General features: G+C 38.4%; 1 protein-coding gene and 3 pseudogenes across 3 annotated transcripts; 1 reads left to right on the top strand and 3 right to left on the bottom strand.

Moving 5' to 3' along the window:
• Positions 1 to 20,875: 20,875 nt before the first annotated feature.
• On the top strand, positions 20,876 to 21,737 carry LOC150013258 (nucleophosmin pseudogene; annotated as a pseudogene).
• A 95,343-nt stretch (positions 21,738 to 117,080) lies between these two features.
• AGTPBP1 (ATP/GTP binding carboxypeptidase 1) lies at positions 117,081 to 238,702 on the bottom strand. Of its 3 annotated transcripts, none has more exons than XM_090274236.1 (26): positions 238,639 to 238,702; positions 221,396 to 221,460; positions 211,464 to 211,588; positions 205,001 to 205,068; positions 199,736 to 199,799; positions 199,188 to 199,334; positions 196,725 to 196,856; positions 194,430 to 194,523; positions 188,309 to 188,346; positions 185,347 to 185,555; positions 181,885 to 182,062; positions 172,892 to 172,989; positions 170,719 to 170,835; positions 161,518 to 162,230; positions 155,010 to 155,093; positions 153,117 to 153,203; positions 152,888 to 153,036; positions 147,485 to 147,572; positions 144,041 to 144,185; positions 140,887 to 141,040; positions 139,596 to 139,776; positions 137,620 to 137,749; positions 135,728 to 135,859; positions 133,939 to 134,115; positions 125,253 to 125,413; positions 117,081 to 117,828 (listed from the first exon to the last, which is right to left on the bottom strand). In XM_090274236.1, exons 2-26 carry the CDS (start codon positions 221,425 to 221,427, stop codon positions 117,654 to 117,656), a joined length of 3,678 nt encoding a protein of 1,225 aa, XP_090130362.1. In that variant the 5' UTR covers positions 221,428 to 221,460; positions 238,639 to 238,702; the 3' UTR covers positions 117,081 to 117,653. The 3 variants fall into 3 exon arrangements, with proteins under 3 accessions (XP_090130362.1, XP_090130361.1, XP_090130363.1); XM_090274235.1 differs by lacking the exon at positions 238,639 to 238,702 and adding an exon at positions 238,386 to 238,581; XM_090274237.1 differs by lacking the exons at positions 117,081 to 117,828; positions 238,639 to 238,702 and adding exons at positions 121,428 to 123,109; positions 238,386 to 238,581.
• LOC150013260 (small ribosomal subunit protein eS6 pseudogene) lies at positions 183,058 to 185,016 on the bottom strand (annotated as a pseudogene).
• On the bottom strand, positions 216,942 to 218,823 carry LOC150013261 (large ribosomal subunit protein bL35m pseudogene; annotated as a pseudogene).
• Positions 238,703 to 243,793: the final 5,091 nt, after the last annotated feature.

Here is a 243,793-nt window from a genome sequence, read left to right on the forward strand (position 1 = left end):
AGAGCTCTCCCATTTGAAATTTAGAAATGCATAACTACTTCATCCCCACTCAAACCTGAGTCTCAAGGTCTAATAAGACAGCCTATCTGGTGTCCCCCAAGGAGACACCAGGTCTGAGATTTCTCAAGCAGAATGAATATGAGCTATCTTTGCACTATCGAAAATCACAGGAAAAGAACTATGGATGTGGTGGAGTGTTAGATGGGGCAGACATTACTATTTCACTTTTAGAAGGTTAGGTTGCTAGAAGTTTGTTTCCAATGGTGAGTTCACTGAGTCATCTTAGATCAGATTAGTTTTTTGTTTGGGAAAGATACTGAAATGGAACCTTTTAATTATAAGGGTGCAGCATAGGTTCTACCCAGGGTTCTGAGAGAAGTGTATAATTGTACTTTTTTAGCTTCTGGTAGAAACTTAAAACTCTTAATAGATAAATAAGGTGTTGTAGAGTCTCCTTCTGCACCTTGGAAAATGATGCAAGGAGGCAGAAATATTTGCATAAGAGCCATGGAATTGATTTTGGAGATTTGCTCTGGTCTCAGCACAAATCTATTGCCAGAACACCCTTTGTCCTGGCCTCACTGGTTAAGATTATCACTGTCCTATCCTGATTAAAACAAATTGTTTTTTATGTTTTCAGGTTATTGAGATAGAGCAATGGCTTTGCAAACTATGCCTAGGGACAGTTACTTGTTTTTATAAGTAAAATTTTATTGGAACACAGCTGTACCCATTCACTTATGTTGTCTACAGCTGCTTTTGCTCTATAGCGTCAGAGATGAGTAGCTGCAATAGAGATCATAAGGCACCACACGCCTAAAACATTTATTATCTGGTCCTTTAAGAAAAGTTTGCTGACTCCTGGGAGAAAAAGGATTTCACTGTGTTAACAGTTGCATTCCTATAACTAGAGGTGTTGATTGATTGCCTTAGGAGAACACCAACTAGAACAGAAGCTGCAATGGCTATTCTTCCTGATTAAGCAAACCATTTTCAGCATAAGCCAAACTCAAGTTGTGTGGGTGTGTAATAGGATCACCATCCCTGCACCTTTTAGGTTTTAGATGGTGACCTTTAACCCTGGGATTTGCCCAAGTGGTGGGGAATTGTTCTTGGTTTTTTGCTTGTTTGTTTGTTGGTTTGTTTCAGCAGGGTGAATAAGTTCTAAAACTTCAATTTGACTCTTCCTACTATAATAACTGCCACTCCAGGACAAAAATCTGTTATAAGAATTCTATGAACTGGCATGTGAATCTCAGATACACTCTCATAACTGGGGATGTAAACACAAAATATTTTTATGGTCTCAAGCCTACAATAGAATAAGGACTATACTAGATCTATCCTAAGAAAGGGTAAAATAAAACTTGATAAAGTCAAACTGATGTGCTAGTAATTCAGAGCCCACCAACGTTACTCCAACTGGCCAACCCTAAACTGTTTACCCAGAACTGACTTGCCTTTCCCACAGAAACCTCAATAAGGGCGCTTCTGCTTCTGCCTCTGGATCAAAAACCTCATGCTTCCCCTAGGGCCCTGCATGGTATGCATCCTTCTCTCAGAAAATGTAAGTAACAAAAATCTTTCATTGGTGTCAGCATCTCCATCTATGTCATCACTCAGTCAACTTCATACATTCAGACCCAAGCACGACATAGGCCTGTGCCTCTATTTTGGTCACTCAAACCAGGCCTCTGTTCACCAGGTCTACTGTTTCACAGTCGTACAAATTGAGGAAGGTTTTAATGGGCTGCCATTCATTTTTATCCTACTGTCCCATGATCAACTAACCATCACCAGAGCTTCCTAGAAATCAGAAAATTCTGGTTTTGATGCCAACTCTGCTGTCTAGTGTGGTACCTACGTAACTACTTTCTGGTTTCCACATTCAAAATGGAGAACACATTTAATTTCAATATCTTTCACTAAATCTTCAGCCTATGGAGAGCAGATACTATAAAACTTTATAAAAGTGTTGATGTGTCTTTTACTGCTGTATTTATCAATGGGAAATACTTAGGATATGCAGATTAAACATTATAAACCCAATCTGCCATTCTCATCTTCAAAGAGTTGGAATTTCTTCCTCTATGTAACACCAAAGGAATCCTGACACCTCCACACCATCTAGCACTAAAACAAGCACCCAGTTGGAATCACTCTCCACCGCTTGAAATAGCATTGAATCCAGAATTATTTTAAAGAGCACCCATATTAATAAGTATAATTTATATAACATCATATTCTTTCTTCCTTTAGTTACCTGAGAATTCACTCCTACACCAATTTTTAAACTTTAGAAGGTCTAAAAGATGGTCAACATCACTAATCATCAGGGAAATGCAAATCAAACCACAATAAGATATCACATGTTAGAATGGCTATTATCAAAAAGACAAGAAATAGCAAGTGTTGGAGAGGATGTGGAGAAAAGGAAACCCTTGTGCACTATTCGTGGAAATGTAAATTGGTGCAGCCACTATGGAAAACAGTATGTAGGTCCCTCAAAAAATTATAATTGGAACTACCATATGACCCAGTAATTCAACCTCTGAGTATTTATCTAAAGGGGAAAAAAAAAACACTAACTCAAAATGATATGTGCATTCCCATGTTTATTGCAGCATTAGTTACCATAGCCAAGACAGGGAAACAACTTAACTGTCCATTGATAGATGAGTGGATAAATGAAATGTGGTTTATATGTATAATGAAATATTATTCAGACATAAAAAAGAATAAAATATTGCCATTTGTGACAAGTATGAACATTGAGGACATTATGCTAAGTGAAATAAGTCTGATGAAGAAAAACAAATTCCATATTATCTCTTTTATATGTGGAATCTAAAAATAAAAGAAAGATAAAGAAAACCATCACACCCATGTATATATCACAGATTGGTGACTGCCAGAGGTGGGGGATAGATAGAGGGGGAAGAAATAGGTGAAGAAAGTCAAAAGGTAAAAAGAAAAAAGAAAAATGGTATATTTTCTATTTCAAAGTAAAAATATATGTGCATATGTGTATACATTTCTATATCCACACATATTTTTGGTGTCTAATTGACCTAAAACAAACAGTTGGATTTTCACAATCTTCAGCCCCAACCAAAATATGCAAAATAATTCTAGACTCCCTTATTTTCTTGAAAGTAGTTTGTTTGTAACCATTCCTGGTGCCAGTTTAAGTATCATTCAGGGTTGTCATATGAAAACAACACTATCAACTCTGACTTATGTACATAGGAAAAAAATATTAAAAGATATTGCATATCTCACAGAAATTTTGGAAAGGCTGGAGAATGAGGGTTAGGAATTTTTCTTCAGGAACAATTACTGAAATCATTTTGCAGATCTGGTGAGGATGCCCCTGACCATGACAACCAGGCATTAGATGCTACCTCGTGCCCCACAGAGACTTCCAACCTGGATCATGAGCACTACCCCAAACACTGGAGCTTACACTGCTCCAAGACCTCTTCCTGAAATCCCCACTTCCCTTGAGAAGACTCCTCATAACCCTTGCAAGTTTCCAACAAGTGCCTTTAATTTGTGGATTCCAGGTTGTAAATCTTAGATGCTCAAAACTAGTTTTCATAATAGGAAATAGGACTAATCTCTCCCCTAGGCTTGTAAAGGAATTCCCAAAACCATGGGGAGAGAGCTCACTTGCTGGGTCTTCTCAAAAGCATGACACCTGCCCACTGCAGGAGATTTTTCTATGCACGCAATAGGTGCCTAATAAATGCTCATAGAGGAAGTCTACACATACCCATAGAACACTGAAAAAATACACTAATTTTTTTTTTCTATTCTACTTTTGAAAAGCCACATACATTTTTTCTCTGTGCAACTTAGGATGCAATTTGTTTGTTTCTGGCATAAAATCTTGATTTTTTAAAAATAGAATTTTATAATTCACAGAATGTTATCATTTCAAGGAACTTCAGAGATTAACAAAACCTACCTTCCATTCAATGTGATCTTCTAAAGAGTCATTGATGGATGATTAAATGTTGTTGGTCAGAATAGCTAATTTCACAAGAACATCAACTATGTCTCAAAGCAACCAGAGCTACTTCCTGCATATTTTCATCATTTCTTGATTCTTTCTTATACTGAGTTAAAATTTAATTTGTTATAACTTCCACCTGTATGCTAATTATGGTCTTTAAAGTAGCAGGAAACAAATTTACTTCCCCTTTTCCAAATCATCATTTCCAATATAGGAAGACAGCTTTGATTTCCCCTCCTCTATACCATCTTTACTTCTCTCTAACCCTCTTCATGTGACAAGATTCCAAACTTCATCTTTGGTGGCTGTACTCTGTTAAAGCCCATCAGACTGTCAATACCCCACAAAGTGGTACAATCCTATTTTGGAGAGTAATACTAAAATCTATTTTTGATATATTCATCCATCTTTTTATAGGACTTTAGTCAATCCTGAATTCCTATTGCACTAAAATCACTTGATAATGTGTTTTTTTTAAGATGAAACAAACAAACAAACAAACAAAAAAAAGACTCTTAACTTCCTTGGGCATTCCTTTGCCTCTCCTGGTGCTTTGTGCTTGGTTGTTTATTTTGTGTCTTACCACATGCTCCAGGAACAGTGGCTTCCCAAGGAAATCAAATCCCACATTTCTTCTCCTAAGGTAACCTCATAGCTTGAGAGCTAAATCAGAGGGCTCATGGGGAACATTTGTAATGGCTTCTTGGTCAACATCTGCAATGTGCTAGGCATTTAATGCACCAAAGGAAGTGAATGGAGAAAGAAAACAATAGAGGTTTGTGAATGAAATGCTCCAAGAGAAAAGATCTTTTTTCTTTGTTTTGCAGTGTTTTTTGTTGTGCTTTGTTTTATTTTTAATGATTCTTGGTTTGCATGAAATTTTAATGTCTGTTCATCTGCTGATGTGGGGGAAGAAATATGAGTACCAATTAGAAAAGATTAACTTGTTTATTATGGCAAAGTTTTTATAATTTTATAATTGACCTCAGCAAACACACATTTAGAAGACTTAACTCCTCTTGAAGATAAGTTGATCAGAAATGAACAAATCTTTTCCAGGGATCAGAAGTAAATTGCTAATCTAAACAAGATATTGAAATTCTATCCCTAATGCTTGTTTAGCTTCCAGGTAGAGTCAGTTGTGTTTTATTTATAATGGCTGCTGTTGATCAAAAACTTATTTACAATGACTCAAAGCCACTCCCTAAAATTTTTGAGGTAAATATACAACGCTTTACTTCTGTTTCTAAAATATATAGCAAACATATGGCATTAACCATGTGCCAGATATTATTCTAAACATATAACATTTATAGACAGTATATTTATGTTTCAATATGTTTATATATGTGTGTGTACATATATACATATATATAAACTCATTTATCCTGAGCCATACAGAGTACAGTACCTTGCCCAAAGTCACAAAGCTAGTGACTGGCAGAGCTGGAATTTGAACCCCAGTTGGCTTATCCCTGAATCCATGTTCTTTTTCTTTTTTAATATATTTTATTGTTTATGCTATTACAATTGTCTCAATTTCTTTTCCCTTTGTTCCCCTCCACCCAGTGATCCCCTCCCTCAAGTTGTCCTCCCCCCCTTAGTCCATGTCCATTGGTTGTGCATATAATTCTTCTCAACATCTTCCTGTCTACTCCACTCCCTCCTACTGTGCTTCTTAATTCCTGTACCATCTCCCTCCCCTTCCCCCCTTCCTCCTCCCTGCTGACCTCACCCCAAAATGTTCCCCATACCTATAATTCTTTTCCCACTCTCGTTGCCTAGTCTGCCTTTGTTTCAATTCCCTAGCTTCTGTTGTTGGTTGTTGTGATACAGTTTTCATTTTAATGTTCATAGTTTTGATCCTCTTTCTCCTAAACAAGTCCCTTTAACATTTCATATAACAGTGGTTTGGATCTGGTGAACTCCTTCAGTTTTACTTTGTCCTGGAAGCACTTTGTCTGCCCTTCTATTCTGAGTGACAGCTTCACTGGATAGAGTAATCATGGTTGTAGGTTTTTGCTTTTCATTACTTTGAATATTTCTTGCCAGTCCCTTTTTGCCTGCAGAGTTTCTTTTGAGAAATCAGCTGAGAGTCTTATTGGAACCCCTTTGTATGCAATTCTCTTCTCTCCTGCTGCTTTTAAGATTCTCGCTTTATCCTTAATTTTTGACATTTTGATTATAATGTGTCTTGGTGTGGTTCTCCCTGAGTCCAGTTATTTTGGAACTCTCTGTGCTTCCTGGACCTGTAAGTCTATTTCTCTCCCCAAGTTTGGGAAGTTCTGCTTCATTATCTTTTCACATAATTTTCCAATTTCTAGTTGTTCTTCTTCACCTTCTGGCAGCCCTATGATTCAGATATTGGCCCACTAATAGCTGTCCGATAAGTTTCTGAGCCTCTCCTCATTTTCTTCACTTCTCATTTCCTCTTTCTGCACTGGTTGACTGTTTCTTCCCTATGTTACAATTTGTTGATTTGATCCCTGGTTTTCTTGCCCTCACCACTAGCTTCATATGTGTTTTTGTTCATTTCAGCAGGACTAGCCTTCATTCCTTCCCTGTCTTGTTTAAGATCTGCTGTTAGGTCTGTAAGCAATTTTATAACCAAAGCTCTGAACTGACCCTCAGAAAGATTTCCTATCTGCTGCTTCATTAGATTAGATATTTGCTGTCTCGTCAGCTGCATCACCGGGATCTCTATCATGATCTGTGCCATCCTGACAGTTTTGTGCTTACCTTTGCTTCCTGGGCAGGGCTGTCACACCTCCTATGCTATAGGGGGCAGAGCCCCATGCACTCATCACAACTGGGTGACCTGTCTCACCACACTGTGGCGTTTTCTGCGGGGGTGGGGGTCCAAGATGGATTCCTGTCGTTCACTCTCCGCTGAGAGACTGGAGCCTCCTCCTCTGTCCTTACCTGCTCCAGACCTCACAGTCCAAGGCAATGGAGGTCTGCCTTCCCCAGCTTTGGAATTGCAAGCTGATGGGTCTGGTCTGTATCCGAGTGTGCTCCCCAGGCACTTCTTGCCTCCCCCTAAATACGGGTGTCTGTGCTCACCACTGTCCTGCCTCCATTGCTGCTGCTGCCATGAACAGCATAACTTGAACTCTCTTCCCCGGCTTCTCCCTTCCTACCTGTTCAAATGAGCACCACTTCTTTATAACTTCATATGTTGGACTTCCATTTATTTTCTGGAACTTTTGGTTATTTCTAGTTTTGCAGTTGTTGTAGTGCTTCTTAGTTGTGGAGGGAGATGGAGCATGTCAGTCTAGGCCTCCATCTTGGCTGGAAGTCTCCTGTGTTTGTTTGCTTCCGTGTCCCAGGGACAGCTGTCACTCCTACTACATTTAAGGGGCGGGGCCTTAGGGATTCACCATAACCGGCAACCTGTTTCTCCATGTTGCAGCGCTGTATGTGGGGGAGGGGTCTGAGAGAGAACAATGCTGCTTGCCCAGCACTCGCCCCTTTTCTGGGTACCTCTCCCACTTCCACACCAGACCGGCGCCCCTCTAGCTGCTGCCCTGGCCGTCGTTCTCAGAGTGCGTGGATCTGCAGATAATCTAGGTTCATGGGGGCCCTTTAAACAAGCGGACTCTGCTGAGACTGGCAGTTTCTGCCTCTGTCTCAACCCCCACTGGTTTGCATAGTCAGAAGCAATGAGGCTTGATTTTCTCCGGTGCTGGAACAGTGAGCTGAGGGGTCTGGTGAGGAGCTGGGAACGCTCCCCAGGTGTCCCTCCTGACTTTTTAAAATGTGTAACTGCACTTTCTGCTGGCCTGCTGCTGTTGCCACTGCTGCCACCACCACACCAAGTCCTCTCTGCCCTGGCTCTGCCCCTCCTACCTGTCTGGGTGAGTGTTTCTTCTCTATATCTTTGTTTGTTAGACTTCCATGCAGTTTGATTTTCTGGAACTTCTGGTTGTTTCTAGTTTTGAGGTAGCTGTATTTCTTCTTAGTTGTGCAGGGAGACGCAGCATGTCTGTCTATGCCTCCATCTTGGCCAGAAGTCTGTGAATCCATGTTCTTAATCATTATACTCTCCTGTCTCTCAGGCAATGGAACAAATCTTAATATATTCACTCAGTTGTAACAAAGAAATGGTATGCTGTCCAACTATTCACTCTCTGAGAAGATGGCCTTGAAGTGTGCCCTTCTTAAAAAATAAAAGGAATAAATAATAAGGTGAGAGTTGTACAGCGCTGAGTGAATTATGTGTCATTTTCCTTTGTCATCAGAATATTGAGGAGAGCAAAGTAAAGCTGCATCTTATGCTCCATTCATGTTCTTCTGGAGCTGAGCGTATGTCTTTACACTTTTCAGGTTGCCAGTTAATGGCTCACAGGTTTTCAGACCTGAGATATAGGTCACTCCAGAGCATCTCATTTAGCCATAAAACCTGCTAGTAGTCATTTCAAGTTTTAAGTTAAATAACAATTTATCAATCCATATAACTAACTTAAGGTGTCTTTCAGAGAGGTAAAGCTACATATATGTGCCCTGATTTGTCCCAATGGCCAGACCAAAAGGACACCATATTGGTACCACAAAATATAGTTTATCTTCTTGCCTGTAGTGCAATATACATCCCAGTTCCAGTGTGAGAATCCAGAAGGCAATGTGCTCTGTTGTCATAAATACCAAACAGAGCCTTCAAGAAAAGAGCAGTAGGTGTTAAATTTGATCTAGAAAAGAATGAATGAAATAAATAATGCACTTTTGAAGGGCTACTTCAGGCTTTTTTTGTCCACTTTATAATAAAATGCAGAGGAAGACTATAGCTTCAGGTTTAAACTAACAAATATCTTGCTTTAGAATCTTTGTTGGAACTCAGAAGATGGATGTGAGAGACGCCAATCCCCTGTGGGCACAGCCATCACTTCAGGGTGTGTCACTAGCTTGTCCATGTGCAGGCTGACTAATGCATGCCACATCTCTGCTCCTGGTCTCTTACCTCACTGGTTTACTAAGGTCCCATTGCTCACCTCTGCTCCATGCTCAACTTCCCTTTTTTATAATGTGAGAAACTAAAATGTCACCTTTCACAGGTTCAGGATTTTGTAAGCAATTGATTGATACTTGAACTCAACCTTTTTTCTCTCTACTGTATTTTCATTGAGTTTATTAAAATAAGTCAGACTTATTTTAAGTAATTTTGAGGTCTCGTTCCTGGAGATCTTTGCTCCAATACCTGATCAACTTATACATAATAACACCATTAGATTTTACAAATTGTTGTTCCATATTTCCATTTGATGGTATCAACTTAACACATTTACTCTATCAATATACCCTTCAGTAAATATCAGAATAGCAAACAATCTTAAACAATATTATATCTACAGTGTTTCCCATTAAAGTATTAGAAGTTGTTGACATCATGTGACAATCTAATTAAAAAACAAGGCATATGCCTATTGATACTAAAAAGAAAAAAATGTAAAGCATTGTCTAAAATCTTCAATTACATCTCTGACATTTGAAGAGAAACTTAATTAACTTTTGCCTTCAAGAAGTTTAATTTTTGCCAGCCTCTGGTGAGTTCTGATGTGGCTGGGAGAAGAGACTGATACAGTATTTCCAGAATAAATAAAGGAAGAAATCTCTCTTGAAAATTTTAAAGAGGATCAGAGAGAGAAGTTAATGCTTTTGCAGAAAAAGAGAAGAAATGAGATTGCCCTGAGTTTATTCAAGTGGTTCCCAATCACAGCTGGCTTCCTTGCAGAATTGGAGGCAATGGCGGGGTGGGGACAAGATTTTTCATACCTCCAAGCATACCTCAGTTTTAGCAGAGCCCCTGGAATCCAGACTCACTTATGTAGACTTTGCTTTCATACTCAGTTTCATATAAGATCTACCTTTTCTCAGTAATGACTCTGGAAGAGGGTGGGGAAAAATGCTAATAATGCCTGAGATTAACTTTTGTGTTAGCCCTAAGGGTGAAGTGCTTGGAGTCAGATGTGCTTTGATTTCAGGTAAGTAAAGTTTTAGACAGAATTTTGTGCATACCTGCCTTTGCAACCTAAAATTCATGCCCACTGTTCTTAATCTCTTTTCCCCTCTTTACTTTGTACAACTAAATAATTAATTGCCTTGATAGCCTATCAATATGTCTTTCTTTAATTGTTAAACATGTGTTAATAATTCAAAAATCTACTGGTGACCTCCCAACACTCTTGTGATTTTTGCAGGTCTCAGGGCTGTTAGAACAAGGTCTATCATCTTAAATCCAGGGTCAGCTAAAAGCTTTCTGGTTTTGTCCTCTCTCTAGAAGGCATCCTGCTTGCCAATAAGGTCTTGGGGTTAAATGCAAGACAGAGTTCAAGGATTTTGAAGCTCTGATTCAATTATAGTAAATGAGTGTAAGACAATCAGATATGTCACTGTTGAGTGCATTCACCCAGACCTTAGGGATTTCTCTCTCTCTCTAGGCTGGAGAAGTCTATCTTCGGTGAAATCTCACTGCTGGGATTAGGGTTTGCACTAAGCTCCACTAACCCTTTTTACTCAACATAATCCCCATTTCAGGCAGAAATAGGTGAAAATAAATGGGTAATGAAATTACATATAAGCTTCCTGTGGATTAGCTCCCTGTTTTCTTTACCCCTCTTCTCCCTACTCATGCTCTGTTCTGTGGGCAGTGTGGTGTCATGGTAGTTGAGCTTGGAAGTTGAGTAGTCCTTCCTTCTGCTACAAATCCTTAATAGATTTCAAACACTTGGTTGTCTGGTGTGAAACTCTACCCAATTCAGTAGAGATTCTTCTGATAGAAGTCATTCTGGTTACTGAGTCTTTGTCATATGCACAGATTATACAGTTTTTAAGATGTAAAAGTACCTTGAAAGTTAATAAAACTCCACCTTACAAATAAAAAAATTAAGGACACAAATCTTATCCACAACTAATTAGAATGGTTAAGGAGAAAACTGGGGCATGGACCTAAGTCCCAATCTGGTGCTATCTCCATATTATTGTTTCTTCTATTAGTTACAAATAATTCTACTTTTTTACTACCCTGTTCTCTGATTCTCAGAAACTTGCTTTATTTTGCTCACATCTAATTTTCTCTGTGGCATTTTGGGAGCCATACAGTAACTGTGCATCAGCAGGAAGAGTATCTTAAGCTGAAAAATCGGTATTCTGCAAGCTCTGAATATCATTAATTTCTATATTTCTGAAAGTTATTAAATATTTTTCATGTGTTTTTAATCTCTGAACTTTCTCTCTTGTGTTCTCTGATGACTGGGACAGTATCACCTATCCAGGTAAAATGTTCTCTTGCTTTAATGATCTTTTATTTTTAAATAATATTTGACATTTGACATCTGGGTTCTGTGTCTGCTGCATAAATGGCTCTGAGCCAGACTCGATTTGCTGCTTTCACCAAACTATTTGTCATCCTTTAAAGCTAGGACATACAGTATTACTCACTTGTGATGTCATTGCACTCAGCAGAGTCTTAGAAATTAAATACTCTAAATATTCCAATGAAGAAATTTTTGTCAAGTGCTAAAGAGTACCAGAATCAGTTGTGGCACTGGGAGCTGAAATGAAACGACACCTAATTCTGAGGGTCTCTCCAGAAGTTTGGTACTCAGCTCCCAAGTGACTGGAGTACCAGCATTCAGCATTAGCACACATCACATGTGTTCTCTTGGGTAACAGAGCACCATGCTCCTAGCATGATGCAAAAGTTAAGTAGGCCTGGCATTTTCCAGGAAAATAACCAGAGACTCTTAGGGACAGACCTAAGCACCAAAGAAGAAACTAATTCTTATTCCAAGGACCTCTGAGGGTGAGCCAGGAGAGGTAATTTCAAGAATCTCTAATTGAAGTCACTACCTCAAAGACATATCTGTATCCCCATGTTCATTGCAGAATTATTTACAATAGTCAAGACATGGAAACAACGTAGGTGTTCATTAACAGATGAATGGATAAAGAAGGTGTAGCATATGTATTCAAAGGAATATTATTCAACCATAAAAAGAATGAAATCTTCCCATTTGCAACAACATGGAGAGACTTGAGGGTATTAAGATGCATGAAAAAAAGTCTGACCAAAAAATATGTATATATTGTATGAGCTCACTTATATATGGAGTATAAAAATGCCAAACTCATAGAAACAAAGAGTGAAATGGTGGTTGCCAGTGGCTGGGAGGATGGGAAAAATGGGGGGATTTCAGTCAAAAAATACAAACTTCCAGTTTTAAGACAAATAAATTCAGCATGACTATAGTTAATAATACTGTATTATATACTGAAAAGTTGATAAGGGAATAGTTCTTATATATTCTCACCACCACACACACATAAAAAGATAGTTATGTGAGGTATGGAGGTGTTAACTAACCACACTGTGGTAATCATATTGTAAAATGTGGATCAAATCATCATGTTGTTCACCTTAAACTTCCACAATGTTATGTGTCAATTATATCTCAATAAAGCTGAGAAAAAGATTTTTACAGGAAAAAAATAAAGAAAGGAAAACTCCTTTGCGGAGATAAAAATAAATTCTAATGGAGGCTGTCCAGTTAACCACATAACCATGACGAGATATCCTTGCAGGAGAAGCACATGATGAAGCCTTTATGAGCGTGAGATGCAAACCACTTTGGCATGAGATGAAACAGGCCAATGGTCATGTGTCCTGCCAAAGGCTCATGTCCATGTTTCTGGCCTAGATAAGATGCAGCTCCGATGAAGTGAAAACTAAAAAGTGTCCTGATTTTTCTTTATGAACCAACAAACTGCTTTTCAGAAGTGTTTAATAGTTAGTGCTTGACTGTATACAAGAATTCATGTAATAAAGATTAATTAAGAGTTAGTAATCTACAGAGAAAACTCACCTCCTGGTGAATTAGTGTGTATTCTTTTCTCATTGAGCAATGAAAGTTTAGTCCCTCACTACATTTTAAAATTTGGATTGTTTAAGAACCCACTACTAAAATCAGTGTTGAACTGTAATAGCTATTATTAGCCTAGGCTTATCATTTCATCTGTTATATAAGTTGATTTTTTTTATCCCTGTTATATGAGCCCAATTACCTACCTTTAGTTTATTGTAAGTTATCACAAAGCTCCTTTAGAAATAAGTGGAGTCTAAATAATAAATAAATTTTAAAAATAATAATGACAATCTAGGCATACACATTGACCCTAATTCACTTCTGTTGATTATGCAGATCATAAGCTTCCACACACCTGGGTTCATAAAATAAGTGAACCCTACAGGGGTTAGCTGGCTGGTTGCTGCAGGAATCCTACCCAGCCAGCAAGGGAAATGAGTGAGAAGGAGGGGAAAATGAGACACAGATTTCTGCCCAAGCCACTGTGGTTGTTGAAGCACAAATGGAATAGCCAGGGTTGGACATGAGCTACTTCATCACCATAAAATAACTTTACATTCACCAATTTTAGAAATATTTGAAGAGCTGAAATTGCAGGAGTCTGGGTGTATCACACTGCCCACAACCTGGAATGTGTCCAACAGAGTGATGTTCACAGATACAAAAGGGAAAGACAAAGCGTTTGCATCCACTTCAATTATGTTCTTATCACAGACATGATTTCAACTTGAAATAATCTGAAATTTTTAGAGCCCTATGTTCTTCCTTCCTTCTTTCCTTTCTTGCTTCTTCTTCTTTTTTTTTCTTTTCTCACTTTCTGGGACAAAGTAAAATAGTGAGAATAAGCTGTGGGTGGTCTATATGAGAGCCTAGCAATTCTGCAGAATTCCAGACAGGCTGGCTAGTTTATTATCCCAGCATCAGGCACAAAATTAGTGCTCAATAAAGGTGCATGGAATTAAATTGAGACTTTCCCATGAGTCCATTGAGATTTTTGAACCCAAGCAGCAATGAAATCCACAAAACAATTCACAATAAACCCATTCATTTGAGAATATCAACCAGAAGGGGAAAAAGGTTATGAATAAGCCATATCTAGGCCTTTCAGATGTGAATGCTCCATAAATGTTCACACATAAAGATAACTTTTGATTAGAAGGGTGAAAATCAAATAGAGCATTAAACTCAGGCAACAGAGATCTTTTTTTAAGCATAAATCAATTGCATTGCCTCATTTGCATTCAGTTTTGTGCCTTTTCAGGTTGACCAATACGAAGTGCCACAGGGAGAACAACTGCAACCCTCTGCTCAAAATATAAAATGTAATGAGAATCTTTATTAACCTGCGTTAGGTGTTTATGTCCCTTGAAAGACACACTTTGAATGGTTCTATCAGTCTTTAAATAAGTTAGCTCTGGTCTCCCTGCCCCCACCTCTTGTGCTCTGCAGTCAGTGACACAGATGGCATTACTTTTTAGAAAGAGAGCTGCCTCCAATATTAGTCTCCCAAGCTACAAATGTGATTTAAAACCTCTCATCCAGCACTTTATTCGTAGCAAGATGCATCGCCTAACCCCTGAGAAGTCATGAGAGCAGTCTCCCTTTAAGGGCACTTAAAGTGGACTGAAATTGAATAATCTTTGCAATTTACTAAGGCTATTTCCCTCTGGTATAGAATCAAGTTGAAGACATAGAGAAGCTCAGAAAATCAGAGCAAGCCAAAGGATCTGAGGTTTGGAGAAGAGCCCACCACCATTTCCACTCCTTATAACCACCCACCTTCAAGCCACAAATGAAAGAAAAGTATCTGTGCCCACAGATCATTTGAATGATTTCTCTGAATGTGACTCATTTAGATAAAACATATGGAAACTCACTTTGGCAAAAATGAACTGGGGGTGGGGAGCAGCAGGAAAAAAAATAACTCATCCAACTGGATTACATCAAAAGCAAGGTTTTCTCAGGATGCCTCTTCAATGTTATTTACATGCTCAATGAATTATTCCACATTTATAAAAACAGCTTATGCGCCATATAAAGACTTCAAAAATTGTTATGCTTCTTTCATTTGGACTCAAAGGAAACAGAAGGAAATCTCTAGACCCAAAATGTGATTATGCTTCTAGAATTTAGAGTACTAAATTTTTTCACAGGGCTAACTCTAATCACATTAATAGGGATCTGCCAAATCTCCACTTCCTTGTGTGGTGTAGGGTCACCCTCTGTGACACAGCTGTACTCTCTAAAGGATTTACCACTAACCACGATGATAATAATCACTGGCCCAAATGTTGTGCCTGGATGAAGTCATTCTTATCCCCAACATAACACCTTCAAATTGCATGTGAGAGAGTAGTTACTTCTACACATGACTGTGCAGAATGCTGTGTCAATAAAATTATCAAAGTCTGGCCCTTCTGTATTTTGAGGAGCATACAGTTTCTGGGGAATACTGATAAAGTTACAGATCTAAGTCAGAAATATTCCACTAAAGCATTTTAGTGCATATCAAGGGGGGAGTGTATATACTTTAGAGGTGGGATGTGTAGCAAATGCTGTCAGTGCCTCTCCCATGTCCCTTAGACCCTACCATCTCTTGTGCTATGGATGACCTTGGCCAGTGATTACCTGCATCTCTGGACTTGAAAGCTTTTTCCAGAACCACAGAAGACCACTGGGCCCATGTGTGTAGGCAAGAGTGTTGGGAACAGCCATCAACCAGTAACCAAAGGGATACCTAAGCTCCCTCCTCTCTCGAGTAAAACAATTCTGAGACTTGCTTTCTACCATTTCCCAGCATTTCCCCACAGGATTAAATGTCAGTTGCACAACTTGGTAGCTATTTGACTAATTCACTCTTTATTGGCTGTTTTTATCAGATCTATGTCCTTGCCAATGAAACTCCTTACACTTGAATCTTGCCCAAGGTCAGTTTCTGGAGGAACCTAAATTAGGATATGGTGAGTCCCTCCTCTAGATGTGGTCAGGAAATACATCAGTGAGGGTCTGAATCCAGACAGAATACAGAGAATGAAACAGTCATCTCTTCTGTGACCAAACTTGGATATGTTGGTATGGCAGACACTGTAAGTCACTTATCCCACAGCAATTGTCCCTTCCTCCATAGTCAATAGAAACCAGTTTGGTTTGGCCATAACAAGGTCAGAGGGGCTAAGTCCCTCCCTCAGCCCCTGAGGATGAACCAAGCTCAGTGCAAGTCAGGCATGGCTGCCCCACTCCTGTCTGCTGATAATCTTTAGGGGAGGGCAGTTTACTGAGTTCCAGCCCTGAAAGATTGGCAGAAATGTACCGAGGAGCTCATTTTTTCCTGAATAAACAGAGAGAGGTAGAAAAGGAAAGGGCTTATTTGGGGGCCTTTGCCTTCTTTCCTGTTTGGGGTACCACTGGGTAATGCTTGGAATTACTGTAGCCATCTCATCAGCATGAGATAAAATTTTGAGTTGCTAAACCAACTCCTGAATCTCCTGCCTCCAAGACTTCACTCAGGCGAGCTAAATATTACTCAAGGTTTCTGTCCCCTAACACAATTTATCCTGATTGATACAGATGCAATTCTAGAACCATCTTAATGAGAGGGGATGGCTCACAGGGGACAGGGCTCAAATGTGGCAGTGCAAAGAGAAATTCCCCTATTATACTTTTCCTGTGCATCATTTTCGTAGTTCCCTTAAAACTTTTAAAACAAAAGAGTCTGATGTTAATATTTCATTTCTTTTCTGGGATACTCTCCAATAAACCATCCCTATGCAATATCAAACTGCTTAATACAACCTAGTGCCTTAGGACTCCTTCTGCCTCTACCTGGATTGCTCTCCCCACAGGTCCTCATAGCACCCTCCCTCACTTCTTTCAGGTCTCTGATCAATTGTCACCTCCACAGTGGCAGTCCCCTATGAAGTAGCACTGTCCTTGTTCTCATCATCTCCTCTTAAAGAAAGAATGGATGGGGAAGAATGAGATTTGTCCCTTGAAGCAAGAAGTTTGTTATCATCATTATAGTTGGTACATTTAAGTTTATGGTAAGGTCCAAATTGGCCACATCATTAATTAAGAGCTGGTGCTACAGGTTCCTGCACAATTTAAGAGGCTGGCAGAGTCAATAAAAGGTCATGAATTCCATTCCCTGCCATTTTCAAGCATGATGCACACAGAGATAGTGTGTAATTTTAAGTCCCCCTAGTCACCTACTTCTAGTAATCCAGTAGTTAATATTAAAAACCATTGTTTTGGCTAACCAAATGTCTTGGCCAGAACTTTTTTGCTTTCCTTTTGTTTTGAGGAAATTGAGAACACTTGGAATATATGCCTTACTTGTTATATTTAAACATTGTCATTAAATCACCTCTTTCCACTTGGGATGAAGAAGAGAAGGAGAAAGAATAGCTCTGGACCAATGTATCCAACTCTGTCCTTGAAATACCTACTTAGATTACACAAAACACCATGTGGCTGGTAGACATATCCTAACTCTAAAAACTATTTACATGCCCCCTCTCCTTGGTCTTCCTTTACCTGTAGAAGCAAAAAAGCTAAAATACTGGATTTCCAATCTTCCATTTAGCTACAGGTGGCCACAAAACTTAATTCAGGCCAATATGATAGAGCTAAAATTTCTGAGTCTCTTCCCAGATAAAAAAAGGAAATATTTGTTAGAATAAAAGCTTTTCACCCCATAGCCCTTCATCTAATTTTCTTCTTGGGATGCATTTACAAGGGCAGGGTCACAGCATCCATATTAAACCATAAGGAGATAAACAAAAAGGTGAAGGACTATACACCAAGTGAGGTAGACCAGAAAGCTGAAAAGAGCCTGCACCAATTCCTGTTATTACTGAGTTGCTTTACAAGGCCTAGGTGGCCTTGTATTTCCTGTCTTATGGATCACACACATCCCTAACTATTTCAGCCACTCCAGCAGCATTTTCTGATTTTTGCAGCTGATCATTAATATAATATAAAGACAGAGATTGAACTCATGAAATCCCTTCCCACTGGAAAAGTGTCCTGATTCCAGTAAACAACAATAAGTGACACCTCCATCCTTCCAAGCGTATTGGCCAGAAATCAAGCAGTTGTCTTTTATACTGTTCCCTCTTTATGCTCATATCCAATCCTAGCCTTCCTCTGACTTTCAGCTATCATGACCCTCATTTCTAGGAAAGCACCATATTCCCTCCATCCACAAGGTCTTTGCGCTGACTCTTTCCTCTGGCTGAAAAACCATTTTTTGTCCCTACCTTATGCAAATTGACTCCTAGAAAGTTCTGCTTCTTTATTCATAAGATGGCCCTGGTATCATAGCCTAAGAGAACTCTCCCCTGACTCAGCTCAGCAGTACAAGATTCTTTGTTTAACACTGCCACAACATCACCTTGTTAGCTAGTCATATTCATGAGAGGACTCTAAAGCACCTAAGTTCCACTGGAATATTCCAGTGATTAGAATACACTGCCCCTTGGACTTTTCAAAGTACTTGAATGAGTGTAAAGAAGAACTAACCCAATCACTGCTTTGTATAGGTGCAGAATCTGAGACCAGAGAAAGGTCATACTGTCATATAGCAAGCTAGTGGCAATGCCAAGAGGTCAACCCAGCCCCATGTTTTCAGGCAGGTCCTGTCTCCTCTGGACCATGCCAAGTTCACCACGCCATGGTTCTAAAGGGGTATTCACAAAGTAATGCTCACTGCTTTCAGTCTTTAGTTACTGTAGATTCCCTTCAGAAATGTATTTCACACTCCATCTCCTTTTTTCTCTCTCAGTCTGCTTGGGCTGCTATAAAAAAATCTCATAGGCTGCATGGCTTAAACAACAGAAATTTATTTTCTCACATTTATGGAGCCTAGAAGTCCAAGATCAAGGAATCAGCAGAGTTGGTGTCTGATGAGAGCTCTCTTCTCATATGGCCTTTCCTCTGTGCATACACATGTGGGGAGACAGAGAAAGAGAAAGAGAGAAAGAGAGAGGTATCTCTAATCCCTCTTATAAATTTACCAATTCTATAGGATTGGGACCAATCTTAAGACCTCATTTAACTGTAATTACCATTAAAAGCTTTATTTCCAAATATAATCACATTGGGATTACGACTTAAATACATGAATTTGGGGGAAGGCGACACACAATTCAGTCCATAGCACTTCTCCAACCCACTACTTAGGGATCTGATTTTATAACCCTTGAACTCCTGATAGGCATTTGAAAAGCATCAAATTGTATTAAGAATATCATTTATTGTTTTCAAATAGAGCAGGACAATTGCTATAGCATTTATTCTTCCAGAGAATGCAAAGTATTCAATTAACTCAACACATCCAACCCTAATTTACTATGTCTAAGTAAAGTGAGTCTTGAGCATCTGTTTTGTTTGAATAAGGATAACAAACAATTTAGTGTATCACTTTTTAATTTTAATAATGTCTGGATACAATATAGCAACAATTGTATGTTTTGATGTACTGTTAAACTTGTTAAAGTGAGACTCAACCCACATTGGTTTCACTGGCTACCAGGCTGCCAATTAAATATCGGCCTGTGAGCTGAGTGTCTGATTGCAAAGCCCAGCAACCTCACTCCTGAGATTAACTTAATCAGTTACTTTCAAGAAGTTCCTATGAGTCACTTTCAAAATTTAAAACACAAAAACATGACTGGAAGCATTTCCCAAATGTGTGGAATTCCTCACGCCTCTCTCTGCCTACCATTTCCCGTTGCCTAATCATCTACCTGCAAAACAGCTCTGTCTAGTGGCAGCAAGTCTTACTTTATGAAACATAAACTTAGGAAGCACAAAAACAAGAACAAAATGTGCCCTCTTTTGTCTATTTGCAATTCTGGTATAGCTGCATGCATTTGTATGCTGTAGGAAAAGTCCTCCAATCCAACAACTGGAATGTGTTGTCATGTTTGAAGCTCTGAAAAAGAAAGGAAAATAAAAGACCAAATTTAACTCTTATGTAGGAAACAGTCTGTTCTGCAGCTGGTGTTACTTGGAGATGGGCAACATGGAAAAAGCTTTGTTTGTGCTCAGAGGTGTGTGAGATTCTGCGGCCCAACCACCTGGGAGCCCTCCGTACAGCAGCTGAACCACAGAGTCCCAAGAGGAGGTTGAGCTGCTTCCTTCTCTTCATCATCCCCCCAGGAAAACTTTTTCCACAAACTATGGACCCTGACAAATGACTGAAATATACACATTCTTTTCTTGGGCCTTAGGGAAAACATAACATGAGCATAAATTTAACTGTTTGAGGAACCAAAAATGAATAAATTTGGGTGTGCCAGATAGCGTCATGGTGAGGGCTCTTTTACTTAGTATTTGTGGAACCCAAGGCCTATCCTGACTTTTAAGGAATTAAATGGTCATACAGTAGGGCTCCAAGCCCAGGAGGGGATAAACTATGTTTAGCAGGTACAGGCATGATGCATACAAATGTGTTCACTATAGAAACAGTTCTTATTGAACAGTAACCATCCTAAGAGCTATTTTACAAACTTAAATTAAAATGTAGTATTTGGAGTTGTACCCTGAAATAAAACCTTTCACCAAAATAAATTTCAGATTTAAGATGGAGCAATAAGAAGACTAGAAGAAAAAGTGGACAGGTATTATATGATCTAAGGATGGCATGGTCTTTCTAAGTATGATACCAATGGCAGAAATTACAACAGCAATAAATTTGGCTGTCTAAAAACTAAAAGTAATTAAACGAATGAAAGAAGGAAAAAAAAAAACAAACCAACAGTAACAGCCATAACCAGTAACATGGAAAAGTATATCAACAAAATTGAAAGCCTAGAATCAACAGAGAAAAAAATGTGAACATAGAAAAAATTAAAAGGTGAGTGTATTTAATGTACACAAAGCGATTTTTATCCATAAAAACCCCAGTGCACTTCTGTCCTGCGTAACTATCCCCTAGAACAGTCATTGTCTCCGTCCACCTCACCTTCCACCCACGTATGTGCCAGCACCCATAGACAATTTGATGGAGATGAACATGAGCCCCCTGAGGTCTCAGAGCTATCTTCCAGCTGCACACTAAAGGCTGACCAAGACTATCACTTTAAGGTGAATAATGATGAAAATGAGCACCAGTTATCTTTAAGAATGGTCAGTTTAGGGACTGGTGCAAAGGTGAATGAATCACAGACTGTTGAAGCAGATGCAATGAATTAAGAAGGCAGTCCAGTTAAAGGGGAACACGGGCAACTTTGAAAATCTCTGTAGAACCAATGGTTTCCCTCAGGGACTTTGAAATAATACCGTAACCTGTGGCTTATTGTTGAAGGGTGGTTCAGCGCTTGTGCATATTAATGGATGGCACCTAGAGGAAGATGCAGAGTCAGAAGATGAAGAGGAGAAGGTTAAACTCCTAAGTATAGCTTCCACAGAAAAAGTGAAACTGGCTGCTGAAGATAATGATGATGGTGATGGAGAAGAAGGAGGAGGAGGAGGTGGAGGTGGAGAACTCCAGGGTAGGAATCTAGATGATACTCCAGACAAAATGCATAAAAATCAAACTAGAATGAAAATGACTCAAAATCATCAACGTTAAGATCAAAAGTTAAGACTCCTTCAAAAAAAAACAGAGAAAAACTCTGAAAATGCCAAAAAAGACCTACTTCTGTAGAAGACATTAAAGCAAGTATGCAAGCAAGTAGAAAAAGGTGGTTTTCCTCCCAAAATGGAAGCAAAGTTCATCAATTATTTGAATAATTGCTTCCAAATGACTGGCCATGTGGATCTTCGAGATCTTTGGCAGCAGAGAAAGACTCTTTTGAGAAAACAGCTTAAACAGCTTGTTAAAAATGTCCATCTTATTTAATTTCTGTAACAGTTGATATCTGGCTGTTCTTTGTATAATGCAGAGTTAGAACATTTCCTACCTTGTCTGATAAATGTTATTCAGGTCCATTGCCAAGAATGTGTTGTCCAAAATGACTGTTTAGCTTTTAAAGCTGAAACACCACCCTTTGCTTGGTTTTAAGCATATATGGAATGTTATGATAAGATATAGTAGCAGCAGTGTCAGACAAATGGAAATGATAAGGAGATAAAACTATCTATATATGTACAATAAACTCCATATTTTAATAAAATTTTAAAAAATGAGAAAAAGATGAACACCACAATAAAAATATATAATAATCAAAGAACATGATCCAAAAATTTACAAACACAGAAACCCAAATATTTGTTTTTATGTCCTTAATAATCAAAGAAATAAAAAATATAAATACATATAATTTTAATATGTCAAACTGACCATTTAAAAAGAAATAATGGAATCATTCTTGAAAGGACATGGAGAGAGTCCTATAAACTCAACAATTGATACAGTCTCTTTCTAGGTTGATGTCAATAGAAATCAAAAGTCCTAAAATTTACATTTCATTCGACATTGAAGTTCCAAACATAGCCTAACAAATAATTATAGATTAGCACAAAAATAAAGTTATAACGTTCATCACAATATTGTTCATAAGAGGAAAGTAATATTGGGTAAATTAACTAAAGAGTATCCGTACAATAGAATACTAAGCAGTGATTTAAAATTACATTAGAAAGGTATTCATGGACTAAGTTTTATGGTAGGTTATTAAACAATATGAACCTATATTTTATAAACATTTAATACATATGTATAAATATATAAGTGATATATACTCATAGAAAAAGACTAAAAGGATATAAACTAAAATGTCAGTGATATCTGTAATGAGATCACAGATAATATTTATTTGGTTCTTTTTGCTTTTCCATCATTTCTAAATTTTCTCCAGATAACTTATAACCTTCTATAACAATATAAAATGTTGGTTTTTAAATTGAATTTTACAAGCTTAAAGGAAAAACCAACAGTCCAACAAGCTTATTTTTCTCCCACCAAACAAAATGCCTTTCATTTACTCCTCCCAAAGATCATGCTGCCTCTCTCTGTCCCCTGATCTGTGTCCAACTCTGAAATAATTTCCTTCGCATCATGAAAAAATTATCTGAAACCCCAAGCTCACTCATTCAATTAACTCCCTACCTCTTCCTTACTCAATATTCAATTAACATTGAATCACTTTAAGTCTTGCTATTTTAAAATGTACTCTGGCTAATCTGTTTTTTTTAATGACCAACTTTTCCTTTTACTTCTGAGCCTTCTAACATCTGAAGACAAGAGGATGTTTGTAAACAAGACCCTCCGTTGTTCTATACAGTGACAGCTCACCTACCCTCTAGTGTTCATTCTCAAAAGTCCAGTCGGGGTGTAAAACAACACAAAACAACAGAGAAGCTTCCAACTTACAGCAGGTGGCATGCCGAGGAAAGTAGGGCATGGCCTGATCTGATATGAAAATACCTGATACAGGTCAAAGTAAAAACCTTTATAAAAATGAATCACCCCACGTAGTGGTGTAAGAAGCACCCTAAAACCCGGGCTGTGCTACATGGGGCTCTGACCCCTGTCTGCAGTCAGCCCCCTGTATGACTTTGGACAAGCAGTTTAATTGCTCTGGGCATTAGTTACATCATTTCTAAGACTATGGCATCATTTCTAAGATGACATCTAAACTGATGGATGTTCATGTTCTTTTCAGCCCAAATTATGTTACTCTAACAAATCATTTAACTCTGTATAGCTAGCCAACCTCCCTTAAAGTAGCTCATAACCCAGTATCACTACAAATACATTTCTTTTCATTGCTGTACATACGGAAGATATTTAGCTCACCTCACAAACCATTTCAATATTCTTTACATCATTTGATAATAGATTTCTTTGGCCATTTTCTTCTAGTTCCTTCATCCTTCATTTTCTTTTCTATCCCATCTATCTTACCACCTTGATTCAGGCTAATAGGAGTCACTCATTTATCTCTGCTGACTGGGGATAGACCCTTTATTTTTTAACCTGGGGGAAGTTAGTCATTTGAAATGCTTTGTTCTATGACAACTATTACATATGTTGCTGTTTCAGGGTAAAAAATAAAAGAAGAAGAAGAAGTAGTAGTCAGAAAACAAGAGAGGAAGAATGGTATAACATATCACATAGGCGGCCCAAGAATGGGACTGCCTGCCTGTAAAGTTTGCAAACCAAAACACAGACCATCTCCTTGACTCCCTGATCAATCCAAAAACAATTCTGAATGCTGCTGAGGGTGTGGATCACTAGTACATCCCTGCTGGGAATACACAATGGCACAGCCACTCTGGAAAACAGTGTGGCAGTTGATCATAAAAATAACATACACTTACCACACGGCTTAACAATTCTACTCTCGGGCCTTCATGCCACAGAAATGGAAACTTACATTCACACAAACACCTGTGTGCAGATGTTCAGAGCAGCTTTTTCCACAAGGTCCCAAAACAGGAACCAACTGAAATGTCCTTCAGTGGGTGAATAGTTAAAGAAACTGTGATACAACCAAACCAGGAAATTCCACTCCATAATAAGAAGAAACAAACTATTGATACATGCAACAACTTGGATGGATCTGAAGAAAGATATACTTAGTAAAAAAAAAAAGAAAGAAAGAAAGAAAATCTCAAAAGCTTATATACCTGCATTATTCCATTTACACAATACTCTTGAAATGACAAAATTATACAGATGGACAAGAGGTGAACATTTGCCAGGGTTCTTAGGGGTGGGGGCAAGGAGGTGGCTGTGGCTATTGAAGGTAGTGCAAGGGATCCTGGCAAAGGAACTCTCTTATATCTTCAAAGTGGTGGTGGCCACACAAATCTACACAGGTGGTAAAATTACGTCAGACTCAACACACACAAATCGATGCATGTAAAACTGGTGAAATCCAAATAAGGTCACTGGTCATGTCAATATCATCAACATAAATTTCCTTGTTTTTAAACTGTACTATAATTATGCAAGATGTTGAAAAGAGACAGACACATACAGAGACGGACAGAGCTCAACATTAACAGCACATATATAAAAAATAAAGAGCTAGAATAAACTTACAGTATTTAATTTTTCCTGTAAAGCTTTCTCATCAAATGGAAATGCAAATCTCTCCTAGAGTCCACATTCCCTGAAATTTTAAATTATTCCTAACTTTAGGTGTTCTATTTTGTGGTGGTTGTCATGGTGATGTTTAAAGAAAAGCAGAACTATAAAGGGCTATACAAAGATCCTATTTTCTCAAGTAGCTGGATTAGCATTTCCTTAGGATAGCATATGCCATTGGCTCCCCACCACATGGCATGGCCGACCTGAGAGGTCACCCACACACAGAAATGCCAAGGAGCTGACACTTCAGGAACAACCCTCAAGCAATAGAAGACAAGAGCTGGTGGCTAATGCTGCATCTTCTTCCCCAGCAGTGAGATGAACCTGGGGTGTGATCTATACCATCTCTCAAAAGATTCCCAGCGGGATTGAACCTCAGGTGCCCAAGGCAGTCATCTGCTCATGATCGCACCTTTTATTGGTTCTTCCTTTTTTCCTGTTTCACTCTCCCCTCTCCCTCAATTTCATCTTCCAAACAAACCAGCAGGACCCAACTCCTTGTGTCAGGGTCTGCTTTGGAAAGACCCCAATTCAGAAGCTCGCAGTGAAGGCATTTGGCTACAGATTCCAGGGCCTGACCTCTAACTGAGATTTTACTCTCCCTAATCAATACCAAACTCAAAATCAGATGGCCACAAACTTCCTGGGGATTTAACAACACATGATTTGCTTATTTAAAACTGATAACAATGCTCACAGGTAAAGAGAGTCGTGGACATTTATGAAGCTTCTCATCTATTTGCCTGGTTGCAAATATGGACATTGACCGTTAGGCTGTTTAACAACCAGTTGGAAAGCTTTTTTCACACATTTGCTGAAGCAAATTTTTATTCAGTGCTCATGTCTTTAGAAAGCTGCCATACTTGTGTTCTAGATTCTAGAAGACCATCTGGACCCACAAACCCAGTAGTCCCATTAAAAAGACTGAGGTGTTGACCAGTTTCCAAGAGTCCACCTGAGTGACTTAAGAAAGTCAACTTACAGCAAACTCTGGCCTGCAAAGTGAAGAAAGTGAAGGGATGCTTTGGGAAACTGAAAATCCTGCTAAGTATAACCTACCTAGACTAATAACCAGCTATAGTCCTGTTAATTAGTATCTTGACTCTCCGAATCTTGGCTGATATCAAGGCTACCCCCATCTGATACCATTTTTAATGGTTCTGCTATAAATATGTTTATGTTTGAGTGTGGCTAATTAAATAGGCAAATATCTAAATATACTTTTAGAGACTTGGAGACAGAGTAGCTAAAAGGGAAATAGGTGGGGAGTCTGAATATTTAGAACCCAGCTCTGCCTGTACCCGGGAACAAGGGAGGAGATATTTTGGCCCACCCTTTGGACTTTCTGGGTCTCTGTTTACTTATCAGCAAAATGAAGGGTTTGAATTAGATGAGAAAGTAAAACCAAGCTCTGTTGCAGCTTGACAAGTCTGTGATTCTAGACAGCGTTTTTGTTTAGCAGAAATGAGACCCACTGCTCATGATCACACCTTTTATTGATTCTATCTATGCACTGATTCACTTAACATTTACCAGTCATCCTCTATGTGGCAAGTACTGTGTCAGGGACACAAAAATGTCACCATGCATGAAGAGATAGGTCTGCTTCAGCCTCTGGCACTGCTCAGATTCTCACCTTTCCCTTCCCTTCCTGTTGGCTTCATTTGGTTGACATTCAATGTCCCAGGCCCCTCTATCTAAAAAGATAGAGAAGTCCTCAGTCTATATGTTCATGGTGACAGGCATCAGGGGATAGTTGTTTCTAGGAATTGGCTACCCACCAAGATGACATGCAATAGCAAGTTGCCTTAAGAGGATATCAGGGTTCTCAAAGGAAGAGGGGAATTTGGATGCTAGATGACACATGTTCTCCACCTCTGCCTCCCTGTGCTCTGACACACAATGCAAATGCATATGTGCATCAGTGGGTTGGGGGATGTAAGTGAGAGAAGAATCATAACCTTCATCCAGTTCTCTGACTCTGATTTAGGCAGGAGGAAGTTGAGTCCTACCATCTTTCGCACTAGCAGACCGATTGGTTTCCACTTTGTTTTTCATAATGTTCTCACTATGAGACACAGTCATGAAGAATCTACTCAAGAATCTGGAGCTAGAGATTGGGATCGCATTTCTGGCTCTGATTTCATCATCACCATGTCCTCTAAGAGGCCAGCAGAGAAACTGTTCAGGATGATGTTTAGAATAAGGGTGCCATTTAGTGCCCAGGTCATGTGTGCATGGGGAGCTTGCCAACGTTTTGTGGATGAACACCACTGACTGTCAAGTCAGCAGAGGATTTGGCCTCCTCTGATTTGCTGGCATCAGGTTGCCGCAGATCCTTATACTTAGCATTGGGAGTCCTCTGTTTCCACCACTGTCCTGTGCTCCAACTCCTCTCACACTAAGTAAATAATCAGTGTAACTGGAAGACCAATATAAAAGAACCTTTGACATTTGCTCAATCTTCAAGCAGTTAAACTTAAACTTGGTACAGAAATTTAAAAAACTTAAAATAACCAAAATGAGTTTGGAAAATATGTCAAAACGATCTAATTATACTTTTTAAATATGTGTAGTTTATTTTATTTTAATTATATCCCTATAGAACTTTTTTAAGATGAGTGAAAATGCCATCTGGATATCATGAACATCCCAGATATAGGCCTGTGCAAAGACTCAACCATGACATCATTTTTGACTGTGTCCCTCCCAGACCCCACCCAGACCCCACAGAGGTAAGCGCTACCCTGTGTTTGGTGGTTATTGTTTTCTTGCTGTTTTTAAAAATGTTTACTATATATGTAGCTTAATTCTGTCAGGTTTTGACCTTTGTGTAAAAAAAGTCATGTTCAGCACATTCTTCTGTGACTTGCTTTCCTTGCTCTACTGTTTGTTAGTAACATTCATGCATGTTGACGGGTGTCATAGTGGTACATTTATTTTCACTGCTATATAATATTCCAAAATGTTTTTACTCATTCTAGTCTCAGTGTACATTTGTATTGTTCCCAGTGTTTTACTGTTTCAAACATCACTGTCCTGAGTTCTTGCACAAGAATTTCTCCTGGGTACTACTTAATTATAGACTTCCCAGTCATAGCATATGTGCATCTCCCCCTTTATTAAATAATTTGAAGCTACTTTCCAAGTACTTATATCAGTTCACTTTCTCACCAGTAGTGTCTAAGAGGCCTGGTTGCTTTACATCCTCAACAGCTCTTTATACATGCAGGTTTTCCACATGTTACCTATCTGAGCATCACAAATTGGCCTTTAGTTTGCATTTCCAGAGATTACCTCTTTACATATCAGTTCTCCCTACCAGATGTTCCAATCCTGAAAGGCAGGAAGCATGCATAATTTAGCTTGGTGGCTCTAACATGTAGCAGAATGGAAAACACACAAGGCCATTAATGTTAGTGGAATGAATAGGGATGTTAGCTCATGGGCTTCCTGATCCACAGGCCCAAAAGGAAACAAAATAAGAAGCCAGGGTGTGGCCCTGGCTGGTGCAGCTTAGTTGGTGGGAGCATCCTCCTGTAACTAAAAGGTTCCGGGTCCTATCCCCACTCTGGGTGCACACAATCCCCAGTTTGGGCATGCATGATCCCCAGATCTGGCATGTACAGAAGGCAACCTATAGATGCTTCTCTTTCTCTATTCTGCTCTCACTAAGAGCAATGAAAAAGTGTTTTCAGGTGAGGATTAAAAAATTTTTTTAAAAAGAAAAAAAGAAGAAGAAGCAGCAGCAGCCAGGATGTGGACGAAAGAAAAACAGCAGATATTTGCCAAGTAAGAGCTCATAGACCATGGCGGGAGAGGTCAAACAGACGGGAACCAAAGCACAGAGCTGGGAGGAAGGAATCTTGCTCGTTTTGTTTTTCTTGTCATCAAATCCTCTGTCACGTTCATGGGGACCTCATGTTAGAACAATAAGTGGAGTTAAGATTGGAGGGGGAAATGATGTTACCTTATCTCTCTGTTTAATAGAGTGATTTGCACCCAGGACCAAAAATAAGGATTGCAGGATCCTCTGCCACCTTGACCAACTTCTTCATCTAGGGACAATTTTTTTTTTATTTCTTCCTCTATTTCTTAGACAGAGACCAAGGGTGGGCCCCTTCTGGAGGCTGGGCGGATGCTGAGTATGTCCTTTGAGAGCCTGAGATCAGTCATCCAGCAAGGCCGGTGCTGGACAAAACCCTCATGGCACCCACTGAGCTGCCATGTTAGACTCCCACCACCTTCCTCTTCCCCCTTGGTCCTCCCCAGCCACCAGTGTCACATTCCTGGCAGCTGCCTCTTTGCAGAAATCTGCACCAAAATTAAACCCATCAAACTGTCAGCCCCGTTGTGGGGCTGCTCCCTTGTCAGCCCATGTCATGACAACTGATGATAGAAATGCTGCTATTCAGGCTTCACGGGAGCGGCTGTTTCCTTTTATAAACCACTTTAAAAAGAAGCCTGAGCAAGGCGCCTGCTGTGTGGGACCTTGCAGGATGCTGAGGCACAAAGGCAGCCTCAGTACCTGCTGGAGGTGGCACTTCCTCTGGAATTTCAGAAGATGGCCGGGGTTGGGGGGCAGGGTTCCCAAAAGAACAGCTTTGGGAGGGAGGGAGGGAGGGAGAGAAAAAGGAAGGGACCAGAGTCACCTCTTCTTCCTGGGTCTTCCTTTAAACACTACCCACCACGTGCCTCTTTGTAAGTCCAATGTGACTGCGTTAAAACTCAGCCTTGCATTCCCAGAACAAGAGATGGGTGCCCATGACCTTGGAGATCTTTGTCCCAAGGCAATTCCAAAGCTTCTGAGAAACTGGAGATTGTCTCCTCCAACCCTTCCAAGTGCACTGGCTTTGACAGCGTGAAGAGAGGGCCGAGTGGAGCTGAGAGGTTCTTATCCCAAACACAGACAGGCCCTCCTCTGACAGGCCTGTGACTCAGGATTGCTCAACAACACACAACCTGAGGGCAAAACAACATTAACTGAACCCCTGCTGCTTTCAGCTACGCTGGAACACACACACAGTGTGCACACTTGTGATGACTAAGTGGCCCGAGACACAGATGAAGCATATTCACATTCAGCATCTGAGCATAGAAGTGATAGGAATCCCTCTCTCTCCCTTTCCCCTCAATTTAGGAAGGAGGAAACTAAAACCCAGAGAAGTTAATTGACTTTTCCAAAACTGCACAGCTTGTATTTGTCAACATCCAGGTTTTAAGCCAGCTCCAGGGGGTTTCTGCAGACATAAGAAGAGACTCTGAAGAATAGCAACATAATAATAACAGCAATACTAGCTTTCACTTATTGAGGACATATCATATACCAGACACTGTTCTAGGAACCTCATGTTAATTGACATGTTTACCTCTCTGAGTAGACAATAGTCTTATTATCTGCGTATTTATGGATGAGCAACCTGAGGGACCGAGAGTTTATATAATTCTTTCAAGTCATACAGTCCCTAAGTATTGGAGCTAATTTAAATGCAGGGGCCACCCCAAATCATGACTTTAATCCTGTGGGTTTACTGGATGGAGGTCAAGAGATGATCACTCTAGACCTGCTTCTGCCATGGTCAAGTCCACTCTCTCCAATGGTCTCCAATGGCTTCCAAAGAGGTGAACATTTTGGGCCTGGCTCTGTCATAGGTGTGTGACATTGGGCAAGTGTGCAGTTAGGGGTTTAGATGCCCAAACCTTGTGCATTTTAAAGATCTTCAGAACTGGCCCTTGACCAGCTTCTGGGAAATAACCACTCACAAGAGTTTCTCCGTATACCTGGGTCCTCAGGCCACACCTGACAGTTAATGCTATCAATGTGGTTTATTGTGGGGGCCGTGGACCACACTCCATCAGTCTGACCTCTGAGGGGTGGGCTGAAGACTGCGTAGTTGTGGTCAGTCATGTGGGCACCACATGCCTATGTGACTGACTCCCCAGTAAATGTCCTCGACACCCAGGCCCAAGTGAGCTTCCCTGGAGAGAGAACTTCGTATGTGCTGTCACACCTGACAGCTGAGAGAACACCATCCGTTAACAACACAGGGAGACAACTCAAAGCTCACAGCTGGTGTTTCCTGGACTCTATGCCCTATGAGACTTTTTCTTTTGCTGACTTTAATCTGTATCCTTTCTCTGTAATAAACTGTAACCACAAGTATAACAGTTTTTCTGAATCCTGTGAATCCTTCTAGCCAATTATCGAGCCAGAGTGTGACCTTAGTGACCCCTGACACAAAGGTCAACTCACCATTCTGGCCCTCAGTGAAGATGTTGACTTACAGCCCTAGGTGATTTCCAAGGGTTCTTCTATTCTGTCACAAACCCTACTTCACAATTCTTTTTTTTCTAGTCTTGCATGCCCTATTTGCGGTCCCATCTGCACTAGGGACTTCTCTGCCTCTGGTCCCATTGTCACTCCCAAACAAATGAACCTTTTCTGGCAGAGAAGAGGGTGTCATCAGGTCTCCAAAAAAAAATGTGTTTCAAAGCCTGCTGGCTAAGTGCCAGTACTCATTCTCACCTCTGTCCCTAGTAATGAAATCTTAATTTAGAAGGGTACACAGGAACCCAAAATAAAGAATAAATTTCCCAGCTGGTATGAACTTAATGTTTGTGTCCTCCCAAAATTTGTATGTTGAAACCCTAGTAATGTGATGCTATTAGGAGATACAATCTTTTTTGTTTTTATCCTCACCTGAGGACATACTTATTAACTTTAGAGAGAGGGGAAGGGAGAGAAAGGGAGAGAGGTAAAGAAACATCAACTGGTTGCCTCTTGTACATGCCCCAACTGGGGACTGAACCTGAAACTCAGACATGTGCCCTGATCAGGAATCAAACCCGTGACCTTTCGGTTTGTGGGATGATGCTCCAATGAACTGAGCCACACTGGCCAGGGCAGGAGGTACAATCTTTGGGAATTAACAAATGTTACGTGAGGTAAAGAGGGTGGAGCCCTAGTGAATGGGAAGAATGCCTTCATAAGAGTCATGAGTGAGCTCACTTCCCTTTCCTGTTCTCGAGGCCACAAGAAGTTTGCAGCCCACAAGAGGATCCTCTCCAGAACCCAACCATGCTGGCACCCTCAGACCTGCAGTTTTCAGAACTGTGAGAAAGAGATTTCCATTGTTTAGAAGTCACCGAGTCCGTGGTATTTTTTATAGCAGCCTGAACTAAGACACCAGCATTTCTTGCAGCTAGAGGTGTCTATGTGACTAGAAGATGACCAATAGTGTGTGAGCAAAAGTGGAATGTGTGACTTCTGGGAAATGCCTTAAAAGATGAGTACACTTTCTTCTTGCCCCTCCCTCCTTTTTGTGCCTTCAGTGCAGGCACAGATGGTGATGGTGGAGTCTGGAAGGCTTCTCTGTCCATCAGGAGAAAGCTGGGTTCTAGGGAAGGCAGAACAGGGAGCTGGAAGGAGTCTGGATTCCATGAGCCACCTGTCTGTCAGCACTAAACTGTCTCCACCATATTTCTTTTTCATGAGAAACAAACAGTATCCGTCTTATTGAAGCCATTATTATTTTGGATTTTCTGCCACACACAGCTGAGCCTTCCCTAACCAATCTGATCCCATCTATTGCCTGTAGAAGAAAGCAATGATGATTCATTTAAAAGCACTCTATTCAGAATACTATCTTCTCATATTTCCTACAAATCAAGTTACCAAGAGACCAATTGGATTTTTCAAGTCTTTCAAAATGTTCTTTTTAGATGTTCTTGGTATTAAATAGTAACAGAATTTAAATGGCATCAACAAAACACACAGACGTGACTGTGATGATATGTTACATAAATCTGCGAGGGAAAGAACTTCACCAGAACACACAGATACAGCCGAAATGGGAAAACAACAAGCTGCGTCTCATAGATTTCCTTCTAGCTACTACCATCTTGTTCCAAGCAGCCACCTATTCAGTGAGATTCAGCACGTCCTCCCTGATTCTAGGGAGAATAAAATTCAAACAGTTTGGGAAAGAAAAGTACTGGGAACTTAAATATTCTCATTTCCTGAACACCCATTGTTTCTAGACCCTGAGGTCCTTGCAAACAGAAGGTGACATTGTATCTCACTCATGGTTTATATGTCTTGTGCCAGAGCATAGTGCTGGGCGCTGAATAAGCTCAATGTCAGGGGGCCTGGCTTTGAGCCCGGCTCCATCAGCTACATGCAGGTGGTACTAACCACAGGACAAAACCTGAGCCCTTAAAAACAGTCTCTTTTTTGTAACCATTTATGGAGTCCCTAACATGTGCCAGGCACTGTGCCAAACATTTGATTTTCATTTTCTGTAATTTTCACAACCACCTTATGAAGTATTATTATTATCCCTAGTTTACAAACGAAGCAAATGAGCCACAAAGAAGTTCAATATCATGTCCAAAGTCATTCAGTTACCAAGAAGCAGAATAAGGATTTGAACTCGTAAGTCTGACTCCAGAGTCCATGCACTTAACGTTACTCCACCATAAGTGGGAATCATGATACAGATGTTGCTGTGGTGGTTGTTGTTAAAGATTCAAAAAAAGGGAGGGAACTAATATATTGGTAGGAAGTCTGTCTCTGAGCCTGGATCAGAACTATGCTTGACATTTTACCTATATTATTTCATTTCATTTACACAGAGACTTATTCCCAATGTATGGATAAGTTCACTGTGATTCAGTGAAGCTAAATAAATCCCAAGACCTCCCAGCTGCATCTGGATTTCATTTCAGGTGTCCTGACTTCCATGCCCTTTCCAATTATCAGTGCTACCTCCTGCCATGGCAGGTGGAATGGCCCCACATCACCTTGGCTCCCATCAACTCTTCCTGAAGAGCTGACATTTTTTATTCTAACAGAAGGCAATTGCCATGGGTGAGAAACGCTTTTTAGTTATACATACTAAAATCATTTACACCCCAGTCCTTCCAAAAAAATATGTGAGGCAACACAAAAGACCATATAAAAGTTAATAAAATAATTATCATTAATAGGGGAAGAAAGTGCTGCTAATTAGTCTTGATAAAATCAGTTGGGTCATGGTCTAGCACAGCCATGGTTGTGGGTCCGAGCTGACACTCAGACTCACAAGATGCAGTGAAGCCTTACCTCAGTACATGGTTACTCAGCTTTATGGAAGGATGCATTTTCAGCTCATCGCGAGGCCCAGCGGCCACCCAAAGTCACCCCTTTCCTCCATACCCACATGGAACAGGCATAGCTGCCAAGGATGAGAGTGGGGTGTGGCAAGGGGGTCACCTTGATGCAGAGCATCACAGAGCTCCTTGGTTTCCCACCAATCTTTTATACCACCCTCATCCTGTAGGCACGGGGTGTGCATGCCAACTCTCAGCTCTCCCAACCCAGATGAAGTCTCCCAGATCAAGGACTTCACAGACACAATGGTCCCCATTTGTTTTACTTCTGTAGTTTCCACAGAACAACACCGTGAGAAGAAAACTATCTCTGAGGTCTCCCAGGCCTGATGTCAACTCTTGACTCTCCAGTCTCGCACTAAAAGGTAAGAACACCCAGAGAGCTATGTTGTAAAGATGTAAATTCTACATCTTTAAGAACTGAGCTGAAAGTAACAGAGCAACCGAACTAATGTTTGCTTAAACACACAGCATTGTTTTTACACAGAGCAGAAGTCCAAGGAGGCAGCCTGAGCTGTCGCAGCCTCCGAAGGCTGACTCCTAAGGGTGTTGACTTCCATCCATGCTTGGCGCCCTGTTGTTGCCATAGAGATACTGCATCTCCTGGTCTCCCATCCATAGGACAGGCAGAAGGAAGAACCTGTAACAGGAAGCAAAGGCTTTCCACCAAATTCCCAGCAGAAATCCTCTCACATCTCATTGGTCCTAGCCTTATCACATTGTCACCATTGGCATTCTTAGCTAGACACAGAGCTGCCCCAGACGAAGTGGGGTTCAGTTAATAATGAACAACTGAAGATTGGAAATTGGGTAATTGGGCAAATAATCTGCAATTTCAGGCAGGCTGCTTCATGCATTTGGGGCTTCTTCCAGTAAGCAAACTCCCTCCATGGACGCCAGCCTCTTCCTCCTGTTCCCACAACAGTATGCTAAACAAACACAGGTCTCTGTCCTCAGCACTCACATCCCATTTCCAAACTAGCCGCCAGCCTTTTAGGGAAACCACCAAGGAATTTATATCCCAGGGTCCATTGTGAAGCTTCAGTAAGGACTTGATTAGTACAACTGGAATTAGGAGAGAATGTCCAGGAGCCCAGCATTTCTCCCACTGAGTGGGGATCACCATTCCCTCAGGCAGCAACCACACTCCCCCCCAAAGGAGTGCTCAGTTTTCTTAATTTGCCAACCAGATGCCAGCCCCTCAGTCATTCTTAAACACAAAGTAACTACCACGACGTAAACATTCCTTAGAGTATCTTGGAACTCCCTGAAGATCTACATTAACCTGGTCCAGTCAAAGCCGTCTTAGTAGGCAGTGAGGTCCTGGATGTGGGAGACAGTCATGAGGATGACCAGTCCTTCTAAAGGGTGGCAGAGTGGGCACGTGTCAGAGAAAGGCTGCATGTTCCTTCTGGCTCCGAAAGTCAATGATTTCTATGTTTGTGGTGTTCCTTAGCTTCCCTCTTAGAATGGCATCAAGCAAGAGTTGTGTGGTTCCCAAGAAAAATAGCAGAGAGCCACAGCATTTGAAAACTGGGTTGAGGGAAGTTTGGTGATAAACTCATCTTGTAGTTGGCTAGGATGAAACTCTAGATGGTTCTCCTGGGCAATGATTTTAAAAAAATGTTTTTAATCTCCTGAGAAGAAGTGTCTCATAGCAACTTTATGAGGCTGATAAATATGTATCTGGAGGTTGTCTCTCAAGGACTCCCCAAACCAGCTCAGATTTCAGAAGTTATGGATTGAAAGGACAAGAAAATATCGTGACTGTTGTTAATGATAAAATTGACCAAATAAAGCTAACCTCTCCTTTCCTTCAGGTAGGGGAATATGGGAATAGGAAGAGAAAACGCTATCAAAGGCAAAAGAAGACAGCCTTAACATAACATTTTTAAAAATCTAATCCTAGAATTTTAAAATCTAAAAGTTCTATGAGGAAGGGACACAAGTTCCTAACATGCTTTTAGTCAAACCTTCCTAATGGGCTTCTAAATTCTAACATGCTCTTAAATCAGACCAAATCAGACCCTCTTCTACATGGGAGGGGCCTAAGCACACAAGGAATATTTGGGAAAGTTAAATAAATATAATTTTTGCTACTGGGGGACTATTTAGAAAACAATAACCCATCAATAACCCATATGTGGTAGAATAATTGTAAGCATGGCTTCCATTATTCACCACTCCATATAGCCCCACCCTTTATCATGTGACTTGGAATCTCCTCCTATTAAGAGATGGAGTCTATTTCTCCATCCTAGAATCTGGGCCAGGACATTTGGCCAATAGAATGTGGCAGAAGGAATAGTGTGTTAACTCCAAAACTGTATCTCAAGAGACCTTGTCCATTTCTTCTCTCTTTCAGAATATAACTGCTGCCATATGAACAGGGACAAGCTAGCCTACTAAAGGATTAACTATCTCATGGACAAGAGTCCATTGGTCCCAGCCAGGGCCATCCTAAATTGACAACCAGCCAACCTCCAAATATGCAAGGAAGACCAGCTAAGATTGTTGCCTGACCCATACCTGACCTCAGATGCATGGACTCCATCTAGGAACTAAAGAACCCTTAGACTTGTGAGGAATAAATGTTTATTTTTTGAAGCCTGCATGAGCAAACTTGTCCATAAAGGGCCAGAAAGTAAATATTTTAGGCTTTACAGGCCACGTATAGTCTCTGTTGCATATTCTTTTCTTTTTAAACACCGAATACACAATTCTTAGCTTGTGAGTCCTGCAAAAAAAAGGTATGGGATGGAGTTGGCCATGGGCCACACTTTTTCAACCCTTGTTTTGAGCCACTGAGCTTTGGAGTGGTTTGCTACACAGTAATAGCTAACTAATATACCATGTGGTTTAGTTTGCTATTATATCTTGTTCCCTTACAGACAGACTAAACCATGAGTTTCATTGCCTCCTGGGTGAAGAAGCTGGCTATAATTGGAAATGAAAAAAAAGCCATTGACCAACTTTGAGTCTCAAAGCTAATTTTCTCAGTTACTTTAATAAAACAATAGCCTGAAAGCCAGTCTTTATGATTAGAAAGATGTCTAAGTTTCAGGAATTAGTGGCCAATATTATGGGATTCCAGAGAAGGCTACCAGCATCTAATAGCAAAATACCAGATAAGGTCAGTCTTACCTAAGTGGAAACTATTGCTGGGACAGACCAGAGCTGTCATCATGCAGCAGAGATCAGCAAGAAGTCAGTAAACCTGCCCCTTTCTCTATGATCATGCAGTCATGTAAACCCAGTCATCTAAATCTCTGCATATCATTCTATGGAGCTATAAAGAGAAGAAACAGGAAATAAGAAAGACTGAGCATTATCTGATTCATGCCTACAGAGAATAAACAGACCATTTAAATCATTGAATTGGAATGAGTTTACTGGATTAGACTGAATTTAGCTTTCCCTTGCTAATGAATGGATTGGAAACTTGAAAGGAAGATAGATTAGTTGTAAGAAATGATGTCTCTTGTGAGTTGAATTATGTCCCCCCAAAAAGATATATTGAAATCCTAACCTCCAGCACCTATGAATGTGACTTTATTTGGGAATGGGATCTTCACAGATATAATAAAATTAAGATGAGGTCATGAGGGTAAACCCTAATCCAATATGACTGTCCTTATAATCAATACGGTGTCCTTAGAAAAAGAGGAGACATGGACACACAGGGAGAAGAAAGTCATACGATGATTGAAATTATCCAGCAAGGGAGTGCCAAGGATTGTCCATGACACCAGAAGCTAAGAGAAAGGCTTAAAACAGATCCTCCCCTCACATCTGGGAGAAAGGACCTGGGAACCAACCTTGGTTCTGCTGACACCTTCATTTCAGACTTCCAGCCTCCAGAATTCTAATGGAATAAATATCTCTTATTTTAAACCAGCCAGTTTGTGATGCTTTCTTATATACAACAGCCACAGGAAACTAATACAAAGTCCATTCCTTTTTAAAGAAAGTAGCTACAACTCCTAATGAATATCAATAATTGTTTCAACACTGTACTTGGGTTGAAAATCATCTAGAGAACGAACACTTCTGAACCCCGTTCTCAGAGATTCTGCTTCACTTTGTATAATGAAATCCAAGACAATATATTTGGCAAGTACCTCTTAGTGATCCTGACAAAGCAGATAGAAAAAAACCTTTCTCTGGAAATAGCCATGGAAAGACCCCAAAATTGAAAGTGGTGTGGAGCTTTCATTCAGCCCCTGCCCACCAAGGAAGTTGTCCCTGTGTAGAGATTGGCTAAAGTGGGAGAGCTTGTGCATAATGGTGCTCCTCGCCTGTGGCATCCCTCAGGAAGGAAGGAAAGCAAGGCAGAAGCAACCTTGCCTCTGGCCCTCTCACCCCTCCCGAATTAGGACCCTGGACAAGACTCTGAGAAAGGCACCTCCTGGTGGCTATTTAGTTTTCCAGGCACCTAGCATTGGGCGGCCAGCCAGTAGCTAAACGTCTCCCCCACGTTAATGGATGGCACTGTATCAATACAGCAGGGCAATGGGACAACTTATTGCGATCTTGACTCATACGGCAATAAATATGAATCGGAACACAGAAACGGAACATCCACAGGAAATAGGAACTGCCTTTTATGGGTCTTAAATTTCATAACAGAAGAGAAAAATCACTAACAGGCTCTGAAAAGCTGAAACCAGCGTCTTATTTTTTTTAAATCTATTTCAGAAGAAAGCAAGACAAAATTGTCAAACACAGTGTTGAATCGGGGGGAGGTTAAGAAGAGTCAAGCCACTTGGAAATAAAACCTCCATGTAGTTTTAAGAGGGAAAAAATCTGAGCAACAGAAATCAAAAGAAATTAAGATTTTTTTAAATGCATTGTATTTTTAAATGCAGCCAACATCTAGTATTAAAATAAACTGTGTTTTCTCCTTCATACCCCATCCCACTGATTAAATCACAAAATGGTAAGATAATGGATCTCAGAACTCAGTTCTGTGCCTCATCAATACTTACCATTTGTAAGCATCTGTGAATTCCTTATAAAAATAATGTCATAATTGCACTGAATGTCTCCTATGTGTCAGGCCCTCAGGTATATTATCTCTAATCATCTAAAAAAGCCTACAAGGTAGATATTACTAATCACGCTTTTCAGATGAACAGTTGATGTTCAAAGTAGCTAAACAAGCTCACTAGCACTAAGTAAAAGAGCTAGGATTAGGACTCAGCCTTCCTGGCTCCAGAGTTCAAGGTTAATCTCTGATACTCACTTCTCTGAAGAACTTGGAACGTATCTTGAGCCTCCACTGCAACAACAAAAATAATTCTGGGAATGGGGATTCACATTAAATGAGCACGCGGTATCTAATTCAGGTAATAAAAATGTTCTAAAACTGGATTGTGGTGATGGTGAACTTACTAAAAAATCATTTAATTGTACACTTGAAATGAGCTAAGTTTATGATATGTAAATAAATCTCAATGAAGCAAATAAAATACAATGTCAAAGAAGAAGAATATATTGAAACCAAAAGTATAATAATGTGATATGAGTCTAAGAGAGGTAGATTTGTTTGTCCATAAACTAGGGAATAAAATTAAGGGTAGACATGATGGAGATATGGTTGCTCACAGCAGAGCAGGCCCAGTGTTTTATGATGGGGATAGTCTGACAACTTCAGATTCCCTCTGTGACTGAATTTCGCTTCTCAGTTATAACCACTTTCCTACCAGTATTTATATATGACTCCTTATTTTTCTCATCCTACCAAAATATGCTTGTGGACCTTTTGTTTTTACTAACATGTAAATGACTGATTTGTGTTTAAAGGGCCTCCCTTCTGGAGGAAGTTTGTAATTTTAAAACTCTGAATATTCAACCATTCCCTCTCTGCTAAAAGTCACAATGGTACATTTTACTTAGACATTCACATCACTTCACAATCAACATGCAGATTATAAACCCATTATTATCCCATTAGTCAGGTTGTGTCCCCATTCTAAGTTCCCTAACTCTGTTTGTCCTTCACGTTTCCCCGACTCCTGCCCCATCTGCTAACAGAAGTCTTGGCCACTCAAAAACTCCCCCAGCTGTAGGTTCTAGACCTCAAGGATGATGTCCTATGATTTCTTGGATTATCTGAGACTGCCACATGGCATCTACCATTTTTATCTCCTTCTGTTGCTCCAACCCCCTCCATTAAATATTCTTCATCCTTGGGCACAAGCACCCTTTGGCTACAGACCATCATTCCCACTGCACTGTTCCTTTGGCAGCCAGCAGTCTGCTCTTAATGGATATTTCTGTATCCTCTGGACACAACTACCTACCAGAGGCCTCCACTGGTGCATGGGAGACTTGGGATAGCAGAGCTGTGTGTGCTCTGTGTTGAAGCTGGAGAGCTCTCCCACTCTGTCCATGCCCTACACAGTCAAGAAGGTCAATCTACATCCCATGGAAAGAAATCCACAATTAAATCCAGAGGTGTTATCCGAATAAGATCTTCTACTTGGAAGAACCACCAAACATATTGCCCTCCTTTAACAAATGGAAATATCACCAAGTGGACCATTTTTAATCTTGATAGACAAACCATCCAAGTGCTTTACATTCTGTCACCCAGAACACAATCACACCAAAGCCAGCTTTTATAGTTCAACCTGCAGTGACCTGTCCCACTCCAGTGAAGCCTCAAATTACCCTGGCTGCCAGAGGCCAGAGAAATTAATCCAAAATTGCTTTAGATGACCCAAGTGCAGGGCAGGCATCAGAACAGGAGAGAATGCTGCATAACGCTGCTTATTAATGGAAATCCAATAATACACCTGCAAAGGTATTCCCTAAAGACAATTGACAGACAATTGTGTCGATTAATTTTTTTTAAATCAGTATATTAGCATTCTGGGAAGCTGCACTTCTTGTTGATCTGGATGAATTTTTTATTTTTGTCTTTTGTCCTTTCTTTTCTGAACTTAATCCTGGGAAGCTAGTATAAGTGGCAGAAAGTGATGGAATTGGTCAAGGGCCAGGAAGGAAAACAGCAAGCCTGCTCAGAAAGAGTGGAGAGCGGTGCTGATTAACCACGAGAGGTGACGGCCGTTGTAAGAAACCATGTGGGGTGGAGGGGCTCTCCCAGGCCAGCAACTTGTAAGCCCCGACCCTGAAAGCACAAGGAGAGAGTGTGAGTACCAGGACCCAGAGGGAACAGCTCTCTGTAGAAGGACACCTGGCAACACCTGGGCCTTCATGGCGGGAAGCAGCCCCCCACCCCAAACAGAGAGCCTGAGGGGAGGGAGGCAGAGGAAGGTCCAACTGCTGCATGCTCTAGTCTTAACTTGGTGCAAACTAAGACCAAGCAGATGCTCGAGAACCCACTGGTGGCTCTCAAGGTGACCGATGGATACTTGGATGGAGAAAGGCAGAAAGTGAGCAGCCGAATCACCTGGAGGCAGTGAAACAAAGTCTTGTAGCAACTGTAAGAGGACATGATCGGTTTTAGGCCAAATGTAGTAGATGAGGCCTGAACAGGTGAACTGCAATGCGTCCTCTGGTTCCCCAAGCCTCTGCTCAAGTATTTTAAATGAGTTTCCCAAAATGCCAAACACATTCCAACACATCAACCCTGTGTCATTTCCCTCACAGCACTCATCTGAAATGATCCTGTTCCCTTTGTCAGATATTATCATCTGTTCCTGGGAGAATGCAAGCTCTCTCAGAGCCTCTCCTGTTGGTCACTGTTCTCCCAGCACTGAGAACAAGGCCTCCTGGGGCCCCCACCTGCTGAAATCTAGACAGTGACCATTCATGGAAGAGAAAAAAACCCACAAGCCCAAGTGACAAACTGTGCTAAAAGCAACCTCGAGTCTACAAAGGAGCAGCCAGGGGAAGGACAAGAAATGGAAAGGAGAAAAAAATAAAAACTTGTTTCCTGCCAAATGCCACAGGTGGTCACAGCAGGTGGCCAAAAAGTATGAGAGTTCGAGCTCTATGCCACCTCCTTAATGGAGAGCTGGAGAGAGCCACCAATCCAGCAGCCCAGCTACCACCTAAGTGGCCCATCCTGCTGAACCACCCGGGGCAGATCACAGAGCTCAGAGGGCCCTTCCGGTTGGAGGGTTCCCAGCCATACATGGGTTTCTGCTGCACCCAGTTCCTGGGGGAGGAAGGTCTGTTCTGACATCAAACAGTCTGTCAGCATCACTGTTCTAGAAACTGCTGGCATGATGAGTGGGCCGCACAAAGGTAATGGGTAACGATTAGCTCATCTCTAATTATATGGGATTTATGATTAGGCAGCAAGTTTATTTTGGAACATGGCAATAACAAGAGGCACAGCACTAGGAGGACGAGGGGGTGGAGTTCTAGATTGCCCTTTAGAATATAATAGCTTGCTATTGCCATGGAAACCAGCTCCCTGGGAGTTTGCAGGCACCTTATTCTATAATTATAAGAGAGATCTGATAAGGGCTGGGGGGGATGGTAGGGTGTGTGTATTTCTTTATAAATTGTATTCGATCGCTGAAAATAGAAGAACCTGGAGAACAAAGCCTGTTATTAACCACCATCTGCTAACAGGCAGCTATAGTTCAGCTGCCTGGAGAGCCTCTTCCTGTAAGTTCTGCACATGTGCCCAGGATGCCAGGGGACCATCAGGACCCAATGTGCCTGGAACAGGAGGGTACATCCAGGCAAACCAGACGAGAACATGGCTGCAGGCTGAAATGGCCCGTTCCAGTGCTCTGGGGTGGACAGCACCCACTGTCTAAGCACTGGCTGCTCATGTCCACCACTCCGGGAACCTGCATGGTCTTCTTCCTTCTGCACTCTTAACCCTCATTCCCAGTCTCAGGTCCAAGTAGAATCACAGCCACCCCATCTTGGAACTTGACCTTGAACAAATGTCTTAAGCTTTCTGAACCTCTGCTCTTTGGAGATTAAAGATTGCTAGGACTACTCAAAATAATAAAGATGAGGTAGTATGTTTGGCAAACCGTAAAGTTTGTTGCACACAGCTGGCCTCTGTAAAACTGAGTCAAACTTGCTTTGGGAGAAAATCATTTAAAAAGCAAGCCCCCTATTTTCCAGTTGAATGATTTTATCAGTAATTCCACAGCAGATATTAAAGAAAACAGGAATGCCCTGTTATAATAATAATACAAAAATATCTTCCATTTCTACAGCATTTTATAGCATAAAAGTGTTTCACCGTGTTTTATTGTGGTTGTATGTTGCCCTAATGGAGTGAGCACGTTCTGTGTTGATTCATTTATAAGGAAGCCCAGGCAGTTTGGAAAGCTTCTTTTCTAAAAGGCCTTCCCTTTTGTAAATGGGCCATAGATATTAAAAACTGAAGCCTTCCAGCATGGAGTGTGTCTATGTATGTTAAGGGCTCTGAGTCAATAAAAGCACCAGGAGCTGTTTTCTAAAGCTATTCAAGCTCTAAAGAGTTCATCCAATTGCCCTCTAAAAGCAGGAAATGAGTGAGAAGAAAAGAGAATGCCTCCATTCTATTCATGACCATAGTCAGCCTGTTGTCTGGAATTAATACTTTTTAAAAGCCAGAGACATATTTGGGGAATGGGGGAGATATCAGTATCACATTGCTTCCGCTACTATGTACAACTCCCATGGATCACCCATCCCTCCTGGAAGCAGGAGAGTGTTCACTGCTTATTGTCTGACAACAGTTAGGATTACACGTGGTTCCAAGTAATAAAATCCCAAATGAACAGTGGCTAAAATGAGATTATAATGTATTTACTTCTCAAGTAAAGCTCCAGAGGTAAATAGCCCAGAGCTGATGTGTGGGCTCTGCCCACGGACCCAGCTCATTACTCACCATCTCCATGGCCTGGCCTCATCCTCTTGGTCCACCAAGGCAGCTATAACAGTGGCTCTCACAACCACATTCCAGGGAGCTGGATGGAGAAGACACAAAGAACAGGAGGATAGAAAGTGCAAGCTGCCAATGTTTTAAAGAAGGTTCTTAGAGGCTTCCATACAATAGTCCTGCTCACATTCCATCCGCTTATAGTCAGGGGTTCTAGAAGCAAGGGGATGCTTATTAGGGGGCAACCAACAGTGTCCACTCACATCTTTTACACTTTGACTTTGCCCCTCCATCACTTTTCAGCAGGTGACACAGCTGAGGCCATCCTCAATTACAGGATCAATTACATGGAGCCAGGAAGTCTCTCTATGGCCTGAGCTAACCTGAGGCCCGTGAACTAAGTCACCCAACAAACACCATCTATGCTCATGGATGCACAGCCGCATCATAGGAGTGAAGGTGTAGTTAGTGCCCCACTCCTATCTTCGAGGAACTTACCTTCTTCTGTGGTTCTCCTCTTCATTGCTCATCAGGAGATACCAGAACCTCAAAACTCAGAGTTGACAAAAGCCAGAAACCTAAACCCAACCTGATCTAAGCAAAAACAGGGACTTGCTGGGAAGATAAAGGGATATCTCACAGGGGGCTAAGACAACAGGAGCACATGTCTGGGCCTCAGAAGAACTAGAACAAGGCACTGTAAAGCCACACAGGCTCTTGCTCAGCATGTGGATCTTTCTTGCTGACTGTCTGCTTTTCCTGTGGAGGGGACAGTGGAGCTGCCAATAGCCTCAAAGGTTTCCATCTGACAGCTTCAGCCACTTATGAGAAAGAGTAACCAGATGTTCTCTCTGGCTCAAAGTCAAGAAACCTCAGCTTAGTCAGGTGCCAACCCCAAGATAGTCAGGTGTACTCAGGTGGGCAAGGCCAGCTGAACCATGTGGATGGGGCAGGAAAGGGAATTCTTCCAAACACGTAGATGGTAGGACAGCTTAAATCAACAGGTACCCATGGCAACAGTCATTCTCCAAGCTCCAATGATCATTTTTCACAACAGGGCAAAATTCCCTGGGAAATAGCCACAGAGCAGTTGTCGGTGCTCACCTGTGTGGCTCTGCCCACCAGGTTTCCTAGGACCCCATGGCATCTCTTCACCTGCTTACATTTCCTAAAGAAATACGCTCTCTGCCCATAACTCCAAAGGAAAAACATTTGAGCCCTTCAAGGAAACGATGGCCTGTCCAGGATAGTGTGCCCCTCCAAATCAAGGAGACATCAGACTCTCAGGAAAGTATCAAACTAGATCATTTTGTCCTCCACTATCAATTTTACTTTATTTTATTTTTTTGGAAGGAGACTTTTTTTTTTAGCCATATCACCTGTATTTTTATTTACTCAATATTTTTCTTTTTTTTATATTATTCTATTACAGTTGTACCATTTTTCACCCATTGCTCTCCCCTGCCCTGCCCAGGGGAAAGGAAGGGGAAGAAGGAGGAAAAGAAGGGGAAGGATCTAGCAAGGAAGTAATATAAATGTCCCATCGACATGGAAAACAAGGTGGGGATCCACCATGAATTTTAAAACAGACACAGGAAAGAGGGCTCTTGAAAATGAGCCCAAATGCAGTCACATCTACCCAGGAGAATGTGGTACCTGGGTGAGTACACATCTCAGGATGATTAAGGCCCTGAAGGTACTCTGAAAATCCTCTGCATTTCCATCTCACCATTCAACAACTGAGAATCATGGAAGGCAGGTCAAATTCATCACTCATAGAAAATATTTAAAATGTATCCTCTTCCCAGAATAATTGACCTCGTAGATGCCCTCTCAATAGGTTACATTAAATAGCCACAGAGGTCATGTAAGACATGGTCATTTTCAGATCAGTTCTCGGGACACTTGGGATTTCATCTCCCATCATTTTTCTTCAGCTCTTTTCAAGAGTAAGAAAAACAGAAAGGTTAAACATATCAATTCAGTTGCCCATGTATTCCTTATTAAGCTGTATTCATGGTTTTTGTTAGAATCTCTCTCTCTGTTTTTTCATAAGTATCTCCCTTTAGAAAAGTTTTGCTGCTAATGCTCAGATCACAGAATAATAGTCTCCTAACAGCCACATCGCTTAGTGACAGGGCAGCAAGAGAAAACCAGAGGTTACTGGAGACACTCACTTCTTTGCAGGGACTCAGGGCCCTGCACTAGACAGCTTACCCAGGCAGCACTGTATGACCTTCAGGAGCTAAACTAGGAGCCTTCCTTCACCAGGGAGTGTCATGGCAGTTAGCTTAGTGAAAGCAACACTGAATTCCACCTAAGAGTTTAGGGCGCAAGCCACAGCTTCAGTACTTTCTATGAGACTTAAGCTGTGTAACCTTTTCCATCCTTGCTGACCGCTAAAATAGAAGAATACCTACCTCCAGGATTAGATATTAGTATATGAAGATATTTCAAAACTACAGGTTTTTAACTGCAGACAAAATAGTATGTGTTAAATTCTCTGGTATCATAAACACAGGTATTAAAGATATAGCTATTAAAATGAAGTATTGCATACAAACAGACCTAATGCAAAGGGATGATAAGTTGTATGGCTTTTCCAATTGCTAACAAGTGTAAAAATTACACATCAGCCATCAGAAACAAGGCCAGGGTTAGACTCCCATATCCCATCTTCTTTGTTCTCTATCTGGAGAAGCTGGTCCATTGAGCTCCTGCAAGGGCCAAGCCATCTCCATTTATAAATTAAAGATGCATTTTTTTGTGTTTCAAAATTGAAGGCATGATATTAAAAAAAATCCCTTTTTCACTTTACATCACTGCTGCCTACTCCTAATATATAAATTCTCAAAATAACATCCATTCCACTTCAACTTTTAAAAATCTCTTGTATATGCCTTCTCTCTGGCCTTTGAAAGCAAGCTGATGTACCTTCAAGGCAAGGACACACACACACACACACACACACACACACAGGCGAGCTGTAGAGTAGACACCCTCATTCATCCACAGTAAATACTCTGAACTTCTCTTCTTTGTCTCTCACCTGCTTTCTCCTCCAAATCTCATCTCCACCTGTCAGGGGGCTCCTGGCTCTTCAATTCCACCTTCAGTCTTGCCTCTGGATTTTGCAACTTGTTTATTCAAAAAATATTTATTGGGTGCCTGCCCTGTGCCAGCCACTGTTTGTTCACAGTGAACAGAATCCTGGAAAACCTGTGCCCCCCTAAATCTCAGAGTCTCATTTACTTCTGATTCCTAATGTTAGAATCTTGGTTTCCTCCAGTGGGTCCTGACCTGTTCAGATATGGCACAGTTTAGTCTCTTGGGCCTCAAATGTCAATGGCATCATCAAGAAAAGAAGACTTTGAACATAAATACCACGTGGAACTTTCAAGAAACCAGGTCTGAAAAATCCAATTAATAGGAACACAAATTCAGAAAATACAGGCACTTCAGTTCCCACCGCCTTCTTCCAGGGACTATCAATAGAAAATGTCCAGTCAAGGTAATCTTAAGTGTGCTGATCACTCTTCTAGACTGATAAGCTGGGCTGGGTTCCTTTCCCTTTAAAATTATCTTGGATGTCTTCTTTATGCGCCACAAGCTGTTCTCAAAATACCTTCTTTAAAGCAAGAGTTCCAAGTAATTGCAACACCAAATTTACTTGTGTTCAATTTCTAGCAATTTTGATGCTCTATCTGTTCTGTACAATAGTTTGAGGTTAAAATAAATAAATAAATAAGTAAAGACCTTCATTTCTGGTACCAGTTTGAAAATTAGCCACTAGGTGGTAGGTTTTGTCAATTTGCTTTTCCTGTACTTTAAAATGGTTTTTAGTTTGGTACAATGTAGAATTTTAAAAGAGTAGTAGAACTCTCAAGGTAAGTTGGAGGCCAGCTAGTGACTCCAGATGTAAATGTCCCAAGTAGCACATTAGAAAAGCAAGAGAGGCAATGTTTCTATAACACTGGAAATAAAGGAAAATAATTCTCCAAGAAGAATTTACACTAATCAAAGTATAGATGGAGCTGTGGAGGTGGGGGGAGCAGAGAAAGGATGTCAAAATGGATGTATGTACCCCCATTTTACTGCAAACATCTACCTCAGGGACATGGGGCCTTTGCTGCCCATAAAACTGTTAAACCTCTTCCTACTGTAATAAAACCACTTTTTGAAATGACTGTGTTTCATAGTGTAGTAGTCATTAATGCTGCATACCAATATTTCTCTCTCTCCTCCTGAGTATATAATCAGATTGCACTTTCCCAACCCCCTGAAGATTAAACATAGACATGTGACTCACTTGGGCCAGAGGAATGTGAAGTGTGTCACTTCTGCATGGAAGCTTTAGCACCCACTGCCTCTGCTAAGGTGACCAGAAGCTCTTCAGATGGTGGCTGCTCCAACAGCCTGGATCCTGGAGTGGTCCTGGAATACATGGTGGACATTCAGCAGGAGTGAGAAACACTTAACCTATTGTTTTAAGGTGCTGAGTGCTTGGGGGTTGTTTGTTACTGCAGCATGATCTTGCCTATGCTAACTGCTACTCATATATCCTGAACTTTGCCAGATATTCCTCACAAAATATCTGACTCCTAGTAAATGTATGGGTGAAAAATATGCAGTTCATCTTTTAAGAAATTGAAAGTATTTGCATTTTATAATATTTGCATTTTTGAAACTCTTGTTTTATAATTACTATATAGAGCAGGGGTTGGCAAATTTTTCTATAAAGGACTAGAAACTACAGCAATAAAAGCCTGAGAATAAATTAATTTCAACAGTTGTAGAGCGTCTATTAATTAAATTACTGTGCTGGCCCCACAGGGAGAGAAATGGTATAGTCAAACTAAGAACTCCATCATATAGGGAATTAGGAAGAAGGTGTTTTTTTCCTAAGTGAGAGCCATTAATTTTTTTTTTCTTTCATCATGGTTAGATAGTTACTCCAAGAAATGCAGCATATACTGGGCCACAACAATGCAATATACTGAAATCATCCAAAAAGCACATTTCCCTAGGTACTTGGCATATATATTTAATGTTTCTTTTTGTAAAAATTTCAACTAACTATACTGGAAAACATTTTCTTATATAATGCAAATGTAACCTTTTTCTAAAAAGGTAATAATTTTTATCAAGTACTTAAATTTTCTCAAAATGAAAGGTCCAATTTTTTATTTTGAGCAATGAATAATATGACTGCAGAAATAAGTGAACTAAAATAGAGACAGGATTCTGGAACTACTGGCTATTGTAGGAGAGTGTGTTATTATCCAAGAATTCTTTCTTCCTCCCTCATCCTTGCCAAAGTCCTCCACAGTTTACCTCCCCATTCCATTGATGTTGGGCTCAGTTGTGTGCGTTGCTTTGGTCAATAAAATACAGACACGAATAACTGTGGCATTTTAGAGCAGAAGCCTTTAACCACCTTAGAATTAAAATAGAGTTTCTACCTAATAATAGAATTGCTGAATTGTAGGTATGTTTATGTTCAACTTTATAAAAATTATACTTTATATACATATAAATATATGTAAATATATAACAGAATTTAGAGAAATTTTTTAGATGTCAAAATTACAAACTCAAAACAAAAAAAGAAAAGATAGACTAAAAAATAATTAGTTAATAATCCAAAATCTAACAAGGACATGAAGAAAACACAGATCAATCTCACTTATGAATATAGATTTAAATCATAAATAAAATATAAGCAAATTTAATCTAAAAGTACATAATGATAACACACCATTACCAAGTTGAATTTACTCCAGGAATGCAAGCATGATTAAATATTAAGAAAAATGTATATAATTTATCAAATGAGTCAAAACATAAAAGTATATGATTATCTCAATCAGTATTAAAAGATATTTGATAATATCCAGAGTCTATTTCTCTTTTTTATAAAACCCTCTTTATGAACCAATACTAAAAAAAAATGGGTTCTTAACATGATGAAAAATATCCACATTAAATTATAAAAAAATAGAATGCTTGCCTTAATTATTCAAACTAGTTTGGGGATTTCTAATCTATATATTAAGAAAGTGAAAGTGGAGTATAAATATTATAAAGGAGACAAAAATTTAAAAGGATAAAACTTATTTAGAGATGACATGATTTGCAAATTATTTTTCACCTAGATAACACAAGACTAAAAATCTACTATTGTACAGTTACTATTGAAAAATCTCACCACTTCTGGCCAAGATGGAGGCGTAGACCGACATGCTGTGTCTCCCTCCACAACTGAGAAGGAATACAACTACCTCAAAACTAGAAACAACCAGAACTTCCAGGAAATCAAACTACATGAAAGTCCAGCAAACAAAGATATAAAGAAGAAATACTCATCCAGACAGGTAGGAGGGGTGGAGCCGGGGCAGAGAGGACACAGCGTGGTGGTGGCAGTAGTGGCAACAGCGGCAGGCTGGCGGAAAGCACAGTTACATGTTTTAAAAAGTCAGGAGGGACACTTGGGGAGCGTTCCCAGCTCCTCACCAGACCCCACAGCTCACTGTCCCAGCACCAGAGAAATCAAGCCTCATTGCTTTTGAGTGTGCAAACCAGTGGGGGTTGGGATTGAGGCAGAAACTGCCAATCTCTCAGCAGGGTCTGCTTGTTTAAAGGGCCCCCACAGTCCTAGAACATCCACAGACCCACCCACTCTGGGAACAATGGTCAGGGCAGCAGCTAGAGGGGTGCCAGTCTGGTGCAGAAGTGAGAGAGGTGCCTGGAAAAGGGGCAAGTGCTGGACAAGTGGCATTGTTCCTTCTCAGGCCCCTACCCCTGTATACAGCGCTGCAATGTAGTGAAACAGGTCACCCATTACTGACAAATACCTAAGGCCCCGCACCTTAAATGTAGTAGGAGCAACAGCTCTCCCTGGGACATGGAAACAAACAAACACAGGAGACTTCCAGCCAAGATGGAGGCCTAGCCCGACATGCTCCATTTCCCTCCACAACTAAGAAGGAATACAGCTACTGAAAAACCAGAAACAACCAGAAGTTCCAGAAAATAAATGGAAGTCCAACATATGAAGTTACAAAGAACTGGTGCTCGTCCAGACAGGTAGGAGGGGTAAAGCTGGGGAGGAGAGTTCAAGCTGTGCTGTCCATGGCAGCAGCAGCAATGGGCAGCGGGATGGTGGTAAGCACAGAAACTTGTATTTAGGGGGAGGCAAGAAGCACCTGGGGAGCACCCCTGGCTGCAGAGCAGACCTGTCAGCTTGCGATTCCAAAGCTGGGGAAGGCAGACCCCCATTGCCTTGGACTGTGAGGCCCAGAGGGGGTGGGGATGGAGGAGGAGGAGGCTTCCAGTCTCTCAGCGGAGAGTGAACAGCAGGAAACTATCTTGGACCCCCACCCCCACAGAAAATGCCACAGCGTGGTGAGATGGGTCACCCGGCTGTGACGAGTGCACGGGGCTTTGCCCTCTATAGCATAGGAGGTGTGACAGCCCTGCCCAGGAAGCAAAGGTAAACACAAAATGATGAGGATGGCACAGATCATGATAGAGATTCCGATGATGCAGCTGACGAGACAGCAAATATCTAATCTAACGAAGCAGCAGATAGGAAATCTTTCTGAGGCTCAGTTCAGAGCTTTGATTATAAGAATGCTTACAGACCTAACAGCAGATCTTAAACAAGATGGGGAAGAAATGAAACCTAGTCCTGCTGAAATGAATAAAAACACACACAAAACTAGTGGTGAGGGAAAGAAAACCAGGGATCAAATCAACAAATCGGAACATAGGGAAGGAGCAAACAGTCAACCAGTGCAGAAAGAGGAAACAAGAAGTGAGGAAAACGAGGAGAGGCTCAGAAACCTATGGGACAGCTATAAGCGGGCCAACATCCAAATCATAGGGCTGCCAGAAGGTGAAGAAGAACAACTAGAAATTGAAAAATTATGTGAAAAGATAATGAAGCAGAACTTCCCTAACTTGGAGAAGGAAATAGACTTACAGGTCCAGGAAGCACAGAGAGTTCCAAAATAACTGGACTCAGGGAGAACCACACCAAGACACATTATAATCAAAACGCCAAAAATTAAGGATAAAGAGAGAATCTTAAAAGCAGCAAGAGAGAAGAAGAGAACTATGTACAAAGGAGTCCCAATAAGACTCTCAGCTGATTTCTCAAAAGAAACTCTGCAAGCAAGAAGGAACTGGCAAGAAAAATTCAAAGTAATGAAAAGCAAAAACCTACGACCATGATTACTCTATCCACTGAAGCTGTCATTCAGAATAGAAGGGCAGACAAAGTGCTTCCAGGACAAAGTAAAACTGAAGGAGTTCATCAGATCCAAACCACTATTATATGAAATGATAAAGGGACTTGTTTAGGAGAAAGAAGATCAAAACTATGAACATTAAAATGAAAACTGTATCACAACAACCAACAACAGAAACTAGGGAACTGAAACAAAGGCAAACTAAGTAGGCGACAAGAGTGGGAAGAGAATTATAGGTATGGGGGACATTATGGGGGGAGGCCATCAGGGAGGGAGAAGGGAGGAAAGTGAGGGAGATGGTACAGGAATTGAAGCATAGTAGGAGGGAGTGGAGTAGACAGAAGATGTTGAGAAGAACTACATGCATAACCCATGGGCATGGATTAAGGGTGGGGAGGACAACAGGAGTGAGGGATGTCACTGGGTGGAGGGGAACCAAGGGGAAAGAAATTGGGACAACTGTAACAGCATAAATAATAAAGCATATTAAAAGAAAAAAAGAAAAATCTCACCATAATGAGGACAGATAAACAGAGCAGCACTTGCTAAGTGTTCAGCAAAAGCAGTCGGTCCTACAATGTTGGCGCAGTGTCTTCAATGCAGCAACAGCCAGCATATCTTTAGAGAAAACGAGCAGTTCACCTCCCCTTTCTCCTGCTCATGGACGTAACTATTGGATGAAATAGGGGGTGGAATTGTCTAACATTTACATTGTTATCTCTTTCCTTTTCTCTTTCTACCTCTATTTTTTTTCTGTCAGAGCATATATTTAAATTCATGTACTTCAAATGCATATATAATCTGACATCATTATAAATAAAACCATATCTAATTATGCCCATATGCAGATTCTGCTTTTACTTGATGCCAAGCTTGATGCAAAATTCAGTCCTGCTACAAATCCCATCTCCCAAAAAGTTATCTTCTCACACCAAAAATGTTATTGACAAAGATTAGAATTTGCTAGGCTGTTGATAGTAGGGGAGGTTGGATGGCTATAGGGACAAGTGGTATATGGGAACTCTCGGTGCTTCCCACTTAATTTTACTGTGAACCTATACTGCTCTAAAAGCAAATTTTATTAATTAAAAAGCTAGAAATTTCTAATTATGTAGCAAAATTTAAGAATTGACATTGCATAACATACATTACTTCCATCAGCACCAGGTCTATACAACCAGCACACCAGATCTTGGCCCATTTCTGGCTTCTTCTAGCTAAATCCAATTCCATGATTTGGGGTCTGTAAGGTCAAGGAGCTGTCCTCTCCAGAGCCCACATGCTAGTACTCTCCCCTCCTACTTTCTGTCTTCTCTTCTGCCCATCCAGCATTCCTCTCCCTCTCTTATTTTATTTTTTATTATTATCAGAAAAGCTTCTTTTTATTTTTATGAAATCCAAAATTCAGACACATGATAACTTCTACCATGAGCAGGCTATTACAGTATTTTTACAGTAAAACCAAGGTCTTAGTATAAACCAAAGTTAAGATCAGCTGCTGAAATGCTAAAATATTCTTCGCCTCCTCTACGTATATAAACGTCAATCCTTTCTATATATCAGAACTAATTTCTTGGAAATATTAAATAAAAAACTTTCTTTCACATAGCAACCAAGACACAATAGCTAGAATTAAAATCAACTGGAAAATGTGCAGGATTTATATGAAAAAAAAAATCACAAAGTTTTACCTAGGTACCTGAAAGATACAAAAACTGGAGAGATCTATTGTAGTTCAGATTAGAAGCTTTACATCATAAAGATGACAATTATCCCCAAGTTAGTATCTAATGGAATGAAATTCCAATGAATTTGCTGATAATTAAACTTTTTGATTTTTTATTTTAAATAATAAAAATAAACAGAATAATAAAATACTTAGATTATCTTGAAGTGAAGAAGGCCTCAGAAGCATAGCATAAAATCTCAAAGCAATCTAGGAAAATTTCAATAGGTTGAACTCATAAAAATTTAGTATTTCTGCATGGCAAAAAAGAAAAAACTATGAAAAAATAAGAAAATGAAAAGGCAAATGACAAGCTAAAATAAATTTACAACATATAAAAAAGAAAAAAGAGATGATAGAAGATGTATTTTTAATCAATAAAATAAGTAACTAAAATTAAAGAAATTAATAGAACATGAACAAGTCACACAAATGACCAAGAAAAATAAGAGAAAAATATGGAGTATTGTCCAACTTTAATAGTAATAAAAATGCGGCATTCTTAAAATAAGATATAATTTTCCTTTATCCCTAAGGAAAGATTTAGAAGAAAAGCATTCTCAAGGATTCAGGAATTACACATTCTCATACTATCAGTAGGTGTAAAATATGTATAACATTTTTAAAGTTATTTGGCAGTACACATAAAATCCATAAAATGTGCATAACATTTGACTTAAGAATCCTTCTTTCAAGAATTTATTCCAAGCAAATAGTTATTTAAAAGTGTAATTATCTGAGCAAAAGAATTATTGTCTTGACTTTTGTAGATAGTCAAAAGTTAGAAAAGACTTGAGTGCCCATCATCTGTACAGGAGCAGTAAATGAAGTAGAAATAAGCATGCAGTGGACTATCATGCAGTCATGAAAAGTGATGGTGCAGGTCCCAGCAGTGCAGCAGCCAGATGTCTGCCCTCCCCACTACAATCACCACCAAGATGCCCAAGAGCAAGGGCGATCCTGCCCAAGGGGCACTAAGGAAATTTTATGGGATCAGTATAATGGCGCACCTGAAGCCAAGCTGTATTGACTTTGTCTTTCCCTTGGACCCTTCAGCTGCGAAGAGAGGGGGGGTCTGCTGCATGGGCAACAGCAGACCCTCCATATCACCCTGCCCAGGCTCTGTAGCTTCAGTTTCACTTGAGAGGACACTCCAGCGTCATCGCAAGATGTCGACTCAACACGGGAGGAGACAGATACCGGTTATAAGCTCATCCGATTGGCGAAGGAAACGAGCGCCAGGGGTCTCCTCTGATGGTGGGAGAGGTCATCGCACCTCACTGGACAGCTACCGTCTCGCCATGGCTCGCCTGCCCCACTGGGTGCGTGGGGATCAGAGAGGCGCCTCTCGAAAAGTGGGCCACAAAACACCCGCACCAGTTAATTCCAAGCAAACAACAAGAAAGAAGCCTCCGGCTCTTCGCCTCGCTAGCTGGAACATCAGGACCATGTGCCCCGGACTTACTGCAGACCTTCCGTGGATCAAGGGTGCCAGGAAAACCGCTGTCATCGATAGGGAACTGGCACGACTAAACATCGACATTGCGGCTCTACAGGAGACCCGGTTGGCCGACAACGGAACTATCAGAGAAACCAACTACACCTTCTACTGGCAAGGGAAGTCTCCGGACCAACCAAGACAGCACGGTGTTGGGTTCGCTGTGAAGAACACGCTTGTTAACTCCATAGAGCCACCCACAGGAGGCACAGAGAGATTACTTACCCTCCGATTGTCAACAACTTTCGGCCCAGTCAGCATTCTTAGCGCGTATGCCCCAACCCTCTGCGCCACCACCGAAGAGAAAGAACAGTTCTACCATGCACTGGACGAAGCGTTATCCAAGATTCCCAGAAGTAACGCTCTCTATCTCCTTGGAGACTTCAACGCAAGAGTAGGAGCCGACCACATGGCCTGGCCCACCTGCCTTGGAAACTTTGGGAGAGGAAAGATCAATGAGAATGGTCAGCGACTGCTTGAGCTTTTGTGTCACCACGGCCTGTGCGTGACAAACACATTCTTCAAGTGCAAAGAGATCCACCAGGTGTCATGGAGGCACCCCCGCTCCCGTCATTGGCACCAGCTTGACCTCGTCATCACCAGAAGAACGGATATTGGCAGCACCCTCCTCACCCGCAGCTACCACAGTGCAGACTGCGACACGGACCATGCCCTCGTGGTAAGCAAGGTGCGCATAATGCCGAAGAGGTTGCACCACTCCAAGATGAAGGGTCGCCCACGCATCAACACCAGTTGTGCCAGCAACCCAGTTAAGACCCAGCAATTCATCAACAAGATGGAAGATGCACTCGGCGAGGGAGTGGCGGCAGATGACATTATTGAATCCAATTGGCCACGTCTCCGCGACGCCATATACAACTCCGCCATTATTGCTTACGGGAAGAAAGAGCGGAAGAATGCTGACTGGTACGAGGCTCACTGGGAAGAAATGGAACCCGTGATCGAGGCTAAGAGGAAGGCCCTACTGGCTTACAAGGTCACGCCCACTCCCAGTACACTTCAAGCTCTACGGGCTGCCAGGAACAAAGTCCAGAAGACCGCCCGCCACTGTGCCAACACCTATTGGCTAAACCTGTGCAGAAGCATCCAGGAAGCCGCCGATATAGGCAACGCACGAGGAATGTATGAGGGTATCAAGAAGGCAACAGGCCCAATCCCCTCCAAGATCGCCCCCCTTAAGTCCAAGACAGGTGAGGTCATCACTGACCAGGAACAGCAAATGCGGCGGTGGACCGAGCACTACCTCGAGCTGTACGCAACGAAGAACACCGTAACAGACACTGCTCTTAAAGCCATCCCAGACCTACCAGTCATGGAGGAGCTAGACACCCCACCTACTGCGGCAGAGCTCGGCAAAGCCATCGACCGCCTCGCTTGCGGGAAAGCACCAGGAAGCGACGGAATCCCTCCAGAAATCCTAAAGAGCGGGAAACCAGTCCTGCTACAGCCGCTCCACCATCTACTCTGTCGCTGCTGGAAGGAGGGTTACATCCCCCAGGATATGAGAGACGCCAACATTATCACCATGTACAAGAACAAAGGAGACCGCAGCGACTGCAACAACTACCGGGGCATCTCTCTCCTCAGCGTCGTCGGCAAAGTATTCGCCCGGGTCGCTCTTGCCCGCCTGCAGACCCTTGCTTCCCGCGTCTATCCAGAGTCCCAGTGTGGCTTCAGAGCTGGCCGATCAACAGTGGACATGATCTTCTCCCTACGCCAGCTGCAGGAGAAGTGTCACGAGCAGCATAAACCACTCTACCTCGCCTTTATTGACCTCACGAAGGCGTTTGATCTGGTCAGTCGAAGCGGACTCTTCAGCTTGCTACGGAAGATTGGCTGTCCACCACATCTGCTTGCTGTGGTCATGTCCTTTCACGACAACATGCACAGCACGGTGTCCTACAACGGCGCAACCTCTGAGGCCTTCCCAGTCAGCAGCGGAGTAAAGCAGGGCTGCGTCCTCGCGCCTACGCTGTTCGGAATCTTCTTCTCCATGCTCCTCCAATACGCCTTTAAGGACTGCAGCGAGGGTGTCTTCATTCACACCAGATCCGATGGCAAGCTCTACAACCTGGCCCGTCTTCGAGCCAAGACCAAAGTCAAAGAGGTGCTCATCCGTGAGATGCTCTTCGCCGATGACGCAGCTTTGACATCACACTCCGAAGAGGGACTCCAGCAGCTAGTCACTTGCCTTTCCCACGCATGCAAGGAGTTCGGACTAGCCATCAGCCTGACGAAGACGAATGTTATGGCTCAAGGCACGGGGACTCCCCCATGCATCACCATCGACGGATACACCCTGGAGGTTGTCAACGACTTCACTTACCTCGGGTCCACCATATCGAGCTCTCTGTCAGTCGACTTGGAGGTCAACCGGAGAATCGCCAGGGCAGCCACAGTTATGGCCAGACTGAACCGGCGAGCGTGGAACAATTCCAGCCTCACTGAGAAAACCAGACTGCGCATCTACCAAGCCTGCGTACTCAGCACTCTCCTCTATGGCAGCGAGACGTGGACCACCTACGCAAGGCACGAAAGGAAACTCAACAGCTTCCACATGAGGTGCCTGCGACGCGTCCTGCATGTCGCCTGGCAGGATAAGGTCCCCAACACCGAGGTGCTGAAGCGAGCCAATATGAGCAGTTTGCATGCAGTTCTTAGCGAGAGACGCCTCAGGTGGCTCGGCCATGTCAAAAGAATGGATGCAGGCCGTATCCCCAAAGACCTCCTCTACGGCGAGCTAGCAGAAGGCAAGAGGATGACAGGGCGCCCAAAACTGCGGTTCAAAGACATCTGCAAAAAGGACATGACACAATGCTCCATCAATCTCAACACATGGGAAGTTCAAGCAGACGACTGCCTAGCCTGGAGGCTCGCGGTCAGGCAAGGTACGTCACGTGCAGAGGCTGCGCGCAACGAGGAGGCGGTCCAGAAAAGATCGAGGCGGAAGCAGCATCAGCAGCAGCAACAACAGCCATCTGCCTTCACCTGTACCAAGTGCGGCAGGGATTGTCACTCCCGAATCGGACTGCACAGCCATTCTCGGCGGTGCAGATAGACTCTCAAGAAGCTACGCCATCGTCTCTCGAGACGGACGGCTGCCGACGACGACGAGTATAATGGTCCACCAACCATTTCTGCAAATGTTGAAACTAAGCCACAGAAATGCAATAAGGAAGAATCAATCTGTAGAGTGCAAACAAATAAAAATGAAGAGAAGCCAAAGGAAGAGGTTGGAGTGAGTCACAAAAAAACGAATGACTTATCTGCAGAAAACAGAACAGAGAGTTCACTCTATGATAAACATCATATCCCAAGTCTTCTCCACGATCCCCATATCTCCTGTATTGTTCAGCTGTTTTGTAAAAGCAAGAAATTTAGAAGCTCTAGAAATAATTGTTAAAATTTTTTTACATATTTAGATAAGTGTAAATACTTTTTCATAAAAGCTAAAATCAGTCGTTGTTTATTTTTCTGCACAATCAAGAATTAGAGAAATAATGAATTAAGGACACCATTGATATCTTGTTCACCAATTACTATCTCATGGGCTTGAGGTGGAGAGGGTCATATCTTATAATATGAAGCATAAATAACTGCAATTGAAACCACAATCATTCACTTGGCATGTCTCAAACATTTCAAATTGCTTGTCTTCTATACCCATGCTGTTCCTCGGTAGAATCATTTTCTAAGGAAACTGTTCCCTTATCTTGACTAACCAGTCAGACTTGAATGCCATTTTTGACATCTTTGGTCTCAGAGGTCCAATTTACCCTACAGCTTTGCTAATATGCTGTGAAAGATTGAACTTTTTTTAGTATGTTGTAAACATGACATTAAATTATGAATTGGTAGAGTTTTAGACTTAACAATTTATCAGTATTTTATTATATTAGTGCTGGTATCCTCTTTTTAAGAACAATTTACCTGCAAATTTTAACTTAAGTGACTGGATAATTTCAAAGAAAAGGATTGCAACCATTTTTTAGATTGCTGGTACCTGTATAAGAATTATGTATAGATTCTTATGTGTAAGAATTGTGTATAGATTGTTTATACTGTCTGTGAACAGAATGGACAGAAACCAATAAAACTTCAATTATTTTTAAAAATGGTGTATATATACTATATATCATTGACTCTAAGAATTACATTTTTTTTTTTTTGCATGGGTCCTGCTGTCCTAACTGCTTGGGCATGCATAAGCTGAATTCCAGCAAAGCTTTTATATAGTTGTGGGTGTAGCTTTGCCTGCCCTCTCCCATTTGTGCACACATACTCGGGTATGTAGGCACAGAATCCAAAATGTCAACAGGAATTATGGAAAGACAGGTGACTTTTACTTTCTTTCTTATGCTTTGCTGTGTCTGCATATTTTTTACAGTAAGCACGTTACTTCTTTTGCATCTGCTTTGAACAGTGATTGCACATCACAGAACTGCTGTACATAATAATTAAGGATGTGCACAACAAGTCAGTTATTACAATGCTCATCACATTTCATGTCTTATATCTAGTGCTTTCATTTCTGAGAATCTAGCCTAAAAAAATAATTTGAGATATGGACAAATATTTATATAAGAGGTTTTTCAGCATAGTATTTTGTAAAATATCAAACAGTTCTAATAACATGGGATAGTTAGATAGATGAATATAGCCACTAATATGGGTGTAGATTTTGAAGAATATGAGATGACATAAAAGATGTTTATTAACACTGTCAAATAAAAATGTGTAATACAGAACCTTAAATGCAGTATAAACCAAATCAAAAAATGCATAAAATAAATATATGAAATATATATGCAAGTACACAGGCTCTGTAGCTTCAGCTTCACTGGAGAGGACACTCCAGCGTCATCGCAAGATGTCGATTCAACACGGGAGGAGACAGATACCGTGTCACTCCCGAGTCAGACTGCACAGCCATTCTCGGCGGTGCAGATAGACTCTCAAGAAGCTACACCATCGTCTCTCGAGACGGACGGCTGCCGACGCCGACGACACAGAAAGAAATACATGGTTATTCCTGACTATGAAATTGTAATTTCTAATTATCTTTTTTGTACCTTTCTGTGTTTCCCAAATTCCCTAAAATGAGTATTATGTATTCTGTAAATTTTACAAAGTCATTTTTTTAAGTCACCACAGTCACAGACACTTATCCAGAGAGCAAGCATCCACACCAAAACAAAATTTGAATTTTAAAAAAGAAGCACAGAAGTTGCTCCAGGCTCTGCTTGGTAGCCCCCTTGCACTCACCATAACTGAATGATGGCTTGTTATTTAGAACCTCTTGGGTTCATTTAAATGCAGTCCTATTACACCTGTTCATCTAGTTTCCTTGCCCAAACTAAATTATAAGCCCTGATGGAGGCAGGCAGAGGGATGCAGTTGTCAGGAGATATAATTAATGTAAAAGTGAGGGAGAAAAGAGGAAAAAAATACTAGGTATTCTAAGCTTGTTTAGTCACAGGGCATAGAAATCTATAAACCTGAGGACAAGAGTGAATTAAAACATCCATATGCAGAATGTGATTCAAGTCATTAAAAAGTTTTGTATATAACACTCCTTTGTTTAAACCCTCAAGTTAATAACATTTCATAGAAATGAGCAGTCACAAAAGTTAAAGAGTTTTTTTACCTCTTTTAATTGCATATTTATTTTTGTAGACTAATATCGTACAACCATATTTATATATGGAAAGAAACATACACAAAAATAAAATTTTTAAACTTCGAAATACTAGTTTTGCATCTAAATAAATCATCTTGTGTGTTGCTCTGGTTCAGAATTAAGCAAATTAATTTTTATGGTTTTATAGATTATTCACATTTGTATTACTAAACATTTTACTAAAACACAAGATAAATTCAGAGAATAATTTTATTCACATTTTAACTCAGAATTTTCATATTAAAAAGAGGGAGGTAGTGGAAAGCAATGCCTGACCAGTAATTTACCTATTTTCCACCTTATGATTCTCCTGCCAATCTTATAAGAGAGCAGAAGGACAGACATAGCTCTAGTCTAATATGATAGGGTGATTAAAACAAGCAAATTTTCATACATAATGAATCATAGACTCCTTAACTCTCAAAAAATAAAAAGAAAAAGAATAGGTGATCTTAACAATGCCTACCCTGTTATACTTTGGGGAGTCTTATGTCATCTATAATCACAAATTTTTCTCAATGTAAGCATCTATGAAATGTAAAGAAAGCAATTTTATAATAATAATATTCATATTATAAATCACCATATAAATACATACACAGAATACATATATATAATTATGCTAATATATGAGTCCTATATTCCATGGTAAGGACATTTAAACTTAGAAGTGATTACGGGCAAAGATGAATTATCAATAAGAATTGAACCAATACTTACAATAGTGTTTTTCCCAAAAGTAGCAGGTATGGAGAAATTACGAGGGAAATTCTTCTTGTTAAGAAATATTTACTTAGTTCTTCAAATAGTACATGAATGGCTGAATAGTTAATAGTTATCATTTACTAGTATTTGTAAAAGTTTTACATCTTATGTATGTTATCCTCATGTTTCTAAAACATGAAAGACCTTTTGACAAAGCAGTTCTGTGATGAAGTAAGTGTAGGAGAAACATCTCTTTCTTGGGAATTGACAGTATCATTAGCATATCAAAGATTCTGAGAAGGCCCATGGCAAAGATACTTTACCCAATCTAGAATTGTCTAACATAGACTTTTATCAAAAGTCTATGATTGCAAAACTTCTTCTCTGCCATCTTCTAATATCTCATGAAACTCACATTCCTGGGACTTTGCGCCTATACTGATGGAAGCTTTATCTCCAACTGCAAATATAATGAAATTGACCATGGAGAAGTTGGGTGGCCAAGATTTCACAGACAGTAGGAAGCACAGCAGGAATAGGTGCCTAGGCTTCTGACCCACATCTATGGTTTTCTCCTGACAAGTTGTCTCTCACTCACTTTACGATTAATAATAAAATAGCCTAGTGGAGAAAAAATTCTACAAATACTCATTTAAAAAATATGTTCTCCTTGTATTGTGATCTTCTTTTCTAATTTTTTCAGCTGAAAATGAGTCTAGTCTTGTCAATAGCCCAGATTATTAATGAAAAAATGAGGGGCTTATAGTAGAAAAATAAATGCCTTATGAAAATTGAAAAGAAAGGAGGGAGTACTTTATTCTGAGTATTATTAGCTTTTATTTCCTTAAAAAAAAAAAACATTGATTTGTGAGCTCTTATTCAAATGTACAAGGTACATACTTTCTGTTCCAAAAACCAATTCTTGAAACTATGCAATGGAAAGAAATAAAACAGCAATCACTATGTAGATTAGTAGACTTTTTCATGTATATGAATCACACCAAATGGCTCAAATGACAACATCTTTGTATTTCTTCTTAACAAAAAAAGAGAGAAAAGAAAAACAACTTTAAATTCTAACAAAACTCTTACTGAGTCCCTGTGATACGCCAAGTACCTTATATACATTATCTCATTTAATTCTCAGCATGACCCTGCAAGGTACATAGTCATGTTCTCATTTGAAAGACAGGAAAATAGAGGCTCCTAGAGTTAGCCCAGAGGTTAGGAGCTGGGAGCTCTGGAGTCAATGTGCCTCAGTTTCAATCCTGCCTCCCCCTTCTGTCTGATCTCAGCAGGTCAATGGATTTCTCTGTGCCTCAGTGTCTTCATTTGTAAAATGGGGACAATAATCCTCAAAGATAAATTGTCAGGATTAAGTAAGCCTCAGTGAATGTAGGTTCTTGTTTTTAAGTAAATGTCACAAGTTCAGACTGGATGCTTGCTCTCTCTCACAGCAGCAACGAGTTCCCTTCACCCTCTAAATTTACCATCTTGTAAGTGCTTTAGATCTCAGTTCAAAAGCAGTGTACAGGTGACACTTCAGTCCACTTCAGCCAGATTGGGAAAGGAGCGCCCACACTTGGCACTCCGCGCTTTAAGTGCACCACTTTTACCCACTGCAGGAAACTGCGGAGTTGGGAGGCTTGGTTCCAAAATGTCAATAAGCTGGATGCTGTGGACACACCCATGAGACAACCCAAGGTTTCCACAGCCTGGGCTTCCAGATGCTTCAGATCCCTCCATAACCTGTGAAGATGTGAATGAACAGAGAGCCCTTGCATGAAAGCACGGCCCATCCCAAAACAACAAAATCTAGCAAGAAGGATGGTGAGACTTGTCTTTAACATGCTAACCTTCAATTTGCTGTAATTTCGTGACAGTGATAACACAGAAACATCAAAAAAGACATTCAAAAGCTGACTGTGACCAGGAAGAAAACTCACTTCAGCTAAGCAAGTATTTATTGAGAGTCTTACTTTATGAGACCCTGGCAGATGCAAAGGATAGTAGAACTGGACTTTTAAGTAGTTTAAAATTGGACTTCCTATTTAATTTAGCAGGTTGAACACCTGTGTTCCCTCCCCGACTACCTCTAAGATTACTGTAAAGGAATTTTCAAAAAGAAATTCTAAATTTTATACCCAGCCTCTCATCTTATCCTCCTCCTCGCTCTCAGCTAAAGGCCTTACCTCACAGGTCCATGAAAAACTCTAAACTCCCATCACATCTGCCCTCTCCACCTGCTGCAGCATCCACACCCCTGGGCTTTTCCTTCCTGTTACTGAAAGTGAGCTGAGCAAGGGTACCTAAGGCCACCTTCCAGTTGTAAAACTCCCCCTGCTGGAGCTAATTAGGGAAACTCTCCAAGATTCTCACCTATCCTATGCCATGATTTTCCCTCTCCCTTGAGCCAGCATAGCTGCTTTTCTGCCTCCTCTGCTCCCGCCCTATTTATCCATATAAAAGGGTTACAAAACCATCTTATGAGCTTTTTTATTCCAATTTATCTCCTATTTAAAGCCCACTCCAATCAAGTTGTCCATCCCACAACCTTAGTATGGTTACCAATGACATCCGTGTTGCTAATTCTAACAGTCAATTCTCTCCTTTCCTTACTTGGCACAATTTATCACTCCCTCCAATTTGATAATTTCTTTCCCTTTGCTTCTCCAATGCCACACTCCCCTGACCGCTGTTCTGTCTTCCTATTCAGGGGCAATATAGAGGCCACATGTTGAAGATGGTAGCATCAAAAGATAGAAGGATCCCAAGTTTCTGAATGTGCAAAGAACAACCTCTTACTTCCTCTGATGGCCTACACTGGGAAATATCTTTATTTTGTTAAGGTAGCATGAGGTTGTTTATTACAGCAGCTAACATAACTTAGCCTGACTAATATACTCAACCACTGTAATAGGAAAACAATGAAAAACCTAACAAATCAAGAAATAGGAATTGAAGCAAATTATTTATATATATGAATGTATTAGCAAAAGAAACAGGTAAAAAAGGTGAAAGTGGCACATTCAGGGAATAGAACTAAGGTGGGGAGTGGTAGGTGACTGCTGGTTTTTATGATAAGCCTAATAGTAAAACTGAGCTTTTAACTACATGCATGCATAATTTAAATAAAAATATAAATTATTGATCTAAAAGAGGTTGACAAGCTTCTAGTAGAAGCAGACATGAGCATAGATAATTACAGAATATTTATTATAAATACCCAAACCAAAGCCTGATGTGTTATGAATGAAACAGAAAACACTCTTAAAATGAATCAAATACATTTGCATACAATAAAAATTGTGTTCAATTCAGTTCAGTTCTTTTGTTGTAGATTTTGGAGATGATGGCTTCCCAGAGGGTAGAAAATTTGGGAGCATTTTCTTTTCTTTCTTTCTTTGGAAGAGTGTAAGAGGAAAATATTTTACATAGTAAGTGGATGAAGGCCAAAAATCAGGGCTCTGCTAACACATACTATTTTTGTGTGTGATTTTTTGATTTTTTTTTTTAAGCACCCCTTCCTCAAAATAACTTCATCTTTGGAAAATTGCCTTTAGGGTACTTATCTTGTTAGAATGAGACACTTTACTGACATCTGGTGGATAAGCATCATAATAAATATTCAAGTTCAAATACTCCTACCTGCAGAGCGAGTGCTCTCCTTAGATGTGTAATTTGTTCCATGCACAACTGGTATAACTCATGCTTTGAACATCATCATTCTTAAAATATCTGTTGACTGTCCCAGCCTTGCAGACTCTGGCCCCTTAATTGGTCCTGCTTTGCTGACTCCTCTCCCCTTCTCCTTCCTCTCCTTTTTCTCTCTGGCCCTCCTGTTTAAGAGTGCCTCTCCCTTCCAAAAATCACCCCCTTCTTTTGCAGAGCAAAGACCTTGGTTTCAACAGACACCTGGACCTTTAGACCTTCACCTTCTACTGAGGGCTTTACCCAAAACTAAGATGTAAATCCAGAACCCGATGTTAATAAAATAAACTATTTTCACCTCAGGATAGATGCAGGTCAACAATTCAGTATGTCTTTTAACTTAAGGCTTGTGCACTGGGTAAATGGGGTCCTGGGCTGGGGTGGGGGGTTGGGGGGATGGTTGGAGGTGGGGTTCTGCTCCAGACAGAACCTTGCCCTAAGGCCCTCTGGCTCCAGCACTAGGACCATAAATGCTACTTACTTGGAAGAGAGTACTTGCCACACTCACTTAGGTGATTTTCAAGCCCCTGACTCCACCAGGGGTTGGAAAATAATACATGTGCTTTCCTCACCACTTCCCTTAGGAATCTAAGCTGGTTTGGCTGTTGGAGCTCAGAGCTCCTGAATCAGCTCAGTTAATTTAAAAGGAAGCTTTACTTATTTTTTTCTCTGCTCTTTTTACTGTTCTGGTTTACTCAGTGGATTAGCTGATACACATCTGTAGAAAAACATACTTCATTCTTTCAGGCCTAACGCCTCTCTTTCCCTTTTTGGAAAATTGAGTGAGCCAGCCTATGCTTTGGGATTGTAAAGTGACCCAATCCCCTTTTCATTCATGGTTTGATGCCACCAATTCTCTGTATTACTTTCTAAAACCCATAACCCTGGTGGGATTAAAAGATTTATCTTCAACAAATCCATTTTTTGCTGTTCATCTCCCCCTAACACTAAAGGGAAATGAGTTGCCTTCAAGAAGGTAACTCAGTCTCAATGGCTGGCTTCTGAATTATTTTTATTCTTAAAATGCTGGTCTGTAAAAACAGACCGAATCCAGGGAGCATTGTCTCTAAACCATGTCAATATAAATTTGGATATCTTCAGATAATTCCCTCACACACTATTGAGTTTGAGTCCTGGAAAATTTTTAAGAAACTGGAATAATTTAGTCCAGAAAGAGAAAGAAGCCAGGGAAGATTTGAATGCCTTCAGATATAAAAAGAGTTATTATAAACGTCTTACTTATTTTTAGTTATGTCCAATAAAATTAGCTTCACCTGTAATTACATGACACTCAATCAGAGAAAGATTTTAAATGTTTGAATGAGTGAGCTTTGGAAGGCCCTCCTCACTCACACTGAAAAGCTTGATGCTTTGCTGAAAGCACCCTGGACCCAGGGGAATGGAGAGTTGGTCTTCTGAGTTCCCTAAAGCCATATGGGTCTACACAGCTCATTCAACAAATGCTAGATTGGGCCTCTGTATTTGCCAGGCTAGTAAGATTAGAACTACAGAATTATTCAACCAGAATTTTGCCCTAAGGAAGCTCACAAGTTGCCGGTGGGATCCAGCTTGTGCAATCCTCTGATAGCCAATTCAGTTTGTCCAACAGGTAAGGGAAAGTCACTCCCTTATACCGAATTCCTGCTGATCTGATCTTCTCTCAGACTTGCCTGCCAATGTAAATGTGGCTGTAATTTAGCCTAAATTATCTGACAGCAGGATTCCGTGCCCTCCCTGAGAAGACCCCTTGGCTTTTGTGAGTCAGACTGCATGGGAGGAAAGAAGGTTTTTAAAGTGTCCCAGAAGTACCTTTAATTACATTATGCATTAGAGATGATTTAGGAGTGTTGTAGGGGAGGAATTCCGACCACTAATTAGGAAATTCAATGCTGATCTGTCTCTTCTGCAGCTATAGTCAAAGTTTTGCCTACCTATGCAGGATCCCAAGGTTTCTAAGAAATCAGCGCAAGTGTAATACCAAGACTGCACACACTGAAATGTGAAAATGTGTCATGTTTTCCATCCTCCTTAGCCCTCTTAGAATTAGGTCATTAATACCATGCTTAAGTGATGACAATTTTCCATAAGTCCTGTATTAGTCAGGGTTCCAGCAGGAATGACACAACATGCTGAAATTAGTATAATTCAAGAAACAGTAAATAAACAGAACAATATAAAGTTATGTAGCAGAACCATAAGGAATAACGCAGTGCCCTTAGACAAGTGTCAGTGAGACTAGACATTTGGATCTCAAGGAAGGAGGGTGGGGAGTGTTTACTGACCAGAGGTGAAAGTCATGTGAGGATGCCATCAGGAAAGGAGCTGTGATCTTCTGTCAAAGGGCACAGCTGTCCAAGCAGCATACAGGGTGCAGGGATCCAGGAGAACAAATACCCCAGTCTCACTCTCCTCCCTCATTTTCCATTGGCTGAAGCTAAGCAGGAGCTGGGAGGCAAGAAAGTCCATTGGCTCTGCCTGGAGCACCACAGTGAGTAGGAAAGCAGGGTAGAGTACATGTGGTCTTCCTCTTTTCCTGCTTCCTTCTATTTTTCTAGCACTATGATCATTTCCAAAGAACACTGCCTTCTTGGGTGGCTGAACTTGGACAGCTTCAGTTTTGTTGTTTTTGCCTCTAGTGATATTTCAGGCTTAATTTGCTATAGGACCCACCTGTGTGTCTTCCTGGTGGTCCAGGGTGTCCATTGAGCTCTGTTACAGCACCATATTTCAAATGAATCATTTTTTAATCGTATCAGCTTTCTTTGCTGTCAATCTTTCACATCCATACATTGTATACCTACTAATTGGGAATGTGAGGGTGTGGATGATCTTAGCCTTGGTCTCTAACAACGCATCTTGGCTCTTGATGTTTCCTAATTCTTCCATTGCTGCCCTTCTGAGTCTCAGCCTTCTCTTGATTTCTTGGCTACATTCTCCATTTGAATTGATGACTAAACTGTGGTAAGCAAACTCTATAACAATTTCAGTGTCTTCACTGTTCATGTTAAAATTGTGTATTTCTTCTATAGTCATGATTTTTGTCTTTTTGCTGATCAAATGCAGCCCTGCTTTGGCACTTCCTTCTCTCACTTTCATCAGAAATCATTTCAAATCTTTACTACTTTCTGCCAGTAAAATGCTAGCATCTTCATCTCTTAAGTTATTGACATTTCTTCCACCAATTTTAATTCCTCCTTCCTCTGAGTCTCGCCCAGTTTTTCACATGTCTTCTGCATACAGATTTTTTAAAAGGGAGATAAAATACACCCTCTATACCCTCATCTGACACCTTCACCTATAGGAAACCATTCCATCTTTCAATATTCTGACAGTGGCTTTCTGTCCACAAAACAGATTACACCTCAAGACAATCATGTGCTGAGGCACACCCATGTCTCCCAGAGCAACCCACAGCTTTTCTTGATTGACACAGTCAAAGGCTTTTACATTGACTAACCTTCTTCTGAAACTCTTTGGAGCACTCCAGTCTCCAACAAATTTTCACTGTTAGATCTCAAGTGCCTCTTCCTTTTCTGAATTCAGTTTATGTAATTTAGCATAATGCCCTCAAGTTTCATCCATGTTGTTGCAAATTACAGGATTTCCTTTTTATGGCTGAATAATATTTTGTTATATACATATATATATATATATATATATATATATATATACACATTACATGTGTGTGTGTGTGTGTGTGTGTATGTGTGTGTCCTCTTTTTATCTATTCTTCCATCAATGGACACTCAGGTTATTTCCATGTCTAGGCTACTGTAAATAATGCTACACTGAATACAGGCAGCCCGTGTATCCTCTCAAGATAGTAATTTAGTTTCCTTCAGACAAAAACCCAGAAGTCTATCTGCTGGATGAAACGGTAACAGTAGTTGAATTTTTAACCTTTTGAGGAACATCATATCACTTTTCATAGTGTCTGCACCAGTTTACATTCTCACCAATGGTATATGTTTCCTTTTCTCCACATCTTTACCAACACTTGCTATTTTTTGTCTTGTTAATAATTGCCATTCTAATGAGGCATAGGTAATACCTCATTGTTGTTTTGATTTGCATTTCCATGATGATTAGTTATGTTGAGCATCTTTTTATCTACCTGTTGACCACTTATATGTCTTCTTAGGAAAAATGTCTATTCAGCTCCTTTGCCCATTTTTTAATCAAATTATTTGAGTTGTATGAATTCTTTATACATTTTAGATATTAACCACTTATCAGATATATAATTTGCAAATATTTTCTCCCATTCCAAATCGCAATTTCATTTTGTTGTTGGTTTCCTTTGCTGTGCAGATGCTTTTCAGTTTGATGCAGTCCCACTTATTTATTTTTGCCTTTGTTTCCTGTGCTTTTGGTGTCAAATACAAAAAATTATGATGTCAACAGTTCTGGGGTTTCTTATCCTTTATTTTCTCGCCTAATTCAATTTAAACAGATCAATGACTCTGCTTCCATTGGTAAAAAGGGAACTGGTATTTGGTTAAGCAACAAAACTAATCATTGTTTGCAACACATTCCCTTAGTTAGCTCTGCTCTCTGTCAAGTAAAACTGTTCTGTTTCTCAAAATGTTTGCTCCAGACCTAAAATTAGAAATCACATTACAGTATTCCCTCACTTATAGCGGGTATTACATTCTAGACGTCCCCCCCACACACATATGATAGGTAAAAATCCACAAAGTAGGAACCTTACATTTATTTTAGTATTTATATATATTTTAAGGCTTTATAAACCATCCCCACACACTTATAAACCATTCCCAGTCCCTTATTAACCTTATAGCGAAAAATCCGGATAAATAATTAAATATAGTATTTTTTAAATCCCGTGATACAGGGAGGCCACGATAAGTGAACCGCGATATAGAGAGGGACTACTGTATTCTTCTGATAGTATGCCTGAAGACTAGAGTTTACACTAAAATGTATGATTTTCATTTGATTTCTTAAACATTAATTTAAAATTCCTCTTTATAAATATATACATAATTTTCCAAGTCTTTTTTTCTTTTTCTTGTTCATCCATGCTCATGATTAACCCCATTATTTCATACCATTTGATATCTACCCACCTACAGCTCTTTCTAAGGAAAATCACTCTACCCACAACCCCTGCCACCTAAGTTTAGAGCACTCGGCCCCTTTACTAACTGGTGTTTACAGCTTGGACTAGAAATAAACACCTAACTTAAGAGTACCCAACCCATAAACTTATCAGCAAATACAACATGAGCTACCCTAAGAGAAAGAGGACTGAGCAGACTTTCTCTCTCTGGAATTCAAACTGGGAATATTTGAGATACTGATAATCATGTGAAAACTAAAGTTATTGGGGGAAAATAAACTATGTATAAGCAGAGCAAGCCTGCCCCCACATGGCATAGAATAAGTCAAGCATTGGTAGCTCAGAATTTATAGTTTCACCAGAGAGAAAAAAATTACCAACAGAGATATTGCCTCTGGGAAATATTTGTTTAGATTCTAGTCTCAGCACAAGTTGATATTCTATCTGCAAATCCCATCCCTGTAGGGTCTTCTCAGCTAATTCACCGCCCTCCCAACCATCTGAGGAACATTCCTTCCTCACAGAAGAGCCCTGAAGAACCTCCAATGCAGAGAGAAAAACATTTCAACAAGAATGGTTTCAAGGGAACTTCACAGAAGTAAGAGCTGGTGAAGTAAAAATGGGTGCTAGAGCTGCTCTTTGGGAAATTGGTATCTTTAGAAGAATATTGGGACAAGAGGACACTGAAGCTGCAGACGAGGACACAGAAACTAAGTGAACACAGAAAGGCAGGCTGGAAGCACCACTATGAAATTAACCGGACAACAGGCAAGGTTCCTAAAAAGTGTGAAATGCGAACACATGGTATGTTTTGAGCAAGTGTTTGAGACACCTAGGTGTCATCTTTGTGATGGAACTTTGTGGAGAGGAAGAACTCAAACAAATTCTCAGAATGAGCCAAAGTAGATCATGCAAAGCCCTGCTCGCATCAGCTAGAGCTTGTCTTCACAACAAGTGTACACTGAAATCTGAAACTGGAGAGGAAAATGATATCAAGCCCCTTTATGATGTTAACAACTTCAACATACAAGGTCTGTCCAGAAGGTATCCACGCATATAATATGAAAAATAGAGACATTTATTGAAGAAAACACAAGATGCAAGAATCATTGTACACAAGAAAATGATGCCTCAGTCCTCTTCAAAGTAGGTGCCTTGGGACCTCACACAGGTCTCCCAGTCAAGTTATTATTTAGATTAAAGGGCAGAGAAAGAGCTTCCCACACAAGAAAAAAATAAAGAAGTTCATCATCAACAAACCATTATTACATAAAATGTTAAAGAGACTTACTGTATTTAAGAAAAAGAAGATCAAAACTATGAACAACAAAATGGTAATAAATACATATCTGTCAACAATCGAATCTAAAAACCAAACTAAGCAAACAAGAAGAGAGAGAGAATCATGGCTACAGAGAGCATTTTGATAGTTGCCAGATGGGAGGTCAGATTCTGGGGGTTGGATGAAAAAGTGAGGGAATTAAAAAGTACAAATAGGTAGTTACAGAATAGCCATGGGGATGTAAAGTACAGTACAGGAAATGGAGTAGCCAAAGAACTTATACACATGACCCGTAGACATAAACAATGGTGTGAGGATTGCCTGAGGGAGTAAGGGGTGCTGGGTGGAGGAGGGGAAAGCTGAAAAATTAGGACAACTCCAACAGCATAATCAATAAAAATATAATTTTTAAAAAAGAAAAAAGAGCCATTGTTCTATTCAAGGATAGTCGAGAGGTTACCAACACAGGAAAAGTATCGCTAGTTCTTTTTTCTTTTTTTTAATTTGCTTTATTGATTATGCTGTTACAGTTGTCCCAATTTTTTTTCCCTTTGTTCCCCTCCACCCAGTGAACCCCCTCCCTCCAAGTTGCCCCCCTTAATCCATGCCCATGGGTTGTGCATGTAGTTCTTCTCAACATCTTTCTGTCTACTCCACTCCCTCCTACTATGCTTAATTCCTGTACCATCTCCCTCACTTTCCTCCCTTCCCCCTCCCTGATGACCTCCCCCCATAATGTCCCCCATACCTATAATTCTCTTCCCACTCTCATTGCCTACTTAGTTTGCCTTTGTTTTGATTCCCTAGTTTCTGTTGTTGGTTGTTGTGATACAGTTTTCATTTTAATGTTCATAGTTTTGATCTTCTTTCTCCTAAACAAGTCCCTTTATCATTTCATATAACAGTGGTTTGGATCTGATGAACTCCTTCAGTTTTACTTTGTCCTGAAAGCACTTTGTCTGCCCTTCTATTCTGAATGACAGCTTCACTGGATAGAGTAATCATGGTTGTAGGTTTTTGCTTTTCATTACTTTGAATATTTCTTGCCAGTTCCTTCTTGCCTGCAGAGTTTGTTTTGAGAAATCAGCTGATAGCCTTATAGGCACCCCTCTGTAGGTAATGCTCTGCTTTTCTCTTGCTACTTTTGAGATTCTCGCTTAATCCTTAGTTTTTGACATTTTGATTCTAATGTGTCTTGGTGTGGTTCTCCCTGGGTCCAGTTATTTTGGAACTCTCTGTGCTTCCTGGACCTGTAAGTCTATTTCCTTCTCCAAGTTAGGGAAGTTCTACTTCATTATTTTTTTCACATAAATTTTCAATTTCTAGTTCTTCTTCTTCACCTTCTGGCAACCCTATGATTTGGATGTTGCTCTGCTAATAGTTGTCCCATAAGTTTCTGAGCCTCTCCTCATTTTCCTCACTTCTCGTTTCCTCGTTCTGCACTGGTTGACTGTTTGTTCCTTCCCTATGTTCTGATTTGTTGATTTGATCCCTGATTTTCTTTCCCTCACCACTAGTTTCGTATGTGTTTTTGTTCATTTCAGCAGGACTAGCCTTTATTCCTTCCCTGTCTTGTTTAAGATCTGCTGTTAGGTCTGTAAGCATTCTTATAACCAAAGCTCTGAACTGTGCCTCAGAAAGATTTCCTATCTGCTGCTTCATTAGATTAGATATTTGCTGTCTGGTCAGCTGTGTCATCAAGATCTCTGTCATGATCTGTGCCATCCTGAAAGTTTTGTGTTTACCTTTGCTTCCTGAGCGGGGCTGTCACACCTCCTGCACTATAGGGGACAGAGCCCTGTGCACTCGTCACAACCGGGTGACATTTCTCACCATGCTGTGGTATTTTCTGTGGGGTTAGGAGTCCAAGATGGATTTCTGCCATTCACTCTTTGCTGAGAGAGCTGGAGCCTCCTCCTCCGTCCCCACCCCCTCTGGGCCTCATAGTCCAAGGCAATGGAGGTCTGCCCTCCCCAGCATTGGAATCGCAAGCTGATTGGTCTGGTCTATAGCCAGGGGTTCTCCCCAGGTGCTTCTTGCCTCCTCTTAAATACAGGTGTCTGTTCTTACCGCTGTCCACCACCATCACCGCAGCTGCTGCTGCCAGCAAAACTTGACCTCTCCACCCTGACTTCATTCCCTCCTACCCGTCCAGACAAACAGCACTTCTTTATAACTTCATACATTGGACTTCCATTTATTTTCTGGAACTTCTGGTTATTTCTGGTTTTGCGGTAGTTGTATTCCTTCTTAGTTGTGGAGGGAGATGGAGCGTGTCAGTCTAAGCCTCCATCTTGGCTGGAAGTCCAGTATAACTAGTTCTTAAGACTTCAAAAGAAGAGAAAGAAAACCAGCCCTTTGCTTGTGAAAATATTTCCTGCAACTAAAAAGAAGGCAAAATAGACTGTCTAGACATGTTCTCTTCAGGCTCCACATCTAGCAAATTCTTTCCAGCTGGGGTCAAGGAAGAAATAGAGAAACCTCCTGTGACTTCAAGTCAAGGAATGGCAACCAAAGGCACTACTAAATCTAATGCTCTGTGGAGAACCAAAAAGAAAAATTATGGTTTTATCCCATGCTGGTCAATGCAAGGACAAGCTGCTCTCTCTACTGCTAAAATATGAGGAAGAGAGGGGAAATGGTGAAACTATGCTGAGCCTATGAGCACCACTGAATCCTATATCTACTTGCATCAGTGTTGAATCCAAAACAGCACAACCTGCATGGGTACTAAAGGATGGCCACCAATAGGCTAGATGGCCCCCACAATAGCTAAACCTGTTGGTAGAAAGGTAAGTAATGGCCCCTCTTCATTCACCTTTCATCAGCTATCATTTGAGTGCCTTCTATGCATGGGCATCATGCTAGGGACGGGGAACATAGAGGTCAATGAGCCAAAGCCTCTGCTCGACACATAAACTCAAGTTTTAGTTGGGGAGTCAGCCTGTGGGGAAACAAGAAAATGGGAGGAGGGAAACACCTGGGCTTTAGTGGCCAGAAGATCCAAGGAGAATGTATTTGAAGTGAGACCTGGGAGTACCAGCCCTGCAAAGATCTCAGGGTGAAGAGGTCCAGACAGAAGAGCAGAAAGAACAAAGGATTGGGGTGGGTGGAGGGAAGCAAAGAGGGGTCAAGGAGCAATAAGAAGGCCAGTGTGGCTGGAGCAGAAGGAAGAAGGAGTGGTGTGAGAGAGGGCAGGAAGTGAGCCTTCTGGGCCACAGTTGAGTCATATTCTAAAGTGGGATGGGAAGCCATTAAAGGGTTTTTAGCAGGGAAGTAATTTTATATTTTTAAGACAACTCTGACTTATGTGTGGAGAACAGAGTGAGAGCAGTGAGACTAGGTACAGGGCTATTCTAATACCTCCAGAGTGAGCTGACAGCAGCCTGGTAAAGAAAGAAGCAGTGAAGATGCAGGAAAGTGGATCATTTTCACCCCTGTTTTCTAGGTAGCACTGAGTCAACTTGCTAATGAATTGAATCTGTGACTATTGGGAATGAAGGTAAGGATAGAGGAAAGAATGACCTTGAACAAGGTGGATGGTGAGGCCGTTAACTAATGAGGGGAGACCTAGAAGACAGATTGGAAGCTGGAGATCAAGATTCTCTTTTGGCCATGGTAACTGAGGTGCCAGTCAGATATCCAAATGAGTATAAGGCAGCTCAACTGGCCTTTTGCTCCACGGAGTGGTCAGGGTTGGATTGTGTCAACTAGGAAGTGAGTATAGAGAAGACAGGGAGTCTGGGTCCTTGTATAGAAAGTGGGAGCAATGATTCCTGCCTGCTCTACCTTAAAGGTAGTCTCCCCTAAAATGAAACGAGGTGAGGGAAGATTTCTGTTCCAATGTTAAAGATCATTGTTGAGTTGCAAACACCACCCAACTATTCCTTCTTCTCAGAGGCAAAGTGGCCAATGAAGACTTTCCAATGTGGAAAACTCTCCTATGGTACAGAGACTGGAAGGGGTATAAGAGTGACCTAAACCCTCCCTCCAGGACCAGCTGGCTTCTTTAAGCCTTAGCCTCATTTCAATGGCCCTGGGACAACTAAAAATGAACTGGTCTTCTTCCCCACCCTGCCCTCATTCTGTGAAGTCAATGCCATGCTATCAAATAATGTAGCACAACAGAGGCCACCAAGCTGTTGAAATGTTCATGAAGCAATTGGGCAATCAGCCTGAGAATTGTGAGTAATGCTAGTGCTTCCTTTTCTCAAACCCTATTGGCACATTTTTTTTCCTCATGTAATTGCCAGATGTTCTTCTGTTATCTATGAGAAAGACAAATTTTTTTAAAAGATTTTATGGATTTATTTTTAGAGAGAAGAAAGGGAGGGAGAAAGAGGGAGAGAAACATGGATTGGTTGCCTCTTGCATGCCCTTAACCAGGAACCTGGCCTGCAACCCAGGCATGTGCCCTGATAGGGAATTGAACCAGTGATTTTTCAGTTCACAGGCCAGCACTCAATTCACAGACACACACACACACACACACACACACACACACACACACACACACACACAATTTTCCCATCAGCTGCAAACTAGAAAACATTTTTTTTCTTTAATTTTCATCTTTCTTCTCCCTTTGAATGCAGACTAAGCATGGAAAATTTCCAATCAAAGAAATAATTCCTCCCAATGCTGTGATGCAAATGAAGAGGGGTGGTAATGATGTACACCTGGATGCAATGCTGAACAATCATCATTGTCATCTGGGTGGGTAAATGCTGGTCTAGGAAGCCAGCCACCTGCACTTTTGTCCAGCCTTTCAGCTGCCTTGGGCTTCATCTCCAATGAGGAGGATGAAAGCATTCATTCCCTCCACAGGGATGCTGAGTGTGAGAATCTGCTGTGTGTGGTTGTGTGTTTTGAGTCACTCTTAAGATGGAAAATATAGGAATGGAAATATGGAAATATGAAATGCATGCTTTAGGAAAGAGTCTTCTTTTATCTTATTTGGTAATCAAATAAATCAATATCATTCACTCAACACAAGTATTTCCTACTCACTCACTCAAAAACTATGCACAGATACATCATGTGTCTATGTACATTGATATACATAAACACACACACATTTCTTATATAAAATTACACACAAAGAGGCTGTGGGTTGCATGTATGTTAAATATCTAGAAATTTTTTTGAACTCCTACCCTCTGCCTAGGTCCAAGCTAAGAGCTATGCATTAAAAAACGAATAATGCACAAAATAACTTTTCTTGTGAAAATCACTAATAGTGGATACAGACTTCTAAACATCTTGGCCTGCTTATCAATTACAATATTGGGCATTTCTTCAGATTTAGAGAACATTCAGAGGATGAACAGAACCACATTATCTAGCAGAAGATATGCAGACTGAATAATTAATGCCCCCAAATATACCTGTGTCCTAATCCCCCAAACCTGTGAATATGTCACCTTACCTGGCAGAAGGGACTTTGCAGAACTGATTAAACTAAGAACCTCAATATGGGAGATTATCCAGGATTATCTAGGTGAACCCAGTGTGTAATCACAAAGATCCTCATAAGAGGGCAGCAGGAGGATTAGAGTCAGAAAAAAGAGACATGATGACAAGCAGAAGTTAGAGTGATGAGTTTGAAGACGGAGGAGTGGGTGGCCTCTAGAAGATGGAACAGGCAAGGAATGGATTCTCCCCCTGAAGCACATAAGGAATGCAGCCCAACCGACATCTTCATTGAGACTTTTGACCTGCAAAACTAAGAGAGAATGAATTTGTGTTGTTTTTTAAGGCACTAAATTTATAATAATCAATTATGGAAGCAATAAGGAAATAATGCAAAAGATTAGGAAGGATTATTGGGGAAGATCAGGTTTAGGTTTGAAAACTAAGTTGAATGTCTCTGGAAGCCAATGCAGAGGTGAGAGTTGGGCAGCCAGACAGGAATCATGTCAGCAATGGATAGAGGTGTAAAAGCATGCATGTTAGAGGCTTCACTTTAATTTTCTATCTTGTCCTAATGGTAGGGCTTAATGGAGAAACGGAGGAGGTGACACCACGCAGACTGTGGTAGGCTTTGAAAGGGGAATATCAGTTATCTATGGCTACAATTATGCTGCATAACAAACTACCCCCAAACTGTGGCTTCAAACACCACCCATTTATCATTTCTCACAAATCATTGGGGTTATATGGATGGTTCCACTAATCTGAGCAGACTTGGCTGATTCAGCTGGATTTGCTCATGTATCTGTGGTCAGACAGCATGTTGACTGTGGGCTGGTTGATCCAGGTTGGCCTCAGCTGAGAGCTCTTGGCTCTTTCCCACATATCTCTTACATCCTTCCAGTGGGGCTAGCTTGGGTACATTCTCTTAGTAGTAGCAAAGGGAAAAAGAGAAGCAGCAGAAACCTTAAATGTACTTTTTCAATCTTCTGTTTGCATACAGATTACTACCATCCCATTGGCAAGAACAAGTCACATGTACATTAGTTTGCAAGGGTTATGAGAATGAAGTACTACAAATTGGTAGCTTAAACAACAGAAATTTATTTCCTTAAAATTCTGGATGCTAGAAGTCCAAGACCAAGGTGTTGGCATGGTTGGTTTCTTCTGAAGCCTCTGGCTTATAGATGGGTGTCTTCTCCCTGTGTCTTTACGTGGTGTCCCTCAGTGTATGCCTGTGTCCTCATTTCCTCTTCTTTATAAGGACATCAGTCATATTGGATTAGATCCTACCCAGAGGCGGATTAAGGTCGGTTGAGGCCCCAGGCACAGAAGAAAATATTGGGCCCCTTAAAAAAAAGAGAGAGACAGAGAAATAAAAATACATGATTTTGCGGGGCCCTTCAGAAGTCAGGCCCCAGGACGTGTGCCCAGTGCACCCGCCATTAAATCAGCCTCTGGTCCTTCCCTAATGACTTCATTTTAACTTCCTCACCCCTTTAAAGATCCTGTCTCCAAATACAGTCACATTCTGAGGTATTGGTGGTTAGGACTTCAACATATGAATTTGAGGGGACATAGTCCAGCCTACAACACATGGTCAAGTACAGAGTCATTGTGGGAGAGGGTATCAAAGGGCATGGACCCTGGAAAGCATGAACTTTTGAGACCATTAATATAATCAACCTACTACATGAGGAACTGAGAATTTTGATTTGGATTCATTACATGATTGAAAGTCTACAGATTTTTAAGTGAGAAGTGTAATGATTTTTTTAATGTGCTTAAGGAAATTACTGTTCCAAATATATTTCTTGCTACACAGAATGTTGATTTAAAGAATATTAATAAGAGTGGATTCTAAATGCCATGGCTCTGATTCAACATACTCATTATTGCATAGTAGCCCAAAATTTAGTGGTTTAAACAACCATTTCATTAAGATTTCATAGTTCTGTGGATCAGGAACTTGGGATGGACTAACCTAGGCACGTCAGAACACCCAGAGAGAGTGTTCGAAGAGTAAGAAAGTAGAAGCTGGCAGTCTGTTAAGGACTGAGCCCAGAATCAGCAGAGTACCCTCCGCTGCACTCTATTGGTCAAAGCATTTGAAAACAAGATCAACCTATTCATTTCTAAAATCCTGTTGCTTCCTCAGGAAAATAGTCTGAACAGATGGGTTTACATGTTGTCCGTGTTGCACATGTTTGAGATGGGATTTTGTAAGAAGACAAACAACATTTCAAACCTAGGGAATAGTGCTGGATCTGGCAGATGGCTGTATAGCCTGTTCTCAGTCCTGCTGTGGATTCTCAATCTAGAAGAGCAAAGTGCACTTCAGTGCGTTGCATTCAGACCCACTGTCTCCCAGCATGGGCTCCTGCATTCTTGGGTGCTACCTGCAGCAGTGGCATCAGACCTTTTCAGGGGTGGAAAGAATGAAAGGTCCAACCTTCTGGCCCTTCCCTCTTGGCATGGTCATTCTACTACCTCCTCCCCCAACAAAGGAGTGAGGGGACAGGAGAGCATTCTGCCAGCCCTCCAGCTAGGGTAAAACCTAGCTCCTGAAAGGCTTCTTTTCTCCACTCTCTCCTCTCAAAAGTGCTCACCTCCTCAGAACTTCTTCACTTACTTTCTGAGGTCAAAGTAAAAAGACAGTTAACCTTTCCCAATGTACACACTAGAATTTATGCTTGATGTTGTGTTCCCCCAAAGCAGACTCTGAGACAGGGATTCAAGTACAAAAACTTAATTGGGGAGGAGATTCCAGGAAGCACCAGTAATGGAGTAGGAAAGGAGAGGAAGCCAATAGAGAAGGTTAACAAGCAGATCACCATTGTGGGCAACCTGGCTCACTCTTGCTGGGGACCTCTGGGGATGCTGTAGAGCGTACCTCAGAGTTGCCCCCATCAACAGGGTGGAGGTTGGGATATTTACCCTCCAGTTCTCACCCATTACGACTGAGGGCATGGTTGGTGCTCTCAGGTCACCAACCCACTCCACCCCACCCCCACAAGCTTAGCAGCCAGAGACAGCCTCAGGCGGAGCTGCAGGGGCTCACCTAAGAAGCTGTGGACATGTGCTGGGCAGGGATGGTACACACTGAGGTGATAAGGATGGGCTACCAACAACATCTGCCACAAACTCATATCCAGGGACCCACATTAGATCTCATGTTGTAGTTGGTTTAAACAATTACATCATTGATATTTTTTTTTTATCAAATAAGGAAAAAAATCAAATTCTGAATATTACACATGTCCTTAGCAAAATAAAGTAAAATGAAATAAAATAAGTTTGAACAATACAGAGATGTATACAATCAAAAATAAAATTTACTCTCATCTCTTTGTCTCTACTTCATTCCAAAAGGTACCCACTCAACCCTTTCTGTGTTAAATGGTTGGTTATAATCATCCCTTTAAATCATGTACTTAGAAGGTCCTCATAATCCAAGGACAATTAGCACCGGAAAAAGCCACTTACAGGGAATCCATTTAAGATCAAAATTCCACAGTAAATGGTGGGTAGGAGATTATCTTGAAAACTGAAACTAAAATTATAAAAATAAATGTGTTTTTATTTAATAAAACATAATGGCCACTTTTTCTAATTCTCAAAAAAAGTAAAACTAAATCAAGCATATAAAGGGTTTGGGGAGTAATTTTTCAGACAAAATTGTACAATAGCAGGATACAACATCCATTGTTTCCTATGTGACTTTCACAGTTCACAGAATGGCCATTTTCACGAAGAGCATTTGAAGACTTCATAGAAGTTCCCCCAAACTTCTCTTTGTTTTGTGATATTCAGACCCACTTCCTCCCAGTGACTGCATTTTACAGCTGTTACCCCATCAGGTTTTCCCTTCCCTGTTGTCAACCAGCCTCACTCCCTCCATCTATCTAAGACTTACGATGGACTGAGTTAAGGTGATGGGGGCGGTGACTGCAAGTGTGAGGAAGGGAGGTTGTCTTAGAATTAATTTATCAATATAATTTTGAGTTATACAACCTCCTAACTACAGAGACCAACATAATAAATATTCAGATAACAGGGACCACTGTACCTGCACTGCTTAATTTATCAATTTTGGACAATAGCTATTGACATTCCCACTAGGAAAGACAGGAAATTACTGCCCTTCAGTTGCCAGCTGCATCTCCATGCCCTGTACTTCTTGATTTCTGTTGTATGATCTTAGTTCCTCTAGGTTTGCCTTTATACTTTTAGATAGAGTGAAACTTCTATTTTCTGACCTAGAAACATTACTCTGCTTCCATTGGCGCTGCCCCTGAGAACCACTGTCTTAGGCCACTAGCGGAGCTTGCCCAGGGAACCAAGGAACAGAGAGCCAAGTGTAAGAAGTCAAGCCTGAGAGCTGTGCAGGGGCGGCCCCACTGCACCTGGGAAAGGGCAGCCCTGAGATCCAAGGCAGTTAAAATTGAACTTGATTCAAACTGGCTCTCCAGACCGGGTCTGTTCTCAGTTTCTTAAGTAAACTAAGGTAGTTGACTCTGCCCAAAATACCAATGTGTGTGGAGCAGGGGAAAAAAAATCTTTGATGGAACAGTCTATTTAAAAAAATTTAAATTAATGTTGATGATAATTTTCAAACCAATGTGTCCATCCTGCAGAGTGAATTAAATAGAAAATCTAAAAGAACAGTAACTCCCAGGGCAGCAGTTCTCGAACCTGCTAACACATCTGAACACCCAAGGGACCTGATTTCCAGGCTCTGCCTCAGGCTTCTGGGAGGGGAATGGGGAATTGGGCTCTTTACCTGGAACCCCAGGTTTCTAGTCGTTCTGGAGCTATTGCAGCCCAAGGCCTCCAAAGGACATTTAGGGACAACCTCTCTAGAGGTGGTCAGCGATCCTGGCTAGGCCACAAGTGCAGGAAGTGGGAGGAGGAGGGTGAAAAATGAAGGAACTAATGATATTCACTGTGAGCCTCAAGCTCCAGGCCAGGCTGTCTGCGTACATTATTCCCTTCACTCCTCACACCACCACTACCAAGTGTGAGTATTCCCATGTTACAGATAATAAAATAGAAGCTCAATGAGGTCAGACAAGTTATTCAGGTCATTCAACTGATAAATGGTAAAGCCAATATTTGAACCCATGTAACTTGATTAATTAAGCAAGACCACTTCTGGGGACAGAAGTGGAATAGAGGGTGTTATGGGCTGAATTGTGTCTCCTCAAATTTCATATATGGGAACCCTGATTCCATGTACCTCAGAATGTGACTTTAGTTGGATAAAGGACATTTAAAGAGGCAATCAAGCTTAAAATAGGCTATTAGGGGGGACCCTAATCCAGTAGGACTGGTGACCTTCTAAGAGGAAGAAACACCAGGTATGCATTGGTACAGAGGAAAGGACATGTGAGGACAAAGGGAAAAGAAGGCCATTTATAAGCCAAGGAGAGAGGCCTCAGGAGAAAACCAGTGCTACCGACACATTGATCTTAGACTTCCAGCCTCCAGAGCTGTGAGAAAATACATTTCTGTTGGTTAAGCCACCCAGTTTGTGGTATTTTGTTATGGCAGCCCTAGCCAACAAATACAGAGGAAAAATAGAAAAGCAAAGGAGGGAAAAGAGAAGGCAAGGGAAAATAAAAAAGGGGAAGAGGGAAAAGTAAAGAGAAAGTGTTCATTCTTGAGTTCACTGGGGATTTGGAGGAGGAGCTGGCACAATCAGTGGAAGGAAAAGAACAGTGGACAAAACTTTGAAGAAACCTCTTTTAAACCATTGACGGGGAAGCCTTTAGAATGAGCTGTTCTTAGACACAAACTTTACGCACTTGTTCCTGTCCCTCCAGTGTGTCTGCTGACCCCACAACAAGGATGGCCTTTGCTTTACTCCCTCCTGCACTCTTAACATGACAGATGTCCCCAAAGGAAGGAGTCGAAGGAAAATGATGCTGAATTCCTACTAAACAGTCAGATTCTGTTCTTCAAATAGATTTCTAAATCTGTCATGGAGTAATGGTTCATCTCTGCATATTTTTCCTAATCTGAGAGCCCTATTTTTTCCCTTGCCCTCACCTGTTTCTAGTTCTGACTTCAAAGCTCTAGGGAGGTTTAAAGAAGTGAATTGAAGACAAACTCCTTTGTCTCCATCAAAAGATTCTACAAAGCAGCAGCAGGCCTCCCCACAGAGGATGCTGATTGCTGGCAGTTAACCTTGTCAGCTGGGAGGGGTCCACACTGAAGTGCTGAAGCACCTGCCAAGGTGTGTTCACAGCAGATGCTTAGATCTTGCTTTAATGTCACCTAATCGTTTGAGGAAGCAGAGCCTGAAAAAGATTATGTCCAAGGATGTAGAGAGCTGAATCCCTCATACTAAGAGCTAAGAAAGTAATGTCTTCAAACATGGGATAAATTTGTGACCACACAGAGGGGTCTTTCATGCTCAGGAAGAAAGGATGGTGGGCTTTTTTTTTATTTTTATTTTTTAACTTACATTAGAGATTCTGAGATAACAGATGGGAAAGGGTCATTTATTGGAATATTAGTTTGTGTTTGGCTATCCCTGGTTTTCCCTCTGAGAACCAAGAAGGCAGCCACGCCTTTCTTGCTCCCAGACTTTAGAGAAGGCCCTGATATAGGGAAAACAGCAGAAGTTGCCTATGCACCTTTCACTTCTTGCTCCTCTGAAACATGGGGTTCTTGAGAGGGTGTCTGAGCCTCCAAAGCAGACCCTGAGACAAGAATGTCAGTGCACATAGTTATCTGGGAGGTGATCTCAGGAGGGGCTATAGGGTGCTGGGAAAGCGAAAGAGAGGAGGGAACTGACATTTATCAATGTGGGTGAACCCTGGGACATGGTGTGAACCATGCCTCTGATATATCCCAGCAAGAGGCAAAGTGCCTGGGGTATTTAACAACCAAATCCCATCCATCAGGGATTGAGTGCAGCTCCTCATGGCATTAACAGTCCAGTATTTTAGCCTGCCCTGGGAGCAGACCAAGGGGCTATTATGGCCAGAGGTAAGCAGAGTCCATGCGCATTTGCAATTAGAAATGGGATTCCATGGGCTTGGGAATAATGAGGGCTGGGGGGACTTGGGTGGGACACTATAGTCCCTGCCACAGGGGTTATGCCAAGGGGAGAGAGAGAGGTGAGTGCCTTTGAGGACCGTGAAAGAGAAGAGCTCCTAGGAATGAAAAGGTCATGGAGAACTCATGGACTTCACATGTATAGCAATCAGAACGAATGGCTGTGGGCCCCAGAGAGGTGACAGGACTGAACTGCCCGCCCCCCCCCAGCCCCGTGTTTGTCTTCCACATTTGGGGCCCAGGAACTATTCCTGGTTCTGGCGTCTAGCCTCTTTAGGTGACCTTCATAACTGTCAGTCAGAATGGACGCCCAATCAACCATAACAGACTCAACCAGTCAGGACCAAAGGTATCCGTTAACAATGAGTGTGCTGCTAGAATAGCGCTAGCGGTAGGCAAACCCAGACCTAAACACAGGCATGAGGTCAGTGAGCTCTGACTGCCAGTTCCCAGCCTCCACTGTTTACATCCTTTTCTCTTCCTCTCATCCTTTCTTTCCGCAACCCAATGCCCTTCTGGGACTCAGTGCTCTTTGCTTCAGAATTCTCACTCGGGAAAGGCTATTTAACAGTCATTCACACTATAGTATGAATTAAGACACTAAACCGTCTAAACAGTGAACTTCATCTTGACTGTGGAAGAAAAGGCAGAATCTACATGAAAGATGTCCACAACAGGGGAAATTTGCCCTGAAATAACTCCACAGTGGCAGGCCACAAGAGTAGGCAGTAAAGCATACCAATCTTACATTAGTGTTTTTAGGGAAACTGTTGTATGTCCTTGTGTCCCTCACATATCAAAGTTTTTGTGACCGACTTGGTTACCAAATCATTGCTTCCATGGTACCGTCGTCGGCAGCCGTCCGTCTTGAGAGACGATGGTGTAGCTTCTTAAGAGTCTATCTGCACCGCCGAGAATGGCTGTGCAGTCCAACTCGGGAGTGACACGGTATCTGTCTCCTCCCGTGTTAAATCGACATCTTGCGATGACGCTGGAGTGTCCTCTCCAGTGGAGCTGAAGCTACAGAGCCTGGGCAGGGTGATATGGAGGGTCTGCTGTTGCCCATGCAGCAGACCCCCCCCTCTCTTCACAGCTGAAGGATCCAAGGGAAAGACGGAGTCAATACAGCTTGGCTTCAGGTGCGCCGCAGGAGTTGCCGGTGTTGACTACAACGTCAAACCGCCTTAGGGACTCCGGCTCCGGATTTTCTGTCGGGGTTTACTCCCTTAGCCTTTCCCCTGAAGAGGTATGCCGCAAGGCAGCGGAGGTTTTTTGGAATCAGAGTTTTCCTTCCATGGTACCACACCCACACATAACACAGTCTCCCACTACCTGGTGAGAAATCTCAAGCCTATTCTAAGAAAAAAGCCCTGCTTTTACAACACCATGCAGCCAGGTTCCAAGGTAGAACCTGCATGTGCCCTCAGTTTTCTCAGCTGGGGCTGGGAGCTACTGAGGGGTGAGGAAGAACTCCTGCCTAATCCTCCCCAGCAGTATCACCTGCATTGGCCCCTCCTCTCAGATCCCGTAACCACAGCTCACCTGAGATTACGGCTCATCTAAATCAATCCCAAGACCCTCGGTGAGTTTCTCCACCCACTTTCCAATCACTACCCATAACTCTGTCCTGGATTTCACGACAGATTTTTCATCTGAAAGCGTGGCCTGAAAGTTAGCCATTCCCTCTGGTGGACTCTCCAGTGGGTTCCCACTGCCCATAAGTTCTCAGTGATTGAAACTGGCTTCAAGGTCATAGAAGAACAAGCACCAGGTAGCTTTTCTATACTATTCTCCCTCCTAGTTTCCCAGAATCTTTGGAACAAACCACCCCAACCTCAGTGTGTAAAAGAACAAGCTAACCTGCTCATGTCTGTGGGTCAGGAACCAGAAGGGCACAGTGGGACAGCCTACCTCCTCTGCTACCTCTGGGGAATCACCTTGGAAGACTTGGAGGCTGGGGTGACCTTGTATCAGGAGGCAGAAGTCATCTGAATGAGCAGAGAGGAGGATTGGTCCACAGCACCTACATGGGGTGGCTTCCTAGCGCCATGGCAGACTCGGCATGTGGGGCTTGGGACTCTACGCACAAGTGTTCCCACTCACACGGGGCAGAAACTGCGACTTCTTTTATGGCCTAGCCTCACAGATCTGGTATTGTCTTTTATACTCCATTCTAGTGGCTACATAGAGGGTACCAGCCATAGAATCAGAGGGGAGAATAGCATGGGCTATGGTAGATGTTATTGGGATCGCTTCTGGAAATACTATCTGCCCCAAAACTTCAAAGCCAAATGACACCACTAGCTATTAGCCAAACACACCCACACTCTCCCATCCCTTATCTATTATCCACACCTGTCTCAATCTGGCCCAACCTTCAAGGCCCATCACAGGTGCTACCTCCTCCATGAAGCCAGTGCCCCAACCAAAAAAAAGCTCTTCTTCCTCAGCCACTCCCCATGCTGTAGCTACTTTTCTCAAGTGTCTATGCTCCCCTTTCTTGTGTTCTAGGCATCCGGACTTGCCCTGGATCCTTCTGGTTATCAGGGTTCATGCCCCATTTCTCCCGATGGCCCCTCTGTGTCTGGGAGTTGATCTCACCCGCAGTAGATGCAAACCTCATGATTTTTTCAAGAGCACACAATGCGAGGCCAGTGTAACCAGAACAGTGTGTGCTGGGCATGTGTCTGTTGGCAAAATGCGTGTCTGGTAGTTTATCAGCCTTTAACTGCAGCCCCAGACCTGGCCCAGCTCCGGCTGGCAGCTCTGGACTACAAGCTGGACAAGCCAGACACTGTCACATATACTGTCCGGGCCCATATTTCCAGCCATGGCTCCTTAAACGCAATGCTCTGAAACAAGGTTCCCCAGCCTTCTAAGCTAGACAGACATGCCCTTTGGGGTTGCACAGGGCAGGCTGGCACACGGAGATCTTGGCTGTACAAATTCTGGGGTCCCAAGTGTCTTATATTATTAGTCTTAGATATCTTTTCACTTGGGCAGTGGCGCTCATGTGCAGACTGCAGCTACTCCACCTTCCCCCCGCCTCCAGCTGTATTGAGGTATAATTGACAAGTAAAATTATAAGATGTTGGAAGTGTAAAATGTGACGATTTGATATACATATACATTGTAAAAGAAATCCTCGCATCTATTAATTTGTTCCACCTTCTTGACCTAGGTTGGCAAACTGCACCCAGGTGGAAGTTGGGAGCAAATCCCACCCATCGCCTGCTTTGGTAAATTAAGTTTTATTGGAACACAGGCATGCCCTTTTATTGCATTTTGTTGTCTATGGCTGCTCTGCTGCTACAATGGCAGAGGTGAGGAGTGTGACAGAGATCGTATGGCCCACAAAGCCTTAAATATGTACTGTCTGGTTCTTTACCAAAAAAGTTTGCTGACTCTCACTCAAGAGAGTCATAGATGACTTCATGGTTCCCCATGCTAGAGATGGGCAGCAGGGAGGAAAAGTCCCTGCTGGCATTTCCCACCTCCCACTCCATTCAACCTGAGACGCAGCCCACAGCAGAGAGCCCCTCCTACTGGAGCAAAGGCATACCAAGAAAGAGACTCCTGGGCCTACCAGGCAATAAGCCTCTACTTCTTTCATCTCCCCCTATAGAAAAAAGCAAGCTCCTTTTCTCTGCCTCAGCTGAGAGCTGGGATTGGAGTTGTATTAAAGGAAAACTCAGAGAAACAAACAAAAAATGGTGGTCCAATCGACTCAACAAGAACTGCCTCCCGACTGTGAACCCCCAACCCCCTCAGCCAGATTGGATGCCCATGAAAGCTGGGTCCCCAGCATAAGATTCAGGTCCACTTCACAAGATCCTAGTTCTCTGAGGTCCTTTCTCACCTCAAATCACAGCTAGCACTGGTGTCCCAGGTGACTCTTTATATAGGGACACTTCTATTCTCACCCCTCTGCAGGAGAGAGACTACCCTCCCTGAGCCCAGAAAACACTGATGCTTTCCTTCTCAGGTGACCAGTAGCCTGTTCCCGAAGGAAGGAAGCTCCCAGAATTCTAGCCCATGAGGCTTTCAAAATACATAATGAGTTTCAAGGATGACTCTTGTCACATGCCAGCTTAGTGACCTCAAGCGAATGACTTAAATCTCTTTAGCCTCATTTTTCTTTTCTGGACATAGAATAATAATACCAATCTCGTGTGATGAAATAATATACATGGGGCCCTTACTTGACTAACTGGTGAACAGAATGAGTGAGGGCTTTGAACAAATGGGAACAGTGACACATACATGACAAGGAATGGTTCATTTTCTCACAGCACCCCTGGGGAATATAGCTATTATCTCCTTTCTATCCTATTTCCCTCAGTTTATTCTTATTTATCCCCATAGAAATTTCTTTCCCTTTGTTCTCCATTCTCAAGGCAATAAAAAAATGAGATACACTTGTAAATTAAATTTATTTTAATTAATTGTATCATATTTAACTATAAAATTTGTCAGGACCCTCTTACATTCCCACTTCCTTTCTTTCTTACCTCACAGCAAAATTAGCCCCCATATGTGGACCCAAACTTATTTATGCTCAATAAACATATACAAGATTTATCTGAAAAATGTCCATGCATTATTAATATAATGAGAACAGTTTTCACATTGATGTAACCTGGCAGCCAAGGAGAGTGGCTGGAATGAGCACACATGAGCAATGACAACTTCACTGTACTAGTCAGTGGGGGCAGTAGACATCTTTGAGTGAGCATGTGTACTGTGTGATCATCACATTCAAAATGGCTCAGCAAGCAGAGCAATGAATCTGCATCCAATTTTGTGTTTACCTTGAAGATTCCTCCACAGAAACTATCCAGATGATTCAGAAAACTGCAGCTATGGGCTCCTGGTGATTGGCACCTTCATCACAACAACGCATCCACTCGTGTATCATGTCTCATGCAGTTTTTTTGCGAAACCTCAAATCACCAATGACTCAGCCCTGCCTACAGCCCAGATTTGGCGCCCTGTGACTTCTTACTTTTCCCAAAACTAAAATCACCTTTGAAAGGGAAGAAATTTCAGACCATCGATGAGATTCAGGAAAATACAATGGGGCAGCTGATGGCAATTGGGAGAACTGTGTGAGGTCCCAGATGCCTACTTTGTAGGGGACTGAGGCATCATTGTCCTATGCACATTGTTCCTTGTATCTTCTTCAATAAATGTCACTTATTACATGCCTGGATACCTTCTGGATAGACCTCATATATGTATACCCAGTTTGCATAAGGAAGAGACTAAATAAATTTTTTAAAAATACTGGAATTAAATGTACAAAGACCAGGGTTCAAGTCTTCACTTTGCCACAAACACCTTAAATAACTTTTGTAGAGTCACTTGACCTCAATGGGCCTCAATTTCCCCATCTACAACAATAAGGGATTTGGACTAGATTCTACTATCTCTGGTTATAATACAGGATACACAATTTGAGAAAAAAGTTGGGACAGAAGGACCTTAAGAAGAATGTGTAGGCTGCTGTTGTTGAATAAGTAGTCTACAGAAGTCAATTACACCCAGCTGATTGATGGTGGTGTTGAGATCAACTGTGTTCACTGATTTCCTGCCTGCTGGAGCTGTCCACCTCTGACAGAAGGGCGTTGAAGCCCTCAACTATAATAATGGGGTCATCTATTTCTCCTTGCAGTTCTATCGGTTTTTGCCTCACATAGTCTAATGCTCTGTTGTTAGGTGCATACACATTAAAGATTCTTATCTCTTCTTGGAGAATTAAGTCTTTTATCATTATGTAATAGCCTACTTTATCCTGATAACTTTGCTTGCCCTGAAGTCTGCTCTGTCTGAAATTACTATAGCTACTTCTGCTTTCTCTTGACTGGTATTGGAATGGTATATCTTTCTCCACCCCTCTACTCCTAATCTATATGTGTGAGTTTCTTGTAAACAACATATAGTTGGGTCTTGTTTTTTGATTCACTCAGATAATCTCTGTACATTTAGACCACTGATGTTCAAAATGATTACTGGTATAATTAGATTTATATCTACCATATTTGTTACTGTTTTCTACTTGTTGACCTTGTTCTTTGTTCCTATTGTTGTCTTCTACTCTTTTTCTGCCTTTTGTGGTTTGAACTGAGCAATTTGGATTATTTTTTCTCCTTTCTTAGTATATAAGTTGTACTTTTATTTTTCACCTTCTTTTTAGTGATCAATTCCAATACCCAGGAACCAACTGCCTGAAATTCAGAAGTGCTGTCAATTCCCCTCAGCTTAACAGCCATACCTAGCCTCCAGGACTCAGCTTGATTTCTTTCCAAACTCAGGGTGAGTCTTTTTTTTTTTTTTCTTTTGTATTCACCTGATAGAACAATAAAACCCTGGCCTGCACATAAAACCTTTTTCTTGAGCTGATGTTGCATTCTGGATAACTGAGAATTGGAGAAAACATTTTTATTCCAAGTTTTAAGTCTTTCTCCCACACAAAGACTTGCACAGGAATGGTCATAGCAGCACCACTCATAATAGATAAAAATTAAAAACAATTCAAATCTGCAATGGATAAAAAAAAATTTGTTGGTCCATACAATTAAATATGATCCAGCAATGCAAGGAAATAGAGCACCAAAACACAAGAGACATGAATGGACTTCAAAATGCTTTACTAAGTAAAAGAAACCAGATACAAGAAACTGCATATTATATTATTATTCCATTTATATAAAATGTCCAGAAGTGGCAAATCTACAGAAACCAAGTAGATTAATGCTTGTCTGGGGTACAAGAAGGGAGTAATGGGGATTAATTGTAAATGTGTGTTAGAAATATTATTAGGGTGATGGAATGTTCTACAAGTGATTTGTGGTGATGGCTGCACAATTTGGGAAATTTACTAAAAAAAAATCATTGAATTGTACATTTGAAATAGGTGATTTATATTATATGTAATATGTGCTTCAATAAAGTATATTTTTAAATTCTGAAATTTATAAGCCTTTATTTTAAAATCCTTTTTGCATGACTGACTCCAGCCTCAGTCAGTTGGGTGAACCATACTGCACTTTCATCTGTTTATTACGGAAGGTTTTACACTCAAAGTGCAGAAGCTGATCCTTTGGATCCTGTAAGGCCTACCCAGAAAGCTTTTTTTATTAGCACGTCTCCAGCTTTGGCCCACCTGCAAAGTGTTAGTATTTCTGTAGGTTGGGTTCTAATTGATCAAGACTCTTTCATAATTTCTCTTTTCCTCCAGAATCTTCTCCTGAGGCAAGACAGACAAACTGACAGAAGCACTGGAGGCAACCTCAGATGGGGTCCTATCCATTCCCGCACTCCTCATCACCTGGCACATAGTAGGAGCTCCATATGTGTGCAGCTGAAGAGAAAGGCAGGGCACTTGTATTCCATTTGGGAAACATTCATGGCCCATCGCCTGAGCACCTCCAACCAGAGCAGCTGGCTAAACACAGCACCAGTGAGTCAAATTTGTAGAGGGAAACAAATAATTAAAACGGATCAAAGACTCGACGTGATAATTAGAAACATGTTCATGGCTGTTTAATCACAGCCGAGGATCTCCAGTCTCAAAGATGGAGAAAAAGCCCCAGGCACCCCTGCTCCCACTCCTCAGGTTTACTTTTATTTTTCTGCTGGAAGGGTTTGATGTTTCTGCTTGCCATATTTGCAACCAAAGGATCAGTCCCCTTCTTTCTCAGTCTGTGGGCTTCTTATACATCCTTAGATCAAGCTCAAAAGCCACATCTCCCAGGAAGTTGGTCCTCACCCCTTGGGGCTCAGGCTCACAGCTGCTGGAGCACTTCCTCCATTCTGCTTTGTTCTGTAGCCAGGGCAAGGCTGCTCGCTCCACCACCAGACCATACACACCACGAGGATGAAGCCTGTGTCACTCACGTCCAGAGGTTTCCGCATCGTCCACCGCATCCCAGTGCCCAGCATGTGCACAGAAAGGCTCACTCAGACACACAGCACTGACGCCATAGGACCTCTTCCACTGTTCCATCCATGTTGTCTTACATTTTCAGCCTTCAATTCAGAGACAACAGAAATATTCACACCTATTATTTCCTCTACCTGCCAGTGAACACCTACTCCCCTGTTGCCTACAAGAGGTGATTCCCTTCCCACCTGTTTTTTAAGCCTCACTGGCTCCTTATCACTCAGATTCATGTCCACAATCCTCAGCATGGCATTCAAGACCCAAATTTACCACCCTGAGTCTTCCTGCCAACCCTCACCTTGCATTACAGCCACACCAAACTTCTTGCCTCCTCTTACCTTCACCACAGCTGCTCCAGCTCTGTGCCTCTACACGTGCTTCTTCCCGCTTCTTGTGTCTCAAGATCCACGCTCAAACCATTCTCTCCAGTCTCCTTCTCATGGTGCTCACAGCAAAATCGTGAATCCAGCCTTCCCCACCCTGCCTGTGCTGTCACTCTGTGTTTGCTCGTCTGGGTCTCCATCTAAATTATAAAGATCTGAGGATCCCAAAGCAGGGGCTCTGCTTTGCTGATCTTCATGTTGCAGTGCCTGGCACAATGCCTGGGACATAGTAGAGGTCTTAATGTTATTCAGTTTTGGTAAAGCTACAAACCAGGACAGGACTGTCATTGAAAAGATATAGTTTGTTACTCACAGTTCCAAGAAAAGAGGGCACACCATGCCCCAGGGGCATGGAGTCACATGAAGAATCACCAGAGTTGGTCAGGAGGCAGAGGAAGCGGGGAGAAAACATGAACAAGAGACTTTATTATGGTTTCCACAGGACGTAACAGGCAAAGCAGGATAAAGAGGCCTGGGATTAGCTTGCTGGAATAATTTTGAGAGGGCTCTGGAGTATTGGGGCTCTTACCAGTTGCCTGGCATCTGGTCTTGGAGTAATAGGGCAGGTGGAGCCCTGGTCGGTATGGTTCAGTTGGTTGAAGCATCATCCAGTAACCGAAAGTTTGTGGGTTCCATTCCCTGTCAGAGCACTATCCTTGAGTGAGGATTAATAAAAGGGGGGGTGCAGTGGATAGTGGCCTCAAGTGTGAGAATCCAATAAGGGAGGTGATTGGGGATGTAGGCTCTGGATTGGTTGCTTTGTATTTGAAAAGCACACCTCCTGAGGACGTGGGAGATGTTAAGGAAGACAGGACAGCAAAGCAAGTTGACTCAGGCATGGCATCAACTTATCCAGAACAAATGTGTTCAAAATATGCATGCAGAGCAGATATGAAAGCACCAAGTTTACAGAAGCTAGAAACATGGTTATATGGTAGAGGCTCTAAAAAGGTAGGAATGATGACCAAATGAATAGATGGATGGGGAGTGGATGGATGGGTAGGTAAATAGATGGAGAGTGGAGGGGGGTGGATGGATGGGTGTGTGGATATGTGGGTGGGTGGCTGATGATGGGCAGGAGGATGGAGAGGTGGCTCACATGCTAATAGTTTTACGTAGTCAAGAGAGGTCACTGAAGCATTTGGATTTTGCAGCCTTTAAATTTCTGTACATTTCATTTACGGGAGAATTAGCATTTATCTCTAAAATAATTCTCAGAAAGTCTTGAGAAATAAGTTTTCTTTCATAGCCTGGCTGTGGCACATATATTTTACAGATACCATTTATTCATAGTGTTATTTTTTTCCTTTCTAATTAGGATTGAAGATAAAACTCATAGTTCTAAGTTTGAGGTAAGGGGAAAATCTCTGTTCACCATACCAGTAAATGCAATAAAACTGCAATCTCGCAGTTTTGAAGAGCTCATTTGTGCTGACAGAGTCCCAGAATGGGAGTGGTACATTCAAGGTCAGAGATAAAGAGCACTTAAGGAAACTGAGGCACTGAGTGGTTTAGTAGTTTCAGATGGCTAAACTGAGACTGACACCCCAAGTCCCTGATGCTGGGTACCCAACCATACCTCTCTCTCCCTCTCTCTCTCCCTCTCTCTCTCTTCTGTTGCAAATGCCAAATTTTTGCCACCAATTAACAAAGTACTGATGATTTCAAACCTAAAGCAAATATGTTTCCAAAGGAAGCTGGAAAGAGCAGAAATCCAACTCTCAGACACATCCCAGAAATATCCCAGTGGTGCGTCCTCCACTGTAATCTGTTTTATGTAATTATAAGAGTGTTTTAACTTTTTTAGGTTGGCATCACCAGTCTCATTAAAAAACATCCTGCCAGCTTACATAAACCCAGTTAATATAAATCCAAACCAACACAAGAGGGAAACAAAGATTGCTTTTGTACGATGGGAGACGTCGAACCACTGCCGTTACTGAAATCTCATTTGCGAGGGTTTGGTCTGCTGTTGGAAAAGCAGTGGAGGACATTTGCAATGCTCCGAAGGCCAATGTGAAGCTGAGATTTACAGTGCTCCCCAGAAGAAAGCCACAGGGGCTCACGTAGCTTGGCCTTGGGCTGGGAGCTAATAAAAAGTGGGGAAATAAAACACATTATTGCAGTCAGTACAAGAGAAACGATACTCGGTTACGCAGGCCAGCAAGTTTATTGCCTGTTTCCCAGGCCCAGTTCATTAAGCGTCGCTGTTGAAAACCATGGTAGTTCCAAGTTCTAAATGAAGTGGACTCTCCTGGCAATGAGAGACTCGGGTAACTTCAGATGAAACCTTTGCTTAGTTTTCTTCCCCACGGGGGGTCGGAAACAAGGCGACAGAACAGGGAGCAGATACCGGGCCATCAGGATGCACACGCCCTCACGGCGGGAGACCCACACCAGCCCTGCACAGATGTGGAGACAGAGACGTTGTGGAGGGCCTGAGAGTTCTTGGGCTGTCGCTACCACATTCTCTCCAGCCCTCACCACCAAAATCTCATCTTCATCAACTCTGGTAGTTCCCTGCTCGGTCATTTCCTTCGTGCTGGGCTGACAGTGGCCACAGCAGTGCAGGGGCTGTTACCATCTACCCAGCTGTCCATATTCCTTCTTTTTGCCCTGACACTGTCCCTGCGCCAAGGGCCCTTAGCATCTCCTCTCCAGAAAAATTGGCTAACTTGCAGGAAAACTTCCAATTAAAAAACGAATCTTACCCCCAGCCCCCACCCCTCAAAATTCCTTGAAGAATTTTTAATTTAAACCCCAGAGTCTCTTGTAAATATAGTCCCCAGTGATTGTAACATTTAAGTCAGGATTGAGAGTCCTGATTATCTCTATATGGTATATAACAGTCATTACACTGAAAGAATATTTTGTGTGTACTGGGTTAGTTTAAACATGACTAGATATTAGATAATATAAAATTATTAATAATTTTCTTTTTTATCCACATATTTAATTCACCCATTTAAAGTATATAATTAAATAGTTTTTAGTATGTTCACAGAGTTGCACAATTTTAGAACATTTCATCACCCCCAAAAGAAACTCTATACCTATTAGTAATCGCTTTCCATTGTCACCCACCGCATCCCACTCCTAGCAAACACTAATCACTAATCTACTGTCTGTCTCTATGGATTTGCCTATTCTGAATATTTCATATAAATGGAACTATACAATATGTTGTCCTTTCATTTTTTTTTAATTTTCTTAGGTGTAATAATACTACTGTGGTTGTTAGGAAAATTTAAATTCATACTTACGAGATATAGATATAGATAAATCATACACAGCTAAATGGAAATAACTGAATCTAGATGGAAGGTATGTGGGTTTTCATTGTACTATTATTTCAACTTTTCTCACAGTTTGGACATTTTCATAACAAAAAGTTGAAATAAGGAAACAGTCAAATAATACTATTATTACAATAATACAATACTTATAACTACAATTCATAATAAGAAAAAATAAAAATCTTTATTACATAAAGATTTCCCATGTTAAAGTATACTAATCATTCAGAAACCTAAGAGAGATGACCCCAGAAAATGACAAAGAATTAGGGTGTGAGGATCTTACTTTGTGGTATTGAGTGTCATTTACATGGACTTCAAGGAAGGCAGTTTAGGAATGTTCATCAAAAACATTTCCCCAGCAATTCCACTGCTAAGAGTTTATCCTAAGCAAATAAGGAAACAAAGGGGCTAAGACATATATATAAGAGTGTTCAATTCAGCCCAGTTGACAAAAGAAAAAACTTGCAACCAACCAACTGTCCATCATTCGGGGGCTGAATAGCCACGTGCTGGAATAATATTCAGCCATCACTATGTAGGATTCAGATCTACAGGTGTTAACCCTGGGAGATGTCCACAGGTGACAAGGCAGGTAAGGTACAGACAGGCAGATTGATTCAGACAGGGGGAATGATGATGTTGATGATGTTGATGACGATGATAATGTTGGTATTTAATCTTTGTTTCCAAAAAAAATAGTGATTTATTACTTTTGTAATTAGGGAGAAAAGGGCCATTTCCATTTGGGAAGCAAGGGGGCATATGCCTGGTTACCCAGAGTAAATCAACGAGGCATAGCATGGGCCACACTGCCCTGCCTGTCCCAGGAGGAACAGGGCCATTTCTGACCAAGTTCCTGGTACCATCCCTGGTAGAATACGTCCACCAGGACCCCTTCCAGGGACTAATGAGTTAACCGAGTGTACACCGTTCTCAGGGTTCTCAGAAAGAAGAGCACGCAGTGTTATTATTTCCTCTCTCTCCAGGCATGCCAGGCTGCATTTCATAGTTTGATTGAAATTGTGCCATCCAGTCTGTCTCTCCACAAACAAATGGAATATTCTGAGCTTCCAGCATTTGGAGGCTCACAGCTTGCATCTTTTTATGAAGAAAAATAAACACTGTGTATAGTAACAACCAAGCCATGATGGATAAAACATGCCTGTGGTCCAGAATCCCTTGCGCAGCCCAGGCGGCAGAGGCGTAGCAGGTGAGGATCAGCTGGGTGGTGATGGGGAACAGGCCGCGGCGTGGGAGATGTGTGGGAGCTGTGTGTGGACGTGCCTTTGGTGAGGACACCCTTATCAGGTCACGTCCCCACCATTCCTGAAGAATAAAAGGCACATGTTGTTTATTCCGATGGTGACAGTCAGTACTGGCGTCCAATTCTCTTTAAGTTTCTGGTCCCAACTCCAGTCATTCAGGTTGACCCCTTCCCCTGGACATCCTCAATTGCCCTGGGGACCAGAAGGAATTGAAAACTACTCACACATGATTTTCCAACTCATTCCTTAGGACATCTGAGCAGTGGATTTCAGGGTGCGGTCCCTATGTCAGCAGCATCCACACCAGTGGGAGCTTGTGAGGAATCCACCCCAGCCTGCTTGGCCATCCTTCATTCATGCTCGTCCCCACGTCCCTTTGACCAATGACCAAAGCCTAAAGCTGGACCAGCAGATGAAGCAAGCTGGTCTAAATACAAATGTCAGCAGTAGGCAGAAGCACCATCCTTATGAAAAAAGGCACCCTTCTCTTAAAAATAATGTCAACAGGACTGTTTCTCAGATCCACAGTCACCAAACAGGCCATTTTTTAGGCTCTTGCTTTTAGAAAAAGGAGTCACTGAGCTATAGTTACTAAATGCGCAATGAACAGAAGAGGGGAGGAGGCTGGGTCAGTTTCCAGATTTTGCATGATAGTCGAGAAATTGTCACCCACTCTCACCCAAAGCTGACCCAATATGCTCCCTCTGAGAGGAAGGGGAATGGGTGACTGCCTGCACCAGGCTCTCAAAGTAGGGCCCTATCTCTCTCCCACTGATGACTGCTTCCCCTCCTCCTCCCTGGGAGTGTCCTAGGGAAACATCACGTTTCCTCTAATGAGATAATCAACTATCTCCAGTCTCTGTGATAAGCAAAGAAGAAACCCAGGCCAGGGGGCAAAAGTGAAATAAGTTATTAAAGAATACAGTTCCCACCAAGAAGCCTACAGTGCCAGAGGCGTGACCCCAGGAGGGCATCGTTTTGCACCTAAATACCAAAGCAGGCCTGGGCTGTTCTGGGAGTCCTGGCCAACAGGGGCTGACCTACCTCTGTCTGACAATTTACAACCCCAGGTGAAACAGCCAAAAGAGTCCCAGCCATTGCATGGGCTATGCCAGGATCTCACTCATCTGCAGATAAAACCACCACTTCCTGCAGAGAGGTGGACCCCCCCTCCCCAAAGGGAGCAGAGCAAGCCATAATCCTGTTCTTTCCTCTTCACCTCACCTTCCTGTGACTTTATGTCTTCTGAGTGCTCTTTCTCACTTCAAAGCGGCAGGCCAGGGCAGTTTGGGGAGATCTTTATAAGCTGTTCCCTAGTCAACAATGTGGGAAATAACGCATGGAGGAGTAAACAAAGTCAAAGGAAAGGAGAGATGAGAACTAATACTTGTTTGACCTAGTATGTAACGCGCAGTGCGATAGTTTTTACTCATTATCGTAGCAATACTCACAACAGTCTTCTGAGGTAGGCGTTACCCTACACTACCAATGAGATGACTGAAAATCAGAGGGGTTCAGTATCTTATCCAGGATCATGGAGCAGAGGCAGGAAATCCTAATATGACCACCTGTTTTGGGAAGGCTTTTTGTTTTGTTTTGTTTTGTTTTGTTTTCTCTCTTCACTTTAACATGTCTGGCCTTCTACTCCTCTGGAATTTGAGGTTGCCACCAGGGGATGACCCCTCCTCCCTGCCACCGGCTTGCCCACCCAGGCCCCTGGCTTGCCGGAGTGCTCATGTCGCTTTGACAAACCGCCGGAGAGAAAGCCACTCCAGGTAAAGTTCATGCTGCAAACCGTTTTTGGAATGAGGGGTTTAAAACTCACCCTTTTTGAGTGATCCCAACTCTGAGAAAAACGAAAACCAGAATTCTTCAGCTGTGATCTCTGGGAACATTTGGACACTTTTCCCAGTATGTGACATCATTTTCCTTCCAGACATCAATGTTAAAAATAGCCCGGAAAACCCTTTGAACTATTGTCTCCTTAAAACACAATGTGGATCGTGCATGTGTTTACCACTTTGAAGAAATGCTCTGTGACAGGAGACATGCAGTCAGGCTGCTCCTGGCCTGAGAGACACTCAGGGGCAACCACAGATCAGCTGAACTTTAACTAGACACAGGCACATGCACACATGCGCACACATGTGCGCACACAGTCTGCTCTTACGTGGTACTACCATTCCCAACTGGCTGCTAATGCTCTTTTCAACAACGCTGTGAGGTGATCAAATCGGCCAAGACTCAGCACGAAATCCCCTTTTCTTTCCCATTCAAGGACATAGTCAAGAGGAATTTTAAGAAGCTGCCATCTTAAAATTTCTGACTGCTTTTCTTTCAAGATGGGCCCAGCACATTTTGAGAACGAGTTGCTTAGGTGAGCTTTCCGGCTCTGTGGAGGTGAGGCAGTCAGCCTCCTCTGCCCGGGGCCTTAGCACGGGCCTCCCCTCCGGGACACTTCTAACCAGAGAAGATGGGAGGACACCTGGGAGCACAGCCACAGGGAACTGACCTGAGTCTTTGCAGTTCACGCTGTTAGAGCCTCTTGGTGGGACTGGAACATTCTGGCCACGGTCACCTGGCAGAACAGAAACAAGCACCCCAGAGGAATATGGCTATCTGACTGGTAAGCCCAGCTCAACCTGTACCATCTGGCTGTGGCCCTTCTCAGGCAGGTGCCCCAATACAAAACCACCAAACCTCAGCCAAGAGTGGAAATGGCTTTCCTCAGAGAACCACAAAGGCTGGTGAGAGCTTTGCATGAAGGACTCGTCCAGCATTGAGCACATCACACCCCAAAAAAGGGTTTTTAAAGTAACATAATATAGTACAGTAACTGGCAAAAAAAAAAACAAGATTCCCCAGTTTTGGGGGGTTTTCTTGGGGGTGACGGTAGGAAGGCAGGCCTGATGTTTGGAAACATGACTGATCTCAAACTGAACAAACGCCAGTGGGGGGGATACTCTGAGAAGGGTTCGGACATTCCTTAAGGTGGGCAGGTGGCTCACCGCAGCCCACTGTGAATATTAAGGGAAGATGTGACCATGTCTGCGTCTGTGCCCCGAGCTGGTAAAGCAGGCCATTCAGGTTCCACCCAGTGCCTCACACTCATCCCCTAGTAGAGAGACAAAGACTGGAGTGGCCCCTGTGCCTAGACTTGTCCCCACTCCAAAGACAGATTCGGCTGCTTCTGGGAAAGGGCTTTAAACTGCAGAAATCAGCCCAATGGAGGGTTGCCAGATAAAATATAGTATGTCCAATTAAATTTGAGTTTTAGATAAATAATGAGTAAGTTCTTAGTGTATGTCCCAAATATCACACTGTTGTTTATCTGAAATTCAAGTTTAACTAGCAACACTGGCCTTTTCGCAAAATCTGCTGTGGGCCTCTTTCAGCTGCATTCTTCTCATAGAAGCAACAGCGTCCTTCACCTTCTTTCTGTGAATCAGAGGACACGGTGGGGCCAGGCAAGGACAGGGCTGGGGAATGGGAATGGATGTTTTTATTTAGTCAAGGGAGGAGGAGAATATAAAAGAATTGACACCTAGGGAAATAAGTCTGGAGATCAAGGTGGCCCATGGAAGCTGTGGATTTGAACTGCTATTATTCTTTGTGGCCCTGGGGCTACTTAATGATCTCATCTGTTGTTTTTTATCTCTTTTCTCCCCAAGCTTAAATCAACAGTAATGGGGCCCGAAGTCCCATGACTAAGCTCTGCAGCCACCTGCTGGCCACCCCTGGCAAGGGCTCCACACCCAGGCCCTTCCCACTTACAGACATCCACACCCACCCCATATTCACAGCAGAGAAGACCAAATGGGAGGAGTGGCTAGCCCTCCCACCAGAGTGGAAGCACAGTTAACGACCTGAAGGTCTGCAAAGACCAGGGCATGTGCCCTGTGGGGACCTGTCACTGCTTCACCTAACCTTGGAATTCTTGGGTCAGATTGGGTCATACCCAATGCAACAGTTAGTTTAACCTTTTTTTGAGTGACTCCATGCCCATGACCAGGTGCAGGACGTAGGGACTGGCAGAAGAGCCTGCCTAAGTCTGTGCAAAAGCAACTAAAGACGCCGGCCTAGTGAGCCCAGCCCCACCTGACACCCACCGCCAGGCCCGGGTCGGCCCCAGGGCCATTCACAGCTGCAGACCACAAACAGTCCCCTCTCTCCTCCCGACCAGCCCCACCTACCCACCTCTCTCATAAGTCCCAGGAGAGGAAGAGAAGCCCTAGGTTTGCAGTGACTTTAAGGAGCATCTCTCTGATCCCACTTCCAATCTCTGCCTGCATCCCTGTAGAGACGGGGGACTCACTCCTTCTCGGTCAGCATATTCTACCTCCAGTCATTTCCTTTCATTGAGTCCAAACCCATCGGCCCTCACACTTTCCCCCAGAACCCATCGGGGCCATCTGGAGCCCGTATAATCTTTCTACCGTATAACACCTGTACCAATGGATAGAACAGTTCTCACCTCCATAGAGTTATAAGCATGAAACAGTTTTATTTTCTCCCAATGATTATTTTCAATCACATTGTGTCAAATCTCTCAATTCCTTCCCACGATGGTATTTTGAGTTCAGACCATAGATTTGACCTCAGATTCAATTGAAGCCTTATCTTCTCTTTTCCTCAAGTGCCAGCTTGAGCAAGACCATGAATGTGTGCAGGGAAGGGATCGAGCTCCTGGTCTTTGGGGGAGCACTCCTCTGGGGTGCTGGGGTGAGAAGCCAGGAGAGGGAAATGAGCAAGTGTTTCTTTAGTTCATTCGTTCCAGCATAGTTCTTTTCCTGTTAGTTGCCTGTGCTTCTCAGGCTGACAGTTAGGGACAAGACCTGGCCGAAAGGAAAGTGTTTTGGGAGGCATGTGTCTGAGCCCTCCAAAGGGCCCTGTGGAGAACTCCTCATGGCAGAGTTCCCCATGGTATCGCTAGTGCCCTCCACTTATGCCCCCAGCACACATGCCAAGGCCCACATGCTGGACAGGGCCTTCGAATGGGACACTGGATAGCCATCTCTGCCCCAACTGCTCCCACAGCTCCCATCCCCGGGCCCCAGCACTCCTCTTCAGTCCCTTGGCTCAGGGAATTTTGTCCCATATGCACTGACTGCATGGGTATGCTCATACTTGGTAAAATCAGCCAGAAAATTCCACCTTTCTGACATTAAAACATTAAGATAGCCAAGATCACTTCAATAAAATCCAACATTGTAATAGATTCAAAAATCAAGAAAAACAATATGTGGATGAGAGAGCTATGGAGATGTGGAATTCCCTCCTGAGAACGTCTTCATGTTGTAAACAGCTCCATGCAAATACAGGCCCCAAAGCTGGCTGAGCAATCTGGGCCCAAGTGGGAGAGGCAACTTCCCAGACCCGGCGGTCATACAGGACAGCACTGGCTGCTCCCTGGCCTCATCTAGTGTGTGTTTATCCCCTTCCCCCGAACACTTAAACCAAACCATTATTCCACACTGAGTCTGATCACATACAAAGCCTGAAAATCCAACTTGTTCTGCACAAACTGACTTTTTTAACTGAGGAAAGGGTATATTCCCCATTCTCACATTCTCTTCATTCCAAAGGAGTTTAAAATAAACTTCTCGTACACTTGCAAACAAATAAAAAGCATCACCTTGAAGTTGAAGCCGAACATGAAAACGGTGAGGTCAAGCAAGAGACAAGGTGGTCAGAGTTGTTTATTAACGTGGTTGTGTCTCTGCTTCATAAGATGGGAGGAACTCATCACATGGCAGCAAGGTGGCTGGCTTTCAGCTCTTTTCTGTCCTCCTTTTTCTTCAGTTCACTCCTCTGGATTAGTTTTCTATTGCTACAAATTTAGCAGACTAAAATGACTCCAAACACCCAGGTTAACACAGCACAAGTGTATTATGTCGGAGTGTCTTTCAGTCGGAAGTCTGGCCACAGCACAGCATGGCTGGTCCTCTGTGTTGGCTGGAACCACACAAGACTCAGTTTGAGGTGTTGGCAGGGCTCTGAGGCTCTGGGCATGAACCTGTCGAAGTTCATTCGAGTTGTTGGCAGGTTCCCCTTCCTTACAGGGCTGCAGTCTCCGATTTCTTGCTTTGGGTCAGTACTGTGCCCTGCTCCTGGAACAACCCGCAGTCTCGTGACCTCCATCCTCCATCTCCAAGGCCAGCCAACAGCGCTTCAAATCTCTCTGACCTCTCTTTCTGCCTTATTTCTCTGACTGATACATCTTCCTCCTCTTCTGCTTTTAAGGGTTTGTGTTATTACATTGGGCCTACCAGATAATCCAGGATAATATGCCTATTTTAAGGTCAGCTGCTTGAGAACCCTAGCTATCTCTGCAAAGTCCCTTTAGCATTACCTAGATTAGTGTCTGATTGATTAACTAGGGGATGGAAATATTGGGCTAACATCTCCAGAATTCTGCCTAACACACTTTCCTTTCCCTCCCATTTTTTTGTTTTTGTTTTATTTTTTATTTTTTTTTAATTCTCACCCAAGGATGTTTATTGATTTGAGAGAGAGAGGAAGGAAGAGCGAGAGATTGAAAAACATCAATGTGAAAGAGAAACATTGACTGGTTGCTTCCCATATGCTCCCTGACCAAGGATTGAACCCACAACCCTTTGGTGTACAAAACAATGATGTTCCAATCAACTGAGCCACCGGCCAGGGCTACTCCTGTTTTTTAATTTAATTTTCTTTGCATAGACAGAGATCCAAACAAATTTAATACAAATTTCACTTCCCCTCTACTCTTTTGATTTGAGGGGTATTTAAGTGGCAGCATCTTGACCATGGCAGGAAAAGTGCTAGAATTGCTGCTTAAGTGAGGGCTTGGACCTCAGCACAATGTAGACAAATGGATGACCTGCACAATTCACGTTTATCTGCCTATGGCTCAGGTTCCTCCATGGTGCAATGGAGATGATTATGCACTTACAGAGTTATTATAACAACTTAATGAGGTAATGAGATATTTGGAAATGCTTTGTGACTCTACACTATTTTCCCCATGTGTGCTGCATACAAAGACACACACAAAAACTTGATTTCGTTCAAACAACACCTCTGTTGTGAATTCCTCAGTAGCTAAGCTGATGGGATTGCCCAAAATACCTTCCATTTATACATATAACAAAAACCAGAGTAACCTATCTAATACATGTTGTAATAAAGTTGGGCCAAATCACTGAATCACAGAATTGAGGGACCCTGGGGTCTTCCTATTCAAAACTTTTACTTTATAGATTAACAAGTTGAATTCCAAGGAAATGCACTCTTTGCTGAAGATTTGACCAAAATGTGTGCATTAGTAGACACGCTGCCTCCTGATTCAGTTCTCTCCACTTCCCAAGGCTGACTCTCCATAGGGAGTCACTCAGCAAATTCATTAATCAGGAATTTGTTTGCAGGTCTGGTGAGAAGGAAAATTATTTCTCAATTTCTCTAAGACCTGCTAGCATCAGAGAACTTCATTCTGTGACAATATTAATGTAGCCTAGAATCCTTTGTTGAAATGTCAAGACCCATAATTTGCATGCACTTGTTAAACTCAAGGACTGATGTCTTAGAAGCAGCAGTAACATTGGTGTGATTACCATTGTTCTTTCCCTCTGGGACCCTGGAGCAGGCTGCATCAGGCCCTGACTCAGAGGGAGAGTGGGTTCCGTTTCTGAGGGCACCTACAGGACTTGTTACCCAGGGGCAGCTATTGGCTAGAGGGAGTTGGGGGTCAGATACAGACTCTTCCAAGAAGGGGGTTGAGAGGCAAGTCTAAGAAATCCAATTGGTTATTGGATCCAAACGTGAAATCAGGGATTTATACCCTTCCAATAGTTCTTTATCTTTCTAAAATATAAAGCTAATCCCACCATTTACTTAAGATCCATCTATAGCTCCCCACTGACCTAAGAATACAAACTCCATAGCATAGCTTCCAAGTTCAAAGCCTCACTTCTGTCTCCTCACCTACCCACCTCTGCTCATCCTGTTCCTTCTACCCATCTTGTTCCCTCTGCCTGGGATACCCAAGCTCCTAGTCCTCTCCCTGCCTGCACTCCCCCACTACCATCTTCCCAGTTTCATACTCCCCAGCATTCTTTAGAACCCAGCTGGTCTCACATCACTTCCAGAGGCCCATTTCTGGGATTAGCCTTTGTTCCCTCATGCCCTCTTGGCACTTGCTCCTCCCCAGGCATCATGTACTTCCTGTCTCCCATCACTGTTTATTGAAACCGGGCCTGTCTCCTCCAGGGGACTCCAAGTTCCTTGTGATGAGGGCCACGACTTACTCACTTTGCATTCCTTTCACCACCTTGGGTGCTGTGCACATCAGTACTTAATAAAAGTTTGAAAAGTGAATGAGTGAATGAATGTTCTCAATTAAAAGCTGCCAAGCTCATAGGCAGTTCTTCTAGGTGTCTCAACTCCAAGAGTACCTGGAATTTCTACTCCAAGAATAGAACAATTAAATCACTGAGGCAATAGGAAAGAAAAACTTTTTTTCTTTATTTGCTAGATCTACAAACATTAGAAAGTACAACTTCTAAAAAAATAAGAAGAAAACAGGAACATCCAACATAAAGCTTTGAAAAAGATAAAAAAGAATCCTGAGGTACTGGGCTACAATTCTGAAAAATAATCAAAATCTTAACCAGTATTTGGGCAATAACCTGACATTTTGTATCTTCAAAATACAAAATGTACCAACATAACTACAGATAAGACAACCAGTGTCACTGAAAAACCCATTATCAAATCCCATTTGCCCAGATTTCTCATTTTACATGAGCTATCATCTTGCTGCTCTCCTATGCTACCACTTAAAAGCCTCGTTATTAGGCAGGGGGAGTGCCCATTTGGATGGGTAGAGTGTTTGCAATTAAATTTTAAGGTGCTCCCCAAAGCTCTAAAGTCAAAGCTATAAATGACAAGATGGGCAATGTAATTGTCAACAGAATATGAAACATGTCTGAAATTAAGAGTCAGTTCTGTTCATCCTTAAGGGATATGCCGGCAGAGCTTGCACATCAGAAAGGATCTGATGACAGGGGTTTAAGAGCAAAGTCAGAAAGCTGGGTGGCCTCAGGCAAGTCACTTACCCTCTCTTGGACTCAATTTGTTCATCTGAAAAATAACAGGACTCGATAACCTCTGAGAGCCTTTTCAACACTGAAGATTCCGTGGGAGGGCAGAAAAATTCTGAAATAATATGTAGAATAAATGAGAAGTCAAAAGGGTCACTACCCACAGAGTTACTGAGCTGTTATTTTGTGCTAGGCTTTGTGCCTGACACTCTACCAATTTGGGTCTCTGGAACCTCACAAGCTGTGACAATATTTGGTGAATTAAATAGAGATATTAATCCTCCATCCAATGCGGACTAATTTTGAAATAGAGAAGTATACCCGTCGGCCACACAGGTTATCTAAATCAGGTTCCACTACCCAACCTGAAGGGCTTCCCAAGCCCACAGCAGACCCTGCACCCTCTGGTGAGAACCCTAATGAAGGGAAATATTAATTTTCCCTGGAATATTATGGCCCAGTTTCACCAATAAAGACAACGAAATAGGGGCATGAGTCCAACAAAGAGGCAAGAATTACTCTCAACTTTGTGCTTCTTAGTAGTTCAAAACTACTAAAGTATCTCCAGTTTCCATGAGACTAGGGACACTTCTGACCCAAAATGAAGAGGCAATTTCTAGACCGTTCTAAGCTAGATATAAAGACTTATAGACTGTCTCTTGCCTTCCTTCCCTCTCTTGGTTACAAATGTGCATTATTTTCTTGTGAGAACAGAGCTGACTAAGCTCCTGAGCTGCATCACTTCCCTTCAGTCAGTAGGCTGCTGCTATTACTTTGGGTCTTCATACCCTCACAAGCTGTGACAGTGATACTTAGTGAACTAATTAAATGGGCATTAAATCCCCCACCCAAAGAAGACGAATCGCAACTTAGAAAAGAAGACACATGAAAGGGTATCCTCTGTCCCTTTGAAAAAATTCAGATAATTTCAAAGAATCTTCACTTAATAAGATGCAGGGCTCTCCAGCTGGGGCAACAAAACAAGCCTGTGGAGCTGGAGAACATATGGGTGGTCCTGATAATGGGAAAGGTTAAAGATTAAAACTACCATTTGAAAGACCTATGGTGAACTTACACTTGAGTGTTACATCTGTCCTTTGTAAATTCCTAAGCAAGTAGCTTTGACTTGGGACGGGGGCTATTTAAATATTAACATACCTTTTCTGCGTCTATTGATATGATCATGTGATCTTTATTTTTAAAGCTCCAGTATCCATTTTTGATAAAAACTCTCAGCAAAATGGGAATAAAGGGGACATACCTAAACACAATAAAGGCCGTATCTGAAAAACCTACAGTCAAATCATACTCAATGGGCATGAACTAAAACCATCTCCCTTAAGATCAGGAACAAGACAGGGAAGTCCACTTTCATCACTCTTATTCAACATAGCACTGAAGTCCTCGCCACAGCAATCAGACAAGAAGATGAAATAAAAGACATCCAAACTGGAAAGGAGGAAGTCGTCGTCGTCGTCGGCAGCCATCCGTCTCGAGAGATGATGGTGTAGCTTCTTAAGAGTCTATCTGCACCGCCGAGAATGGTTGTGCAGTCCGACTCGGGAGTGACACGGTATCTGTCTCCTCCCGTGTTGAATCGACATCTTGCGATGACGCTGGAGTGTCCTCTCCCGTGAAGCTGAAGCTACAGAGCCTGGGCAGGGTGATATGGAGGGTCTGCTGTTGCCCATGCAGCAGACCCCCCCTCTCTTCGCAGCTGAAGGGTCCAAGGGAAAGATGGAGTCAATACAGCTTGGCTTCAGGTGCGCCGCAGGAGTTGCTGGTGTTGACTACAATGTCAAACCGCCTTAGGGACTCCGGCTCCGGATTTTCTGTCGGGGTTTACTCCCTTAGCCTTTCCCCTGAAGAGGTATGCCGCAAGGCAGCGGAGGTTTTTTGGAGTCAGAGTTTTCCTTCTCTGATGTGCCCTGACTGGAAGATCGAACCAGCGACACTTAGCTTGCAGGCCGACGCTCAATCCACTGAGCCAAACCAGCCAGGACAAAAGGAGGAAGTAATGCTGTCATTATTCACAGATGACTTGATATTGTACATAGAAAACCCTAAAGACTCCACCAAAAAGCTACTAGATTTAATAAATGAATTTGGCAACGTAGCAGGATACAAAATTAATACCCCAAAATCAGTGGCACTTTTATACATCAATAATGAACTCTCAGAAAGAGAAACTAAGAAAACAATCCCATGTACCAATGCAACAGCAACAAAAACAAAGTACCTAGGAATAAAGTTAACCAAGGAGGTAAAAGATCTGTACTCAGAAAACTATAGGACATTGAAGAAAGAAATGAAGACACAAACAAGTGAAAGCATATACCGTGTTCATGGGTTGGAAGAATTAAGATCATTAAATTGTCCATACCACTCAAAACAATAAATAGATTCAATGCAACTCCTATTAAAATACCAATGGCATATTTTACAGATTTAGAACAAATATTCCAGAAGTTTATATGGAAACAAAAAAGACCCCAAATAGCCTCAGTAATCTTGAGAAAGAAGAACAAAGTTGGAGGGATCACAATACCAAATATCAAACCACCAAGCCATGGTAATAAATATTAACATACCAAAAATACTAAAGGTAAAGTCTTGCTCTGCTATGTCTTGCTTTTACCTGTTTGTCTTCCCACCTGGACCTGTAATATGACACAATTTTTAGAACAACCTTAAGGCTATAAAAATAAGTTTCATAGTTCCTGTACAAGTTGACATTAATATAGAACACAGAACGTCAGTTCTCTGGGCAGGGGGCTGGCCCGCTCGGAGGTCAAAGGGATGTCATCACCTGATTCGGCATTTGTTTCTGCCCACTCTCTTCCCTGAGCCCTTTGATCTCTCACCAATGTGGAAGACTCCTGTTAAAAATGATTAAATTTCAATGGTACAAACTTTAATTTTTTTTAATCCTCACCAAAGGACATTTTTTCACTGATTTTAGAGAGGAAGGAAAAAAAGAGAAAGAAAGAGAGACATGGATTGGTTGTCTTCTGGTATGCACCCCGATTGGGGATCAAACCCGCAACCTGGGTGTGTGCCCTGACTAGGAATCAAACCTGTGACCTTTTGGTCTACGGGATGATGCTCCAACCAAGCCACACCAGCCAGGGTTCAGTGATACAAATTTGAACACTTCATGAAGCAGACAGTCTTTAAATAGAGGACTGCAAAATGGGGCAGAAAGCAGGAAGCTTTTATAGGGAAAGGACAAGAAAGAGAAAAATAAAAAAGACCTGATTGGGTAGGGCCACAGAGTCAAGCTTGTTTGGGGTGAGAAGAAAGGAAATGAGTATAGCGCCCAGAGCTGACTTGGTGTCTGTGGATTGACTAATTGGATATGCTGCATTTCTGGTCAAGCAGAGTGTTTATAGGGACACAAGGTGTTGGTTTGCTGATGTGGCACCTCGGGCAGGAGTGGCGCCATCCTGGGCTTAGAAATTTATTTCAACGCCCCCTACACCTAGGTTCCACTCATGGACGACGCCTGTAGGGTGCTCAGGTTATTACCAGTCATTAGAGTTCATGGCTGGTCTCCATTACAGCCCCCTCCACCACCAACTACCTATTCAGTGGACCCCAGAAATGCACCAAAGGGATAACAGGACATACTGCAAAGTGTGGCACTTCCCCCAAGAGGGAACACTCACAGTGTGACTTTATCAATTAGTGGTTTCTTATCATATGGATTCTCAAGATTGTAAACAGTAGCATAGAAGAAATCTATTTTGGAAACATGTATTTGTCACTATTTTCTCAGTTCCTGAACCTTTTCCCAATTAACCACATTCTCTTTATTCCAATCAAGACAACAGGACAGTTGTACATCTGCTCTCTCTCCTTTTAACATCAACCACAGAAGGTTTATGATGGGTAGAACTGGGGAACTGGACCATGTAGCAGCTGAATTGCTACCTGAGTTCCATCATGCTTACTCACATTGAGACATGTGCTAGAGGACAGACCATAAATAGAGCTACTGCTGAGAAGTTGACTGTGAGGGACCAGAGGCCATCTTACTGCAGTGTCCAAGTTAGTGAGGTCCTGAACTTGACTGAAGTATCCCCACTGTACCTGTTCCTTGGGGGCGAAAGGGCAGGCCCACATCTACAAGCCCATTGCTGAACAATATTGGCCATGAAATGTGCTCCCCAGTGAGATACTGTGGAATCCAGGATGACAGCTTTGTAAAACCCCTCCTGGTAGTTTTTTCAGTAGCCACTGTCCTGCTCGACTTAAATAACCAACTGATTTTCCAACATGTACTAGCTGTGTAGCCTTTAGCAAGGTAAGTTTCCACATCTGTAAAACAGGGGTGATAATATCTACCCCAGGGTTTTTGTGAAGACTAAATAGGGACATGTGTATAAAGCACACAGATCACTGCCTGCAGCAGAGCAGGCAATCTGTAAATACCAGCCTTTCTTAGCATCAAAGCAAAAAGTCACGATTTTATTCACTCTAAGTAGTAAACATATTGGCATGCTTTGGAGTGGTCTAAAAAGTTTTGCAGCCCTGGCTGGATGACTCAGTTAGTTGGAACATCATCCTAGACACTAAAAGGGTTGCAGGTTCAATCCAGTCAGGGCACTTATGAGAGGCAACCGATCAATGTTTCTCTCTCATACAATATTCCTCTTTCTCTCCCTCCCTCCCTCCTCCCTCCCTTCTTCCTTCCCTCTCTCTCTCTCCACCTCTCTTTCTCTTCCCTTTCCTCTCTCTCTCAAATCAATGAACATGTCCTCAGGTGAGAATTAAAAAAAAGTTTTGTAAATTTGATGAAGTTACCTATAAAAATACAGTGAAACCTCCCATATCACATTAACTAGAAGTAAAGCCATGTAGGATCCTAGAAGTCCTTTCCTCATTTAGCTAGGCATACAAACCCTATGAATTATCCATAATAGATGTCTTCTACAAAGCAGCAGGCAAGTGTGCACCTTGTCAAAATGGTTAGAAGCAGTGACCCAGCTTTCCAGTTCATAACTACTGCACTCACACCCTTAGAACTACAGAACTCAGAGGATGATACAAATTAAGCATAACCAACCAATAAATAAAAAGTCTATAGAACTTTTGTGAATAATTTGATCATAAGTTAATACCAAGTTGGAGTGTTTAGGTCAACTTATTTTATATTATAAAAAATTATATTCCTCTAAAATTAGATCTAGAAAAACAGGTAATTATAGGCTTATTTCTAAGACTTACTTCTTGGCCCTGCTGGTTAAAGTGATAATGCAGCTAAAGAATAAACTACCTTCTCAATGAAAGAATAAATTTCTTAAAATAAGGTAAAAAGTTACTTTAGATTAAGTCTGTGAGACAAATGTAGATGAGGCAAAATTTTTCCCCTCACCATCATAGATACAAATGCAGCCTCTCCAAGCCTTAGGAGGAAGCAGAAAAGACAGAGAAAGGCTTGGACTAAACCATTATCTATTTTGTTAAACATAAAATAAAAAGATCCAAGGGTCTCTTTCCACTTTAAAAAAATATCTAAAATGGTTAGAAACACTGGATGTACTACCTTCCTCCTAACTACCCATAAAAATACTTATTTGGAAAATATGAGAATCATTCTCATCATTCCATGGGATAAAGCAGAAAATGTGTCCATCGCGATCATTTAAATAAAGCACTCAGGAGACTACTTAACTCACTAGAGATTGCCAGGCCCAGCTCGCCCCAGCTTCCTCAGGGACTCTATGTATGGTGTGTGGTGATAAACAGTTGCATGCTTGTGCAATCACCAAACCGTTTCTCTAAGTCTGGCTGGACTGGCTCACTGCAGAGGTGGCCCAGGCCATCACTTAGCTGCCTGTGAGGCAGCACAGGGTCAACAGAGGAGGGGCTGCAGGCTCAGGTCCCACCCCACCTCCTGGCACGCTACCAGGTCCAGGTAAATGAGACGGTCAGTCCAAGCCTCACATTTCTCACAAATTAAATGGAAATACTAATGACATGTTTATTAATAGTTTTCAAGATGTTCAAATAACCTTTAGGAAACCACTTCTAGAATTGTAAAGAGCTATTTAAATGCTCTTTATCTGTGAATCTTGTATGAATGAAAGGCAGGGATTTGCAGTTCTAATCAGTGGGTGGATGGAAATAGCTTTGAAACTGCTCATTGAAGAATACTCTAAAGTGTCATCCCATTGTTTTCCTTCATTGGTCTAAGTGATGTAACTCAACAAAGGGATCTCTGATCCCTCTCAGCTTGTTGTCATGATGTCCCAATAAAGAGTCCTCACTTTCAGTGCACACCTCTGGTGTCCTCCATTACTGCTAGAGAGAAGGAACTTTCAAGATGCTGAAAAGTCAGCTCTTGGGACCATATTACCTCTGAAACCACTGATAAGTGCCAAGACTGGAATCCCTGAGTTTTGAGCAGGAATGACAAAAATATGGTTCCTTTCTAGCCCAGTAAACCTTTCTGATACAAAATAAAAAATGTTTGTCTGACATGTCTGAGTGGACACCCGATGTTTCTCCCTTCTCCGGTGTCCCTTTGGGTAAAAGAGTTTCTCTCCTCTTTTGAACTTCTCTTAGGACATGTGTTTTTGGGTGGCACCACCCCTCAAGGATGGAGACTAAAGGTTGCTGGCTTTTCAGACAGGGTTCAGATGTACATACTTAAGTAACAGACATGCCTTTTCCAATAACAGAAAATCCAACTAAGCAGTGTAAATAATGAAGATGATTTATCAGTCCACATAACTGACACAATTCAAGGTTTCACTTACAGCTTGACATGGGCTCAAATGATAAAAGGACCCGGTGTCTCTCGATGTCCTGACTCTGTTCCTTCAATGTTGGCTCATCTCAGGAGGATGCCTGGTGGCCGCCAGCGGCTCTACCCTTCCTTTCCCAGGGAGGGCCTTTGTTCTAGCACGACCTTTATAAGTCCTGACATGCATTCATTCTTGGGTTGGCTTGGATCATGTGCCAGCTCCAGAGCAGCAGAGAGAACACGCTGACTGGCCAGCTCAGGCCATGTGCTCCATGCCTGCAGTTGGTGGCCTCAGTCACAGATTTTAAACAATGCCCTGGACAAGGGGGAGAATGAGTATTTGGGAAACAACCACACCATGTCCACTCCATCCTGTAACTGATCTGGATTTTAGCATATGTGATAGTGGTTTTTGGTTTTCATCTTGTGTAGCTCTTCGGGATGGGGAAATAAAGGTTGGCAAAGGTAGTTATACATTGGACACCCCTCTCTCTACATTAAATACAAATTATAATCCTTCAGATTTTAAAATCTATCTTTTTATATGAAATTATCCAATTGATTCACTCTGTTCAAGTGCCCACATTCTGAAAGAAAAAGGAAACATGAAATGTTAAACATTTCTAAGAATTACTGAGGAAAACAGAAAAAACAATCATAGAGATGATATGAAGAATGGGAAAGTATAAATAATAAAGTCATGACATTATAAAGTGTAGATAACTTGACTTTAGTAAATATTTAGCACTGGACATGAAAATAAATTCCAGCTTTAAAATTCCGTACTTAATTACACCTCCAGCTAGAGAAAAAGGTTAGAGAAAAGCCTACCTATTTTCACAGGTGCAGACTTTACTTTTATTTATTAAACTCTAGCTTTTTCTATATTTTCAATTATGAGTATCTTTGCCTTTTATACTTTCTTCACATTTGCCATTTGTCACAGATCTTTATGTGACTTAAAAGTACATTAAAAACATTCATTCCCAGAGTTCTGCTATTGCTCACCTCATTTTTACTTGGCACTCTATCAATGATGTCTTTGAGAGGGACAGTCCTACATTGGTATTATAAAGGTAAACCTTTCTATATATTTGGAATGAAACCTCTTCAGCATTTTAAAATTGCCTGGGTTTACAAATAGAAGAGTTCCTCAATCCATTTCCACTTCACAGGGGTTTGTGAGTATAACTGCATCTGCACAAAATCACTTCAGTAGGCAACAGTGTCAACCATGCCCCAAACTCCAAGATACCTCTGTCCTGCATGATACCTCAAGTGCCACCATAAAAGGGCCATTCACCTGGATTTAGGCACTACATATTTAGCAATCTCAAACTGAAAAAAAAGTTTAATGACTCAATGTATCCAGCAACCAGCCAAGTTCTGAATAAGTAATAAGATTTGATGGAATGTCCCGGGAAGTCAACAAAACTTACGAAGCAGGCTTATGAGGCAGAGTGAGAGGCAATCGGCCTAAGTTACCATCCAGGGTCTAGAAAGAGGAGAGAGGGCACTAAAGGAAGATTTCCCTTTAGCCAGTGTCAACCCAGTATAGGTAAGTCCTTTGTAAATATCATTAAAGTGAAAAACTGAAATGTGACATTTCAAGAATTAAACTTCCAAAAAATTAATTCTCAAAAATAAAATGAGACTTTCTTCTGAGCTTCCTTTTTTCTACACAGGAATTTAAATGCACTTTAACCAGGGAAATATTTACTTAATGTTAATAATTTCATAGAATAGCCTTTCAATTAAAGTACTGCTTCAGCAGGTTTTTCGTAATGGAGAAAACTAAGGTTTACATATGGCTACTGAACCCTCACCAAAATAAAGAGAAAAGGTCACTGATTTTCAATTAATGTTTTATGATTAAAGTGCATCAAAAACAAAAGGATTTATAAAGATACATTTATAGTTCCATGGCTGTCATTTATTTCTGGATCATGCACAAAAACAATTCCATTAATACATTTATTGTATTATCCATCTCAGTGCTCATAATAATATAATCATCTTTATTTGGATATTTGAAATTTAAAAGTCTGGCATTCATTGCTGTTAGTATGCTCTGTGAAGTGCAACTCCAGGTTACTTATTTTAACTAGGATTCAGACAAATACCACACGGGAACTAGGAAAAGCGGCAGAGATAATTAATGTAGGACAAAAATATTATGTTCAAACAACACTATGACTGCAATGAAGCAAAAGCCAACGTGAATCATGGTTTTTGCATTCTGCCTTGCCGGCAGACATTTCATAAGCTCAAGAGGGACCCTCAAGCTTTTAACATTTCTCACTCTTTGTGGAAAAGCAAAGGGTAGCACCTCCTTTTGTGGTAAGAACATGAGGCTAGTGGTCAAGAGACCTGGGCTAAAGCCCCGGTGCTGCCCAAGTAACCCTGTGACTGTGTGTCTATTTTCTTGATTCTACAAGTCAGTTTGATCTATATCAACTCTGGTGCAAATTTCTAAGTCGTAGCTCCCCTGATTCTTAGGAAACTGTGATCATGAAAATGCACATGAGATCGTATCAGTGATTCTCAGTGTGGTTCCTACAGCATCACCACTGAAGAATTTTTAAGAAATGTGAATATAGGGGGCCCATCCCAGGTCTACATAATCAGTAATCTCTGCTTTGAGAAGCAAGTCCTCTAAGTGATTCTGATGTATACTATACAGTTTGAGAACCACGGGATTAGACCAAAACTACATTTAAAAAATTCACTGTGGTTCCAAACACAAGGTAAATCTGCACTCCATCATTAGACTCAGTTTATCAGCTACACATTAATTTTCAGGCTTATGGCAAACATTCTTTGAAAATCCTGAAAGGACATAGCCACAGAGGTAAGACTTAGGGCAATTTTAGATAATAATGGCCAATGAAACTTAGTTTTACCCCTGATTAGGAAAATTAGGATTTTAAATTATTTCTCATGTTTCCAAAGCTATTTATTGTTTAAAGAAAAAATAATAATTTTCTAATCATATAGACTTTCTCTTTAATCCTGTGAATAATTATTTAATAATAGGCATACTCAGATTTATAACATATGCTATAAGATGAACTTCACTACAAAATATCATAACAGTACATGGCAAGGAGTTTTTATGCTGCTTAACATAGTAAATTAAAGTTTTGAATTATTCTGCATATTATAGTAACTGCAGTTGCTTTTCATAATGACTACTGTGGTTTTTGATTTCTAATGTTATAAGAACAAGGAAAAATTCACAATACAGACATAGTGGCTTCACAATCTACTCTGAAAAAATTATAATTAGATACATAGTTATTTCTGAGATTAATAATACAATGAAAATCACTGATTTGGAAAATGCAAAAATTTGAAATATACTCTTTGTAATTTCTTCCCAATAAATACAGGTTAAAAAAAAAAAAGGATTGACAAATTGAATCATAAATAAGCAAAGATAATTTGCCAAAACCTAGGCCCCAACAAGAAGCTGTTAATGAGGTATCTTTTTGGATTTATTTTGTTACAACAGAAACTCAGTTCTTAAAGCACTTATCCGAAGTCAGTAGATTTGTTCTATTTTATTGGGAAACAAAGTCATTCCTGCAGCAGGACTGCTTAAACATGGCAAGATGTCACTACAAGAAAAGGCTTCAATTCACTGCAGGCATTTAGGGCTCAGAGAGCAGTCAACATGCCCTAAATTAATTTCCTTCAGTAAGTCTAATAACATAGCGCAACTCAGGAAATGCTAAATAAGCATATATACAACTAAACCTTCAACACTAGACTGTATCCTCACTGCATTTTAAAAAACTTCTTACGAAGCTGACTGTAGTGATAAACTTTAGGTGCACTTATGAGACTCAATTTTAAACAAAAAAGCTTCTCAAACACATCTTTTATGATAGGTAAAGAGGTACACCCATACCATGAAACACAACACTGGTAAATTAGGTATATTTTAACAAAATTTTATCAATATGTTCAGATGTTAGATTTTTATAATATTTTCACTAAGATTCTATGAATTAATAATCTGAATTGGTTAAGAAGGATCACAAAATGAATGCAACACTTAATACAGTTTTTATTTATTTAATTTGGTAAATGTAGAATGTAATGATTTGAAGGCGGATTCTGGATTATTTCAGTCACAACTCAACAGTTAACACGATTCAGAAGAACAATCTTATCTTCAATATCTACCCATCCTTACACAGACACATCTATAGAAATCCATGTACATATATATATATTAGTTTTCAAAAGCTCAGGATTTTCAACAACTCTAGAATTTAGATTTTATATTCTCACACACTTCAAAATTATCTATTTGATGCAGAATATAACTATGAGGAGATAAAAATTCATGCAATGATACTCAGGATTTTTCTTTAAAAAAGTAAATCCAATATTTGATAACGCAATGCTATATAAAGTGCATTGAATAGCTTAAATAAAACAAATGCCAATTTTATCATGAATTAATAACATATTTATTGTCTTGAAACCAAACAGGCCCAAGTTCCTTTTTGTCTTTATGAGTCAGCTCTCTAAACTCATTTCTTTCAAACTTCCTGTAATAAAAATTGAGATATTTCATTTTTCTTTGCATTTACAAGAGATGGCAGAGGGCTCAAGGTAAGTATGTTCTTGATGATTCAGAGTCAGAAAGCACTTCTTCTTGAGTAGAAGGTTCATAATCTGCGTGTTCAGCTAGTTCAATATCTAACTCATCATTACTTTCTGCACTGTAATCAACTTCTTCAAGGAATCGAGGCTCATCTTCATCCAAAACATAAGTGGTGGGGCTGTAGCCAAAGCACACAGAACACACAAGTCCTTGTTAGATTTTCAGGTTCTAAATTTGAATGCTCTGGATTAACTTTGATTTCAATACAATAAAACTGGTTGGGTTGACTTTAAAAATGTTATCCAAATGAACAGGTTAGAACTTTATAAGTATAATAGTTGGAACCTCCTTGCATTGATAATAAAGGGTAGAATGTTAATTCTTAATTATATTTCAAGAGTGATATACATATCCTGTAATTATATACCAACAAAAAAACAATCCGTTCTCTCATTAGGTTACTTCTTTGAAGGTTTCATCAATTTGCAGGCTTAAAAGTTCTATTTTAATCACTATAAATCAAGCAAGAGATAATTTCAATAGGTTTTATAAGAAACTGTGGGTATTTAATTGGTTCCTCCAGTAATGCACTAACACCACTTATTCTAAGTCTGTAAAGTGATTATTTGCCATAAAAATATATAGCCATCCTCAGTTTCTATTAGTCAAGAGTAAAAATGAAAACCAAATGAACACTCCATACCCAGATTAATTACTTTCCCTAGGGATACAGAATAAGATATTTGCTTAAAAACACTAAGTGCTTCTAAATATTTCATTAGGTATGTTGGGATTAGGACAACCTTTCACTAGAGTAATATATTCTTTCCTCTTCAAAAAATAGCAGTATTCTGATTTTTCCCCACTTGGGAGATTTTGCCTGCACACACATACACACACACGTGCACACACCCCATATCAAAGAAACACTACAACATTTCAATGTCTCTATTTTGTGACCCAAACTATCTTAATTTCACATGAATGTATGTTTGTTTATATCCCACCTGCTTCCAAGGGATTTCCCATTGCTGAAGCAATTAAATCTACAAAATCAGACAGCAAAAAAGAACAGTAATCTGTTAAAATGAGCAGAGAAGCAGATGTCATTAGACATATAGAATGAAAGAATTCCTGCAATTGAACATTAAATTTGATTCAGATATCTGGAAGTCTGGGCAAGAAAGACAAGTGAATGGGTTATGTGGTTCTAATTTTCTGGGAAGAGAAAGCAAAACTCATCTGGTGAGAGTATTCTGTTTCCTATATCATCTTAATTTTGTTCATTAAAAAAAAGACACACCTTGGCTGGTGTGACTCAGTGGATTGAGCGTCGGCCTGCAAGCCAAGTGTCGCTGGTTCAATTCCCAGTCAGGGCACGTGACAAGGTTGCACGTCAGGTCCCCAGTTGGGGGCGTGAGTGAGAGGCAACCACACAGTGATGTTTCTCTCCCTCTCTTTCTCCTTTCCCCTCTCTCTAAAAATAAATAAATAAATAAACAAACAAATAATTTTTTTAAAAAATAGAGAAAAATATATTGCAAAACCATTCTGATCTTATATACAGCAGAATTGCTCTTACAAGCACTGTGGTAGAGCAGTCCTGATGAACCAAGCAGAGTGGCTTGGGGGATCGTGTGAGACTTCACAACATACATCATCGCATGCACAAGAACAAGTACACAGCTTTCAATTATGCAACTAAAACTTTCATCAAGATTGTATATCTTTGGGGGAAAAAAGTTAAATTACAAGAAAAAATTATTTGCCTTTTCAAGTGACAATTACTCTCTTTCTTTTGAAAAACTGTAACTCATTCCTTCCACTTGGCTGTGGTATTTCAAATTCACAGGGTGTCCCGGGTAATTCTTAAAATAGAAGACTAGCTGGAGCAAAGGAGGAGGGAAGAGAGAAGTGAGGAAAGCAAGAAGAGACCAATCTCTTGCTGCATATTTGCTTGTTTTCTTCCTGGAGACTATCATAACAAGAAGAAATGATCATAGAAAGAGAAAGAAGAAAACAGATGTGCTCAAAGCCATGGAGTATACTGGTAGAGGGGCTGGGAAACCAACCTGGACTGTAGAGGCTGAGCCCACAGCGATGAGGCACAGCGGCCAGGGCGGTGCAGGTGCCCGGCAGCATCACAGGCTCTCCCCAAGGGCAGGAAGAGTACCAAGTCCAGGCAGCAGGTGGATGAGCAGGCAAGCATCCTTCAGGCCTAGACTGCAGAATTCTACATACCCCACTCCACTGGTTGCAGGACACCCAGCCACTACACTAGGGTCAGAGGAAGGACTAGTTCTACGTGAGAAGCTGGATACTAGAAAATTAATCATACTGAACTAAGGAAAAGGGATTAAAGAGAAATCCTAGTCCTATAAACTGTCAATGAGGAACAGGAGAGAAGTGTGATTTAGGAGCAACAAAGATCCCCAGGGTCAAGCCCCAAAAGCTCCTTGACAGCAAGGAGACTTGGATGAATGATGGTATCAGGCGCCAAGCACTTGTAAGACAAGAAGCACACCTGGAAGGCTGGCTCCTGGAAATGTAAAAGAAATTCCGTAATAAGGAATATTGAGGCTGGATCCAGGCAATGACCTGATCCTGTAAGTTCCTGGTCTTGGCTCATGCATACACTGACAGGGACATGAACTCCATTCACGTTCTGGTGTTCCCATCCTTGTACCCAGGAGTGGACCAGTGCCATAGTCTTATTCCACTTGTAACCCATAGTGGCCAATATTTGACTCTTGTTTCTGCAGATCCTAATAAAATCATGTTCCTAGCCTGCAGCTGAAGTATACAGAGTGCATCCGGCAATGGTTGTGGGGGCTGTCAGTGCTAACCTAGGTACACGTGTGTTTAGGATGTAGAGGGTGAGCAGAAGACATGACAGGAGAGGAGTGACAGATCTAGGTCTAAGGAACTGGGGAAACACAGATGGGGAAAGGGAGGGAAGATTGAAGCCCCATCATTCCACTGAAAGCAGCTTTCTTACTGCTATTCCAGTTCCCACTTTCCAGTCCAGTTTATCTCGATCTCTCTGCCTCAAAAACAGGTGCTTATTTATTCAAATGCTCTGTTCTTTCTTATATGCAAGCCCTCTTTGAGTGAGCTCATATACTTTAATTTACTTTCTGATCATTTCCAAATTCTAATTTCTAGCCCCAACTTCTCCCTTGAACCTTTCCTGTGCACACATGAACTTGCTAGTCTATTCACATGGCTGTCTCACATGCACCTTGTGAACACAGCACGCTCACAACTGGACTCACTCTTCTCCCCCGCCAAGCCTGCTCCTCTTGCGATTTCTCAGTATCACTGTTTCTCCTGCTTAGGACACACTTCTCACCTTGCTTCTCTTCACCACTCCTATTTCTTTCAAACCACAGCTTGTGCTCAGCTTTTCTTAAAGCCCATCTTGAGATAAGAGCCCTTTCTCTATATTCTCTTTGTACCCTGCACAAACATTCTGTTTCATTGCTTCTCAGATGCAGTTGAGACCATCTATTTGTGGGCCTGTGTTCTCAGTACTAAATCATAAGCATTTAAGGTCAGGAGCTGGGATTTAGCCATCTTCTACAACCTGTCGGCTCCCAGAAGGGTCTGACACATTGTAGGCCCTAAACAAACGTTTGCTGTGCTCTTTACAAGAAGCCACAAGGCCCACAAGATCACTGACTTTTATATTACCCCATTCCACTGGCTTTACTTTAGTAAAAAAAAACCTCAAGGCACAAGACCAATCATAGCAATTCAGTTTTACTTTTATTAATAATCCAACATGCTTTAAGCACTTTACAATTTAGGAAGTACCTTCACACACATTATTTCACAACAGTCTTAACTTAAGAACAAGACTTTTGGTTATTTTCCCTAGGGTTAAAAAATAATTAATCCCTTTCCATTAGCAGATAAGAATTCAAATATTATTTCAATCATAAAAATGTCTAATTAGCATTTATTCTTTCCCATTGCTATTTGTTTTCCCTCCACTATTTCCTCATTTCCCTAATTTTCTTCACATAAGTTTACTCCTTTTGCCCTGTTTTTGCTTCATTCTCCAACAGCTATCCTATATACACCTGTTTTAACATCCTTCTATTCTGGATTTTTGTTCTTAGTGTAAAGATAACTATGCCAAAAATTCAATAAGAAACATTCCATTCCAAAAGAGAACAGCATTTTAGTCCAGAAACAAATCCTCCTCATGCTGCTTCAAGAAAAATATGAAAACCTTCATCTAAAGGGCTTCTCACAAGATGAAGACATTGCAATTCTCTACTGTATAGCATTGCTATTATGCAGAAAGATTTATAATTATTTTTTCTTTTTAATCTTTATTGTATTTTTCCATTACTCTTTAGTCCCCTTTAACCCCCCTAACCTGTAGCAATCACCAAACTGTTATCTATGTCCATGAGTCCCTTTTCCTTTTTGCTCATTCTACCCCCTAATATTCCCCTCTTAGCTGTCCTCCTGCTCTCTATCTATGAGTCTGTTTCAATTTTCCTTGTTAGTTCAATTTGTTCATTAGATTCCACATATGAGTGAAATCATATGATACTCGGCTTTCTCTGAGTGGCTTATTTCATATAGCATAATATTCTACAGGTCCATGCATACTGTCACAAAGGGTAAACTTTTCTTCTTTTTTATAGCTGAGTAGTATTCCGTTGTGTAAATGTCCCAAAGTTGTTTTATCCACTCGTCTACTGATGGACACTTGGGCTGCTTCCATAGCTTGGCGATTGTAAATAATGCTACAATGAACACAGGGTGCTTATGTTCCTTCGAATTAGTGTTTTGCATTCATTTGGCTATATTCCCAGAAGTGGAACAACTGTGTCGAAAGGCAGATCCATTTTTAATTTTGGGGGGTATCTCCATACTGCTTTCCACAGTGACAGCACCAGTCTGCATTCCCACCAGCAATGCAAAAGGGTTCCCCTTTCTCCACATCCTCACCAGCACTTGTTGTTGATTTATTGATGATGGCCATTCTGAAAGGTGGGAGATGGTATCTCACTGTGGTTTTAATTTGCATTTCTCTGATGATTAGTGATGTTGAGCATCTTTTCATACGTCTATTTACCATCTGTGTGTCCTCTTTGGAGAAGTGTATATTCAGGTCCTTTGTCCACTTTTTAATTGGGTCATTTTTTTTTTTTTTGGTGTTGAATTTTGTAAGTACTTTATAAATTTTGGATATTAATCCTTTATCACGTCTATCAGCGAGTATGTTCTCCCATTCGGTATAACTGCACTATTTTCTGACAGGAAACATTATACTTCATTCAAATTCAAAGTTTTCTGGCTATCCTTATATTAAACTATTAAGCACTGCACAAAATTAAACCTAAAGGATTCACCACCTTCCTCACATGTACACCCGTCTACTTCCATTAGAGCTGACTGGCCATCCAAGATATCACAATGTAGATCTTCAGCTCTGTTACCTATATAAGCATGAAAGAAACAAAACATTCCATATGGAGTCAGAAATTCTCTTGTGCCTCTACAATTCTACTAACCAGTTGTGTGACCCTAAATAAGTCACTCTCCAAGCACCAGTTTTTCTCAAGTGTAAAGCCAAGATAAACAAGCAGGACTACATCAAACTGAAAAGTGTTTGCACAGCAAAAAATGAAAAGAGAGGCAACCTAGGGAATGGGATAAAATACTTGCAAACCACATTATCTCACAAGGGTGTTATATCCAAACTATACAAGGAACTCACACAATTCCAAAGAAAAATTAAAATATAGCCCAATTTAAAAATGAGTAAAAGACCTAAGTAGACATTTTTCCAAAGAAGACATACAAATGGCCAACAGGTACATGAAAAGGCACTCAGCATCACTAATCATCGGGTAAGTACAAATCAAAATAACAAGGAGATATTACTTCACATGGATGGCTATTATCCTGAAAGATAGATAATAAATGATAGTGAGGATGTAAAGGGAACGCTTATGCACTGTTGGTGGAAATGTAAACTGACATAGCCACTATCAAAAAGTGTGGGGGTTCTTCAAGAAATTAAAAATAGAACTACTATATGATCCAGCAACCCTGCTTTGGAGTATATATTCAAAGGGAGCAATATTATCTCAAAAAGAGATCTGTACGCCAATGTGCAAAGCAGTATTATTCACAATAGCCAAAAATGGAAACAACCTAAATGTCTTTTGATGGATAAATGGATAAAGAAAATGTGGTATATAGATATACAATAGAATATTATTCAGTCTTAAAAAAGAAGGAAATCTTTTAATTTGCTACAAAATGGATGAACCTAGAGAATATTATGCAAAGTGAAATAAACTAGACAAAGAAAAACACTGCATGATGTCATTTAAATGTAAAATCTAAAAGAAAAAAAAATGGAACTCATAGAAACAGAGTACAGTGGTTGCCAGGGGCTGAGGGTGGGGAACTAGGAAGAAGTTGGTAAAAGGGCACAAATTTTCAGCTGTTAAGATAAATAAGGTCTGAATAAGTGATAGTAACTATAGTTGGTAATACTAGACTATACAATTGAAATATGCTAAGAGAGTAGAATTTAAATATTCTCATACATACACACACAAATACAACATGTGAGGTAATGGATGGATATGTTAATAACTCAATGGGGGAAATCATTTCACAATGTATACATATCTCAACTCATCACATTGTATACTTAAAATATCTTACAATTTTATTTGTGAATTATACCTCAACAAAGGTGGGGGGAGGAATACATGAAGTAACTTAAAAAGAGGCTTCTAAACATCAATGAGAACAACTAACAATCTTTATATTAGTTTCCATTATTGTTTAGCAGGCACTTTCAAGGGTAGAAAATTTAGGCGATCACTCTGTCAATTATTACACTATAAAGAACAGAGTTCTAATTAATGTGTTACCATACTTAAAAATGTTAAACTGATATACATAACAGAGCATGGCAATAATTAAATCTGATGACAAGTCAATATCTAACAACTAAAATAAAGGTTCTGTGTATAAAGGGAGTATTCTTACCCATGTACATCAAACTATAAAATGCAAAGTTCTGATATTATGATTAAGAACTATGATACTGAATTATCTCTGATCATAAAACTGATCAAATTTTATATATATTGAATTTCAGAGACAAAAATTTACCTATTTAGAAAAATATCTGGCAGATGTAGTTTAATTTTCAAAGGGATACTAAATTAGCTGTTTCTTGTATATGCAACTAGAAGTTTATCAGAAAATTATCTGATGTGTGTAGAGAAAAACAAAATATAATTTATTGTAAAGTATGAATCCTAATTTCAAGCCCTCTTAATTTAGATATTAGCTGAGATAAGTACTGTTTTTCACTAAAATCAACATACAGTATATATGACTATTTCAATAAAATTTCATCCAACTATCAATGTTAAAAGAATCTAGAATATTATCACAATTTGGAACAAATATTAAATGCATAAATTTAATTCTAGTAATCTTAAAAATGTTCCTGGATGTCTAAATCTCTGTGCCTTTCCTATGCTTAACTAACTTAATGAAGTCTAACAATATACTACAAGGTAACAACAGAATAAAATAAGTACATCTTACCTAGTTACTTTGCAGCTCGATTCAATCAAGTCATTTTCAAAATCAAGCACGTTGGAAGGCATATTATAGTCCAATGGGGATGCCAGTCTTTTCAAACGCAATAGACCTATGCAAAATTTTGCTCCCATCTCTTCCAGTTCTCGAGTACCAATCTGCAAACCCTGGAAATACAACAATATTATACTATATGTAATAGAATGTTTGCTATCATCCTGCCATTTCTCATGAAAATTACATAAAAGAAATGTATATTAATAAAATGAAAGGATTATTATTTTATATGGACATAGGGCTCAAAAACACAATGTCTTAACAATATCAGATATTCTATGCCACAAAGGAAACAGTCTTCAAAAACCATTTCTAAACTGTCTATTCTTAATCACCAAATGCAACTATTTTCACCAATACACTGGGGAGAAAAAATACATAAACATTTTGTATTTATGTTACTCTTGGAGTTCATGTGTGAAGATAATTTTTACAAGACCTTGCTAATATTTCTAATAACTCACTACTTTGGATGGCAATGTTGAAATATTATAGTGTTAAAATCAAGGCTCCAATTTATATACTTGAACATCACCTTATAGGTACATTTACTGTATGCTAAACAAGAGAAAGGTAACTATGTCAATAAAAATCAAACAAATCTAAGCCAATGAGGTAGTAGTAAAATAAGTTCCTATTATTCCATGTCAATTTAAAACACCCATTTCGGCGATAGCTCTACCTGGCATGCAGAGACAAACAAACACAGGAGCCTGTCAGAATAAGGAGACAGAGAAGTATGGCCCAAAAGGGGGAATGGACCAAGGTTCCAGTGGGAGAACTAAGCGACGAGGAGATAGTCAACCTAACAGATGAGGAGACAGACAACCTAACAGATGAGGAGACAGACAACCTAACACACACAGAATTCAAAACACTGGTGATAAAAATGCTCACAGGATTGACAGATATGCTTGAGTAGGGCAAATGCATAAGAGAAGAAGTGAAGGCTATGCTAAGTGAAACAAAGAAAAATCCACACAAAACCAACGGTGAAGGGAAGGAAGCCGGGATTCAAATCAAATATTTGGAACTTAAGGAAGAAAAAAACAGTCAACCAGTGCAGAATGAGGAAGCAAGAAATAAAATAAATGAGGAAAACTTCCCAAATTTTGCAAAAGAGATGGACATACAGGTCTGGGAAGCACGGAGGGTCCCAGGTGAGCTGGACCCAGAGGGGACCACACCAGGACTCATCATGATTGGAGATGCCAAAGGTGAAAGATAAAAAGAGAATCCTGGGGACAGCAAGAGAGAGGCAGAGAGTTGCCTACAGGTGGCTGCCTATAGGACTATCAGCTGATTTCTGAGAGGATACTTTGCAGGAAGGGACTGGCAAGCAGTTTTCAATGTGATGAAAGGCAACCTGCAACCATGATTACTCTATCCAGCAAGGCTATCATTTGGAATGGAAGGGCAGATGAAGTGCTTCCCAGACAAGGTAAAGCTAAAGGAGTTCATCATCACCAATCCATTACTGTATAAAATGTCAAAGGGACTTACTTAAGAAAAAGAAGATCAAAGCTGTGAACACTAAAATAACAACAAACTCACAACTATCAACAACTGAATCTAAAAAGTAAAAACAAAATCCAACTAAGCAAACCAGAATAGGAACAGAATCATAGGTATGAGGATCATTTGGAGGGTTATCAGCTGGGAGGGGGAAGGGGAAGAAATGGGGATATGGTACAGGGATTAAGAAGCATAATCGGTTGGTACAAAATAGACAAGGGGAAGTTAAGAATAATATAGGAAAGAGTGAAGTCAAAGAACATATATGCATGACCCATGGACATGAACTAAGGGGGGTGGGATTGCTGGAGGAAAGGGGGGTACTGAATGGAGGGGAGCAAAGGGGAAAAAATTGGAACTACTGTAACAACATAATCGATAAAATATATTTTTAAAAATACCCATTTCATATTTTGTCTACTAAAGCAAAGAGAAAATTCTACCAAAATCCCCATACCTTTTTTTACACCAGAGTTTCCCAGTAAACAATATAAGGTTTACCAGAAGTTAAATGTAACCACAGGGCCCTGGCTGGTTTAGCTCAGTGGATTGAGCGTCGGCCTGCGAGCTAAGTGTCGCTGGTTCGATCTTCCAGTCAGGGTACATCAGAGAAGGAAAACTCTGACTCCAAAAAACCTCCGCTGCCTTGCGGCATATCTCTTCAGGGGAAAGGCTAAGGGAGTAAACCCCGACAGAAAATCCGGAGCCGGAGTCCCTAAGGCGGTTTGACGTTGTAGTCAACACCGGCAACTCCTGCGGCGCACCTGAACCCAAGCTGTATCGACTCCGTCTTTCCCTTGGACCCTTCAGCTGCGAAGAGAGGGGGGGTCTGCTGCATGGGCAACAGCAGACCCTCCATATTACCCTGCCCAGGCTCTGTAGCTTCAGCGTCATCGCATGATGTCGATTCAACACGGGAGGAGACAGATACCATGTCACTCCCGAGTCGGACTGCACAGCCATTCTCGGCGGTGCAGATAGACTCTTAAGAAGCTACACCATCGTCTCTCGAGACGGACGGCTGCCGACGACGACGACGACGACGACGACGAAATGTAACCACATGAAAGGATAAAATGAGTGTAAATCAAGATTTTTCTTATCATTTAATTTCCAGGTGAAAATAAATCTCTAAACAAGTGAAATTCTTACATCAATAAAAGTTGCAGGTATACATGAGAGCTCACATCAATTAGAGAGAAGGTACTGTAAAACAACTTTTCAATGACAGAACTAAAAGCAATGGTAACTAAAAAGAATAAATTGTAAAAACTATTACTTAACCTACATGCTCTTATAATAATGACTGACACACTGATTTTTTAAATTTTTTTATTTATTTTTCTATTATAGTTGTCCCACTTTTTTCCCCATTTCTCCCCTCACCGAGCCCACCCCTTCTTCCACATTCAATCCCCACCTCGTTGTACATGTCCATGGGTTATTTATACTAGTTCCTTTACTAAACCCTTCCCCTACTTACCCTCTTCTCTCCCTCCCCCCATTTCCCCTGGTAACTTAGTCTTTTCCTTGTTTACAGGCCTCTGGCTCAATTTTGCTCATTTGTTTGTGTTGTTCATTAGTTTCCTGTATTAGGTGATATCATATAGTATTTGTCTTTCATTGCCTGGCTTATTTCGCTAAGCATAATTCTCTCTAGTTCCATCCATGTTACTGCAAATGGTAGGAGTTCCTTCGTTCTTTCTGCTACATAGTACTCTGTTGTGTAAATGTACTACAGTTTTTTAATTCACTCATCTACAGATGGGCACTTAGGCTGTTTCCAGAACTTGGCCAATGTAAATAGCACTGCTATGAACATTGGGGTGCATAAATTCTTTTGAATTGGGGTTCCAGGATTCTTCAGGTATTATCCTAGCAATGGAATCGCTGGTTCAAAAGACAGTTCCAGTTCTAGTTTTTTGAGGAAGTTCCATACTGTTTTCCATAGTGGCTGCACCAGTCTGCATTCTCACCAACAGTGCACTAGGGTTGACTTTTCTCCACATCCTTGCCAGCACTTGTTTGTTGATTTGTTGATGATGGCCATTCTAACTGGTGTAAAGTAGTATCTCATTGTGGTTTTTATTTGCATCTCTCTGATGGCTAGTGATGCTGAGCATTCTTTCATATGCCTATGGACCTTCAGTATGTCCTCTTTGGAGGAGTGTTTGTTCAGGTCCTTTGCCCATTTTTTAATTGGGTTGTCTGTCTTCTAGGTGTAAGTCATATAAGTTCTTTAAACATTTTGGAGATCAATCCCTTGTCTGAGGTATCATTGGCAAATATGTTTTCCCATATGGTTGGTTCCCTTTTCATCTTGCTGATGTTTTCTTTTGCTGAGCAGAAACTCTTTAGTTTGATGTAGTTCCACTTGTTTATTCTTTCCTTTATTTCCCTTGCCTTAAGAGATATATTGGCGAAAATATTGATATGTGGCATATCTGAAAATTTTCTGCCGATGTTTTCCTCTAGGACTTTTATGGTGTCATGGCTTACATTTAAGTCTTTGATCCATCTTGAGTTTATTCTGGTGTGTGGTGTAAGTTGGTGGTCTAGTTTCATTTTTTTGCACGTCCCTGTCTAGTTTTCTCAACACCATTTGTTAAAGAGGCTCTTCTCACTCCATTTTATGTTCCTTCCCCCACTGTCAAATATTAGTTGACAATATAGACCTGGGTTTATTTCTGAGCTCTCTATTCTGTTCCATTGATCTATATGTCTGTTCTTAAGCCAGTACCAGACTGTTTTGATTACAGTGGCCTTGTGATATAGTTTGATGACAGGTATTATGATTCCTCCTACTGTGTTCTTCTGTCTCAAGATTGCTCTGGCTATTGGGGGTCTTTTTTGGTTCCATATAAATTTTTTAATATGCTTTATTGATTATGCTGTTACAGTTGTCTCAACTTCTTTTCCCTTTGTTCCCTTCCACACAATGGCCCCCTTTCTCCAACTGTCCCCCTCCCCCTTAGTCCATGCCCATTGGCTGTGCATATAGTTCTTCTCAACATCTTCCTGTCTCCTCCACTCCCTCTTACTATGCTTCTTAATTCCTGTACCATCTCCCTCCCTTTCCCCCCTTCCTCCTCCCTGCTGACCTCCCCCCAATATGTTCCCCATACCTATAATTCTCTTCCCACTCTCATTGCCTACTTAGCCTGCCTTTGTTTCAGTTCCCTAGCTTCTGTTCTTGGTTGTTGTGATACAGTTTTCATTTTAATGTTCATAGTTTTGATTCTCTTTCTCCTAAACAAGTCCCTTTAACATTTCATATAACAGTGGTTTGGATCTGATGAATTCCTTCAGTTTTACTTTGTCCTGGAAGCACTTTCTCTGTCCTTCTATTCTGAATGACAGCTTCGCTGCATAGAGTAATCGTGGTTGTAGGTTTTTGCTTTTCATTACTTTGAATATTTTTTGCTAGTCCCTTCTTGCCTGCAGAGTTTCTTTTGAGAAATCAGCTGAGAGTCTTATTGGGACCCCTTTGTACGTAATTCTCTTCTGTCTTTCTGCTTTTAAGATTCTTTCTTTATCCTTAATTTTTGACATTTTGATTATAATGTGTCTTGGTGTGGTTCTCCCCAAGTCCAGTTATTTTGGAACTCTCTGTGCTTCCTGGACCTGTAAGTCTATTTCCTTCCCCAAGTTAGGGAAGTTCTGCTTCATTATTTTTTCACATAGTTTTTCAATTTCTAGTTCTTCTTCTTCATCTTCTGGCAACCCTATGATTTGGATGTTGCTCTGCTAATAGTTGTCCCATAGGTTTCTGAGCCTCTCTTCATTTTCTTCACTTTTCGTTTCCTCTTTCTGCACTGGTTGACTGTTTGTTCCTTCCCTGTGTTCCGATTTGTTGATTTGATCCCTGGTTTTCTTTCCCTCACCACTAGTTTCGTATGTGTTTTCATCCATTTCAGCAGGACTAGCCTTCATTCCTTCCCCGTCTTGTTTAAGATCTGCTGTTAGGTCTGTAAGCATTCTTATATTCAAAGCTCTGAATTGTGCCTCAGAAAGATCTCCTATCTGCTGCTTCGTTAGATTAGATATTTGCTGTCTGGTCAACTGTGTCACCAGGATCTCTATCATGATCTCTGCCATCCTGACAGTTTTGTGTTTACCTTTGCTTCCTGGGCAGGACTGTCACACCTCCTACACTATAGGGGGCGGAGCCCCATGCACTCGTCAAAACTGGGCGACCCTTCTCACCACGGTGTGGTGTATTTTGTGGGCATGGGGGTCCAAGATGGATTCCTGCCGTTCACTCTCCGCTGAGAGACCGGGAGCCTCCTCCTCCATCCCCACCCCCTCCAGGCCTCACAATCCAAGGCAATGGGGGTCTGCCTTCCCCAGCATTGAAATCACAAGCTGACGGCTGTGGTCTACAGCCGGGGGTGCTCCCCAGGTGCTTCTCGCCTCCCCTTAAATACAGGTGTCTGTGCTTACCGCTGTCCCGCTGCCGTCGTCACTGCCGCCGCCACCAGTACAGCTTGACATCGGCTTCACCCCTCCTACCCATCTGGACAAGCACCACTTCTTTATAATTTCATACATTGGACTTCCATTTATTTTTTGAAACTTCTGGTTATTTCTAGTTTTGAAGTAGTTGTATTCCTTCTTAGTTGTGTAGGGAGATGGAGTGTGTCAGTCTAGGCCTCCATCTTGGCCGGAAGTTGCTCCATATAAATTTTTGAAGTATTTGTCCTAGGTCTGTGAAATATGTCACTGGTATTTTAATAGGGATTGTGCTAAATCTATAAATTGCTTTGGGTAGTATGGACATTTTGATGATGTTGATTCTTTTCATCCATGAACATGATATATGCTTCCATTTATTTGTATCTTCCTTAATTTCTTTCTAATGTTATGCAGTTTTCTGAGTACAGGTCTTTTATCTATTTGGATAAGTTTATTGCCAGGTACTTTACTTTTCTTGTTGTTATAGTAAATGGGATTTGTTTTTTCTAGTTTCTATCTCTAATATATTATTGTTGGTGTGCAGAAATGCCTTTGATTTCTGAATACTGACTTTGTACCCTGCTATTTTGCCAAATTCACTTATCATGTCAAGTAGTTTTTTAGTGGAGTCTATAGGGTTTCCTATGTACACTATCATGTGATCAGCAAATAATGACAGTTTTACTTCCTCTTTTCCAATTTTGATGCCTTTTATTTCTTTTTCTTGCCTAATTGCTGTGGCCAGAACTTCCAAGACTGTGTTGAATAGGAGTGGAGAGAGGAGACATCCTTGTCTTTTTCCTGATCTCAGGAGGAATGTTTTCAGTTTTTGTCCATTAAGTATGATGTTGGCTTCAGGTTTCTCATATATGGCCTTTATTATGTTGAGGTATGTTCTGTTCCCATTTTTCTGAGGGTTTTCATCATAAACGGATGTTGTACTTTATCAAATGCTTTTTCAGCATCTATTGACATAATCATGTGATTTTTATCTTTCGTTTTGTTTATTGATACACTGATTACTTACAGAGTTAGGCCATCTCCAAATATTCTAGGAAATGTGACTTGTCTTTATTAGAACACTCAATTGACTTAATTTAAAATCTTTACAAAGGTTATGCCTATTTCTAAATTAGTTCATAGCAAGTTATAAGAACATCTGAGAGCCTAAAATACAATAATATAAGAAAAAGGGTGAAGAAATCTTTTTAAAAATATATAATTAGAATCACACAACTTATTAACTAATATTACTATGTTTGAAAAGTATATATTATGTGCATATGTAGGGATGGAGGTAGATGGGGATTTTGTACTTTCCACACAGTTTTTCAGTGAATCTGAAACTACTCTAAAAAACAAATGCCTATTAATCAAAAAAAGGTTAAAAAAAAACTAAAAAAGTATATGTTATGATCAAAGCATTGAATTTTAGACATATAAAAAGAACTTGGCTTAGTAAGACACACTTCTCCAGAGGAGTTTTAATGAGCCTTGGCAAAGTAGTCCACTAAAGCAATGATTAGGGGACTGGGTTTGAGAGTTGGAATGGTACTCTGCTACATTTTATATCTCACTACCATCAAGCCCTTGGTAAAACTAGAAGTCGCCATTTTACAATATTTGGAGAGAATTCAAAAGTTATTATTACACTTTGGAAGAGTATACTGTGGTCAACTTCAAACAGAAAGTACTGAAATGTCATTAACTTCTACTCTACCATGCCCCAAATGTTTGAATGTCAGCTGCAAAATCTACAACTTTCTACCAGCTTGTTACAGATCACTTAAATATTCTGACATCAACTGTTACATGTTTACAATTTTAATACTAGCCAACTGGAAGATTTTTAGCTCCTTTCAAACATAAAAGTTATGACCATCGTTATGTGAGGTATATGAAAATTATAATTAGATTCAGTTTACTCTTGCCCAATGCCAAAAAATCCAAACCAAAGCAAAACAGAATGAGTAGCATAATTATCAGGACACGTGAAAATCTTTCTGTGCCAAGGCAAGAAAGATATTCATGTTTGCTGTAGCTTATATAAAGTCCAATTCATTGCCCATTAAGTTCTCAATATTTAAAATTAAAAAGTTCAAAGTCATCTAACATTTTATTAGTTTTTAATATCAAAAGCAAAGTTAAAACTCAGCTTGTTTCCAATAAAAGCCTATGGCACTACAGAAGAGGAGTCTTAGTAAAAACAATATTTAGTGAAGGGATATGCATTTAAAAGTCACATGTAAAAAGCTAAATATAAAAACTATAAATAAGTGTAATATAGTTATTTCTAAATGTATAAAAATATATTTACATCCAACAAATTAAAATGATAGAAAATTTTATTAATAATGTACTATGTGCACAACTAATTTTAAGTTACTACTCAGTATTTAAATGTGTACCATAATATGCTTTCTTATGAATATAAATTATGAATATAAATAAACTCAAGACTTTCTGAGACCCAAAGCAAGCTGTTTAGTTCGAAGAAATGTTTTTAATGTTTTTATGACTGCATATGATTCAACTTTATTACAAATTACATATAATTCAGTATAACGAAAGTATTATTAAATATATACTTGAAAAGCATTGTATTATATACATAAAGAAAAGTCTTCAAATACTCTTTATGGCTAGAAATCCTGAAATGTTTTACCTTATATTTTCCTTGATCACAGCCACACAAAGTACTCTCCATTGTATAGCTTCTTTGTACTCCTATCTCCCTCCAAACTACAACACGTGCTGTGGATTCTTTAGATTTTTCCACTACAAAGCTACAGCTGCTCATGCAAAATGCTGGGGCAATATGGCTCAGTATCTTAGGCAAAGTCTGCAAAGATAAGAATGATAGAATAGAGTATTTCAAGAAGTATTTTAAACTTAAAATTGTTAAATTTTTAAATCTTTAAAAATTTTCATGAAAGAACAGTAGTTAGAGCAGGGTCACATCGAAATAATTATCTTAGTAATTTAGAAATTTCTGCTTTTCCAGATGCCATTTTTTAAAATTCAACAAATATGATAAAATCTTAAATTACTACACATCATAAACAATAAAATGTTTAATATACTTATAATACACATAATGTTTCAAAAACAGAATAACTAGATGACCATCAGCACAAAAGCAAGCAGAGAATATGAGGAAAGATTATTTTACAAAAAAGAGAAAAATCATAATTGGACAAGTATGTGAAAAAATATTTGACCTCAAAATTATAGATATGCAAATTAAAACCATCAAATATTTTTTAGCCTTTCAAGGAAAATAGTATCATGTGATTAGGGTGTGGCAAGATAGCACTATTATTCATTATATTGGGGAACACCAATTTGTACAATCTTTATGAAGGACTATTTGACATACTAATCAAATGACCACCAATAGGGAATGATTCAATAAATATAAATGATTCAATAAGAACAAAAATGCACAATGGAAATCTTGTGTAATTGTCAAAAAGACTGAAACAGATTTCCATATGAGGACCCAGAAAAATGGCCAACAAACATTATGTGAAAAAACAAGTTGCTGCCCTGATTGCATTGTTCAGTTGATTGGAGCATTGTCCTATACAACTAAAGGTTACAAGTTCAATACCAAGTCTGTGCACAAACGGGAGGCAACCTATCGATGCTTCTTTCTCACATCAGTGTTTCTCTCGCTCTCTCCCCCTCTCTCTAAAATCAATATTCTCAGATGAGGATTTAAAAAAAAAAAAAAAAAAAACAGTTTGCTGTGAAGCATTGAAAAAAATAAAAACAAACAAAAACTTCATATACTGTATGTACACATTTATGAATGAATGTGCTCAGAATGGTGAAACTGATTACTTAGTAATTAATTGAGAGATAACTTTCAATTACTACTTTGTATTCCTGGAATGTTTCCATTTTTATATAACCAATCATTTTATTTATTTGAAAAAAGGGAAGAGCGAGAGCCGAAAAGAAAATTTAATTTGAAGTTCTGCTAAGGGCTGTGGTATGTAACTGAAACATTTTTTGAAAAATAATCTGTGGTCCTTGTTGAGACATAAATGTAGTAGGAGAGGCCCTGGGACAGAATGGAAAGCACACAGGACTTGCAGCAGTAAGATCTCATTTCAGTCCTCAGCATACTCAAAACACACCCATGCCTGCAGAAACACTAGTATGCAACAAATGGCTTTATAAAATCAGTAGAGAAAGGATATACTGTTATAGATGGAGAAACTAAAATTAGAACTCTACATCTTATATAAAATAAATTACAAATAGATTGAAAAATCTAAATATGAAAAGCAAAAAAAATTAGAAGAAACATTTAAAATGAAAAATCTGAAACTATAAGAGCAAAAAAGCAACATGAACTGAATTTGAGTAGTTTATCTGTTAAATTATTTCTGTAGTTGTATGCATATTTGAAACTCAAAAACTCCTGACTTATCTGTAGTAATTACCCTATATCCCACGTCTTCCACAATATCACATGACGTTGCATTAGCATTGGTATGCCACACTGTCTCTTTGATGCTGCAGCCATACATAAACACATTCTTCTTTCGGGAGTGGCCATGATAATCACAATAAACCTTGAAAAGACAATATATTTTAAGAGTTAAAAACCTTCAAATTCATATATTGTCATGTAAATCTAGTTAAGATTAAGCCAATAAACAGTTCTGTGTTCCTTGATCCTTTTATTGTAACTAAGCCACCATTTAACAAGTAGAATCAATACAAATAGTAATATCTAGTCATGGAAAGAAATTTGATTACTAGAATGGCTAGAAAGTCTTCTGCAAGTACTGCATCAAGCCATGAATTCTTGTATCTACTCTTTACCATTTTACTGTTTTTCAAAAAATATTTTATTTATTTATTTATTTTAGAGGGGAAGAGAGGGAGAAAGAAAAGGAGAAAAACATCAATGTGCGAGAGAAACATCCATTGGTTGCCTCTCACATGTGCCCTAACTAGGACCAGGACCGCAGCCCAGGCATGTGCCCTGACCAGGAATCGAACTGACAACCTTTCAGTTTGCAGGAAGACGCTCAACCAACTTAGCCATGCCAATCAGGGCTATTCACCATTTTTAAAAATGATAAATTCAATTATGGGTCAAATCTACAACTGTAGTCATCACTGCCCCACGGGCTGTTAAAATATTTATCTAATTTCAAAAAACATGAAAATGCATTTCAATTTAATTTTTAAGAGCATTATTTTAAAAATGAAAAATGAAGTAAAGGTTCACATGCCTATCTTGCCCCTCTACAAAATATTTCTCTTTCCCAAAGGAAAATTAAGTCATTTTAACACTAAAAGAATGGAAATCATCGGCAGCCGTCCGTCTCGAGAGACGATGGTGTAGCTTCTTAAGAGTCTATCTGCACCGCCGAGAATGGCTGTGCAGTCCGACTCGGGAGTGACATGGTATCTGTCTCCTCCCGTGTTGAATCGACATCTTGCGATGAAGCTACAGAGCCTGGGCAGGGTGATATGGAGGGTCTGCTGTTGCCCATGCAGCAGACCCCCCCTCTCTTCGCAGCTGAAGGGTCCAAGGGAAAGACGGAGTCAATACAGCTTGGCTTCAGGTGCGCCGCAGGAGTTGCCGGTGTTGACTACAACGTCAAACCACCTTAGGGACTCCGGCTCCGAATTTTCTGTCGGGGTTTACTCCCTTAGCCTTTCCCCTGAAGAGGTATGCCGCAAGGCAGCGGAGGTTTTTTTGGAGTCAGAGTTTTCCTTCTCTGATGTGCCCTGACTGGAAGATCGAACCAGCGACACTTAGCTCGCAGGCCGACGCTCAATCCACTGAGCTAAACCAGCCAGGGTACAAAAGAATGGAAATATTCTAAACAAAAGCTGCTGAAAACAGAAGCTACATTGACAGTTCTGTGGAGCCTCCCACAATGCCTATACTACCTTTACCTGGTGTGTACTCAAGACTTACCAGTTTCAGGTTCGACTAAAGAGCTCAGATACAAACTACTACTAGTTTGAAAATTTGGAAAATACTGTTACTTTAGTGTTGTTCAAACAGTGACATTAGATACCTAAAACTTACAACCAGGAGTTCCTAATATTCATAACCAAACAAAAAAAAAGTAAAGTGCTCATGAGAATTATTAAAATTAAATCTGATAAAATAAGCATATGAATAAATTATAGTAAATCTGACACCATGATTAATACACAAGTGACTGATAACAAAACAAAGATACTTTAAAGAAATTGTTTCTGAAATTAACACTTAGCTTTTATTAGCAGGAAATAATGTACAAAATACTAAGTCATTAATCAACAAAATGATGCCTCTGAATGTACAAAGTACAAATACTCCACTTACCAGTGGCAAACGTTTCACGGCAGCCAGGTACTGCAGCAGCCCCTTAGTGTGGTAAATGGTGGGGTGTAAATCTGGATTTGGACTTTGCCACTGCCTGTTCAAATCCTCTCCACTTAAAGAGCAGCGGTGGCTGAACATAGGTAAGCACAGTGATAGACAAACACAGGTATCAGTAAATTCTTATATATATTTGATTTAATTTTATGATTCTATTCCGCTAAGTATTTCAAATAGGTACAGATGGTGGGTTCAACAAAATCCATATTTTAGTCATTAAATAACCATTTATTAAAGATTTGCTATGTCCAAGATCTTGTGTTACATGCATATAAAAGTGGCAAGCTTTCAGATTCAGAGGCCACAACTTTCAAACTATAGCAAAAATTAATTCTCAATTCTGAAATTTTTTTCCACACCCTAAAATTAAATGGTCATATTTTCCATTTTGACTACATAATTATCATTTGTTTAACATTTTGTATTTTGATTGTATTAGTTATTATTAAAAGTGCTATCTGGGCTATCCTAAGAAAGATAACTATATGAAAACTACACATTCTTGTAAAAATTTAAATACATTTCCATTTAATCATAAGTATTAAGTATTAAGGCCATTTAGCAAAAATTTAAGCAATCAAAAGGTAGTAACAGAAATATGAACAATTCTAATTGGTCAATGTTTCTGAATTAAAACAAGACATAAAATTTCATTTTAGTTTCATTACCATAACATTTCTAAGAAAAAATTATGCTTTTTTATTGAAAAATTTCCTAAAATATGGGAAAGGCTCATGTTACATTTATTGAATAAAATATGGTATCGTCAACTTTGGAGATGCTCATGTGAAATCCCATCTTCCAGAAGTACTAAAAAGACCTTGTCTAATTGCCACAATAAATGAACTATACTAATAAGCTATACCCTGGCTGGTTTGGCTCAGTGGATTGAGCGTCAGCCTGCGAGCTAAGTGTCGCTGGTTCGATCTTCCAGTCAGGGCACATCAGAGAAGGAAAACTCTGATTCCAAAAAACCTCCGCTGCCTTGCGGCATACCTCTTCAGGGGAAGGCTAGGGGAGTAAACCCCGACAGAAAATCCGGAGCCGGAGTCCCTAAGGCGGTTTGACATTGTAGTCAACACCGGCAACTCCTGCGGCGCACCTGAAGCCAAGCTGTATTGACTCCGTCTTTCCCTTGTATCCTTCAGCTGTGAAGAGAGGGGGGGTCTTCTGCATGGGCAACAGCAGACCCTCCATATCACCCTGCCCAGGCTCTGTAGCTTCAGCTTCACTGGAGAGGACACTCCAGCGTCATCGCAAGATGTCGATTCAACACGGGAGGAGACAGATACCGTGTCACTCCCGAGTCGGACTGCACAACCATTCTCGGCGGTGCAGATAGACTCTTAAGAAGCTACACCGTCGTCTCTCGAGACGGACGGCTGCCGCCGCCGACGACTAATAAGCTACCTTCACTAAAAAAGTAGTATTTTCTAGTATCTCCAGTCTAAAGAATTCCTTCTGTCTGAAACTATACTTCTTCACATTACAAAGAAGTTAGCAGATAGAACCAATACTCCATATCAGTGGAAAGAGATTCCAGAGGATTTTAAATTTTATGACAAACTAAGATCATGACATTGACAAAATCAAAAAAGAAAGGTATATAAAAGGATGTGTTAAAAAATATCTTTCTCATATCCTGACACTGTGACTTTTCTAAAATAATACATGCAAGATATACATTTTACAAAATCATATTCTTATGAATAACTTTTCAATGCCATACTACTAATATACAAAATATATTCTCATTTATTAAAAACATATCTTAAATGAATTCCACACCAAAAGTTTCTTTGTTCTAGAAAAACCACTAGATTTGCTTTCTAAATTTACCTTGGATGATATTACTCCAACGTTGTATACAGGACCACCACAACAGTCTATAATACTTCTATAACTATTGTTTAACTTACTTTCCATTGATGACACCATCTGGATTTAGCATAGGAACAATTTTAAAAATATAGCATTCTCGTAAGCTTTGAGCAGTAGGGGTATTACTCATGAGATACTCCAATGTTCCTTTCATTACCCAGCTTGCATTAGTTTCTCCAGGATGTACTCGAGCAGATAAGAAAACGTAAGGGCGATTTCCTAAAGTACACATAAGATCTCAAATTAAAATGAACAACTATTAAAAGTTTGTATGATGTTTGACACTGGGGCTTTAGAAATATTTCTACTCAATTGGGAATTCTGATATAAATTGATAGCAGAACTCACTGTGTACCTACTATAAGTAAGCGCTGTACTAAGCCTTATAGAGGAAACAGATATAAAATCCATATAATAAGCCATGTCCACAAGGAGTTCATAATCCAAACATTAATCAATAAATACTATTTGAGTCACTTATTTCCCACTGATTAATCTAACATAAAATTAGTTCTTTAATATAATTTTGGCTTTATAAGGAACAACTAGTTGTGGAAGTTTTAAATAAAAATATATATTTTTTATAAAGTCAGTGGGAAAAGAAGGAAAATATAATCTTAGTCCTGTTTTGTTTTGTTTTTTGTCACGAGATTTATTTTCATTAATCATACAAATAATTCTCATCCATTTTATAGTCACTATTACAAGTACAGGAAAAAAAGATATATGTGCTCTGAGATATACAAAGAAAAATATTTTCACTATACACATAGATATACCCATCTACAAAGTAACATTTGACTCTTCTGCTCCTCTTTACACCCATGGCAAGCTCTTTCTCTTTCCTGAAAATACTTAATATTTTAATCAAAATTAGAATTATTTTATTATTTCCTATCACAGTTGAACATTTGAGGCAACTTCTAAAAAAATAAATGGCAGAGAAAAACAAGTTGCTATTGGGTGCTAGCATCAAAGCACTTGATAAATTTCTGGTGATTTTATTATAAATAAAATTAGCTATAAATTTTAAATTGATGGTATTATTACATAAACTCTTAAAATAATTTTTTATATTATACCTTGGGTATGACTCCCAAGGATAAGAATTACAGAAAATCAGTATCAAAAGAGACCTCACAGATCATCCCATGCAGCGCTCTCATTTTTAAAATGAGAACATTGAGGCCCAGAAGTAGGCCCAGGGCTAGGCAGCAACAGAATCAAGGCTTCTGATACCTATTCCTAGTGCTACTGCCCTTACAAAACATATACAGAGCAAAGAAAACTAAGTAAGAATGGTATTTTGAATGCAGAAGACAGACTTACTGAATTGACAGATATGTTCATAATAATTAGACTCTGGCATTGCTGTTATAGTCACCAAGGGACAGCTGTTTCCAGACAGGGTTTCACATAGCACATCTTTTCGAAAATAGATTTGCTGAGGGTTGTGTGCTGATTCCAATTTTTGAAGATGCATCTTGATAAAAATTTAGAAGTACACAATTATTTAAAAACTCCCTATGATAAACAGAAGTAAATGCATCTAGACAGCCACATAACTAAAAGACAATCTAATGAATAAAATAAACCAACAAACAAAATAGAAACAGATTCACAGATACAGAAAACAGACGGGCAGGTGTTGGAGGGAACGGGTTTGGGGGCTGGGTGAGGAAGGTGCAGGGATTAAACAACAACAAAAAAAACCTCACAGATACAGATAACAGTACGGTTTTTGCCAGAAGGATTGTGGGATGCAGGGAGGAAGAAGAAGGTAAAGGGGGGATAAATGGTGATGGAAGGAGTGTTGACTTGGGGAGGTGAACACACAATACAGTATACAGATGATGTATTAGAATTATAACTGAAACCTATATAATTAACCAATGTCACCAAAAAAAATTCAATTAAAAAAAATTTTTTTAAGTCAATCAGATTCCTAATCTCTTCTCTGGGATGCTCAGGGGCCAAATGTAGTTCAAACATTAGTATTTGAGGAACTCGAGAAAGAGATAGACACAGTGCCTATACCATTAAATGTACGATACCACCACCAAGTCAGCGGCAACAGCCTGTATAAGCATGTTATTATTTCTACAGGAAAATGTATACAGCATCACTCTAAGTGGAATCAATATTCTAAATAAGCTCATACCAGTTTAGGCCAGGCTTTGCTGCCAAGTGGTATGAAAAAGCTTTTGGTTCTCAAAGCCTTCTGGATTTTGAAATTGTAAGTGACTATAAAATATGCAGAATAAAAATTATGTTGGACAAATATTTTAACAAATTTTTCTGATTTCAAAATTAATACAGGTTTGTTTTGAAATGTCTAAACAATACAGAAAGTACAAAGAAAAAATTTAAACACCCGTAATTGCATCACTTAATTACTATTAACAAGTGCCAATGTATATAAACAAAACTGTAATTACACATGCCTTTTTATAACCTGCTTTTATCACTTAATAATTTATACATACATGTATATATTCATAATTGTGCATACTATACCATACATTAGCATATGGTCATACCAAATATAAATTGTTCAATCTCTTATTTTAAGATACTTAGTTGGTTTACAAACTTTTGCCTATGCTCATTCACATAATCACTATTTACTGTGGTCACTATTTCTGTGCCAGAAACTGTGCCAGGCATCACGGATATAACAATGAATACACAGACCCTACTCTAGGGACAATGTAGAGTACTATGATAGCGTGTAATAAGGGGAGGGAGTCCAGCTGAGTCTGGGCAGTGAGGAAAGGTTCCCTGAAAAAAAAATTACATTTAAACTGACATCCAAAGGGTAAGTGAAGAGGATAGAGAATAGTGCTACAGGCAGAAGAAAGTGCATAGGAAGAACGCAAACTAAAAAAGAAAAGGGCATTTCAAAGAACTGAAGAAGATTCATTATAGCAAGACCAGCAAGAAATGGTGAGAAGTAGAGAATTTAACACAGAATGAAGGGCTTGGTAGACCAGTCATTCCTAAAGGGAGTGTACTACTGGTAATGGAGATAACCAAGTGACACGTGGATAGCCTTTAAAAAATGTAATAGGTACATAGTTTATTGTGAATTATAAAAGTCTACACATTAAACCCATAATGCCCTGGATATTAAGTTAGGATAACAATATAAACCTTAAAGAGTAAATTATTTTAAAGTCTATTTAATAATAAATATTAAGTATGTGGGCATGGCAAAAATTGTGGAAAATAGTAGAGGAGTGACTCAATGAACCACAGTAAGAATTTTAGAGTTTGTATAAATGGCTAGAGAAATCACTAGGCATGTTAAGCAGGGGAGTTATATGATCAGATTTGCCACCAAAGAGCCTCCTTGCTACAGTGTGGAAAAAAAGACAGATAAAGAGGAAAGGAGATAAAAGTGAATTTTAAGATGCCAGTTAGAAAAAGGTTGGCAAAAGTCCAGGTGAGAAACAATGCAAATGCCTAGAAAAAGTCCTGGGATTAAAAGAAAGTAGGGGAATTCAAAATATGCTAAAAAGGTAAACATTGGTAAATAACAACACTGAATATTCTGATGCTACGGTATTCAGCATAGAGAGCTATCTGATTCTACCTTTATTGTAGGTTATAACATTTTTTAATTTTTATTTTTTAATGTATTTTATGCTATTACAGTTCTCCCAATTTTCCCCCTTTGCCTCTCTCCATATGGCAGGTACCTCCATTCCCTCCAGCAAAACTATCAGCAACTGGATGTAAGTTGTAACCTTTATTAAAATAAAATTAGCCTCATTTGGTGTTCTCAGGCTTGATATCTTTTCAGCTCTATAGACTGTTTTTCTCTCATTTTCCCCTAATAATTTGGAAGCTTGTTTTTAATCAGAGTGCTCCAATTACTTTCTGGGTAAATTGATCATATCCTCATGATCTTTGATAGACATTCCCTTCTGAGAATAAATTTACCGCTGTAATTACTTTAATTCACTTGTTCTATTTTGTTTTACAATACAAATAATCAAAAATCTCAAGAGAACCCAGAAAACACTTATACCCCAAATTCTAAGCAATTTGGATCTATGATTCCATATAAAACCATTAGAAGAAATAAATTCCCTACAGAAAAGTTTAACTACATCTACATTTTTTACTGTTAGATTTTCTACCAGATTCAATGCTTCTCATTAAACAATTAGAAATCTATTCTACTTAAAATATGAAAATCATGGAATCTTAAGAGAACTGTAGATTTCTACCCAAAGACATAAAGTAAAAATCATATCAAATTTCCTTAAAATGTCTTTCTATTAAAAAAATAAAGACTACATTCCCTTTTAAACCCTTCAATATTTTTAACACATGCTGTATTATTATCTAAAATTTTCAACACTGGATCCTTTTCTTATTTTATTAAGAACACTAATTAAAGCAAATTTTCTTCTATTATCTAACACACATACATATAACACAATAATAGTCATAATACAACTTTATGAGTTCTCACCTGTAAAGTTGAATACGTATATGGATAGTGATAAGCAAAGTAGCAAACATCATCCTTATGTGGAAAATTAACAGTGAATGTAATTGTATAATAGGATTTTCCCTTTTGCCCACCTGCAGCAACTGAACTTCTTGAGAAGTGATTTCTGCAATAGAAAAGCATATAACATTTATTTCACACACACAAAAATTCTGACTTCCCTTGCTATTTTATTAAACAGAACTTCAGGGAAAAAAAGTCATTTGTAAAAAGTGCAACTTAAGTACTCTATAAAAATAGACTTGAGCCCTGTGGTCAGTGTGGATCCGTTGGTTGGGCACTGTCTTGCGAACTAAAAGGTTGCTGGTTTGATTCCTCATCAGGGCACATGCCTGGGGTTGTGCATTTGGTACCCTGGGGTGCATACGGAAGGCAACCAATCAGTGTTTCTTGACCTCTCTCTCTCTCCCTCCCTTCCCCTCTAAAATAAAAAATAAAAAAAAAGCATTTAATTTCTATGAGTCAACATCATTATTTTTCACTTCTGGATTTACTAGTTTAAATAGAGCCAATTTCATATATATCAATAAAATTTTTAGGACTCCACTCTTTGACAGCCATACACGTTACTGATAGGCAATGACCATCAATGGCTGCTTCAACCATTAGATGAAAGGCTGATGGGCACCTTTGCAGTAAATGGATCAGACAGCAATACAGGGTGGGGCAAGAGTAGGTTTACAATTGTTCATGTGGAAGATAATATAATAATTAATAAATAAAAGAATAAACTGTTCTGCATACTCACAACTGCAAAACTTACTTTTGTCCCACCCCATACATGAATTCACCAACCAATCTTCAAATTACAAAAAAGAAATAACCAGAGATGATATGTTTCCTGATTCACTGCACCGTCTATGAAGTATTCTTGCCAAAAATCAAACCTGAAGTTGATCAACCTTCTAGATCTAAGAAATCAGTGATATTAGAAGAATTCATTAACAGCACAGGGATGCAATCAGCAAAATCCAAAATGTGGGGAATCCTTCATGACAAATGATCTAGTTTCAATAAATAAAAGAGAAATAAAAAGAGACAAAAGGGAAGCCTATAAATTAAATGAGACTTAGGGACAAATCAATACAAATCAACAATGTGTAGACCTTGGGTTGGTCTGATTGAAACAAGCCAACTAAAAATAACATTTACAAGACAAAAGGGGAAGTTTGAACACCGACTGGCTATTATGTCATATTAAGGAATTTTTTTACATGTTATAATGGCATTGTGATTATTAGATTGCTTTAAATATGTATCTCTAAAAGACAAAGATCTTTGAAGTATCATATTTCTGTATCTGGAAATGCTTTTTAAAATTTAGTGTGGAGGTAGGGGTAAAAGTATAACACAAAATTAACAATGTGTTGATAATTGTTGAAACTGGGTGATAAATGCATGGGGTCTCATTAGCCTATTATTTGCTTTTGTAAATGTTTGAAGATTTCCATAATAAAAAAAAATTTAACTATACATTATTTTCCAGACTTTAAACAGCACTGACATATGTGGAGCTAAAAATGCTTTGTCTATCAACTGAATTTCTAAAATTCCAAATCACCTTGTATTATTTAAGCCACAAAATGAAGAAGAGCCATGGCCTGTAGTTTATTTATGCACATACACAGACATCCAAGGTATCTGAAATTGGTATAGTCTTAATTAGCTGAACCACTACATCTTGAATAGATACTTAATGACAAGGTGCTACAGGTTGAAGAAAATGCAAAATAAGTTCCAGAATACATGCTACCAACTCCTTTCCTCCAAAACTGTAACCTCTAATTGGGAAGTATTTAATTATACCATATTATATCTACGTGACAGCTTATAGGTTTTATTCTCTCATGTAGAGTGAAGGCAGTTTTATTCTATTTTACAGATGAGACAAACAAGCATCAAAGGACTTGACTTATGTAAAAAGCTAAGACAACACAAAAATAAATTTTAATTCCTCACTATCTAGATTTCAGGCTTTGAGAAGGCACAAGCACTGACCAGATCATAACTGCTTCACTCCAACTTTGAAGGAGAGATAAATGGCAAGAGTATTTTTATATTAGCCTACCATTAAAATAAATCTGAAATTTATTCAGGTACAGATGAATTACATATAACCTTAGATTTCTGTTCTTCATTTAGTTACTATTTATCTTGCTAAAAAAAAAGTAGGGGAAAAACCCTACTGATGTGAATTCCAAGGAACCCTGTCTTCATAAAGTAATAGTAATTAAGACCTAGGTTCTTCCAAAGCTACGTCATAAACCATCAAAAACAGTTTAATTTTAGAAGTCTTCTTCTAACTGATGTAACTATATTAGTGCTAGTTAAGCACAATATAAAAAAGTCAAAACTCCCGAAACAAAAATGTCAGGGTTAAGATTAATAACAGAAAAAAAACAAATGTCAGTGGCCTTCAGTAGTGGAAGTCATCTGGAAAATAGTACATGCAGAAACAGAGTAAAATGGGAAGCAAGATATATGGTAATTATAGATTTTTTAGACTGAAGTTGAAGAATAATCCAACTACTCCATTGAAGCAATAAATGATTTCTAGCACTTATTTCTAACTCAGTAAGTAGTTCAACTATTTGAAGTCAAGGTTGACCTGTATAAGCTGATAAAACATAACTGTGGAATACATCTCCAGGTAAAATATTTTGGAAATTAAAATGAGGTAAATATTTGTGTGCAGAAGAAAAAAGAATTCTACTTAATATCATCAGAACAATAAAAAGCCACTACAAGTTATTTCCTAGAATTTATAATTTCATTAGTATTCAGTGAAGTTGTTAGTTTTAAAGTTAAAAAAGTTGAGAACACATAGCTACCTAAGCAGTGAAGACAAAGATTTGGACCTAAACTATCTACAAAATACATTTTTCAGCTGACTTTTGAACACATGAAGATTAGCAGCACCAACACTCTGCATAGTCAAAAATCCAAGTATAACTTTTGACTCCCCAAAACTTTAACTATACCAGTTGTCCCTCAGTATCCACAGGGGGCTGGTTCCAGGACCCTCATGGATACCAAAATCAGCAGACTCTCATGTCCCGCATGTAAAATGGCACAGATCAATGCACACAGTTGGCCTCCAAATCTGTAGATGCCCAACTACAGATCGAAAACAGTACAGGTATTTACTGAAAAAAAAATCCACATAAAAGTGGACCAGCACAACTCAAAACTCTGTTATTAAACAGTCAACTGTATTTCCACTAAGTATGCCCCCTCTCCTAAACTGATCTCAAATTTTAAAGGACTCTCTTAGAAGTAATACTGAAGTGTATCACACACAAATCAAGAATGTGATAACTCTACTTTTTAATCTTTAAACTGAAAAAGAATGAAGTTAATATCCCTTTCTGTAAACTGATGTTCTATTATCCATAGAATACTTACTTATAGTAACAAATGTCTGTCCCCACACGAGTCCACCAGGGTCTGGCATTTAATGCTTCCTGAACTGAATACATGAGTGGTTGCATACCTTTGACAGAAAGAAACAGAAAAGAAAGAGAGAAAGTTCTTTTGAAATTTGTGAGGTAAAATTAATCTATCCATTGTAGAAAGCACCAAATATTCAGAAAGCTAAAAGAAAACACATTTCTGGTTTTTTATATGTATTTTTTAAATCTGAGAAATTTCTTAAAATCTCATAAGTCAATGATATGCTTTAATAGCCAGTTGGACTGAAATGAATTATAACTTTAATGACTGAAAAACCATTAAACATTTTTCTATTACCTTTTCTATAATAGATTTAAAATAACAAGGAATATATATATGCATATACACATATATACACCCTATAATAAGTGAAAAGGTTAAAAAATATATATATAAGGACATGGATTATCTACACTGAGGTAAGGGGGAAAAAATGCCACCAAATGCACGACTGTTTTCTTCTGCAACCTTCTCCATACAAATATGTGTTAATAGCAGGGAAGAGAACGGGGGACTGTTAACAAAAGTCAAATTAAATACACAGTATATTTTCTTGGGTAGTTTTAGAAATACACTTTCCCCATAAACTTTAAATCACCTTACCTCATTTCATAAAAGAATGTACTAGGTTTCTAACTGGAATTAATGAAATTCATGTTAATTTTAGAAAGGATGATCATAGTTAAGATGCGCTTTGACTTTTCTTAAATCCTAAATTAAAGATATAATCATTTTCTTAATTTTCTTGCTACAGAACCACTTTGTTAAACTTATCAGGATATCTTTTTAGACTTCAGTCCTCTCTTGGGTTTTCTAGCTATGGAAATCGTACCATTTGTAATTTAAAAGATTTTATCTCCTCTTTTAGTATTTATATCAGTTATTTCATTTTCTACTTTTACTGTATTTAGAGAAATGAAACCTCAAAAATAATTCTGAATATAGTGGTAAGAACAAACAACTTTGTCCTGTTCATGATTTTAATCAAGCTGTTTTGCCATTTGATAGAATATTTGTCAATTTTTTTAAAAAAATCAACTATCACATTTATATTATAAAAACAGCTAACATTGAATACTGTTTGATGTGTCAGACACTGCTCTAAGCATTTTTTATATATGTGAAGTCCTTAAATCTTTGCAACCTTCTGTGGTAGGAGCTATGATTATTCCCAAAACTGAAGTAGTTTCTTCCATTAATTCTTATTACACTTATGTGTTTTAATTGTTTTATCAAATGCCTTTTCAGCATCCATTAATAGAATTACATGGCTTTTCTCCTTTAATCTGTTAATGTGATAAATTATGTTGATAGGTTTCCTATTGTGAACTATCTTTGTATTCCAAGCAGATGTTATTCATTCTTTTACTAGCATATGATTAGATTATCTAAAATCTCAGAATTTCTGCATCTAAGAACTGGCCTTTTTGTTTTAATTACCTTTATCAAGTATTAATATACAATTACATCAGCTTCAGAAAATATATTAATAATTTTCAGTAATTTATTGGAACAAACAAAAGTAAAATCTATTTTTTAAAAGGTAAATATAAGTCAGCTGGAACACCATCTCGATATGGCACCTAATATATTTTTTATTTCCTTGAAAACAGTTATAGTCTGTTCAGAATCATTACTTTTTATTAATCAATTTCAGTATTTCTGTTCTATTTGTTTTTAAAGTAGAATTATTAAAAATAGTATTTTTAAAATGGTATTTAAATAGTATTTCTATTTTAAAATTCTCTTCTCTTTATTTTCTTGTTTTTCTAATATCTGAAGTTGGGTACTTAGTTTACTAATTTTCAGTCTTTTTTATTTTAAATAATGCAATTTACTTAAGGCATTCAATTTTTCTCTGGATACCAGTTAGCTATGTCCCATAAGTCTACAATGTGCTCTCCTCAGTACTTTCTAGATCAGAGCTATCCAAATTGAACTTTCTCCCAGAATGGAAATGTCCTATACCTGCACTGTCCAGTATGGCAGCCACTAGCCTGCATGGCTATTAAGCACAGGATATGCGCTTTAGAGCATTAAAGAACTGAAATTTTCATTTCTAATTAATTTGGTGACCCAAGATGGCAGAGGAGTAAGTGAAAGCTATACTAACCTCCTCCCAGGACCAATTTGGAATTACAAATAAATTGTAGGCTATTTGAATCTGATGGGGACATGTCAAAAGGACACACGGGTATCCCACTGGCTAAATCTTGGGCAATTTCAGTGTCAAATAAATAATAATAACAACAAATTATAACCCACTGAGTAAAATAGAAAACCAGTTCTATACTGATATTAATATACTGAAAGCTTGATGAGAGACAAGTATGTACATAGTTTCAAAGTAGCTCCACATAAAATATTAATTACAAAGAGAAAACAAGTAACTTTATAATGAAAAAGACTAGGAAACAACAACTTAAGTGACAAAATTATTATGAGTAACAGGACAAACAAAATCCTGTGTCACCAAAACACCTCACTTCTGTGATATTTCTGCAAAAGATGCCTAATAAATAAAATCTTGAGGCACATGAAACAACTCCAAATTGAAACCTATTCTACAAAGTGAGTCCTATAATTTTCAAGTATCAAGGTCATGAACATTAAAGGATGCAAAACTGTTCCTGACTAAAATAGTCTAAAGAGACTTAGCAACTAAATATAATATGGTTTTTGAGCTAAATCCCTTTGTTGTTATGGATATTATTGCAAAAACAGGTGAAATTTAAATGGGAGGTGTCTAAGGGTTAGATGTAATTCAGGTATCAACGATAATTTCCTAATGTTAACAGTTGCGCTGTAGCTGCACAGAAAAATGCCATTGTCTATAGAAAATATACTAGAAGAATTCTAGAGTGATGGGGCATCATTTCAGATGCTCAAATATAGATAAAGGGTATAACTTTTCTGTAAGTTTTAAATTATTTCAAAATAAAATATTTAGAGAAGTTGATCATAAAATGAACTAGAGTCTTCCTGACATATATTTTATGTGTGTTCATTTTATGTTCCTAATGGAATCTTCTTCATAGTTCATCTATCCATTGCCTCATTCATTTAATATTTACTGAACATGTATTAACACTATGTTGTAAATACAGCAGTCAGCAATAGATGTACTTTCACTGATCTCAGGAAATTTACAAAAAGTGGTGAGGGTAGGTAGGGGAGGTATTAATCAACTATACACATTAACAACATAAAGCTGTAAAGAGTACCTAAAAGGAAAAATTACAAGGAACATTTATCAAGGGAAATAATCCAGTCTTGGGAGTCAGGGAAGACATCCTTAGTCAAGAGACAGTTCAGCTCAACTTCAAAGTATGGAATTAATTAACATGAGCAATTGGGAATGCTACATACTAGACTCCAAAATTCTATTTAGTTGTCTAGTTCTACACATGTTCAATTTTATGTGTGAAGGTGGTTAAAAATCTTCATTTATATGGAAAACTGGATGGTATGAAGGGATCAGAGAGAAAGATAAGAGTGCAAGAGTGCCAGAGAGGAAGCTTGTGATAAAAGCTTAGTTTTACTAAAATGCAAGACTGCCATCTGGTGGTAATTTGAGCAAACCCCTTTCAAGTAATGAGGGGGTGATGAATTAAAACAGATACAGCAGTTATACAGTGACATAAATTCTCAAACATAAATTCACAAATAAGATCATTCGTTTTGAAAAAAAAGAAAAAATAAAGACAGGTGTTAAGTGTTTAATAGGATATCCCAAAAAATCCCCAGAAAAGGACAGCTTGGGAAACAAAAGCAACAGTAATTCATCTTCTTTTGCTGGGCACTGCCAAAGAACAAGATCTGTTTTGGGCACCTTTGTTAAACTCCAACACTAAATACTACTAAATATTGCCCAACAGGTATGTCCAAATCAAGAAAAGAGAAAAAAAATACAGACAATAAACTACTTTCCCAATTAATATTAATTATTTCCTGATTTTAATTGTGTATGACAATTTAAAAATGCTTCCAGCAAGAAGTACTCAAAGTGATGAAAAGCAAGGACCTACAACCAAGACTGCTCTATCCAGCAAGGCTATCATTTAGAATGGAAGGGCAGATGAAGTGCTTCCCAGACCAGGTAAAGCTAAAGGAGTTCATCATCACCAAGCCATTGTTATATGAAATGTTAAAAGGACTTATTTAAGAAAAAGAAGATCAAAACTATGAACAGTAAAATGACAACAAACTCACAACTATCAACTGAATCTAAAAAACAAAAACAAAAACAAACTAAGCAAACAACTAGAACAGGAACAGAATCATAGATACGGAGATCGTATGGAGGGGTTTCAGTGGGGAGGGGGAAGGGAGATAATGAGGGATGAGGGATTAGGTACAGGGATTAAGCACAATTGGTAGGGACAAAATAGACAGAGGGATGGAGAAGCCAAAGAACTTATATGCATGACCCATGGACATGAACTAAGGAGGAGTACTGTTGGAGGGAAGGGGGATACCGGGCAGAGGGGGGCAAAAAGAAAAAAATTGGGACAATTGCAATAGCATAATCAATAAAATATACTTCAAAAAATATCCAAAAATCTATGTGATATATCATATTAACAGGCCAAAGAAGAAAGATCACATAATCAAACCAATTGATGCAGAAAAGTATATGACAAAATTCAATACCTATTCATAATAAAAAGTGTAAGAAAACTAGTATTGTAAAGAGATTTCCTCAACCAGATTTTTAAATTTACAGAAAACTACAGCCAACATCAGACTGAATGGTGAACTTTAAAGGAGTAGCACAAGGCTTTGTCATGTTGGAAGTGTTCTGTATCTTCATTGTGGTGACAGTCAGAAGAATCTATAAATGTGATAAACTGGCACAGTTATGCACCCACATTGTACCAATTTCAAATCCTGGCTTTGGTATTGGACTATGGTCATGTATGATGTTATCATCAGGAAAATCTTAGTGAAAAGGTCTTGGAACCTTGCTACAACTTCTATGATATTTTAACTTTCCACAAATCTATTCAAAATAAAAAGTTTTAATAGAATGCTTTATGCAATTCTCTTCTAGGTGAATTGACATGAATAGCTTGATTCTAAGCAGCACACATAATAAACTTTTAGTGCTATTCAACCTGGGTGAAATCAAGCACACTCATTACATTTCAAAAGGCTTGCCTATAAGGGTAACTCTATTTACGAACAAAGCAAAGCTTAGTTTATTTCAAATTATGCATACAAATATTTGAATTTTGAGAACCAGAGAAGACAAAAGAACACAAAGGTTTTAAATAGCAATTTTTTAAAAAAAATTTCTATCCTACCAATATGATACCTGTATATCCCCTAAATTAGGAAAGAAAATTGTCTTACCATAATTAAACTGACTGTTGGACTTTTCACAGTTAATGATGTTAAACCTGTAAGCAACACTTGGTCGCATTCCGCTGACTTCAAAGTAAAACCACTGATGATAATGATTACTATTTATATCTGAGTTCAGAATAAGATCATATTCATTTCTGAAAATAGAAAATAAAAAAATCTGATGAAAATGAAAACTCTGCACTCATACAAAATGAGAAAAATTTAAATGACTTACTTTCTAATTTGAATTACTTTGCGCAGATTCCCAGATTCAAATTTAGAATTAAACTTCAAAATATCTCCATCTTCTGGAATGATGTAACTAAATAAAAATTTTAAAGCATAACAAAATACATTGCATTTAAGCAGGTAAGCAATAATAAACATAAAAACATACTACAGATTAAAAATAACCACTATTACCACTTCTCCCTCCTCATTATTTTTAAACCAAAAAAAAATAACCAACACAAGCAAAATACAAATTTTGGCTAATATTTATAGACAAAAACATTATAATTACAAGTAGAGATTTGTTCCTACATTGATAGTAAATCTTAATAAAAATAAGAATTTTTGCCTCGGTGGAAAATGTCATTTCTAAACATGTGCTAATAATCATATTAAAAAGGCCAGAGTTACTTTTTAAAATGCATGTGACAACAGGGTGGGGATTGACTGTGGAGAAGGGGTGAAGGAGGTTAGGGGGAGCAATTGGGGGGAAAGTGGGACACCTGTAATAGAAAAACAATAAATTTTTTAAAATGCATGTGACCTGTACTGAGTACTAATAATTCTAACAAACTAAGCAGTTCTCAGGTAAAAAATATTATCATAAATTTAGATAACTATACTATTATCATCTTTAATTGGTACCCAAATAGGTGAAGGTATTATCCTCACTTTACACATTCATTATGTAAATGAATACTTACTGAGCACCTACTACATGACACGTATTGGTTTTGTTATTTGTGTTTCCCTAATTGAATACAAATTCTTGCTCTTCTGGAGCTGACACTCTAATAGAGGAAAACTAAGACTCCAAATAGCTCAAAGATTTTGTCCAAAGTCATATCAGTTAGAAACAGTACACTCAGGATTCTTGAGTTTCTGTTTTGACCACGTCTGCCCAGTCTACCTGACACAGATTTATACAAATGTTGAAATAACTAAAAAATATGAATAAGGAGATTTGTTTTTCATTTTTAAGAATATTATTTCAAACTAGTCATTTAAATTTTTCTCATTTTGTATTTGCGCAGATATTTTTCATTTTCATCAGATTTCTTTATTTTCTATTTTCAGAAATGAATATGATCATTATTTCTGATATAGTTTTTCCCTCATCTGACAAAAATCATTTCAAAGTGCTTTACTTCCTCCAAATAAAAATCAGTAAAATGTAAAATTTCCCAAAAAGATTAGAATGTTAAGGTGGAGGGAAAATCCACTGAGGCCTAATTAAATTTCTCATTTGAGAAGGCAAATGACTAAATAACAGTCACATTCATCATTTGTAATTTTCATTTATTCCTTTTATTTAAACCCTAAAACATGATATTAGTGATAAACTGTAAATGACACTAACAAATCAAGGATCACAAACAAATGGCTTCAAAGGTCAGGCAAGTAACTCCAAGGACTGAAGCAGTTTGAAAAAGCAAGGGACAAGCAAGTATAGCAGACACGGGCTGGGGGGGTGGGCGGTGGGGCGATTTGTAAGCTTATGTTCCTTCTGAAGGGGATGGTAATTTATTGCCCTAAGGATATGAAGGCTCAATATTACAGGACAAAATTTCAGCATTTCATAGGAAATCTCCACTCTCTTAAGTGGAACTAATTTTAGTTTTTTAAAAACACAGCATCAATTTGTGACCTTTACCTTATTAAACCCATTAAAAATCCACCTAAGAAAAAAAGGTTTGTACTATATTCAGTTTAAGTAAATAAACACAATTAACTATTACATTACCATTATATCCCTGTAAAAGCTGAAAACATAGTGACAATAAACTAGGTATAAGTTAAAAGATATCTTTTATCTTTTAAAAATAACCTTGAAATTTCACAATAAAAATAAAACTAATAAAAGTAAAACAACAAAAAGAAACCAAAATTCACTTACTTTGGGTTATCTAAGTCATATACCACTTGATCTATGACATCACTCTGATGTATTAGCCTCTCAATATCTTGGGCAATTTTTGTCCTGAAATCATAAAAGAGAAGATTGACCAAAAGTCATTGATATATGCTAAGGCACAACTCTCTCCAGAATAAGTATTGGATTTTAAAGAAGTGTAAAATGATTTTTAAAATTTCTTAAAATAATCATTCCTCTACATATTTTGTGTACAAAAAAATATCACTATATAACAAAAAAAATCAGTATTTTAAAAGTCTGAGCTCTAGAAAATAAACTTTGAATGTCTATTATGCTTTTCTACATAGAAGTGGTGTGGATCCACTCTCCAGCAAGTAATTTTGTATACATAATAGTAGCATTATTAGAAACAGTAAAGATCTGAAAAGCCAGAGATTATATAAGAAGGCAATTTTGTTTAAAACCCATTCCCACTGTTACTGAGCTAAAATGCAATTGGCAACTCACTTGCACATTCTGCAGAATCTGTTCTCTTCTACAGCTGGAGAGGAAATGTGCAGAGGAGGGAAATACCTGTGTCACTGAGCAGACAGTGGTCCCTGCATCTCCAGGATTCTCTAGGCCTCACCTACCCCTGAATCAGGCCAACAAAATGGACACCAACTAACTGGAATATTCCTAAAATCCCTGACACTGTCCTAAAAAGCCTAAGCCACACACAGACCCCACAATCTTCCAATGAATATTCAAGAGAAGGAAGACAACAATCACGAAAAGTGGCACCAAACTGCCGCTTGGAACAGAATAGATCTGGGTCATAGAGCCAGGTGCCTGAAACGCCAGGCAGTGATTACAAAAGCCATAGTGGGAAGGTGCCTGCTAGTTAGTTAATACATAGCTACTCCTCACAGCAGAGAAGTGCAAGTGGGGCAAGTGGGACATGTTTCAAGACCCCCAGTGGATGCCTGAAACCACAGATAGTACCGAACCCTATATATAGATATATATACAAATATATATTTTTAGTACACACCTAGGATAAAGTTTAGTTTATAAATCAGGCACAGTAAGAGACTGACAACAATAACTCAAAATAAAACAATTAGAGCAAACAATTATAACAATATACTGTAATAAACATTATATGAATATGCTCTATCTCTCTCGATCTATCTTATTGTACTATTAATTTACCTTTTCACTTTAAAAAAGCACTTTACAGCTTCTCTTTGACATAATTGAATTGGCAGCATCACTACTGGTGTGTTTTGGGGCCATTACTAAGTGAAATGAGGGTGACTTGTACACAAGTGCTGCGATACTGTGGCAGTCAACCTGATAACTGAGGTGGCCACTAAGTGACTAATGAACAGGAGTGTCTACAGCATAGATACACTGGACAAAGGATGACTCCCATCCCAGGCAAGATGGAGCTGGATGGCAGGAGGTTTCATTACACTGCACAGAACTGTGTGCAATTTAAAACTTACGAATTGTTTATTTCTGATTATTTTCCATTTATTCTCAGACCAAGGCTGACTACAGGTAACTGAAACCAAGGAAAGCGAAACCATGGGTAAGGAGGGACTACTGTATCACCTATTCTTAAAGAGAGAAAGCCCATTATATAACTAACTTAAATTCCAAGTTTGCTTCAACTAAAAATTAGTAATACAAATTGGAACTGTAGTTTATTGATTTACTGAGAAAGTAGAGTAAAAAGAGTTTGCTAAAATGATTATAATCATAAAATTTTAAGAATATCCTATACACTGAAAGTCTCCTTAACTTCAGGCAGAAATGAGACTACTCTCCTGCACAAAGATCCTTCTGTGTGATTAAAGAGTATTCATTCTCATATAATTTAGAAATCTAACAAAATAAGCCAAGAAACTATTTTAATCAAGAATTAAAAATTTTCAGGAAAATATTTTAAAATGTGATAGATGAAAGAAGCATACTAAAAATTTTTTAATCTAACTAAAATTCCTAATCTAGTAGTTATACAATTAAGTATAATTTATTATTAATTTATATTCTACAAAAACTCATCACTGATAAAGCAACACATTAAGAAAAAACCTATTATCCAAAGATTATGATATAAATCTTTGATTTAGGTTCAATGTCATTGCTTTCAAATGCCAAATTCTTTTTAAAGAAACAACCTTTCAAGAAGCCATTAATTATAATAACAAACAAATCCAAAATTTGTATCACCCAGGCCTTCAACAATAAAAAAGATGGCACTTACATATAGTGATACACCATGCAAAAAAAATGATCAAGTATGGGTAATGATTAAATACATCCACTTGTCAAAATAATTTATTAAGTAAGATTTATACCACAAAAGTGCAAAAAATAATACTTTAAAAAGTTTGATTGTTTTTAAAAGGAAAATAGTATTAAAAGCTGATATAACAGCTCAGTTCTACAGCAATGTCCCATAATGGAAAATAGGGTAAAAAAGCAGTAATCTACATACAGACTGGCATGTGATACAACTGGGTCAGGCTAACTGGGAGGCAGTGTGGAAAACTGGGAACACAGGTTCTGTCTAAAAACAAACTCATTGCCACACTAACCTCCTCCCACGGCCAATCTGAAATTACAAGTAAATTGTACAAAAATCACCCTGAATAACCAACTGAAAACAAGCTGGAGAGAAGCCTTAGAACCAAAGACAGACACAAGAAACCAGTTCACCACAACATAACTGTTATGGAGTGTGGAGAAGGCACGAGAGAGCTGGCTGGTCTCCAATGGGTGGCCACTGAAGGTATGGAGAAATATTTCAGTGGCTGAGGAGTTCCCCCTGAGAAGTGTGGGGTCTAAACCCCAAGATGGGCTCCACAGACTATGGCACCAGAGTCTGAAAGAAACGCAGATAACATCCAGCTGTGAAAAGCAGCAGGGTTTCTGTCTGCCAGGGAGAGACACAGAGAGACTCTTAAAGGGCCAAAACACAAAATTTTGTTTGCAGCCACTAACCCTGGGCTCCAGCAAAGGGGGAGCAGAATGGATTAGAGACACTTGAGAAAGAGTTCAGAAATGGTGGCTTTGGGGAAAGAACTGAGGGAGCAGCCAATAGGATCCTGTACTAAGTCATCCCCCTAACTGCAGGAGCCATCACTCTCAGGCAGAGCACTCCTCTCCAAGTGGCATCAGCCTTAGGGATAGTAATAGCCCTGCCCACAGGAATTACTCTGCCCCACCCTGTGGCACATAAGCCAAACCTCTGATTACAGACTGATTGGATTAACAACTGATCAGTTTAGCAGCTGATTAGTTTAGCAACTAACACAGAAAATACAAAGCAGCAATTGAAATGGGAAAACAAAGTAACAGATCCTGAATAAAAGAAGAGAATTCTCCAGACGAAGTAGATAAAATGGAGGCAAACAATTTATTAGAGAGTAATGATTATATATATATGGGATTTCAGTGTTTTTATTTCCTTGAGCTCCATCTCCTTTGCACTTAACTTACATACCAACACACATATCTCTAAAACATTGTACGACTCCTATTGATCTTTTGATCTTTCATCATGCTGTTTAGTACTAAAATATATACCTTAAAGCTTTGGTTTAAATAATAGACAAACTCAGGAGTACATTACATTGGATACAGAAGCAGTAATAAAAATCAACTGCTTCAGGAAAAAAGTCCTACAGGTGACCCAATATACTCAAGAGGTCGAACTCTAATCTGTAGATTACATCCGTGAAGGGATAAAAAGATCCATGTCTCAGGGATGAGGTGAAAGTATTCATCCTGAATACTATAAGAGAGTAGAGGGTTACAGAAGAGCCACAGTATTTTCCAAACTGTAAAAATTCCTCCGCTGTCAAGACAGGCCCAGTCCTGGAGAAAAAGTAAGTAAAGCTTGAGACCATGGTGGAATAATATTCTCTAAAAGACCCAGCCAGGCAGGGGCAAAGTCCAACATCAGAAATTGCTTCTGGGATAAGGAAGAGGGAGAGGAAGAAAGGAAGGAGGGAAAAGAAGGAAGAGAGACAAAAGAAGGGAAAAAAATAGTTGATGGAGAAAAGCTTTCATAGAATGCAGTCCATGAGGAGAAACAAGAAGGATCACTGTTAACTAAAATTAAGGCTGAGAATCAGAGACTTATACAATAAATATAAGTCTATTCCACAGTTCTCCTTCCTTCTAATCTTACCTCAGATATTGTAGGCTACTAAGAAGAAACCAAACTTTCAGATTGAAGCAATGTAATAAAGAAACTTTTTCTGAGTTTAAAGAACACTTAATGCCCTGGCCAATAGCTCTGCTGTTTAGTGTTGTTCTGATACCCCAAGATTGTGGGTTCGATTGCTGGTCAGGGCCCATATAAGAATCAACTGATGTTTCTCTCTTCTCTCTCTCTTTCCTTTCTCTCCCTCTAAAAATCAATTTTTTAAAAAGTCTAACTTAGAAATAATAATAAATAAATAAAATAAATAAGTGCCTTCTGTGGCCATTATGACATCTTTGACTCTGTGGAGGTAAAGAGCCTTAGAGGTAACACTAAAAAGGAGAAAAATCAAGTTGCTGACTGATCCTAACTCATTGCAGATGCATCAGTTAAGGTCCTTCAAAAAGCAAATGTCAAGACACAATCAGATGTGGAAGAGATCTACTGGGGGAAACATGTACAGAACAAAGGAGAAAGGCATTAGTAGTAGGTGAGGAGGGCCTTCAAGTCTGTCCAAAAAGCGTGTGTGATACCTGGGAAAGGAGAGTGCACTCAGCAGGAGGAGCCACAGACTGCAGTGTGGCTCTGCAAGTCTCAGCCACGTCCACAAGGCGCCCCAGGGCAAAGACAGCCTATTAGCAAACCCCTGCACTGGTCAAGAATAGTTCAGCTCTAGTGACCCCACCGTGGTCAATGAATGGCCTCAGCATGGATGCTACTATAGATCCCAAAGGTATGGCAGCTAAAGGCTACTGGCAACTACTCCTGTGTGCCAGATACAAGGGTCTAAAGTAACCCGTTGACGACCACAGCTTGTAGTTAAGTTGTACCTTTGCTAGGTACCCCATGGGAAGGCTGTACCCACTCTGACGACCAGGACTGCTAATCCTGCAGAGCTCAGAGGTTCAGGAACAGAAAGCACAAAGCCCCCCACTGGGACATGGCAAGTATATTAGGTAGGATTTTTCTGTTTTCTATTACCACTTCCTGGTTCCCAGCCTCTTGCTTTCTATTGCGGATACAAAACCATGTGGAAGTTTCCAATTTAGTGCCTTTTGAAGGCTTCTCCAGCAACCTAAGAGGCCCGCTGACTCTGGATTGTGCAGTCTATAACTCAACCACTAGATGCCACGGAACAGGCCCACTCCCACACACACACCTTTCCCAGCCAAGTCAATCCCCTATCCTGACTCTGTGTTGTATGTGATTCCACACCTGTCGATCAAAGAGCCAACTGGGATAATTAAACATATACTAAGTTGCCAAGTAAAAATGGTTAATTATACTACATGCTAAAGATAAAAAAAAAAAAAAAAAAAGACACAGTTGTTGCCTCTTTTAAAGGAGCTTATAGTCTACAGAGACTCAAATATCCAAAATAATGTCTTCTTTTATTATCACAAACTATGTTCATAACAAGAGCAAATAAATGTTTTTAGGTACTGGTAAGCCATTATCTCAAAATCTTAACCGTAATAACTGAAAATAGTCAAGTCACACCAAAAATGTATTTATATGCCAAACAGTCACTAGTTAGTAATTGTTAATACTATCATTTCTAAAATTAATTAGCAAGATTTAGTAACTTTAGTTACTGCTTTTATGAATCCCAAATTTTTACACTGTATAGTTCCAATTTCAAATTTCACTACAAAATAATACTATCCATACTACTATTGTTAAATCCTAATCTAAATCAAGTTCAAAAGGTAATCAAATTACTAAATACATATTGCTAATATAATATTTATTCAAAGGTTACTAATTAATTTTTTACATTTTCAGACATGAAAATTTCACTCTGACCCATGTGGCTCTGTTGGTTGGGCACTGTCCCACAAAGCAAAAGGTCGCTGGTTCCATTCCCAGTCAGGGCACATGCCTGGGTGCAGGTTCGGTCCCGAAAGGGCACATACAAGAGGCAACTGATGGATGTTTCTCTCTCACATCGATGTTTCTCACCCTTTCCTTCCCCCTCCTTTCCTCTCTCTCCAAAAATAAATAAATAAAATCTTTTTAAAAATATATTAAAAATCTCTAATTTGTCCCAGCAAAGTAAGTCCCTTGTCCTGATGCTATGTTGTATGTGATTCCATGATGTAGTCAGGTTTTTTATGCTGCCTTCGTTTGAATAAGTAATGAGCTTAGAAAATAAACAAAGTAAACCCATAAGGACAATTTCAAAGCAATGTAAAATTCCCAAAGCAGGAAAAAAATTACAATAACTTAAATTAAGAGTAATTTTCCTCCTAAATACCCAATTTTTTTAAGCATGCCTCATATTTTAACAATGGTCTTATTTAGAAGGAAGAAAGACTCTTTACTCACCTTTGTACACCATAAGGCCTTTCTAAAATAGGCTCTTTGAATGGAGGTGGAATGTGACCAAAATAATCAGGATAAGCCACCTCTGAATATTCTGGGACAGACTTTGTATTTTTCACAATCTCAATATAGAGATCTGAGTCATGGAGTGTTGGTCCATCAGAGACTTCAATTGATGCTTGTTCCACTGATGAAGTAGACTCAGTATCTTCATCATCCTCAGTTTCAACTCCAGTACAGCAAAGCTTCCCTAGCTGAACTGTTCTTCCCTCAAACAGAACATTTCCACAAGTAGCCATGTGTGGACATGCTTTAGGGCATGTAACGACAGTAAGAGGGAGACTGTAGTCCTTCATTCCTGCAGTACAACCTGGAGCTGTTTGAGAAGGAATATTCTGCAATGTAATTCGGTCCAAGGCCTTCACAATATCACTGTTGAAGCCATGGACTGATGAAATAGTTCTATTTTGATCACCTAACTGCTGTTGTAATGTTCTGTCATTATCGTTAATATCTTCTTTTGCCAGATCCATAAAGGTAGGCTTCTCATCACCTTCATCTCCTTTGGGAGATACATTCGCTTTCATTACAACTCCTTTTCTTAAACTGCCTGAATTCCCAGCTGCTTCCTCTCCTGCTGTAGGCACAACAATAGGACCACGTACTTTTCCCTCAAATTCTAAAGGCTTTGGCTCTTTGGAGATTAAGTCATAGTCCTTTGAAAATAAAAGAATATGTTTAAACTTTTATCTGTAAATATTAAAATGTGTTTAAAAAACTAAGACCATATTCACTTTATATGCTGCCTTAGAAATGTAATATTTAAAAATTTTTAAGATGAATAAAACAGTATATCTTAATCTTGCTAATAAAAGACACAATCCAGGACAGGGCAAAATTAGATTTACAGTTGTTTGTATGAAAAATAATACAATAATTAATAAATAATAATACAAGAATAAACTGTGTTACACATACTCATAACTGTGAATCTACTTTTGCTCCCCCTGTATTTAACCACAACAAAATTCATTACACTTATTTTACTTTTTCTATTATAAAAATAATGCCTATATATATAAAACAAAAATATGGAAAATTTTAGAAAAGTAAAAAAAGACGTTAAAATCATCCAAAATCCTCCTAAAGAAATTACAACCAAATTGTTACTCACTAATTCAACAAATATCTACAAGTGCCTGTTTTGTGCCAAACACTGTTTCAGGAACTTAAAACTCATCACTTAAAAAACACAAAACAACTCTTCCCTTTTGCAGCATATATTCTTCTAAGGGTGGAGGGGAGAAGATTGTCAATACAACAAATAATAAACACGACATAAACATATTTTATGGAATATCAAAAGGGTAAAGTGTTATAACAAAAAGGGTAGAGGGAGAAGTACTATGAGTTGAGAGTGCCAGGGGAGCAGAGCTGAGTCAAAATTTTAAACGCCACTGATTAGGGAAGCCTCATGAGATGAAATATAAGCAAAGACAGTGCATAGGACCCAGAGTGGACAAATGCCTGGTGTGTTCAAGGTGGTTAGCATAACTGGAACACAATGAGCAAGATGATCTCAAAAGGTAAAAAAGAGATAGGTACTGTAGGGCTTTACAGGCTACTGTAAGAATTTTGGTATTTATTTTGAGGATTTTGAGAAGAGTTTTTCCATATCCTATGGGAAAGCAACTCATAAATTCCCAAAGACAATGAATCCCAAACAAGATTTAAAAATAGAATACCCACAATTATTCAACACTACCGGGAAAATGCACAGCATTGAAGCTAAAAAATAATTATCTTTTGATAAAGTACAACACCCATTTATGATGAAAACACTCAGCAAAATGAGAATAGAGGGAGCATACCTTAACATAATTAAGGCTATATATGAGAAGCCTGAAGTCAACATCATACTCAATGGACAAAAACTGAAAGCATTCCCCCTGAAATCAGTAACTAGACAAGGCTGTCCACTCTCTCCACTCCTATTCAACATAGTGTTGGAAGTCCTAGCCACAGCAATCAGACAAGAAAAAGAAATAAAAGGCATCCAAATTGGGAAAGAGGAAGTAAACTTTCATTATATGCAGATGACATGATAGTATACCTAGAAAATCCTATAAACTCCACTAAAAGACTACTCGATATAATAAGTGAATTTGGCAAAATAGCAGGGTACAAAATAAATATACAGAAATATAAGGCATTTCTGTACACCAACAATAAAATATCAGAGACAGAGACAAAAAAGAAAATACCACTTACTATAGCAAGAAGAAAAATAAAGTACCTAAAAATAAACTTAACCAAAGGATAAAAGACCTGTACTCTGAAAATTACATAACATTGAAGAAAGAAATTAAGGAAGTTACAAATAAATGGAAGCAAATACCATGTTCTTGGATGGGAAGAATCAACATCATCAAAATGGCCATACTACCCAAAGCAATTTACAGATTCAATGCAATCCCTATTAAAATACCAATTACATATTTCACAGACCTAGAACAAATACTCCAAAAATTTATATGGAACCAAAAAAGACCCCGAATAGCGAAAGCAGTCTTGAGACAGAAGAACACAGCAGGAAGAATCACAACACCAGATATCAAACAATGCTACAAAGCCACTGTGATCAAAACAGTCTGGTACTGGCACAAGAACAGACATATAGATCAATGGAACAGAATAGAGAGTCCAGAAATAAACCCAGGCCTCTATGGTCAACTAATCTTTGATAAAGGAGGAAGGAACATAAAATGGAGTGAGAAGAGCCTCTTTAACAAATGGTGCTGGGAGAACTGGATAGGGACTTGCAAAAAAATGAAACTAGACCACCAACTTACACCACACACGAGAATAAACTCAAGATGGATCAAAGACTTAAATGTAAGCTGTGATACCATAAAAGTCCTAGAGGAAAACATAGGCAAGAAAATATCAGATATCTCACACAACAATATCTTCACGGATACATCTCCTAAGGCAAGAGAAATAAAGGAAAAAATAAACAAATGGGATTACATCAAACTAAAGAGCTTCTGCTCAGCAAAAGAAAACATCAGCAAGATGAAAAGGAAACCAACCATATGGGAAAACATATTTGCCAGTGACATCACAGACAGGGGACTGATCTCCAAAATATATAAAGAGCTTATACAACTCAACATCAAGAAAACAAATAACCCAATTAAAAAATGGGCAAAGGACCTGAACAAACACTTCTCCGAAGAGGACATACAGAAGGTCCATAGACACATGAAAAAAGCTCAACATCATTAGCCATCAGGGAGATGCAAATAAAAACCACAATGAGATACCATTTTACACCAGTCAGAATGGCCATCATCAACAAATCAACAAACAACAAGTGCTGGCGAGGATGTGGAGAAACGGGAACCCTACTGCACTGTTGGTGGGAATGCAGACTGGTGAAGCCACTAGGGAAAACAGTATGGAATTACCTCAAAAAACTAAAAATGGAACTGCCTTCTGAACCAGCAATTCCACTACTAGGATTATACCTGAAAAATCCTAAAACACTAATTCAAAAGAACTTATGCACTCCCTATGTTCATAGCAGCACTGTTTACAATAGCCAAGTGCTGGAAACAGCCTAAATCTGTAGATGAGTGGATCAAAAAACTGTGGTACATTTATACAATGGAATACTATGTAGAAGAAAGAAAGAAGGAACTCCTGCCATTTGCAACAACATGGATGGGACTAGAGAGAATTATGCTTAGTGAAATAAGCCAGGCAAAGAAAGAAAAATACCATATGATATCACCTAATACAGGAAATTAAATAACAACACACACAAAAAAAAAACAAACTAAACAGAAAAAAGAGCAGAATAGCAGTCAAGGGGGGGGGGAGAAGGGGGATAAGTAAGGGAAGGGTTTAGTCAAAGAACCTGTATAAATGACTCATGGACATGGACAACGGGAAGGGATATGATTGTGGGAGAGGGGGTGGGCTGGGTGGGGGAGAGAAATGGGGGGAAAATGGGACAACTGCAATTGAAAAACCAAAAAATAAAAAATAAAATAATAATCTTAAAAGTCACCAGAAAAAATTTCTTATAAAGTTAAAACATACACTTATCATAACCCAGCATTTTCACTTGTAGGTTATTTATTTACACAAGAGAAATTAAGGAATATTTCCACCAAAAAGCTTTGTATACTGATATTAGTATCAATTTTATTCATAACAGCCCAAAAAGGCTAACATTCCAATATTCATCCTTAAGAGAATGGATAAAGAAATTGTGTAGTCATACAAGGAACTACTATTCAGCAATAAAGAAAAAAAATCACTTATCATGTAATAATGTATGTGAAACTCAAAAACATATGCTGAACAAAAGAAGCTTTACACAGAAGATCACACACTATATGATTACAGTTGTGAGAAGTTCTCAAACAGGCAAAAGTAACCCACAGTGACAGATAGAAGGTCAATATATACCTGGGCAGGAGATGAGAAGACTGAATAAAAGGGGCCTAGGCAGACCTTCTGGGGTGATGGAAATAATTCTGTTTATTGACTGGGTTGATAGTTACAGCTGTATAAGTTTGTCAAAACTTGTTGAACTTAAATGTATATAATTTATTGCATATACTTATCCTTTAATAAAATTGATTTTAATAAATAAGCCAGAAAAAAAAAGAGACTGAGTTTCAAAGCTGAGTACCAAATAAAGACACTTTCAGACCAAAAGACAGAAAGAGAGACAAACACCAAAAGACACATTTCAGACAGAAGGAAAGTAATTCAGACAGAAGATCTGAGAAGCATGAATACATGAAAAATAGAAGGATAGTAAAAATGTGGATAAATCTTTAAAAATTAATGTAAAACACAAAGCACCATCATATAGTGTCTTTAAAAGCTAGAGTTATAAGTTGGTTGGGGAGGTGATTATAGTTAAGTACTCTAAGTTTCCTTTTATAAGAGAAAAGGAAAAGGAAGGCCTTAACTTCAGAATTTAGTAAATGTGTGTTTCATATCAAGAGTAATGAAAATTTTTGCATATATGTCAAACTCAAACTTACACTTTAAATTAATAGTTGGTTATATGTAAATTATACCTCAACAAAGTGGTTTAAAATAAAAAATTATCATTTTCAAACTAGTAAGGGTGAAACAATAAAAAAATTATCCAAATGAAAGCAAGGAAAAGGGACAAAACCATAGAGAAAAACAAATGAAAATACAAAATAAGATCTCATAAAGATAAACCCAAATATAAGAATGACATTATGTAAACGATATGCCCCAGTTAATGGCAAAGACTCAGACTTGATTTTTTAATCCAATTATATGCTGTTTAAAAGATATATACCTAAGGATATCAAAAAGTTGAAGGTAAAAAGATTTTTAAAAGATACCAGGGATATAACCGAAATGAACATAAAATGTAACTACATTACTATATTTTAAAAACCATTTTGCCTTAAAGTCTTAAAGATAAAGACAGTAACGTCATAAAAATAAAAAGTTCAAAAGGAAATCAATAAATATACTCAATAAATAATAAGCCTCAAAAAATATATAACAAAAGTTGACAGACCTGCACAGTAACTGCTATCATAGGAATATAAGTCCACAGAAATAGAAAAGAAGTTATCAACACAATTAACAATCTTTTCCTAATAGGCAAACATACAACCATGCCTAACAAGCACAGAAGAACTCTTTCAAGGACACAAAAAATAATAACAAAACTTGCCCACATTTAAAACCATAAAGTAAGCCTCAAAAATGTCAAAGGATTACAAGAATAAAGAATTATGTCCTCTTATCCTATAACAATATGCTAGAAATAAATTAAAAATTAATCCAGCTGGGACATTACCAGTGAATCAAAGGAAAAAATCATAATATAAATAAAGTTTTCAAAACAAAAGATAATTAAAATACTAAAACCCAAAACTTATGTGATACAGCTAACACAGTAGTCACAGTAAAATGTATCACCTAAAAATTTAAATACTGGGAAAGAAGAAAGGCTGAAAAGTACTAACTACATGCCTATCTTAAAATGATAATATTACCATATTAAATGATAAAACTGAAAAATAATAACAAAAGCTGAAAAAATCAAGACTTAGCACTCTTAGTATATCATTTAGAAACATGGGGATTAACTTCAAAGACATACTAAAAGTGACTGTAGAAAATAGCAGGTAGGAAGGGGACAATAGTTTTCCTGATTAAGCTATGAAAGCTATTTGACTCTTAAAACTCTGACCATGTATAACTTTAATAAAAATGCAAAATCAAATTAGAAAGAGGGAAAAACTAAAAATAAAAATAATGTCCATATGGTAAATGTTATCATGCTATTACAGATAAAAATAAAAGAGCTGTGAAAATGCAGAATTTTGACACTTCCCATATTGTGCCATCAAGAAACAAAAGCAAATGAAATTATAATTGTCATTATGAATAAATAATCATAGCTTTCAAAGCATATAAGTTTTCCTCAAAAAGTCTGTTGATAAGTACTTTAATAATTCATTTTGCCTCCATCTGGTCACTGAATAACAGATTTAACACATCTGGAAACAAAATGGGTAGTGTTCACTATTCAAAATACATATATCAATTAATTTTAACCTTCATTGGTTGATGTTGAAAATGACATGCAAATCAAAGTGTAAAAAGTCATAATATTAATTTCATTTATGTTTACTATCTCATGACCTTCTAGTATTTGATATAATGATAGGGGGAAAAACATCTTCAAACACTTCATATCTGGCACCAACCAACATTTTTAAATCTCATAAGTATAGCACTTAAATACTGCTGCCTATATGTAGTTCTGACACAGACTTCAGAAAAACAGAGACTAAAGGCCCTGGCCAGGTAGCTTAGTTGGTTAGAGTGTCACTTGATACACCAAGATTGTGGATTTGATCCCTGATCAGGGCACATACAAGAATCAACCAATGAATCCATCAATAAGTGAAACAAATCGATGTCTCTCTCTCTCTTCTCTCTCTCTCTCTCTCTCTCTCACACACACACACACACACACACTCTTACTGTCTCCTTCCCTTCCCCCTTCCCCCATTTACTCTCTCTCTAAAATCAATAAATAAAAACTTTTAAAAACTAGACACTAAAGCATTTGCACAATGCATTCTTCTGAAACCTAAAAATCAGACAGTCAAGTATCAACACAATTACTTTAGAAATGATTTCCCAATTTTGTAAATAAAGATAATGTGCTATTTCCTCTAACACATGTTACAGATATAGAGCTAACTATTCTACATAAAACTTCATGGCAAAATAGAGAATGCGTTAATAACTATGTACTAGCTGAAATATTGAAGTAGCTTCTTTTGCTTCGACACAATAAAAAGGAGTACTCACTTGGGAAGAAGATTTTTCAGAGATCTCTCACTGAGACAAAGCTGAACACACCAAGTCAGACCAAAGTAGGAACCTGCTCTAGGAGCAGCCAAAACAAAGGGCAAGTTGGCCTGCTGTTCATAGGTATCAAGCAAGAAACCATCAAGGGTAATAACCTACTCTAAATGATGAACTAATAGGCAGACATACAAGAAGACCTCGTCATTGTAGCCTACAAGAAAAAAGAACTGTCTTGTGAAAGAATAAGAATCAAAATCCTGGCCTTCGCACCCGCTAAAAATTGTTCCTCTCTATTCTGACAATTTTTAATCACATTATATAGTTCTCATATGCACATACAGAAGAAAACAGGTGATTTCTTTATATAATAATCAATTCCTTCCCCAAATCCCTTCCACAATACTTTTCTGCTTTGAGTTAGCAGTATTTGGTATCTCCGCGGTTTTACTTCTAAGCAATTCTCTCCTGGTTAGAAAAGTGTTAAAACAGCAGCCAGACATTTCCTGTAGGCTGATTGTTCGAAAATCAACCTGTATCCTTTTCCAAATGCCTCTTCCTACCTTCTTTTTCTCCTCTTTTTGACCAAGACCCTCTCTTTCATTCCTGCCTTTTTTTACTACTCCTGATTTCATAGTACCTTCCCATATCCCAAATCTATGGGGCTGGGAGGAACCAAGACACTTGAGAAGTGGGAAGGAGGGTAACTTGCTGCTCCTTCCACTGCAGCCAAAACTCCTAAGTTCCCAAAGAGAAACCTGAATAATTAGAACTGTGAAATGTAAACATTAGCTAACAAGTATTTCTCTTTTTTTATTTCTCACATACGACCTCACATTAAAGTCTTTTTATTTAAGCAACTGGAAGCTAAGTATCAATATGTGGAATTTAGGGGCATAGGATTTTGTAGCAAGAGCTCAATAAATCTGGTATTATCTGCTTCAAATCCTTTATTTCACAGTTTACGATCCTAGGCATTTTCAGACTTACTCAAGGACCCACCACAAGCGAGCAGCACAGTGAGAATAAGATTAGATCCATTAATTGCCATCATTCAATCAACTTTATTTGCTGTTTAATCCAGGCTGAATCATTGTATTCCAGCAAATAAATGAAGGTAAGAAATGTTAACAAGAAGTCACTCTCCCTATGAACTAAACTAGATATAAAGACTTCGAGTTGCCTTCCTCTCTCCCAGACATTCCACAATTCTACAATCACTTCAGGGAAAAAAATTCAACATGCATAGACTATACATATTTTAAATTTAGCAGTTTCTTAGCTCTCATCTCCCCTTAGTTGAATGCAACTGATACAAAGAAGACTTTTAAACAGATTTTGAAATGCCATATTTATTATATATATTATTCTCACCTGAGGACATTTTTTTTCTTTGCTTTCAGAGAAAGAGGAAGGGGGAGAGAGAAACATAGGTGCAAGAGAGAAGTACCAATTGGCTGCCTCCCATACACGCCAGGACTAGGGATTGAACCTGCAACCAAGGTATATGCCCCGACCAGGAACCAAACCCACAACGTTTTGGTTACAGGACAACACTCCAACCAACTGAGCCACAACAGCCAGGGCAAGAATATTTTTTAAGGAGTAAAATACTATGTCAATTAAATCAGCTAGTTCCCTTAATTTACAGATAAGCAATTTAAAATCAGAATGTTGAAGTAATTGTCCAATGTCACTTGAAAAGCAATACTACTTTCATTTTGGAGAAATGAAAACAGTGTACATCTAAGGGGGGAAAACACTTTTTTCTCAAAATCAGTTAAGATGCTGAATTTTTTATAGTTATACCTGAAAATCATCAACAAGCTCAGGAAAAAGGTGTTCATATATTTTAAGCTCTTCAATCGTTCGTCCTGGTTCTTGCTGGGGCTTTAGTTTGTTAATATCTGTTTCAATATCATCATTCTGAAATAGTAAAAATGGCATGCCATCAGTTAGAAAAGTATAAAATTACAGAATACATTTCAGATTTAAAGATTTCCAAATTATTAATTACATGTAATTACAGAATAATCACTAAATAAAGGGTATATTAATTTTAGCATAAATTAAAATTTGCTTGTATTTTTGGACCATTATTATTATTGTTTTGGTTGTTTTGTTTTTTTCAAAGGTTATTCTAATAATAAAATGGTATTTGGGCTCCTCAAGATAGAAAAACTAGTATCAAGATCAAAACTAAAATATGTTCCCCTAATCTCCCTAACTGTCATCATTTTGCTCATATTGAAGGAAAACTTAAGGAAACTAAATTGAAAAACATAAGTATATGATGGTGTTGGTGATAATCTAAATAACCAACATTTATTGAGCACTGAAAATATGTGAAGCATATGCTAAGGATTTTAAATATATTATCTAATCTAATCTGCATAAGAACACTATGAAGTAATAGCATCATCACCTCCATTTAAGTGAGGAGGAAACAGGTACAGAGAGGTTAAGTGGCTTGCTCAAAATTACACAACTTGCAAATAGAGGAGCCAGGCCATCAGAGTCGTCAGAGGCACCAGAGCATACACCGTTAGTCACTGCTCCAAGAGAGACTAATGATTATCATCATGCACTCATATTTTATGGTCAGTAAAGTGCCCTCAGAAACGCTCAGTGTCACCATTCACTCTGTTTTGCAGGGAAAAGAAAAGGAGTGGAACAACAGCCAGAAATGATCCCCGTGACCTTTCAGAAAAGAAGAGGGTAAGTTTAAAGAAGAAGTATGACCTCAGAGAAACAGGGCATGGTCCAGGAGCAACTTGGTCTCTATCTGTTCAAAGAGCTCATTAACATACACCATGATGAGAAAATGAGTGTCAGCTTACCTACTACCCAAGCTTTTCTATGGCCCTCAACAACTCTGGCCTCACACAAATGCAAGCTCATTATTACCTTCATTGGTGGCTAAAGAGAGATCATTATACCACTTATTAATTTTTGATTGGCATTCATTTTTACTTTTGCATTTATATTACTACCACAGTTAACTACTTATTTTTCTGCATTATTCTATGCTTCAATCTTTAAAATGCTTTATATACATGTACCTGACTATATTTATAATTTCCTATTAATAAGTAATTTAAAAGGAAAAACATGCTATGTATTTCTCATACTTCATATTCTTGAATTTAGCCATTTTTTATATAACCAATAAAAAAGATTTTTCTCCTTGCCATAAATAATAGACTGGCTTTATTTAAAGAATATCATCTTAATTATCATATCATTATTGTGTAATTATTATTACATGAATAAGTAATTTCATATAACTTAAACTATGCATTGATGAATCAAAAATATATAATTTTATTGACTGGCATGAAATAAATTAAGACAATGCTTTCAAAATGACAAAAAATTTACAAAAGTATTATTTTCTCTAGCCATACTAGGTCAATATTCAATATTATATTTTGAAAATACAGCCTTATAAGAGAGTAGCTTTCTATTTAAAAATAATGATAATTTACCTGTAAATAGTATTAAGTCTTCCAATCCATAAACATATTATATTTATCCATTTCTTCAGATCTATTTCTTTAATCCATGTTTTGTGATTGTCAAGATATAAACTTTTGCATATATTTTGTAAGATATACCTCAGTAATTAATGGTTTGGTGCTACTATAGTAATTGGTACTTTAAAGTGCTTTTTCACTATATCTTCACTGATAATTCAAATAAATATAATTTTAATATTTTATATTTATATACAGAATAAAACCTTTTAATATTAAAAAGATTGATTTACCTGTAAAATAGGCAGAGTGAAGAAAAAATGTATTGGCCCTCTTCAGACCAATGCATTCAAAGCAGCATTATTTTCTCTTTATAGTCAGCCATGATAAAAAGATGTGAACAGAACAAATTAATCTATCATTAACTGTATCTATTTAGCAAATCCTTGTTTTACAACTGTGTATACAATTTATTAAGTTGACTGAAGGCATAAATTTATACTAACCTTAAAATTTTTATCTAGGTCATCTTCATTTTCGGTTTCATTTTCAGCCTCTAAATCAATATCATCGTTGTCATCACTTTCATCTACTACGTCATCCACTGTGATACAAAATGTGCTATAAGTAAGTAGGTCAGAGGTAAGCATTCTACAACATGCACATCCAAAGGCAGAACGTTCTTATTTATTTATATGTGTGTATTTCAATTACCAAAGGAAAATTAAACATCTTATTAAAAATGTCTTTAAGGCTGTCCCAGTTGTTGAAAAACCTATGAGATAAAGTGAAAGTGCTTTAAAATCTGGAAAAGCACTGTAAAAATGAATGAGTTCTTTACTAATGCTTTGTTTTTTAAATTTAATAATGTACACCAAAAAGTTGTGGGTTTGACCCCTAGTCAGGGAACACAGGTAGGTTGTGAGTTCAATCCTTGGTCAGGGAACATACAAGAGGCACCCAATCAATGTTTTTCTTTCACATTGATACTTCTCTCTTTCTCCCTCTCCCTTCCTCTTGCTCTAAAATCAGTTTTTAAAAACATCCTCTGATGTGGATTTTTAAAAATAATGTTTACAGTTGTTTGTGTGGAAAAATATACAGTAATTAATAAATAATAACAGAAGAATAACTAACCTGTGTTTCACATACAACTGTAAGCCTACTTTTGCTCCTGTATATCATCCCACTCACTCCTGGTCTGAAGAGTTTCTGCGGAGGTATCTGCTAAATACCTTGTCAGGACTACCTTGCAGGTGATAAGTCTTTCTTCTCTTGCAGCTTTCAAAATTCTGTCTTTGATTTTCAAGAGTTTGAATATAATGTTTCAGTGAAGATCTCAACGGAATGAATCTGTTTGGAAATCTTTGGGGTTCATGACGGAATGAATCTGTTTGGAAATCTTTGGGGTTCATGCACCTAAATGGCCATCTCTCTCCCCAGATTTGGTAAGTTTTCAGCCATTCTACCTTTAAATTTCCTGTCCCTTTTGTTCTCTCTTCTCCTTCTGGAATTCCCATAATACAGATATTGTTTCACTCCATGGTGTCCCATTATTCACACAGGCTTTCTTCACTCTTTTTCATTCTAATTTCTTTTTTCTCTTCAGATTAGATAGCAAGAGACCTGTCTTCAAGTTCACAGATTCTTTCTTCTATTTTATTGTGCCTGATATTAAAGTTCACTATCATATTTTTCATTTCATTATTTTCTTCGCATCACAATTCCCATTTGGTTCATTTATGATTTATTTCTCATTGCTGAATTTCTGATCTTGTTCATGTATTGTTTTACTAAATTCATTGAGTTGTCTGTTTTCTCTTGAATTATCTGAGCTTCCTTAAAATAATTATTTTGAATTCTTTTTCGGATAACTTGCAGATCTCCATTCCTTTGGGATGAATTGCTGGAAGATCATTGCATTCCTTTAGTAGTATCATGTTTCCTTGCTTTTTCGTGTTTCTGGTGGTTTCGTGCTGATGGCTGCACATTTGAGGGTACAGTCACTTCTTCCAGCCTTTTAGGAATACTTTGGATTGGGAAGACTTTTACCAGAAGTAAAAGTCTGAGAGCATCAGCTGGGTAGGATGCAGCATCTTGAGAAGGCACAACGGCATGCATGGTCTTCATATCTTCATACAGCTCCCTAAACTGAGGTCAGTGTCAGCAAAGACCATAGAGGTCTTCTGTGGCAAATGCTGCACAGGTCCTGCAAGTGGCAGTGGTGGCTAGAGATATGGGGATCTTCAAGTTGCTGGGATCTCCTTATTCTCCCTTTCTGCCCACAGGAGGAAGCTCTATCCAATGGGATTCCTTTTGGTGCCTCATCTGGTGTGCTGCCACTCAGAACAGTAGCACAGTTGGGGTCCTGGAATCAGGTACATGCAAACTACCACAGTGTCTGGATCCTGGGACACAGATGCACTTGCTGCAGCGATGGCATTGGTGCCTAAGGTGCAACAGTGTACAGATCTCTCGTGAAAAAGGGTCTGGGTATCTGGGGCTCATTGCAATGACTCCAGTCAGGAGGAGATGCAACAGCAGCACAGACCCAAAGTGACAGCTCCATTTCCAGTGAGTAAATGCAGCAGGTGAGATTCTAGGCAGCTCCGTCAGCTGAGATCGGCTTTACTGAAGACTTGAGAAAGCTTGGTAGCAAAGGCAGCAAATGTCCACAGCAGTGAGGCTTGCTAGGGTTCCTCTGTTCTCCTTTTCCCTGTGAGATAAAAATCCTCTGAGGGAACCCACACCCCCGCCCCAGTGCTGAGCTGCTCTGGGCTCGGGCATGGAGTGACAGAGATAAAATGCTTCCCATGCTTTTCTATGTGGTGATCCTCAGTTTTTGAGCTCTGCAGGGTTTTTAATCTTTCTTCACTGTAGTCCAGAGCTACGTATCCCCAAGATATTTCCATCAATGTATAGTTGGTTGGAGTTATTTGTTGTGGTATTTGTGAGGGACACAAGTGTTGGGACCTTCCACCCCTCTGTCTTGCTGACAACACTTTCATTAAATTCTTTTTGACTTAGATTTCCAATGTGACTTATTTTAGCAAAGGATATAAACTCCTCCTCACCCTTCAGGTATATGTCCCCTGCTCCTTCCTTTTAGTAAAAGAACCTGAGTTTTAGCTAGATGCTATAGACTCCAGCCTCCCTTGTAGTACATACAGTCCTATGACCAATTTTTGGCCAATGGTATGTGAGTCACAATGGTAAATACAACTGCCTAGTCATGTACTTTAAGAAGAAAATTTCTCGCTCCATTTTCTTTCATTACCATCTTCCACATGCACATGAGGAAACCACCATAGGAGATGGTAAAAACGAAAAGAACCTGCTTCCTTTGATGGCCTAGTGGAAGAGAGACCTACTGCCTCTTCTATCTTGTGGCAGTGCAACAAAAAGGCTCTGGACACAAAATACCTAATTCAAATTAATTGTGTCTCATTTTCCTCATCTCTAAAATGGAGACAGATGCCCACTCAGAGTGTTTTTGTGGGTATTAAAGGAATTAATATATGTAATGTCTCAGGAAAAGGGTATGTGCTATAAAAATGTATGTCAATACTTTTGTTACTTGAGTGACTATTGTACTATACTGAATCATTTTGTAACAACTCAGTCTGTCCTAACTAATACAGTTACTGAGTTTCTTTAAATTCTTTTGGAAATAGAGAGCAAAAAAAATATGTATTTATATTGTATATAGTAACCTGGATCTACTTATGCCAATGTACTTGCAGAAGTTAGTCACGGATAAATGGGAAAAGAATTGAGATTTGGAGAAAGAACTGTTAGGAAAAAGAAAAAAAGGAACTGATTCAGAAAAGCCTATTGCAAACAGAAAAGATGACTGCTTGGATAGGGAGAAGGGAAAATGCAATTCAGTATCAGAGATAAATGTTTTAATTTTTAATAAAATCTTTCAAATATTTTCCTTTCTATGGTATTTTTCTCTGGTTTTATAGTCCAGACGTGAAATGCCATATGGTTTCAGGTATCTGAGACCTTGTTCTCTATTCTAATAATATATTCATGTACCATTTCCAATAAATAATTATTATAGACTAATTATACAATTAAAGTCAATGAATATAAATCATTCCTTATTGTTAGTTTTCAAAATATTCTTGGCTCATTCATACTAAAATTAAAAATATAGGGGAAACTTCAAATGTTTATCTATTGGAAACTAGTTAGATAAATTTTACTCTATCTGTATAACAAAAGAAATGAGTCAGTACTTTCTGTAAGGTTTTAGAAAGTATATTCCAAGAGGTTACTCTTTTTATTGCTTTGTTCCTGTAAATGTGATTTACTATCCCTTTGTTTTCTGTTTTTGTTAATATTATAAGAAAACACACAAACAGAAAAGCTACTGGATTTTATTTATCTTATAAATAGTATTTTATTGAACTTTTGTTTTGCCTACCATATTTTATAATTGACTTGCTTCTATTTTTCTACATAGGCACTAATATCCTTCACAGACACTAGTTAACCTTATCTCACTCTTTTAATGACTACGACGACCTTTTCTTCCCATGTCTTACTGATTTGGCTGGAGCTTTCAAAACGATGTTAACTAATAATGGTGAGAGACGCATCCTTTAACATTTCAATACTATGTGATATTGGCTATTGATCTGAGTTAAGTAATACTTCCCTTGTTTGGGAGATATTTCTGGATTCCTAAAGAAATTTTATTTGTAACTAATAATGATTTTTATTAAATGTTTTCATGGCATTTACTAAGATACCATTGGTCTTCTTCCTTTGATATACTGATAAATCTTATTAATTAAAATCTTAATATTACAATAAACTTACTTTCTTAAAAATAATCTTTACTTTGTCGAGGTGTCCTACACATGTAAAAACTGTTCAACTTGCTATTATTTTAGGATTGTTATATTTATTTTTATGAGTGACAATTATCAATAGGTTGTTTCAGGTTATTCTATCACGTTTTTATTTCAGTATCATGCTAGCTTCTTTTTTGTTTTCTTTGCTCTGGAAAATGAAGCATAGAAAAATTTCTTGAAAGTTTAGAGAACTAATCTATAAAGTCATCAGCATTTGGTGTCTTCACTGAAGGAAACTTGACTGTATTTTCAACTGTAGGTTTCCTACTATTTAAGTACATTTTAGCTATTCATATTTTCCTAAAATGTTACTCAATCACATTTTCAAATGTAGTAACAGGGGTTGTCTTTAGCATCCACTTTGATTGGGTGAACATCCTTTATTTAATTTGCCAAGAAGTTAGAGGTAAATTAAAAATCACCCACTAAATTGCTCCTATCAATTTCTGCTTATTATTAAAGTCAGAGTAGCTTTCTTTCTTTCCTCTAGCATTAGGCACATCTGTTATTATCTAACTTATTTAAAATAATCTTTCCTGTCTTGTTTTAAACATCTTGTTCTGTATTTATTATTTGTATGGTAGTTTTGTATTTCTATTTTGAGCTGGGAATAACAGATACACATTTGCCAATATGTTTACTTTCATGCTTTGCACTTACATGTTTTAAAAACCTCCAGTATAAATCAGCTACTTTAGTTTTTGGTTTTTATTTTTTCTTTTTTTATATGCTTTATTGATTATGCTGTTACAGTTGTCCCAATTTTTTTCCCTTTGTTCCCCTCCACCCAGTGACCCCCATCCCTCCAGATACCCCCCCTTAGTTCATGCCCATTGGTTGTGCACATAGTCCTTCTCAACATCTTCCTGTCTACCCCACTCCCTCCTACTATGCTTAATTCCTGTACCATCTCCCTCCCTTTCCTCCCTTCTCCCTCCCTTCTGACTTCCCCCCAAAACGTTTCCCATACCTATAATTCTCTTCCCACTCTCATTGCCTACTTATTTTGCCTTTGTTTCGGTTCCCTAGCTTCTGTTGTTGGTTGTTGAGATACAGCTTTCATTTTAATGTTCATAGTTTTGATCCTCTTTCTCCTAAACAAGTCCTTTTAACATCTCATATAACAGTGGTTTGGATCTGATGAACTCCTTCAGTTTTACTTTGTCCTGGAAGCACTTTCTCTGCCCTTCTATTCTGAATGACAGCTTTGCTGGATAGAGTAATCATGGTTGTAGGTTTTTGCTTTTCATTACTTGGAATATTTCTTGCCAGTCCCTTTTTGCCTGCAGAGTTTCTTTTGAGAAATCAGCTGAGAGTCTTATTAGGACCCCTTTTTACATAATTCTCTTCTTCTCTCTTACTGCTTTTAAGATTCTTCCTTTATCTTTAATTTTTGACATTTTGATTATAATGTGTCTTGTTGTGGTTCTCCCCAAGTCCAGTTTTTTTGGAACTTTCTGTGCTTCCTGGACCTGTAAGTCTATTTCCTTCTCCAAGTTAGGGAAGTTCTGCTTCATTATTTTTTCACATAATTTTCAATTTCTAGTTCTTCTTCTTCAACTTCTGGCAACACTATTATTCAGGTGTTGGCCTGCTTATAGCTGTCCCATATGTTTCTGAGCCTCTTCTCATTTTCCTCACTTTTCGCTTCCTCTTTCTGCACTGGTTGACTATTTGTTCCTTCCTTATGTTCCGATTTGTTGATTTGATCCCTGGTTTTCTTGCCCTCACCACTAGTTTTGTACGTGTTTTCATTCATTTAAGCAGGACTAGCCTTCATTCCTTCCCTGTCTTATTTAAGATCTGCTGTTAAGTCTGTAAGCATTCGTATAACCAAAGCTCTGAACTGTGCCTTTGCTTCCTGTGTGGGGCTGTCACACCTCCTATGCTATAGTGGGGGGAGCCCCGTGCACTCATCACAACTGGGCAATCTCACCACGCTGTGGCGCTTTGTGTGGGGGCGGGGATCCAAGATGGATTCCTGCCATTCACTCTCCACTGAGAGACCCGGAGCCTCCTCCTCCATCCCCATCCCCACCAGGCCTCACAGTCCAAGGCAATGGGGGTCTGCCTTCCCCGGCACTGGAATCGCAAGCTGAAGGGTCTGGTCTGCAGCTGGGGGTGCTCCCAGGCACTTCTCGCCTCCCCTTAAATACGGGCATCTGTGCTTACTGCCATCCCAGCACGGTCGCCACTGCTGCCGCTGCCAGCACAGCTTGACCTCTCCACCCCAGCTTTGCCCCTCCTACCCGTCCCAACGAGCACCACTTCTCAAGAACTTCATACACTGGACTTCCATTATTTTCTGGAACTTCTGGTTATTTCTGGTTTTGCAGTAATTGTAGTCCTTCTTAGTTGTGGAGGAAGACAGACCACGTCAGTCTAGGCCTCTATCTTGGTTGGAAATCTCAGATTTTGGTTTTTAACCCAATCTAAATGTTTCTTTTAACAGGAATATTTTATCCGTTTAGATATCTTATTACTAAAACTGATTTGCTGGTTCTTGCTTTGTAGTTAGCACTCAGGATTTTGTGCATCTTTGAAATTTCCTTGCTTTTCTTTAACAGTGATAGATAAACCCTTTCAATAATTATTCCAAGAAAAAAAAAAACGTAAGTAATTTTACATAAAATTTCAAAATAGTATTCATAGTCTCTGAAATCCACCCATAGATTCCTATGGTTTAACAGATCCCAGTCTAAGAATATATTTAGTATTATATAATTAACAATTTGTAATGTTTCTGCATTCTTTACATCTTAATTCATCATTGGCAGGGCTGGAGTATTATTTCATGTTATTACATATCTAAGAATATATCACATTCACATATGGAGAGCAACAACTAATAAGGGTTCAGAGATCTTGAGTCAAAACTCTTCTTCCAAATCTCTGTAGATGCTGCCTATCTTCTGGCATTTAATATTCAAGAAAATCAGTATTGAGGCCAACTCAATTCATTCATCAACCAATGTTAAATGCACACTTATTATGTGTCATGCAATCTAATGGATGCTGAGGATAAAATGAAGAAAACAACAGTCTTGAGGAGGGTAAAAACAACAATGAAAATTTTGATAAATGTTATAAAGCCTGATATGTGAGAAAATAGAAAAATGGTATTTTCCTTTTATCCATGCAGTTGCTGTCAGAACCTTCTCCTTACATCTTACTCATGAAAGCTTGTTAGTCAATGTAAATCTCATTTGTAATTCAGTAATCCATTATAACAGTCTGAGATGAGTCAGAAAAAAGGCCCTCAAAAAAGTATCATCTCTGTCATTTTTCACACTAGAAGGCAGCTTTCTCTACACGTGTGATTATTCTAGACACTGTATAAAGAACACTAGGAGGTACATCTTATCTCCTTCCCAGTGTTGCTACCTGCCACATCATAGACAAGTCTCACCAGTTTTCTGACAGTTAGAATCACCTCTTAAATCCCATAATCCTACACTGAGATACAGAAGAGAAAGGGATTCCAACTGCTTTTTTATTGCCCTTCCAAATTAGGTATTAACTGAACCTCAACTTGAGTCAGAGATATTGCATTTCATATGAAAATGGGTAAAGAGTTGACTCTTCTTAATCTGTTCATATCTCTATCATTTTGTTGCACATTCTATGTTTGTTCCATGAGAATGCTAGTTTTTAGATTTGATACAGATCTTCCCATATTTTTAATTTTAAATAGAATGAGAAGAAGAAATGAAATCATTGTTTTACTTAGCCATCTTACTCAAGTCCCAGACTTTGTCTTAGACTTTTAAATCTTTTAGAGGAAGTTTCTGAATAATCCATTTTGTATACACTGAACTTGTACTTTGTGTGGACTAAACTTGTACTTCAATAATTAAATATTTTAATAAATGTGTACTCTGTGATAAACACCACTGAACAATCTGTATCAAAAATTATAAAACTAATTATAATTACTTAATTCTCCTAAATCACTTACTCCAAATAATTGCTTTTAAATATAAAGCACCTTCCTTTTTTTTTTCAAAAAAGTGATCAAATGACAATGAAATGCTTTAGCAATTCTCTTAATAGGCTAGACAAGTTCCTCTTTTCCATTTTCCTAGGTCTTATCAAAATTTTCTACTATTTCCCCAGATTTAAAAATTTAAACTCTTACTTCCTTTACTATGTACCTAACAGTATTGTATGGAAAATGGCCAATGGCCAACTTCTGATAATTTCATGTTAAGTATAACATTCTTGGTGATTAGGGTTTTTCTCACTGATTAGGGGTATTTTTAACTTTAAAAAACTGAAGTTCATAAAAACACTAAAAATGTAAGCCCAAATATAATTACCTAAACATCTAATGTGTTACATTCTTATACTTTGAAATTTCATATAAACTATCAAGTGATGTTCCTATATGATGCTTACATTTTTTCACAGTTCACACTTAATTTTTGTAACAAATCCCACACTACTTTCCTTAATTATTAGCCCTCAATTTCTTATATTTAAAGAAATATTTATTAACTAAAATATAATGTTAAAGTTTATTGTGTTCATTAAGGTCTTCTTTTGCTGAGAAATTGGACATAAATTTTTTAAAAGTCAGAGAGTCACACAATCCCAAGAGCCACTAAAAGCCAGCAGTAAGCATGTGGTCCTACCTTCAGGGGGTAAGCTGTAGAGCTGAGCCACAGGTCCAGCCACAGGAATAACTGGCAACTGGAAATGGAAAGAACTTTTAATCGTTGGGAGTGGCAGGCGATTTTTAGGGAAACACTTCCTCATTATCAGACTGGAGGTGTTGACAAGAGGATCAAGGGTCCTGACTGCCAAACATTCCTGTTTTTTAGGAAAAGAAAATAAATAATAATGTGCCTTTAGTAAATAATTGAACCAAGTTTACATTATTTCAGAAAGTAATACATTAATAATTTTCAAGAGACAAATACCACAAAGACAATATTTAAACATAAAATAATTATAAAAGAGCTTTAACTATTCAGAAGTTTCTCTTTGTAAGAACCTCATGTGGTAAATTCAGTAACACTTTTCCTTAAATATTTTAAACAGAAATCAGTACCATCTTTGGTACCAAAATTCACCAAAGTACTAAGTAAATACCTGTGAAGGACTTAGGTGCATTAAGCAAGCCTACCATACAAAATTAAAAAATAATAATAATAAGGGAGAAAGATAGTAAAAAAGAAGTAAAAGGGAACATGCACTTGGCTGAACCTTTCGCAGAATTTTATCAGTTATCATCAATAGCATCTCTAATAAGTTGGCTGTTCCATTATAAAAAATAGTCTGAATATTCACAGTTTTAAGTTTTAAGAGTTTAATTTGCTGTCCTGGTACCTAATTAATCTTATGAAGGGCTAATGCAGTAGTCTCTCTCCTTTTTTTTTTTTTTTTTTTTTTTGTTGATGTTCTTATTTGTTACTTTTTTTTTTTTTTTTTTTGGTTTTTCAATTACAGTTGTCCCACTTTCCCACATTTCTCTCCTCCACCCAACCCATCCCCTCTCCCGCAATCATATCCCTCCCCGTTGTCCATGTCCATGAGTCATTTATACACGTTCTTTGACTAAACCTTTCCCTTACTTATCCCCCTTCTCTCCCTCCCCCCACCCCCCTATTGACTGCTATTCTGCTCTTTGTTCTGTTTAGTTCCTTTGTTTGTGTTGTTCTTTAGTTTCCTGTATTAGGTGATATCATATGGTATTTTTCTTTCTTTGCCTGGCTTATTTCACTAAGCATAATTCTCTCTAGTTCCATCCATGTTGTTGCAAATGGCAGGAGTTCCTTCTTTCTTTCTGCTACATAGTACTCCATTGTGTAAATGTACCACAGTTTTTTGATACTCTTTGAAAACCTCATTTTTGACTGGACTCAGACTTAGAGGCAGAAGCTCTCAGAGAGGACAGCCTGCATTTCTTGGCAATCTGTTCCTGGCGTTTTTCTTTGGCCTCCTTCATCCTCTTAGCCAAAAGTTCAGCATATTCTGCAGCCTCTTCCTTATTTTTCTTAGTACGTTGTTTCTTCAGAGCAATGTGCCGACATTTGTGTTGCAGGACACGAGGAGTAACGAGTCGCTGAATCTTAGCTGCTTTAGTCCTAGGTTTCTTACCTTCCTTGTTTAGGGGCTTTCTCACAACGTACTGGCGCACACCATCTTCTTTAGGGAGGCTGAAAAGCGTGCGGATCCTGCTGGCTCTGTTGGGCTCCAGGTGCCGGGGCACAGTGTATCAGTCAGACCAGGAATATCTTTCTCCCCTTTTTTCACAATGACCAAGGTGAGAACGCTGAGGTTGGCGTCCACAATGCAACCCCGAACAGATTTGCACTTTCGCTCTCCAGTCCTCCTGGGTCTGTAACAGGAATGGCCCTTGCTCAGCAGCAGGTGGACGCGGCCATGGGTCAAGACCCCCTGCTTCATGGGGAAACCTTGTTTGTCGTTCCCACCACTGATTTGAACCACATAACCCTTCCATTCTTCACCCAGAGCGTCAGCGGCAACTTCAGTGGCCATACACTTCTCATAAAAGGTACGGAGTTTGCGTTCATCGTCCACTTCAATGAGTTTCTGGCAGCCAGTGGCTGGGAAAAAGATGTTCAGCTTCCTCCTGAGGCACCCGAATGCCTCCGAGGCGCCACGAAAAAGAGCAGTCGCCCTCTATTTCATGGTTCACTTATCGCGGTCTCACTATATCGTGGGATTTTTAAAAATATATTTAATTATTTATCACGGATTTTTTGCTATATCACAGGATTTTGCGGTACTGTACAGTATTCCCTCACTTATTGCGGGTATTACATTCTAGACCCCCCCTGCAAAGTAGAAACCTTACATTTATTCTACCCTCTTAAACCTATATAACTTTAACATATGCATACAGTACTGCAAAATCCCGCAATATAGCGAAATGTCCACGATAAATAAATATTTTTTTAAATCCTGCGATACAGTGAGGCCACAATAAGTGAACCACGATATAGAGAGGGACTACTGTATACGTATGTTGTTAAAGTTACGTAGGTTTAAGAGTGTAGAATAAATGTAAGGTTCCTACTTCACGGGAGGGTCCAGAATGTAATACCAGCGATAAGTGAGGGAATACTGTATATGAGGGATTTGAAACTATATCATAACACTATTATCATTAGTGACAATTGATGTTTAGATGGCACTCTGATACCCTGTAAAATTTTCAATACAAATCTTCACATCTGGCCTGTCAAAACAGATGAGAAATTAAAGCTCAGAAATGTTAAGCAGCATAATCAAAGTCACCCAACTCTTCCTCACTTATCAAATATCCATCACTGCCCATATTAGAAATAATAAAAACAAGTATATATGATTGATAAGAAAAACAAAGCTAAGGGTAAACATAAAATGTGTGTTCTTCTGTCTTTACTCTCATGCAGAAAGAGGTTGTTAGTTGTGTATAAGACCAAGCAGGCACAACCAGGATAACTGGCTGGAATTTTCAGAAAGACAGTTTTCTTTCTAATAATTACAGCCTACTAAAAACAAAGGATTGCATTACAACATTCCCATTTTTCATAACTGACCATCTTCTACATATGTTAGAACAAACCTTGCTAAGCATACTGTCAATAAGGTTTATACTTAAAATAGCTGACAGAACTAGGAACCCTAACTGCAGGTTTCACTTGTGTACCCTCTCCATTTAAAAATGCTCTATAAACAATAATAAAGAAAACTCTATTCAGAAGAAATAACGCTCACAATCAACAGAATTGCATTACCAATTGTAAAAGATCCATAGATACCTCATGAGGGAAACATGCAAAACTGAGTTTAGCCAATTGTACATCTTAGAAAACATGGCTATATGGAATCCCTTCCTGCTCAGTGGGTAAATTTATATATCTTCCTTTTACCTGTGGGGAAAAATCTCACATTGCAGATACATGTACTAAAAGCACTTTCTCCAACTCAGTCTGTGGTCACATGTGAGAAATAGTTATGCCTTTTGGTTTTCAATTTTTTAAATATATTTATCATACTTTGGGGGTATTTTTAGAAATACTAAGTTTTCCTAAGAACCAAATCATATTATTAATACATAATCACAATAATAGGAAAAAACTCACTTGCGAAGTGTTATAGAGAATCTTCATCCCATTGGCATCAATAAATGCTTTTCTTCCCAACTTGATGTTTGTAACACTTTTTAAACTCTGTAAAATTCCTTTCCGAATGAGCATGTTTCTATGCCGATTATCATGGCGGTGCCAATCTACATAAATTGTTAAAAGGACTTGGACATATCCTCTGTCTACAGCTCTCCTGGCATTTGTTTCTTTAACAAAAGAAAATTGAGAAAGAATATTTTTTAAATGACAGGAGAAAATGGTAGAATAAACCAAATTAAAAATATAACCATAATATTGTAATGAACTGTAATGAACTCTTAAAATTATTTTTATCAAAAAATGACAACCATATATTCAAATATTTTTATCTAACAAAATAAACATAATAAGTTCCAGATGGTAAGTTATAATATTTTCCAGAAACCTGCCCACATATTGTTTTGTGGTTAATAAATAACAGAATATGTTTAATGCAATTAAGGCTACACCTTTTAAATGTTAATACTAACAAAAGTTTTTATGTCTTTTAAAACTTATGAATATACTAACTTTGATTACAATAAATAGAATATATAAGCCTTTAATTTACTATCTGTCCATAGGATTTTGTTAAAAGCCATTAACATTACTGTAACTTCTAATACAAACTTCGTGTTTCCCTGAGATTAACTACAATGGATTGTAGCCCTTATTACAAACTTTATGTTTCCATTGAAATTAATTGCTTTAATTACCTCTATAATTAATAAATACCCATGCCATAATAATTCTAAGTTAAAAATGCTTATAGAGTTTTTTATTGAATAAACATAATAAGAATTATGTATTAGAAGATGGTACTTTCTAATTACTAATTTTTTTATTGTAATGAAACTACATTAAAGGGTTTTTTTTATAAATGGTCAATTTTATTGGGCTAGAATTAATAGAAATAAGTCCACTAATTTGACCTATTCTATTATTTTTTAAAGTGCTAATATTTAAGATTATTAACCAAACAGGTACATTTAATTAAAATGGCAGCAAGGGAATCCTATCACAGCAACATCTTAAGCCACCCAACATCCCTGGGTCGACCTATTATAAGAGCACAAAATAAAGTGGAATATCTACCAATCCGAGGTTGTTCAGTTACAAAGAAATACCAACCCCTTCCTAATCTAAGTTTACCTATGAAATGACCCCCTGCCTCATGACATGAACGCTAAGATAATGCAACAGTAAAGTTCTGCTGCTTTTAATTGCCTAAAAGAAATACCAGTATCCAACTGTGCTAATATATACCTACACATAAAGTTTAAGGCAGTGAAATCATCATTATTAATGCCCTCTCAGAAAGTATGCTCGTACATTAGAGAGCTGGAAGAAACTCCCAAGGTGGGGAAAGGGTGGGGGGGTTCTTACGTAAAAGCTTTGAAACCTATTGTGTCTAGCAGAGCTAGTTTTGCTAAGGCTGTGGCTATTTAAAGTATCAGTTAAATAGTTTTGACTGGCAATAGTTTCATGTATTTTAAATGAATATACACAGTTTGTTTACACCAGTTGGAATATATAAGCCTCTAGCTTGCTAGCTATGAGTATGAGTTTGTAAAAAAACATTATGATTACTGTAACTCCTGTTACAAACTGTGTCTCCACCGCAATTTTCAATAGCCTAAATGGTATTTATAAGGAATATTGAAACTGTTTTATTAAAAGTTCAAATTAAAAAAAGAAAAAAAAACTTGCCCATAACTGAAACACAGGTGCTGAGTAATGTTTAAGAGAACTGAACAGAGCTATCTGTAACTGAGCACAATTAAAACAGTTTATTAAAGGAAGTTTTATTCATGTATTCAGGACACCTATCTCACAATCAGCCTACATCTCTTCTTCCTTCTCTAGTTAAAATACAACTTGACTTTCCCTCTAGACTGCAGCTTCTAAGCTATACCCCCGCAATGGTAACTAAGCTGCCTGTCTCTCTTCACTGTTTATATATTCTTTATACTCTTTCTGGATTATTCCAGTAGTTTAATTATCCTTTTAAAGTAAATTTCTTTCCCCCTTCCCCCCAAAAAATGCTCCAAAATCCCATAGTGCATTTAAAAATAGGCCTCTAGTATATAATACCAGCACCTAAGGTGATTTTTTTAATTTAATAAATCATTACCAAATATTAGATTTACCAACTAGTCATTTGTTTCTATTCAAATAAACAATTCTGGTCATTCAAACATAAGGAAAAGTTGGTCTACCCTTGACAGACAATTTTGGGGGAAAAATACTGAAAGCCATCAATAGAGATCTTTAGGACTAAAATGTCACTGTGGTTAAGTAAATGTTAATCAACCAACAGAAATAGGAGTGCTAATGAAACTTATTTAAAATAAAGATACTGAGTATCTTGGTGAGAAAAAATACATGTAATGTAGATGATTACTCTTCAAAGGTATCATACCATAATAAGACCATTTATTCCAATGCTTCAATTTTGAAGAAAGTGCTTTAGTTTGTCAATTAACTTAGTAACGTGTAAATTTACATTAGTAGCCATTTTAATGTTACACATTTGAATTTATGGTAGAAATAAAATTTCTAATAAAAGGGTTCTAAATTAAAATCATGTGTTTTATGTAATTATTCAAGGTAGTCTTCACAGTAAACATTTTCAATACTACGTTAATTTTTTTTAAAATAACAAATAATAGTTACATATCCTCTAAAAATAGGGCTTTATATGTTTATATTAATAACACAGAAAAAGAAAGTCAACATATTTCAATAAATTGTAGCTCAATAAACATAAATGACATTAGTTATGACACATCTATCAGCTGTACTAAAAGATAAAATCAACTTTGACATTAAACTATTATAAACCAGGTTTATAACTATATGTTAAATCTACAGTTTAACACTGTAGATAAAATAACTTGAAAAAAATAGTATCTAGTATTTCTAGTATTTAAAAACTTACTTGATTTTAGCAATGCAGCAAGAGTGTCTAAAGCAACCCTGTCAACATGAGAAAACACAAACAACAACAAAACTAGTAAAATTAATCTACAATAGTAAATTCATACAATCTACTCAGATTAGTAATTATTATCTATTCCAAAGTCATTCCTGTTATAGTCAATTACATGTGGTGTTTCTCTGTATGCACTCTCCCCTTCATGTTAGACCTGAATATATAGGAAGATTGAAATAGCAACAGAAAAGCACCCAAAAAAATTTTAAGGAAAAAAAGTAACAATATCTAAGTCTTTATAGCAGAGGTTAGATGAATGAAATCAACATGGTACCTGTATCTACACTGACAGAGTTCACACAGGAACATTATTAAGACTCACAAATAAATTACAAAGAAGTTACACACAAATAAAATTCTATAAAATTCTATAGATACTTTAGATATCTGACTATAAAGTATTTTAGCTCTATCAAGTAACAAACCTAATATTTAAGGTGATAATAAATGCAAAATATTGGAACTAGGAGGTTTAGGGAGAGGAAATAGGAGCCCTTAACATTTTTCAGTCATAAGACACCAATGAGAATAATGAACCTAATTAATATCTAAAAAAAGTTACTGACCATTAGAGAATCAAGAAATAGCCCCCCAAATTGAAGGTACTTACATTTTCTTTGAACATAAATACTCAAGTTACACACAGTGAAGTTAACTGCCATTAATCAGCTTAAATAAGTGCATATAAATATTACTGTGGAAAACCTATAATTCAAATAGTTTTTTTAAAAAAGAGTTACTGAAGAAATGGCACTTAATTTCAGTAACTTTAAGAATATAAGGCTACATACTACAATACCTTTTAGATTTCAACAATTATAATTAATCTGCATAAAAATATGTACATTGTTAAACTTAAGCCATTTCACTCATCATTAAGCATTTGTTGAATGCCTACTAGATACCTACACAAGCAGGTTCATCATCGCTATAAAATTAGAAAATAAATTTCTCTGTTCCATAGATAATTTTACAATCTAGATAATGTTATAAAATGTACGTCTGTGAAAAAGCTACCCAAGAAATTAAGACCAAAAACAAAGCTGCATATATTAGTGGTAAAAGAGACACAGCATAACCAGATGTGAGTACAGGTAAAGAACATAATCACTTAGAAGACTGAGGGTGGATATTGGTTCATAGTAAAACCTGAAATAATAATCACAAGTATACACACATGGAGAGAACCCATCTGATGATGGAGGCAGAGATTGAAATGTTGTAGGAGTAGGCACTAAGTAAGTGTTCGTTCATTGATGATAAATGCTCATTACTGCCACCCTCTAGAGCAGCGATTTTCAGCCTTTTTCATCTCATGGCACATATGAACTAATTCTGTGGCACATTATATTTTTTGCCAATTTGACAAAAAATTAGGTACAATTTTGATTCATTCACACCAGACAGCTATTGTTGTATTGGCTGTGGTTGGGTTTTTTTCCTTTGCCAGTCTAAGTGAGAAGAGGTCAATGCCCCTGATTAAATAGTCAGGTAGTGAATGTTTTAAACATTGTCGCAACACACCAGTTGAAAATCACTCCTCTAGAGCAAGTTGTTAACAGTTACACTTTAATTTATTGACACGAATAAAGCAACCATATAAACCTCTACTTACAACATTTGTAAAGTAAAAACAAAAGTACATACTTTTTAAAATATTATAAATTCATATCTGTAACTTCTTTCAAAACAATGTGAAGTTCTGGTAATAATGAGTTAAAAGTAAATGAAAATTATAAAATTATATCCTAAGTTTTCATAGCACTGAATTATCACTAAGAAAAATTCCATAATTTATAACCATGTACATTTTTTTAAATGTACATAAGAATTCACCCTGGCTGGTGTGGCTCAGTGGATTGAGCACCAGCCTGAGAACCAAAGGGTCACCTGTTCAACTTCCAGTCAGGGCACATGCCCGGGTTGTGGGCCAGGTCCCCAGTTAGCGGTACGCTAGAGGCAACCACACATTGATGTTTCTCTCCCCTTCTTTCTCCTTCCCTTCCCCTCTCTCTATAAATAAACAAATAAAATCTTTTTTTTAAATGTACATAAGATTCTATGTATGGTTTTTTAATTGGTCAAAATTAAATATAGAACTAAATGGATCTTCCAAGAGAAACAGCAATTTATAAAAAATAAAATGAAAAGAACTTGCAAAGACAAGCACACAAGGACAGAACCCATGTAATGATGGAGGCAAAGACTGAAATGTTGCAGCTACAAGCTAAGGAACAGCAAAAATTCCCAGCAATCCACCAAAAGCTAGGAAGACACAAGGAAGGATTATCTCATTCGAGTCTCAGAGGGGCCATTGGCAATGCTGACAAGTTGATGTTGAACGGCTAGCCTCCAGAACTGTGAGACAATAAATTTCTGTTATTTTAAGCCACCCAATTTGTACTAGGTACTTTATTACCACAGTCCTAAGAAACTAATACAGTCACTTAGATGCAATCACTTTCAGTTGCAATGAGCTCATAGGATTTTCCCATCTACAGCTAAGTCTTTATTTAAAATTATAAAAATCATAGAGTACTTTCAGAAGCTGTCTTTCTCCCTGCTGGCAGTTGTTTGTAACACATCTGAAACAAATCAAACTGCTTCTGACAGTTTCTAATCCTTGATGTTTATTCTTCAACACTTTCACAACTAGAATAAGCACTCTGTTCTAATTCCAAAGCCAGTTCTTTCTGACTCCATGCTTGTTCCATAGCTCCACTAGATTTAAAAAAAAAAAAAGTATGAAGTTTGATACACAGTTGTCTTGATACTTTCACCAATATATTGCTTAAACAGTATAATAAAAACTTCAATACCAAGGAACTTCTTAAATTCTACAACACTTAAAAGCCAGTAGGAATTTATAATATAAAAATTACAAAAAAAATTTTAGAATAGATTGTTTGAAATGTATAGTTTGTATTATGTTAAATGATTAGAACTTCTCAGTACCAATATTTTATACTTCCTCGTGCATTTTTCCAATCTTCATATGTCACACACAGTAATATAACCAACAATGGCTTAGAAAGCAGCCTGTGGCTTATCCATTTAAGAGCAGTGAAGGAAGAAAAGCTTAAGCCCTAGGTACTCATGAAGTTACCTTAAGGTAGGAGTCAATGCTTGCAAAAATTTCCAAACCTGTTTTAACTTGAAAAGATAGAGTTATAATAACTTCCAGAGTTGCTTCCTTCTAGATTAACAGTGTTTAAATCCAAACCATAAAATTGGGAAGGAAAGGAAATCCTAAAGGGAAGCATGACCCTTCAAACATAAATTACATCCCTCACTCTTCTTTCATGAAATTTAGGGCATTGTTTAAGGGGAAAAAGGGGAAGAACAACTATGATACAAATGCCATTTGTCAAGATTTTTTTTAATTAAGGGAGGGAGGCCGTAAGGTGATAAAGAGATCAAGATATAGATGTTTGGTCAAAGTGATGTTGCTTTTTAAAGCAGAAATGAAGTTTTAAAATTTTTCTTTTAAAAATATAAATAAAAAAGAATTAAAGGATAATTTATGTAACAATGTTCCTTTCTCAGAAGTTTAGATCCACAGTTCTGTACATGGTTTTAGGTATATTCCATGTTGTAAACTGTAAAGATACTTCTAAAATGTTTGTACTAGGGACATTCTATATTAGAGCCATTATATAAAAGACAAATTATAGAGTACTTTTAAGATCAAGGGAGGAAATGGTATATAAATTAAAAATAAAGAACATATTTTAGTATTAACTAGGATTCATTCACATGCACATTACTACATTACCTACCTAAATTAATTGCATTGCATTAATATAAGTATTGTGCTAATTACAGGAATCATCTCATTAAATCCTGACAACAACCTTACGATGTAGGTGCTTATATTACCATTTTACAGCCAGGAAACTGGGCCATAATAAGTTACGTTACTTACTTCCTATCATGGAGCCAGTAAGTAACAGAGCTAACAGGCAAACCCACTTTGCCTGCCTCCAGAGCCCATTCACTATACTAACTAATTCTGTATGTTTTACTGAGTGTGATACAATCATTTTCTTTATCTTGTTACATTTCATCAGCTGCTCTAGGACTAAATATGATTTTTGCAAAAATATGTTGTCATCCCACCAAATAATATTTAATAAATAATTATATGTACAAATAAGTTCCCATTTTCAAAGGATACAAGCTAAAATACTTAACCTTTTTAAAGAAACGGTAAAAAGACTGAAAATGTTCCGAACCTTGTTTATAGAACTGAACCAAACAACGTGGACATGTTCTTCCTTACAGAAGAATCAGAGCTAACAATTTGGAAAACAGAAAATTAGAAAAGTCACTGTTTTCTAACCCCTAAAGAAAACATTATCTAGGCAATGTCATGAAATATTGCTAAAAAATTAGGTGAAAGGTGGATGGATCACATGAGCTCAAGGATCTTAAGTGATGCGAAACAGAGTATCTAGCACCAGAATAAAAAGAACTCAAATCTAATCAAGCCTCTAGCTCTATCAGTCTACAGAAAATTTGAGGGATATACCTACATGTTTAAATGACCCCAGGATGCAGTCATCTTAATCCAAATTGTTGGGACATTCTACAAGACAGCACCCAGGTCCTTCAACAAATAAAACAGAACCAAAAAAATAGGGGGACTGTTATTGATTTTAAAAGACTGTAAGACATAGTAATCAAATAGAATGTATAGACTTTATTTGAATCCTGACTTGAACAAGCCATTGCAAAAAAAATATTTTTTTAGATAATCAGAAAATACTAGATGGTATTAAGGAATTATTATATTATTGGGAAAAGAATTGATATTATGGCACCACCAAAAGTAAAAAGCTCTGTGTCTGATAGTAATCACATACAAAACTTAACAGAAGAAATGTAATGGGCATTTGTTTTAAAATACCCCAGAAAAAAAGGGGGGGAATAGGAAAGGGAAAGATAAAATAAAAATGGCAAGAATGTGGGTTATTGTTGAAATTGAATGATAGGTATATCGGGTTTAATTATTTAATGCTTTTTATTTTCATGTAGGTTTGGAAATTTCCTAAATACAATTAGGAATAATGTGTGAACCTCGTTTGAATCCCAATTCAAACAAACTGTGAAAGGGCAGTTTGAGACACTTGGAGAAAACTGGACACAGACTGGATTTTAGATTACATTAAGGAATTAATAATTTTACTGAGTATGTTTATAGTACAGTAGTCATTTTTTAAGTCCCTATTTAGTGGATATATACTAAAGTACTTAGGGGAAGAATTAGAAAATATTTGAGATTTGCTTACAGAAATTGAGATAGATATAGATATAGGTACAGATATAGATATATGACTGACATTTAGGATTTGCTTAAAAATTCTCCAACATAAGTAAAGAAAAGCATGGAAGGAAATAAATGAAAGAAAAATGACAAGATGTTGATAATTACATATAATAAGTAATTAATATAATTATTCAAGGTAATTAATTAGTTTACTATAATGTGAACTCTTATGTATACTTGAAAAATTCCACATAAAATTTTTTTTAAAGGATAACCTCCAATATGACTTAAGAAAATACTAAATATAACCAAGAAACTGGAAAATGTTTTTATTTTCTGAGGTTGAAAGACTTACAAATGTTTTCAAAATAAGAAAAAAGAATGACATTATTTTAGCCAAAAAGAAATGTATAAATTAAAAATATATTCAGATAATTATGAAAGTGAAGGAAGTAGTCATTAAAGATTGCAAGATTGGTAGGGAATATAGTAGGCACTCAATAAATGTTTCTGAATGAATGATACTCCATCAATGATCTTTTTTCCTCTTATAGTATCTAGGAATGTTCAAAGTCTAAATTTCCATAACACTATATTCAATGAATTTAAAGTTTTCTTTTATATACTTTTGAAAATTAAACTTTACACTAAAGAAAATCATTATCATAATAAAATCACTATTTAAGAACTAAGAAAGGACCCCAGGTACAATATAACTACTGTTTGCTGGACAGATCACGATGAGGAGACCCAGAATAACAAAGGATATCTCTGTGGACACTCAAAACATTTACTCACTTCATAAGACCCGAATTCTTCTTACTAAATGGCCCGATGATTTTAAACATCAGTTCCACAACTCCATTTTTCCCTAAGAATACTGAATTCACAGCTAAAAGGGGGAGAAAAAGATTTTTTAATAATTTAAAAATCTCGATAAGCAGCAATGTGTGTACCTGGTGATACATCAAAAACATATACTAATTGTTTAATATATATAACTCAGGGCCCTCATAAGGTCCATATAAGCCAATCACTTTAAAATATATTTTTGTTTTATTTTCATGGGAAGTTGCAGGGTATTCTGAAAGAAGTCATATAAAACAATAAAATGTTACTACTAAAAAAATACTTTTAATAAGTTGCTTCATTTGTTTCTTCAATAAATGTAGAGAATGCTATTAAATACCAGGTCATGGGAACTGAGAGACAAAAATAAACAGTGCCTGCCCTCAGAGAACAGTTTAGAGAATGACAGAAACAGAAACAAATAAATACTAAATTACTTTTTAAATAGGTTACGATGTAGGCTATTGAGGCTACAACAGTGAGGAGTCCCTAACCCACAGTGAAACAGAAGGCATTTTTGGAAAAATTGCTGCCTGGGCTCAGTCTTTACAAACGAGGAGGAGGTAGCCAGGATAGGGGTTGCAGTAAGAGGCGGATGTGGCTCTGGAATATCTCTGGAGACATGAACATGCATAACAGAACAGTAGTCAACGAACACAGTACCGAAGGTATACCAGTGGGAAGATGAGTTGGAAAAAAAAGGTAAGCAAGTTATAAAGGACCCTAAAAGCTGTTCATTCTTTCGACTTTAGGGAATTGCCCAAAAGAAACAAACATTTATTGGAAAATAATAGATCAAAGGCATTGTGTGTAAAGTAATACCAACACTGTAATAAATGGATAAAACATCCACTTTGACAATGTATGGAATTATGGATGTTTTAAAATTAGATCTGCATTTTAATTGCAGATCAGATTTCACAGCACTCTAGGGAAGATAGATTTGAGAATGATATTAGGAGGCAGTGTGCTGGGTGACAGGTAATAGGGACCTTAATTAAACAGTTTTAGTACAGAAAAAGTTTCACACCAGAAAGTGCAATTATCTAATCAGAAAATTGTGCCAAACATTGCAGCTCTAAACAAATATAAAAATTTATAGAAAAACCACTTATTAGCCTTCTAGTGGTTAATTCAATAAAATGCCACCAAAATGTAGCCTCTAAAGTTTTGTACAGTGATTTTAATTTCCTTCTAATTTTGTCTGTGCTGTCTTCCTTTTTCCTTAATTAGGGCATTCAGTGGTTATTCTGTTTTATTTTTAATCCAATTGTTTTTTTAATTCAGTTGTTTTTATTTCCTAAGGTTTTTTTCCTTTACTATTTCTTTTCCTTTCTTTCTCTCTGTTTATTGCTCTGTTCCTAACTTCTTTGGTTAGATACCCAATTCATTCATTTCCTTATACTTTTTAAATTATATGAGTTAATTATTTAAGTATTCAAAGCTATTTTCCTCTAAGTACACCTGTAGCCATTTTGTCAAGGTATAGATATAGATACACGCACACACATTCATATAAATATACACACACATATATAGGTACATACATACCTACCTCTTTGATTATTTTTGCAGTGATATTCTACAATAATGTGTACTCTACAATTTCAATTTCAGGTGTTTTGTTAACCACCCCAATTCCATAGTCAGGGAATAGAAAGAAAACCCACACCTTATGGGTTTAGGAACTAATGTGAGTGAGACAGAGACAGAGAGAGAGAGAGAGAGAGAGAGAGAGAATGTGTGTGTGCGTGTGTGTGTGTGTGTGTGTCATTAGGAGGCACTTCATCTGACGCTTGCTCTTGGTTAATTCCTCTTCTTTCCAGCCTCCTCAGGGACTCCTGCACTATTTATTTGCTGTTCCACTACTTCCCTATTAATTGCTGAACATAATTAGCTCCAGGTGACCATGCAACCACATGCCTTCCTCCTCAGCTTTCCTCTCATCTGTGAAAAATCCAACCAGGCACAGTAGTTTTTCAAGCTGCCAACACCCTCACATTCTTCCAAATGTTTCCCACAAGCTGCCTGCCTACTCTCCCCCTCACAACAGGCTTAATGACAATTCTCAAGATTTTGTCAATTTACCTTCTTACCCCACACATCAGTTTTGTGGTACTGGGGTTAGGCATTACAAAAAGCCATATTAAACATTCTCTTACCTTGTCCACAAATTTTTGAGATTTATGGGGTTAAATATTCATTTTGTGTAATTTCAAAACACTGAGTTAACTAAATACTCACAGTTTGCAGAATATACTCGTAAAAGCTGAAGACAAGGCAAAACCAAGCGATGATTCTGCAGATTCTGTTTGACCAAATTCAGGGTTATATTTAGAGTTCCATTAATTCTAGCTTTCACTCCAAATTTTTTGTCTGTTTAAAAAAAAAAAAAACACATAATTTACCCATATATAACTTTGGATGAAATGAAGAAGTCATAAAGCAATGAGATTTTAAAATCTTATATCATGAATTCCTATTATCAAATGTAAAACTGACCTGAAATATCTAAAATTATAATCATTTCCTTATATGACTTTAAAAATACTCCTTATACTTTTGAAACGTGGCTTCAAAGAAAGTACTCAGAGGCAGGTGAGGGAATAAGAACAAGGGATATAGGCTGGAAGAACAGAACAGACTGTCATGAAAGGAAGAACTTAACGGATCCACAACATGTATGAGTCTGTCTACTTCAACATATTCAAAAAAAAAACTACCACATGGTTAAGAATCTACATGTCCATTACCAACATTATTTACTTAATATTACCAGAATTCTTTTAAGACTTAATTTTTAAAAATAAACAGCTTATATAAAAAATAATCTAGCAAATATTATCAAATAAATTTCCTAAGGATCTAAATTTTTAACTTTGAAAAGAAGAGAATTAAAGGTCTTGTTTTTTATTCTCACAGAGTGATTAAAAGAGTAAAAAGCAATCTGGATCACAGGAATTTAAGAATATTAAGATTTTAAACCAAAAAAATAAGCAGGACTAGCAAGCAGAGTTATTTTATCAACAACGGAAATTTTAAGTCAAAAAGTACTAAATATTCCTGCAGGAAAATTACTCTCATCTCACAAGAAAAAAAAATATGAAATTCACTCAAGAAATTACTGCATAATGTCCTTAAATGACAAAAATGAAAAACTAGGACAAATAATCATAGAAATAGCACAGATTGAAAAGTTTAAAAGAAAATAAATGAGCTACAACTTAAAAGGGATATTAAAGAAATACAAATATAAATTAAATATATCCATGTCTTAATTTAACTTATGAAAAGAAAAAGATAATCTTGTTGTAAATAGAGAAGAAAGTATGATGTAATAATATTCACCAATAAATAAGATTTTCTCTTATTTATCATTTTCAGTGAAAATCTCAGAAGCCCTTAAATCTCAAATATGAGTTAAAGAAAAATAAACAGCTAACAACATATTTCTTGAATAAACTGAATATGTTTAATAAGTCTTAAAGCCTCCTAAGATATCTTTAAAATTAAAGTTATCTTCAAGGATGCTTTATTTAAAACAACACTTATTAAAAGTAATATTTAAATATTTCTATAATACATACAATATACATACAATATAAATACACAAGCTATATACACATGCATACATACTTTTTAGAATAAGCACTTAACCAAATCCTTCAAAGTTTAAAACTCATACGTATGCCACAGCGCAATAGCAGAACTCTTTATTTTTTTCATTTATTTTTTTTATTTTTTTTTAATTATTATTTTTTTTAATTTTATTTTTTGGTTTTTCAATTACAGTTGTCCCATTTTTCCCCCATTGCTCGCCCCTCCCAGCCCATCCCTTCTCCCACAATCATATCCCTCCCCGTTGTCCATGTCCATGAGTCATTCATACACGTTCCTTGACTAGACCCTTCCCTTACTTATCCCCCTTCTCTCCCTCCCCACTGCCCCCTACCGACTACTATTCTAGTCTTTGCCTATTTAGTTCGTTTGTTTGTGTTGCTCTTTAGTTTCCTGTATTAGGTGATATCATATGGTATTTTGCTTTCTTTGCCTGGCTTATTTAACTCTTTAGAAGTCACTATTCGAAGAGTTCAGGGAACTATAGACAACTACCAGCTGAAATTAGCTTCTATTCAAAGGATTCCTTTTCTGTTAACCTAATCTAAATCAGCTTCTTCCTTTGTTTCCTATTCTGTGTTTTCTCAATTTTTATTTTTTAATATTTTGCATGCCTTACTACTGTAATAAACAGTCTTATAATTTTTTTTTATATCTTTTAGTCTTAACTAGATTATGGGCTTTTGGGGCATTGAGGCCATGAAGTACAAATACGGCTGTTAATGAAAAGCAAACACATCTTACCTCCATGCTCATCAAAGCATTCCCATGTATACGTCCTTCTAGCCTCAGTGACATCCGTATGATGCATATCCTTTACACACATATGCATGCAGGCACACAAAAGGCACCAAGACACACCTGTGTGATTTTGACCTATTTTTCTTCTTTTTTCCACTACATGCAATGGAATTCCTCATGAATTTAGGACCCTCAATTCTTGCAGATCACTAATTGACTTTAGAAAGCAGTCCATAACTAAGGCCAAAAAAAGCCTAGCATTTTAGATTTAAAAATTTACCAGTTTCAAGGCCCACAGAACCCATGTCACAAAGATAGATTTGATAATCATGCAAGTGAAACCCTTACCTTTCGGTCCAATCTTTGCAAGAACAGAATGAATCTGTACCATTAACTCCTCATTCGGGGGCGATTCTTTGCTGGCGTTCATAAGTAACTGTAACAATAATTGTGAACCACCCTTGGCGACTACGAAACTAGCTCTTCGACCTCCACCTAAAAAAAATTTATTTTAATCTGTTGAAACTGCAAGTTTTCCCATAGCATATCAGATATCACAACTCATTAGCATTCAAGAAATAAAGACTTCTGAAATCAAACAAACACCATAAAATCAAATTGTGTTCTACTTCATTTATTTTAGTTAGAAAATAGTAGAGAGCAAATACAAGAAATGCCAAAACTCTATGTTCAAGGCCTCAGGGGTGGCTGGAGGGTCACTGGAAGATACCAACAAAGCAACAACGGAGTATGGCATAATCGGCTTCCAAATTCCTATACTCAGAATAGCCTCTTTCAGGTATCAGAGAAGTCCTCATAAAGTACGCATGACACATTGTTGATCACAATTCACAAATAGAAATTGAGACCAAAAAACAACAAAAAAAGAAACTTACCAGCTGACACCAGCTCAACAAGAATGCTTAAGATATTAAGTGTAGTTTGAAGATCTTTCGTGTTCTGAAATAAATAGTTTATTTGTTCTATTAAACCATTGTAAATTTGTAATTACAAAACTTTTTCCTTCCTATTGGGAATTATCTATATTTTACAGATGACCTTTCCAATTTCTCTAAGAACAAATGTTTCAGGTTTCTACTATTCTCCCTTATCACTTCAATCTTTTCTTCTTGTCCTTAAGAATTTTGGCAAAAATCTGAGATATTATTTTCTTAGTATCAACATTATTACAAGATAAATTTGTCATTTGAGTTCATCATTTTCTCCCAAATAGACAATACAAATAAATGAATCAAAATATAAAAGGCGATACAGTGTATATATGGTGAATACCCAGTTACCTAGCTCCCTTCTCAGAAGGCAACTGCATTATCGGTCCTATGTATCTACCTAAAGATAATATGTACACATAAAGGAAATCCACACATTGTAAATAGATTGCATATATACAGATATATTTCTCCAAATGATATTGCCCTATACAGATGGTTTCATACTTTGATATTTTTCATATCAATGAACAGTTCCTTCATTCTTTTTAAGTACTACAGAAAATATTTCATTACATGGCTAAGCCATTGTTTATGTAACCACTGTTTATGCAACAAATGAGATTTTTTAAATATTTCGTTATTAAAATATTGCAAAAAAAACTACATGTATTTACATGGGATTAATTAAGCTTTATGTGGGATAAATTACTGAAACTTCTGGGTCAAAGAATGAGTATTTTGATAGATATTACTACCAGCAATGTAGAGGAGTAACTACTTCCCAAAATCTAGACAACCAATCTTATTTTAAAAGAAAAAGAAAAAAGTTTGAACATTCTACTTTGTCATATTTCTCTTATTAAAGGCAATGGTTGAATGGAAAAAAAAAAAAAAAACACAGAGAACAGAAGCATAGCCTATTCAAGGAACTGCCTTACTCCCAGAATAGAGAATTTTAAAGTATCATACAGATGAAATTCAGAATTGCTGTGCATCTGTAACTGGCATGGGACTCTCACTCTTCCTCTTTCCAAAAGGAAATGAGTGTTGTCTCTGTTTCAGCATTTTAGCTGACAGACTGATGGAACCAAAAAGCTCCATCCAGATCAGATGGAGGACTGTACATAACCAGAGACCCTTGTCTTAGCATTGGAGATATTAACTGGAGCACTGACTCATTGGAGAAATTTGGAATGAGAGAGACATATGTTTATTAAAGAGAAGGTAATGGAAAAATAACACTTTAAAAAATTAACAAAGAAAGCCCTGGCTGCTGTGGCTTAGTGGATTGAGCATCGGCCTGTGAGCCAAATGTCGCTGGTTTGATTCCCAGTCAGGGCACATTACTAGGTTGCACATCAGGTCCTCAGTTGGGGGCACGAGTGAGAGGCAACCACACAGTGATGTTTCTCTCCCTCTCTCCTTTCCCCTCTCTAAAAATAAAAAAATAAAACAAACAAATAAATTATTTTTTTAAAAGTTAATGAACAGTTCATATTTGAAAAAAAAAATTGACAAAGGAAATAAACATACAAGTCTAGGAAGCACAGAGAGTCCCAAAAAAGCTAGACCCAAAGAGGACCACATCAAGACAAATAAATCATAATTAAAATACAAAAGGTTAACGATAAAGAGAGAATCTTAAAAGCAACAAGAGAAAAAAAGAGAGTTACCTACAAAGGAGTTCCCATAAGACTATCAGTTGATTTCTCAAAAGAAACTTTGCAGGCAAGAAGGGACTGGCAAGAACTATTCAATGTGATGAAAAGCAAGGACCTACAACCAAGATTGCTCTATCCAGCAAAGCTATCATTTAAAATGGAAGGGCAGATAAAGTGCTTCTCAGACAAGGTAAAGCTGAAGGAGTTCATCATCACCAAGCCCTATTATATGAAATGTTAAAGGAACACACTTAAGAAAAAGATCAAAACTATGAACAGTAAAATGACAACAAGCACATAACTATCAACAAACAAATCTAAAAAGCAAAAATAAACTAAGCAAACAACTAGAACAGGAACAGAATCATAGGTATGGAGATCATATGAAGGGTTATCAGTAGGGAAGGTGGGAGGGGGAGAATGGGGGAAAAGGTACAGGGATTAAGAAGCATTATTGGCAGGTACAAAATAGACAGGGGGAAGTTAATAATAATATAGGAAGGGGTGAAGCCAAAGAACTTATATACATGACCCATGGACATGAACTAACAGGGGGGAACTGCTGGAGGGGAGGGAGGTACTGGGCAGAGGGGAGCAAAGGGGAAAAAAATTGGGGACAACTGTAATAGCATAATCAATAAAATATGCTTTAAAAAAATTTTTTTAAGCGAGAACAGTGATTGTGGAGGCAATATTGCTCTGTGTTCAGCAAACTGATTTTATTTGCTTCCTAGGTACACAGCCAAACCACAATTTTCAGCCCTTTTGTATTCAGTTGGCCAAAAAGTTCATGTGGGTTTTTCCGTAAGTGTAACAATTTTGTTACACTGTATTGTGACAGCTGTCTTATCAGCATGCATTATTAAAATATCAAAATAGGTGAATTTTTGTGTAGCCATTTGATTATAGAGGGAAGAAAATATGCAATATTTTTGGCATATTATGCTTTATTATTTCAAGAAAGGTAAAAACATAACTGAATCACAAAAAAAGATTTGCGCAGTATATGGAGAAGGTGCTGTGACTGTGACTGATCAAACATGTCCAAAGTGACTTTTGAAGTTTCATGCTGGAGATTTCTCACTGGACGATGTTCCATGGTCAAAGTAGACCAGTTGAAACTGACAGCAATCAAACTGAGACATTGAGAACAATCAACGTTATACCGCGCAGGACATAGCTGACATACTCAAAATATCCAAATCAATAAAATTATTGGTGAAAATGAAAAATGTGTCTTTTATTTTATGGAAAAAACTAAATTGACTTTTTGGCCAAACCAATAATTAGGTTTGAGCTGTGTGACTGAGTTCAGGCTGAATGGAAGTTGCATTGCTATATCTAGGCCTTATCCAGACAAGTCTCCCATGTATAACCTGCCACTTCCCTCCTCTGTTGAACTCAGGAATCTGTGACACGAGCAAACGGGAAAAAAAGTGATGCTCAATCTTAAGTGCATTTTGTGTTTCTTTTTCTGGGAACTGTCTGTTCATAACCTTTAAATATTTTTATATGGGGTTGAGTTTTTCCCTTACTAATTCGTGGAGGTTCTTTATAAATTAAAGAAATTATACAAGTTGGCCCTGGTTGGTGTGGTTCAGTTGGTTGGAGAATCATCCCATAAACAGAAAGGTCATGGGTTCTATTCCTGGTCAGGCACACGTGTGGGTTTTGGGTTTGTATGGTCCCCGGTCGGTGGGTGTATGAGAGGGTGTGATTCTCACATCTATGTTTCTCTTCCTTTCTCTCTCCCTCCCTTCTCCTCTCTCTAGAATCAATGGTATGTCCTCAGGTGAGAATTGTATTTCAGTAAAAATCCCAGTGCACGTACGCCCTCTGAGATGCAATAAACACCTTTGAACAAAAAAATGCTGAATAAATAAATAAATTTTTAACTATACAAGCTGAATTATTTTTCCACAGTTTGCCAAATGTCTATGGTGTTTTTCCCCATGCACTTTTGTTAATGTAGTTCAATTTTTCAATCTTTTCTTTTACAGTTCTTGTGTTTTACTTAGAAAAGCCTTTCCTATTGTCAAATTATTTAAAAATTCCTCTCATTACTTCTTCTAGTATTATTATTTTATTTTCCATTCTTAAATATTTGTTTGACATGGAATTTATTTTGGTGTAGGTTGTAAGGATCCAACATTATGCTTTTCTGCATGGCTACCAGTTTGTACCATCTCCACTTATTAAGTAATCATTCTATCCCTCATTGATCTGAAATGCTACTTTCTATCAATTAGTACTACATTCCCATAAGCATTTTAATTTAGCTTTGGATATTTTTATTGTATTATACTGATGTCTATCAATTACACATAATTTCTAAACTATCTGAATTACTGAAGTTTTATAATGGTTTCTGATATTTGGTGAGGCTAGTCCTTTCTCATTTCTCTTCTTTTTCAGAAGTATCCTTTCTATTCTTATTTTCTCACTGAACTATAGAAACAAAACTGTTAGTATTTTTACTGAGATTACTTTAAATCAACAGATCAATTTAGAATAATGGCTTTATGTCATTTTTGACAGGAAGTAACTCACTCCTAACACGAATTCACTCCCTGTTCTTTTTTTCTAGTACAGTATTCCCTCATTTATCGTGGGTATTACATTCTAGATCCCCCCACGATAGGTGAAAATCTGCGAAGTAGGAACCTTACATTTATTTTAGTATTTATATATATTTTAAGGCTTTATAAACCCTTCCCACATACTTGTAAACCATTCCCAGTCCCTTATTAACCTTTCCCACTCCCTTCTTAACCATTTCCACACTTTTATAAACACTACTTATGTTCTTAAACATATTCTACACTCTTAAACCTACGTAACTTTAACAACATACATATACAGTACTGCAAAATCCCGCGATATAGTGAAAAATCAGTGATAAATAATTAAATATAATATTATTTAAAATCCCGTGATACAGTGAGGCCGCGATAAGTGAACCGCGACATAGAGGGACTACGGTACTACTGAGATATATTTTGATATATAATATCGTGTAAATTTAAGTTGTATAACAGTACTTACCCCCTGTTCTTAATACTGCACTGAATAAAATATAAAATAATGATTGAATATATCCTGCTGATCCACTCAGTACTTTTATATTGGCACAGTTTAATTATTATAAATATAATATAGCATATTCAACCAATATATGTACATTAAATCAAAAATATATACCAGCTGACATAATAAAACAAATGAGAATTTCCAATACCAATTATTTATTTTAAGCTAAAGACTTAACTCCAGCTCATGCTTTATTTTCTATTACCAATTAGAACAGCTTGTAAAGATTTTTTAAAATATGTTTATCATGATAATCATAGGGTAACATACTTAAAGGTTTACCTAATATATATTAGAAAGTTTATATCACCATCCCAAATGTTAATTTAAAACATAAAACAAACTTCCACTCATTGGCTTTACCTCTAGGACAAAAATTTTATATTTCATTTATATTCTTTTCTACAGTACTGGTCGATATTAATAGTTACATAATTAAAATCGATAAGTGATTTACCTCTAATGTTGAGAGTAGAACTTCTACTCCTGTAGAACCTTTGGCTGTCATTTCTCTCCTTATTTTTTCTGAAAAGGTAAAAAAAATAATTTCTTCTAAAACATAAGATAAAATTACATATAGTTTTATTATACAGCTAATGTAGAATAAACAAGTCTCTAAATCGGTTCTCACGTGTTCCCCACTCTGGTGTTGCTAATTCTACTCTCTGGAGACTATCAGGTTCATGAAATCTTCCCTGCACTTCATCACAGCTTCTATTAGGTACTAGGTGACTCCCTGTCTGTCCATCTGAAATCTTAAAATCACTAACATGGTGCAGGTACCAGAACTGGCATTGAGGAAGGAGTGTAATGGCAGGCCTCTTTATAATCTTTCGATGAACTAGAAAACATTTCATCAAACTGGTAAAAACAGAAACCTAGTACCATTTTAAATGTATGACTGAATTAATACTATTTCAAAATTCTGAATCACACAATAACAAAACTAGAGCTTCTCCACAATTCTCCTTTGATTAACAAAAGAAAGGTATATCATAGGCCAATATTTAGGAAAGGAACTAGTATTTACTATTGCGTTTATGTTACCACACTACACCTCATTTATGACTAACTCTAACTCACTAGGAGAAAAATTACTCTTTTCATACATCAAAAATTTAAATTCAGAAAGAAAAAACCTGCACAAAGTCATCAAGCAAGTAAGAGACCAGGTGACCCAAAGGTGTTTCTGAACCCAAAGCTTACAGTCTTTTCTGATTTAATGCACTTCAAAAAGTCACAGTAATCATCCTTTTAGCAAGACTGTTGCACAAGATATTTGATGCCCTTCTCCAACTTTTTGACATCTAAATATCAGTGTCAGAAATTCTTTCACTACAGGATAACAATGCCATTCATTTCACATTCTGAGATTTTTAAGAAGACACCACAATTTATTCACAATACAGCACATATACACAATAGTTCAAGAGCCAGGTAGTACTAAATGTGTTCCATATGGGGATAGTCAAGGGAGTTTAAGAGCAGAACAATGAGCATTGAGGCCCTGATAAGACGAGGGAAAGTGAGACTTGGCTTTCAGAACATTACACTGAAGCAAATCCTGTTCAACTTCACCTGTGAATGAGCAAAGAGTTATATGTGGTATAGGTCTGACACATGCAAATTATATATGTACAACTTCATAAAAATATAAAGCATGAAATGTTCAATACAAGTCACAAAATCTCAGAATTGGTTCAAACTTTTAAAAATCATTAGTCAGATATCCATCTGAAAATTAAGTTGCTCTAAATTAGAAGTTATTAAAGAAAGGGACTAATATACTACAGAGAGGTCATAGTATAATGTTCTTATGACAATTTTCAATACTACCTACAATACAAATATGCTGGATATTAGATTCCTATTTATTTTTTAAACTAACAATCTCACATTATTGTGCAGTAAAATAAAAAAATATTGTTTAAGTATCTACCACAATGCATCCCATTTTAAATAAGACCATTGCTTTAATATTCAAGTCAAATCATTTTTCAATATTACCATCATATAGGATATTCCAAAGATTGAGATCCGCACTACCAAAAAACCAATACAGTTTCACCTTCATGGAAACAAACAAACTCTTCTCCTTTGAAGATAGTACAATGCAGCCTCTAATTCCTCTTATAACATCCACCATCATCTAGTTTACTCTTCACACTAAATAAAAACTGGTTGCTACACAGTTTCCTATTCTACTCCACATTCTCTTGGCAGACCTTCATTTCAATACGGATGATTTATTCAAACACCTATTTCCATAGTTTCTTGACCTTGTAACAACAAAATCCTTCCCCCTGCACTCCAACTTACCAACTCCTAATTCTCAGACCTCAAACTGCTCTACCTCTATATTTTAACTTTCAATCTCCCACTTTCAGACCAGAGCTTCCTAACTTTCCTATTCCTTCTATCTTTCTAAAGTTTATGTAAACCTCACTGTGACCTTCACTGAAACTTCTAATTCATCACAGTAGTGATGTTGTCCTAACTTGGATTCCAAGCTCCACTCCTTAACCTTCCTACCACAAACCCTTATACAAAAGTATATGCTAAAGTGTGCAGTCTCCTGTATCACAGTAAAAATAATGCCACAAAAATTTCTTCTCCTAGATTAATACTGTTAGCACCAAAAATTCACCATTTCCAATGTCATTTAGGAACACAAAACTGCTCCTTTCACTTAATTCACAGCCAACACCACACTCATATGTCTCCATAATAGCCCATACTTATTTCAAAATTTGTACCAGTCCTCAATCTCTAGACCTCTGTTCCGAACTCCTAGTACCTACATTTTCGTCAATGAATTGAGACAAAGCAATCAATTACCACAGATAAAATGCTACAAATAATAACCAAACTCCATACACTTAGGTATCAAATCCTAGATAGTCTCGCATTTCTTTCTCCAGTTTGGGGTAAGAAGGAAGAAGTGTCCTTTCTGCTATGCTCTGACTCCCATCCTTTCGACCTACTCACGAACCTATAGATTTAACCTCTACTGACATACTGTTTATTATTTTCCGCATGTTTAACAAACTTGACTTTATATTGCCTTCCTCTCTATTTCCTTCTCTTTTCTTTCTTTCTCAGTGAGGCTCCTTAAACAAATAGTCTATATATACCCTGTCATTACATCATTTGCCACTCACATCACATTATACACTCTTGTTCTAATCCCACCACTTAAAAGTACTCTTATTATGATCAATTAGTTATCAATAGTCAAATCAAAAAGGTTTTATTTTAACTAACCTCTCTGTTACTTAGCACTGCTGACTACTGCTTCCTCTCTTGGCATATTTTTAATAGCATCCTTCTGAGTTCTTATACTACTACATGCTGTCTTCAACACCTTCAATATTCAAAATTTTATATCTAACAGACAAGAATTTTAAAGTACCTGTTATAATTATGATCAATGACAATAAGAAAAATAACCTTACAATGAACAAAAAGACAGAAAACCATAGCAGGATATAGAAACCATTTATCAAAAAAATGCACATTTTTGAACAGAAAAATGTAATAACTGAAATAATCAGAGAGACATAATGGAAGAATGCAGAGGAAAGAGGCAGTGAACATGAAGATAGAAAAAAAGAAATTATCAAGACTGAATAAGAGCATTAAGATTTAAAATATGAGCCTCAAAAGACCACTGAAACAATCTCCAAAATTCTAATTCATGTATAATTACAGCCTCAGAAAGAAAGAAAATGGGTGAGTAAAAGAAAATTGAACAGCAAAAATTTCCCAAATTTGGTGAAAACACAAGTGTACAGATCCAAGAAGCTCAGCAAAGTCCAAACAGGATGAATATTAAGAAAACTACGCCCAGTCAAACTTTTCAGAACCAAAGCTAAAAGAAAATCCTGAAGTCAACCAGAGAAAAATGATACATTACTTTCAGAAAAACAAAGATTCAAAAATAGCAGATGTCTCATTTAAAATTATGAAGACCATCAAATAGTGAAAGCACTATTTTAAATGTGCTTTACAGTGCTGAAAGACAAAAACTGTCAACCCAGAATTCTGCATCCAGTAAAAATAGCCTTCAAGAAATAGGTAAATAAATCCATTTTCAATAAAAGAAAAAAATATATTTCAGAGCAGACATGCACTACTAGAAATGCCAAAGGAAATTCTATAGGCAAAAGGGAAATGACACCAGATCAAACTCATATCTTTAGAAAATAATTAAAAGCTTCAGAAATGGTAAATATCTAATAAATATAAAAATGTTTTTTCTTCTTAATGTCTTTAAAATACACATAACTGTCTAAAGCAAAAATAGTCTTATAGTAATTAAAATGTATATAAATGTGATACATATGAAAACTATAGCTAAAAGTTGTAAATATAAATGGATCTATAGGGTCCCAAGTCAGAAACAAAGAATAAAAGCAAAAAAAGTACAAACCTAAGTCCAATCAACGTTACAGTAAACATTAACAAAGTAAGTGCTAAAATGAAAAGGCAGAGATTGTCAAACTGCTGTCTACAGAAGACACCCTTTATGTTCAAAGATACACACGGGTTCAAAGAAAAAGAATGGGAAAAGCTATAGCATTCAAACAACCATAAGAAAGCTGGAGGGGCTATAATATTATCAGGAAAAATAAACATCAAGACAAAGAAAAATTACCTCAGATAAAGAAGGACATTCCATAATGATGAAAGGGTAAATTCATCGGGAGGACATAAAAATTATAATTGTGAATGTACTTAATCTTTTTCACAGGACCCTCTTATAGCTACATATAAAATGCAGATAGTTCCCCAGGACATAAATCTCAGCTTCTCTCTTCCTTCATTCAAAAATGAATTTTTCACTTTTTCTCCCACTAACTTCTTTACAAGGCATAAAATTGGGTAAACAATAATTATAACATTCCATTATTGGGTTTCTAACATGTATAAATATAACACATATGACAATAATAACAGAGAAACGAAAAAGAAATAGTACTATATTAGAAGAAGGTTTCAATGTTTTACCAGAATTAAGTTAGTATTAATCTAAAGTTCACTGTAATACAATGCATACTGTAATCCCTCCAGGAACTAAGAAAAGAACTAAATATTTTTTAAGTTAAAAAAATATTAATGCCCTGGCCCAGAAGCTCAATTGGTTGGAGCATCAGTCTGATACACCAAGGTTGTGGGTTAGATACCCAGTCAGGGCATGTACAAGAAAAAAATAATGAATGCATAAATAAGTGGAACAACAAATCGATGTTTCTCTATCTCTCTCTAAAATCAATAAATAAGCTTAAAAATCAACAGACTGCACAAAAGAAGACAGTAAAGGATGAGAAATGAATGTAAGATGGGAAAATCTTTCACTACTAACTCATATTGTGTTGACTGGTTAATTCAGGGTACTATAAACAATCATTGTATTACACAACCCCAGGAGGCAATATTCAGGGGTTAGACTCCCCAGTGGTGCTGGCAGGGTGAAGAGAAGGGTAGTCTCTGGCAATGGCATGGTTGGGGGCATTTTCAGCAGTAATGTTAAAGTAGGAGCTTCCAGGCTATGATGGGAAGGGTCTACAGTAGTGGAAGCAGTGTACCCCAGTGTTACCTATAGGTTTGGGGAACATTTTGTTTCTTTTTTTTTGTTTTGAAGATAATACAATGGATATACTTGGTACATCTATCTTTGCACTAATACAACATTCTTGCACATCTGCCTTAGTTGATAAGCATATTTTCAAAGGGTAGATAGAACCTAGTACAGTGACTTTCTGAATTCAAAAGTGCAGGTATTTTAGATTTTTCTAGAAACAAATACAATCTATTAGAGACCTTACCTGGGTTTGGGAATACTGTCAACTATCTTCTAGAGACATTATTACATAGGAGGAAATTATCAAAAAAATTAAAGATCTGTGACCACAAAGAAGGATTAATAGTTACTGAGCTCTTGAACACAGTAAATGCCTATTAAACATCTTACTTCAATGATCTGAACCTTGAGAATAATAAAACAAAAAATTAAATATATTAAATTATTAACTGTGAACTGTCTGGATCTTAATTTTAATAGAATGCCTTCAATATCACTGTTAAATATTAAGGGAGTTGCTGTCTTACTCTTATTTAAAAAAAAAAAAGCTCAGGTTTGTTGTCTTTTTTTTAAATCAAGTACATGTTTTGGAATCTTAAATTCCATTTCTTAGCATCAATTGAGATATATTTCCTGGTATTAAACCATTTTATATTCCTGAAATAAATGCTATTTAGCAATTATATTTATCTCTTAATGTATAATTAGACTTAATTCACTAATATTTTATTTGGGATTTTTCACATTTATGTTCCTAAATGCAAAGTCAATACTTTTTTTTCTCTTGTACTCTATTGAGATTTTGATACCGATGCAGTAAGTAGTACTAGCTTCATAAAATAGCAATATCATTCATTGAACATTTTTAACATTCTTTTTACATGCTTTTCATATAAAACTTATAATAATCACATATGTCTTATCTCTATTTCAAAGATAGTACAACTAAGTCCTAGAGATTCAAAACTTCCCTAAGGTCACCCAGCCATTGAATGACAAAGCCTGCATTTCAAAGTGGGAACCACACGAATAACCAATGTGCTATGCTATCTGATATATTTTGTCAACATTCTAGAACAAGCAGCACTAGAATCATGCATCTGAAAAACTGATGGGGCAAGGGGGAGGAATTCATACATAAGTAAAATTATAACCATTTTTAGAAACAACACTTTGAAGATTAATTTCCTTCACAGTTATCCCATTTTCTACTTCTTGAGTCTATTTAAGAAAGTTCAATTTTTACAGAAAACCATCTATCAAAAGTTTAAACATTCTTAGCATCCACTTTTAAAGAATTAAAAAAGCATACCAAAAACAAGAGATTAAAGCTTACCTTGACTTTGAGCCAGATGAAGAATTTTTGATGTAACATATCTGGCAGTATCTGATTCTGTAGATTCAGTATTGATCTTCTCCAGCTGAGCCAGAAGTCCAACAATCCGAGAATTATTGGTAAGGCTAAAAAGAATATTACTTTAAATTAGGGCACCATAAAGATCAATGTTTTTACACTGAGTGAAATGGGAAGTTTATGAGCACAAGGGTGATACACTCTGACTTACCTTCAAGGGCTCTCTTTGGCTGGTATACTGAGACTCAGAACAATCCCTCCTCTTGACCCCAGCCCTTCCTGCATTTTTAATGTATTTGTTCCATCAATTAATATTTCTCTTATTCACCATCTTCTCTCCCTTCCAATTGGATCATACCCATCGGCACACAAATATGCTCTAGGAGCTCCTCGCACTAGCTACCACCCCATTTCTCAGTGGATTGAGCATTGGCCTGTGAGCCAAATGTCGCTGGTTTGATTCCCAGTCAGGGCACATTACTAGGTTGCACATCAGGTCCCCAGTTGGCGGGCGCAAGTGAGAGGCAACCACACAGTGATGTTTCTCTTTCCCTTTTTCTCTTTTCCCCTCTCTCTAAAAATAAACAAATAAATTATTTTTTTAAAAGAATAACACAAAGGGACCCACAAAAAGACACATCATAATTAAAATAGTCAAGTTTCAAGACAAAGAGAGAATCTCAAAGGCAGCAAGAAAGAAACAGTCAGTTACCTACAAGGGAACTCCAATAAGACTATCAGCTGATTTCCCAACAGAAACACTTCAGACCAGAAGGAACTGGCATGAAATATTCAAAGTAATGAAAAGTAAGGATCTGCAACCAAAACTACTCTATAGAGCAAGACTATCATTTAAAATTAAAGGCAAAACAAAGAGCTCCCCAGAAGGAAAAAAAAAAGGCTAACAGAGTTCATTAACACCAAACCAGCACTGCAAGAGATGTTAAAGGCCCTGTTTTAAGAAGCAGTAATACAGAGAAGATCATAGATATAAAGGAATAAAATGGCAAACATAACCTTAAATATAAATGGATTAAATGTTCCAATCAAAAGACATAGGGTAGTTGAATGGATAAGAAAACATGACCCATATATATGCTGTCTACAAGAGACCCACCTTAGAACAAAAGATTTAAACAGGCTGAAAGTAAAGGAATAAAAAAACATCCCATGCAAATGGAAGCAAAAAAAGCTAGAGTAGCAATACTTATACCTAACAAAATAGACTTCAAAGAAAAAAGGCCACAAAAAGAGACAAACAAGGTCACTACATAATACTAAAGTGAATAATCCAACAAGAGGATATAACCCTTATAAACATATACATAACCAATATAGGAGCACCTAAATATATAAAGAAAATCTTGGTCAACTTTAAGGAAGAGATCAACAGCAATGCAGTTTTATAAGAGATTTTAACACACCACAGTCACCATTTGATAGACCTTCCAGACAAAAAGTCAACAGAAAACAGTGGCCATAAATGACACACTGGATCAAATAAATTTAATTGACAGTTACAGAACATTGCATCCAAAAGCATCAGAATACACATTCTTCTGAAGTGCACATGGATCATTCTCAAAAATAGACCACATGACAGGACACAAAATAAGTCTTAACAAATTCAAGAAAGTGAAAATCATATCAAACATTTTCTTGGATCACAATGGCATGAAACTAGAAATCAACCTCAGCAAAAAAAAAAAAAAAAAACCTCAAAATCATTCAAATACATGGAGACTAAATAGCATGTTATTAAATAATGAATGAGCATCAACAAGATCAAGGAAGAAATCAAAAAGTATCTGGAAACAAATGGAAATGAACACACAACAAGCCAAAACTTAGGAGACACAGCAAAAGCAGTCCTGAAGGGGAAGTTTATAGCATTTTAGGCATAGATCAAATAAACAACCTAATCCTACACTTACAAGAACTAGAAAAACAACAACAAACAAACCCCAAAGGAAGCAGAAGAAAGGAAATAATCAAGACAGAGTGGAAATAAATGAAACAGAGACAAATACAATTCAAAAGATTGATGAATTCAGGAGCTGTTTCTTTAAAAACATAAACAAAATTGAGGAACCTTTAACCAGACTCACCAAGAAAAAGAGACTGCACTCAAATCAATGAATCATACATGAAAGAGGAGAAATGACAGCACATACCTGAGAAATACAAAAAATTACATGAAAATACTATGAACAACTATATGCCAAGAAAATGGAAAACCTGGGAGAAACAGACAAACTTCTAGAATCATACAATCTCCCATGACTGAATCAGGAAGAAGCAGAACACGTGAACAGACTGGTAACTAATGAAATTGAAGCAGTACTCAAAAAACTCCCAGACAACAAAAGTCCTGGACTGGATAGCTTCACACATGGATTTACCAATCATTCAAAAAACAAACACCTATCCTTATCAAACTATTCCAAAAAAATCAAGAAGAAGGAAGACTTCCAAACTCTTTTTACGAGGCCACTCCTATCCTAATTCCAAAACCAGATAAAGACACAACAAAGAAAATCATAGGCCAGTATCTCTGATGAACATTGATGCTAAAATCCTCAACAAAATATTAACAAACCAGATCCAGCAATACATTAAAAAGATCATACACCATGATCAATTGGGATTTATTCCAGAGATGCAAAGATGGTACAATATTCACAAATATATGTGATACACTAAAGTGAAAGACAAAAATCATATGATCATATCAATAAATGCAGAAAAAACATTTGATAAAATCTAGCACCCATTTATGATAAAAAAAAAAAAAACACTCAGCAAAGTGGGGCTAGAGGGCGCATACCTCAATATAATAAAGGCCATGTATGAAAACCTACTACCAACAAGACAGGGGGTCTGTTTTCACCACTTTTATTCACATAGTACTGGAAGTTTTAGCTACTGCAATCAGATAAGAAGAAATAAGGTATCCAAATTGGAAAGGAGGAAGTAAAACTGTCATTATCTGCAGACAACATGATAGTGTACATAGAAAACCCTATAGGCTCCACCAAAAATCTTCTCTACCTAATATATGAATTTGGCAAAGTCAATGCTGTATTCAGAAATTGATGGCATTTTATACACCAATAATGAACTATTAGAAAAAGAAACTAATAAAACTATCATTTACTATTGCAACAAAAATAAAGTACCTAGGAATAAATTTAACCAAGGGGTAAAAGACCTGTACTCAGAAAACTATAGGACACTGAAGAAAGAAATTGAGGAAGATACAAATAAGTGGAAGCATATATCATGTTCATGGATTGAAAGAATTAACATCATTAAAATGTCCATACTATCCAAAGCAATCTATAGATCCAATGAAATTCTTATTGAAATACAATTGGCATATTTCATAGATCTAGAACAAATATTCCAAAAATTTATATGGAACCAAAAAAGACCCTGAATAACATCAGCAATCTTGAGAAAAAAGAAAAAAGTTGGAGGGATCAAAAACCTGGTATTGAACCATACTACAAGGCCACTGTAATCAAAACAGTCTGGTACTGGCCTAAGAACAGACACACAGATCAATGGAACAGAATAAAGAGCCCAAAATAAACCCACATCTTTATGGTCAATTAATATTTGACAAAAGAGGCAAGAGAAAACAATGGAGTAAAGATAATCTCTTCAATAAATACTGTTGGGAGAACTGGAATGATAAATGCAAAAAAAATGAGACTAGACCACCATCTTACACCATACACCAGAATAAACTCAAAATGGATAAAAGACTTAAATATAATTCATGATACCACAAAAATCCTAGAGGAAAACACAGGCAGTAAAATTTCAGATATCTCATATAGCAATATTTTTGCCGATAAATCTCCTAGGGCAAGGGAAACAAAGAAAAAAATAAACAAATGGGACTACGTCAAATTAAAAAACTTCTGCACAACTAAAGAAACCATCAGCAAAATGATAATGGAATCCACTGTATGGGAGGACATATTTGCCAATAATACACTGGACAAGGGTTTAATCTCCAAAATATATAAAGAACTCATACAACTCATGTGCTAGCAAAGATGTGGAGGAAAGGGAACCCTAGTGCGCTATTGATGGCAGGCAGACTGGTGTGACCACTCTGGGAAACAGTATGGTTTTCTTACAAAATTAAAAATGGAACTACCTTTTGACCCAGCAATTCCTGTTCCTTGTTTCTGTGCCTCTTGATTCTATTTTGCTTGTTAGCTTATTTTGTTCCTTATATTCCAGTTATAAATGAGATCATATGGAATTTGTCTTTCACTGCCTGGCTTATTTCACTTGGCATAATAGTCTCTAAGTTCATCCATGCTTTCACAAAAGGGAAGAATTCCTTCTTTTTTACTGCTGAGTAGTATTCATTGTGTCAATGTATCACAGCTTTTTTATCCACTCATCTACTGATGGGCACTTAGGCTGTTTCTAAATCTTGGCTACAGTAAATAACACTTTTATGAACATAGGGGTGTATATATTCTTTTTAATTAGTGCTTTGAGAAGGGAAGGACTGGAGGGAGGGGGACAAGGGGGGGGGTGGGACAACTGTAGTAACGTAAATGATAATATTTTTTTATTTCTAGCCCAATACTACCAAATGATTTGTTAAAGACAACCAGTAAAATCTTGTTACATTTTTAAACTACCTAATTTTATACTAGTATCAGCAATAATTAATCAAGTAGTATTTTAAACGCCTTCACCAAAGTTAATTAACTATTCATTATTTTTTGTAACTTCTAGTCTTATTCTACTGGGATTTTAGATGTGTTTGTGGCTAACTTCTAACTTTCCCCGCATATCTGTTCTATCTTTCACAGTAACATGAGTTTTCACTAGGTGTATAGCCACCCTGGTAAAACCATACTTCTTGGCTTCATTTTTAGCTTAATACAGAAGTTAATGTAGGCCAGTTCAGAAGTTCTCAATTTTAGAAGAAAACTCATACTACTTTTGTACTCTTAAAAATTATTGGAGACCCCCAAAGAGCTATTATTTCTGTGGGGCATAATAGGAATAAATCTGACAACATGAAATACCAATACACTAAAAACTACAAAGTACTGCTGGAAGAAGTTAAAGAAGATCATAAATTAAAGAGATATACTATGTTCAGGGATAAGAAGACTCAATATTAAAATGTCAACTGGCCCCATACTTATCTAGAGAAGCAAGGCAATCCTAACCAAAATCCCAGCAGGCTACTGTGTAGAAATTGTCAAACTGATACAAATGTCCTATGGAAATGCAAAGGAACCGAAAACAGGGCAAACTTCAAAAATAAAGAACAAAGTTGGTGGATCAACACAATTTTTTTTTTAGGTTCTTTTTTTACTTGAATTTATTGGCATGACATTGGTTAATAAAATTATATAGGTTCCAGGTATACCATTCTACAATACATCATCTGTATATTGTATTGTGTGTTTACCACCCAAAGTCAAGTCTCCTTCCATCTATACTTACTCATTTTTGCAAAGACATATATACAAAGATATATATTCAATAACTGGGAAATCATAAAACTTCTGATCTACACTTTCAGGTTTGTCCGATCATGATACTTCTGATAAGGATAATCAGCGCACCAGTTTTGCCTCTTCCAGAAAGATGTCGTCATTTTATCTAAGAGTTTACTCTGGGTTTTATTGCAGAACACAAATTCCCTCAGGCGTCTTTTTCTTGCAGCAGTCTTCTTCCATAATTTTTTCTTATAACCAGCCTTCCTCCTCACCCAAAGGCCAGAGTGAAGTCGAAGAAACCTATAGACGACAGCTTTCACAATCTTTCTCTTGCCTTTTTGTGAGCTGAAGTATGTCACAGTTCTGACTGGTAGCTTCAGGACATTTGGAAGCAAGGGGGCCACTCTAACTAGGATCATTGCCATGCGCCCACATGTCGTGTTTCTGACTGATGTAATAAGCCTGGGAGCAGAGGAAACACCTGAAGTCTGAATATGACAGAACTGTCGGGTAGACAGTGCTGACCTAAGACAGGCATTCTTGGCACAGTTTCGATAGGCTGAAGACGCCAGAATATTCAGGGGCTGTAAGATACCTGATGCTACTCTCACCACACTGGCAAGAGCAGGGACTGCAATCTTACCACTCCTGTCCTACAGCAGCCTCCAGACCAACACAATTTTGAAGCGCATTATAAAACTACAGCTATCCAGGCAGTGAGGTACTGTCAGTAAGACAGATAGCTAGATCAATGGAACAAAACGGTTCAAAAACAGACCCATACATACACGGAAAACTGATTTTTGACAAAGGTCCCAAGGCCATTCCAAAAATGGAAAAGATAGTCATTCCAAAAATGGTACTGAAACAACTAGATATACATATGTCAGAAAGAACTTCTATCCATACCTCACACCATATATAAAGCATAACTCAGAATGGAGCACAGACCTAAATGTTAAAACTATAAAACTTCTAGAAGAAAACCTTGGTAAACATGGGTTATGCATGTATTTCTTAGGTATAAATCTAAAAGCATTATCCATAAAAGAACAAATAAACAAAATGGACATCACCTAACTTAAAAACTTATGAACTTTAAAAGACACTTTAAAATATGAAAAGACAAGAGCGGGAGAAAATATCTGCAAAACTATTAAAGGAATTACATATATAATATACAAAAAACTTCTAAAACTCAATAATAAAAAAATAAATACTTCAATTTTAAAAATGGGAGAAAGATTCAGAAAGATACTTCACCAAATAAGATATGCTGAAAGCAAATAAGTGCATAAAAAGATGCTCAACATCATTAGTAATTATGGAACTGCAAGCTAAAAGCAGAATGAAATACCAGTACACCCCAACTAGAATGTCTAAAATTTTAAAAGAATAACCATAAAAATTTAACGATTTAAAAAGAACAACCATACCAAGTGTTGGTGAGAATATAAAAAACTAGAATTTTCATATACCGCTGGAAGGAGTGTAAGATATAATGTCTTTGGCAGTTTATTAGGATGTTGGCAGTTTCCTAAAAAGAAACACAGATCTACTATATTATTCATTCTAATCCTTGGTATTTGACTGAGAGAAAAAAAAGCATAACGTCACATAAATACTAGTACACAAATGCTCCTAATAGCCTTATGTGTGCAATAGCCAAAAACTGGAAACAACTCAAATGTCCAAAATATGAATAAAGAAATTGTAATATATCTATCCAAGGAAATACTACTTAGTAATTTTTAAAAGTATGATTACAATTGATACACATTACAAAAGATAAATCTCAAAATAACTATGCTAGGTAAAAGAAGATAGTCACGCACTCCTACCTCCCAAAAATACATACTGTATAATTCCATTTATATAAAGTTCTAGAAACACAAATAAATCTGTAGTGACAGGAAGTAGATCAGTGATTGCCTAGAGTGAGGGATGGGGCAGGAAGGAAGGATTACAAAAGGGCACCAGAAAACAAATGATGAATATGTTCAGTATTTTGATTGAGGGGATGGTTTCACAGGTCAAACTTATCAAACTGTACTCTCTATGTATTATTTGTTGTACGATAATTATACCTCAATAAAGTTGTTTAGAAAAATTATACATGGCTTTAATAAGTACTGTGGTACAGTGAATGAGACAGACACTACACAAGAGTGGTTAAAGAGGCTGAAATGAGATGTAGATTGCATTTATGGACTTCCAAATTTTTTGGCTTTTAAGGGAATCATATAAATTGAGTAGTAACTGAAGAACAGAGTCTATAAACATTGGAAACCCCAGATCATTTTTAAATGGTAAGAAATGAAGGAGTTAAAGATTCAAGACAAACAAATAAATAGTAATTAAAAGACCTTGAGAAGGAAGGAAGGAGGTGAAATCTAGAACAAAGATTACAGTATTAGCCTTTGACAAGAAAAGAGACAAGCTCTATTGGAATAAATAACAGGAGGGTAAGCAGAGGATGCAATCAAATAAAGGGAAGCATGTAAATTTGGTATAAGAAATATGAAGATATGGTGAACATACAATACACAGATGATGTATTATAGAATTGTACACTTGAAAGCTATATAATTTTATTAACCAATGTCACCCCAATAAATTCAATAAAAATATCTTATAAAGTAATATGAGGATAATAGATTATATCTAAATGTCATGAGAGATGACCATTTGCTGAGTGTATATATTGACATATATGAAGATTTCAAAGGTTCAAAGGGTATAAAACAAAGTATAGCCCTGGCTGGTAGAGCTCAATGGATTGGGCGCTGGCCTGAGAACCAGAGTTACAGATCCAGTTCCAGGGCACACACCTGGGTTGCAGGCCAGGTCTCCCTCCCTTCCCATCTCTATAAAAATAAATTAAAATCTTTTTAAAAAAAGAAATAAAGTATAAAATGGTCATTACAAAAATTGGGAAAATGAACTTTCGAGAGAACCACAGTAATAAGATTGTTGGGCTCAGTTCACATCTCTAATCAATAATTTTTAGTGATATCTGCCAAGTCAGTTCATCTTCCAACACCATTCAACTGTTCAACAAAGATTTACCCAAAGAAAGGACTTTGTCTAGTGGGTATAATACACACACACACACACACACACACACACACTCACACTCACACACAGTGAGATAAGACGTTTCACATATTTGCAACAGTATAATAATAGACAATAATTCTACACTGGGTAAAAGGAGATAAATAAGAAAAAAATAAGTCACTAGATTAGAGCTCTAGACAAAGCAGAACCCTTGCAATAAGACATGTGTGCAAGTGAGCTAGACAGATGAGACTGCTGCTGGAGAATAAAAGTTCTGAATTGTACTTAGAAATGAGAATTTTGCTGGTGATAACATTTAGGGCATGACCATGATGATGGTGAATGAGGTATAGAGAAAAATTCTGCTTGTTCTATCTTACAAGACATGCTTATTTGATTTAAAGCACCACTCATTCACATGATCTTTAAATCTGCCAATGTAATCCATCCAATTACAACCTTGTCTAAACTCAGCGAGTATCAATATTCCATCCACCCCTCCAGATTTGTTAAAAAGGAAGAAAGTCCACAGTAGAGGTGATGCTTTAAGTCAGGGGTCAGTTAAACTTTTTCTGTAAAGGACCGGATAATGTAGGGCCATGCAGTCTTACCTGTCCTGCCACAACTACTCAACTTTGCGAATGAAGTACAAAAGTGACCAGACAACATATAAATGAATGAGCATGTTCAATCCAACTTTATTTATGTACACTGAAATTTGTATTTCTTATAATATTCGTGGGCCAAAACGTATTACTCTTTTTTATTTTCCCAACCATTTAGAAATGTATAAACAATTCTTAGTTCCCAGGCCATGTAAAAACAAGAGGCAGACCAGATTTGGTCCACAGATCATGGATTGCTGACTCAAGCTGTAACTGAAAAGTTAAATATTAATAAAGCAATAGAAATACCATTGACCCCTGAACAATGCAAGGGTTACAGTGCCAACACCCCCCACTGTGCAATTGAAAATTTATGTATAACTTTTGACTCCCCCAAAACTTGGCTGTCCCTTGGTATCCATGGAAGATTGGTTCCAGGCAGCCCATCCCCCGCCCCTGGCCAATAATAAAATCTGCAGATGCTCAAGTCCCCAATGTAAAATGGCATGGATCAGTGTATATAGACAGCCCTCCACATCCACAAAAACTCAACTGTGGAACGAAAACAGTACAGGTATTTAAGGAAAAAAAAAATCAGTATATAAGTGGGCCCACTCAGTTCAAATCCATGTTGTTCAAAAGGTCAACTGTATAATATACTATTATTTAAACATAAATAATATTTTTAAGTAACGAGTTTCAAATAACTGCTTCATGTATTATTTCTGTAATTTCTATATACTGGTATTTAAAATTACAGTACCTTTTCTCTGATACCCCTTTTATCTTGCTCATCTTGAGTTACTTTATTTCACCATTGCAGATAACCTAAAAAAAAAAGTTAATTAAAACATAATTCTGTTTTCTATACCTTAGATGTCATAAAAGCCATACAACTCTGGAAACCAAAGAAGAATGTTTGAGTTCTATGTGCTTCTGGCAAGTCACTTCAATGTATAGGATGTGACTATTACCTAAAATCAACCAGTAAATGTTAGCAAAATCCTGGCGCTACAAAAATGTCAAAACCTAACATAATACAATTTATGATCTAGTGTTAAGATTTCTTTGGAGACAAAAATCATCCTTCCTGTTCTAATACTACTTTCTAAAATACTCAAACCAACCACAGCACCCTGGTATTAGTGTACTTATTATCCACTATTCACATAGTGGCAAATACTGGTAACTATGTATGATTATTTCTATATGAGAACACTTTTAAATTAATAACTGTTCAAACAGAGTAAAAACCTATTAACATCATCTCATTTAATGTACCTAATGCATATTCAATCAATGCAGGGTTCATCTTTACAAAGCACATACCATACATTTTAAACCCTTAAATCTTGATTCACAAAACTTGATAATTTTTTAATTTATTTTGCAACTCTTCACCTACCCACCCCCACCCCCCCCAAAAAAACAAAAAACCCTGGATATCTTTTACCTTCATATATCAATGTTTATTGAAGCAGAATCTTGAGGCGTCACTCAAAAGTAAGAAAAAAAGACTACCACCAATTCAACAAGTTAATCACATACTTAGCAATATTTAGTAATGCTGTATATTTAAAAGAAAACAAACATGCTAAAGAGCAGACATAGGTATTAGAAGATATAGGTATTCTGGATGTTTTTCTTCAAAAACAAAGACCTTTTACTTCAACAAAACATGCTTTTTTAATATTTCTTATTAACTCAATTATAAAAGAGGAAACATATTTTGGATTATGTATAAAAATTACATGGTCTGTTTTTAAAGTTGTAAGAATTTTTTAATTTTCTATTCTTTCGTTCAACTGACTTTTTTTTAAAAAATGACTAGAAAGTCAAAATAACTTTCCCAATATCCAAATTAATTAAGACTTACTGTATATACGGGGCAGGGAGAGGGATCCTATGTGTTTTCAAAAGTGCTATTGTTGCCATAAATGGAAGGGAAGTTACTTCTTGTTGAGCGGTGTGACTTTCTCTAAAACTACATTAGTAGTATATCACATGAAAAGTTCATGGTAAATTTGAGTTGCAAAGATTAATGGTGGGCACTTCATCATTTCTATTTCAACAGTTTAGAAATGATTCAAACTTCCAGCTCACAATAAAATAATAGTTTAACACAGGCATTTCTCTCCTCTCTCTCCTGGGGCTGGATTAAAGTAGGCAGTAAAGAAATACAGTTATGCTGGACCCTGGCTGGGTAGCTCAGTTGGTTGGAGTGTTATCCCAATACACCAAGGTTGTGGGTTCAATCCCCAGTCAAGGCACATGAAAGAATCAACCAATGAATACATAAATAAGTGGAACAACAAACCATTCTTCCTCTCTCTCTCTTTTCCCCCTCTCTAAAAATCTTTTTTTTTTTAATTTTTCAAATTATCATATAAATTATGTCTTATGTCTTAAGCTATTATTTTGGCTTATGATTTTTGTAACTTTGTTACTTAACAGTCTCAATAATTTTCATATTGTAAATAACATTAATAAAAATCAACTTCAAGTGGTACTGACAGACAAATATATGAATGAAACAGAACTGAAGTCTAGAAATAAACAATATATCTACGGCCAATGGATTTTGACATGGGTGCCAACTACATTCAATTACGAAAGAACAGACTCTTCTTTGCTGAGACAACTGGATTTCCATAAATAAAGAAATGAAGTTGGACCCCTACTCACACCTCATATAAAAATTAACTCAAAATGAGTCAACAACCTAAAAATCAGCACTAAAACTCAGAAGAAAACATGGGGCTAAATCTGCATGACACTGGGTTTGGCAATGGTTTCTCAGTTATTACAACAAAAGCAAAGCAATACAAGGAAAAAAAGATAAATTGGACTTCAAAATTTAAAACTTTCATCCTTCAATGGACATTATCAAGAAAGTAAAGACAACCTACAGAATGAGAGAAAATTCTTGCAAATCATATATCTGATAAGGGTTTAATATCCAGAATATATACAGAACTCCTACAACTCAACAATCTAAAGACAACCCAATTTAAAAATGGACAACAGACTTGAATAAACATTTCTCCAAAGCAGATGTACAAACAGCCAATAAGCACATGAAAAGATGTTCAACATCACTAGTCATTAGGGAAATGCAAATCAAAATCACAATATTATTCATATCTATGATGTCCTTAATCAAAAAAGTGGAAAATTACAAGTGTTGTCGAGAATGGAGATAAACCAGAACCCTCATATGCTGCTGGTGGGAATGTAAAATGTTACAACCAAGGTGGAAAACAGTTTGGCAGTTCCTCAAAAAGCTAACTATAGAATTTCTATATGATCAAACAATTGTACTCCTAGATACATACCCAAAATAACTGAAATCAGGAACTCAAACGTATCATTGTATGTCAACCCTCATAGCAGCATTATTTACAACAGCTAAAAAGCAGAAACAATCCAGTGTCCACTAACAGATGAATGGACAAAATGTGATATACAGATACAATGGAATATTATCCCACCATAAAAAGTAATTGTTCTGCCCTGATCAGTGTGGCTCAGTTGGTTGGGTGTCATCCCACAAAGCAAAAGGTTGCCAGTTCGATTCTGGGTTAGGACACTTGCCTTGGGTTTCAGGTTCAATTCCCCAGTGGGGCGCATATGAGAGGCAACCAGTTGATGATACTCTCACACATTGATGTTTCTCTCCCTCTCTTTCTCCCTCCCTTCCCCTCTCTCTAAAAATAAATAAAATATTTTAAAAAGGAAGAAAAGAATGTTCAGATACATGCTACATGAATTAACCTTGAAAACATCATGCTAACTGAAATAAGCCAGAAACAAACAAAGAAAGAAAAAATATATATTGTATGCTTTGCTTCCACAATAGGCAAATTCATAGACATAAAAAGTAGATTAAAGGTTACCAAAGGTTGGAGGTAGGGGGGAATGGGTAGTCATTGCTTAATGGTAATCACAGAGTATCTGTTTGAGACTATGAAAAATTTTGGAAATAGTGGTGATGGTTGCACAACATTGTGAATAATTAATGCCACTGAATCATAAGTTTAAAATGGTTTAGATGGCAACTTTTATGATATACTTTACCACAATAAAAATTACCAAAAAGCTTAAAATATTTATTTAAACTAAGTCTATCAAGCCTATCTTTAAAACAAAAAACAAAAAAGAACTATAGCCAGTTATTTAACAGAAACTTATTACCTTTACCATTTGAGTCTTTAAAATTCATGAAAAGGCGCTTAGTTTCCAGAATGGTAAACTGAGTTAATTACCTGTTGATTAAAGTCTTTTTTATTTGCTTTAAATAAATAAAAATACCCTTGCACATACCATATATACAGGTCATACTTTATTAATATCTTGCATGGCAAAAATCTGTGTTAAGGTTCCTAGGCCTACTTGAATAAAGTAAAAATAAAGTGGTAAATTTAAGAAAAGCAAAACCTATTTTTTCTATCTGCACAACTAGCTCACATCAGACTTTATATCCTGTGTGGGGATGCAGATCCACACAAAAGAACGAGCTAATTAGATGGCCAAAATAATTAGATGCACAGAAAAATTATCATTCTCTATCAGAAAAGCATTAGCAATCATTACTAAAGTACTTTATTTTAAGACTGAATACTTCCAAATACTGCCCTGACAGCTTTGAGCTTCCCAGGGCCTCGAAGGCCTAATGAGAGTCCTCCCACTCTTCCATATGTGCCCCATCCACTGGGAACGGCTCCTCGGCCGGCTCGTTCCACTATCAGCCAAACCAGTTGTACTCCCTTCAGTCCAAAACTGAACTAGTTTCATTTCCCTGCCAGTTCTCAGAATCAGTCAAACAAACTAATCACAAACCCTCATAGTAAAGGGGTGGGAGGGTTAGTTCATCCTTTTGTTACTACAAAGCCTGCCTCCCACAGACCCTGTGGCTGGTTCACTCTATGCCCAGGTGCCACCCCCACGTGGTACACAGCATCTTCCTCTCCCAGGCTGTGAGTCCACATGACTAATAACAAATGGCTGTCAATCTCATCTGACCAGTGTCAGGTAGGACCCATTTCATACTATTTAGGACAGAAGACCCCTACCTGGATAATGCACTGACTGGGAGGTTTTAAGACCAATTATTATATCTAAACTTGCCGCAGCTACGGGCAACTGGTGACTGGCAGCTTCATCACAACAACGTGCCCACCCTCACGTCTCATGCAGTTTTTTGGTGAAACATCAAATCTCCCAGGGGACTCAGCCCCGCTACAGACCAGATTTGGTGCCCTGCGACTTCCAGCCTTTCCCAAAACTAAAATCACCTTTGAAAGGGAAGAGATTTCAGACCATTGATGAGATTCAGGAAACTATAATGGGGCAGCAGATGGTAATTGGGAGAACTGTGTGAGGTCCCAAGGTGCCTACTTTGAAGGAAACTGAGGTGTCATTGTCCTATGTACAATGTTTCTTGTTCTTGCATCTTCTTCAATAAGTCTCTATTTTTCATAGTGCCTGGCTAAACACTTTCTGGATGCACCTCATATGCTCTTAAAATATTCATTTCTTTGCCAGCTGGCACAATATTAAGCTTTGTCAAGAGGGCACGGGAAAGACATTGCAGGCGAAAGAATTGTTTCTAGTTCCAGTGGCTGTAGTAGACAAGGCTCCTCCAGGACCCACTCCTGCAACAAGGGCGGCTTCTCCAGCGACAGGCCTCTGCAGCACATGCAGCTTCTCCAAAAGAAGGCCAGGCAGCTTTGCAGCACAGGGACTCTGGTGAGACACCTCCCCATGAACATTTTTCCCAGGCACCCTAGAGGGTAGCTATTCAGTAAATCTGCCACCCACAGCTACTTGCCTTAACCTTGCCCTTTTCCAACAAGGTCCAGACCTCAGTGGGGGAGGGCGATCGACTCTTTCTCAGCTTTGGGAGTACTAACTACTCTTTATATCAGCTATTCCTATATTCTTTAGAGTTAACTTTACTTCTTACTGGTAAATCCCTCATTGCTTCAATCCCCTGTTATAGTCAATAATTCTTTATATAAATCTTTCCCTGTTAAATTACTGTGTGCTCTGTATCTCCTGAATGGACCGGATTGATATATATCCCAACAATTCTCAAAGCTAATATTTAGTACCCTATGGTAAGTAAACCCTCTATGTTTAAGGCATCTGAAGTAGATTCTGTTCTCTATAACTGAATCTCCACTCTTTTCTTTTTCAATAAAGAATTGGGGGGGGGGGGGGTGTACAATATCCTCAGAAATTAGATAAATCTCTGACATCATTTTTTTTTAATTAGGAAGTGATACTAATCATGCATAGCCAGAGTTAAGAGTTACAGTCCTATGTCAGTCTAGTAAATACTTTAATTGTAATATTAATTGCATCTCAGACTATAATCATTCCTGTTATGCCTAACCACTATTTAAAAACTTAGTCTACAATGAGATAACACTTCACACCTAGTAAAGTGGCTATACTAAATAATAAACAATTAAGATAATAAGTGTTAGCAAGAATGTGAAGAAACTAGATCCTCATACTTTGCTGACGGAAATGTAAAATAGCAGAGCTAAAAAAGAAACAGCCTAACAGTAGCTCAAAAGGCTAAATATAAAGTGTCCACATGACTCAGGTATTCCATTCCTAGGTATATACCCATAAAAATGAAAACCTATATCCACACAAAAACTTGTACACAAATATTCATAGCAGTACTATTCATAATAACAAAAAAAGTGGACACTCAAATTTCCAACAATGGATAAATAAAATGTGATATATCCATATAATGGACTATTATTCAGTGATAAAAAGAAACAAAGTACTAAAATGTGCCACCTAGGTGAAACTTGAAAATATCATGTTAACAATTTTAAAAATAACACACACACACACACACACAAAAGAAAATATTACATTAAGTGAAAAAAGCCAGTCATCAAAGACAATATCATTGTATGATTCTATTTATATGAAATATCCAGAATAAGTAATCTAGAGACAGATTACTGATTACCCAGGACTAGGGGAGATGGGAGTGGGAGGAGAGGCTAAAGGAGTATGCGCTTTCTTTTCGAGGTAATAAAAATGTTCCAAAATTAATTGTGGTAATCATTGCACAACTCCGTGAATACTAAAAAGTCAATGATTTGCACACTTTAAATGGTAAAATTGTATGGTAAGTTATATCTCAGCAAAGCTGTTTCAAAAGAAAAAAGCTTAAGTATCTGCAGGAACTTTTATAATTCAACCATTTCTAAATTAGGGTTTGGGATTTATATGCTCTGTACCTCAATGCCTACATCCTAAGATAAAATACTACGTACTTTTGCACAAAAACAAAACTACTGACCCACCTGGGTCTTTGGGAGATGTATTCTGAGTTATTTATCCAACAGAAGTTGTTGTTTTTTTAAGATGCATTAACAATCTAAATCCACAGTACGCATTACCTTACATTGGAAAAGGGGTCTGTATGAGCTGGCTTTTATATATTTAAAGATGGCATGCACTAGAAGTATATGTGGGAATTTGATTTAGCAGAATACCATACAGCAAAATCAGCTTCCTCAGGCTAGCCCATACATAAGGAAAAGCAAGCAATTTTGTACACACTTGCTCAAGAAAAGTATTGGTCATAGGGGTTGGGCCTGCTGTGTATCTGGGCTGGCAGAGGCTGTTCTGTGTTGGTTCCTGGAGGGAGCCCACTGGGTAGAATTTTAGTGAACTGGAGTACATACAGCCATTATTAATGTCCAAGTATTGGTATATTATTGTAATACTGTGTGGCCTATGTATGTTTTGGATCATGAGAAAAGGTGGCCCATGGATTGTTCCCCAGATTACTGTACCATTACATGATACAATTGGAACAGTATTGCCAAGTTACACAAATGGGATGAAATCTGTTATGTCAAGGCATTTATATCGTTGCATAATAGGATTTCACCAGAGACAGAGGTCCACTTGATGGTGCAGAAAAGGGAAGGGGCCTTGAAACCTCTTCCTGATAGTAAGACACAGGAAGAAAAGGAGAATGAGGAAATAAGTCTCATTAAGTCCCTGAACCCAGGGGACACAGCGTTAGTAGCAGGGGGAACCCCCATTGCCACCCCTACTGCTAGCTACCCCTGAGATAGGGCCCAGAGAGCCAATGGCCCCACCCCTATATGACAAAGGATGGATCTCCCCCCCGAAGACCCATCAGGGCCACCCAGGGCAAGGCTAAAGCAGACAAGACAAGCAGCCAGAGGGCCACCATGCCTAGGGACTTTGATACCCTGCTTAGATTTGTCAAAATTTAAACCCAAGTATACAGAGCAAGATGAAGAACAGCCCCTAACACTGATCCCAATTCCATATGGAAGATCAACACCCATGGTATGATCTTATTCCCCGAGGCTCTAGTGTATCCCATCCTCAAACACCTACATGATGGGACCCATTATGGAAGGGATGCTTTGATGGACTTCATTAGGCCACATTTGAAGGACCTTCATTTGCAAAGGATTGTTCAGAGGATTACCCAAGCCTGAACTGTGTGCCAAAAACAATCCTAAGACATAACACACCCCAGAGAAAAAAGGAGGACAATATAAAGGGTTATGCCCATTTGAGGACTGGCAAGAACACTATACACAGATGCCTAAAATCAGAGGGAATTTCAAATTTTTGTTAGTTTTTGTAGACAACTTTTTCTGGATAGGTAGAGGCATATCCGAACTAAGAAGGCCATTGAAGTAGTTAAACTTCTACTTAAAGAAATAATTCCCAGGTCTGGACTTCCTCACAGCATTCAGAGCAACAGTGGACCATCATTCACTTCAGAGATCTCCCAGAAGGTTGGACAGGCACTACAAAAACAATGGAAATTACAAGTATCTTGGAGGCCACAAGGTACAGAAAAGACTGAGAAAGCAAACCACACAGTAAAGAAGACCCTGGCAAAAATATGCCAGGAAACACATTTGAAATGGGACTAGGCACTCCCCATTGCCTTGCTCCAAATTAGGGTGGCACCCCAAAGTGGGCTTAAGTTAAGCCCTTTTCAAATAGTTTATGGGAGATCCTTCCAAATCTGTTTCAGGAATGCCCCCCCCCCTTAGATTTGGGACACAAGACAAAAATTAAGCAGAATGTACAACATTTAGGGCAAATACTAACCACTCTGCAAAAGTTTGCTCATTGCAGGTCCACCTACCCATCTGACTAGCTTTCGCACCCATTCCAGCTGGGGGACTGAGTCTTAGTAAAGACATGGAAGACTCAAGGCCATGAACAGCAGCTCTCCGAGCAATGGACTGGTCCCTATGACATCCTATTGACAACACTCTGTCCTCTAAAACTCACGGGAATTAAGCCTTGGAGCCACCACACACAAAATGAGCACCACCTGAGGAGCATTTAAACCCTGCTGCTGAGGCTGATGTTGTAAAGGAAAGCTGGACCTCCACTCTGGACGGAGATTTGAAATTCTCTTTTGGAAGAAGACAGCATGCCCCAATGCAAAGGGATCGTGTTCCTTTATTTATATCTTTGCAAATCTAGAGACTTTTGGCTGCTTAAGTTAGGGTATGGTCCTTTCCATTGTTCAAAAGAACAAGGATTGAAAGTGAGTTATGGTTATTTCTGAATCAGTATATGAAGTTGTGAGAGTTTTAACTTGAAATGAGAGCGACCTCAGTTCTTGGGTACAGTTATTCTTTGCTTGCCTTCTGATTTTGTGGGAACTAGGAGGTACTTAGCTGTTTTGTTTACTGGGAATCCACTGTCTCTGCCATTTGGGCTTTGTGCCATTTGGACCCCATCAGGGTCATCTGCAGTACTGGTTGGTGTGAGAGAATGTCTCTGCCATTCGAGGCTTTGGGCCATTTGGACCTAGAAGAGGTCATCTGTGGGACTGGTTGGTGGGACCGGCTGGTGTAAGACAAGATTCTAAGGCTAGTTCCAGTATCCCCATCCCTTTTTCTGAAACTCTTTCTTTGCTTTGAATTTCTGTTTTGTTTGTTTTAAAAAGAAACTGAGGTTCCTAAGGGTTAAAACTTCACATTAAGTTGGAAAGTAAAGTAACAAAAGATACAAGGCACAGAGATAAAATTTTGGTAGCTATTGGAAGGACAAGGATTTTCCTTTTTGCTTTGTATTTTCTCCCTACCTGATCCCTCTAGAACAGTGGTTCTCAACCTTCCTAATGCCGCGACCCTTTAATACAGTTCCTCATGTTGTGGTGACCCCAACCATAAAATTATATTTGTTGCTACTTCTTAACTGTAATTTTGCTACTGTTATGAATCATAATGTAAATATCTGATATGCAGGATGTATTTTCATTGTTACAAATTGAACATAATTAAAGCATAGTGATTAATCACAAAAATATGTATTTTCCGATGGTCTTAGGCGACCCCTGTGAAAGGGTCATTCGACCCCCAAAGGGGTCGCAACCCACAGGTTGAGAACTGCTGCTCTAGAATTTGGATGATAATGTGAGTGATCTTAGGGAGGGGAACCGGGTTTTAAGGAAAATCACAGTGCTCAATTGTGAACCCTGGACTTGAGTGCAGATAGCAGTTCTCAAGGTTTTCACTTAGAAGTTAAACTAGTTTACCTCAGCACCTGATGGCAGCACCAGAGGTATTCAACTTATAGACATGAAGGATCTGTCAAAGTGTCACTGCTTGCTATCATTGCAGCAAAGGAATGATAGCAACTGAACGTCTTCTAAAAACACAGTTTTGCGGACTCAGAAATGGTATAGGCTCCACTTAAGAAGCCCACCTGCATCGCTGGACTATGGTTTCGCTGGACTAGATGGTTGGGATAGTGATGTATGCGGTGGCCTATCGGCTTCATTTTGAAACTGGTTTTCTTTTCTGCCTTACTGGTTTGAACAGAAAAGGTCCACAGTGTTAAAGGGGGGAATCCTAGAATAATTCCCCTCAGCACAAGTTATAGTGGGCAAAAGGACTTCAGACAGGTGTGACACTCCTTGCACGCCTTCTTCCAAGTAAGTCTCTTTCTTAATGTGCGACACTGCAGTTACTCCCTACCTTTGTTATTTAGTTGTGGTCCTGCTTGTGCCTTTTAACCCTCCTGCCAAAGTTGTCACTTCCAGAATACAAGGCTGCCAACCTGTCCAGCAATGCCATCCTCTGGACACTGTACACACCACTTTCCAGGGACAATCAAATGACCTGGACCTTGCAAGATCCTTCTCCTTCATGTGAAGACTCTCCCCTCCACTGCAGACCTCTTTTTGTTAGGGACCTCTGGACCACGGAATGGGTAGGATTATGTCCTTGGCCAGCAGGAAGTAATTGCAGAAGAACAAGACATTCATCAATCTGCCCTTGGAAGATTTAAGTGTTCAGAGTGTTAACGGGAGGTATTGTAAAGGGGGACCCCCCCTGCCTGCTGGGAATGGGGGTGGGGTCAGGAAGCACCAAGGATGGCACATGACAGTATGTTACCCTGGCACTTTGCAATCCGCTCCCCTGGCTGGTCCAGTCAGCCACTGAGGGCTTGGGTTCCCAGGCCAGCAGGAGACCATGTGGCCCGGGACATTCCTGGAACCCATCCCCCCGGGCCTCCAGGGCCTGGCTGGAGTGTGGCACGCAAACTCGGAAGTGAAGGGGTGGAGGCCCAGGCCAGCGGGCCCTGGGTGCTGTGCGGCCAAGCAGCAAGCCCCGCACCCCTCCCCTGCATGGAAAGCCAGGGCAGCTGCCTGCCCACCACCCACACACACTCCTCCAGCATGAGCCCCATCAGCAGCAGAGCTATGCTGCTGCTCCACCTGCTCCAGCCCAAGCAGGACCTCAGACCCACCGTATAGATGTGTGGGAAGGTGCTTAGCCGGTTGATGCTTTGCGTCTCAGCTGACCCTGGAAGCCATGTGGCCGGGTGACTGATGCCAGCCCCCCAGCCTGCACAACAGAGCCACAGCACATCTACTGCAGCAGTGGGCAGCCACCCTGGCTGGTCCTGGAAGGTGCCTGGGGCTAGGAGCACAACTGCACCAGGAGGATGACACAGAAGAGACAGGGAGCAAGGGCTGAACCACCAAGTAGAAGCTGAGGAAGGTGCAGCTCACACACACTCCAAGGGATGCCTGGAGCAGACCATGACCAGAAGCATGCTTCAGCAATCTGCATTCTCCCAAAGACAATACTTTTAAAGGGAAAGGGAATTCCAGGTGCAGCCTAAGACCAGCCTGGCCTGACAGTCAGTGGCAGGATTATTTTCTTCGGTTTACAGGGATACGGGTTTGGGGACAGAAACTTGCTTTTATTTCAAATTGTATGTTCATCAAATAAAAGATTCCTTTTCCTTTCCAACAAACTCTGACTCCAGAGTTTTGCCTGTTGGCAGTAAGCAGTCAGACACCCATTAGCTGGTTCTGTAACGAGAGCATTGTCCCAACACTTGTATGCCAAGGTTGTGGGTTCACTCCCCAGTCAGGGCACATACAAGAATCGACCATGAATGCATAAATAAGTGGAACAACAAACTGATGTTTCTTTTTCTTTCTCTCTTTCTCTCTCCCCTGCCTCCCTTCTTCTCTTTAAAAATCAGTAAATAAAAAAAAACATTGTTCCAATAAACAATGATAACTTTTGCTATTAAATAATAGATATTGTTATTGCTGGAATGGGTGTAGACAGAGAAAAGCCATAGTTAAACTATCTGGCCCTGGCCAGTGTGGCTCACTTGGAGCATCATCCCATAAACCAAAAGGTTGTGGGTTCCTTGCCTGGGCTGTGGTTCGGTCCCCAGTGATGGTCAGGCAACCAATTGATGTTCCTTTCTCACATCAATGTTTCTCTCCCTCTCTCTTTCTCCTTCCCTTCCCCTCTCTAAGCACATCCTCAGGTGAAGATTAAAATATATATATATATATATATATATTTATCTGTGGTTCAGCCACAGGACATGGGGAAACTCAGCTACACTGAATACACGTCATCTTTTGTTGTCTTTCTCTAATTGTTTCACCATCTGAAAGGAATAAACCACTTTTCAAGAACATAAGGGAGCTACTATTATTCCCATACACCCACTATGTCAATGTGATGGAAAATGCAATCCTGAGTATTTAATAAAAAACAATGCAAAGAATATGCCCAAACCCTTAGTAACATCATTAAAGGAAAAAATGAGAAACTCTGAGGGAAGGAGGTAAAAAAAAAAAAAAAAATGTTTTGTTAGTAAAGAAGAGTAACATTCCCAGCAATAGGCAAATAGAGATTATTACCATTTAAATTAGAAGAAATATATACATTGAACATGGTCTGTATATATTAACCTACTCTAAATTACTAAATTATAGTAGACATTTTCATCTAGTAGTTACCTTATCCATATGACATCCAATTATTAGCCCAATCTGCAAACAGGCTAATTTATTTTATATATGTTACTGTCATTAACTTTATCAAAAAATGTGGATAAGAGTAAACCTATAAAGATTATACTTTTTACCTTTCCTTATCATGCATCCTCATTAAAAACACAAGTTTGGATAGTTTGCACATTACTCCACGAAAGATGTTCTGACACTTACGAAAGGTCTAGTTTCTTCTGCTATGTGAGGCTTTAATTACACTAAAAGTTTTAAGGTCTTATTGTTGGGGAAGTAGAATCCCAATACATTTCAATTTAAGTAGTTTATTTAAAAAATAATTCTTACCCCAATTCAGATTCCAAATAATTATATTTAGACTTAAACAACTGCCAAAATTCCTAAATCTATATAGGTGACAAATGAGATTAAAATTATTACCTTGAAACGTTTTCTTTGCCTCTAACCTAACTCTGACCCATTAAAATGGTTTAAGTTTTGTTTGTTTTAAGGAAAGTACCATAGCCAAAGTCAGCTTCCACTAATATCCCCAATAAGAATCAAAATATACAAGCAGGAGGAACTCAGAAAGCCATAAGGCATATAAAAAACCTAGAGCAAAATGACAGAAGTTCCTCCTTATCAGTAACTACCTTAAATGTAAATAAATTAAATGCTCCAATCTAAAAGCAAAGATTTTAAGAATGGATTTCTTTTTTTTTTTAAGGTATGACCCAACTATAGGCTCTCCACAGACTCACTTTAGAAACAAATAGGTTGAAAGTGAAAGGATGGAAAAAGATACTCTATGCAGCCCTGGCTAGGTGACTGGTTGGAGTGTCATCCCATACACCAAAAGACTGCAGATTTAATTCCCAGTCAGGGCACATACCTAGGTTGCGGGTTCAATTCCCAGTCAAGGCGCATACAGGAGGCAACTTATCAATGTTTCTCTATCACATCAATGTCTATCTCTCTCTCCCCACCCCCTGAAATCAATAAAAAACATATCCTCGGGTGAGGATTAAAGAAAAAAAAAAAGATATTTCATGCAAATAGTAATCAAAAGACAGCAGAGGTGGCTATACTAATATCAGACAAAACAGACTTTAGATTTTTAAAAATGCTGCAAGAGACAAAGAAGGATACTATATGTTAATAAAAAGTTCAAGAAAGCAAGAAGATATAACAACTATAAACACCACACACCTGTAACAGACTATCAAAATATATGAAGCAAAACTGACAGAATTAAAGGGAAAAATAGACAATTCTATAATAACAGTTGGGGGCTTCAATACTCTATTCTCAATAATGAATGGAAAAACCAGAAAGAAGAAACAGAGGCCTTAAACAACACAATAAACCAACTAGACATATGTAGAGCACTCTACCTAACAGCAGAAAATACATTCTTCTCAAGTATACATGGGACAATCTCAAGTATACACTATATGTCAGGCCACAGATTAAGTCTCAACCACAACAGGATAAAGTTAGAATTCAGTAAAAGAAGGAAAACTGGAAAATTCACAAATTTGTAGAAATTAAATAACATACTCTTAACCAATGGAACAAAGTAGAAATCACAAGGGAAATTAGAAATACCTAAGAGACAAATGAAAATAAAAACACAACATACCAAAACTTATAGGATGCAGAAAAAGCAGGGCTCATCAGGAAATTTATAGCTATAAACACATTGAAAAAGAAGAAAGTTCTCAAGTAAACAACCTAACTTTACAACTTAAGGAACTATAAAAAGAAGAACTAAACCCAAAGTTAGCAGAAGGGAAAAAATAGTTTTTTAAAAAATTATGGCAGAGGTAAATGAAATAGAGATTAGAAAAATAATAGAAAAAAAAGCAATGAAACCAAAAGTTGGTTCTTTGAAAACATTAACAAAACTGACAAACGTTTAGCACATTAACTAAGAAAACAGAAGACTCAAAAGCTCAAGGTGCTCAATAATTTTTTAAGAGTGTAAAGGGTCATGAGACTATACATTTTAAAACATCTAATTTAAAGAACATAGTATTACTATCAGATCCCTGCAAACCAAGAACAAGTACATAAAATCATTAATTAAAAAAAAACTTTCCTAAGAAAATTACATGAAAGCTGAAAAGACAATATCAAATCAAAACTAACCTCACTGTGTAATATTATTAACAAAGAAAACAAAACAAAAATGCTTAAAGTGTTTTGTATATACTCAAAATATGTAATATATTGACCAGATAAAAACATATATACCCATCAACAGCTTGATAGATAATTTTTTCATAGGACCATATGAACAAAGAAATGCAATCACATACTCAAAAACAGGTGGTTAAAATGGTAGCCACCACCACGAGGGAGACAATCCAAGGTCCTGTCAGAAGGGACAAACAGGGATACTTCAGCAGCTTTCAGGCAGCATCTCAGGAGACCCCACTCATGGTGCAGCTGTTGTATTTAAAACTAAATTACATGCTTCCAAGGCAGGACAGTGAGATTCAGCTCTCACTGAACCCCCCAAAAAGTGAAAGGGTCTTAGTGGAATTAACCTGCTCTAATAATGTTCCATCAGTCCAAAGTCCTTCTTCAACTTACTAGACCCCTTCCAAGACTGAAGAAAACCAGTAATAGTAACGTTTACTGAGCACTTACTATGTGCCAAGCTAACCAGTTTGCATGTATTAGCTCATTTAATGTTCAAAATTATCTTATGGGTGTAACAGCTATTATTCCATTTTTGCAGCTATGAAAACTGAAGCACAAAGAAAATAAAGCAAAGCCATGATTCAAACCCGTCACTATGGTTCTGAGGCCCAAGCCCTCAGTAACCACACTACAGGATGGAAGCATTGTAACAACAATAATATATAAAGTTTAAAGGTCATGCACACTCTACACATTGTCTAAGAGGAGCTCCCAACTTACAGAGAATCCTCTGACAGGCTCATGTATTACAAATGATGTTCAATATCCAAGTTACTAAGGGACTTCAACCAAGAAGAGTAGATTTCGGATGGTGAATACCATGAAATTTTTTTAAACACCAAAATGCAGAATACAGATTGGATAATTTCACAAGTCCTGAACCTCTTTCTCCCCTGCTATTGTAACAGATGAAACCATTATACAGGATTCTAGCTAGACTGTTCTAACGAGAATAATGCTCCATTCCAAGTCAGTAATAATTTCTTCTTCAAAAGCTTTTGCAGTGTTGGCTAATTACAAGGGTAACTCTCAGTGTACCCCATTCATTTCAGAGTTTAGAGTGAGACTATAGTTTTAGATATGCACCCAAGCAATTCTACGCAGAGTTCTACGGTCATTAAAAATAAACTTAAAACTTCATTGTAGAACTTAAGAAAAGTGGAATGGGAAACTGAACAGGTCATATTACAACTCTGCTTAAGGATGAGAAATGAGGAGCGAACAAGACTCACGGTAATGACATAAGACATCCTTATAGATATGCCAGAGTTTGGTTTGGTTTTAACTTTTGGCTCATGTTTTATTTAAAGTGCCTTAAGTAAACGACTACTTTTTTGGTCGACTGAACTGAAAACATTCCACAATACAATTACAAAAATAACTTTCTAGTTTCCTCAGGAAAAGACAATTTAGAAGAGGAATGCACAGGTTAAAGAAAGTAATGATTCTATTTACCTAAAGATTACAACATGGACATGAAAAATAAGTGAAAATAAGGAATCAAGAAGTGCCTATTAGATCATCAGCAGTCCTAGACCTTCAGGCACTTGAGCCAGCTTTCTGAAAACGAGAAACGGGCTTGCAGCTACCAACATTCACATCGAGTACACTAAGATGTATTAAAACTCCATTCTAAAACGCGTAATGCCCAGGAAAGGAAACCAACGGATTCAAATCTACGCTGGTACTAACAGGCTTAAACGACGGGGGCGGAGGGGACAAGCAAGTCTTTGCGTGGGGGCTGCAGGAGTCCTTGAACCGAATACTTGCAACTAAGAACTGCAAGTCAGGAAGGAAAGCTATTGGGAAGCTATGCACAGTCATCTTGGGCGATCGGATTCCGGTTCAACTCAAACCCGCAAGGCGACAAGTTGTAAACAGAGAACACACTTCAGGCCACAACACCCACTGAAAGGAAGCAAAACTAGTCTTCGCAGAGGTCACGCCACACCCACCCCACCCAGAAGCTTGGCACAGCTAGGTGAAGCAAGGCGCTCACCTGCCCCCGACCCGCCGCCCCCGTCGGCTCCTCTCTGCACCGAGCGGTCCTAGAGAAAGGGCAGCGCACGAGGGCCGCCTTTGCTCGGAGACAGCCCCGAGGACCCTCCTTGGGGGTGCGGTTGGGAGGGCGACTAGGTGTTCGTAGGTAGGAGCGGGATGGAGCATTTTCCTTAACAGCCAAAGCCCCAGCCCATCAGGGATTTCCCTCAAGAACCGGTCCACCTACCCAGAGACACGCGTTACACAACCTGTCGGGTGAGGGTCGAAAGGGCCCCAGGGCGCAGACCGCGGCAGGCCCGGAGTCGCTCTTCCCCCAGTTTCTCCCGCCCCCAAGGCGCCGCGGCCCGAGGAGCGCAGAAGGACATCGGGCGGGCGGGAAAGCAGCGGCCGAGGATCCGCCGGCCGGACGCGCGAACGGTGGCGGCGCGTTCACCAGCTTAAAAGGGGGAGCTAGCAGGGAGTGGGCAGAGCCACACCACCTGGATCGGCGCAGGCAGAGCAGGCAGCTGCTCTATGGACGCACGGCGGACTCCTCGCCGCCCGCCGCCGGGTGTTTTCATACAAACCCCGGTGGCAGGCGAGGCAGAGGCGGCAGCGGCGGCGGCGGCGGCAGCGGAGGAACCTTCCCGCATCCCGGGCAACGTCAGCGCGGCGCCCCGCCCACCGCACGCTTTGGCCAGCAAGCTCACCCGCGCGGGACGGGAGGGAGGAAAACGGAGCGCGCGTGTGCGCGGGCGGGGGAAACGCGCTCAGGAGAGGGCGGGGCACGCGCGTGGATGGGGGTGGGGAAAGCGCGTGGCCAAGAAGGGAGAGCCCGCGCCGGCGTTGCAAGCGTAGGGCTCTGAGGCTCGGCCAGATGGCTGGGGGGGCGGGGGGTGCTTTCCGCGCGCCCTCGGCCCTAGGTCACTGCAGCTGCCGCCAAACCTAACCAAACGGGTTGCCAGGTGGATAACCACTTTCCGCAAGTCACCTTCCTGCACGCTCCCAGTTAGAACCCTAACCCTGCCTTTTCCGGGACTAAACCGGCGCCCACCCCTACTACCATTTAGCGGCACCCGACAAGCGGTTCTTAACTCTCCCCACGTGGTACCGTGTCACATCAGTCCCGGGGGGCCGCGGTAACGCTTGGCTACTTTCTGACCTCAAGGAGAATCCATAATAAGAAGCTAGGAGACGGGCAGTTTTCCCCAGCTGGGCTCCCAGAGCACAACGAAATTGCAACTTGTGGCCAAACAAACCCCAGCATCACATGCCCAGTGCAGCAGGGAACAAAATAGCATGCTGACTTATTTTTTGCTATTTTGTTGTGCCTGCATTTCGTCACGAAAATGGAAATGCTAAATTGGCCACTGAAAACGGAGATGGAATGTTTTATCTGAGAAAGTAATGTTTCAGACAAGTTAAATACTGATACACCCCCTTCTGTGTTGACTGTAATATATTTTTAATAAATACACTTTTTTTTTTCAAGAAAATAGGTCATGTTTCTGCTCTTTATAATAGCTGATAAGGAATGTAACATTATTACAACCACAAAGGGCAGGGATTTTCAACTGGTGTGGTTTTTGCAGGAGGCACACTGGTGTACTGCAAGAGTTTTTAAACATGCAATAGCTGACTAGTCAAGGGCACTGACCTCCTTTCCCTTAGATTTTCAAATAAAATGACAACAGCCAACACAATAATGGCCATCTGTTGTGAATGAATCAAAATTATACCTATTTTTTTGTTGTTGTCAGATCAGCAAAGGATATAACATTTTTTGGTGTGCTGCAGAATTTTAGTAATTAGTTTGTGTGCTAGGAGATGAAAAAGTTTGAAAATTGCTGAGAGGGAAATATATTGAGAGCTGTGAGGTTCTTGTTTTGTTTTCTTATCATGTTTAAATGAGATTGAGCAGGTGTGAAGGAGGTTCAGGAAGTACGGAATCCAAGATGCACCAGGAGAGCTCCTTGCGGCTCTCCCTTGGCAGACAGATATCTACTACGATAAATAAGAGGCTATCGTCTTTTTTTTCTTCCTTTAATTTTTGATTTATTTATTGTTTTTCTATTACAGTTGTCCCACTTTTTCCCCCACAAAGCCCACCCCTCGCTGTACATGTCCATGGGTTATTTATACTATTTCCTTTGAGGCTATCATCTTTTTTTTAAGTAAATGTTATTGATTATGTTATTATAGTAGTCCCAATATTTTTTCCTTTACTCCCTTCTGCCCAGTACCCACTTCCCCTCTAGCGATCCCACACACCCCCCCCTTAGTTCATGTCCATGGGTTGTGCATATAAGTTCTTTGGCTTCACCCTTTTTTTATATTATTCTTAACTTCTCCCTGTCTATTTTGTACCAACCAATTATGCTTTTTAATCCCTGCACCGTTTCCCCATTTCTCCCCTTTCCCCCTCCCAGCTGATAACCCTCCAAATAATCCCCATACCTATGATTCTGTTCCTATTCTGGTTTGCATAGTTGGATTTTGTTTTTACTTTTTAGATTCAGTTCTTGATAGTTGTGAGTGTGTTGTCATTTTAATGTTCATAGTTTTGATCTTTTTCTTAAGTAAGTCCCTTTGACACTTCATATAATAATGGCTTAGTGATGGTGACCTCCTTTAGCTTTACCATGTCTGGGAAGCACTTCATCTGCCCTTCCATTCTAAATGATAGCTTTTCCGGATAGAGTAATCTTGGTTGTAGGTCCTTGCTTTTCATAACCTTGAATACTGCTTGCCAGTCCCTTCTTGCCTGAAAAGTTTCTTTTGAGAAATCAGCTGATAGTCTTATAGGCACCCCTTTATAGGTAACTCTCTGCTTTTCTCTTGCTGCTTTTAAGATTCTCCCTTTATCCTGAACCTTTGGCATTTTTATTATGATGTGTCTTGATATGGTCCTCCTTGAGTCTAGCTTGTTTGGGACTCTGTGCTTCCTGGACTTGTATGTCTATTTCCTTCACCAAATTTGGGAAGTTTTATTTCATTATTTTTTCACCTAAGCTTCCAATTTTTTGGTCTCCCCCTTCTCCTTCTGGCACCCCTATGATTCGGATGTTGGTATGTTTAAAGTTGTCCCAGAGGTTCCTAAGCCTCTCATTTTTTCAATTCTTATTTCCTCATTCTGTACTGGTTGACTATTTTTATCTTCCCTGTGTTCCAAATTATTGATTTGAACCCCAGTTTCCTTCCCTTCAACATTGGTTTTATGTGGATTTTCCTTCGTTTCATTTACCATAGCCTTCACTTCTTCCCTTATGCATCTGCCATACTTAAGCATATATGTCAAGCCTGTGAACACCTTTATCACCAGTGTTTTAAACTCTACATCTATTAGGTTGGTTATCTCCTCATCTGTTAGGTTGGGTATCTCCTTGTCGCTTAGTTCTCCCATTGGAACCTTGATCCATTCCCCCTTTTGAGCCATACTTCTCTGTCTCCTCATCTTGACAGGCTCCTGTGTTTGTTTGCCTCTGTGTCTTAGGTGGAGCTGTTGCACCTGTTACATTGTAAGGGGTAGAGCCTTAAGTTTAAGTATTCATCAGAATGGGCCCCGTTTTACCATGTTGTGGCACTGTATGTGGGGGAGAGGACTGAGAGGGGACAATGCCACTTGCTCAGCACTTGCCCCTTTTCCAGGCACTTCTCCCACTTTTGTATGGGACTGATGCCTCTCTAGCTGTTTCCCTGCCATTGTCCCAGAAAGGGTGGGTCTGTGGACATTCTAGGACCATGGAGGCCCTTTAAACAAACAGACTGTACTGAGAGACTGGCAGTTTCTTCCTCCACCCCAACTCCCATTGGTTTGCAAAGTCAGAAGCAATGAGGCTTTATTTACCCCGGCACTGGGACCATCAGCTGTGTAGTCTTGTCTGATGCTGGGAGCACTCCCCAGGTGTCCCTCCCTACTTTTTTAAATGTGTGACTGCACTTTCCGCCAGCCTGCTGCTGCCGCCACTGCTGCAACCACCACACCGCTTCCTCTCCACCTCGGCTCTGAGGCTATCATCTTTTAAATGCCATAGTTTCTACCACTGTGAGCACAAAAAAATAGGTTATGGTATTTTAAAATATACCACCCCAGACAACCCAGTCTGAAAAGCATTATCTGAGAACGCCTAATTATCAAAGAATATTTAACGTTTTACAGAAATTAAATATATGTAATATATGTGAAATTTTATTCAAACATCTTCCTAAACATATCGACTGACAATATAGAAAAATATAAATGCAAAGGCCTGAGGTTATAATTTTGAATTCCATTCTAGCAAAGCATTGTTAGTGTAGTTTGACGGCCAGAACACAGACCTAGCAGATTAACACATGCAACTAGGTAAAAAGCAGAGTTGATCTTGTTGGTCAGTCTTTTTCAATATTTTAAACAGCTTCCTCTAAACACTTCACTATGATATATAAAACTAAACATAAATAATTGATGAAATCAGAATCTAACCTCATAATGATATTCATTAACTAGGATCCCTCGTAACAATTTAGCCTATGCCTTGTGGGTATTCAATAAACATTTAATTATTTTAACTTTGGACTAGTCAGGAAAGAGAAAGGTGGCCATTGGAGCCCAGCCAGCTATCTCTTTATCTTCTTTTGCTGATTTTCTTACTTGCATACGTTTAATACAGTAACATACTGTTGTACCCATATGTTTCACAATATAGTCTTTCCTATAAGTCAGGAGGGCAACTGCTTGTCTAGCTGCCTACTGAACAGCCTTGCACAAAGGAATAGACAAGAGTGACATGAAGTAACTATGCTATTCACTCAGCTTTTATTGAATGCAGGTTCACTCAAAGTAGAACATCAATATACCTTAATATCCTACTCACACTCTAATAATCTAAAAGAAATATAACACATAGACTAATAGCAATCAAAGGGGGTAAACAAACCCAACTCCCAGAGTCTCAGTCAACAGGTCCAGGAGACAGCACCGTGAGCAAGGGAGCCATCAGCATTTGGCAAGGAAGAGCTGGCCTCATGGGTCTGAGAGGGTACAATCTGGATCCAATGGAACAGAGCCTCCAGCGGCCAATGCCAAGGGAAATCAGCATGGCATAGACCAGCACTATGGTTTGTGGAGCTCAGCTCTCAGCACTGGTCTGAAGCCTGCTTCAGTTATTCAGAGTGGTGTACTCCACCCCTCTGGGTCTCTTGATAAGTGTCTTAGCACCCCTGATGGTGAGTGGGCAATTTCCCCAGGAGCCTATCTGTGGGTGGTCCTGCTCTGCAGACATGTCTATTCTCATCACATGTGCAGATATATTAAGCGTGCCTTTTTGCCAGATATGTCTGGTGTGACTTAGGTAGTTTCCTTCTTGAATGAAAGTGTCATAGCTGACTGGCAGCCAGCTTGGTTGACATGAGTGATGCCATTTTGTTTTATATACTGTATCCTATCTTGACTGGACCAATGTTATTTTATTGCTCCTGCCTTCAACACATACAAAATCTAACAAACTTTATAAGAAAACTCTATAGCCATCAGGTTTAGAAGAGCCATAGACCTCTCAAAAGTCTACAGCCATGTCCATTTGGAACCATAAATCACAAGCTTGATCATGAACTTTCTGAAACATAAGTAGTCCTCTGGAGTTGTAGGACTGTAACTATTCAATGCCATGCAAC

This window comes from Furipterus horrens, unplaced genomic scaffold, assembly GCF_987537825.1.
Source record: "Furipterus horrens unplaced genomic scaffold, mFurHor1.1.pri manual_scaffold_4, whole genome shotgun sequence".
Taxonomy (NCBI): Eukaryota; Metazoa; Chordata; class Mammalia; order Chiroptera; family Furipteridae; genus Furipterus; species Furipterus horrens.

Excerpts from the sequence above, each read along its gene's own strand:
- AGTPBP1 (XM_090274236.1), bottom strand. The coding sequence starts at position 221,427 with ATGAGCAAGATAAAAGGGGTATCAGAGAAAAG. Across the intron at positions 153,204-155,009 it reads TATGACTTAGATAACCCAAA|TTACATCATTCCAGAAGATG; the intron begins GTAAGTGAATTT and ends ATTTTTATTTAG. Across the intron at positions 141,041-144,040 it reads ATACGTATTCAACTTTACAG|ATGCATCTTCAAAAATTGGA; the intron begins GTGAGAACTCAT and ends ATTTTTATCAAG.